The 278,625-nt window shown below is 44.9% G+C and overlaps 7 protein-coding genes and 4 long non-coding RNA genes across 16 annotated transcripts; 7 read left to right on the forward strand and 4 right to left on the reverse strand.

The window, feature by feature from the left end:
• Nucleotides 1-2,776: 2,776 nt before the first annotated feature.
• RIPK1 (receptor interacting serine/threonine kinase 1) lies at nt 2,777-24,340 on the forward strand. The gene is made up of 12 exons (XM_082234443.1): nt 2,777-3,074; nt 8,621-8,823; nt 11,182-11,335; nt 12,333-12,470; nt 14,054-14,282; nt 14,616-14,765; nt 15,051-15,127; nt 17,028-17,118; nt 17,790-18,404; nt 20,543-20,611; nt 22,070-22,216; nt 23,888-24,340. Exons 2-12 carry the CDS (start codon nt 8,672-8,674, stop codon nt 24,181-24,183), a joined length of 2,118 nt encoding a protein of 705 aa, XP_082090569.1. The 5' UTR covers nt 2,777-3,074; nt 8,621-8,671; the 3' UTR covers nt 24,184-24,340.
• A 4,439-nt stretch (nt 24,341-28,779) lies between these two features.
• BPHL (biphenyl hydrolase like) lies at nt 28,780-43,370 on the forward strand. The gene is made up of 7 exons (XM_082234653.1): nt 28,780-28,939; nt 30,909-31,012; nt 33,772-33,938; nt 36,488-36,641; nt 39,049-39,180; nt 41,813-41,936; nt 42,983-43,370. Exons 1-7 carry the CDS (start codon nt 28,824-28,826, stop codon nt 43,068-43,070), a joined length of 885 nt encoding a protein of 294 aa, XP_082090779.1. The 5' UTR covers nt 28,780-28,823; the 3' UTR covers nt 43,071-43,370.
• Nucleotides 43,371-43,468: 98 nt separating this feature from the next.
• Nucleotides 43,469-48,834, reverse strand: LOC309538704 (tubulin beta-1 chain-like). Its single transcript, XM_082234536.1, has 4 exons — nt 48,653-48,834; nt 47,784-47,892; nt 46,240-46,350; nt 43,469-45,723 (listed from the first exon to the last, which is right to left on the reverse strand). Exons 1-4 carry the CDS (start codon nt 48,707-48,709, stop codon nt 44,663-44,665), a joined length of 1,338 nt encoding a protein of 445 aa, XP_082090662.1. The 5' UTR covers nt 48,710-48,834; the 3' UTR covers nt 43,469-44,662.
• Nucleotides 48,835-48,983: 149 nt separating this feature from the next.
• LOC309538916 lies at nt 48,984-52,615 on the forward strand. 3 transcript variants are annotated; one of them, XR_014222499.1, is made up of 4 exons: nt 49,074-49,175; nt 49,331-49,725; nt 50,700-50,803; nt 52,184-52,615. It is a non-coding gene; the product is annotated as an uncharacterized lncRNA (long non-coding RNA). The 3 variants fall into 3 exon arrangements; XR_014222497.1 differs by lacking the exons at nt 49,074-49,175; nt 49,331-49,725 and adding an exon at nt 48,984-49,033 and having other exon boundaries at nt 50,707-50,803; XR_014222498.1 differs by lacking the exons at nt 49,074-49,175; nt 49,331-49,725 and adding an exon at nt 48,984-49,030.
• Nucleotides 52,616-52,893: 278 nt separating this feature from the next.
• LOC309538703 (tubulin beta-1 chain-like) lies at nt 52,894-59,180 on the reverse strand. Its single transcript, XM_082234535.1, has 4 exons — nt 59,002-59,180; nt 58,089-58,197; nt 56,711-56,821; nt 52,894-55,903 (listed from the first exon to the last, which is right to left on the reverse strand). The coding sequence occupies exons 1-4, from the start codon at nt 59,056-59,058 to the stop codon at nt 54,843-54,845; spliced, it is 1,338 nt and encodes a 445-aa protein (XP_082090661.1). The 5' UTR covers nt 59,059-59,180; the 3' UTR covers nt 52,894-54,842.
• Nucleotides 59,181-68,751: 9,571 nt separating this feature from the next.
• LOC309538728 (tubulin beta-2 chain) lies at nt 68,752-74,286 on the reverse strand. 2 transcript variants are annotated; one of them, XM_082234604.1, is made up of 4 exons: nt 74,115-74,286; nt 72,033-72,141; nt 71,489-71,599; nt 68,752-70,039 (listed from the first exon to the last, which is right to left on the reverse strand). In XM_082234604.1, the coding sequence occupies exons 1-4, from the start codon at nt 74,169-74,171 to the stop codon at nt 68,979-68,981; spliced, it is 1,338 nt and encodes a 445-aa protein (XP_082090730.1). In that variant the 5' UTR covers nt 74,172-74,286; the 3' UTR covers nt 68,752-68,978. The 2 variants fall into 2 exon arrangements, with proteins under 2 accessions (XP_082090730.1, XP_082090729.1); XM_082234603.1 differs by lacking the exons at nt 72,033-72,141; nt 74,115-74,286 and having other exon boundaries at nt 68,752-68,914; nt 68,955-70,039; nt 71,489-71,611.
• Nucleotides 74,287-84,311: 10,025 nt separating this feature from the next.
• Nucleotides 84,312-194,870, reverse strand: SLC22A23 (solute carrier family 22 member 23). 3 transcript variants are annotated; one of them, XM_082234393.1, is made up of 11 exons: nt 193,245-194,870; nt 169,213-169,316; nt 166,357-166,511; nt 125,238-125,406; nt 122,159-122,286; nt 119,822-119,938; nt 114,832-114,934; nt 111,784-112,016; nt 108,755-108,787; nt 107,247-107,370; nt 84,312-84,508 (listed from the first exon to the last, which is right to left on the reverse strand). In XM_082234393.1, exons 1-11 carry the CDS (start codon nt 193,830-193,832, stop codon nt 84,472-84,474), a joined length of 1,791 nt encoding a protein of 596 aa, XP_082090519.1. In that variant the 5' UTR covers nt 193,833-194,870; the 3' UTR covers nt 84,312-84,471. The 3 variants fall into 3 exon arrangements, with proteins under 3 accessions (XP_082090519.1, XP_082090517.1, XP_082090518.1); XM_082234391.1 differs by lacking the exon at nt 84,312-84,508 and adding an exon at nt 98,599-101,749 and having other exon boundaries at nt 193,245-194,702; XM_082234392.1 differs by lacking the exons at nt 84,312-84,508; nt 119,822-119,938 and adding an exon at nt 98,599-101,749 and having other exon boundaries at nt 193,245-194,697.
• Nucleotides 88,123-93,992, forward strand: PSMG4 (proteasome assembly chaperone 4). The gene is made up of 3 exons (XM_082234713.1): nt 88,123-88,376; nt 90,759-90,834; nt 93,137-93,992. Exons 1-3 carry the CDS (start codon nt 88,164-88,166, stop codon nt 93,256-93,258), a joined length of 411 nt encoding a protein of 136 aa, XP_082090839.1. The 5' UTR covers nt 88,123-88,163; the 3' UTR covers nt 93,259-93,992.
• Nucleotides 171,440-191,436, forward strand: LOC309538973. The gene is made up of 2 exons (XR_014222566.1): nt 171,440-171,864; nt 191,010-191,436. It is a non-coding gene; the product is annotated as an uncharacterized lncRNA (long non-coding RNA).
• A 906-nt stretch (nt 194,871-195,776) lies between the features above and the next one.
• LOC309538995 lies at nt 195,777-203,703 on the forward strand. Its single transcript, XR_014222588.1, has 2 exons — nt 195,777-198,588; nt 203,404-203,703. It is a non-coding gene; the product is annotated as an uncharacterized lncRNA (long non-coding RNA).
• A 36,347-nt stretch (nt 203,704-240,050) lies between these two features.
• On the forward strand, nt 240,051-242,474 carry LOC309539251. The gene is made up of 2 exons (XR_014222787.1): nt 240,051-240,312; nt 241,135-242,474. It is a non-coding gene; the product is annotated as an uncharacterized lncRNA (long non-coding RNA).
• The last annotated feature ends 36,151 nt before the right edge of the window (nt 242,475-278,625 follow it).

The raw sequence follows: 278,625 nt of genomic DNA on the forward strand, positions 1-278,625 counted from the left end.
TAAAGAAGGCTGATCGCTGAAGAATTGATGCTTTTGAATTATGCTGCTGGAGGAGACTGTTGAGAGTCCCATGGACTGCAAGAAGGTCAAACCTATCCATTCTGAAGGAAATCAGCCCTGAGTGCTCACTGGAAGGACAGATCCTGAAGCTGAGGCTCTAATGCTTTGGCCACCTCATGAGAAGAGAAGACTCCCTGGAAAAGACCCTGATGTTGGGAAAGATGGAGGGCACAAAGAGAAGGGGCCAACAGAGGACGAGATGGTTGGACAGTGTTCTCAAAGTTACCAGCATGAGTTTGACCAAACTGCGGGAGGCAGTGGAAGACAGAAGTGCCTGGTGTACTCTGGTCCATGGGGTCCCAAAGAGTCAGACATGACTAAACGGCTAAATAACAACAATCTACATCTCAGGAGACTACCGTGCTGCAAGCAGGCCTGGAAGAAAATAAAGCACATTATTAGAATAGTGTGATAATGGAAGGAGCCCTATCTACTAATTCAAAGCAGTTGTAGTTGTCTATGCAATTCCATTCCAGGGAAGCGTAAACTGGCCCCATTTCATATATATATAATTTTTATTTTTATTTTGTTTTACACTTTAATGTACTCATTTTTACATCCTTAAGATATCATTGACTTCCCTTCTCTTTCCATGGTTCATTTTACATCTCATAAATCCTTGCATATTTTACAAACACTATACCATTCAGTATTCCATTATTACATCCATCAAAAATTATTTACACTGTTGAATTTATCTTAATGCTGCGCTGCCAGTGTTTTCAGCTGTACACAATTATTCCCCATATATTCAATAAACATTTTCCAATCTTCTCTAAACGTATGTTCTTGTTCACTTATTCTATATGTTAATTCTGCAAGCTGCACATATTCTGTCAATTTAAGTTGCCATTCTTCTTTGGCTGGGACCTCACATGTTTTCCAGCTGGCCCCATATCTATCTGATTTTCAGCAGGCATCTTTTCTGCCTCAATTTAAAAGATTTTAAATAAGAGGTTGAGTGATTAAACCTCTTAGTTTTGCAGATCTAGTTTAATGTGGCTTATTGCTTAAACTTTGCAATTTGGTTTTTGTTCATCAGTTTAGGTAAAGGTAAAGGGACCCCTGATCATTAGGTCCAGTCGCGGACGACTCTGGGGTTGTGGCACTCATCTTGCTTTATTGGCTGAGGGAGCCGGCGTACAGCTTCCGGGTCATGTGGCCAGCATGACTAAGCCGCTTCTGGCGAACCAGAGCAGCGCACGGAAACGCCATTTACCTTTCCGCCGGAGTAATACCCATTTATCTACTTGCACTTTGACATGATTTCGAAATGCTAGGTTAGCAGAAGCAGGGACCGAGAAACGGGAGATCACCCCGTCACAGTGATTCGAACATCTGACCTTCTGATCGGCAAGTCCTAGGCTCTGTGGTTTAACCCACAGCACCACCCACATCCCTCTTAATTGGGGGCTCTTAATTGGGGTGAAAAAGCAGTTTACAAATGATTTGGTTAGAAGAAAAGTAACTTGGTTTATACTTTCTGTGCTAGTATGGGCTTACACTTACCGTTTGCTCACTCTTTCCAGACACAGGTGCCCAGTTAAAAGCTCTTCCTCAGATTGTGTAGGTATTTTCTGCCCCTGAGGTTTGCCTGCAAAAACCCACTCTTTAGTGCTCAGTTGGAGCAAACGTCAATTTGGGTTTTCCGTGGATTGTTGTTTGCTCTGATTCCACTTCAAAGAGTGGGTTTTTGCGGGGAAAGCACAGCAAAAAAGAAAAGAGCGAAGGAAAGTTAAGCATGGCTAAGCCCGGTGCATTCCTTAAATCTCATTGAAACAGGAAGCACAAACTCAAGATGGTTGATTGGCATCCATCTGTCTCAGGAGACAATGGAGGAGCACGCCAGGAAATTAAACAGAGGCCATGCAATCTTCGGGTTCGCCAGAAGATGCCACCCTTGCTCCTCACATTGCCAAGTAAAACAAAAATACGCCCCCTAAAAAAATGCAAAGGGGGGGGGAGTCTAACCCCCTGTACACCACAGGCGCTTAATGGAGCTACCCTGTTAGGCTGGATCTTAAATCCATTCCAGCTCAGCCACATGACCTGGCAAACAGGCATAAATTAAGCTGGCAGAAAGGGTGGTGTAATTCACAACACTATTCGGCAAGGCAAGGCCAAGATGCTGGTGCAAAGTCAAGGAAAGCTGAAGTACACCCGATGCAAACTCCATTCTGGAGAAGGGCTGCTACTACTACTACTACTACTACTACTGAAGGTGTTGACTTAAGCCTGGCGTCCCTTTCTGCCCAAACAGACCCAATTTATTTCCTCTTAGCTGCGTCGTTATTAGGATCCCACACAGCTAAAGAACCCAAGAATGTGAAACGAGACTGCTAGACCACCAGGCCAAGGGCCCATCAATTCCAGTATTCTCACGGTGGTGCCTGTGGGAAACCAGGGAGCAGGATCTGAGCACAAGAGCATCTCTCCCCTCCTGTGGCATCCAGCAAGTGAGACGCAGCAGTATCTCCAGCCGCGCACAGCTAAAGGAAGCCCTTCTTCTCTTACCTTCCTTCGTGTTCCTCCTCTCCCTTTCAGCAGCTCTCGACGCCACCCATTTCCGCGCTGGAATCTCTCTTTGGAGATCTCGCCCCGCCGATCCCGCCCCGAGGGGTGATCCGAAAGCCTCGCTGCTCGCCCCGCCTGCGGAGAAGAGAAGCCTGGATCATAGGTTGGGAAGGGCTTGCGTGCGCTTTTAACACCGCCTGACTCCGCCCCGGCAAAGTTCGCCGAAAGAGGAAGAAAAGCGCCAAGCGCGCTCTGGCCAGTGGGTGGCCCCTTTCGGGAGCAGGAGGGCGAAAGGAAAGAGAAGAAATCGAGGGGATCGCACCCCGTGGGGCGCAGCGTACACTATCTGGGGATCTCTCCTGCTCGGGGAGAGGAGACGGTGGACAGGGATCTGGTCCCTTCCCCGCTGCGCGTCGATCTTTTTGGAGCCCCCACTAGCGCGGACTGGCCGCTTCCAGGTTTTCCCCTCGGCATCCCTGCAGAGAGAAAGACTCGCCCGGGTAGGTTTTTCCGGGTAGGATCGAACTTGTGGGAAACTGCCTCCGGACCGCCTGCTTCCTTCCCGTTGCGCTCGAGGAAAGCGAGAGGGGGGGAGGGGAGGCGCGCAGGAAAATGAAACTAAGTTGGTGCCTCTGTGAGGCGCGCGAGTAAACTTCATCCGGCAGCCTTTCCTCAACCTGTGGGTCCCCAGATGTTGTTGAACTACAACTCCCATCACCCCTAGCTAGCAAGGCCAGAGAGTTGTAGTCCAACAACATCTGGGGACCCACAGGTTGAGAACCGCTGCGCCCTGGTGAAGTCCGTGATTTCAAGAGACGGCTCGCTGAATGAGGGCGGGATGACTGATGGTGGTGGGAACTCCTTCCCAGTATTAGTCACCACCCGGATCCTAAGCTAAGTGCTTCCCTTTGTGTGTTGTGTGGCTAGGAGTGCAGCCCGGTGCCTCCTTGGGTTTGGCTCAAAAGTTTTAACCGGCCACAATCTCGCTCTGCTTTTGCGGATATGGAGTTGGAGAGAGGTTTGGGCACAAGGGAGATGAAATCCACTTACCAGAAGACTTAGGCCCCTCCAAACTTGTATTTTGCTGCACTTAATAACATCTTTCTTCTTTGGCGATCACTCCTAGCCAAGTTAGATTGTCTTCCATAAACATGGTTTTAACAGTGAGTCTGTAAGTGACTGTGGAGGCCAATTCTGGATTCACATGTCCTTCCACAGTGGGGACATAGGTTTCCTGATGAGAGTTGATCGTGGTGATGGTTTGCCAAATGTGCCTTCCTCTTAGCACATTTCCCCCTTTCATCCTGAGTTTGAGCATCTTCAAAGCCCATGACACCTTTGGTAAAGGTTGTTCCTCAATTGGAGCACTCACAGGCCAGTGTTTCCCAGTTGTCTGTGTTTATACTACATTTTTTTGGATATGCCTTGAGAGAGTCATTGAACCTCTTTTGTTGACCACCACCAATACACTTACCATTTTTAAGTTTGGAAGAGAGTACAGTTGTACCTCAGGTTAAGTACTTAATTCATTCCGGACGTCTGTACTTAACCTGAAACTGTTCTTAACCTGAAGCACCACTTTAGCTAATGGGGCCTCCTGCTGCCGCCGTGCCGCCGGAGCATGATTTCGTCTCTCATCCTGAAGCAAAGTTCTTAACCTGAGGTAATATTTCTGGGTTAGCGGAGTCTGTAACCTGAAGCGTATGTAACCCAAGGTACCACTGTATTGATGTTTGATGTATTATGGTATTTTAATGTTCTTTTGGAAGCCGCCCAGAGTGGCTGGGGAGGCCCAGCCAGATGGGCGGGGTATAAATAATAAATTATTATTATTATTATTATTATTTGGAAGACGATCAGGCATCCACACAATACAACCAGTCCAACGAAGTTGATGTTGAAGAATCATTGCTTCAACACTGGTGATCTTTGCTTATTCCAGCACACTGGCATTAGTTGGCCTGTCTTCCCAGGTGATATGTACATTTTTTCGAAGACACTGTTGATGGAATCTTTCAAGGAGTTGGAGATGGCGTTTATAAGTGGTCCATGTTTCACAAGCATACAGTAAGGTCGGTAGTAAACAAGCATTTGTAAACAAACATTTTGGTTTCTCTGCAAAAGTCCTCAAACACTCTGCACTTCAGTTGGGAGAAAGCTGCCTTTAAATCTAGTTTTTTTAAATACCTTTTTTTTACCAAGGCATGTCAGTGGATAGGGGAGGAGGAGGCTGTGAAATGATTGGTTCCTACAATTTCCATAATCCCAGAATTTCCTGCCTATTGTTCGCCTTGCCCATCCTTGGTCGTCCTGTTCCTGTTTGCTTAACAAAAGGGTGAAAGACTGTGATAGTGGGCATTTATCTGAACCTAGGCATCTCTGCCTGGGATCTGCCTTTAAATCACTTTACCATTGTGTGGATGGATCCCACTGAGGGGCTGGATATCCTGTACTTAGCAGTCCTATTTTTGCATGTGTTAGGTCAGATGTAAAGGTAAAGGGACCCCTGACCATTAGGTCCAGTTGTGACCAGCTCTGGCGTTGCAGCGCTCATCTCGCTTTATTGGCCGAGGGAGCCGGCATACAGCTTCCGGGTCATGTGGCCAACATGACTAAGCCGCTTCTGGCGAACCAGAGCAGCACACTGAAACGCCGTTTACCTTCCCACCGGAGTGGTACCTATTTATCTACTTGCACTTTGATGTGCTTTCGAACTGCTAGGTTGGCAGGAGCAGGGACTGAGCAACGGGAGCTCACCCCATCACGGGGATTCGAACCGCCGACCTTCTGATCGGCAAGTCCTAGGCTCTGTGGTTTAACCCACAGCCCCACCCACGTTCATAGGTCAGATGTAGGTGGGTTCAATTGGGCACACGTCATTCCAAGTGCCTGGCTGATTTCTAACACTGAGTGCACGGTGGCAGATATGATTCTCTTCCTTTCCATTTTATCCTCACAGCCAATTCCGTGAGATAGGTTAAGTTGAGACTGTGACCAGCCCAGGGCCACCCAGTGAGTTTCATGGCTGAGCAGGTCCTGAGCAGCTCTAACCACTATGCAACAAAGTCTCTCTTTTGAGAGGCATGCTGGTCCTGCGTGCCCTTTCCATTCTTCTGCAGAAGCCTTCCCCTATCCCCCTGAAGGTGAGGAATCTGAGTCCAGGACCATGATGTCTCCTTCTGTTCTATTTGCTACAACAGAATTCTTTCCCCCAAGCCTGATTTCAGTAGCAGGGAGGTGAGCTTGCAGGTGCTGGGGGAGGCCTCTGGGGGGTGCCAGTGCACCCAGTGGGTACCAAGGTGGTGACCCATATAAGGCAGATTCTTTATGTTTCTCAATTCTTGTTGCAACTGTTGTTGCTACTACTTCTGTGGCTCAGGCTACAATGATGTACATTATTGCCTCAAAGTAATTCCCATTTCCTTTTTGCCTATATGCCCCCAAAGGGCTTTGCAACAATAGTTGAGAAACATAAGAATCGGCCTTATATGTAGCAAGACCACTGGTCCATTCAGCCCTGACTGGCCAGAGAATCATAGAATTGTAGGGTTGAAAGGGGCCACAAGGGTCATCTAGTCCAACCCCCTGCGATGCAGGAATCTTTTTGCACAACGTGGGGTTCAGACCCGCAACCCTGAGATTAAGAGTCTCATGCTCTACTGACTGAGCTATCCTGTTGGGTTGGGAAAATATGAGCTTTCCCCAACCCAGCAGGGTAAAGAACATGCATACCCTGTGAGCTAAAAAGCAGCTAAAAAAATTGCTGCAAATTAAAAGTAAAGGTAAAGGGACCCCTGACCATTAGGTTCAGTCGTGGCTGACTCGGGGGTTGCGGCGCTCATCTCGCTTTATTGGCCGAGGGAGCCGGCATACAGCTTCCAGGTCATGTGGCCAGCATGACCAAGCCGCTTCTGGAAAACCAGAGCAGTGCACAGAAATGCCGTTTACCCTAACCCTAACCCTATTTATCTACTTGCACTTTCACGTGCTTTGGAACTGCTAGGTTGGCAGGAGCAGGGACCGAGCAACGGGAGCTCATCCTGTCACGGGGATTCGAACTGCCGACCTTCTGATCGGCAAGTCCTAGGCTCTGTGGTTTAATCCACAGCACCACCCGCGTCCCTTAAAGTAAAAGTAGAGTTGCCATATTTCAAAAAGTGAAAATCCGGACACAAAAGTTGCTTAGTTGGTTTGTTTGTTTGTTGGGAAAATCTCCACAAAAAGAAGTTTCTGAGCTATTTTTAAGAAAATTCACACCTAAAATCTACATTTCTGACATAGGTTGCCATACGCCCAGGTTTCCCCAGACATTCTGCCCGGACGCTATTTCTGACGGATGAATCCCAGAAATATGGCAGCCCTAAAAGAAAACATTAAACAGTAATACATTAAAATAGCTAAGCGGCCAGAGAAAAATGGGAATTAAAACTAAACCCATGAAACCCCAAACCCTCCTACTTCCCAAATAGCATTCAGCTGAAATGGGGACTAAATGCTTCATATTATGCTTAGCAGCGTGTTTGTGTGTGTGAAGCCCATGACATTCCCCCCCCAAAGCCCTCCCCCCTCACAGAGCTCTACTTCCCAGCAACCTTTGAGAAAACCACAATTCCCAGGATCCTTTGGGGGAAATCATGTGCTTAAAATGTATGGTATGTACACAGGCTCCGTGTGACTGGCACAGAGGCGCTGTTGGCAATGCCAACCTGTTAAGAATTATAACTTGCCAATAATTGTCCTAGATAGACCAATGCCATTTATCCCGTTACCTTGAGGCTGATCTCTCCCCCCCCCCAATTATTATTATTATTACAATTCAGCCATAGGAACCAATGTAGTAATAGAGCAGACCCATTAAAATTAATGTCCTTAAATTAGGCATGACTAATGTAAGTCCATTGTTTTCAGTGGGTCTACTCTCAGTAAAATCTACTTCAATACCACTCGTTAGATCCTGTATATTTTTATTTATGTCTTAATTACCTCATACAATAAGGCTCAGCAACCTGGAACACTAATATGAAAGCAAAATTTTAAAATACAGCAGTATACAAATGATTCATATTAATAATCAAACTTAGCAGAAAGAAAGAAAGCTGATTTTGGCAATGATGCAGTCAATTTAATTATTTAAAGAGCGTTAATCACTATCTTTAAATGTTTAGATTATACTCTGGTATAAGGTTCTACCAGAGTGGACTGACAGACTAAGCTATTAGACTATGCAGAGATGGCAAAAATGACTGAGAAAATCAGAAACCAGGAGGATCAAAACTTCAACAAAAAATGGGGGAAATTTATATTATATTTGAATGACCACTGTAAACATTTGAACTCTTTGGCAGGTCTTAAATAACTCTTGTAATGTTACATAGACTTTGGGTACAATTGAGGACTGAAAAATTAGGAGGATTTATAGTATGCAGTTGAAAAAGTTTACTAAAGAACCCCCAGAGGGGAGGAGGGAAGTCTGGAGATTCAGAAGAATCTTGTGTAATTTTTATTATTTGTGATTTTGAGTGCGAATGAATTTGTAAAACCAAATAAAAATCATTTTACAAAAAAACTATGTTTAGTTTATATAACATGGAAAAAATATTGAAAAACCTAGGAACATAGAAGTCTTTTGTCTGCCATTAAGGTGGGTGACAACTTGGCCTCTTAATGGAGACAACTTCTCAAACAGGAAGCCACCATTAAAAATCCCCTCCCCTTGTAGACACCCTCCATTTTTTATAATATAGACTCTCAAGAGAAGGTTCTTCATGAATTTTCCCTACTGCTCTACAAGATGTCCCATACTGACCAGACCAAAAGACGCTGCTTGTTACCTGTGCTCACTTACCTGAGAGTAAACCACCTTGAACACTCTGGGATTGATTTCTGACTAAACGTGCATAGGATTGCGCTCTTACTGTCACCTTCGTGCCATCCTTGGGTCTTTGGTAGGTCTCCACAGCTTTCTTTGTGGCCTTTTGGCCATCGTGTCCTGTAGCAGTGGAAATACAGACCGCACAATGCCTTCTCTTCTGTTTTCACATTGTAGGCCCTGGGATTTCTCTCTACAAATTGCTGGAGCACCCCACGAGCCGCAGACATGTCCTTGGATGACATTCAGATGAATTCGGAGGACTTTTTGCAAAAAGAGCAGCTGGATGCCGGCGGATTTGGAATGGTTTCGCTGTGTTACCACAAGAGGCATGGGCTTGTGGTGCTGAAAACGGTGTACACAGGGCCTCAGCGCACAGAGTAAGTTGGGAGATCCTTTGCAGACAAGAGAGAGCAGTGTAGAGCTACCTACCACTGAGCTCCTGCCGTTTCTTTTCTTTTTTAAATTAGTTTTATTAAATATTTTGTTGTTGCTTAGTCGTTTAGTCATGTCTGACTCTTCGTGACCCCATGGACCAGAGCACACCAGGCACTCCTGTCTTCCACTGCCTCCCGCAGTTTGGTCAAACTCATGGTGGTAGCTTCGAGAACACTGTCCAACCATCTTGTCCTCTGTCGTCCCCTTTTCCTTGTGCCCTCCATCTTTCCCAGCATCAGGGTCTTTTCCAGGGAGTCTTCTCTTCTCATGAGGTGGCCAAAGTATTGGAGCCTCAGCTTCAGCATCTGTCCTTCCAGTGAGCACTCAGGGCTGGTTTCCTTAAGAATGGATAGGTTATTAAATATTACAAGGTAAATAGAAAAGGAAAATCAAAACAAAATCCATACATAACAATATAAACACAATCGTCTACATATTTACCAAATGCAGACTAAAAAAGAAAAAAGACAAAAAGATAAAAGAAAAGAAAAAAGAAGGGGGGGAATACTTCCCATAATCAATAATACCAAATTTATACTTTAAACATTACATTATAAAAATCCTAGTTAAAATATTATAAAGGACTTCCACCGCATTCACCACACGTCTCTTAATTTCTAGTTCACCTTTACATCTGTTCTTCAGTCACTTCCTTTCCTTAAGTTCTTTCATTGTCCATCAAATCTTTATATTCTTTTATATTCTTCACAAGGTTAGTCTAAGCACAACCAAACTTTCGTACTTGAGCCCTGCTTGCTTAAATATTCATTTAGACAATTCCATTGTCTCTGTACCATAATTTTGGATTTGTGCCTTATTAAGTCCGGCTCCTACCGGTTTCTGATTGGATAGGCTCCTCCCTCAACTTTTCCAGGGCTTTGCTTGCCCAGAGATCTGTGCAGCGAGATCAAAAGATGAGCCCGGCTAGATCAAACCAAATGACCGTTATCACCAGTCAGATGCTTGTGGGAAGTCCACAGGCAGCTCACAAAGGCAATGACTGTCTCCCACTCTTATTTCCCAGCTTCAACAATTAAAGCTTCCTTTAGGCCAGCCTTTCTCAACCTGTGGGTCCCCAGATGTTGTTGGACTACAACTCCCATCACCCCTAGCTAGCAAGGCCAGAGCTCAGGGATGATGGGAGTCGTAGTCCAACAACATCTGGGGACCCACAGGTTGGGAACCGCTGCTTTAGGCTCACATCACCCATCCCCAGAGAAGGCTGCCTCCTAGTTAGCCTCCACGGCTGATGGTGCCTCTACTCCAGATCTGAGTGGAAACTTGACAGAGCTATAGCTCAGCCGGTAGAGCATGAGACTGTTAATCTCAGGGTTGTGGGTTCAAGTACCCCATTGGGCAAAAGATTCCCGCATTGCAAGGGGTTGGACTAGATGACCCTTGGTTCACAGAATCATAGAGTTGGAAGGGTCCCTGGGAATCATCTAGTCCAACCCCTGCAATGCAGATGTTCCTTATGGGGATCGAACCTGCAACCTCAATGTTATCCGCTCTAACCAGCTGAGCTATCCAGCTTGCATTCTATGAAATCATTCTCTGTAGGACTCCTTGCTATAGCCATGGTCCTTATCTGATGGTGGCTGCAGCAGCACACTGGGCAGCTGGGGGGGGGAGGCTGCCATTTCCCACAATGCCTTGGGGCAACCCATTGACAGGGCATTGTGGGAAATTAAAATAGTGTCTTCAGTAGACCCAACTGCCCAACACAGATGCCAGTGGGGATTAAAAAGGGGCTCCAGGCCAGGCATCAGTGTGGGTCCTGGCAGTTGCCCACGCATGCTTCTCGTTGATGCTAGGCCTGACCAGATTGTGTCATTAGATCATTCGGCCACGCCTGGTGTGACAGCTTGGTAGACCTACCTGCCATTTTGCCACCTTGCCCATTCTAAAAGAAAACCACCTGTGTGTTAAGAGTTGAAGTGTGTCTCCAATTTTAATTCAGATTTTTAAAATGCATTATCCCGCTGTTATAAATTTGGGAAGCACTAGCCTGCAGTTCCCAGCCAGAATGCTATGCAAATGACTGAATGAATAATTAGTCATAGCGATGCTAACTCCACTCAGACACAAGGCAGGATTTCACCCAGCAAGGCAGTTGCCATTTCATTCATAGATTCTGCTGCAGCTTGAGCTATGCAGGTTTGGCTCATAATTTTGGAGAGTTCAGGTGAAGAAGTTGACATTTCTGCCTGTCACCTTGCAATGTCTTAGTCTATAGCTCTATTGCCTTCTTGGCAGTCATGCACACTGGTAATCCCATAGTACCTGTTTCCCCCCCTCAGGTGTAACACGTCCCTTCTCGAAGAAGGCAAGATTATGCTCAGACTAAACCATGAGCGTGTGGTGAAGCTACTGGGCATCATTTTGGAGGATGGCAACTACTCCCTGGTGATGGAATACGTACGCAAAGGAAACCTGATGTCCGTACTGAAGGCAGTAAGTAGAGAGCACGATTGACACACTGGGAAGAAGCCAGGCAGTAATTTTTGAGATTGTACCACAGCTTTGGAAAATGGTATTCAAACATTGTCTGTCATCTCGGGTCTGTTTCCATCAACACCTTTTTTGTCCGTTCCAGTGAAAATGTTTTCATCATTGGTTTGTACCTGGATCAGGTCTAAGACATGCTAATAGTGAATGTTAGGGACACACTAGCACTGGGCTTTGCAGCTCATAAATGTGAGTGTTTGCTCTCTATGGGGGATCATGATTTCTGCACCAGCGAACCTCCTGTTCATAATTTGCGCTGTAAAATGGAGCAGTCTTGCATTGCTCCCAAGATCCAGATTTCCAAAGTACTGGGAAGGTTTGGGCCAGATAGTAATAAGCTTATATAATATGTTTAAGCTTCTGTCTGGCAGTGGGTTAGTCCTGAGGTCTTGGCACTTTCGCAAGGATGCCAATCCCTGTTGCCATCTAGAATCTGCCCATCATAATGGTGGGTAGTTGCTTATCTGTTAATATTTCTCATCAGCAGACAGATCACGTCCCGATTTTCTAAAATGTGCATCTCCAGATCTGCTGAATTGCAACTAGATTCTAGCCTCAGTGATGAGGATCCTTGTTGCTTATTTGAAAAGCAAAGATAATTGGAAGGCACACTAATTCGGTGTGCTTTATTCAAACTCCTTTAGCAACCATGATTCGTAAGACTTAATATCTATTCCTGATGGATGTTCATTCAACAGAGGACTGAATAAGTCAGTGCTCTTTTTAAAGATTTTAGCTGGTATTCAATTATGTTTAACCCCGAGTATACCGACTGAAATTAATGAGCATGGCTAAGTTCAGTCCATTAATTTTGATAGGTCTAACATGTGTAAAACTTAATTGAATACCACTGCTTTTCATTTTTAAAAAAGGCAGCTTCTTGATCATGGCAGGTATAACTCAGTATATATACTAATATTCTGCTGTTTTTGCTTTATTGCAGACCTCTATTCCTTTGTCCGTGAAAGGGTGCTTCATCCTTGAGATCATTGAAGGAATGCTTTACTTAACTGAACAGGGCTTAGTTCACAAGGACCTAAAACCAGAAAATATCCTTGTAGACGAGGACTTTCATATTAAGGTACCATTAGCACATAATTCCTGGATGGGTGACATGTCAGTCTTAGGGCTAAACCAGATGTGGGCATGATTTATAGCAGAACCTGCCGGTTTGGTTTTGTGTGACTGCAAATGTGCTGGCTCCCAGGGAGATTGCAGCCACTTTGCTTCTCTCCTGGTCCTTGTAGTTCAGTGTAATGTGGCAACTAAAGCAAGGTATGGCTTTGCATTGTTCTGCTCTCTCCTCCTTAACCAAGATCTGCAGCCAAGGTTTGTAAAGTGGGTGCAATCTGTTCCAGAAGCCAGTATGTTTACACGGTTGCAGTAAGCTAACCAGGCTTTTGCCCGCTATGCACATGTGGATGAGAAGGAAAACACACAGTTTCCCAGTGTTTTGCATTCCCTTCCTGGTATAGCAGGCCAGGAAAGTCTATACCACATGCTTTTCTGAATGTTCAGATTGGTGCACTCCATTTGACCCGGTTAACTTAAAAACACTATAAGTGGTACCTCTGGTTGCGAACAGGATCTGTTCCGGAGCCCCGTTGGCAACCTGAGCAGAACGCAACCAGCGTCTGTGCGTGCGCGGGTTGCGATTTGCTGCTTCTGCGCATGCGCGTGACATCATTTTGAACGTCTGCGCATGCGCGAGCGGCAGAACCCGGAAGTAACCCGTTCCGTTACTTCTGGGTCGCCGCAGGACACAACCTGAAAATGCTCAACCGGAAGCAAATGCAACACAAGGTATGACTGTATTTAATTAAATAACAAACTACTTTGGGAAACATTCGCTGTCGCTCAAAGCATGTTGACTGAAAATTGTCCTCAACTGGAATATCCCCTAAAGTCCTATGTGGAATGGTTTGAAAGAACTGGGCATGTTTAGCCTGGAAAAGAGAAGACAGAGTGTGGGGACATCATAGGCAAATGTGTGTTCTCAGCTGCAAACTGAGGTTGATTTAGTGGGCTTAAGATAAAGGTAAAGGGACCCCTGACCATTAAGGTCCAGTCGTGACCGACTCTGGGGTTGCGGCGCTCATCTCGCTTTATTGGCTGAGGGAGCCGGCGTACAGCTTCCGGGTCATGTGGCCAGCATGACTAAGCCGCTTCTGGCGAACCAGAGCAGTGCACAGAAACGCCGTTTACCTTCCCGCCGGAGCGGTACCTATTTATCTACTTGCACTTTGACGTGCTTTCGAACTGCTAGGTTGGCAGGAGCTGGGACCAAACAACGGGAGCTCACCTCGTGGCGGGGATTTGAACCGCCAACCTTCTGATCGGCAAGTCCTAGGCTCTGTGGTTTAACCCACAGTGCCACCCGCGTCCCACTGGGCTTAAGATACAGGCAGGTAAATTTTGGTTGAGCTTTAAGTCAGACAGACTTCTTGAACAGCTGTGACAATGGAACCAATGACCTAGAGGGGTGGTGGGCTCTCCCTTTAAGTAAAGGGTGGATAGTCCATCTATAGTGAATGTTCTAGCTCTGGATTTCCTGTGCCAAGCAGGAAGTTGGAGAAGATGGCCTGTGAGGGTCTCATCAGCTGTGTGCTTGTGTGATCTCAGTTGGACCTTGTTGCCCTAATGGTTCTCCATCCTTTCGTGCAGATAGCAGACCTTGGCGTGGCCCGCTTCAAAAGCTGGAGCAGGCTGACCAAAGAGGAGAGCATCCGGAAAATGAAAATCAACTGCAGCTCAAAGAGCAATGCTGGCACCCTTTTTTACATGGCCCCAGAACACTTGGCATCAGTTAACACCACGCCTGTGGAAAAATCAGACGTGTACAGCTTTGGCATAGTATTATGGGCCATCTTTGCCAACAAAGAACCCTATGAGAGTGAGTGTATGTGATCAAATAACTTTGCTTGCTGAAGTGTTTTTAGCTGCATACGGTTACAGTGTTACCTCGGGTTAAGTACTTAATTCGTTCTGGAGGTCTGTTCTTAACCTGAAACTGTTCTTAACCTGAAGCACCACTTTAGTTAATGGGGCCTCCTGCTGCCGCTGTGCCGCCGGAGCACGATTTCTGTTCTTATCCTGAAGCAAAGTTCTTAACCTGAGGTAATATTTCTGGGTTAGCAGAGTCTGTAACCTGAAGCGTATGTAACCCAAGGTACCACTGTATTTTTTTTATTAAAAAAAACTGTTCAATTCCTCTCTCCCCCACCAGATGCTATGACTGACGCGCAAATATACTTCTGCATCATGCATGGGGACAGGCCTCTCATAGAGGAGATTGAAGAAAGTTGCCCCGGAGAGATCATTACACTAATGAAACAATCTTGGAGTCAAAAGCCGGAGGAACGGCCAACTTTTGCAGGTAGTGAGAGGGCATTTTTGCTGAAGTGGGTCCGGCATTATTTGAGTGCAAGAGGAAGGCAGCCTTAAGGTCATGCAGAATATTTGAGATGTTTTTAGTTTTTGGCTGGGTCTACAGGTGCAGTGGGATGAGGAACAGCCAAGAGGTAACACTGCCATGCTATGCCACTGCCATGTCACTTCTTACTTGCCTTTATAAAAAACAGCATAAGAACAGTCTCGTCTGTTTTTCACTGAGACCGCTTTGGGGGTTTTCTTTTACTAATTGACTAATCCTTTACTACAGAAATCAATTTGACGTACAAGCCATTTTATCAGCAGAACTTTGAAAAGGATGTTGAAGATGACTTGAGAAAGTTAAAAGTAAGTTTTTCAAACATTTATGGCTGAAGAAAGGAAAAGGGGCGAGAATTACTGGTGGAAATTGTAGGGGAACAGAGTCCAGCTATTAGGTAGGAGAAATTTCCTGAAAGTAAGAGCTGTCACACAGCTGAGCAATCTCCTTCACTGGAAGCATTGAAGCAGAGATTGTCAGGGACTCTGTCGCTGCATCTGCATTGTAGATCCTGCAATAATCAGAGGGGTGTACTAAATGACTTCCTCAGTCCCTTCCAATTCTATCCCTAAAAGCATACAAAATCATAAGAAGAGCTCCTGGATCAACCCAGTGGTCCAGAATCCTGTTCTCAGCAGTGGAACACCCTCCCACCAAATGTCAAGAAGATAAATAGCCATACAACTTTTAGAAGACATATGATGGCAGTCCTGTATAGGGAATATTTTTAAGGTTTGATGTTTTATTATCTCTTTATATCTGTTGGAAGCCATCCAGAGTGCCTGTGGCAACCCAGTCAGATGGGCAGGGTATAATAATAATAATAATAATAATAATAATAATAATAATAATGGACCCCTGACTGTTAAGGACTCTGGGGTTGCAGCGCTTATCTCGCTTTACTGGCCGAGGGAGCCGGCGTTTGTCCGCAGACAGTTTTTCCAGATCATGTGGCCAGCATGACTAAGCCGCTTCTGGCGAAACCAGAGCAGCGCACGGAAACGCCATTTACCTTCCCGCCAGAGCGGTACCTATTTATCTACTTTCACTTTGCCGTGCTTTCGAACTGCTAGGTTGGCAGGAGCTGGGACCGAACAACGGGAGCTCACCCCGTCGAGGGGATCCAAACCGCCGACCTTCCGATCGGCAAGCCCTAGGCTCAGTGGTTTAGACCACAGCACCACCCGCGAACCTGTAATAATAATAATGTTGCCCTAATGCCTGTGTCAGGCTTCAGGGAATCTGATCCCCCTCCCTCACGGCAGGCTGCCAGTAATGAAAATACAAGAAGCTCTTACCAAGGTATTTTATTCAATAGTCACAGAGAGAGATGCAGGATGCTGTTTCTAGGATAATGGCGTTGCTCTCAGTAATCTCCTCCCCCCTTTTACTCTCAGTCGTCAGCAGCTCCACCCCTTTATACAGTGGCTGCGTGAGGACCTTTGTCTATTCGCTTTCTGTTCCCCCACTTTAACAGCCCTCCTCGTTCTCGGAGAAGGGGATTGGGTTGGGAATGCTTTCTAATGATAATGTGTTCTGCTCCTCCTTCCTCTCCTTCCATTATCTCCCAGCTTTGTCCTTCTTCTGTCTCAGAGTCATGACCTTCTGCAAACCACCGTTGTAAGTCTATACTGTCCTCCTCTTCTTGGGAAGGTTCAGGAGAATGGGGGGGTGGCCTCCACCATTCCTCTTCAGTCCAATCCCTGACAGCCTGTGAGAAACATTACTGTCTCCGGATGTAGAGACACAGCATAGTCATCATGGCTATAGCCTTGCCCTCCATGACTTTGTCCACTCCTCTTTTAAAGTCATCCAAACTGGTGGCCATTGTTGCCTCCTGTGGAAGTAGATTCCATGCTTGAACTATACATTGCATGAAGAATTACTTTTATCTGCCATGGCTATTTCAACACTCAGCTTCATTGGGTGTCCACAAATTCTAGTGTTAGGAGAGAAGCAGTAGTGGGGCTGCTCCCTCAGTCTCTCTCCGACATTCTCACATTAACCGGAGTGTCTGAAATGGGAAAGCCTACATGTGTAAACCTCTAGACATGTAGGTTTCCCTGTGCAACAGGGTTCCTGACATCCTTAGTCATACAGTCCAGCGGGATTTTGCTTGATGGGCACCCTAAGCAACATTCCCCTAGAGGTTCTAGGTTCTTCCAGTGATTCAATCAGGTATTTAGTTGCTCTTGTTCTCTGCGACAGGAAAAGTACCCTGAGCCAACGGAACTTATAAAAAGGATGCAGTCTCTCCAAGTGGATGCTGTGGCAGAACCACCAAGCAATGGTCGGACGGGTAATTCATTTCAGTTGCTTAAGAGTTCGTTCTTTTGCATCCCACATTTGGGATGCAACTGCTGCACATTTCTTTACAATAACAAGGACACCCATTTTAAAAAACACACAATCAAAGCCAAAGTACAGCGCAGATCACTGTTTCAGTGCTGATTAGGGCTAGTGCAGATTACAGATTCAGTCTCTACATTGTAAATAAATCATATCAGAGCTGGAGATTTTGTCTGGACTCTGGTTTATGACTCAAATTAGAGTATGTGTATATTTTATGATAGCGTCACAGAAGTGATGAAGTCAGTTTGAGGTGGAGAATTCATCATCCCCTCTGTTTCTCTTTTTTGGGGGGCAAGGAAAGCCCACACAGACAAACAGACAGTGCCTGGTGAAATCCCATAGTGTGGAAGCAGCAGGGGCTGAGCAGGATTTCCACAACAACAAGAAGCCAAGAACCATTCACACTTCCAAAAGTCATTATTCTTGCCATCTATATTCAGAGTCTATAGCTACCAAAAGGCTCTTGACCTTTGGATATTAGGCTGAAACCCACAAGGTCTGAGGGACAGTGGACCAGCCCCCTGCTGAAAAAGTTTGCTGTCCCCTGTGCTAGAACATTGCAATGAAATCTCTGCAAAACGATCGATCCTCTTAGGCCTCTCCCTTTCTGCCCTGCAGATCTGCCTGGCTCCCTGCACAGCTCTCCGTCTCCTGCGCCCAGCAACACCGTAGACGAAGCCATGTTTGCGGCTTGCCCGGTGAATGAACCTGTGGAGAGCTGCGAAACATCCTTGGATCCTCCGGTGACCTTGGAGCGGAAACTGCAGGACGAGCTGAACTATCACGTGCACGGCAGCCGGATGGACAAGGGGGGTGGCCGTTCCATGTCGTACAGCGCCGAAATGCTGGAGCAGGAGAGGAGGAGGAAGGTGTCTCACGACCCGTATGCAAAGGCGACTGCTGCCCGCCCGATGCAGGAGTCACACCTGAGGCCTGAAAAGGTCGAGCCTGGCGTCCGTCATAGCAACACCACTGTGGACCCATACAGTCGTCAGTGGAAACCACCGCCGCTCAGAGCTACTCTGGAAAGGGAAAATAATAGCCGGCTGAATCCAGTTAGGCACTATGGGCCCGGACCTGCAAATCTCAGAGCATCTCTAAGCCCAGAAGATCTCTACGGATCAGCCAACCCCTTTAGCGTCAATAAAGCACCCGTACCTGAATCTGGTGTGGATCGTCAATCTAACCCATTCAGACCTTACTATTTTGGCAGAAGCTTCAGTACAGATACTGGTAAGTGAACTGATTGAGGGTCTTCTTCTTGTTCCTTCAGGGAGAAAGAGCACACATGCAGTAAAATGGCTCTTCTTCACTACCTTCTATGAAGAAAATAAAAGCTGTCCCATTTTTTATGAGCCGGTCTTTCGTCCCGTCCTACTAACCCTGGGCAGCTAAAATGTAATAGCAATTCAAAATCTGTTGAGCTTTAAGGTTACTATGCATATTTATATTTATGCCTTTTATTAAATTTTCATCCTGCCCTCCCTTCAAGGAGCTTGCGGCAAACAGTTCTCCCCACTCTCATACCATTTCACTTCACAACCTTCTGAGGTTGACTGAAATGAATATTTGTCTGAGGTCATCCAATGAGCAGCACTGACTGGGAAGCTTTGTGGAATGGAATCGCTTTTGTCCAAGCATTTGAATCGCGAAATACTGTTTGTGGTGGGTGCAGTTTCTACAGAGAGCATTAGCGCTGCTGTTCGTTGTGCTGTATTTTATTTGTATTGTTTTCTTAGGACTGTCATGTTTCATTATCAGTGTTGTAAGCTGTGCTCCATTTTGGGATATCCATCTGTACATAAGGGATACTCCAGCACCCTAAAAACTGGGTGGTGGCCCTTTCATGCCATTGTACTAAAAGGGCTTTTGATCCGGTGGAATCACCTCAGAAGACGAGAGAAGGTTTTTTGCCAATCCCCTTTGCCCAGCAATCCCCAGTGTGCTTTGGAAACCTGTTCTGGAGCAGTTTTATTTGTTTGTTTGTAATTAGATCTCTTAACCTGCCCTTCAACAATAATCCTGTGGGTTACAACAATAAAATATGCAATTAAAAAACAAATAAAAGCATTACAAACGCAAACAAGCATTTTGAGGGAGAATCGACAAAAACTCCCTTGATTTCTCTCTTTGTCGGCATATGCCTCCTCTGGTGTAAGAGTGCTAGGAGTGCTGGTTGTAATATCATTCTGTAGTGCACTGGCTGTGGGCTGAATAGAAATTGGTAACTTAATTATATTGATCAATTGCATCTATATGCTACCTTTTGGACAAGGTGCCTCAGGCGGGTTATTAACAAGTGGTGCCCAACATCCTCAGGCCTATTTCAGGAGCTGATGGTGCCAGCTCCCTTGCCTGGTGTCTTCCCTCAGGGTACACACATCCCAGGGAGCTCCAGGGAAGATGAGTCTTGGGTGGTCCCAACTATGAAAGAACTCTCTGGCTCATCAGCACTGTGGGCTGCAAATGTGGCTCCGTGACAATCAGCAAGTACAGTGGTACCTCAGGTTACACACGCTTCAGGTTACAGACTCCGCTAACCCAGAAATAGTGCTTCAGGTTAAGAACTTTGCTTCAGGATGAGAACAGAAATCGTGCTCCGGCAGCACGGCAGCAGCAGGAGGCCCCATTAGCTAAAGCGGTGCTTCAGGTTAAGAACAGTTTCAGGTTAAGTACGGACCTCCAGAACAAATTAAGTACTTAACCCAAGGTACCACTGTACAGCACTAGAAGCTTAGACTGTCTATCTGGGAGGACTTCATTCTGTCGGAAGTCACTGTGATCTTCTGAAAAGTACTGGGGCTTCATGTCCTCACCTCTCCCTTCTGGCAGCTGCTGCTCTCCCGAGACCACCACTTTGTATCGTGAAATATCCACCTGTTGAAATTCCCTCATCTACATTAATGATGCAAGAGCTCTTTTGCATTTGGGTAGGTTTTTGTCTGAGTAGGTTTTTGCACTGTCAAGAGTCCAGTATACCTGAAGGAGCGTCTCCACCCCCATCATTCTGCCAGGACACTGAGGGCCAGTGCGAAGGCCTTCTGGCAGTTCCCTCGCTGCAAGAAGCCAAGTTACAGGGAAACAGGCAGAGGGCCTTCTCGGTAGTGGCACCCGCTCTGTGGAACGCCCTCCCACCAGATGTCAAAGAGAAAAACAACTACCATACTTTTGGAAGACATCTGAAGGCAGCCCTGTTTAGGGAAGCTTTTGATGTTTAATAGACTATTGTATTTTAAGATCTTGTTGGAAGCCGCCCAGAGTGGCTGGGGAAACCCAGCCAGATGGGCGGGGTATAAATAATAAATTGTTGTTGTTGTTTAATGTTTCAATAGCAGTGGTACAGTTTTGACACAATTTGCATACCTCTTTAGATCCAGAGGAATCGACCCCTTTTATGAAGACGAACTTCGCCCATACACCTATACACAAACAGAATTCAGGTAAAAAACTCTAGTTATTTCTTGATATGAGCAGTATGATCGCAACATGAGTGGCATGAGCAGTCCAGACTTTTTAAGGCTATAATACCATTTGGTAGCTCTAAAGCAGAAGTAGGGAAGCTCCAATCCATGGGCCAGTCTTGGCCTACATGGCTATTTCCCTCCAATCATATCCACCTTTCCATCAGCTGATGTCACACGTGAAATGAACTGATCGACCAGGGTGGGTGGGATCCAATTCTGCCTTGGCTGAGTATGCAGCCAATTTTGTAGGATTTAACCCCGCTTCCCCAGGGTTTATTTGGCACACTAGTTAGATTTTTGGAGGGGCCTAAGGTGCAAACAGCATAGACTAGTGTTATGTTGCAGAACTGGCCCCTGCAATCTGCTCTTTCCACAAGGAGAGAGTTTGAGATTCCCTTTTGTGGTGCTGTTCCCTTTCAAAATGAAAAAAACAACAACAGAATTTTGAAGCTCCAGAAACAGCTGCTTGCTTGATCTCAACAAGGTACAGTCACATTTGCTGAACGAAGTCTCAAAATGCATTATCTATTTGACTCAAAAGACTTAATTCTCGCAACGGTTTTGAAACACTGTTGCTATAAAACAGCGATGTCCAACTGGTCAACCACGATCGACAGGGTAGATCCCCCGGAGATCACAGGAAACTTTTAGTCCTTGCGAATTAAAAAAACAGTTGGATGAATGTCTCGGGCCCCCGCTGTGTACGTTTACTTGTGTTGGCATTTACTGCAAGTGATTTATGGCATTCACCCCCAAAAAGCTGAACAACTCTGGACTCTCCTCCTAAAAAAAGCTAGATCACTGCCAGTTTGTTTAAACTGGGAGTAGATAGCAGTCTCTTGAGAGCTGGACGTGCCTGATATAGAACAGTCAACATGTTTTCTCTTTGGGGAGTTTGTTGTCTCATCCTACTGATCTGACTGACACAAGCTTTCAAAGGTTTGCTATGATTTAACTCTTATCAAAGAACTATTGGAGCAGCCTGGCTTGCTGAGTTGGTTAGAGCACGGTGCTAATAATGGCAAGGTCACAGATTCAATTTCCGTATGGGACAGCTGTATATTCCTGCCTTGCAGTGGGTTGGACTGAATGATCCTCAGGGCCCCTTCTACCTCTACAATTCTATCCTTCCATGATTAACTATACCAGACACCAACCTGAGAAATAAACCTGTTGTGTAAATATGCCCTTGTAACATAAATACTAGGAGCAGGAACCATTCTTTCCTTGATGTGAAACTACCCAACATATAAGTGCAGCGTTCAAATAATGCATTTTTGCCATTTTACTATTTCCATCATAAAATTAACATGTGTCAACACACTGGTCAGTAATTTATCCCCCTGCACTGTCCCTGTGCTCATTTCGTTTGTGTGTAGTTTTATACTTGCTTTATTAAACGGCTGTTTTTTAAAAAAATTGTCTTACATACAGGAGAACCTGCAAGCTACAATATATATAATAGTAGTGCAATTCAGATAGGCTCTCACAACGTCTTAACCATTAAACAAAAACCTCAACAAATATGTACTCTGCCGGAAAATACTCATTATAATCCTGCAGATTACCAGAAACTCTTTGGTAAGTACTGAAGTTAAAACTTTTTTCTTCCTCCATGAAATAGTTTGATGTTTCCCCCCCCCTCCCTTTCTTTCCTCTGTATTTTGTTGGAAGATACCCAGTGTGGCTGGAGTATAAGAAATAAATTAGTAGTAGGTCCAGCACCGAGGGCCTTCTGGCAGTTCCCTCACTGCGAGAAGCCAAGTTACAGGGAACCAGGCAGAGGGCCTTCTCGGTAGTGGCGCCTTCCCTGTGGAACACCCTCCCACCAGATGTCAAAGAGAACAACAACTACCAGGCTTTTAGAAGACATCTGAAGGCAGCCCTGTTTCGGGAAGCTTTTAATGTTTGATGTATTATAGTAGTTTAATATTCTTTTGGAAGCCGCCCAGAGTGGCTGGGGAAGCCCAGCCAGATGGGCGGGGTATAAATAAAGTATTATTATTATTATTATTATTATTATTATTATTATTATATTAATAGTAACAAAAATATTAATCTGTAGAAACATAGGTGTTAGTGATCTCCACAAAACACAGACTTTGCAGTCAGATTTTGGGATTCTGACCCTGAAGATTCTGGTCTTCTAGCTTGTATCCCTTAGTAGTAGTACAGTGGTACCTCGGTTTAAGAACAGTCCTGTTTACAAACGATTCGGTTTACGAACTCCGCAAAACCGGAAGTAGTGTTCCGGTTTGCGAACTTTACCTCAGTAAAGTATTTAGGCCCCTTTATGAATTCATTACACAAGAAGGGGTGCCATGAGTAAAGGAGGGAGCAGGGGAATACCTGGTGGCTTCCCCCACAACATTGCATGAATGCCCTGCAACCCCCTTTGATGTCAATACATAAAGTACGGACATCTGCAAGTGGAAAGTCTTCTGCACAAAAAGACTGTAAGGCTTCCATGGGATCAGGAATTCTGTACCACTGTGGTTTATGATCCCACGGAAGTCTACACAGGTGGGCTGCTAAAAAAAAAAAAGTGCAGAAAAGTAACTCTGCACATGCTTTGTGGCCTTGCAATGCAGTCATGTGGCATTTTCAAACAATTCTGACTGGCTCAGAATTCACACTCAAATGGAGGTTCCATGGTGAATATATTGACATAGGGACGCGGGTGGCGCTGTGGTCTGAACCACTGAGCCTCTTGGGCTTGCTGATCAGAAGGTCGGCAGTTCGAATCCCCACAACTACCTTGCTCTGTCCCTGCTCCTGCCAACCTAGCAGTCCGAAAGCATACCACCACAAGTAGATAAATAGGTACCACTGCGGCAGGAAGGTAAACAGCGTTTCCATGCACTCTGGTTTCCGTCACGGTGTTCTGTTGTGCCAGAAGCGGTTTAGTCTTGCTGGCCACAACCTGGAAAGCTGTCTGTGAACAAATGCCGGCTCCCTCAGCCTGAAAGCGAGATGAGTGCTGCAACCCCGTAGTCACCTTTGACTGGGCTTAATCGTCCAGGGGTCCTTTACCATATATATATAGAGAGAGAGAGAGAGATTGATTGATTGACATGCACTCAAAGCCCTGCATTCACTGTTAGCAGCAGGGTTGGCCTGCCTGCCCCCTCACACCCATGTTTCTCACGCAAGATGGAGTTTGTCAGGATCTTCCTATTGCCTCTGAGAACAAAAGCAACGGTGTTCCATCGCCAAAGCACTAAAGAAACATTTTCCTTTTGTCGCCACCAGAGAACACTGCTCTCGTTTCGGACGTTCAACTGAACCTCGTGAGAGAAAATATGGGGAAGAAGTGGAAACCCACGGCGCGACAGCTGGGCTTCAGCGACCCCGACCTGGAGGAAATTGACCATGACTACGAACGGGATGGCTTAAAGGAAAAAATTTATCAAATGTTTCAGAGGTGGCAGATGAAGGAAGGGAGCAAAGGAGCAACGGTGGGAAAGCTGGCCAGAGCTCTCTTTGCTAGCAAGAGGATAGATCTCCTTGCCAAAATAAAGCAGGAGTCAGAAATGAGTAACAAATGAGAGTCATAAACCAGCATAAACTACTTTGCAGGGGACAGTATGGACATTTTGCTTTACATTTTGCTATTATGAATGCTCTGATGCTGCCTGTATAGAATTTGCCGTCAAATGAATGTATTTGTATAATTTTAATTAAAAAAAACCCAATATAAATGGACGCAAGACTGCTCTAGCTTTAATGTAAATAAGAAAATATTATCAGATACAAAAACTGAAAGCATATATCAATCTTGAGTCACTCACTATTAGCATATAGAAGAAGAGTTTGGATTTGATATCCCGCTTTATCACTACCCGAAGGAGTCTCAAAGCGGCTAACATTCTCCTTTCCCTTCGTCCCCCACAACAAACACACTGTGAGGTGAGTGGGGCTGAGAGACTTCAGAGAAGCGTGACTGGCCCAAGGTCACCCAGCAGCTGCATGTGGAGGAGCGGGGAAGCGAACCCGGTTCCCCAGATTACGAGTCTACCACTCTTAACCACTACACCATACTGGCTCTCAGTAAGAACCAAGCAAGGAAAGACTGGGGGAAACTGCACTTTCTAGCAATGCCACTGCCGTTGCTCTTCTTTTTTAAATTAGTTTTTATTTAAGTTTTGTTTGTTTGTTACAAAACAGATAATCTCCTTGACATCTGATAGGAGGGTGTACCACAGGGCAGGTGCCACTGCCAAGAAGGCCCTCTGCCTGGTTCCCTGTAGCCTCACTTCTCGCAGTGAGGGAACCACCAGAAGGACCTCAGAGCTGGACCTGAAAAATAGGGGTTGAGATGCTCCTTCAGCCACTGATCTGCCACTCAATCCTGTACATGGGATTTGATCCTAAGGAACTGTGCACAGGATTTCAGACTAGGTCTGGCTAATCATTGTAGCTCAATGTTATGGCTATTGTTTGGGACTGTGTTGTTTTGGATTGGGCTAGTCCCATTCTGTCTTTGATACTAACAGCATGAAGATTAGTCAGCAGACTATGAACAGCCCGGTTTTATGGCTGTAAGACTCACCACACCATACATATGTACCAGGGACATGGGTGGTGCTGTGGTCTAAATCATTGAGCCTCTTGGGCTTGTCAATTAGAAGGTTGGCAGTTCAAATCCCCACAATGGGGTGAGGTCCTGTTGCTCTGTCCCAGCTCATGCCAACCTAGCAGTTTGAAAGCACACCAGTGAGAGTAGATAAATAGGTATCACTGTGGTGGGAAGGTAAATGGCATTTTCGTGCGCTCTGGTTTCCATCACAGTGTTCCGTTGCACCAGAAGCGATTTAGTCCTGTTGGCCACATGACCTGGAAAGCTGTCTGTGGAGAAACACCAGCTCCCTCTGCCTGAAAGCGAGATAGTCGCTTTTAACTGGACTTTTCTGTCCAGGGGTCCTTTACCTTTACCTAGATATGTGCAATATTTGAATAACAAATTCATATTTTGTCAAAATCATGGCAAAGCCTTCCAGTTCAGATCTAGCTTGGTGTGGCCTCAGAAGGGAAGGATTACAGAACAGTAGAATGATTTGTATTGGTAGTGTTTTTGGTCACACGTCGGGTGAATTATATGTAGTTAAAAGGACCAGGCGTGTGAAAACATTCCAGATGTAGCATACCCAATATCTTAACCATGGCTATGAGGCTGCAAAGGGACCATAGGACTTCCTCTTCCCTTTTCCCTGGAATCCGCATGTGCAATCTCAGCTGCAGCATTTATGTTACATCAGTATGAACAGCAACCACAGTTAACTCCCATGAAGTTCCCTGGTAGCTATGGAAGCAGCCTCAAATCCTGATTTCGCATTGTGGTTAAGAAAGAACCTCAGTGACAGGAGAAACTGGAGCCAAGGGAACTAGTGCATAATCCCATGCCTCCTAATCTTTTATTGTGTAAAATATACATACTTTGGGACCCACTCTGGTAGTGACTGCCATTTGTTTTAAGCTGTTTTATCTACAATGTTACCATCCTGGGACTTGGGGAGAATTATTATTTAAACTGTTTTTTTAGAACTGCTCCTTGTTTTTAGCTGCTGTTGGTTTCATGTGCTAGTTTGTTTCATTTTTAGGTTTCATTTTGCCTCCTAAAATGTATCTGCATGACTTATTTTGTTTTGTGTAGACTTTGTGAAAGCTGTCCTGTGTATTTTTGTAGAAAACAGGGTATAAAAATGTTATCATCATCATTAGCAGAGTTAACAAATTGTAAGAACAAGTTAGTGTGGTAGTTAATTATTATTATTATTATTATTATTATTATTATTATTATTATTATTATTTATATCCTGCCTTCCCCAGCCAAAGCTGGGCTCAGAGCGGGTAACAACAATAAAAACAGCAGAGTTTACATAAAATCACAATCAATTAATTAAAATACATTCTCAAATCAATTCAGAATCAAATTAATGGCAACCACTGGGCTAGAGTTCTATGAGGATTACAGAAGGAGGGGGTCAGACTGTCCCTTGGCCAAAGGCCTGGTGGAACAGCTCTGTCTTACAGGCCCTGTGGAAAGATGTCAAGTCCCGCAGGGCCCTAGTCTCTTGTGACAGAGCCTTCCACCAGATTGGGGCCACAGCTGAGAAGGCCCTGGCTCTGGTTGAGGCCAGCCTAGGGTGACAGACCAGGGCTGTGGAGACCCAGATTCAAATTTCCACTCAGCCAAGAAGTAGACTGAGTGAGCTTGGGCTACTCGCAGGGTTGCTAGGAAGTGGGAAGGATCGCCTTGTGCCCCTTGGAGAAAAGCAGGGCTAGGAATGCAATGAAGACATAAATATAAAGAGCTCCACTGGATAAGGTGCAGGAAGTTGAGCATGCCCTTTCCAACAGTAGCCAGGGAACCAGTCCTCTAGTCTAGCACGCCTCTCACACCTGCGCGCCAGTAGCTGGTACAGGTTATGCTCCGTGGCGACCCAGAAGTAATGGAACACGTTACTTCCAGGTTTCGCTGCTCGCGCATGCGCAGACACTCAAAATGACATCGCGCACATGTGCAGAAGTGGCAAAACGTGACCCGTGCATGCGCAGACGCCTGTTACGTTCTACTCAGGATGCAAATGGGGCTCCGGAATGGATCCCGTTCGCATCCAGAGGTACCACTATACAATGGTACCTTGGGTTACAGATGCTTCAGGTTACAGAAGCTTCAGGTTACAGACTCCGCTAACCCAGAAATAGTACCTCAGGTTAAGAACTTTGCTTCAGGATGAGAACAGAAATCGTGGGGTGGTGGGGCGGCGGCGGCAGCGGGAGGCCCCATTAGATAAAGTGGTGCTTCAGGTTAAGAACAGTTTCAGGTTAAGAACGGACCTCCAGAATGAATTAAGTACTTAACCTGACGTACCACTGTATTGTGATAAACTGCAGCAGAACATTGAGGCTTCATTCAACTTGTCCTAGTTGACGCAGCCCCCAATGAGTTCTCTCCCCCCCCCCCATGAATCTAGCTAATCTCTTTTTCCAAGCTTTTCTTTTCACATGCAGGGGAAGTCCCTATCTCACCAAGGGTTTGAGCCCCATCATCGGCTACCCTCCCCTGGTTTAGCCAGCCAGTCAAAGCCCTTCCTGGGGTGCAGCTGCTTCCGCATGTCAGGGGCCACGGGTGAGAGCGAAGTGCAAGGTGGGGGACCAAAAGGAGCATGATGTGTCTCCCCACCACCAGAGGTACTACCCCTCCAACACTCCACACCCTGGCCTTCAATTGCAATTAGAATCAGAATTATAGTCGGGATGGGGCACCGCAAAGGTCATCTAGTCCAACCCCCTGCAGTGCAGGAACAAAGAATCGGATTTAAAAGAATTAAAGGGATAAAAAAAAAGTTGCTAGCAATAAGCGGGGGAAATAAACGAAACAATTAAAAGCAGGGCCGGATTTAGGTTTGATGAGGCCCTAAGCTACTGAAGGTAATGGGGCCATTTATATGTCCAGCTGTCCTTTGTCAACAACAAGTTGTCCGTGTTTTTTGTGTTGAATATATGCTATATGGTAATTTATGGACCTAAAGGTAAAGGGACCGACTCTGGGGTTGTGGCGCTCATCTCTCTTTATTGGCCGAGGGAGCCGGCGTACAGCTTCCAGGTCATGTGGCCAGCATGACTAAGCCGCTTCTGGCGAATCAGAGCAGCGCATGGAAACGCCGTTTACCTTCCTGCCGGAGTGGTACCTATTTATCTACTTGCACTTTGACGTGCTTTCGAACTGCTAGGTTGGCAGGAGCAGGGACTGAGCAACGGAAGCTCACCGCGTCGCAGCGATTTGAACTGCCGACCTTGTGATCGGCAAGTCTTAGGCTCTGTGGTTTAACCCACAGCGCCACCCACGTCCCTACATGCTATATATGCTATATGGTAATTTATGGACCTAATAGGTATCTAAGCCATTTGCACATAGCAAAATCCATTTTTTTCCTTTATTTTTTTTGGAAATTGTTTAGCTTGTAGTTCTGATTAAAAGCCAAAACTAAACCAAAACCCACGCCAAATGGGTCGCCTCAGCCTGCCCAATAACGATAGGGCCAGCCCTGCTTCTCCTGCCCGGCCTGCAGCTTGGTTGTGAAATCGGCGCCTGTTAACCCTTCGAGGATCCGCCGCTCGGTCCCCCGTCCTTCCCTTGGGAAGGCGAAGGCGGAGCCACCGCGCGGCAGAACCAGAAAGGGCCATGGCTCGGCCGAGAAGCGGAGGGCTGTTGCTGCGGCGCCTTCTCTCGCAGCTCTCCCGCTCCGCGCAGGGGGGAGCAACGCTGCGGGTCTCCCAGGCGCCGGCTGCTTCCTACGGGTAAATTCCCTGTTGAGACGGGGCGGACAGACGAGGCGGGGGAGGCTCTGCAGCCTCAGCGACTTAGAGACGGGAAGGCGGGGGAGGGATTGTGCGCGCGCGCAGTCGGTGGCTTCCGACGACCACGGGGCGGTGGGCAGAACGTTGAAGGACGGGGGAGGAGACCCGTGCGTGCCTAACGTGGAAGGTTAGGGAGCATAGCGCGCAGCCCGGTGGTTCCCAAGCTTTTTTTCTCTGGGCCACACTTTCTGCATAAAGATTTGCTCGCGCCACACCGATATTATTTTTAAATTTAATTTAATTTAATATTAATTTAATATTTGTTGTGTTTGTTTGATAAGAAATACATCGGAAAACAAAGAGAAATAACTCCTAGCCATAAATAAATAAAAAATACTTGCAGATAGCTCGGTTCTGCACCCCCTAACATAAATCCTGGCCGCGCCCAGTGCACGGCTCCTTTTATCACATCCAGAAAGTACCATGTGAAAACAGCACAGTTGCAGAAGAACAGGAATCCTTCCCAAGATTTGATTATAAGCAAGGACCATATGCACTATAAGTAGCTGAACGAGAGCTGTGAGCTTGCAGTATTGCAGTTGTTGCCCATGCGATTCGGTTTTCCTTCCTAAATAAACATATTTGCTGGTATCACACTTCCCCGCTCCCCAGTCCAATGTCTAGATTAGTGGATCCATTATCTTTTTGTGCCTTTGTTAGTCATTAACTCAACAGACTGGCAGATACTGACTAAAACAGCAGATAATGACTAAAACAAGGGACTTGGCGGAAGCAAGGCCATGCTGAGCATTTTATTGGAAGCTCAGGAGAATATTATGCATTCTGGGTGCCATTCCTTAAAGAAGTATGACTCCAGAACAGGAGAGTTGGAGTCCAACATTTATCTGTCAGGGGAGCCTGACAGAACCCTGGGAGCGATGTTTTAATATAACTCGAAATGGTTGCTCCGTTCCTTTAAGAGCATCAAATCTCAGTTTTACTTTTTTTCTGCACCTATACGCCCATTTAATAACTAAAATACCAGCATGCAATTAGTAAGTGACATTACTCGCTTCACAACGGGATGTAATTGATAGTTCTGAATTTGGATTGTAAGGAGATCTGTGTGGGAGAAGAAACTCAGATCAAATGAGGCTGAAGGATTTGGTTTACAAATGTCGCAGTAACGCACTGCTGTTCCTCATCTTTTGTAGAGTAAAGTCATACCTCAGGTTGTGCGATTTCGGGTTGCACACCGCGCCAAAATCGGAAGTACCGGAACGGGTTACTTCCAGGTTTCAGTGCTTGCGCAGAAGTGCTAAATTGCGCTTTGCGCATGTGCAGAAGCACCAAATCCTGACCCGCGCGTGCACAGACATGGGGGTTGTGGGTTGCGAATGCTGCAGGTTGCAAACGTGCCTCTTGAGCGGATCACGTTTGCAACCTGAGCGTCCACTGTACCCGGATTTTAAGTCAACAATCCCGGCAGTTAAATCTGTTCTGGAGTTCTCCTCCGACCTGCCTCTGGAGCAGATTTGGGGCGGGGGGGTGCACAAAGAAAGGAGAGAGGGGTCCACTGCATAAACAAAAATCCTTGCACTTACAGAGCCATTTTGCTGGATAGCAGCACCCTGTGTTTCCATACAGGAGGATGCTTCATTTGTTTATTCCCCAGCAGCTGAAGGCCCATCCTCCTTCAAAAGCTGGCAAAGCACTGAGTAAATCTTTCACAGTCTGCTAAAAGAACAGCCTCAGAGCACAATTCTGTTTTTCTAATTTTTGGCAACTTCACTCCTATCGCACAGGACAAAAAATTCCTTCTGTACCTAAAGTGCAAACAACTGCACTTTGTATCCTTCTTTCACTAACAGCATCAGTCTTAACAGTAAGACTGGGCAGTCTGATTCTCCAATTCAGGTGTTATAAAGCTAAAATGTTATTTGTTGGGGGGGGCTGATATTTCCTCTAGCACTTCAGTAACCTCAGCTAAAGTTGAAGTGAATGGCATCCGACTACATTATCAGCAAACGGGAAGTGGAAGCCACGCTGTCCTGCTTCTCCCTGGAATGTTAGGTTTGGATCTTTTTGTCTTACGTCTTTGGTCTTTGTCTTATGTTTGTGGTCTTTCTTGGTGATGTTCTTTTCCTCGATAAGACATATATATACACAAGAACCAGGCTTACTCATACCATTCACACTCTTATAGAGTGGCAATGATTTTTTAAAAATCTTGTAAGGAGCTAAAACAACTCAGTCCACCAACTTTTTCTCACAGTGGTCACCCAGACCAGCTGGACCCAAGTACAACTTTCCCCACTTTTGATTCACAGTCATCCTGCCTCAGACAGTGGAGATTGAGCATAGCCATCATACAGAAGTAATCCATTTTGTAGCTAAGCCGCCAAGACCATATAACACCGGTCTTGAAAGACCTACATTGGCTCCCAGTACGTTTCCAAGCACAATTCAAAGTGTTGGTGCTGACCTTTAAAGTCCTAAACGGCCTCGGTCCAGTATACCTGAAGGAGCATCTCCACCCCCATCGTTCAGCCCGGACACTGAGATCCAGCGCCGAGGGCCTTCTGGCGGTTCCCTCTCTGTGAGAAGCAAAGCTACAGGGAACCAGGCAGAGGGCCTTCTCGGTAGTGGCACCCGCCCTGTGGAACGCCCTCCCATCAGATGTCAAAGCGATAAACAACTACTTGACATTCAGCAGACATCTGAAGGCAGCCCTGTTCAGGGAAGTTTTTAATATGTGACATTTTAGTGTATTTTTCATCTTTGTTGGAAGCCGCCCAGAGTGGCTGGGGAAACCCAGCCAGATGGGCGGGGTACAAATAATAAATTATTATTATTATTACTAAGATATAAGGCGCCTTCTGTGCCACTTATTTAATTCAGGAGTGTTCACGGACTTCTACATGTTTGTTTACCTATTTAGGCCAAATATGCAGTTTTTAAGAATGTAGACCTAGAACTGGATTGGAAAGAGGCATTGCCTGCCTGGGTGTAGAGACGTTTTTCTTGCCTCTGGTCAAACAGGTGTTTGCAAGGATGGCAAAGGTAAAAAGAGGATGACAGGTGTGCAGGTGAGGAGCAGCAGCCCTTAATTCCAAGCTGCTTTCAATTCTCCGCAAAAGCTATTGCCTCATCTCTTATTTCAACATAGAGAGGGCTAGACAAAGGCAGAGAAGAGAAGGCTTTTGATGGTTGTTAGTCATGAAATCTGTTGCACAGTTAGAGACCTTAATGCTTCTCTGCTGAGAACCACAGGAAGGGAGAGGGCTCTTGCACTTGGGTCCTCAATGTGAGCATCCCATGGGCATCTGATTGTCCCATGTGAGAACAAGATGTTGGCTGTGATGGGCCTTTGAGCTCCTCTTATGTTCTTATGCACATATCCCACCATGTGGTCTTCCTTGGTGATGAGAGTTCTCACGCAAGCTACACCTGTTGAATTTCCCCCTTCTCCGCAACAGTCAAATGAGTCCTGAGCTCTCTTGCACCAAGCCCCTACAGTGTAAGCAAGAACAATTCTTAGAACAAGTCTGGTGCATTGGGCGACATTTCCCTGGTCAAAAGGTGTCCTCATACCATTGATTGTAAGCATATGGGGCATAGATATTAAGTACAGTGGTACCTTGGGTTACAAACACAGCCCCAGTTACAGTTACAATTGCAACTCATTACCAAACTTAAAACCATGGAGAGACCTGGTTTGAACAAAGACATTGGATTCTTATCCCAGTGAGAGCCAGTGTGGTGTAGTGGTTAAGAGCGGTAGTCACGTAATCTGGGAAACCGGGTTCGAGTCTCCGCTCCTCCACATGCAGCTGCTGGATGACCTTGGGCCAGTCACACTTCTGTGAAGTCTCTCAGCCCCACTCACCTCACAGAGTGTTTGTTGTGGGGGAGGAAGGGAAAGGAGAATGTTAGCCGCTTTGAGACTCCTGAAGAGAGTGAAAGGCAGGATATCAAATCCAAACTCCTCCTCCTCCTCCTCTTCTTCTTCTTCTTCTTCTTCTTCTTCTTCTTCTTCTTCTTATACATAACTAAGCCATTTCTCACCCTCTCACCCCTTGCCTTTTCCTGTAAGACCTATTACAGTCGTTAAGAGTCGTCAACAGGCCCATCTCAGCTATCTGCCAATCTCCCATTCCCACCACCCTTCTGAGTAATACCCCTCCCCACCTTCTCACTATATAGAAGGATCTGGCAACTTCTGTTTCAGTGTATCTGAAGAAGTGTGCATGCACACGAAAGCTCATACCAAGAACTAACTTAGTTGGTCTTTAAGGTGCTACTGGAAGGAATTTTTTTATTTAAACACAGCCCCAGGATGTCAACAGAAATCACGCTCTGGTGGCACGGCGGCAGCAGGAGGCCTCATTAGCTAAAGCGGTACCTCAGGTTAAGAACGGTTTCAGATTAAGAACGGACCTCCGGAACGAATTAAGTTTGTAACCAGAGGTACCACTGTAAATATAGCTGTTGGGGCTTAATTTCCAATTGCTCATCATTGTAGGAGAGTATCTGTGACTGTGGTCAGTAGCTGTAGGATATTATGTCAGATCTGTAACTCCTTGAGCAGAGAAATAAAGACACAAAGTTGGTTTATTGGGTGGTACCCATAAGGCAGAGTTTCCTTTTAAACGTAAAATGTGCATACCAGTGCTTTTTTTCTAGAAAAAGAGGTGCCAGAACTCACTGTTGTTCTCTTATAATGGCAATGGCATCCACTTCAGCGGTGCTAGGACTGAGTTCTGGCTGAAAACAGCCCTGGGCATAACGATTGTCTGTTTTGGTGCAATTATTTCACCTATTTTTTGTAGGGAGTAGCCAGACCGATTTTGGACCACAGCTGAAGTCTATGAACAAGCAGCAATTCACACTTGTAGCCTGGGATCCTCGCGGGTATGGAAAGTCAATCCCCCCACTTCGAGATTTCCCTGAAGATTTTTTTGAAAGAGATGCAAAAGATGCTGTGGACTTGATGCAGGTAAATTTGTCCTTCTAAGGAACACCCTTTGGAGAACTGAAGTGTTCCTTCCCTGGGGTTTTAGAATGCTAGTTGTGGAAGTAAACACAGCAAGCAAAACTTGAACCTCAGAGTTTGTGGCTCAGAAACTTTATGAAAATGATTAACTGTTTAGTAGCAGGATATCTCTGTTGCAGGACACCTCTGTCTCCTTTTTGCTTTAGCAACCTATTCCTTTCAAAGACTGTTCAGCTTAATTCCTTTTTTAAAAAACTCACCATTATATATAGCCTATTCAAACACAAAAACAAGTGTAAGGTATTAGCACCCAAAATGCATGTCACTAAAACTTTTGATTCATTCGCATGTAATTAAAGGAAACAACTTAAAGAGGTACCATATTTTTTGCTCTATAGGACCCATCGGACCATAGGAGGGAGAGAACAGGGGAAAAAAATTCTCAGCGGCAGGAGAAACGGAGCCCCTTCCATTTCTCCTCCCGCTTCGCTGAAGGGGCACTGCACAGCTCTCCCTTTCTGCTGAGGCCGGGAGAGTCTTGCTCTCCTGGCTTCAGCAAAAGGAACCCAAAGCCTTTGGAGCGCATCGCGAGTTCCCGCTGTGCTCCAAAGGCTTCAGGCGGCTATCCCTGAAGCTTGTAGAGTGCGCACCGACCCCTCTCGCTCTCCAGGCTTCAGCGAAAGCAACGCGAGGCCTCCAGAGCGCGGAGGGAGCGCTCCCTCTGCGCTTCGGAGGCTTCGCGTTGCTATCGCTGAAGCCAAGGAGCCTGCATTCGCTCCATAGGACGCACACACATTTCCCCTTAATTTTTGGAGGGGGAAAAGTGCGTCCTATAGAGTGAAAAAGACGGTACATGGTAGAGGGTGCCGAATCTTTTTCTCTCATAGCTCTTAACAGCCAGTCTTACTTCTGGAGAAAAACACCTGGAGAAACACAAAGAGGATTGAGAAGAGAGAAAATGAGAACCAAATGGGTTGGCCTGAATGGTTAAGGCAAATAATGTTAGCCCTACAATCTGGTGACCCAATTTATCTCCCCTCCACCTCCAGAATGAGCATGGTTCTTGCCCTAGCATGTGGCAACGAACCCTCAGAGGATGTTCTAGTAGCCTTCATACACACCTACCATCATGGCTTGGCAGCAACCATCATGACTGAAGTGGCAGGCCTCTCTGTGCTTCGCAGAAGCATCTAGCAGAATTGGCACCCTATGAGGCAAGATGTATGGGCTACTCTCACTCAAAGCACAAGGGGATGGCTGTCATCCCTACTCTATTTTAATTTTACAAAGGTTTGGGTATTCCTTTAGATCACGGTTTCCCAAATTTGGCTCTCCAGCTGTTTTTGGACTACAGCTCCTATCATCCTTCCCGCCCCCCATTTTTTTTTATTGATTTTCCACATATATGACAAAAATAAAAAAACAGAAAAACACATAAACTAACACAACACAACAAACTAAACAATAAACTAAACACAAAGAAAATTTGTTTCTTCAAATCTAATTCTTGTTACATTGATAACTGACTTCCTCATATCCCCTCTAACTGAATTTCATTGTATCACCTGTGTAACAGTTCTCCCAAATCATATTTCTAATAAAATTAACTTCCATTTACTATCTTATTCTCTTTTATTAATATTCTAATCATTAATATTTACTACCACAAATTCTTATTCTACCCCAAGTCTACTTATTACTTCCAAGAATTTTCTATTTATCTTATATTACAATATTTAGCTAAATATTCTTTAAATTTCTTCCAATCCTCATGTATCTCCTCTTCTTTCTGGTCGCGGATTCTTCCAGTCAGGTTGGCCAGCTCCAAAAAGTCTAACATCTTCATCTGCCATTCTTCTATTGTTGGTATCTCTTGTGATTTCCAATTTTTGGCTAATAAAAGTCTTGCCGCTGTAGTGGCATACAAAAACAGTCTAACATCTTTTCTGGGCAGTTTCAATCCTATTATTCCAAGTAGAAAGGCTTCTAGTTTCTTAATAAATGTATTTTTCAACATTTTTTTCAACTCATTATAAATCTTTTCCCAGAAGTCTTTCACCTTAGGACACGTCTACAGCTCCCATCATCCTTATCTAGGAGGACCAGCGGTCAGGGATGCTAGGCATTGTAGCCCGAAAACATCTGGAGACTCAAGTTTGGGAAACACTGCTTTAGATGATCTGGAAGAAGGGAGCTGCCTACCCTTCTTGTAGGTTGTCAGGATACAGTATGGGAGTGGCTAATCTGTGACCCTCCAGATATTGCTGGACTACAACTCCCATCTTTCCTGACCATTGGCCATTCTGGCTGAGTTGGTGGGTGCTCAAGACCATCAACATCTGAAGGGCCACAAGGTAGCAACCCCTGATCTAGCAAGCCTCCAGCGCCATAGGTGAAATTTAGTAGGTGCAACATAGCCAAACTCCCACCACTTGTAAATTCCCTTGATTTCGGTGGGGAAGGGTTGCTTCTGAAGAGACTTGTGTCTTCAGGTAAAGCCATTCAGCTGTAAAAAAGAGTTATTTCCAGTCTGTTTCCCTGTACTAAACAAGGCACTGAAGTTTAAGAAGTTCTCCTTGCTGGGATGGAGTGACGGTGGAATAACAGCACTCATTGCTGCGGCAAAGAATCCAAATCTTATCCACAAAATGGTGGTTTGGGGAGCCAATGCCAGCGTTTCAGAGGAGGATGTGAAACTTTACAATGGTATGTATTAGATGAATGTAGAAAGGGTACGTTGACGTTTTTCTTTAATTTTCTTTTCTAAACTACCATAAACATTTCAAAAATTGAAGTAATGTAATCTCAAAGAATTCACGATTCAGCTATATTCGTAGCTGACATAAAGGAAGCTTGGTTGCTAGATGTGAAACTTAATGCTCCAATGTAATAAAAATGCATTACAATGAAAATATTATAATGGTCTATTATAAGAAAATCTTTTCCCACTGTACTCATAATATATGTGAGGAGAAAATGGATTATCCACCTTTTCAGCTCCCTACAATACTTCCTATTTTCCCATTAAATAGTTAACGATAAATCAGAAAAAGATTGTTTTGCACCAGTTGAATAAGCAGCAAATAGAATTAAAAGCCTTCTTGAATCAAGTATTATGGATTGTGGTTACAAAAAGAAAAAAGATTTTTTTTTTAAAGGAACAGTTGAATTGCTCTTGAAGAGAAATGAGGGGGGCGGGGCAGGTAGCTACAATAATTAACAACCCTGCAGAAAAAGAATTCAATTTAAAACTAAACATTTGCACATTTTGCTGCTACATGAAAAAAAAACTTTGTAAAAACTTAAATGTGAGAGCTTCTAGCAGTGAGATGAGATCTTAGCATACTGCTGTATTGTTGCTGGTGCTTTTAGTTTATTCATAAACGACTAAGCTGAGCAGTGAGGCAGCCAATATGCTAATGACATCCAATTATTCAGGGCAGTAAAGACACACAAAAAAAGGATTGCAAAGAGCTTGAACTGTATTTATCCAAAATGGATGAATGGATGACAAAATGCCAAGTGCAGCTCAGAGTAAGGATCAAGTGAAGTACAGTGGTGCCCCGCAAGACAAATGCCTCGCAAGACGGAAAACCCACCACCAGGGGTCTGCAACCTTTAAGACAAAAAGAGCCACTTGGACCCGTTTCCAAAGAAAAAAAACCTGGGAGCCGCAAAACCATTGCATGCGCGCCGCTGCCCACCGATCTGACAGCGGGTGGGAAGGTGACGTTGGGACGGTGCGTGACTAACACACGCACGGCCCCATGCGATGTCACAGCCAGTACAGCGCCCGCCACAGTGGGGAGTGTCGCATTGTGCGCCTCCTCCCCTCGCTAGTATCCGCCCTGGAGCCGCGGCAAAGGTGTAAAAGAGCCACATGCGGCTCCAGAGCCGCGGGTTGCTGACCCCTGCGCTAGACGAAAGGGTTTTCCGTTTTTGAGCTGCTTCGCAAGACGATTTTCCCTATGGGCTTGCTTTGCAAGACGAAAACGTCTTGCGAGTGTTCCGATTTTTTTTCGCTCCCCCCCCCTTTTAGCCGCTAATCCGCTAAGCCTTTAATAGCCGCTAAGCCTTTAATAGCCGCTAAACCGCTAATAGCACTAATCCGCTAATAGGGTTGCTTCGCAAGACGAAAAAACCGCTAGACGAAGAGACTCGCGGAACAGATTAATTTCGTCTTGCGAGGCACCACTGTACTGTGGAACAAAATATCCTAACTTCACGTTATACTGGGATTGCTATACGTCCAGAAATTCCAGGACATGTCCTCTGTTGGGGGGTGTACATGGCCACTTGGAGGGAAATTTACGTTTTAAAGCAAATGTCTGGGATTTTAAAAAATTAAAAATAAAAATTTGGGGTGCACAGGTGGCTCTGATCCAGGCTCTGGCACACGAGTGGTTTGGGCTTGGCAGCAGCAGACAGCGTGGGGGCTATTGGATGAATGCCCCCCAAAATCTCAACAACTATTTATGTCTGGATTTTTACCAACCCAACATTATACACTGGTGGGGCCCCAGCTAACAGTTACTGAGCAAGAAAGGGATTGAAGGATGTGAGGGAAAGCTCAGTTTAAATGCTGATCCTAAGTACTATGGAAATGGCAAAATTCTAGTTCGCAAGAGAGATTGAAAATACAATTACCAATGCCTTTATACCCATTTATGGTGCAGACAGCCTTGGAATACTGTGTACAGTTCTAGTTACTGAAGTGAAGATAGGATACAGTAGAGTTGGAAAAAGTGCAGTCAAAATGATTAGGAGTGGGGCTAAATCCAGTCCATTATGGAAAAAGGTTATGATGTTTGGTGCCTTTTAGCCTAGAAAAAAGATGAGTAATGGGGGCATAATAAAGATGTATTAAAATTATCTGGAGAAAAAAGTGGGTAGAAGTTCTCTCTCTCTCTCAATACTAGAATAGAGCTGGATTCATGTTTAATTGTGTGAATCAATTTGCACTGACCCTGCCCACTGCTGGCACGAAGCTCTGAAAAGTTAGCCATGGAAGGGGATTGAGGCCTGTGGGCTGGAAAAGGTTCTCCGCTCCCTCATAAGAAGACAGGATTTTGAGACTTCTTTTAATATACACATTTCATTCCCTTGTCCGCAGCTATCCGTGATGTTTCAAAATGGAGTGAAAGAGCTAGGCAGCCAATGGAAGAAATGTATGGCCACAATTACTTTAGCAAAACCTGCGCAGCCTGGGTGGATGGAATCTCCCAGTTTGCACAAAAGCCAAATGGTAAGAAATCCTGCAGCTAAAATGAGATAGAGGCCGGCATTGATAAGCTTTAGGTCTCCGCCCTGTTTTGTTGCATTTCAGTTCACTATTGTCCATCGCTGTATCTCAGAATCATCTTTATCCACAAACTTTCTTCCCAGGAGTCTTGCCAGCATTTAAAAATTAATGCTGACTTTGTGTGATTAGAGGGAAAAGGTGGGATACAAATGCAATCATTTAAAAATAACTGGAATATTACAATGGGTCAGATTTAACTAATTCCTTCCATTAGCGGAAGCCTACACAAGGACTTCCATTAGCACAATGGAGGCTTGACTTCTCTTCCCTCATGATCCCACTTCCCAAATTGGCTTGCAGGATCAGGAAAAACCCCAGAGCGACACTGAGGAGTGGGCAGAATGTCCTGTCAGAGCTGAAATGTTTGCACCTATTCACCTCAGGAGGCACTGAACTCCTCCCATAGATTATAGCCGTGTTTCACCAAGTGATTATTTAGATCAGAGCTGAGGCTCTCCCTTTAGCAGCTATGAATGAACTTCCCCTCGCAATTCTGTGTTCCTTTGGGATGTGGGTGGCGCTGTGGTCTAAACCACTGAGCCTCTTGGGCTTGCCGATTGGAAGGTCAGCGGTTCAAATCCCCACGATGGGGTGAGCTCCCGTTGCTCTTTCCCAGCTCCTCCAACCGAGCAGTTCGAAAGCACACCAGTGCAAGTAGATAAATAGGTACGGGAAGGTAAACGGCATTTCTGTGTGCTCTGGCTTCCGTCATGGTGTTCCATTGCACCAGAAGCGGTTTAGTCCTGCTGGCCACATGACCCGGAAAGTTGCTTGTGGACAAACGCCAGCTCCCTCGGCCTGAAAGCGAGATGAGCACCGCACCCCCGAGTCTCCTTTGACCAGACGTAACCATCCAGGGGTCCTTTACCTTTTACCTTTTGACACAGGGCTGCCATGGGATAAACATTTCGAGTGCAGACCGTTTCTCCAGCTGTCATTTTCTTGTCATATGAAGTTTGTTTTTTACTGGTGGCAGTGGTTGGAAAAGCACCATGCTACCTGCAAGGGGAAAGAAGCTTCTGAGCTGCTGAGAGTAGGAATTGTGTGTGTGTGTGTGTGTGTGTGTGTGTGTGTGTTTAGATTTGGACTGGCAATCCACCTGCAAATGAGGAACTGCCATTTGAACAGTTCTGCAACCTTGAAATAACCGTCATGCTAGCCAGATCCGTACATTTTGCTCGTGGTTCTGCTTTTTTAAGTAAGCAAGCCTGTTGGAACGTTTCGCAGGGGAAATGACACACTGCCTAATTGCACACAAGGTATTTCTGCTTTTCTATTCCACCTTTCAGAAAAAAATTAACATTCCCTACTTACACTTGTCTGCTTAAGTCAATCATTGCCAGTCTTAGTTTAAAAAAAGCAATAATCGTTCGAGACTAATTTTGAGGAGCTTTTTTTAAAAAACAGACCTTTTTTAATAAAAAAAACTTTCTGAAAGCTAATGGCTGTTCACTACATCAAGGACAAAGCGGTCGAATCACTTGGAAGGCATAGAGTGGGCAGCAAGGCTGGGCAAAGCAACTCCGGCTAGAATCTCCTACCCACATATCCTGGGAGCAGGCCCCAATGAACTCAGTGAGACTGACATCTGCGTAGACCTAGAGCTCCATTATTACTATCCCAGTCCCAGCTGGGGAGAAGCAGAGTGGCATATCAGCCACCGCATCTCAGGTTCTGACAACCAGGACAGAAGAGGTGGAAATAAAAATTTTGCTGCACCAGTTCCAGGCTGGCCTAGCCAAAGGATGTGAGAATTGGTTCCTTTGGGGAAATCTGCAAATCTGACACCATTTCTGGCCTTTCTGCTGGCTACCACTTAATGCTTTCCATTAAGACCCACACCCACCCCACTAACAGATTTGCACCTTCACCATAGCCTAACACACACACCCCAGCAGTGCAGATCAGGAGATTAGGGCTACTCAGATTATTAGCCACTGTTTTATTTCCTGATGACACTTTCTCAGTGTTCCCAGGCCTTGCCAGGACATCTTTTAAACTCTTGTAATGTTGTCCTTTCTTTCCGTGGTACCAGGGTGGCGTATAGGTCACAGAACTCAGTAAATTGGGTTATTTGGAACCCAATTTATTTTGTGTGTGCAGAACACAAAACATCTTGCCTGCATTAGCTGAGTCGACATATTTAACTCAAGATTTATAAGTGCCGACACTTGTGATGGGGGATAAAAGGAAACAGAAGCAAACTGCCCACAAAAGCAGAATAAAATTCTGACACATATTTTTAAGTACAAATATCAGTACATGCTTGAACAGGTTGTCTAAGAATTCAGAACTATCTGCTGAGAGAAGGGGGAAGAAAACCCTGGCAATTTTGTCTGAATCAGAGAGACTGGCACTCAAGGAATTGCTCCCATTGTGGTAATTCCTGTTACTGATCCAGTTGCTACTAAATCTCTTTTTTTGCAGCCCGAAGAATCAACTACGGTATTTCACATCCTTTGCAAGAGGAAGTAGGTGGTGTTAGCATTACATTTCCCCAGTGAAGCATATTACCATTTCAAAGTAAATAAATAAGGAAATTACCTTGACCTTTTTTCCCACTTCCCACCCCCAGGCAGTATCTGTCAGTCTTTGCTGCCTCATATTCACTGCCCAACGTTAATAATCCACGGAGAGAAAGATCCATTGGTTCCACGCTTTCACCCTGAATATCTTCACAAGCATATCAAGGGTTCACAGTAAGTCTGCTTTTTGGGGGAGGTGGGCAGGAGAAACTAAAGCTAAAAATTATGTGAATAGGTTAAAAAGCTTCTCCAGTTGCTCAGAACGAACTACTTTGCAGGCTTCTACAATCATTCGAAAGAATGCTTCCAGCCATGATATTGTAGAAATACTCACAAGCAGACAGATCCATCTCATAGGAAAGATTTGTGCCCAGTAGATGCAATTTCTGAATGCAAGTGGAAAGAGCAACTTGAACAAACCAGCACAAAATTCATTTCGCAATTTTCCGCAATTCAGCAAAGCGTCTGGGGTCAGTAACTTGAGATGAAAGCTTAAGGACCTGCTTCCAAAATTAGACACCGGCATTAGGAAGTTAGAAACTGTTAGCAACAGTTTCTAAACTCTAAATGCTGCAAGTCTTTAATGGAACATTGTACAATGGAGGCAATCTATACTGTAGCAGCTACAAAATAGCTGTCTTGAAGGCTCTGCAATGAATAGCGCAGTGATGTTGTCATAGTTCAAGCTAACCACCTTGCTAAAACAATCCTTAAGGGATCATTTTTTTAAAATCCAGTAATTTTGTAGAGATAGCAAAACAACAAAGACTGTGAGCTTAAGTTTCACTGAAACTTGTTTACGAATTTGCTCACGTCAGACAGGCACATAAGGCTGCCAACTCAGTGCTTGCTTCAAATGTTGAAATGGCCACAGCAGCTCATAACACTTTGGTATGACATGACTCCTCTGCAGTCATGTCCTGCAGATTATGTTGCTTCTTTTCATAAAACTTTTTTTAAAAGATATATCCATTTGAAAAAGATGAGCATGGACCAGGAAATAATTGTAGCATGATCAAAGTCGGACACCACCATTAATGTCCATCAATTATGACACAGATGCTTTGAGATATCAATTCCAAATATGAAAATAAAAATCTTTCTAGCAAGCTGGCTTCTTGCATGCACTTGGGCAGAGTGTAGGGTTAAGTAATAAATGCTTGCAGTGTTTCCTGTTAACCTAGAATTTATCCAGTTTTGTGTTTTGTTTTTTGTTTCAGGTTGCATTTGATGCCGGAAGGAAAACATAATTTGCACCTACGCTTTGCAGACGAATTTAACAGAGTGGTGGAAAAATTTATTCTATGAAATGTTGCCAGTTGTTACTGAACCACTCTGAGATCTATGGGTATAGAGCAGTATAGAAATTTAACAAATAATAATTGATAAGCAGCAGTTTCTTTGCTGTTCCTACTCATGGGGTGGACAGGACGCTAAGTCCATTTTAATCAGCTTCATCTGGTATGGGGGAGAGAAAGGGAATCAAATTTCTTCCTGTTATTGCACCAAAATTGTAACATGCTTCTCATGTCAACAGTTTGGCTGTATCTCAACCTTTCGGGGTTTTTACACTTAAATGAGCATTAAAATCTGCCGTTTGGCTATTAAGGACTGCTCGTGTTTCTTAGCAACTTTAAAAGGAACATTAGGGAAGTACATTAGTTTTAATAGATGTACAATATTATCTATCTTGAAGAAAACAGTCATTATTCTGAACACATGCCTTTATAGAGTCCTCAATATTTAACACCACACAAAAACCACTGAACAGTTTGAGTTCATGACAGATTCTTAATGTTTACACAAAAATGCCACAAAAAACGTGCTTGATCACTGCTATCAGAATCCATGCCTGCTCTATTTGCAGTCTTCTTGCTGCTTTCCCCCCTCATCCTTCAAGCTTTTTATTCTCTTAAAATGGAAAGGTTTAAAAGCCAGCTATTTTTCCTTTATAGGGAACATGGGACATACGTCATTGAGCAATTAATACCCCAAATATAATCTAACTATGGAACTGAAGATAAACTGTACAACTCAGAGGCAAAGTCCTCCCTCTGAAGAAAAATTTATCAATGAATCAGTCATGATTTAAGTATCTGCATCCTTTGAGGTACACAGCGCAACAACCGCAAATGTTGCAATTAAAATTTAAACTGTCGAACCTCTAACACACAATTCAGGTTGCAAATTTCTATATTGTACATTGTGGCAATATAAGGACATTTTTTGAGGGCAGGGAATATCCAAAATTATCTGAGCATACACCTCTAGATTTTGGTAAAGTGTCCTTCCCCAAACTAGGCCTAGTGGTGGTATAATCCAAAACAGCTGGAAGGGCCAGGTTAGGGGAAGCTGCTGTATGAATTTCTTCTCTTTCATGCTTGCAAAATGTGTAGAGGTGTTCTCAGGTTGCGCCTCAATGGCCTTCCAAATTACTATTTCTAGATTCCTGAATTTTCAATATGGTTTGTGCAGTTAGCTTCCTTGTCTATGGAGCAGCTGAGAAGTCTTTATTTCAGATAAACTATGATATAAGTAACCTCTGCAGAAAATTATAAAAATTATAAATTTATATAAATTTATCATTTTTATAAAACAGCTGCAGTACAATGGTGTGATCAATAGCTTTCCTAATTGGCTGAATGACAACAGTTGTCTTAACAAGGAAGTAAATATATTCTTAAGGGTAACGTTTACAAAGTTCACTTTCAGCTTCATAGCATCCACTTTTCATTATTATGTTGAAATGTTTCCATGACCTATAAAAGTGCTTCCAAATCAAAGGGTTTGGGCAATAAGATAAATCAACAGTGAAAGCACCAAGTTGAACTGAAAAAGCATGCATCAGCAGAGCTGAACAGACTGTGCCCCAAAACACTTGCCCCTAAACCACCGCGATCCTAAGCCTCGTCCTCCTCGCCTTCCTCCTCAAACTCTCCTTGCTCGTCCGCTGTGGCGTCTTGATATTGCTGGTATTCGGAGACCAGGTCGTTCATGTTGCTCTCGGCCTCCGTGAACTCCATCTCATCCATGCCCTCTCCGGTGTACCAGTGCAGGAAGGCCTTTCGGCGGAACATGGCCGTGAACTGCTCAGAGATCCTCTTGAAGAGCTCCTGGATGGCCGTGCTGTTGCCAATGAAGGTGGCGGACATCTTGAGGCCTCGCGGAGGGATGTCGCACACGGCCGTCTTCACATTGTTGGGGATCCACTCAACAAAGTAGCTGCTGTTCTTGTTCTGGACATTGAGCATCTGCTCGTCCACTTCCTTCATGGACATTCTGCCCCGGAAAATGGCCGCCACCGTCAGGTAGCGCCCGTGGCGCGGGTCGCAGGCCGCCATCATGTTCTTGGAATCAAACAATTGCTGGGTGAGCTCTGGCACCGACACGGCCCGGTACTGCTGGCTTCCGCGGCTTGTGAGGGGAGCAAAGCCAGGCATGAAGAAGTGCAGGCGAGGGAAGGGTACCATGTTGACCGCCAGCTTGCGGAGGTCGGCATTCAGTTGGCCAGGGAACCGCAGGCAGGTGGTGACACCGCTCATGGTGGCCGACACCAAGTGGTTGAGGTCCCCGTACGTCGGAGTCGTGAGCTTGAGTGTGCGGAAGCAGATATCGTACAAGGCCTCATTGTCAATACAGAAGGTTTCATCTGTGTTCTCCACCAGCTGGTGGACGGACAGCGTGGCATTGTAGGGCTCCACCACTGTGTCTGACACCTTAGGAGATGGCATCACGCTGAACGTGTTCATGATCCGGTCAGGATACTCCTCCCGGATCTTGCTGATGAGGAGCGTTCCCATCCCGGATCCTGTGCCGCCGCCCAGGGAATGGGTCAACTGGAAGCCCTGCAGGCAGTCGCAGCTCTCTGACTCCTTCCTCACCACATCCAGCACAGAGTCTACCAACTCAGCTCCCTCCGTGTAGTGGCCCTTGGCCCAGTTATTCCCAGCACCACTCTGGCCTAGAGGAGGAAGCGGAAAGACAAGGATACAGAAACAAATTGGCAACTATTGATTTATATCTGCTATTGGCATCATGCTCTGATCCAACTGTTCCTCTTATAAGAAGTCCAGAGCCAGCCCACAAAACCAGTTTATTTTCCTCTGGTTCTCAAATATAGTGTTTAAAGACCCAGCTCTCGAAAAGTACATTGGATCAAATATCATGAGCTTTCACACCTTTGGCAATTTGAGGGTAGGGGATGATGAAACTGGCTCAGAGGAAAGAGAGATCTTTGTACCACATCACCTACTGCATATACCTGGAGATGTGCCACCTTTCTGCCACCTGGCATAACTAACCTTGCTCTTGTTTCAGTACATGATCAAAAGTTACAGGGAGAATGTATAGGATTAGTAAAACATTCCTCATGGTTGAATTCAAGTAGCTCCCAGGACAGGCAGAAGAGTCAGTGGTTTGGCGTAGGGATGAGATTTGCAGGGAGGGAGACTACAGTCACCGGAAGAATATTACATACCAAAGACAAAATTGTCAGGCCGAAAGATCTGGCCGAATGGTCCAGACCGGACAGAATCCATTGTGCCGGGCTCCAAGTCGACAAGGACAGCACGGGGGACATACTTGTTGCCTGCAGGGAGAACAAAAGAAAGATTTATGAATGCAGTTACCTTGTTAAATTATCTGCAGTCTACTGTGCTCCTGGCAGCCCTCAGCGTTACTCAGAAAAGAATTTTATATTCAGTAGCAGCACTTAATGTGAACAGATCTTGAATGGCAACCACTATTCTCCAAGGTATTTAGTCAGCAAAATCAACTGTACAAAGAAAGCAGGTTTCTGGCATCAGCTTCAGAAAACAGGCCTTAATCATGCTCTAGCCTCGGTTATGCCTTTACACCTTTGTACAAGCTCAGAGGAAAGCATGCATCATTCTCCCCTCGTCTGCCGGGTCTTTCACATCACCCACTATCCAGTCCTTTTAACTTGAGAGGCACCTGCTCTACCACTGAATTGGTCCCTCCCCATAGCCCACCCAGCTAAGTTGTGGCCCATCAGCTATTACCTCAATCCCCTTTGAACTAAGACAGCGTTCTTATTATGTTTCCAGGCACAATTCAAAGTGTTGGTGCTGACCTTTAAAGCCCCAAACGGCCTCAGCCCAGTATACCTGAAGTAGCATCTCTACTCCCATCGTTCTGCCCGGACACTGAGGTCCAGCTCCGAAGGCCTTCTGGCAGTTCCCTCATGGCGAGAAGTGAGGTTACAGGGAACCAGACAGAGGGCCTTCTCGGTGGTGGTGCCCTCCCTGTGGAACGCCCTCCCATCAGATGTCAAGGAAATAAGCAACTTTCTGACGTAAGACACCTGAAAGCAGCCCTGTTTGGGGAAGTTTTTAATATTTCATCTTTTGCTATGTCTTTAATGTTTTGCTGGGATCTGCCCAGAGTGGCTGGGGAAATACAGCCAGATGGGTGGGGTATAAATAATAAATTATTATTATTACCTGACTTCTGGTGATTGGCAGGTGGTAGCCCTGCTCACCTGTCAAGGTTGTCCCGTGTGTTCGTATACATGTGTGCATAGAGACCACAGCAGCCAGAGTCACTTCCCCACCTGTACTTTATAGGTACCCATGGAAAGTTTTGTCTGCAATATTTACTATTACAAGGTTATTCGCTTTCAATTACAGAAATCATAAATAACCTTCGACATCCAGAAGCAACAATGTCAATGTTTCCCCTCCCAAGCAAAAAACCCTGTGTTTGAAAACACATAATTAGGGAGCTTATGGCAGGCAGGCTGCATCTTAGAACAAAGAAATTCTTCCCATTCCCCTCACACAGAAGGAAATTCATCTAAGGTGGGGCTGGACACAAAAATAGGAAGAGCATCTGTTTATAAAAATAAAAAAGGCTCTTTGCAAGAACTGTGTATTTATCTGCAGATTTAATTAGTTGGAAGCCCTGCAATCTATCAATCAAGATTTCTAAAAATGGGCAAGAGACTCATTTCCGGAGGCAGCTAGAAGCACTTCCTTAAAAAGACACGCGCTCCATTTTTACCGGCAGCCTCATTGTAGTAGACGTTGATCCTCTCAAGCTGCAGGTCGCTGTCTCCATGGTAGCTGCCTGTCGGGTCAATGCCGTGCTCGTCGCTGATGACCTCCCAGAACTGAAATGGGAATTGTGGAGAGCGATTTAGCAAGTGCGACGAGGAAGCATGACTGAACACGTGCAGCTGCCGCGGCCACACCTTAGCCACCATACTGCAAGCACATGATCCTCTGCGCCATGACGAGACAGATTCCCTTCACACAAAGCAATGCCAACAGGGCATAGGAAGGCAGGACTGCTAAATTTTACGGATGGACATACTATTAGGGGAAGGGACTTGTTTAAATGTTGGGGGAGGGACTTGTTTAACAAAGAAGCCAATTAGTTTCTGGCTTTGCACCATCACACTGCTGCTCTAAATACAGGCTGCACCCTCTGCAGAGGGGCGAGGCAACCTAAAAGCTTATCGTTATAACTGGATTGCTGCAAGTTCTAACACTGTGTGAGACAGATCTGGCCCCAATTGAAAGCGAAGGCCTTTATTGTTTCCCGCAAGATCTGCCCTATGAAGCGGCAGGGAGGGGCAGGGAAAGGTGGTCGTTGCATCCGAGGCTTTGCGAAAGAGGAGGCGCATCGTAGACATAACCCCGGGGAGGGTTTTCCTAGTGCGCTGCCCCACCCCCAATCCTTCAGCTTAATTCTTGGGTGGCAATTAATGCCTTTCATTGGAGACGCAAGAGTGGCTGGGGAAACTCAGCCAGATGGGCGGGGTATAAATAATAAATTATTATTATTATTATTAGGAAGGGAAACGACACGGCTGGTCCCCACAATAGACCCCCCCACCAGATTCCCGCGCCCCCGCTTTCCCATGATACCTTGGCTCCAATCTGATTCCCGCACTGGCCGGCTTGCATGTGCACGATCTCCCGCATGGCTGCGACTTCGTTTCAGGCGATCACCCGCTTGCTACCTTCCGGAAAGAAAAAGCTGCGCCTTACAGTCTAGACGACAGAAGCAGAAAACAAGGGCGCGCCTCCCTCCTCCCCCGAGGGCTCCTTTATAGTGGGAGCGCGTGGCTCCGCCCCTTCCCTTCTTGGCCGGGCGCAGGGCGGGGCTAAAGGCGCCTATAAGGCTTTATAGTATAAGCCTTCCTTGTCTCTCGCTCACGCCTCCGCTGCTCGCGCCCGAGGGAGGGAGGGGGCGGGACGGGGGCGGCCTGGATTTGACCGACCTCGCCCCGCGCACGCTAGCAGGTGGTATCTTAGGGGCGACCCTAATATTGCAAAACGGGTGCTAGCTGTGCCGGCTTTTGGTCTTTCAAGCGGGGGTTTCATTTTTGCACCTGCCTGCAGCGGAAACCATTTTGATGCGCTCGAAAGTTTTATTCCCCCCAGAGCAGTGGCGTAGCGTGGGTTGTCAGCACCCGGGGCAAGGCAAGTAATTTGTGCCCCCTAACCCGTGGATTTGCGCCCCCTAACCCTAACCCCCAGATGTTGCGCCCTGTGCGGCCGGCCCCCCCTGCACCCCCCACGCTACGCCACTGCCCCAGAGAGACTGTTGTGGGCCCGGGAGCTCAGTCTAAGGGTTGCGTTTTTCTGCTGCGGTCAGAAATCTCCGATTTTTCCCTCCCCCACCCAGCCCTTTCACATCCTGCTTCATCCAATGAGTGGGCATCGCCGACTATAAAGGAATGTGGGATTGTTAAGAAACGACTCGCGCTGCTGGGGAAATGCCTAGCTGCTGGTTCATACTACTCTGATGAAAGAGTGAGAAAAGAGCAGGCTGTGGAGTAGGAAAAGCAGCTGATTTCCCCGATAACTTGAGGGGGATTTGGCTGACAAGTGCAGGGCACACAGTCTGCAAGTCCCTTTATAAGCGATTTCTTTTATATCCCAGAATTCCCTCCTATCTGTGAGGAGGAAGGGGGGGTGGTAGCAACCTTGACCAGGTAGTTTGAGACTTAGCCTGCCTACCTTTCAATGCAGTTGTGGAAGCAATGACATAATCAGGCTCCCACAGCCTTCCTCTTCTGTGTCAAGACTTGCATCCAAGAAACCATCATTAGGATTGTAGCTCCCTTTTTTTGTTTACTAATGTGGGGTAATTGGTCTTTTCACCTTTGGTTGTGACTGAGTGGGGAGTTTTGTGCCCAGAGAGTAACATGTCAAGGGACTAGTAGAGATTTTGGAACACGCCTGTTGTATGACTGCCTTTCTTTTTTGTTGTGTAGCCTGCTGTCTCCCCATTGCCATTGTTTCTTCCTTCCCTCTCTCATACTCTTAGTTCCATGCGGGTGTGAGCAGAGTGCTCCCCACCTCACCTCTGCTGAGGTTCATGTGCATCTATGATCATGGCCATCTCTAGCGCTGTGTGGAGATGCAGCATATTCCTTGGGGCCTCTGGACAGAACATAGTGTTATGGGTTTGTGGGGACCAGACTGCCCTAAATTCCTGGGTCCAGTAAATGTTAAAAAATAAGCCAGGCCTGTTTCCTGATGAGCCATTTAGAGAACGAAGGGAAGGTAACGAGCCATTAGGGAAACAAAGAGAGGGAGCTGTGTCAGAGGGCAAATAGAAAGGGCCCCTCCTTCAACTCAGAGTGAATTTGAAGACAAGGTAGAGTTTGAAGTTGAATTTCAGAGCTGGCTGTGATATGAGCGAGAAACTGGAGAAAAAACAGCAAGTAGAGCGTCATGGCTGATTTCTGCTTGAATCCAAGGCTGCAGCTATCAGAGAAACAAGACCCTTTTGTGTGTTAATCATATGCTCAGGTTGTATATATATGCAAATAAGGGTGTGGGAATGTTGAGGAAAGTAGAAGAGGATATATTGATTAAGGATTATCCCTCCTCACTCATGCGAGCAGGTATGACAGGAGGTCCTCCCTGTCTGGAGCAACATTCCCTTGTGTGTCCACTCTAGGCAACAGGAAATGTTGTAGTCGATGGCTTCAGTGATGATACATCCCACAAAAGACACCACAGTCTCTGCTGTGCCTCATTTCCAGTAGGAAACCCGCACCCTGGGTAAGCGTCTGAAACCCCTGGACTCTCACACCTCTTGGAGATTGGGGTGGCAGGCAACAGTACTTAGCTGCATATCTTCTTCTTCTTGGCTTTTAGATTCTGTCAGCCAACATGCCTAGTTTAAGAGCTCAAAGAGGCATATTTAAAAGGTTGTGCTTTTAATCATTTTAATAATTTTTTTAGTCATATCGCCTTGGTTTTACTTATCACATCTGCTTTCTCTTTAAAAATAAATATTTTTTAATTGAAAGTTTATTTTCCAGAATTATGCTTTCACCAATAAAATAATGCAATCATTGGCGTCCCTTCTTCAGCTCCCATGGTTCTTTTAAGTTTCCCATCATTACTGCATATTCTATTCTAACCATCTAAATTGCCCGCCTGCCCCCCCCACTTTAAATATTACCTCAGCATGATTTTTACTGTTGAATTTACCTTAATCCTGCTAGCGTTTTCACTTGTTTACAATTATTTCCCCATAATTCTCCTATTCTTCTGGTTAGACCCACTGATTCTGCATACTCCCATCATCTTGAACTGCCATTCTTCTTTCTTTGGATCTTCTCCCACCCTCCATTTTATCCCATCTGCTTTCTAATTTCCTGCATTTTCAAACTTAAATGACAAAAAATGCAAACATACTCTGTGTGTTTATTTTAAGGCCTAGGATTCCTGTTGAACAACAAAGTATTTTAGTGCTTAGAGAGAACTCTCTTTAATGAGCTGTTCAATTTTAATGATTTGTTACTTTTGTTTGCTGAAATTGCCAGGAGATGAAAGGTTCCTTTGAGGGATCACCCAGAAGTCCCTTCTGCCCAAGAGACTCTACCTTGAAAGTCATTGTATATTTTTGCAGCTCTCCTTGGTGTTGTGTGCAAATTTATTCCCGGTGTGTACTAAGGGACAAGCACCTCATTGCCTCTGCACATCAGCTTTCCTTTGAAGACACCCGCACTTAATATCTGAACATCAGGGACGCACACAGAGATGTGGCTCTGCAGCTCCATTCCACATTTGGTGCCTCATTGTGCAATGCATGCAAGATTCCTGAGATCCATGAGCATCCATGTGGCAGCAAGGGCATCTTCCTCCAAAAAATCATAACCCCCTTCGTTAAGAAAAAGAGCACGTTTTCAGCATGCGTTGAGAAACTAACCTGCTCCCATCTTCTGGGTTTTCAGCGTTCTATTTCCAAGTTGTTCATAAACTAAGCTGTTCTAATACCAAGGTACTACTGTATTGCTTAGTTCTTAAGAGTGGAGTACTAAATCAGTGGAAATGTGTCAATAGTTTTTTTGTTACTACTAATGTATTTTATATTTCACTCTGGCCCTCCTGATGATTGAAAGGCAAATTTTTATATTCAAAATGTTTTCACAGGGACAATGAAATGTGGTACTTCGAAGGAAAAGATAAGGACCTGAGGAGATGGAGGAGGGGTTCTTGGCTGTGCCCCACCCAGAGTGATCCCTCGTAGGCTGTTGAGAAGAGCATGAACACTGGTACACTCAGTTCCGTGGATTGCAGGTGTGAGGCCTGTTGATCACAGGATTCCAAACATGGTATCGCTTTAGATTTAGAAATGCTTTAAGGGAATTTGGGGAAAGGGAACCTAACTCCTCTACTGATGCTCCAGATGAAAATACCCCATTAAAAGTGGTGCCACTCCTCTCTCTCCTGCCCTGCATTTTACAAAGTTGGTTTCCTTTAGATGTTCAGTTAACGTGTGCATGTCACCAATGCATCAGATGCTGGGCTTGACAAAGTCAAATAGTCATAGAACTGGAGGACTTGGAAGGGAGGCAAAGGGTCATCTAGTCAAAGCCCCTGCGATGCAGGAAGCATAGCTAAAGAATCCCAGACACTATCCTCACAAGGGAGCTATTGGGATGAGAATTCAAGTTCTGGGAGAAAAAACTGAATAGATTTCAGGAACAAATGACAACCCAGCAGATTTTGGTCGGCCACCTCCAAACAACATGTGCAAAGTGAAGTAAGATGTTTTTGTTATGCTTAGGGGTATTAGCATTGAAATATGTATCATTCAGGGGCTCTTGAGTGTGTTTAGCTCCTTTAAAAAAGAACAAGCATAGGCCAAAAGGGCTAGTTTATTAACCCTCATTTAGAAAGCTTTGTTTCAGTCCTTTACCACCACGTTTTCCAAATTCCACCCTGAATAAGGCATTTGTTCATTTAGTACAGGGTTTCCCAAATATGGGTCGCCAGTTGTTTTTGGTCTACAATCATCATCATCATATACGACCGCTGATTCTGCTAGCTAGGGATGATGGGAGTTGTAGTCCAAGAGCAACTGGAGACCCAAGTTTGGGAAACACTGCCCCCCTCCCCACATTCCCTAGGGGAGGCAATTCCAACTGATCGATTGCAGGATATGATCCTGATCAATCACCCAAAAAGGGAGAGAAAAAAGCTCAACAACTTTGGTTAATCCAATGGGTAGATCGCTGCCAGTTTTTTAATAGTTGGAGTACATTGCAGTCTCTTGGGAGTTGGACATGCCTGCTCTAGAGATTGCAGAAAAATAGGTTCCTGTCCCAGTCCTAGGAAGGTGGTAAAGGAAACCATCTCTTTCTTTATTTCTTTCTTTTTACCCTGCAGCAGCAGCACAGCATGCAGGAAAACTCTTCTCTGTGGAGAGTGAAAGGACAGATCTTGACTCTTCCTCGGTTAAACAGGCAGGTTCCGCACATTGTCTCAGCAAATTATATTCTCAGCAGCCACTCCTCCAAGGTTCCAGGTGCCTGTAGTGATCCTGAAGGAGAACCTCAAGTCTTACCATCACTGGCCGCAATCTTCTGTGTTCTCATGAAGCTTCAGAGGCACAGGCCCAATCTTGTTTTTCTGCAATTATGATAATCATTTACCATACCTTCAATAAATTGGTTTTAGGCTGAGGTCTTTACTCTCCTCTTTGAAGATGAGTGTGATTAGGATTTCTTTATATGTATAAAAAAACTTGAGCAAATTAATTACAGAAGAAAACAATTCCTCACTAATGAACATGGAGTGCAGTTCCTAAATTGAGTAGTGTTAGACCAGTTACTTAGACACCACCTCTATTGAGGGACCATCTGCAGGAAAAATGAAATTTGTACTGTAATTCTTGTTGCATCAATTAGGGTTAGAGTAGCAACTTACTTTCAATGGACAACAGTACTCCTTAATGTCAGCACAATTTAGGCTTTAGACTTATGATGACACTGTTGAAAACATGTTTTTTGCCATTGTCTTCAAAGTATACACCAGCTTCCTTAAATAGGGATGTGGATTCTGTGAGCTTCCAAGTGATGTTGGACTAAAACTCCCACTCGCCATTCTCCCTGGGGCTGATGGGAGTTGGAGTCCAACAACATCTGGAAGACCACAGGTCCCTCGTCACTCAATTAGGAAACGCACCAAGAAGCCTGACAATCAACATTATCTTTTAACATAGTGTTAGCACCCCAAGGAGAGAATAATGATCTAAATATTTTACAAATTGTGTAGAGGTGTTCTCAGGTTGTTCCGCAATGGGATCCAAACTACTATTTCTAGATTCCTGAATTTTCAATATGGAATGTGTAGTTAGCTTCCTTGTCTATGGAGCAGCAGAGAAGTCTTTATTTCAGATCAATTATGATATAAGTAACCTCTGCAAAAATTTATAATAATTATAAATTTATATAAGTTTACAATGTATATAAATTTATAATTTTTATAAAACAGCTGCAGTACAATGGTGTGATCAATAGCTTTACACATACAGCTGAAGGACAACAGTTGTCTTAAGGAAGGAAGTATATTCTTACGGGTAAAAGTTACAAAGTTTACTTTCAGCCCCAATTTAAAGTGTGGAGAGCACCCACTTTTCATTATTATGTTGAAATGTTTTCACGACCTATAAAAGTGCTTCCAAATCAAAGGGTTTGGGCAATGAGGGAAATCAACAGTGAAAGCACCAAGTTGAACCGAAAAAGCATGCAGCAGCAGAGCTGAACAGACTGTGCCCCAAAACACTTGCCCCTAAACCACCGCGATCCTAAGCCTCGTCCTCCTCGCCTTCCTCCTCAAACTCTCCTTGCTCATCCGCTGTGGCGTCTTGATATTGCTGGTATTCGGAGACCAGGTCGTTCATGTTGCTCTCGGCCTCCGTGAACTCCATCTCATCCATGCCTTCTCCGGTGTACCAGTGCAGGAAGGCCTTTCGGCGGAACATGGCCGTGAACTGCTCAGAGATCCTCTTGAAGAGCTCCTGGATGGCCGTGCTGTTGCCAATGAAGGTGGCGGACATCTTGAGGCCTCGCGGAGGGATGTCGCACACGGCCGTCTTCACATTGTTGGGGATCCACTCGACAAAGTAGCTGCTGTTCTTGTTCTGGACATTGAGCATTTGCTCGTCCACTTCCTTCATGGACATTCTGCCCCGGAAAATGGCCGCCACCGTCAGGTAGCGCCCGTGGCGTGGGTCGCAGGCCGCCATCATGTTCTTGGAATCAAACAATTGCTGGGTCAGCTCTGGCACCGACACGGCCCGGTACTGCTGGCTTCCGCGGCTCGTGAGGGGAGCAAAGCCGGGCATGAAGAAGTGCAGGCGAGGGAATGGTACCATGTTGACCGCCAGCTTGCGGAGGTCGGCATTCAGTTGGCCAGGGAACCGCAGGCAGGTGGTGACACCGCTCATGGTGGCCGACACCAAGTGGTTGAGGTCCCCGTACGTCGGAGTCGTGAGCTTGAGAGTGCGGAAGCAGATATCGTACAAGGCCTCATTGTCAATACAGTAGGTTTCATCTGTGTTCTCCACCAGCTGGTGGACGGACAGCGTGGCATTGTAGGGCTCCACCACTGTGTCCGACACTTTAGGGGACGGCATCACGCTGAATGTGTTCATGATCCTGTCAGGATACTCCTCCCGAATCTTGCTGATGAGGAGCGTCCCCAGTCCGGAGCCTGTGCCGCCACCCAGGGAATGGGTCAACTGGAAGCCCTGCAGGCAGTCACAGTTCTCCGACTCCTTCCTTACCACATCCAGCACAGAGTCTACCAACTCAGCTCCCTCCGTGTAGTGGCCCTTGGCCCAGTTATTCCCAGCACCACTCTGGCCTAGAAGCAGAAAGACAAGGATACAGAAACATGACAACTATTGATTTCTATCTGCTATTGGCATCATGATCTGGTCCAACTGTTCCTTTTATAAGCAGTGTCCAGACCCAGACTACAAAACCGGTTTACTTCCCTCTGGTTCTCAAATACAGTGGTACCTCAGGATCCGTTCCGGAGCCCTGTTCGCATCCTGAAGTGAATGTAACAAGTGACAGGTCTGCGTGTGTCGTATTTTGCCGCTTCCGCGCATGATGTCATTTTGAGCGGCTGCGCATGGGCGAGTGGCTAAACCCGGAAGTAACATGCTCCGTTACTTCCGAGTTGCCACGGAGCGCAACTCGAACGCGCTCAACCCGAAGCACATTCAAACCAAGGTATGACTGTATAGTGTTTAAAGACCCAGCTCTGAAAAAGTACATTGGATCAAATATCATGAGCTATCGTACCTTTGGCAATTTGAGGGTAGGGGATGATGTAACTGGCTCAGAGAAAGGAGAGATCTTTGTACCACATCACCTATTGCGTATACCTGGAGATGTACCACTGTTCTGCCACCTGGCATAACTAGCCTTGCCCTTGTTTCAGTACATGATCAAATGTTACAGGGAGTGTATAGGATTAGTCAAACACTCCTCATAGTTGAATTCAAGTGTCTCCCAGGACAGGCAGAAGTCAGTTGTTTTGCATAGGGATGATATTCGCAGAACATTTGGAAAGAATAGGTATGAGCAATCCAGCAGCTGCTTCAAGATACATTGAGCGCCTGTCAAGAACAGAGACTACAGTCACTGAAAGAATATTACATACCAAAGACGAAATTGTCAGGCCGAAAGATTTGGCCGAATGGTCCAGACCGGACAGAATCCATTGTGCCAGGCTCCAAGTCCACAAGGATGGCACGGGGAACATACTTGTTGCCTGCAGGGAGAACAAAAGATTTATGAATGCAGTGACCTCATTAAATTATCTGCAGCCTACTGGGCTCCTGGCAACCCTCAGCGTTACTCAGGAAAGAATTTTATATCTCAACCCAACGTGCTGCTTTTGCGCATGCGTGCATGGTGAAACCCAGAAAAAATACTTCTGGGTTTGCCACGTTCGCATCCTGAAAGATACGCAACCAGAGGTGTAGTTATGTAGAGGCACCAGTGTATCTTTTAGAAGACATCTGAAGGCAACCTTGTTTAGGAAAGTTTTTAATATTTGATCTTTAACCATGTTTTTAATTTTCTGTTGGGAGCTGCCCAGAGTGGCTGGAGAAATACATGGAAAGTTTTGTCTGCAAAGTTTTATTATTACAAGGTTACAGGTTAAGGTAAAGGGACCCCTGACCATTAGGTGCAGTCGTGGCTGACTCTGGGGCTGCGGCGCTCATCTCGCTTTATTGGCTGAGGATGCCGGTGTACAGCTTCCGGGTCATGTGGCCAGCATGACTAAGCCGCTTCTGGCGAACCAGAGCAGCGCACGGAAACACCGTTTACCTTCCTGCCAGAACGGTACCTATTTATCTACTTGCACTTTGACATGCTTTTGAACTGCTAGGTTGGCAGGAGCAGGGACCGAGCAACAGGAGCTCACCCCGTAGCGGGGATTTGAACCGCCGACCTTCTGATCGGCAAGTCCTAGGCTCTGTGGTTTAACCCACAGCGCCACCCTGTCCGTAATTACAAGGTTATTCACTTTCAATTACAGAAATAATAAATAACCTTCAACATCCAGAAGCAACAATGTCAATGCCTTCCCCCACCCCCCACCCAAAAAACTGTTTTCATTACTTTAATACCTTTTCTGCCCCCACCCCAGACAGATGAAGAGAAATTTTAAATCCTTTAATACTGGCCAGGTGTGCATTTTTCTTCTTCTTCCCAAGTCTGTATTTTTAGTTTGAAAGCACATAATTAGGGAGCTTGTGGCAGGCAGGCTGCATCTTAGAACAAAGAAATTCTTCCTATTCCCCTCAAAGAGAAGGAAATTCTTCTAAGGTGGGGCTGGACACCAAAAATAGGAAGAGCATCTGTTTATAAAAATAAAAAAGGCTCTTTGCAAGAACTGTGTATTTATCTGCAGATTTAATTAGTTGGAAGCCCTGCAATCTATCAATCAAGATTTCTGTAAATGGGCAAGAGACTCATTTCCGGAGGCAGCTAGAAGCACTTCCTTAAAAAGACACGCGCTCCATTTTTACCGGCAGCTTCATTGTAGTAGACGTTGATCCTCTCAAGCTGCAGGTCACTGTCTCCATGGTAGCTGCCTGTCGGGTCAATGCCGTGCTCGTCGCTGATGACCTCCCAGAACTGAAATGGGAATTGTGGAGAGCGATTTAGCAAGTGCGACGAGGAAGCATGACTGAACACGTGCAGCTGCCGCGGCCACACCTTAGCCACCATACTGCAAGCACATGATCCTCTGCGCCATGACGAGACAGATTCCCTTCACACAAAGCAATGCCAACAGGGCATAGGAAGGCAGGATGTTAGATTGCACGGGTGGACATACTGTTGGGGGAAGAGGGGAGGGACTTGTTTAACAAAGAAAGAAGCCAATTGGCTTCCGGCATTGCACCATTACGCGCACACCCAACCAGCTTGAACGCTGCTCCAAATACAGGCTGCACCCTCTGCAGAGGGGCGAGGCAACCTAAAAGCCTGCTGTTATAACTGGATTACTGCTAGTTCTAACACTGTGTGAGACGGATCTGGCCCCGACGGAAAGCAAAGGCCTTTATTGTTTCCCGCAAGATCTGCCCTATGACGCGGCAGGGAGGGGCAAGGAAAGATGGTCGTCGCATCCGAGGCTTTACGAAAGAGGAGACGCATCGTGGACGCACAGCTGTCAACTTTTCCCTTTTCTTGCGAGGAATCCTATTCGGAATAAGCGAATTTCCCTTTTAAAAAAGGGGAAGGTTGACAGCTATGCGTAAACATAACCCCGGGGAGATTTTTCCTAGTGCTCTGCCCCCCCCCCCCAAATCCTTCAGCTTAATTCTTAGGCGGCGATTAATGCCTTTCATCGGAGACGCAAGAAAAGGAAACGACACGGCTGGTCTCCACAATAGATCCCCCCCACCAGATCCCCTTGCCCCCGCTTTCCCATGATACCTTGGCTCCAATCTGATTCCCGCACTGGCCGGCTTGCATGTGCACGATCTCCCGCATGGCTGCGACTTCGTTTCAGGCGATCACCCGCTTGCTACCTTCCGGAAAGAGAAAACTGCGACTTGCTCTCTCGACAACAGCAGCAGCAGGAAACAAGGGCGCGCCTCCCTCCTCCCCCGAGGGCTCCTTTATAGCGGGAGCGCGTGGCTCCGCCCCTTCCCCTCCCGGCCCCGCCTTGTCTCTCGCTCGAGGGGCGGAGAGGAGAAAGTTCACTCCTCCGCTGCTCGCGCCCGAGGGAAGGGGGGCGGCGGCGGCGGCCTGGATTTGACCGGCCGCGCCCCGCGCGCGGAAGCAGGTGCTTTCTTAGGGGCGACCCTAATATTGCAAAGCGGGTCCTCGCTGTGCCGGCTTTTGGTCTTTTCAGCGGGGTTTTATTTTTGCACCTGCCTGCAGCAGAGACCATTTTGATAGGCTCGAAGTTTATCTTTCTCCCAGATCCAAAAGCAGATAGACTGTTGTGGGCCCGGGAGCTCAGTCTAAGGGTTGCGTTCTTCTGCTGCGGTCAGAAATCTCCGATTTTCCCCTTCCCCACCCAGCCTTTTCACATCGTGTTGTTGTTGTTAAGTCGTGTCCGACAGCAGACTGTGCTGATCCCTGGAGTAGGAGAAGCAGCTGTTTTCCTGATAACTTGAGGGGCATTTGGCCGACAAGTGCAGGGCACACAGTCTGCAAGACCCTTTATAAGCGATTTTTTTGATATCCCAGAATTCCCTCCTATCTGTGAGGAGGAAGGGGGGGTGGTAACCTTGACCGGGTAGTTTGAGACTTAACCTGCCTACCTTTCAATGCAGTTGTGGAAGCAACGACATAATCAGGCTCCCATAGGCTTCCTCTTCTGTGTCAAGACTTGCATCCAAGAAACTATCATTAGGATTGCAGACCCCTTTTTTTGTTTATGAAATATACCTGGGGTCGCGTAGTGATTGCATGCTTTTTATGGCAGCTGGTAAAACAGTGAGTGAGTTCCCTCCCCACAACCTCTGGGTTTATATACAGTATTTACACAATGGGTCCCATCTGATTGGCTGATTATGCTTCCCTCCTGGAGCCTGATTGGGCTGCTCCTGCAGGCCAATCACATTGTTGCATTCTGCCTATTGTTCTAGGATCCAAGCTTAGTACATAACAGCCCTCCCCTCTAAGTTTCCATCATGCGCAGGTGGTTAGCATTCGTAGTTGTAGAGGTATGCCGGTCACCTACATATGTGCTGTGGTCTGGGATGTCCCTCGGTATGGGTTTCTGGTTCTGGCTCTTGTTCCGGGGCTGGCTGCTGCGACGGGGCTCTTTGTTCGGGCTCCTCTGGTCTACACGGTTGTGGCTCTGGTTCCTGTGGGCGCTCGGCCTTGGGGGTCATCTCTGGGCTTACTAGTTCTGCCTCCCTTGCCCGCTCCTCCTGCTCTACAGGCCTCCCCTCCCAGCTGACCCCTTGGGATTCCTCAGTCCAGCCCACTTCCGAGTCTCCCTCCCCCAGAATCATCACCATAGTAGTGGCGGTGCCTGCTTTGCCCCCCCCCCCTGTTAGCACCTCATACAACACGGGGCTGGTCACTCTGGTGACTGTGGCAGGTACCCATGCTGGGCCCGTCCCGAAGTTCTTTGCGTACACTATGTCCTGGGGCCAGAAGGTCCAGGGGTCCCTACTTTTCCCCACTACTGCCTCATCCTGAGCCCTGTTGGGGTGAAGGCGGTCCAGTCTTCTTGTGAGGGGCCGGCCCATGAGTAGTTCCACTGGGCTTTGGCCAGTCGTTGTGCTGGGGGTGCTGGGCAGGGCTAGGAGAAATGCGGCTAGGCGGTACTCCCCTTCCCCTTGCATTATGCGGCGGAGGGCATCCTTGGTGGTCTGCACCATGCGCTCTACTTGACCGTTGGTGGCGGTGTGGAACGTCGCTGATCATGTGTGGTGGATGGCGTTTTGTGCTGTGAAGGTCTGGAACTCCTCTGACGTGAACGCTGTTCCGTTACCCGAGACGAGGGTGCTGGGGAGCCCATGGGTCATGAACAGCCTACATAGTACTCAGATGGCTACGGCCATAGGAGTGGATGGTACCAGGGTAACCTCCAGCCATTTGGAGTACGAGTCCACCACTACGAAGAATGTCCTTCCCTGGAAGGGGCCAGCAAAGTCCACATGCAGGCGGGACCACACTGCTTGGGCGGACTCCCAGGGTTGGACGGGGGCCCTCCGGGGATCTGGGCGGGACTCCTGGCAGGTCTGGCAGTATTTAACCCAGGCCTCTATCTCCCCATCAATCCCCAGCCACCACACACAACTCCTTGCAAGGGCCTTCATTCTCACTACCCCTGAGTGTGAGGACCTTTTGGCTGGGGAACGACCATCCTGCTTCCCCACAACATGCACCCCTTGTGGGCCGACAGTTCGTGTTTGCAGGTTGTTTAGCCTGCGAATTCCAGCCTGGGGTTGCTACTGGACCATCGCCGCCACACCCAGTTCAAGACCTGGGAGATGACCCTATCCTTCGAGGAGTGGCGTGCTACTTCCGGCGGCTGAATGGGGCTGTTGGGAAGCTGTTCCAGGCTCATGACCTCTTGTGTGGGTTCTGGTTGGGGCCGGTCTCTGGTAGTGGCAGCCTGCTGAGGGTGTTTGCATGGCCCATCACCTTCCCAGGCCAGTGGATCGGTGTATACTGGTAGCCGGCAAGGAAAATCGACCACCTGAAGACATGAAGTGACAGTACTTGAGGGTCTGCTTCTCAAGGGCAAACAGGCTGTGCAGTGGATTGGGGTCGGTGAAGGGGCACCCGTACAAGAAATTGTGAAATTACTCCCTTCACAATTGCCAGACCCTCTTTATCTATTTGCAAGTAGTTCCTCTTGGCTGCAGAGAGGGTCTGGGAAAAGTAGGCAACCGGCACCTCTCTCCCATCCAGAAGTTGGTGCCCCAGGATGGTGCCAATGCCGTAGGGTGAGACATCACATACCAGCACCACCGGGCAGCCTCTTGTCAAAGTGCACCAGGACTGAGTTCGAGACGAGCGGCTTCCTAGCGCTGCCCCCACACCCATAGGGCCTATTTGTCTAACAGTCTGTGTAGGGGCTCCGCTACCGCCACATTGTGAGGTAAGAAGGCTTGGTAGTGGTTCAATAGTCCTAAGAAGGCCTGGATTTCGGCCTTACACTTAGGTGCCAGGGTGTCGCAAATAGCTTGCACCTTGTCCCCTGTCGGATGGACTCTGTCTGCGTCCACTGTAAATTCCAGAAAGTCTACCTGTTGCACTCCCAGCAGACACTTTTCCTGCTTCACCTTGAGGCCGGACATCTGGAAACAGTGCAGGACAGTGCAGAGTCGGTCCCCAAACTCCCCTGGTGTGGCCCCAGCAATCAACACATCATCGAAGAAGGAGGTGACGCCAGGAATTCCTTTGAGGAGAGAGTCCATGAGATTTCGGAATATGCATGGTGCCACGCTGATGCCAAATTGCAGCCACTTGACGCGGAATGCGCCCCTGTGCGTGACACTGAGTCTGTGCCTCAGCAGTGGCCTCGTCCACTGGAAACTGCTGGTAGGCCTTGGCCAAGTCCAGCTTGCCAAAAATCTTCAACCCTACCAGGGTGGCGAGGACATGGCTGATTTGTAGAGAAAAGGAGTCTGAGCTAGGCCTCAGACTTTCTACCTTGTGGCTTCCATCCTCTGTAAGGAAGAGCCATGTGCTGGCTAAGAGCCAGAAGAGGAGTCCGAAAGGAGAAAATGGAAAAAGAGGGGAAGATGGCTTTTTGTAGGGTCTGCTAGGGTCATGCCTGGTCACACACAGGGGAAGGAGGCTCCAGAGCAGGTATGACAGGAAGTCCTCCCTGTCTGGAGTAACATTCTCCTGTGTGTCCACTCTAGGCAACAAGAAATGTTGTAGTTGACGGCTTCAGTGATGATACATCCCACAAAAGACACCACAGTCTCTGCTGTGCCCCATTTCCAGTAGGAAACCCGGACCCTGGGTAAGCGTCTGAAACCCCTGGACTCTCACACCTCTTGGAGATTGGGGTGACAGGCAACAGTACTTAGCTGCATATCTTCTTCTTCTTGGCTGTTTAGATTCTGTCAGCCAACATGCCTAGTTTAAGAGCTCAAAGAGGCATATTTAAAAGGTTGTGCATATAAGTCATATCACATATTCTATTCTAACCATCTAAATCGCCTCCCTTTAAATATTACCTCAGCATGATTTTTACTGTTGAATTTACCTTAATCCTGCTAGCATTTTCACTTGTTTACAATTATTTCCCCATAATTCTCCTATTCTTCTGGTTAGACCCACTGATTCTGCATACTCCCATCATCTTGAACTGCCATTCTTCCTTCTTCGGATCTTCTCCCACCCTCCATTTTATCCCATCTGCCTTCTAATTTCCTGCATTTTAAAACTTAAATGACAAAAAATGCAAACATACTCTGTGTGTTTATTTTAAGGCCTAGGATTCCTGTTGAACAACAAAGTATTTTAGTGCTTAGAGAGAACTCTCTTTAATGAGCTGTTCAATTTTAATGATTTGTTACTTTTTGTTTGCTGAAATTGCCAGGAGATGAAAGGTTCCTTTGAGGGATCACCCAGAAGTCCCTTCTGCCCAAGAGACTCTACCTTGAAAGTCATTGTATATTTTTGCAGCTCTCCTTGGTGTTGTGTGCAACTTTATTCCCTGTGTGTACCAAGGGACAAGCACCTCATTGCATCTACCAAGGAAAGGCTACACACATCAGCTTTCCTTTGAAGACACCCACACTTAATGTCTGAACATCAGGGACACACACAGAGATGTGGCTCTGCAGCTCCATTCTACATTTGGTGCCTCATTGCGCAATGCATGCAAGGTTAATGTTCCGGAGATCCATGGGCATCCATGCGGCGGCAAGGGCATCTTCCTCCACCAAAATCATAACCCCCAGTTCACCAGCCTTGGTTGAGAAAAAGAGCAGGTTTTTGGCATGGTTTGTGAGAAACTAACTTGTTTCCACCTTTCGGTGTTTTAAGTCAGTGAATGAAATCAGACCAATGACTAACGCTTAGGAAAGATGATCCAGCCAATTAGACAAGGCCAGAGTGAAACACCTATTACCATATCTACAGCTTTGGTTTGCTATTAATCCTTTGCTGCAGGTGTGTTTTGGGGGGAGAAGTTACCCCTGCTGACCCATAGAAAACAGTGCAGGTATACAGGATTTTAGTGCAGCTGTGCTTGGGGAACAGTGAGTCAACTCAAAAAACAAAATGCAGCAGCAAAGACGGGAATGTACTATATTTCTAAGCCAGGTCTTTGGGCTCGTTTTTTTACTCTGTCAATATTTTTTAATATTATTCTGTTTACACCAAAGCAGACCAAGTCTGTTTCTATTATGTCAATACTTCCAAAGTCAGGAAAGTGGCTGGAAGTGTGTGGGTTATATTCATCCTGCAAAGCATCCCTGTTTTGTTCTCCTCATGTTGCCGAAACAAGTAGGTTGCATATGACAGCCCTGATGTGTAGTCTAATGTTTTTAACCTAGTGTTTGGTGGCGGTGGGGGCAATGGGGCGTTTCTTTGGGAAAGGCAGCATGCAGGCTATAAAGCCTTAAAGGGCTCAGGATCGCAATACCTTAAGGACCACCATATGAACCTACCTGGACCCTGAGATCATCTTCTGATGTCTGCCCCATCCTCAAGAGGTCTGGAGGGTGGCAACAGGAGAACAGGGCCTTCTCTGCAGTGGCTCCATCTGTGGAATGCTCTCCCCAAGGAAGTTCACCTGGCGCCTTCATTATACACCTTTAGGCACCAGCCAAAACATTCCTTTTGAACCAGGCCTTTGGTTGATCTGATTGACATCCTATGCCCTTTTAAAATGTGTGGGGTTTTTTGTGGCGGAGAGCTACTGGTTTGTTGTTGTTGTTTTATTATGCATTTTGTGGTTCTATATCTTGATTTTATTCTGTGAACCGCCCTGAGGTCCCCAGGTATAGGGTGGTATATAAGTACAATTAAAAAATTTTAATTGTACAATAATTAAAAAGTTGTAGCAGCCGTGCAATTAATTAAGGGCTGGAGAAGGTGACGGCAGCCAGGGGGAAAGCTGAGAGTTTCGTCAGGGAGTGAAAAGACATTTGGATCTCGGATCCACCAGCAGATGGACAGCAGGTCTATCCATTGAAAACCAGCAGATGGGTAGATGTGAAGTACATGTTTCTCAGATGTCAAGTCTACCCAGGCCCCATCATTGTTCTGTCACCAGATATGCTAGACCTGTTATCTGATATTAGTAATGTTTATTTGGCGTAAGCTCACCCACAGAAAAAGGCCAGCAACTGCTCATGCATCCAGATACAAAACACTGTGAGATGATTTCTCATAAGGATTAGCAGTTTGTATAACAAAAATATGCACCGTTAAGCCCATTGAATTAAATGTCTCTGAGGATCACTTAATTCTTAAGAATGGAGTACAAAATCAGGATAAACGTGACATAGGTTGGTTTCTTCCCCTTACTACTTATGTATTTTATATTTAGCTCCAGCCTAAATATATTTAACTCCTCCCTCCTGTTGGTTGAAAGAGGGCAAAATGTTTATTTTCAAAATGTTTTCCCAGGGGCAATGAAATGTGGTATTTCAAAGGAAAACATAATGACCTGAGGAGATGGTGCTGTGGTTCTTGGCTGTGTATCACCCAGAGCATGGGTAGGCAAATTAAGGCCCGGGGGCCGGATCCAGCCCGAATAGCCTCTAAATCCAGTCCGCGAATGGTCCAGGAATCAGCATGTTTTTACATGAGTAGAATGTCTGCTTTTATTTAAAATGCATCTCTGGGTTATGTGTGGGGCATAGGAATTCATTCATTTTCCCCCCCTTTAAAATATGGTCTGCCCCCCCCCACAAGGTCTGAAGGACAGTGGACCAGCCCCCTGCTGAAAAAAATTGCTGACCCCTAACCCAGAGTGATCCCTTGTAGGCTGTTGAGAGGATCAGCATGAACACTGGTACACCCAGTTCTGTGGATTGCAGGTGTGAGGTCTGTTGATCATAGGATGCCACACATGCTGCTTAAACACGTGTGGTGCTGTGGTCTGAACCACTGAGCCTCTTGGGCTTGCTGATCAGAAGATTGGCGGTTCGAATCCCCACAACGGGGTGAGCTCCTGTTGCTCTGCCCCAGCTCCTGCCAGCCTAGCAGTCCAAAAGCATGCCAGTGCTAGTAGATAAATAGGTACCGCTGTGGCAGGAAGGTAAATGGTGTTTCCGTGCACTCTGACTTCGTTCACGGTATTCTGTTGCGCCAGAAGCAGTTCAGTCCTGCTGGCCACATGACCCGGAAAGCTGTCTGTGGACAAACACCAGCTCCCTCAGCCTGAAAGCGAGAAGAGTGCCACAACCCCATAGTCACCTTTGACCGGACTTAACTGTCCAGGGGTCCTTTACCTTTAACTTTTACCTGCCACACATGCTATCACTTTAGATTGGAAATACGCCAGTGTGGTGTAGTGGTTAAGAGCGGTAGTCACGTAATCTGGGGAACCGGGTTCGTGTCTCCGCTCCTCCACATGCAGCTGCTGGGTGACCTTGGGCCAGTCACACTTCTGTGAAGTCTCTCAGCCCCACTCGCCTCACAGAGTGTTTGTTGTGGGGGAGGAAGGGAAAGGAGAATGTTAGCCGCTTTGAGACTCCTGAAGGGGAGTGAAAGGCGGGATATCAAATCCAAACTCTTCTTCTTCTTCTTCTTCTTCTTCTTCTTAAGGGAATTGGGGCAAGGGGAACCTAACTCCTCTACTGATGCTCCAGATTAAAATAAACCATTAAAAGTGGTGCCACTCCTCTCTCTTCTGCCCTGCATTTTACAAAGTTGGTTTCCTTTAGATGTTCAGTTAACGTGTGCATGTCACCAGTGCATCAGATGCTGGGCTTGACAAAGCCAAAGAGCCATAGAACTGGAGGACTTGGAAGGGAGGCAAAGGGTCATCTAGTCCAACCCCCTGCGATGCAGGAAGCACAGCTAAAGAATCCCAGACATTCTCCTCACAAGGGAGCTATTGGGATGAGAATTCAAGTTCTGGGAGAAAAAACTGAATAGATTTTAGGAACAAATGACAACCCAGCAGATTTTGGTCGGCCACCTCCAAACAACATGCGCAAAGTGAAGTAAGATGTTTTTGTTATGCTTAGGGGTATTAGCATTGAAATATATATATTTCAGGAGCTCTTGAGTGTGTTTAGCTCCTTTAAAAAAGAACAAGCATAGGCCAAAAGGGCTAGTTTATTAACCCTCGTTTAGAAAGCTTTGTTTCAGTCCTTTACTACCACGTTTTCCAAATTCCACCCTGAATAAGGCATTTGTTCATTTAGTACAGGGTTTCCCAAACATGGATCACCAGTTATTTTTGGTCTACAATTATCATCATTCCTGACCCCTGATTCTGCTAGCTAGGGATGATGGGAGTTGTAGTCCAAGAGCAACTGGAGACCCAAGTTTGGGAAACACTGCCCCCCTCCCCTGCATTATTCCCTAGTGAATGCAGAAAAATAGGTTCCTGTCCTAGTTCTAGGAAGGTGGTAAAGGAAACCATGTTTTTATTTCTCTTTTACCCTTCAGCAGCAGTAGTAGCAGCAGCACAGCATGAAGGAAAACTCTTCTCTGTGGAGAGCGAAAAGACAGATCTTAACTCTTCCTCGGTTAAATAGGCAGGTTCCACACATTGTCTCAGCAAATTATATTCTCAGCAGCCACTCCTCCAAGGTTCCAAGTGCCTGTAGTGATCTTGAAGGAGAACCTCAAGACTTACCATCACTGGCCGCAATCTTCTGCGTTCTCATGAAGCTTCAGAGGCACAGGCCCAATCTTGTTTTTCTGTAATTATGATAATCATTTACCACACCTTCAAACAATTGGTTTTAGGCTAAGGTCTTGACTCTCCTCTTTGAAGATGAGTGTGATTAGGTTTTTAAAAAACAAAAACAAAAAACTTGACTAAATTAATTGCAAAAGAAAACAATTCCTCACTGTAATGAACATGAGTGCAGTTCCTAAATTGAGTTGTGGTAGACCAGTTACTTAGACACCACCTCTATTGAGGGACCATCTGCAGGAAAAATGAAATTTGTGCTGTAATTCTTGTTGTATCAATTAGGGGTAGCAACTTACTTTTCAATGGACAACAGTACTCCTTAATGTCAGGACTATTTGGGCTTTAGACTTATTACGACACTGTTGAAAACATGTTTCTGGCCATTGTCTTCAAAGTATACACCAGCTTCCTTAAATAGGGGTGTGGATTCTGTGACCTTCCAAGTGATGTTGGACTAAAATTCCCACTCGCCATGCTCACAGGGGCTGATGGGAGTTGGAGTCCAACAACATCTGGAAGACCACAGGTCCCTCATTGCTCAATTAGGAAACGCACCAAGAAGCCTAAGGATGACGATCAACATTATCTTTTAAGATAGTGTTAGCACCCCAAGGAGAGCATAATCATCTAAATATATTACGAAGAACATGTCTGTTTGTTCCTTGGTCAAATACTTTTCCAGTGCCAAATGTTAATTGGAAGAGTATGTAGCATTCTGATAATTGGTCCAGTTCATTCACTTTTATTTACTTGCATGACGGCTGCAACACTTCTGTCGCAGAAGTAGCATAATAATTTCCCATTGTTCCCTGACTTGGCTTCATTTCTGCTCTGCGGTTTTACAACAAAATAAAAAAATCCAGACAACAGCGTGAAACACAAATGCCTTTTATGTTTGTATCAGACATTTAGACAGAAGACTTTTTCATAACTCTTTTGCAACTACTGTTACACAACGAGTAAATCTGCTGACAAAGCCAGCAGAGAAAGCACCAAGTTGAACTGAAAAAGCATGCATCAGCAGAGCTGAACAGACTGTTCCCCAAAACACTTGCCCCATTGCATTAAACTTGACCCACTGCACTAAACCAGCGCCATCCTAAGCCTCGTCCTCCTCGCCTTCCTCCTCAAACTCTCCTTGCTCGTCCGCTGTGGCGTCTTGATATTGCTGGTATTCGGAGACCAGGTCGTTCATGTTGCTCTCGGCCTCCGTGAACTCCATCTCATCCATGCCCTCTCCGGTGTACCAGTGCAGGAAGGCCTTTCGGCGGAACATGGCCGTGAACTGCTCAGAGATCCTCTTGAAGAGCTCCTGGATGGCCGTGCTGTTGCCAATGAAGGTGGCGGACATCTTGAGGCCTCGCGGAGGGATGTCGCACACGGCCGTCTTCACGTTGTTGGGGATCCACTCGACAAAGTAGCTGCTGTTCTTGTTCTGGACGTTGAGCATTTGCTCGTCCACTTCCTTCATGGACATTCTGCCCCGGAAAATGGCCGCCACCGTCAGGTAGCGCCCGTGGCGTGGGTCGCAGGCCGCCATCATGTTCTTAGAATCGAACATCTGCTGGGTCAGCTCTGGCACCGTCAGGGCCCGATACTGCTGGCTTCCGCGGCTCGTGAGGGGAGCAAAGCCGGGCATGAAGAAGTGCAGGCGAGGGAATGGTACCATGTTGACCGCCAGCTTGCGGAGGTCGGCATTCAGTTGGCCAGGGAACCGCAGGCAGGTGGTGACACCACTCATGGTGGCCGACACCAAGTGGTTGAGGTCCCCGTACGTCGGAGTGGTGAGTTTGAGAGTGCGGAAGCAGATATCATACAAGGCCTCATTGTCAATACAGTAGGTTTCATCCGTGTTCTCCACCAGCTGGTGGACGGACAGCGTGGCATTGTAGGGCTCCACCACTGTGTCCGACACCTTAGGGGACGGCATCACGCTGAACGTGTTCATGATCCGGTCGGGATACTCCTCCCGGATCTTGCTGATGAGGAGTGTTCCCATCCCGGAGCCTGTGCCACCACCCAGGGAATGGGTCAACTGAAAGCCCTGCAAGCAGTCGCAGCTCTCTGACTCCTTCCTTACCACATCCAACACAGAGTCCACCAGCTCAGCTCCTTCTGTGTAGTGGCCCTTGGCCCAATTGTTCCCAGCACCACTCTGGCCTAGAGGAGGAAGCAGAAAGGTGATGAACGGGCAGAAGCTACAGCTGCCAACACTTTCAATGCATAAAGGGTGGAACTGCTAAAGCAAACCAGCTGGAGCCAAAATGTGCATTTCTTTTTAGATTTTGGTTATGACCTCTTCAGGGGGGCACAGTCTGTAACAGCCCTTAGAAATGGTTCTGCTGTGTTCTTGGATAAGCAATCCATCAAGTGCTAGAACATTGGTATTTCCTTCATATATCTTCTCCAAATATTTATTTGCATGCAAACGCTAAACCGCTTGGCCAAGAAATTTGCATGCAACAGGGATCCATGGTCAATCTATCATAGTGTCAGGTCTGCAGACATGGACAGGAGTTTCCAAAAAGAATTAATGAGCCTCTGACAGGTTTGTAGTCTGTTTATTTACAATAACACAAAGAGTGCGGCACTGAGCCAACGTCTCTCTAGGTATCAGTTGTTCACTCTGAAGCTCCTCCCCTTTCGCAGCAAGAAGCGCGCCGATTCCCTGTCCTTCTGCCCCTGTGCTTTCATTGCTCCTTAACCCTTTCTTGCCTCCTAGTCCGAGGGGAGGGAGGAACATCCCCGCCACTCTCAAAGTAAGAGCCTTCCAAACTCTCCCTCCCTCCTGGTTGCCTAGCAACTTTATCAGGGCTGTCTATCTCCTCCTCTGACTGCGAGGTTTCTTAATCTACTATTCTCTCTGTTACTGAGAACACTGAAGAAAGGGGGGCAATTACCCCCTTCCTCCTCATTAAAGGCTGCTCTGTGACTGCCTGCCTTCCTTGTCTGAGTCAGACCAGTCTCTGGCATCCGACATTGGCCACACATAGAATCATAGAACTGTAGAGTTGGAAGGGACACCAAGGGTCATCTAGTCCAACTCCCTGCAATGCAGGGATCTTTCACCCAATGTGTGCCTTGAACTCACAACCCTGCGATTAAGCGTCTCATGCTCTATCGACTGACCTATCCACACTGTGTTCTGGTTGAGCTGTTAAGCAGGGAGAGAAGGCTGCCCTTTCTCTTGCGGCAATATGCCCCAAATCCCAGAATATCTCACCCATTTCACTGTGGGAGGTGATGCAGGAATGATCCCTTGACCCATTTTTCTGCCAATACATGGGAAACAGGAAATGCATACTTGCCCATCCTACTCCTATTGTGAAAGCTCATAATGGCAGAACCCTACGCAGAGATTGATGCCTGACAACTTTAAAGAGGACCGCACATGCTGATGGCAGTGAATGCCAATTGGCTTCAAGCCAAGCTGACTGTAGCACTCACGCTTTGCCTAGGAGAGGAGAAGAGAAGGTACTGGAGGTGAACTGGAACAGATTGGTAGATTTCTAGCCAGCAAACCCTTGATCTAGGCAGAGAGGAGCTGAGCTTCCGAGTTCATTTTCGCTTGGGCCACCCGTTTTAGAACAGCCATGCTGAAACACTTACCAAAGACAAAGTTGTCAGGTCTAAAGATCTGCCCAAAAGGTCCAGACCTGACTGAGTCCATTGTGCCAGGCTCCAAGTCCACAAGGATGGCACGGGGCACGTACTTGTTACCTGCAGTGGTGGTGGTGGGGAAAGGACAAAAGACACTCAGCTTTACAGACCTGCTGTCAGCAGATTTCGTGGGCTGGGGAGGGGAGGGGAATCCGCACAAAACCCAACACAAGGCAGCTCCTATGCTCTTGGCAACCTCATTACTATTCACCGGAGAGACACAGCAACTCTCTAAACAGATAAAAGGAGTGGGGGAGGTGCAGATTTAAAGGGAACGGCCTAATGAAACCAGGCTTGAATTTTAAGTAGGCATTAAAGCGTTGCCAAGGATTTCAATAGCTGCTTAAAGGCCCCGGCTTGCCAGGGTTTTGTCACGCTGCTCTCCCAGTGCCCGTGACATTTTTTGAAGAATCTATCAGCAGCTTTCCTCCCCGGCCTCCCTCTCTCTCACACCCACATCCACACACCCACCCAGCTCCCTCCCCAAGGTTACCAGTCGCTTCATTGTAGTAGACGTTGATCCTCTCTAGCTGTAGGTCGCTGTCTCCGTGGTAGCTGCCGGTGGGGTCAATTCCGTGCTCGTCGCTGATGACTTCCCAGAACTGGAATGGGAATTTTGGAGAGCTATTAGCAACTGCCTTTGAAATGCCTAGAAGGCTGACGCCCCTCCCCCCCAAAAAACCACATGCCGCTTGCTGGCACGCCTTGCCAAAATCCCGTTGTCAGGACTGCCAGATTCCCAGCTGAAAAGAGCTTCTGCCGTGGGAAATGAGGCAGATCAAGGCAAACGCTTAACGGCTCTTGCAGCCCAGGTGGCTGCCTTGACAGCGGCTCGAAGCACAAAGAAACAGCACCGCTGCGATACTCCACATGCAACCCACAAAGGAAGCCACACTGCGCCAGGATGCCATTGACAGCTCTTTAAAATCTCCGTTTATAATTCTGAAATATGTTGCATGGTGGGCAGTGAGAAAAGGACGGCTGCAGAAGATTTTTCAGTGCTGCTTTCCTTAAAAATAAATAAATCACTCCTTATGTTTGTTGGTATTTTCTCTGCTCTGTCTTTTGTAATTCAAGCCTCTGTCTTGAATGCTCTTGGTGTTGTTCAATTTTAACTGTATTTAAAAATTGAATGATAATCTTTCGTTGTGTGGAGGAGTGGGGAGGAAAAGGTGCCACCCAGCCCATGTACACACCCACTTGCGCCCCACCTTAGCGGCGCTAGAAAGGCTATTGTCTCCTGGTGCTGTTCCAAACCAGCACCAGCCTCTCTGCCCATGATCATAACCTAAATGGCAGCAGAAAGCCACTCTTTGCTTCATATCCTTGATAAGGTAACCTTAGAAGCTGCTAGGGAAACTCCCTTATGAAAGGACCAGTGGACATGTGTCCCCAGATCTGTGACAATCTTTTCTGAGAAAGCAAGGTGGGGTGTGTATGTGCTTTATGCTCACCGAAATAATTCCCTGCAATGTTGCAGAAGATCAAAGAACACTTTCCATTCACTTGAGAGCCTCGAGATACATGCTGCGTGGACCACACTATTACTGCATAGCCTGCCAAGGTGGTAGCGCCAACTCTAAATATTTTCAAAGAGAATTCAGTATTTCTTCATTCCCTTCCACAGAAGGGAAGCAGAAAGCCACCAGATCCCCAAACAAGACAAGCTCAAAATAATAGCCTCATATGATCTACCCAAACTGAATTCAGAGAAAGCACCTGTGACAGTCCACCTACACAAGGGAAGCAACATGGAGACGGAGTACCTTTCATTGAACGTTAAAATCCCCTTTACTGCAGAATTTAGCCCAATGCCGTATTAGGAGTGAGGATACCAGTGAGCCTAGAGATGACTATAGACCCCCTCGACTTACTGAAGGCTATATTGTCTCTGTACCAGCACTGAGGGTGTGGCTGGGAATTGAGTTACCAGCTACCCTTACTTGTCAAAAATATAACAAGCGGCTGGTGAAGCCCAGCCATATGGGCGGGGTATAAATAAAATTATTGTTGAAGCACCAGATCCAGTCCAATCCCCCCCCCCAAAAAAACCCAACATCCCGATTTCGAACTGTGTGTGTGTGTGTGTGTGATTGTGATTTGGTGACATGAGCGCTGACTCAAAGCACGAAGTGCCTACAAGACGGGATGAGGAAACGCCTTTTTCTAGACCCCTTATTAGAGCGCCGGTTCCTGCTAGCAGCTCACACATCAAAGGCAACAAATGTGGCTATCAATCGCGACCAGCATTTTCTATTCTCCTCCCTCCCCTCTGCAAGGGGCGTGTAATAAAGGAACCGGCTGCAGCGTAGGATGAACGCGCCGTCGAGGAAGCAGACCCGAGCGGGGGTCGAGGTGGTGAAGAATACATCTCTCAAAATTGTGAGACGAAGACATAAAAAAAAAAAGAGAGAGAATGCTGAGTTGATGAATAGGCTCCTTTGATGCGCAGGAGGCCGAGGTCATTGAACCCCACCCGAGTTAGAGACGCGTGGAACGCCTGGAGTTGGCGGCTCCCTGCAGCGCGCGTAACAATAGAGACGCGCCCCCTGTCCTCCCCTGGTCCAGACCATACCTTCGCCCCTATTTGGTTGCCACACTGGCCGGCCTGGATGTGCACGATCTCACGCATGGCGACGGCTTGACTCCGGGCTGACCCCCCACTCGCTGGCCGCTTCTGCCTCCGGCGCGCCCACCTGCCTGACCTCGGCTCTCTTCAGCACCGGCAACAAGCAACAGGGAGCGCCTCGGCCGGGAGCTGCTTTTTATACGGGGAGCGCCGATCCCCGCCTTTCTGCAGCCCAAGCCCCACCTACTCCCATTCACAGCTGCCTCCTCGGCTCGGGTGATGTAATGCTCCCAGTAGCTGACGGCGGATGGGGGGGGGACGGGGGGAGACGACGGATCCGCAGAAGTCCGTACATCCCCTCTCCCCCACCCCCGGTTGATTTTATTTTTATTTTTTATTAGAATGCACTCATTTGCTTCGAGGTTGTCTGTCATATCGTAATTGCTGACCCATCTCTCCTCTCCCTTCGCTTTCTGATATATATATACAGTGGTACCTCGAGTTAAATACGCTTCAGGTTACAGACTCCGCTAACCCAGAAATAGTACCTCGGGTTAAGAACTTTGCTCCAGGATGAGAACAGAAATCGTGCTCCGGCGGCGCAGCGGCAGTGGGAGGCCCCATTAGCTAAAGTGGTACCTCAGGTTAAGAACAGTTTCAGGTTAAGAACAGACCTCCTGAACGAATTAAGTACGTAACCAGAGGTACCACTGTACTTAACCCGAGGTACCACTGTACTGTATATTGGTGTAGGGGGGGGAACAGGGTGGGGCAGCTGCCACCCAAAATCAATAAAAATCCTATCCTCTTTTAAAATGTGCTTTTTGTAGGGGGGGGGCTATTGGGTCGTTGTTTTATTTTTATTATGTATTTTTTGGTTTTATATCTTTATTTTATTATGTGAACCGCCCTGAGGGCCCCTATAGGGCGGTATAATTAATAAACACAATTAATATTTTATTAATACAATTAATAAATACAACAACAAAATAAATACAAATATATAGCCAACTGAAGTTCTCCCCCCTCCCCAATAAGAGGCCTGCCCCCTAACAAAAATCCTAGCTACGCCCTGCCCCTCCTTGGCGACGCCCCATGTATTTAAAGGCGGCTGGAAGCTTCAAGTTGAAATGGACCGGAGGAACAGAAACAGCCTCCATCCTCGTCCCTCTCTGTCTCCAGCAGGACTTTCCCCCTGAAATATACTTGGAGTCGAAACATCCCCCCGACTCTTCTTCTTGTTCTTCTTTTAAAGGATGGAGTGGAGTGGTTTTGTTCTCTACTCCCCCAGTGAGAAAAGATAACGTGATGGGGTCAGGGACAGAGGAGGAAGGGAAGAGAAAAAGAATCTGCTGCGCGCAGGGCTCTGGCATTTGCAGCATCCGGCCGCGCCCTCCGGCTCCCCCCCCCATCCTTTTGTTTCTTAAGAGAAGCCCCCCCCCCTGCCCCCCGTTTGCAGCTGCCAACGCTGCAAGGTGGCAGGCAGGCAGCGCGCTCGGGCGCGGCCTCTGCTGCAGTTTCTCTTGGCCGTCCTTCTCCCCACGTGCTTTCCCGAGATCGAGGCCTGGTATGCCAAGGTGCAAGGCCAGGCCACTCTCTCCCCTGCCTGGCTCCCCATTTCTGCAGGCGGAAACACGAGTCTGGGCGTGTTTATCAGCGAGCGAGACCAGTGGGGTGGCTGCATAACGGTGGGTGACTTGAATGAGGACGAGTCTCCCTGTTAGCAAGGTGGTGGTGGGAGGAGGCAAGGACCACGGCGCCTTTTAAGCTCTCGAGTCAGATCCACAGCTATATCTGGGTTGGCACCGGGTGTGGCTGGAAGCAGGCTAGTTCACGTGAACAAAATGAGGAGGAGCTGGTCATACAACTGAACAAAACCCGCAAGGCCCTTTGTCATCCCAGCTACAATGCTCCAAATAATTTGGAATAAGAAGTTTTTTAAAAGCTGGTTCGGGGACCATAGCCAAATAAGCGCTTTGATTCTCTTTGCTCCTTGGATCAAAAGCAAGATACAAGGCAATGCACTGTTGTTGTTGTTTAGTCGTTTAGTCGTGTCCGACTCTTCGTGACCCCCTGGACCAGAGCACGCCAGGCACGCCTGTCCTCTGTCGTCCCCTTCTCCTTGTGCCCTCCATCTTTCCCAATATCAGGGTCTTTTCCAGGGAGTCTTCTCTTCTCATGAGGTGGCCAAAGTATTGGAGCCTCAGCTTCAGGATCTGTCCTTCCAGTGAGCACCCAGGGCTGATTTCCTTCAGAATGGAGAGGTTTGATCTTCTTGCAGTCCATGGGACTCTCAAGAGTCTCCTCCAGCACCATAATTCAAAAGCATCCATTCTTCCGCGATCAGCCTTCTTTATGGTCCAGCTCTCACTTCCATACATCACTACTGGGGGAAACCATAGCTTTAACTATACGGACCTTTGCTGGCAAGGTGATGTCTCTGCTTTTTAGGATGCTGTCTAGGTATCACGCATACCTTCAAAAAACAAAAACAAATGATGAATTTCAGCCGGATAATTCATCATTAAAGGGTAAGGCTGCTTCCAGAACAAATGCATTCAGTCATCAGTCTCAAGAAGATCTTTTGCTCCGTCTGGAGCGTTTTACATGACCTGGGTTATCTAAACGGCTAACCCAGTATTTCCCTGAGGAGCGATTCAGCTATGTAGATGCATCAATCTCGTTTGATTTGCAGTGCGATTCGTGGGTATAATTTTATTGCTGATGTTATGTTATTCACCGCCATGGGTTTTTTTTTATTTTAATTGATGATGATGATGATTGCAAATAAGGTCTCAGAAGGTATTGGGTTCATTTTTAAAGTCTTTTCTGAGGACGCAGCACTTCTTTCCTTCCCAGCCAATAAACACTGTTGCTAATCGGTGTCTTCTCTTTTCCCGTCCACGCCTTGCCCGGTGTTCTAGACTAGAGACAATGATGAGGTCAGCTTCCCATCTTCCAGGGATGAGAGGCTACATTTCAAGCTGGCAACGGAGCTGCTTTCGAGCAACATAATATCGGGAGGGGTGACTCAGGGCTGCCAGATCGTCACTGGGAGGGGAACTCCGCCTTGTCTTCCCTCCCTCCCTGCAAAGAGGATGAAACGATCCAAGCCAGGGGGTAACAGTTTGGTATTTGCTCTCTTGCATATTTTGCTGCTGTGCCTGTGGAGGAAGGGAAGGCAGAGGGCGTGAATTGTATCACACCATATTCCTCGCAACGCAGCCTGAGTGGCTGATCGCAGCAGCGCTTTATCTCAAACCTACTATTAGCAGCAGCAACGCGTTTCATCCTGTTTCTGTGTGCTCAGCAGACAGACAACAACAAAAGCAAGTGGCTAAAAGGAGCAGCTTATTTTCCCCCTTTGTTTTCTAGCCAGCTAGAACTATAACTGTATCACGTTTCGATCTGGTCTGTATGTTTACTCCGGGGGTGGGGCAGATCCACCGAATTTAATAGCGCTTATTCTCCATTCCCATAAAACTATCCACCTTACTGAACACAGTGGATCTTCCTTCCGAAGAAACAAGACAAGCGAAACTGCAAATCCAAGATTACGCTTGGGAGTGAAGCCTCGCTGAACATAAGTGTAATTGACCTTCAAATAAAATTGGGTGAAATTTAATGCTCCTCCTTACTACTTAAGAAGCCAATTACCAATTCTTATCCCTTGAGTATTCACTATTTTCAATTCTTGGTTATCATTTATAAGATTTATTACCCGCCCTTCTCAAGGAAATCCCAGGACAAGTTACAACAAATAGAAAATGCAATTTTGTAGCAGATAAAAGTCCGTATAATCTTAAAACACGTAAAGGTAAAAGGTAAAGGGACCCCTGACCATTAGGTCCAGTCGTGGCTGACTCTGGGGTTGCGGCGCTCATCTCGCTTTATTGGCCAAGGGAACCGGCATACAGCTTCTGGGTCATGTGGCCAGCATGATTAAGCCACTTCTGGTGAACCAGAGCAGCGCATGGAAACACCGTTTACCTTCCCGCCGGAGCGGTACCTATTTATCTACTTGCACTTTGGCGTGCTTTCGAACTGCTAGGTTGGCAGGAGCAGGGACCGAGCAATGGGAGCTCACCCCGTCACAGGGATTCGAACCGCCGACACATACAAGCGTTCTAAAATGGAATAGAGCAATATATAATTAAAAAGGCCTCGGTCCAGTATACCTGAAGGAGCATCTCCACCCCCAGCGTTCAGCCCGGACACTGAGATCCAGCGCTGAGGGCCTTCTGGCGGTTCCCTCATTGCGAGAAGTAAGGTTACAGGGAACCAGGCAGAGGGCCTTCTCGGTAGTGGCGCCTGCCCTGTGGAATGCCCTCCCAGCAGATGTCAAAGCAATAAACAACTATTTTACTTTTAAAAGTCATCTGAAGGCAGCCCTCTTTAGGGAAGTTTTTAATGTTTGATGCTGTACTGTTTTTAATATTCAGTTGGAAGCCACCCAGAGTGGCTGGGGAAACCCAGCCAGATGGGCGGGGTATAAATAAATTATGATGATGATGATGATGATGATGATGATGATGATGATTATTAAAATGTCAGATATTCTGCTAAACTACCAGGCTGGGGTTTTTTTTGTTTTTTTGTTTTGTTTTAAAAATACCCTTATATTCCTTTTGTAAGTGACACAACTCCCAGACTACAGGATTTCCAAAAAAATTGGAAGAAATTGAAATAAAAATAAAAGTATCAGTATTCAATTTTATTTTAGTCACAGACCAGCATAAGATTAAAAAACAACAACAAATAAACTGAACACATAAGACTTAAAACAGGTAAGGGATAAAAAACCCCTAGTAATTAAAAGGTGATTATATCATGCATACTTTAAAAGATAGAAACAAGGACCAAAGATTAAAATGTTATACCCAGATGGGTGGTGTATAAATAATAATAATGATAATTATTATTATTATTATTATTAGGAAGGGAGTGTGAAGGAGCACAGCTTCTCGGCCTTTTGGCTAAAATCAAGTGTAAAAATAAAAGTATTATCAAGAAACACCTACCGGTATGTATAACCTCATGTTTTCCATATTTGTGAGACAAGACTTTGCTGTTTTATTTGCAAAGCAAATCTTTATACCTGAGCATAGAATTTTGTCAACGATATTCTTTATTCCTTTTCCAAGGAACAGAGTAATCCTGCCTTGCCTTATATAGCTCAATACAGCACTGTCAAATATTGATTATACAGACAGCATAGGATGCTCTCTGCTGCATATGAGCCAATTTTGGTCTATTATTGCGATACACACGTCTTCTGTTTGACATGTTTCCTCTAGATATATGAGGGAACCACAGAACAGCACTCCATGGATATTGTATTTTGCTGTGTCCAAATGTGCTGGGATTCCTGACAAACTGCCTTCCCAACACATGCACATGTAGGGAGAGGTTTTCCTGTAGGAGAAAGAAGGGGAGGGAGTGTCTGAAAGGGTGTTTAACCCCCTGCAGTCTGAAAGAGAGTTGAGCAAAAGCAGCACTCGTCTGTGTAGCTCGCCTCTTTAAAAAACTGGACTTTCCAGGCCTGTCATCTTGGTGGCGGCAAGGATCAGCCAAACCCAAAACTGCAGTCCTGGATTCACCACCACTCCCGAAAAGGCCTATTATATAATTAACAGTGCAACTTTGATGACACCCAGAGTTCTTGGCATCCGTCTGCCTCGAGAGGCAATGGAGTGTGCCTCCGGGGGTGAAGTCAAACCGCTGTGTTAGCAGCACCAAAGCGGCCTCCCTGGGGCGCAAGCCTGGGCAGCGTGAATGAAGGTCCTGGGCTGCTTAGCTAACACGACCCCCTTCTTGGCCTCACTGATGTGGTCCAAAGGAAAGCAGAGCAAGACGTTTGGCACCAGTTTGGCTGCAGGAGTTGCTGGAGGGAGGCGTAGAAGGCGCCATCCAACCATCTTAGGAACTCCACTCCAGATTTGTGTAGGGTTTACTCCAGGGGTCAGCAAACTTTTTCAGCAGGGGGCAGGTCCACTGTCCCTCAGACCTTGTGGGGGGCCGGACTATATTTTGAAAAAAATAATAATGAATGAATTCCTATCCCCACAAATAACCCAGAGAAGCATTTTAAATAATAGCACACATTCTACTCATGTAAAAACACCAGGCAGGAACCACAAATAACCTAGAGATGCATTTTAAATAAAAGGACACATTCTACTCATGTAAAAACATGCTGATTCCCAGACCGTCTGTGGGCCAGATTTGGGAGGCAATTGGGCCGGATCCGGCCCCCAGGCCTTAGTTTGCCTACCCGTGGTTTGCACCTTAGCCTTTTCTTCTCCCAAAGATGTCTTGCAAGGCAGTGGAGGTTTAGGATCTGAGTTTTCCTTCTCCTAGAAGGGCTACCTTCCCAGGTTGACGAGCCCCGTCTGCCCCTCACTTCCTTCCGCGGCATGTGCAGAAACCGCCTTCTTGACTGTTGGACCCACTGATGGTCTTGTCTGCTCAATCTGCTGGAGCCGGTCTTCGCGTGCAGGGGATGTCCCTAGCTGCGGGTTTCAAACCCATTGGCTACCTTCACCTAGTTTAGCCGGCCTGTCAAAGCCATTTCCTGGGGTGCGGCTATTGTCACGTGCTGACGGCTCCTAGGAGCTATAGGTAAGAACTGAGTGCAGGATGGGGACCAAAGGTGGACAAACTACCCCAGAAGAGGAGCACAACGTGTCCCCCACCAGAGGTACTACCCCTCCCCCAACACCCGATACTCCCAACACTCACAGTATTCCTAAGCCAATGCAGCTGTAGGAGGTGGGTTTAATTTTCTGAATGCTGTCAACAGAGTGACATTTAAAAGATCCTAATTTCCTCCCTATTTCTGGGGGAACTGATTGGAAATGGAATGTGCTCTTAAAAGGAAACAAACACTACTTCCATATATATGTTGAGAAGATGCACCATCATATTCAATACCGATTTCCTCATTGTTCTTGAAAGAGATATTTCACTGGGTTTTACTGTATACGTAATTTAAACTGATATTGTTTCTCCACTGCACATTTTAAAAATTCTGTTAGGCAATAAATCTTCATGGTTCGCAATTTTTGCCCCACTTTCCTTTTTCGAGGTCTCCTTTTACTTCCACAGAGACATCCCTCCTTCCTACGTTGAAACTCTTCCCACATCTCTGACGCTCAGTCTGGCCATACAGACCATCAAATTCCACCTTCTGCAGTTTCCTAGGCAACCAGCCTAGTCTTGGAAACAAGCTGCATTTAAAACAGGATCTCTGCCACCCAGCACCCTGTAACCTTTTCATTCTTGGCTGCATTCTCCCCTTGCTTAAAAGCAGAGAATATGAAGAGTAGTTGCTATGCCAAGAATATAGAATTGTCTTATTTCTCACATACATTGAAAAAAAGACATCTCTTTGAAAGTTGGCTTAAAATCAACTTACAGACCAAATTAATTTTGCTGTCTTTTCCTCGTCACACACATGGCTGCAATCTTCAAATACCAGGCACAAAAGTGATTGTGTAAAGTCCTTGTACTATCAGCTTTATCCAGGTCAGTCAGAACTGACAGATTCTCCGGACTTATATCATAAAAGTGGTTTATGACTTAAGTAATAGCAGTACAGTTGTACCTCTGGATGCAAACGGGATCCGTTCTGCAGCCCTGTTCACATCCTGAAGTGAACACAACCCGCATCCGTGTGTCTGCACGTGCCGCAATTCGCTGCTTCCACGCATGCACGTGACGTCATTTTGACCGTCTGCGCATGCGCGAGCAGTGAAACCCAGAAGTAATGTGCTCCGTTACTTCCGGGTCACTGTGGAGCGCATAGCTGTCAACCTTCCCTTTTTTCCCAGGAAATTCCCTTATTCCAGTGCCGTTTCCCGCTACTTCCCGCTGCTATCCCGGATTGTTAGATATCCCATAGACTGTCCCCGGAACAGGTGAGGCTGCTGATCCCTTACTTTCGAGGCTGCTGATCCCTTATTTTCAAATCTGAAGTTGACAGCTATGGCGGAGCGCAACCCAAAAATACTCATCCCGAAGCTATTTCAACCTGAGGTATGACTGTATTACATATGCTGCAACTCCTTGAGAGGTCCCGAGGGTGGCAACACAAGAACAGGGCCTTCTCTGCAGTGGCTCCCCATCTGTGGAATGCTCTCCCCAGGGAAGTTTGCCTGGTGCCTTCATTATACACCTTTAGGCGCCAAGCAAAAACATTTCTTTTTAACCAGTTCTTTGGCTTACCTGATGGACATCCTATACCCTTTTAAAATGTGACTCTCTCTCTGTGTATGTTTGTGTTATTGTTCTTATTTTGATTTTATATATCATAATCTTTTCTGTGAACCGCCCTGAGACCTCTGCGTATAGGGCGGTAGATAAATTCAATAAAATAAAGAAAAAAACCCTGTACTGTACCTACTTACCTGGGAGCAAGCCTTACTGAACTCAGCATGACTTGTCTCTGATAGGATAGTGCCATTAGCACTTGATTTCCTTTCTATAGGTTATCTTAGTACCCCTTACAACAGCACTGATCGCCAGCTGGAGGAAGGGAGGAACAGGTGCTGAATTCAAAGCAGTCCCCCATTCCCCTCTCCTGACCACAAAACAGGTGACCAGTACATCAAAGATGGCAACAGTCATCATCTGTTGATGGGTGGGTACCGCAAGTGCTGTAACATGTGTAGCCTCCTGATTCTTTCGGTTTAGACAATGACCTCTCTGTAGAAATCTGTTCATGCACAGGACCGAGAAATGTGGCAAGAGTACAACAGCAAGAACTGGTGGGGCTAAGCCAGGGGTCAGCAAACTTATTCTGTCCCTCAGACCTTGGGGGGGGGCTGGACTATATATATATATATATATTTTGGGGGGGAATGAATGAATTCCTATGCCCCACAAATAAACCAGAGATGCATTTTAAATAAAAGCACGCCTTCTACTCATGTAAAAACACCTGGCAGGCCCCACAAATAACCCAGAGATGCATTTTAAATAAAAGGACACATTCTACTCATGTAAAAACACGCTGATTCCTGGATCATCCACGGGCCGGATTTAGAAGGTGATTGGGCCGGATCCGACCCCCAGGCCTTAGTTTGCTACAAGGGTGGCAAGGATAGCCCCCCAAACTTTCTTTTCTAGAATTGAAGTCCACTTCCACTTGGTGTGAAGTTCCAGCAAGCCAGGATGAAAAAAGCACTGAGGACTTATGGGGTCCTTGCTTTATTTAAACACGTGCAAGCAGAGCACAGTGGGAGCAAACAGGCACTGTACATACAGCAAGCAGCAGAATCTCAAAAAACAATGGACTCCGCCCCCCCACTGGACTTCAGCTACTAATTTGCATCCCTCCATTCAAATTGCTCTGCTTCCTTCCCCCAAAGTCCGAAGAGTGACCTTCTCCATGCTCTGCTGAGTATCTCATGCTCAAACCTGAGTTCTCCAGCCATAAGGAGACCAACCCAGCTTAACAGGAATTTTCAGTCAGTAGCTATTAAACTATGTAAATTGCTTTCAACATTTTCCCCTGCGAGGAAAACACGTAGCTGTTTTGGTTTAGTGGCTGGGTCCCCAACTTGGTACCTGTGGGCAGTGCTTTTCTTCTAGAAAAAAAGGGGTGCCGGTACTGAGTACCATTTAGTACCCCCATGTGGGGGGGGGAAACACAGCCTGTGGGCAATATGGAACCCTCAAATACTCTCCTGGTGTCCCTCGAGACTCCTTGTGCTTTCAAATTTTTAGTTTTGTTTAAAATGAGCTCTCCCTGCTTTTGTTGTTGTTTTTGGTTGGGTCTGTGACAGGTTTTTTTGTGTGGGAAGGGGCTTCCTTTTGTCAGCTTTATTTATTAGGGGGAGTGTTGATGTTTTGCCGGGTTTTTGTATTTTTGGGGTGGGGGTCTCCCCAGCTTTTTACTTCTGTGAATTAGGTATTTTGTGGTGTCCTTGAGTTTCTTAGAAGAAGAAGAAGAGTTTGGATTTGATATCCCGCTTTATCACTACCCAAAGGAGTCTCAAAGTGGCTAACATTCTCCTTTCCCTTCCTTCCTCACAACAAACACTCTGTGAGGTGAGTGAGGCTGAGAGACTTCAGAGAAGTGTGACTAGCCCAAGGTCACCCAGCAGCTGCATGTGGAGGAGCGGAGACGCGAACCTGGTTCCCCAGATTACGAGTCCACCGCTCTTAACCACTACACCACACTGGCTTCCACTTCTTAGACTTCCAAATGTGCCCCTGGACATGAAAAGTGCTGGTGACCTCTAGTTTGGACCACCAGCCAGCTTGAAGAGCACCCACGACTCAGGAGTTTACACCCTGTTCTGCAGAGTAGCTTGTTCCCCTCCCATTCTGCTGGACATCTCACACATGCAAGCTCTGTTTATTTTCTCTGCACAAACGTACACGAAGGCACATCCCTGCAATTAAAAAGAAAAAGACACAGTGAACAAGGTGAATTTCTGAATCATGGCAAATCTCAAAACCACAGCCACTAGAAAAAGGAGGATCGAGGTTGCAGAAATAACTGTTGCCTATTTCTGTTAAGTCTGTGAAGTGCCAATTTTACAGGATTGTTCTTTCAAGCAAGGGTACATCTTTAAATAGACACGTTTCCCCTTTAAATTCAGCACACAGGAACAGAGAAAAAGTTGAATCAGCAACTCCTGGGTGCCTCATTAATATTTATAACAGACAAGAGACCCCAGACAGGAATAAGAAATATCCTCCATCTAGTGGTCAGATGAGACATCACTCCTCTAGGTTGCTGGTGCCTGTCTGACATTTACACTCTGAGATGTTCCACAGAACCAATTGATTTGTTGCAGATCTCTCCTCCCGCCTTTTTTTTCCAGGAAAGGAAGCAAAGCAGTGGGCGCGTAAGCAAACAGATTATAAAAAGGTAAAGGTAAAGGGACCCCTGGCCATTAGGTCGTCGTAGCTGACTCTGGGGTTGCGGCACTCATCTCGCTTTATTGGCTGAGAGAGCCGGCATACAGCTTCCGGGTCATGTGGCGAGCATGACTAAGCCGCTCCTGGCGAACCAGAGCAGCGCACGGAAACACCGTTTACCTTCCCGCTGGAGTGGTACCTATTTATCTACTTGCACTTTGATGTGCTTTTGAACTGCTAGGTTGGCAGGAGCAGGGACCGAGCAACGGGAGCTCACCCCATCGCGGGGATTCGAACTGCTGACCTTCTGATTGGCAAGTTCTAGGCTCTGTGGTTTAACCCACAGTGCCACCCGTGTCCAAAACAGATTATATATATAATCAATTTCATCCTCACATCACCCCTGTGAGATGGGTTAGGCTGCAAGGCGGTCTGAACTACAGCATGGATAACCTAAGAAGTCTTAAAAAGTGAGCCATATTTTGCTAGTTTTGCTTTGGTGGGCGATAGCTAATTAAAAAAAGGGAGGGGGACCATTCTTTGTGAAAAGCTACTGCCAAGTTACCAGATTAAAGCTGTTATCCTATGCAAATTTTCCAGGAAGTGAGTCTCACTGAACCCAGAACAACTTACTTCCTTGTAAGATCTGAAATCCCGTGCACACTCCCAGCTCACACCTATGAAGCGGATTGTGTAACAAGGCTTAGGTGTGTTCTAACTATGTATAGGAAAGGGCAGTATTTGCACACAGGGGCTTTGCACTTACTAGGGAGTAATCCCATTGAACTGCCATTGAGCTTCTCAGTAAAACAGACTTAGGACAAACTGAAAAACCACAATAGGGTAATACCCTATTAGGGCCAACCAGAATGTCACAAAGTTGTGAGCAGTCTTTTGTGTTCTCCAGTACTTTTCCTTCAGCTCATGAGATGGGTCATTAGGCTTAGTCTAATAAAAAGCATTCAGCTTTGGGTTGTTGTTGTTTTAACTGGACCAACATGACTACCTGTACTTTTTGTGTAATTAGAACTCTGCCGCAAAACACCTTTGGAGATGTTGATGACAATGATGTTAATTTATTACTTATACACCGCCCATCTGACTGGGTTGCCCCAGCCACTCTGGGCGGCTTCCAACAGAATATAAAAACTTAACAAAACACCAGACATTTAAAACTTCCCATACAGGGTTATGTTCAGATGATCTCATTGCATAAAATAATGCAGTGCACACACCCCACAGCAAGCACACTCAGAACCACAGCTTAGACCTTGCTGTGAACATTTAACTACTGGATTTGCATCTAGTCCAGACACTTAGGAAATCTATGATCTCATCTTCATTTTCTGCTCAGCAGGTATATCCTGGAAAGAGAGTTATATGCAACTCAAAGCTTGCATCTGAATTTTAGCAAGTCCATAAAGCCTATGACACAAACACACTTTCTTCCCTTGTTTTTGGAGACCTCGCATGGCTGCAAACCTCACCCCCCCCGCCCCACTGGAAATAATAATAGTAATAATTTTATTATTCGTACCCCGCCCATCTGACTGAGTAGCCCAAGCCATTCTGGGTGGCTTCCAACACATAATAATCTGACCCGCCACAATAACTTTAAAATACAGTGGTACCTCGGGTTACATACGCTTCAGGGTACATACGCTTCAGGTTACAGACACCACTAACCTAGAAATATTACCTCGGGTTAAGAACTTTGCTTCAGGATGAGAACAGAAATCGTGCTCTGGTGGCGCGGCGGCAGCAGGAGGCCCCATGAGCTAAAGTGGTGCTTCAGGTTAAGAACAGTTTCAGGTTAAGAACGGACCTCCGGAACGAATTAAGTACCGTATTTTTTGCTCTATAACACGCACCAGACCATAACACGCACATAGTTTTTAGAGGAGGAAAACAAGAAAAAATATATTCTAAACGAAATAGTGGATATATGATTTTTGTGGTTCATGCTGTGGCCACAGACATGTGATCTGACAGTGAGTTTGGAGTAGCCCAATGCAAAAATCCTGAGGATCCATGTGGATCCATGCTTTGTAACCACGGAGGAAGGAAGGAAGGAAGGGGAACCATGGATCCTCTGCTCACGACTGCAGCAGATCCTCCCCCCCCCCGCCACCCACAGGCATTCGCTCCATAACACGCACAGACAGTTCCCCTTACTTTCTAGGAGGAAAAAAGTGAGTGTTATGGTGCAAAAAATACGGTACTTAACCTGAGGTACCACTGTAAACAACTTTTATCAAATAAAGCAGGGATGCACAACGTGCAGCCCTCCAGATGTTTCTGGACTATAACTTCCATCAGCCCCAGCCAGCATAGCCAGTGATCAGGGATGATGGGAGATGTAGTCCAATAACATCTGGAGGGTGTAGGTTGTGTACCCCTGAAATAAAGCAATATTCAATAATCCAGTGCTTTTTTTCTGGGCGGGACAGACGGACACAGGGGTACGCATACCCCTAAACATTTTATGAATCTTTGTACCTTTGCCCATGTACTGTATTTATTTCCCCCACTTTGAACTATAAAATGGTGATTTTTCTGGAGTCAAAATTAGAGTACCCCTGAACTTTTGTGTGTGTGAAAAAAGCACTGCAATAAATCCATTAGGATATAATAGTAAACAGTCAGTGCCAGATTTATGTATAAGCTAAACAAGCTATAGGTTAGGGCCCCACAGAAATTTGAAGGAAAAGAAAACCGGATGTACGTTTCCAAAATATAAGATAAAAAACAAATAAAATAAAACCTACATACAGCATGTCTTGTGCATGGACCTATTAGGTCCATAAATTACCATATAGCATATATTCAACACAAAAAAACAGCGACAACTTGTTGTTGACAAAGGACAGCTGGACATATAAAGGGCCCCATTGCCTTCAGTAGCTTAGCATCAAACCTAAATCCAGCCCTGTAAACAGTGAATACTTTTTAGCTCCCATTATCCTGGCCATCCGACAAAAGGAAAGGAGGTTGGGCTTGATCTCCTCTCTAAAACCAGCCGCCCTTCAGCGCCGTCTGAACGGGCACACACACATATATAAAAGGGGAGTCGAGCCCAACTTGGCCGCCTTTGACAAACTGAAAGTGAAAAGCCTGCCGGAAGGGCTCGGGGATCGCTTGCTTTGGCCTGCCGCTGCCGCCGGCGGCGGCTGAACTGCAGCAATGGAGGAGCTGCCGGAACCGGGCGAAGAGGCCGCCGAGCCGGTCTCGGCTATGGGGGCGGCGGGCGAGCGGATCTCGGTGCACAACTTCTGCGGGCGCCTGTCGGAGCAGCTGGTGCACTTCCACGCCATGCGCCTGCGGGACTCGCTCTTCCTCTGGGTCGGGGAAGAGCCCAAACTCGGCAACCTGGCCGTGGCCATGTGCACCCCGCGCGTGAGTCCTCTCTCTCTCGGGTGCTCTGAACCCCCCCGGGGTTGGAGGGGGGGGGACGGGACGGGGAGGATGCGTTGCTTGCAACTTCACATCTCCCCGTCGCGGATCGTTGGCGCATGCACAAAAGACTTGAGGAATGGAGGTCCCCCCCCCTTTTATTGTCCATTCCGGGTCGCCCAGCCACTGCCGCACTGTCCTTTTTCTCTGGGCAGGTCAAGATGAGCAGGGGACAGCAAAGGTTGCAAGGTTTTTAGCTGGGGCAAACGGAATCAGACTATGGATTCAAACCCCTAAAATGTGTTTTATATAATGTGACTTTTTGTTTCTATTCTTTGTATATCGCACTGTTTTCTTGCTATGGCTGATGCAATTAAATATGAGTTCGTTTCTTCGTTCCCACGTCCCGCCGTCGCACCACTGGCCTCCCTCTTTGCAGGCTGGAAACGGAAAGAGAGCCGTGGTGCTACTCGATTTGGAGAGGACGTGCGCGGAGAAAAGCTTCCCCGGGCTCAAATCGGGCTTCTTCTCCCTCTCCCCGGAGAAGCATGCAGAGGCTTTGATGATGATGATGTCCACAACCATCCTATTCTCCGAATAGGATCAGTTAATGGGAGTGTTTTAAGATCGGGAAAGCGCAGCTGCTGACACATTAGACATTTAAAGCAGATGACTCTTCCACGCACTGCAAAGGATCCTGGGAGCTGTAGTTTACCGTTGCAGAAGGAAAATTCCTAGCACTGTTAACAAATAAGAGAGCCCAGCACTGTTAACAAACTGTAGCGTTCCCAGGATCCTTTGGGGAAAGGCAGGTGCTGTAAATGCATGGAGTGTTTGCAAATTTATTAAGGTATAAGTTTTCCTGGTTCATGGTCCACTTCATCACACACAAACACAGTGCTTCTTTGCAAAAATTAAAAAAAATAATGTTTAGGGGTACTCTCATTTTCCTACTCATATTGAAACACTGACCCTCAATGAGACCAAACTTAGATTCACAAGATGTTTAAGGGTATGTGTCCCCCCAGAAAAAAGCACTGCACACACACACACACACACACACACTTGTGGGAGCTGCAGGATGTAGGGGAAGTGAGAGGGATATGAAATGCAAAAAGAACAAGGAGCCTTTGCGCCAGCATGGCCTCCCTTCCCTTTCTTAGATATGTAATGGCTTGTCCCTTTCACCGTATTTGAAGGCAGATTTATTTCCTGGGTCCAATCAGACACCTTTAGCTAGTTTGCAGGTGAAGTTTGCTTGAGTGGTCCTTCCGCAAGTTTCTCTTCTGACATTACAGGGTCAAGAGTTATTACAAGCAAGTGCATCTTTCTCTCTCTCTCTCTGGCTAATGTGGAAGACACAGGCCTTTTTCTGTTCCTCTTGAGCTCTGCTTATTTTGAATTCTGCTTGCTGAGCTTCCTTAAGTAGGATACGAAGCAAAATACTCCGTAGCCAGGGAGTGAATGAGTCCTTCTCCGGCTAATCTTGAACAGGTTTGTGTGACAGGTGTAGCACAGAAGTGACATAACTCCAGCCCAAAAGGAATATTGTGGCACTGCTGTTGGATTTTGGTTAATGATATATTGCAGGTATCTTCAACCTTTTCAGACACAGGACCCAACTTTAACCTAAACATGCACCTGGGGCCCTGCTTCTTAATTTTTTGCACATATTTGGATGGTGGTAGTCCTCCTGTTATGACACGCCTTAGATCAAGCTGCAAGCCACTGGTTGAAGACCAGGGATGTATTATAAGGTAAAGGGGCCCCTGGCCATTAGGTCCAGTTGTGGCTGACTCTGGGGTTGCGGCGCTCATCTTGCTTTATTGGCCTAGGGAGCTGGCATGACTAAGCCGCTTCTGACAAACCAGAGCAGCACACAGAAACGCCGTTTACCTTCCCGCCGGAGTGGTACCTATCTATCTACTTGCACTTTGATGTGCTTTCAAACTGCTAGGTTGGCAGGATCTGGGACCGAGCAACGGGAGCTCACCCCGTCGCGGGGATTCAAACCGCCGACTTTCTGATCTGCAAGTCCTAGGCTCTGTGGTTTAACCCATAGCGCCACCCGCGTCCAGGGATGTATTACAGTGCTGAGTAAAATGCTTCTGTATACCTCCCTCCAAAACCAGGTTTGGTTTCTCTGCTGGCTGGACCTCACTAATAGGACAGACTTTTAAAGTTGTCTTGTCCAGCTATTTAAGAAGCATGGAAACATTTTTCTAGGCCAGGCTCTGATGGCTCTACTTGTGTCTGTGATCTGTTTTAAATTGCCATGACCCAAGCCCCTCTTGTGCTCTCTCTCTCGTATCTTTATGAGATAAGAAGAGAGTCACTTCTGGAGGATGGAGAAAAACTCACCACACTTTTTTGCTTTCTTTCCAGGACTCCATTCCAGCATCTATCTTACTCTTTGGTGACTCCTCCAACAGCACCTCCAATTCACTAGCCCAAAAATTAGGTATGTAATTGTGTGCACCTTTAAACCTGCCGCACGGTGCCGTGGTCTGGCTGGATTCAGAGGACAGGTGGGCGGCACCAGCTGGGGAACCCGCCAGGGGAAAAAGGTTTAGAGCCTGGAGATTGGTGGTGGGTCAGAGGGAGAAGACTGGGAGCAGGAGGAAGTGTTGGAAGCTGAAAAGGTAACAGGGCTTAGTGAGCTGGGAGAGTCTGAGGCAGAGAGAAGTCCACAATCAGAGGCAGCGGCGGAAGCAGGACAGGAGGGAGGCCAAGAGGCAAAGATGAGTCTGGCTGGAGAAGATTCATGTGTCTCCCCCTCCTGCAGTAACCAGCTCTGCTCTCTCTCTCCCCTGCCCTCGGTCCACCAGAACCAGGAGTGGCACGAAGAAGGAGAAGTTAGCTTCACACAGGCACAGTCTCAGATTGCTTGGGAAGGACCTGGGTAGGGCTGTGGAAGGGTGGGGGGACCTTTAATCTCTGCCCTTTCGAGAAGAGTTGCTGTGCTCATTAGGCCTGGCATTCCTGAGCAGACTGTGCATCCTTGAATAAAGAGTTAACTCCACTTACTCAGTGTGATTTATTGCAGGCCTGCCCCTGACACATGAGCAGGGAGCTGCAGGCATGGAGGTCAAATGTGCCCCCCCAGGCCTCCCTAGGGACTCTTCCCAGGCATGCACCCTCTGCCTAGGTCTCACCCTTCACCAGCCCTGCTTTGCATCTGCCTTGAGTATATTTGTCTGGTTGCAATGGGTCCTTGGACTCTGGTTGTGCTGCTTGCTTGCCTAGATGGAGAATATAGAGGGGTATGTGTTGAAACGATTTTACTCTCCAAAACTTAACATTTATATCCATTGCTCCATCCACTTTAGGGACATGGGTGGCGCTGTAGGTTAAACCACAGAGCCTAGCACTTGCCGATCAGAAGGTCGGTGGTTCGAATCGCCGCGACGGGGTGAGCTCCCGTTGGTCGGTCCCTGCTCCTGCCAACCTAGCAGTTTGAAAGCACGTCAAAGTGCAAGTAGATAAATAGGAACCGCTCTGGCGGGAAGGTAAACGGCTCTGCTCTGGTTCGCCAGAAGCGGCTTAGTCATGCTGGCCACATGACCCAGAAGCTATACGCCGGCTCCCTCGGCCAACAAAGCGAGATGAGCACCACAACCCCAGAGTCGGCCACGACTGGACCTAATGGTCAGGGGTCCCTTTACCTTTACCATCCACTTTTGGCATGAGGATTTGGCCCCCAGAAGGGATTGTGGCCCTCAGGTGGAAAACGGCTCCCTGCTCTTCCTGTAGTACATTTGAAGAGAAATAAGCCTATGGCAGTGTACGCTCTTTTAAAAACATCATATTCATTCTGAGTTATGCAGATAGTTTGGGGTGTATGGGGTGTTAGGGGAAGGGAGGGGTAGTACCTCTGGTGGGGGACACGTCATACTCCTTCTGGGGTAGTTTGCCCACCTTTGGTCCCCATCCTGCACTCAGCTCTCACCTGTGGCTCCGAGAAGCTGTCAGCATGCGACAGTGGACACACCCAGGAAATGGCTTTGACTGTCCAGCTAAACCTGGTGAGGGCAGCCGATGGATCTCAAACCTTTGGCGAGTTAGGGGCTTTCCCTGCATGCAAAGACAGGCTCCTGCAAATTGAGTGGATGAGACCAATATTGTGTCCCAACGGTCAAGAAGGCAGTTTCTGCACGTGCTGTAGAGGGAAGCGAGCGGCAGATCCACCTGGGAAGGTAGCCATCTAGGAGAAGGAAAACTCTTGATCCTAAACCTCTGCTGCCTTGCAAGACATCTTTGGGAAAAGAAAAGGCTAAGGAGGAAACCCTACAGAAATTGGGAGTGGAGTCCCTAAGACGGTTGGATGGCGCCTTGCATGCCTCCTTCCAGCAACTCTTGCAGCCAAGCTGGTGCCAAACGTATTGTTCTTCTCTCCTTTGGACCACATCAGTGAGGACAAGAGAGGAGTCTTGTCTTCTGGGCAGCCCAAGCCCTCCATATACACCACCCTGGCTTGCACCCCAGGGAAGTCACGTTGGTGTTGCTAACACAGCAGTTTGACCTCACCTCTTGAGACAGAAGGATGCCAGGTAGCTTACTTCAGATGCCATTAGGTTATTTTCTCTCCTCCCCTTAATCAATTGCTGACCCTCCTGTGGGATTTGAACTGCTCTGGTCCATGGGGTCACAAAGAGTCGGACACGACTAAACGACTAAACAAAAAAAAATGTATTTTTTCATTACTGCTGCAACATTAGCTCCTTCATTTTTTTGCTCAGTCTTTGCACCTGTTTTTCTTTCAGCCAGCAAGACGAAAAAGCAGATTTTTGTCAGCTATAATATTCAAAATACAGACAGCAGCTTCACGCTACTTGTGGAAAACCGAATCAAGGAGGAAATGGCAATATTTCCAGACAAGTTTTAGCTTTGCATCATTGTGGCCTGCCTGCATTTTTGTTTCTGTGTTTTTTGTTTGTTTGTTTTTAAAATAATGAATGGGATGACATGCTTTTGTTCTGTCACTGAGTGAACTTTTGTAGACATGCATTTGCTTTTTGTATCAGTCCTAGAAGCTGTAAACTTTGGCTGAGGGTGCCATCTACTGGATGTGCTGGAAATTACACACATAACGCAATCCCTGTGTTCTTCCCACTATGGCTTCCTTCTCGCTTCTAGTGTATTATGAGGCTAACTTGTTCCAGGACAGTACCACTTCAACCATGGGGGACTCAGGAAACCCAGTTATCTTGAGAAAAACAAATCCCTACCTATCAAAAACCACATGGCAAGGAGAAGGGCTGACTGCCAGTTTCCTCTGTGCAAGGAGGTACTGCATTTTATTGTAGGGAGAACGTTCAATCATGTGAGCCACCCCTGCAGTCTTCAATGGTATGGCCTATAACAGGTTTATTGCTTCATCTGCATTTGTTGCAGTCGAGAAACAGCCCTGTCTTAATAGGGAAGGAGTAAATATATTGAGTTGCATCTGTAAGAGGAAGTACTGCTGGCATGAATCTGGTGGAGTCATTTACTGCTTCTTGCTGTGATTCTGTTAACAAGTTCCCTATTCTTTGTGAGTTTTGTTTTGTTTTTAAATGAGAGCGAGGTAAACTTGCTTTCCCACAAGAACAGGAATAAACTATTGGAGCTACTACGGCATCTGGGCATTAATAAAATGAAGTCCATAGGCACCAGGTCTAGGGGGCCTTGGGTGCCAGAACACCCACAATTTTGGGGGGGTGCTTAGCACCTCATACGCGATGCACCTTAGCACCTCATACGCGAGTTCTGATTTCTTTTTTAAAATCATTTTTATTGATTTTCCAATAAGAAACATCCAATTAATATATCCAATCATAATACTTCAATTACAATAAAAAACTAAAATAAAAAAGACCAAATTATAATCCAAATTATAATTATTAATTTTTCGGAGCTTCCCACGGTCTGGATCTCTGAAGCAAATCTCCACATCTTAGTCCTGCTTCTCCTCATTTTTTCCATATTTTCCACATCTCGATTTTAACGCTTCATAATTCTTTGTTCCTGCAAGTTCCAGATTCTACCGGAAGTCACGTCGGAGCCCCAACACGACCTCCCAGAGGAATTCAGAGGCCCTGCCAGGCCTCTGAATGCGACTTCTGGTAGAAACTGGAAGTCATTTTGGAAGCCTCACAAGACCTCAGACATAACCTCTGAGAGACCCTGCAAGGCCTTGTAAGTGATGCTGCGCCGCCGCGTAATGTCATGACGTGACGACGCGTCACAGGCGCCACTGGGGCCCAAGTCGGTGCCCCTGGCAAAGGTAAATCTGAAGCATGTATTTGGAGAGACTCTTCAAATGCACCTCCAACCTAGTGGCCTGCAGTTGGACTACAACTTCCACCAGCTGCTGCCATTATAGCCAGTGGCCAAGGATGGCGGGAACTGTAGTCCCAGCTACAGCTAGAAGTCAGCAGCTTGAGGGGGGAAGGTTCTCCTGTGTGAGCATGGATGCATGTGGAGAGCTTAATGAGATACTAGTCATGAAGACTAATGCTCTCCCGGTTTGAAAAGTTTAACAGGTTGGCGTTTTGCAGGGATGGCAGTGCCTTGTCGCTCATCTTTGATGGGAACATGAGAAGTTGCCTTAACGCCCGATTCAAGCCGTGGGGCCAATCTAGCTCAGTATTGTGTTCAGTGCCTGGCTGTGGTACTGTAGGTTCTGAGACTAGATCCCTTTCCCAGAAATATCCCTGAAATGCTGGAGACTGGATCAGGATTGCATGTACACTGATAGGATGGATCCAGTGGAGAGCAGGTCTTACTGTGTGACATGATTTTTAATGTTTTAACACGCTTTTATGGATGCCTATATGCTGCCTTGGGTGGGACGTGGGTGGTGCTGTGGGTTAAACCACTGAGCCTAGGACTTGCCGATCAGAAGTTTGGCGGTTCAAATCCCCGCGACAGGGTGAGTTCCCGTTGCTCGGTCCCAGCTCCTGCCCACCTAGCAGTTCGAAAGCACGTCAAAGTGCAAGTAGATAAATAGGTACCACTCCGGTGGGAAGGTAAATGGCGTTTCCGTGTGCTGCTCTGGTTCTCCAGAAGCAGCTTAGTCCTGCTGGCCACATGACCCGGAAGCTGTACGTCGGCTCCCTCAGCCAATAAAGCGAGATGAGCGCCGCAATCCCAGAGTCGGTCACAACTGGACCTAATGGTCAGGGGTCCATTTACCTTTACCTATAAGCTGCTTTGACACTAGACACAGGTATATTTAAATATTTCAGTTAAAAATAATAATAATCAGGTAGCTGCCTAAAGGAACTCTTGAGCAGAGAGGTTGATAGTGTACCACTGGCAAGACAGACGAGTGTGGGGTTTTGTTTTTTTCTAATGGGGCAATGTCTTTTATTCCTGTTCGTTTACATACAAAGCTGTTCAGCAGGTACAACGGATGTGACATCATGCAGACATTTAGCTTTTAGGACGGTTCTTCAGTAGTTGACTTTTAAGCTTGTGCTATGAAGCACCACCAAACCACCCGAGATTTATTTTAATAATAAAAAAAGAACAACTGTAGAGTAACAACGATTAGTTAGTAGAATTTCATCACACTGAGGGGAAGGGGAAGGAAATCTCACCCACTGCAGACATAAGCACACTACTCCATTCTCAAGAAAATGTTTTCACATAGTACATTTAAAAATGAGGTTTCGATAACATTTTTAAAGAAATTAAGTGTGGAAGATCTGCCACGCTTAACTGGTTTCTTTCTGTCCCAGCTACAGATGCAACTTGACATCACATTCAGAATTCATTATAATGGCACTTCTGAGTTTGGTGATTCTCCCAACCCTTTTTTTTTATTAGGCTTTTGGAACTGGCAACATAAATGAAATACTTCCAATTAGTAATAATCAAGCAGCCTGTATCTCAAAACATCCCCATCTCATATAGGGGATGCATCAGTATAACTGCATTCTACCCCATCTTTATAGAGTTTTGGTAACAGAAATGGATACAGAAAACCTAAATAAATAAATAAAAACCAGTCCTGATTAATGCTATTAAAATGGGTTTTAAGTAAAATATTTCAGTGCTAAATTTAAAAATGAAAAAACTAGACAAACTGACCAATCTTGGCTCATAGAAAAATGGGGAAATGACTGAAGTCTATACAGTGGTACCTTGGTTGTCAAACTTAATCCGTTCCGGGAGTCTGTTCCTGCACTCAAGCGGAAGCCGTGGAAGCCGTGTCGGACGTTTGGCTTCCAAATAACATTCGAAAACCGGGATACTTCTGGGTTTTGGGCGTTCGGGAGCCAAAATGTACGTGTACTAAGGCATTCGAGAGCCAAGGTATGACTGTAGTTGATTACTAGTGCTTTCCCTATTAGGATGAACTCAAGGTGAGGTTTCTGTTATCTTCAGACCTGGCAACTACTTGAGGTTTCTTAATTGGGATGAGTGGCTGCCTTGGTTCTTGACCTTCACTCCATACTGAATGTTATGTGTCCATCTAGAATCACCTGGCAAGCAACAACTTTCAGTCATCATCCTGCAGCAACCATGGTCTTCAGCCAAAGCTGTGTGCCAAAGCTGGTCTTTTAGTTGCATTGCTATAGGCTGAATCAGCCTTTGGCACAGCCCCACTGACATGTTTAGTATGGCTTGTGGTAGCATAGTGGAAACTGACCTGAGCACAAGATGTCCTCAAGCACTCAGCCCCTTCACCTCAGTCATGACTAGAAGTCAGTAGAGGTGACTGAAAACCACAACTGCTACAGGCTGAGGCTGCAGTGACTGCTACAGTCTTCCTTTTCCCATCAACTCTTCCCTTGTGTTTACCAGCAGGGGGGGGGGAAACATGGCACCAGATATCTGGCCAATGTCAAATTATTACTTTTAATGGAGTCTTCACTGACTCTGAAGGGGACTATCCGAACAAGGAACAAACAACAAACACTACCAATGAAGGCATAGCTGCACGATCTGGTTCCCTCTCTCGTATGAGGGTGATCTTTGAACAGCCTTTCTTCTGCTAAGGAAGAACTGACCAGGACCAGCCTGGAGGTAGAAGATTGTTTTTAAGCAGAGATGAAGATGGTGCAACAGAGGATGCTTGCTTGCTTTATTTATTTATTCCCCAACCTCTGCGGCCAAGGCCTGTGATGTACACAGTTGTTCCTTTTCATCTCTGCTCAAAACAGGTTTGCAGTAAGTGCAAAACTTACTGGTTGCAGGCTGAATTATTATTACTATTATTTATTGAATTTAGATACTGCCCTATACCTGGAGGTCTCAGGGCAGTTCACAGAACAATGTGCACACTGTGGTCAATGGTGCCCCTACAACCTTCCACAAAACATCGCCTGCCTCCTTTGAACACTGTTGCAGAGCCTTAAAAAGTGAAATGGAAACCAGTGTTTCCTCAAAGATGGGCTTGTCAGACTTCCAACCCCCTGGCAGTGTGCACATGCTTGTTGCATGTATAGGCCCACACAATGAGGACTGTGGCCTAGATGCGAAAACAGAAAGCCAACTCAAATGGCTGACAAGCTTCGATATGCAGCCGACAGGCCTGTCTTAAGGACAAAAAGGATTTGCAAATGAGGAGCTAACAACGGGGCAGTCCAGAACCCCTGGTTCCTACGGAGATGTCAACATCACATTACTGTAAGGCTGTAACAACTTGCAACCGGTTTAGGTGGTGAGCTGTGTACAGCTACATGCTATGGAGATATCGGGGCTTCCAGAAACCTGGGTTGCCTGAGACTTCCAGAACAGAGCACAGTGGAGAAGTACTTTTCACAAGTTATACAGGACCGTAGTGCAGTGAATTCAGCAGTGCTCTTTGCTCGGGTGGTAAGTTAGTGCCAATATTGTCCCTTCGTCAAAAGCTGATTTGAATCTGTTAAGCACCGTGAGGTACTGGACGCTATCAAAATAATGTTTAAAGTATCTTCAGCGAAAATACTATTGTGAAGGGAAATGAACGTTTGCTTCTGGACCAAGGGAAAACTGTAAAATAAGGTGGAAACAAAATGTGAAGTACTGACTCACAAAGTAAGATTCCCAACGATATAAATAAAAGGGGAGAAAAATCGAAAGATTAATTTTTATATAATTTTTTTTTAAAAAAAAAATCACCAAGTGCTCCCATTACCTTACACAGTCTATTAAATATGTTGAGAAAGTCCCTCTCTCTTGCTTTTGCTTGTTTGTAAAGTTAAGGAGCATCACATCAGAACAGGAAAGTAGAAAGCGCAGCAGGCGAAAGAAATGAGCACAACAAAGACTTTAATGGCGTTAAAATGCAATGAACTCCACAGGCTGGCATGTGGTCCACATGATTCGTTACACTATTCTAAGACTATATGCACAGAGACAGGGAATTAAAAATCTGTTTTGTACCACAAGGATTGCAAAAGTGCTGTGTGTTGGCCTGGGACTTTTGCACGTCCATAACCAAATTCTCTCTCTGCCTCTCTCAAATGCTTTCCAGGGCCCCACTCTAGTTTAAAAACAACGAAAAAATTTATACTTCATAGATTTTACTGAAATGCTAGGTTGTTCCTGATAGGTTGCTTGCTAACAAGCATTATATAAAAGGCGTTACACAAATTTGGCACATGAATACTGCACAATTCAAAGAGGCCTTATTTTTCACTGCGAGGTTGTAATAGTCTCGACATAAAAGAAGAATGGAGAGGAAGAAGTGGCCTTTTTGTGGTTGAAGCCAGACAGTTTATTAGAGAGTGTAAGAAAGATGGGGCTCGCACTTTTTCAAGTCCCACTCGGGTGAATGCAGTAGTGGCACTTCTGGGGGAAAATTATACACACACATATATATAAACCACTGATCTATTCAGTGTTGTTGTCTTTCCCTCAACGGGGCTTGAGAAAGATTTCCCCGAGTGTCTCATCCTCTGTGTGAAAGTTACCAGCTTTACAACAACGTCATTTTTTTCTTCTCAAGTACATACATTCTTGCCTCTAAGATCAGGCCAATTTTGCCCTCCTAGCAAAAAGCCAGCACTGAAACGCTGCACAACTTGCTATACGACAAGCCACTTTGTGGGCTTGGTCACAGGAACGCAAAAGGCAGCCTGACAGCAGAGGAAGGAAGAAGAAACACAAGCAAGTTAACAGACAATATATAGAGCAAAGAAGGGTCACGGCAGGGAGGAAAGCACACGAGGGGGAAAAGAGTCCCTTTCCTTCACCCACAAATGCAAGGTGTACATCAAACAAAGTGACAGTCAAATGGATGGATCTACACGTCACCACACATCTGGCTGCTGCACTCATTTAAATGGCTGTACCACTGGGCAATCACAAATGCATGGTCTGAGTGGAAGGGGAGGGAAGGGGATAGTTAACTATAAGCAAAGTAGCTGCAACTCCAGAACATCCTTGCACAAAGCTGGCTCTGCAAGGCTCTTGCGCAACAAACACGGCTTGAGCAGCCAACATCTGTTTGTGTTAGGAACATTTAAATCGTTGCTAGCTTTTGGTGGAAGAGGAAGGAAGAGGGCTGTTGGTGGGTTGCTCTTTTTCTTTTTTGCTTCGTTGACATCCTGATCCTAAACCCATTTTAAGCAGGAGCAACCTCTGTTGAATTTCAGTGTCTAAATACATTTAGGATCAGGGGACGTCTGTTTTCAGCCAAGTGAACCAATGCATTTGTTCATTTGGGGGGGGGGAGGGGAGGAGAAATCCTACAAGAGCACTTGGGATTTTTATTTTGGTGCACTTCAAGTGGCCATTTCCCATAAGCTTTCACATTGGCAAATAGCAGCCAGCTGATAATATGCAAACCTATTCTTGGAAAAACACTATTACAAATCTCATAAGGAAACCACTCTGGTCTCCATTAAACATCCAAAGAGCCTGTTTGGTTTATTATTCCCATCTCCCCATCTCCTCTTCCCCTAATCTGAAGCATTAATTTATCATATCATTTCATTTACAGCTTATCGCTCATATTAGTCCGTTAAAATCAGTCTTCGGGGGACAGGGAAGGCTCACAGCTGAGCCAGTGTTGGGACAGACAGAACTTTCCAGTCTAGCCACTTCTGGACCAAGCATGTTCAAGTTTTAAACCCTTCTGGCCATCTTTTTCCCTTCCCAAATTGGAAATATTCTCATAGAAAAAGCACTACCTTATAGTCCCTAGAACCTTTGTTAGGTCAGAACCACTTTAGGTAAAGCCTTGTTTACCACTGAGTACCGAATTTTGAAATTGCTTATTGTTGTTGTTGTTATCATTATTATTATTAATAAACACTTGTAAGAATTCCTTATAAAGAGACACGTTCCTCTTTTAAATCCACATGCCTGATCTCCATTGGAAAAACCGTAGTTTGCTTGTGCAGTGGTTTCTTTTAGGCTTGAAACTGCAACTTTTCAAGTTTAGAAAACAGCTTTTTTAAAAAACAGACTACAGCTCACTAACCAAACTCTATTTCTGCTGCCTAGAACGGAGTTGGAATTTTAAGTGAGAGCTTTGTATGCACACTTATACAGTAGGTAAACTGCAAGACGGGGTGGTGGTAGGGAGGACTGGATTATCTGGAGAGACAAAGGAAATTGGTTGAACCTAAAACGTCAGTAGTCAAAGAATTCTTTGTCGCAGCAAGGAGATGCTTCATTCCTCCAACAAAAGCACAAAGAGACAATAAAAAGCAAAACGAATCTCATGATTTCTATCTTGGAATGTCTGCTCTTACGGAGAACAACGCGGCTTCATGTTTGTGGTCAACAAAGGAGAAAAGGGAATAAAGTGCTTCATGGCGGGGAGAATCATTAAAATAAATAGAAACATTTCATGGCAGGAAGAAAAGAAAAGTTCCAACAGGCAGTTTTGTCTCCAGCCAGTTGCTTTGAGAATGCATTCCCCTCCCATTACTAGTTCCAAAGCAATTTGCACCCCAGTCAAAAGATTCCTACGAGAAGTGGCTTTAGCAGCAGAGTCCAATTCCCCCGTTTATCTGTCCCTTTAATTTCACTGGTCTGTAAACCTCTTGCGGAAAGCACTGCCACACCAAAAGTGCCTTCTCCTCCAGCCGGCCAGCTACATCGCCTTCATCCCGTTGGCCGTGACGCTCTCGGTCACTCCATCGTTCACGGCGGCCGAATCATGGAGGCCAGAGTAATCCTTGAGTTCGGAGTTTGTCAGAAGCAGAGGCTGCTCCCCCTTCTTGTGCGGCAGGAGGGGCTGGCGGGTGTAATGCTCGCCGTCTGGAATGTTCTCCGGCAGGTTCTGGTTTTTGCTCTCGGGCAGGAGGAGGATGCAGATGATGCAGATGAGGGTGCAGCAGGCGAAGATGACATGGTGGAGGAAGTAGCCTTTCTGATTGTGGAGCTCCATGATGGGCGCCGTGAGCATGCCAAAGCCTGCGCTGGCCTGGACAAGGCCAAGCCCACCACCCCTGTGGAAATGAGCATGCAGATATATCAGTTTGGTTACAGATTCACTAGTTTGCAATGATTCACTAGTTTGCAATGTTACGGCATCATAAACGGATCAGAACTGTATGTGCACTTCCCCGTTCGGTGAAGTCGCCTTCAAAACAATTCTTTTTAATAAGGAAACCCAAAGCAGTTTGCAACAATTAACACATCGCAATTAAAACACCAAAAGCAACAGTTCTACATGTTTCATAGTGTATACTTCTGAAAGGTCTTTAAATGCACCTCAAAAAGCAGAAAGGTCCGACTCTACTGTGCTAGCAAGTTCCACAGGAATGGGTCCCTGGCTGTGTACCTTCTGCTGCTCCAGACTCCAAAATCATGCTCTCTCTCCTGGAACATCGTAAAGTAGTTCTTTCCTCCATCCTTTCAATAGAGAAAGGGCAATCCCACTGGCAACTTAAGCAAGCTTAAACTGTGTCAAAAAATGGCAATTAGTGGCCCCAAATGATTCAGACATCTGAAGGCAGCTCTGTTTAAGGAAGCTTTTGAGGTTTAATAGATTATTGTATTTTAATATTCTGTTCGAAGCCACAGTGTGGCTGGGGAAACCCAGCCAGATGGGCGGGGTAATAATAATAATAATAATAATAATAATAATAATAATAATAATTTAAGTTTCCTCTTGGAATAAGGAGGCTCCCCAGCCATCCAACCTTAACATTCTTTACCTTCAATTCCTAATATAATTATTACTGTGAATGTATTTAGTGGGGGGGGGCAGGGGGAAGCACATGATGGGACATAGCTCAGATTTTGGACTAAGCAGCTAGTCTCCTCCTCCTTCTAGGCAGGGCTGTCTTAAGCATATGTGGCGCTGGGGTGCAAAGATCCACCCAGTCCCCCCCCCCCAGGTTGCCCAGTCCCAGCCGCACAGGAGGGCGGAGCCAGCCGGCCGGCCACCTCAATGTCTCGCTGGCTTGGTCACCCCCGAACTCGCAGCGCAGAAGAGCCTGCCAGGGCGCTCTGACTGACGGGTGGGCTTTTCCCCTGGACTCAACTCTCAGGCCCCGGACTCTCGGCCTGGCACCCCTGATAGCCTGGTGCCCAGGTGCCCCGCATCCCTAGTGCCTATGGGTAAGAGGGCCCTGCTCCTAGGGGTGGCAAGGGCTATAAAAGTAAGAGGCACCTAAGAATGAAAATGGGTTAGACTTCGATTGGTACTCCTCAAAGTTATCTGCACTTTTGAAGGAAAAAACTAAGAGTTCTGCCAGAGTTAATTTCATGTCAATCATACCCCATCATCTTACTCAGATTTTACCTGGCCATTTCAGTTGTCCCAGATATTTACTATCCTTCTCATCCAGTTGGGGAAAAAAATCCAGAAGGATTTCATGCCCTTGAAAATCCAAATCCTGTATGCTTTGAGTAAAAATTACCCCACACAACCCAACCCTGGCCATTTAAAAAATAAGCAGAAATAACGAAGTCTTATAATTGTGAAACTAGTGTGGATATGTTGCCTAGTTTAAATTTGCAGCAATTCACCAAACACCGCTCAATAACAGCAGTGATGGAAAAGGAGGAAACTTACGCTAGGTTGTAATATACAAAGGGCAACCACTTATAATTGCCCATCTGTTGCTTTCATGAGCGAGAGTCTACTTTCTATCTCCAGATTGCTAAAAAACTTAACTTGTGAAATTCTCTTTTGTCATCACTAGGGAGCAGGCTTTCCTCAGATTTATACAGAGCCACTTAAAAATAATGAGGAACCACAGTGATTGAAAAAGACATTTTTTAAGTTACGGTTCTTTATCATTCTCCCTCTCTAAAATTCTGAATATTTCTCTTCCTGTCAGTTAGTCATTCAGTCAGCCAACAGGGTGCCATCAGATTAAAGAATTCTCAGCTGGCCAACTGGATGAATTTTAGTTGATTAATGAAATCTGCACACATTTACAGATGAAGGAATCATACTTTGTTTTCAGATGATACAAATTCCTGTCACAGCAGTCCCTATCCTGGATTCCATTCCATTCCATGTGTGAGAGGGAGGAATGCCACTTCTACAAGGGCCTGCCACCCTTGGCTTGGGTAGCTTCACATTTTAAAAAGAATATAGTGCTTAAAATTAATTAATCCAAGAGCTGGTAAAGTGCTGCATCTTATCTACAAAAAGTGCCCAGTATGAATCACTTCTCTGTCAGAAATTCGTTAGATGGCATCAGGGAAACCACTGTCTCAGGTGCAACACTGACCATAGGCAATATGGGGACAAACTGCCTTGGTCCAGTATACCCGAGTGTCTCCACCCCCATCGTTCAGCCCAGACACTGAGGTCCAGCTCCGAGGGCCTTCTGGCGGTTCCCTCCCTGTGAGAAGTGAGGTTACAGGGAACCAGGCGGAGGGCCTTCTCAGTAGTGGCGCCTGCCCTGTGGAACGTCCTCCCATCAGATGTTGAGGAAGTAAACAACTGTCTGATTTTAGAAGACATCTGAAGGCAGGCCTGTTTAGGGAAGTTTTTAATGTTTTATTGTGTTTTTAGTATTCTGCTGAGAGTCGCCCAGAGTGGCTGGGGAAACCCAGCCAGATGGGTGGGGGTATAAATTATTATTATTATTATTATTATTATTATTATTATTATTATTATTATGCTTATCTTGACCTTGCAGTACAGTGGTATAGATTAAAAGATAAACTTTGTCAAAAGCTCTGAATATGCTAACAGGTTCTCTCTAAATGCTGTTATTTTTTTTCCAGCTGATTCCTCCGATTAATCAACTAAAAACTGAAGACCTAACACTGAAATACCATCCAATCAGGAGCGGCGGCTGCTTACCAGGATAGTGCAGGGGCATTGCAGGGTGATGGTAAGGCAGGGCTATGCAAAGCCAAGCCAATGCTCCTGCTGGCACACCCAAGCAGGCCCAACCTCACCATTATCTATGCCACCACCTCCTGTTACCGCAGATGGCAGCAGCACCATTGTTGGGAGAGTGGAGGCATGGCACTGCCCCTCCCCCCCGCCGGCCAATCCTGCCAAGAGAAACTTCAGTGCTCAGAAATCAGACCCACAAACATTATACCCACCCTTCTTTTCTGCAAGAAGAGCATTTCAAGTCTACTTCGTTTTTTATTTTATTTTTTGCTGTGGGCTCAGACGTCTGACAGAGCCGTAAGACTGCTTAGTCCGGCACGCTCTGAAAATCCCTACAGATATAAAAACTGCATCCAGATTTATTTTACACTATCCTGTTCTTGTCTGTCCCGGTCCCAGTTAGGAGAGTCCAATGCAGATTCAGAGAGCTGCCGTTCCACTGGCATACACAGATGTAAGCACTGTGCTACTGCTAGTACGAAGGACTTGCGCTTAGCAAAGCCTTCATCGCAAGCACTCGGTCCCTGCAGTGAGTCCAAATAGCGGCCCCCAGAATGAGCTGCCAATGTAAATAAATTATGTCACTGTTTGATGCAGATGACTGGAGGCCTTTGCATAAATATAGCAGGTTGTGCCAGCGCTGAACAGAGCAGGACTCTTCCATCTTCTCATTCACCATTTGGCTGCGGTGGATGAAGGCTGCGTATGCCTCCCACTCCCTTGGCCAGCCACCAGAAGTGATGTACAATGGCACAGTACACATCTGTACATGGGCTGCACCTGCTTCCCAGGACTGGATTCCTGAGAAAACTCCTCCTCTTTACTTACAAAGGGGGGGCACTTTAGGGCACACCCCCAAGCTCCTGCTAACTGCCTTGGCTCATTCACATCCTTATCTCTATTTCAAATGCTCAGGCTGTGAGTGACACTGCTTAGGTAGCCAAAATACCGGCACCATTTTGCCAACTTGCATCCCTGCTACTCTTTGTTCGCTCTTCCCAAAATTACCGTATTTTTTGCTCTATAAGACTCACTTTTTCCCTCCTAAAAAGTAAGGGGAAATGTGTGTGTGTCTTATGGAGTGAATGCAGGCCGAGCGGCTATCACAGAAGCCAGAACAGCAAGAGGGATTGCTGCTTTCACTGCGCAGCAATCCCTCTTGCTGCTCTGGCTTCTGAGATTCAGAATATTTTTTTTCTTGTTTTCCTCCTCCAAAAACTAGGTGCATCTTGTGGTCTGGTGCGTCTTATAGAGCAAAAAATACGGTAACCTGTTCTATAAAAAACCCTCTCTTGTTCCATTTTGTAGCAGCAAGAACACACACAGCTGTTTCGTCAACAAGTTTACTGTGGCAGGGTTAGGAGTTTCATTTTGTTAAGTGCCCGAAAGAAGCTTTACAAATGAACTCCTTGGCATAAAGAATTAGAAGTCTTCAATGATGCCTAAAGTACTTGGCAGCATGGGACCAGAGGAACCAACCAAAACTAAGGCATCAGCATACTAAATGCTGTTATATCAAGGAGCCTCCATTCTGCAGCTCTCAGTGTTGTAGCTTTTGGGAGACAAAAAACACTCTGGATGCTTGAATTTGGAGCTGTCCACAACCAGACTTTTGCTTGTGACAAAGAAAGTAGAAGTTCTAATAAATGCTTTTGACTGACCTCCGTCCTCTACATTTTTCTTTTTGTTCTTGCTTTATTTGAAAAGACTGTGTGTGCTGGTAAGATTTCTATTAATTTCATCTTGAGCTACGACACTCTTAAAAATCCAACTGAGTTGATGCACAAAATTAACCTAAAGGTCAATAATGTGTTTCCTATTAACATCAGTAGGAACAACTTAATTTAATACAGAGAAATAATGCTACTTATTTATTAATATGCCACCCCTTTCTTATTTAGAGCTCAAGGTGGCAAGCAACAAAAATGAAACAAATGCAAGTGAATTAATTTATGTTTTTACTGATTTAGTGCTTTTTTCTCATATTCAGAGAAGTTCACAATCTCGACAATCCTTGCAGCAATCTTAGCAGGCTGAACAGTACTATTATTACTGCCCCTGTACAGTCGTACCTTGGAAGTCAAACGGAATCCATTCTGGAAGTCCATTCGACTTCCAAAATGTTTGGAAACCAAAGTGTGGCTTTTGACTGGCTGCAGGAAGCTCCCTTCCAACTCTACAATTCTATGATTCCATAAGTGGCTTGCTTTACTAGTGATCTAGCCAAAAATATACAAACCCACCTTTATTTTATTTCTTATTATTTTAAAACAGAATCCCAACATGCATCCAAAGAGCTCAGGGCACAAAGTCCATTTGCCTTTGCATCCTCATATCAACCCTGGGATAGGAGGGTAGCAACTGGCCCAAATATTTCCCACTCAGCTGTGCATCCTGAAATATTTTTCTTTAAAGCTCTTTTTGTCCCATGCGGCAGTACTGATGGAACCTTCTCTGCAAAAGCTACCATTTACTGCTAATTGGGGGGGGGGGTTTAGTGAATCATTTAATGGAGTTGGTTCCAAAGTGTCCACCCCCAAAAACTACCCCAAAAAGGTACCAGTGGACTGCCTTGTGTAAAAACAAGAGACCTCAGAATGTCTCCTCAAGCCTGAGTGAGCTTTTCATGGCCATACCTTATAACTGTTGGTGTGATTTCTGCACAGAAGAAAACACTGAGACTTCCTACTGCGTGTGATGAAAACATACCGACGATGGAAAACGCTGTAGAGAATTTGTCCTTTACAGTGTCGCTCATACCTACGAGACACATGCAAAAAAAAAGCTTAATCTCCATCCCATTCATGATCAATAGGTAGTAGCCTTTTAAAGCCACTCCCCTCCACCAAACACTATTATTATGTCCAAATAAAACCAGTCATTTAGTTACAGTATTAGTTTTGGTTATAGCTCTCCCATCACTGGCTGGTCTCAGGGCAGTTTACAAAAGTATGTCAGTTTAAGACAGATACGGTTCTAGCAATGCTAGTCCTGCTCAAAGCAAGCTTACTGAAGTTAAAGAATATGACTTAGTTTTATTAGTTTCCGTAAGTCTGTTCTGAGTAGGACAAGTACTGGAGGCGACCCATGCAAATTCCAACAAAATCACTGTATAAAAACACAAAACTAACCAATGGCAAAACGAAACAGCAGCACAGAAAAACAATGCAGGAGACAGTAATGCAGACAACAGGTTCAACTATTATACTAGTGGTTCCCTATGTGAACCTTTTCACCATTTCACATAAGTAAACTGTAGCCATTCATTCCTATTGAGAAGGGTAAAGTGCCATGCTTTTGGACACTGTTGAAGGGAAAGCAAAACCTGCCTCCCACTGGATGACCTAGCCCTCCCCAGGGATGGAGAACGGCAGGAGAAGTGTTTTCCTTGGTGTAGCTTTGTTTATATTATATTCAATTTTCCTTAGCCAACTGAAGCACAGCCACAATTACAGATGCATCAACCAGTCTAATGTGTGGCTCAGAACTTGGCTATGCACCAGACTTTCCCAATGTTCCAATGCAGTTCTCAACTTATAAAATGTATCTAAATGGTTTAGACATGCATATTTTGAGAGAAAACATGCCTAAAACTAAATATTTAAATATGAATGTAATTTTAGGGCAATTTTTAACAGGTTTTTGTCTTTTTGCTTTTTGCAAATTAATGTAAAATGGACTTATGGGTGAACACAGACTGGAAATAGACTGATTCATTCCTATCCACCACTTAAGACCCATGTAAGAATACTACAGGCCTATACAGTACAGAAGCATGTGGAAGGCTGGTTCATACAACCATGTTCATTACATAATATCTGCAGGAACGACTGGCTATGTGTGCAAATCTGATATCACAGATTTAAAAAAACATCCAAGACACATTTCTTTTCCATTTTCTTCTGTAACCTCAAAACATACTATTTTTCAATGAATGAATTTTACATTATTTCCTAACAGTTTCGATTGTCAGTGCTAGTGAGTTGCCTCCATTTCTCTAAATGTGGGATTGCTTGCTTCAGACATTCAGCTGTGGTGGGGAGGAAAGAAGTGTGTGAGCACTGTGGTTGGGAGGGAAGTAATGTCAGAATATCGTGGCTCAACAAAAATAAATCACATTCGAAAATGGACTTGAAAACTATACCTGAGTCTGGAAGTTGACTGTATTTTCCTATCACTGGATTCAGAAGCACAAATGTATTAAAACAGGAGAGAGAAAAAGAAAACGGACCATCAAGAATATGCATAGAAAAACATGACAATTAAATGCCACTTATTTAAAAAGTAAAAAGCAAATCACACCATAAAATAGCCCCTTTCCCCAGCCAACATGACAAGACATGCAATTTTCTGTCCGATTCCCAATGGAAAGATTGAATTCTAATGAGAGATAACAACAATGGAAGGCACGCTATTGAAGCTTTCTAGGCCTGAAATTAGTGCAGAAACTAAACAAAGGCCTTTATGTTGATAATGAAGGGAGAATTTTAAAGAGAGTCAAAATTAGCTGTAATTCTCAGAGGGGGTTCCTTAGAAAGCAAAATCCCGAATCTCCCCCCCCCCAGCTGTCTGTGCCAAAGCTCAACAATGAGTGAACAGATCAAAACACTATTCATCAGCTATTTTAGCGCGCGCGGACGTCCAATATGAACAATGAATGGAACTTTAATTTTTGCATAAGCCTGGCACCCAGGAACTCTGAAAACTTTCACTTGACAGAATTTCAAAGGTTCCCACTTGGAGGTCATACCGTAAATCTCAGGATTCAAAACATAAACTGGGATCCTCCTCTCCATGCCTTTCCCTCCAATTTTTGCATGTTTGAGCAATTTCCATACGAACTGTTAATATACACAATGAGCAGATATAAGACTTGGAAGCAGGGATGTGGAATCTCTGGGGCTCCAGGTGTTGCTGAACGATGATCTCTGACCATTGGCTGTGCCAGAGAGGATGCTAGGAGCAGAGTCCAACAACATATGGAGGGCCACAGGTTCCCCATCACTGCTTTATAGTAGATGTCTTTTAGCCTGTATGTGTACTGTATAAGCTAATCATGTAAAGAGCTGTGCTTAAGAAAATGCATTTGACACACTATAGGAAGCTCCATGAGACATGCAGTCATTTGGGAAGACCTGCCTCATTCACAAGTATCATGCGATCAGATTTCTCTTGAACAGGCGCTAAAGGGAACTTCCATAAGGCACAGTTGATGCACTTTTAGCATCTGAAAGGGAGAGAGTGCTAGGCTAAAAGTAGGGAACATAGTCAAAGTAGTCTGGTAGTAGTTTGCTCCCAGTGGTGCTTTTTGTACTCTGGGAAGAGAAATTGCCTCTGCATCCAATCCTTATGGGTGGCATTCAAATGGCCCAGGGGTGTTCTCCCTTCCTATAGCTGGTTGATTCAACCTACTCCTGCAGCAGCAGAATCCTCAGGACTTGGGAGAGCTCTACTTGCAGTGCTGGAAAAAAGGCACACCAGCCGACCTTCTCTTCTCTGTGCAACCCTTAAAACGTTTAAGTTTAAAGAACTGAACTCCTTTCCTACACTGACTCTGCCCAGTCTAGAGTGTGCAGACCTTTGTAGAAACAAAGGTAAATTTTGTGGTTCATGTTCAACCACAATACACGTTCCATAGAATCACAGAATGCAAGAATCTTTTGCCCAACCTGGGGCTTGAACTTATGACCCTTAGGTTAAGAGTCTCAACCGACTGAGCTACCCCAGCTTCTTATGACTATGTTTGAATGTGAATGAGCAGGTGCTGGCGCATGCTGCTCCAAGGTCCTCACTCTGCTGCTCCCTGCACCAGAAGCAACAAAACATTCAAATTCAGGCTTGCAGTTCATTCCCCCTAAAGAAACAATGAGTGGAAAGTCAAGTACAGGCAAGAGCACTACTTCAGATCACATGGCAAACCAAGGCTTCTTGTTTGTTGGTTCCAACATGCTGAGGAGCAAGAGTGCAGCCAAGTGGGGACTTCTATGCACTGTGCACTAGTATGGCATTCGTTTGTATTAAACCATTGTAAACATTAACTGGACGCGGGTGGTGCTGTGGGTTAAATCAGAAGGTCGGTGATTCGAATCCCCGTGACCGGGTGAGCTCCCGTTGTTCAGTCCCTGCTCCTGCCAACCTAGCAGTTCGAAAGCACGTCAAAGTGCAAGTGGATAAATAGGTACTACTCTGGCGGGAAGGTAAACGTCGTTTCTGTGCACTGCTCTGGTTCGCCAGAAGCGGCTTAGTCATGCTGGCCACATGACCCAGAAGCTGTACGCCGGCTCCCTCGGCCAATAAAGTGAGATGAGCGCCACAACCCCAGAGTCGGCCACGACTGGACCTAATGGTTAGGGGTCCCCTTTACCTTTAAACATTAACTATGGCTTTAATGTGATATGTGAATACAGTCAAAGTGTGCAGTTCAAATGTAGAGAGCGATGGCTTTGAATTAAAGGAGAAAAGGTTCTAGGATGCTTGCGCTTAAGTTAATCAATACCAATAATTTATTGGATTGCCAGATAGTAATTTGCTTTAAAAAAGAAACCACTCAAACAAACCTGATGAACTCTGAGCTTTGTCAATATGAATGTATTTGCATAGGCATAGGAAGCAAGCAAAGATAATGGAACAATGTAAAGGCCCTTGCTATAGCCATTAGTTTTATTGTAAGAAGGATGAGTCAATACATTATCTGCACCCCATGGTGCTGGGTTTTCTAGTGCCAGTTACTGCATGACACGTTTTCATCACACTGACAGTTTCTTCAGCAATACTGGATGCTCAGAGTTCCAGGGAACTATTTTCACTCCATGAAATAGGTGAGAATCACATGGCAAATCAGTGCTAAAAAATTAAAGTGGAGAGGAGGACAATGAGCTGCAATGAAAAAGCTGGAATGTGGACAACCCCACCCTAAGGGGGGAAAGGAACAAAGGGCCAACATGTATTTTTGTTTTCATTGTTCCCTGTTTAGGACTTCACTCTCTCCAAATCAGATTGGCACAGCTAGTTTTTTTGGGGGGGAGGGGTTAATACTTCCCTACAAGTGAATTCCCCACCTACAACTGAGAATAGCAGCAGGCTTGAAACCTTGTACAAATCAGAAACACAATGCTTTGCAAAGCAAACCCAAGGCACACAGAAGGGATGTGGTAATTGGATGCCAGCACTCACAGTTGAGAAGACCTAGTTGTAAAAGTGAAGCCAGAGCAGTGAGGATCATGAAGAGCAGCAATCCCCCTCTTCGCCCAAGGAATCCAACAACAGGGCACATGGCTAGGCAGGATGCCAGCGTTATCCCTGCCATGGTATAGTAGTCCGCATAGAAATTGTTGGTGAGTGACATCTTATCTTCGTGACCCATCATACTCTTTGCAAAGCAGTGGTGTATCCCATAGCCAGTCAGCCTTTGGGAGACAAAACACAAGGATGAACAGAAGAGTTTGGATTTGGATTTGATATCCCGCTTTATCACTACCCAAAGGAGTCTCAAAGCAGCTAACATTCTCCTTTCCCTTCCTCTCCCACAACAAACACTCTGTGAGGTGAGTGAGGCTGAGAGACTTCAGAGAAGTGTGACTAGCCCAAGGTCACCCAGCAGCTGCATGTGGAGGAGCGGGGAATCGAACCCGGTTCACCAGATTACGAGTCTACCGCTCTTAGATAATGACACACAACCCAAAGCTGGAATGCAGGGAGGGGAAAAGACTTAGGTTAGTCCCAAATGCTTTGCTCTTACAAAAAGTAGAGGGAGAAAATCTGAATTGCACATCAATTTGTTTTATTGTTAGGGATGCGGGTGGCGCTGTGGTCTAAACCACAGAGCCTTGGGTTTGCTGATCGGAAGGTCGGCAGTTCACATCCCTGTGATGGGGTGAGTGCCCATTGTTCAGTCCCAGCTCCTGCCCACCTAGCAGTTCGAAAGCACATTAAGTGCAAGTAGATAAATAGTTACTGCTCCGGTAGGAAGGTAAACGGCATTTCAGTGAGCTGCTCTGGTTCACCATAAGCGGTTTAGTCATGCTGGCCACATGACCCAGAAGCTGGCTGTGGACAAATGCCGGCTTCCTCGGCCTATAGAGCGAGATGAGCATGCAACCCCAGAGTTGTCCGTGACTGGACCTAACGGTCAGGGGTACCTTTACCTTTACCTTATTTTATTGTTACATTTATCAGTCATCTGATAAACATGGTTCTTCCTCCCATTTGCTCTAGATGCCAACGTCAGATTTTAGGAAGAGTCTATATGAAGTATCAGGAACCTGTGACCTTTCACAAGTTGTTATCATTATCCCTTATGACTGGCCATGCTGGCTGGGGCTGTTGGGAGTGGAGTCTATCATCATCTGAAGGGCAATAGGTTCCCATCTCTGGTCTACATGTTACTGTGGCAAACCTCGACCAAGCAGTTACCGTCAGGGCTCTGCCATAACATCTAGCGTGACTTGCCCTGGGGATTTTCTGTATTGCATGGAGAGATTCCACGCCAGTAACAGATCCCCCAAAGAGTATTCGCTGCCACTGAATAAACTTTCCCTGCAACTTCAAAGATCCATGTGATGAGTGTGAAGTGGAGAGCCACTGGGTCAGAGTAGCTTGCTACAGCTAGGAAAACGTGGACACTACCTTGAAGAGTCGCTTATACATTACACAGAAACTGTTTTGCTACTGCAGCTCAGGTTCCATACATATGGTTAGGGCAGCTGCAATATCAACTAGCAACCACTGATGAGAGAGCTAGGGTGATATCACCTTTTGTGTTCTATACAACATCAAATGTACCATTGGTACTAGGTTAAATATTAACCAGGGCTGTGAAAACGTTATGCTTCACAATTATGTGACCTGTACATCGTATACAAATTGATTTTATACATAATTGCTTGATTTTGCACAGCTCATACAATCTTACTAGTTTGGTGCCAAGGGCAAGGAACTATGTAAGATACTGAAGCCATGTCTTCTGAAAACAAGAAACCCTAGACCTGTTCTTCAGCAATATTTCACTGGACATTGACTATATCACTGTGAAGCTAGTCTTCAACGAAATCGGGGAAGGCACCCACATTTTAAAAAGCAAGCAGAGACTCAACACACAGTGTCCAATACAGTTCATTTTCTGAACTTGCATGAGACTGCAGAATACATACAACCCTGAGTGTAAGCCAGGACCGGCCCTACCATGAGGCAGAGTGGGACAGCTGTCTCAGGTGGCAAATCCTGAGTGGTGGAAAGTGGCTAGAAAGGTGTACCACGTGGTCTGCCCTGCAGCCCCTAAGCTAATTTACTGCTGTAGCATGGGAATTTTAATTTTTAATTCCAGAGGAGATGAGAGATTTCTCTGCTTTATTTCAAAATGTTTTGCTCCAGTTGCAGGTGACAAAGACTTTTGGCAAACTTGAATGCTTTTAGTCATGGTGAACATTTCCCACAGATGTCTTCACTTTTAACAAGAAGAGCTGGATGTTTTGTACTCCCTCCCTCTGCCCCCTTGAGACATCCATTGATTTTGTGTATCATGCGCTGTTCACCTTAACAGCACTGCATGTACGGTGTTTTTCACACACCAAAAATTGCTTTGTGATACTTGCTAACAAATAACACAAACCGCCAGAAAATGCACTGGTAAAGTCCCCAGTGTGAAACTGCCATGACACCCCTCCTGTTGCCTCTCCACCATGAAGCAGTATTGGAAGCACGTAACCTGGAGACAGTGGGAGGGTGGATTAAACCCTCCCACAAAGCTGCTTTCCCCCAGTTAGGGTTGTATTCCAGTGTTCCCACCACAAACATGGAATGGTGGGAGAAAGCAGTTGGTGGAGAGGGAGTTGGAAAGCAAAAACAGAAGGCAGGGAAAGGGCTTCTTCTGAACGGTCCAAAACATCCCATTCCAATGAAGAGGTGGTGACAACTGCAGGTGTTAACATTCAGTTCTCTTTTGAGTCTGATCCAAGGGCGAACTAACCACTTGGGAGAATGAAGAGCAACCAGATTTTCACTTCCAGAGCTCAAATCCAAGACAGTAGGGGGTACCCAATTTTAGCCATACTCCAAGAAGATCCATAGAAATGAGTAAGTCCACTGATTTCAATAGGTCTACTCTAAGTTGGAGATCACCCCACTGGGCTTGTGTGCTAAAAGGCAGAGCATTCTTCACCTTTTCCTCATTGCCCCATGGGCACCAATATGTTACACACTGTACAGGAATATGGTTGTACTTACGAATTAACACATAGCACAACAATGTTTTTCCACAGGTTCCTGGTTCCCACCACTTTAACAATGCAGACCTTCTTCGGCCTCCTGCCAAGTTCTCTCTCCAATTCTGAAACAAAAGTGTAACAAATTACTTTTTCAGGAAAAAAATAATCATTAATTTTGAAATGAGGCAGAGCAACCCAGCAATATGGATGTTCTAATATGGATTCTCCATCACCTCCTTCCAAGTTCCATAATACGGTGAACTCTATTCGAGTTCTTATTGACCTCTCAGGTCTGGCGATTGTGCAATATAAAGAAGAGTTTGATATGTCTCCTTTAATCTTGATCCGATGACTGCACTCTTAGTTAATTGTTACCCCCCCCCATGTCCTCATAGCTACAGTCTCACAGAACTTGAGGATTAGATGCTCTCTCTCTCATTATATTTTGCACGGGCATGTAGGCATGTGTAAGGATTGGAAATAAATCAGGAATTAAGAACTAGGGTACGCTTGTAAATACCCAGTTGCCTTGTTGTACGTTTAGAACTCTCCAGGAGACAATTTTGTATCCTCCCCTGACTTTAAGGGCTTCTGTATGAGAAAGAAGGTAGACAAGTGTTTTGTTTTGGTTGTTCGGGCTGGCAAGGCTCTTCTCTGCCTGACTCAAGCTTCAGTTGACTCCCAACAGTGCTTTGTCTGGTCTTTTACTCTGCTGGCTATTGTGTCTGACCACCAATATGTAGACAGCTTGCAGGATCCCCTTTTAATGGTCTTTACCCAAATACCCAAAGACTAGTATGGACTTTTGAGTAACGCTCAGTACTCCAACCATATTAGTCCTTTCTAAAGGCCCCTGATCAGTGCAAATATATCAGTGACATTCACTTTCAGCACTGCTAACTGCCAGAGGTGTTTACTTCCCTAGTAACTGTAACCAAGGTGTTTTTTTTTTTGCCAGGCCCACCTACGTTGTAACCTTCACAAGAGGCCTGACCAGATGCAGTTTCATCTCAGGTTTCATCTCAAGTAGAGATATTGAAGTAAAAATCTTAACCTATTTGCAGTACATTCTCAACACCTGTGCTTTTACCTTAAGCAATAATACACAATAAATGTTTTCTTTGCAGTGGGAAATACAAGGTTGTGGATGGGCAGGCAGACCTGACTCTGTTAAGAGACATGTAACTGCTCGTCCCCTTTCACTGTGGTGAAAAGAAATGACATTCTGATCCCATAAAATATAGGTAGGAAAACACCTGAAACAGTGTGATTCCCCCCCCTGTGCAGTGATTTACATGGGAGTAAAAGGAACCAGAGCCTGATTTTATCTTTTCATATTATTTTAAGAAAGTCCAATGGAATTGGATTTTTTTTTTTTGGAGGGGGTATTTTTTTCTATCTTGAAATGCAGATGTTTCATAAATTCTCCTAGGACCCCTTTGTGTAACTCAGCTTTCCCCAGCTTGATGCCTTCGAGGTGTTTTGGACTACAAGTCCGATCAGTCATGTTGGCTGAGGCTGACAGGAGTTGTAGTCCAACTACATCTGGGGTGGGGGTGGGGAACACCAGGTTGGGGGAATTTAATTTAAAGCACCTTAGCAAACGGATGCCCAATATTTGTCTTCAGCTTCTATCTTGGCTTTATTATTATTTACAGTAACTCAGATTGTTTAATATATGAAAAGTGATTTGCAAGTTGGGGAAGGCTGGTGTAACCAGAGTTCTTTTGCACTATATTAAAATTAGCATGCCTAGGATTTGCCATTATTGCCCTAAGTCTGATACAACTGCAAAGTCAGCTTAACACCATGCCCTTACACAGAAACATAACCCCAAAGCTTATTAACTGATTGGTCCTGTGAAATACATTGCTTTATGGTCCCTGTGCATTTTTTCCTTGACATTTGTAACACGTAGGAAGACGAGCCTCTCTCAGAGTAAATTAGTCAAATTCCACTACCCCACTACAAACACAGGAAATTCCATTTGACATTTTCCCTTCACGTGATGTGAGGAAAAGCCCCAAAGGGAAAAAAGATGTTTTACTCATCTTCTTGCAAACTTTATTGGAGGCTTTCCTGTACACCGCAGGCATCATTCTTTGTAACCGCACAAATTTGAGGACGCGGCTGGAAAACTATCATACAGATAAACCATACCATTTGCTGCAAAATAAGAAGCCCCAAATAGCATAGGAGTCATCAGTACACACATGCACCTATTCTTTTTCTTTACTGCTGTGGAAGTGTAGGGCAAAGTAAGCTCATTTTATAAGCAAACAAGCAACTTTCCCTGTTACCCTCAAAGGCTTGCATCCAGAATTTCTGTGAATAAGTAGGAGGTGCTGTAACAGAGTTTGTAGAAGAGTTATCTTAAAAACACTCAAATATATTGTGGGGTGGGGGACCCGGTGTCAAATAGACTACAGGAGGATGTTCTCATAACCAGAGTGTAAAACAATGACAGGCATAGGGGCAAAATAATAAGGTCAGGATTCCTATGTATGTTGCATGTGTTACTATTATATTATCTGTTTGTTACATTTACACTGCTTTGCTTCATTGTGGGGCTCAGGACAACATACAGGGGTTTCCACCAACAGTCCTCTATCCAGGCACTGACCAGACCTAAAGGTAAAGGTAAAGGACCCCTGGATGGTTAAATCCAGTCAAAGGCGACTATGGGGTTGCGGTGCTCATGTCACTTTCAGGCAGAGGGAGCTGGGGTTTGTTCATAGACAACTTTCCAGGTCATGTGGCCAGCATAACTAAACCACTTCTGGCACAACAGAACACCGTGATGGAAACCAGAGCGCATGGAAATGTCATTTACCTTCCCGCCAGAACGGTACCTATTTATCTACTTGCATTGACATGCTTTCAAACTGCTAGGTTGGCAGGAGCTGGGACAGAGCAACGGGAGCTCACCTTGTTGCAGGGATTCGAACCGCCAACCTTCTGATCGGCAAGCCCAAGAGGCTCAGTGGGTTTAGAACACAGCACCACCCACACCCCAGACTTAGACTTGCTTAGTTTCGGCAAGACTCTTTCATCATGGAGGCTCAGGCCATGCAGTACAGTAGATTCATTCTACTAGTACAATGGAGGTCTTATCATCAACATAAACAAAGCAGTGCATCTCTAATTGTCAAGCACACCTCATCAGATTCCTTCCACTGTTTAAGGCCTTGTAAACATAAAATATAAAATTCAGCTGAGTCTTAGAGGAGTCACCACTGGATTTCTCATGATCGACTGCTGTTAAGGCATAGCTAGGTATGATTATATTAGCAAAACAACCGAGCAAACTGGAATCGCAGAAGGGGAGGTTGTTTTAAAAAAAAGACCTGCTTTTAAATTGATAATGTTTTGAACAACCCCACTTCCAGTGCAATTTGTTAATTGTTCTATTATTTTCCTTTTTGGAGATGTTGGACATTACATATCACCTGGCAAGGCTCATCAAAAGCTTAAAACCTGTGCCTTAAGATGTGTTGTACCTATATCCAGTGTTGTTGTTTTCTGGGGGGTATGTATACTCCTAAACATTTTGTGAATCTAAGTTTGGCCTCATTGAGGGACAGTATTTCAATATGAGTAGGAAAATGAGAGTACCCCTAAACATTTTTTAAAGAAAAAAAGCACTGCCTATATCCATTAATTTATCCATTTCACAACCAAACTTGTACAATCAGAAGAGCTCCAGAAGTTGAATGGTTCAGGAGGATAGCTTCACTGTTAAAGAGTCGTGCATAGAACTCTTCTTATATTATAGTTTGCCTGCATTTGAGACCCTGGTCTTGTGCTGTCACAAGTCGAGGAGGCAAAATTCAGAGCCCTAGCCTCTTACAAAGGTTTAGAGCCCTAGCTTTACCTAGACTGATGCTAAAATGTATTTTATATGTGCTGAATTGCATAAGAACATAAGAAGAATCCGCTGGATCCCACAGTGGACAATCAGATGCTAATGTGAAACCTGCCAGCAAAACCTGAGACATCAGCACTCTCACCTATGATTCCCAGAAACTGGTATTCCGTAGCATCCGCTCTCAGAGACAGTATGCATCCATAGGTTAAAGAATGGACAATTAATGAGCATGCCTCCATTATATCTACATGAACTATGGACACACCTTGTTGGCTGCCTAACCCATTCCACCTGCCTCTTTTCAATATTTATTCAGCAAGCTGCTCCGAAGGTTGCTGACACACCAATATCATTTTCTAAGTTATTTCCAGTCTGCTTCTTGGAATGTTAGCAGTGTCTTGCCAGATCAGATTCTCGTTTGGAGATAAGAACAGGCAGGTATTGCAAGAGCCAGCAGGTGAGGAATTCCTACAGTGCCTCTGATATTATAAACATCACAATCTGCAGGGAAAGTATCCGTCGATGCCAGTGGGACTGAAACCGAAGGCAATTTTACGGAGCACAGATGAAAAAAATATCAACAAAGGGCACATCAATGCAGCCAGAGAGGCAGCTTGTTCAAAAAGATGCCCACAGCCCTCTCCTGTGCACATGTGTTTGTGCATAGAGGATGTATAGTGGATCAGACAATTCAGCCTTAGAGGCAAATGAGGAACCACCGTACTCCCCCTCTTTTGCCAAGCAGCCTGATTGCTGAACTGTTTCTTCTTATTATTGCAGGTAAGGGATCAAATATTTGAGTGCTCCCTATATAGAAAACATCCCCTCCACATACAAAAGCTAGCAAGCGATGGAACAAATTTCCAGTCCAGCATTATCCCTGGCACATAAGAGTATTTTCATGTAACTATAATTTCATTACATTTCCATCTGCATGTGCAGGATACATCCTTTGACATGGAGGAGCTTTCAATCATTTGATTTCCTACCTCCGGTGCAGACCTGAAGAGATACAGCTGATTCACAAATGAATCAAGTGAGGCTGCTGATCATGAAGCCTGGGTTTGAGGGTGAGCTGCTCTAGGGCTTTTGTAGAACTTCTGTAATCTTGCAGCCTGGAGAACATGGGCTTATACATTACCTCCAGCCTGGCTGCTTCCCTCATCCCCAATCTGGAACGCCCTGATAGCAAAGCCATTAGCGCTCTGTGACGGGTTGTCCTGTTCGTCACTTCCTGGCATGAGGAACCATTTCTGGCCTGTGATGGGGAGCCAACCAAACAGGTCAATGGAGCTTGGTCAAATAAGTGAGGGAGAGGTGTCAGCAAAGGCTTAGCAGTATTGTCACAGCCTGCCAGAAAACAATAGAAGTAACATGCACATTCCTAGCTAAGCAATGTTCATCTAGGTCATTTCGTTTTGCCTCCCCCTCCAACTCAATGCATCCAGTCCAGCGGGCCATAGGACATCCAAGCACACAAACTATGTTGACACCCTACTAGTTCCTTGGATTGCAAGGCTGTGAGCTGAGTCATCCTTATCTTATCTTCTCTCTACCAAGCAACTGTGACTTACTCAGTTTCTCTCTACAACCACAAAGGCTAAGAACTTATTTAAAATTATCTGGATTCTAGGAAGTTATTTATGGACTCAAATAATCACATGAAGGCATGTGATGTGCTGCCATCTCTGGAACAAAATACATCTGGGCCCAGCCAGTATTTAGATGGGAGCTCACCCAGGAACACCCAAAATACCACTTTGAGTGCCCTGGCAGGAAGGGCTGAGTACAAATGTAACCGATAAGCAAAACAAACAGGTGCTGTTGAGGGTAGCAGCTTACTTAAGTTCTGCCACCGATCCAACATTTCAGCTGCATTATCCAAGTCTACCACATCAGACCATTTGCCAATTCGCACAATCACTTTCAGTGAGGTGAGCTGTGGATTATTACAGACCATCTAAGGGTTGCAACATGGCTCCAGAAGCATACACAAGGTAGCTTAATTCAAAGCCGTACCCAAAATATGAGTGCTTGTGGTGGGAGTTTTACTCTCTAAGCCACCTCACTGTGGCTAAACTACAATGCAGAACAAGTCAATGAGGGCAGTAGAAAGTGGCTCCAAATTTGATAAAAATGTGTCAGAAGCTGTTTGGGGTGTGTAAGGTTGTTTTGTAAGAGAAGCTAAGGGGGTACACATTTCTGCTTCAGAAAAGATGGTGCTTGATCAATTTGCACTAGTGAATATGCAGTACTCTTCAGTTTAACACACCATTTGGGAGCTGAAGGGGAGCTCAATACTGATTCAAGTGATTACTTATTAAATTGCTAAAGTGTAAAGAATATAGAGTGATTTGCAATTATGCATTTTTTCCCTGCATTGAAGCCACCATTTTCTTCCCATCCTTTTGTGGGCAAGCACCTTTCCCCTCCACTATATTACATTTCTACTTTGTACATTAAACATAAATGTTATTTCCTATTTTCTAAGGGATGCACTGCCATCTACATTTAAGTTAACATATGCTTTCAACGATTAGTCATTGTCCTCTCCTCATATGAGATGGTGCAGTACTCACTTTAGCAAACTTGGGGGGGGGAATCCAATATGTTTGTTGCCCATTGCACTACTATGTTCACCTGTCATGCCTCCCCCCACCCTGCCAATAAATTCCCACAGCAGTGCCGACAGGAAAATGCTTAATATATGGGGTTACTGAGATGGTCTAATAAATTGGAGGTGAAGGGAAAGAACAAACACAATTGGCTTCAGTAAGAATACAGAAACAGATGTGTCCTGTTTCCTAACAGTAACTCAACAAAATATAATTGCAACCAGCAACATAGAAGTATATATCTGGGATGCTTTGCATTTCTGTAGAAGAAGATTAAGCACAAAGCACTGAGAAGTGAGCCAATCTTCCTGTATGTGGGAGTTAACAGGCCTGGCTTCCTTAGGCAATCCTGTATTGGAAAGTTTTTAATGTTTGATGTTTTATTGTGTTTCTAATATTCTGTTGGGTGCCACACAGAGTGGCTGGGCCAACCCAGTCAGATGGGAAGCATATAAATAAAAAAGTAGTAGTAGTAGTAGTAGTAGTAGTAGTAGTAGTAACAACAACAACAACAGCAACAATGTAAAATCAAGGAAAATGTCACCAGAATAGGGGAAGCAGATCCCTCTTATTCAGAAATGATACCTTATCTCTAAAGCAAAACTTCAGAGGAGGGACCCAACCATTATTTCCCTTACTCCTTTGTGTTTGTTGTGTGGACATTCTGAAGTCAAACTTCAGAAAAGCCTAAACTTCCAATGAAATCATGAGAAGCTAGAGTGAAATAAGTTACCTTCCCAAAAGCAAAGCAAGCCAAAGAACGTAATTTTTCACTCTGTTGAAGTCCAAAGGTTCTATTAGGTAGCGTAGAAACCATTCATATCTTTGTATTTTCATAGCCTGTCACAGGGACAAACACTCACCGGGCAATACTCCTTTGATATCACATTCCGTGCTTGTCCTGTCCTTGTGAGTGATGTGAAGGATGAGCTTCTTTGCAGCTTCGAACTGTTGGGTGGCCATCAGCCACCGAAGGGATTCTGGGAAAACACTTTAGAGATGAAAAAATGTGTTAGTGGAGGCTTACAAAGAACTAAAGCAAGGTTGGGGAACCTATGTTTCTCCAGTTGTTGTTGGACTCCAACACCCATCAGCCCCAGTTAGCAGGGTCAATGCTGGGTGTTGTGAGTTGTAGTCCAATAAGGAGAACCACCCCTAAACTAAACTATATATCCAACTAGTGATGCCTCTGCTAGTACAATAATGAAGCTGATATGGACATTTCCTGCATGAAATCAGACACTCTCAAGGAAGTTTGCTGTACTTTATTTTAAGCCAAGGAACCAATATTTGAGCTTCAATGCATGTGGCATCAGAACCAGTTCCAATGCTGAGAGTGCTTTTGGCATTATTCACATGGGGAATGATAGCATGGAAGAATAAGTAATCAATGTAGATTTTCCAGACCAAAGTGGTGAGACAGATGCCACCAAAGAGGTAGGAATATCAGTGGCCATTATTTACACCGCAGACAAAACTCTCTTTCCCAAAGAGAGCCCTGGGAACAAATATGTAGATGTGGCCAGTGTGTATTCTAAAATTGTCTCTGTAGATTTCCTATGCTGAAATACCCATAGCTTGGACAGTGTGCATTTGCAAAATCTGGATGTGGGTGTGCAGCCACACACCCACATCCAGAAATGACATCCTTATCCATGGAGACTCCTTGCTTTTATAGACTGACGCCAGAATACTCTATCTGGCCAGTCTTATGAGTGGAGGAAACTCCTGGAGATATACCCCTGTAAGTCAATTTTATCTCTTTCTTGACCTTCCAGATTTACTGATGATCAACATGAGAAGAGAAGCGAGGGATATACGCTCTTTCAACTTTGTTATCAGCAGCAGCAAGACATGGCAATAGAAACCCAATGGAGAGTGCTGACCTGACATAAACAGTAGGAGAAGTGGAATGAAGAATATGCAATGCAAACGGGAAGAGAAATGCAGATAAAGAAAGGAAAATGTGCTTTGAATACACAAAATCATCAGGTACCTCTACTTTAGAAAATCGCAAGCTGGAGCCATACTAAAATTACTTTGATTCCCTGCCCCCAATCCTTTTCACAAGGAACAAACAGGTACCTCCCCCAGCAATCGCAACAGATATTCTTATCTTTTAGCTACAGATAGGTAGCCGTGTTGGTCTGCCATAGTCAAAATAAAAAAATTCCTTCCAGTAGCACCTTAAAGACCAACTAAGTTAGTTCTTGGTATGAGCTTTCGTGTGCATGCACACTTCTTCAGATACACGAAAGCTCATACCAAGAACTAACTTAGTTGGTCTTTAAGGTGCTACTGGAAGGAATTTTTTTATTTTATCTTTTAGCTGTTATCTTTAAGGACAGAATTTGTTGATTCACTCCAGAAGTAACAGTGATGTGGAGTGGGGTGGAGATGAAGGAGAAGGGGCATTCGGTACATGCCATATTATTATTCCAGGTGTGTGTGTGTGTGTGGGTGTGTGAAATCCAAAGGAGTAATAGGCACACTAACATATTTTTTTTCTAAAATACAGTCATTTTTATATTTCCTCTTAAAAAAAAAAGATATGAAATCCATACTAAATCTGGGTTGCAACTTCTTTCTGAGATAAATGCTACCAACTAATTCTGTAACGGCCAATATAGCCGTTGTAAGCTTCCTTGTTTTTGTTATTTGAACTCCAAATAACATTAAACCGTTTGCTTACTGGATTGATCTTTCCTCCAAAATAATAATAATAATAATAATAATAATAATAATAAATTTTATTTATATCCCGCCCTCCCCACTGGTGGTTTAAATGCTTTTTCTTTAAAAGATGTAACAAGTTTTGCATCCTCAAGAATTCATCTGTAACTTAAGAGAATTGTTTTCTCTAAAAGTATCAATAAAAAAATCCATCTGCAACAATATGCATAAAGAGTTAATGTTTCACTGGCAACTGTTTTATATTGTTATGTTGTGAACCAACCTGAGATCTACAGCTGACAGGTGGTATAGAAATTTTGATAATAATTAACAAGTCAAACTTTTGATAATGTTTATTGGAAACCAGGGGGGTGGGGAACACACAGTTTTCTAGCATATGTTACATTGTCTGTGGCCAATATAATGTGACCAATGTAACACATGGCAATTATCGTATTTTTCTGTGTATAAGACTAGGTTTTTCCCCTTAAAAATAATGTCCAAAATTGGGGGGCATCTTATACACGGATAGATCTCTCCCCCCCATTTTCTTAAATTGGAGTCCCCCCAAACAGGGGGTGTCTTATACATGGGGGCATCTTATAGATGGAAAAATATGGCAACTGGTAGGCACCCACAAATAAATGCCTCCAAAGCACGCTCGGGTTGCGAATGTGATCCATGCGGCAGGCACGTTCGCAACCTGCAGCATTCGCAACCTGCAGCGCTGCATCTGCGGGTCACAATTCTGTGCTTCTGTGAATGCGCAAAGTGTGATTTAGTGCTTCTGTGCATGTGTGAATGCCGAAACCCAGTGCGCAACCCAAAAACATGCAACCTGAAGCATCTGTAACCCGAGGTGTGACTGTACTGTGCATTCATAAGTTGCAGGTCAGCATCAGGCCCATGTGGCAAATATACGGTCTCAATCCCATGTCTGCTGAGATAAAGGGAGGTGCAAAGGATAGGGGGCATTCACAAAGGAGACTCCATAAACAGAACATCCCCTCTGCCAGCTGATTCCCTTCCCACTAAGTCTGTCTTACTCATGCCTCATTTTGGAGCCTCTCCTGCCATTTGCAGGAGGGAAGCTGCAATTAGGAAAAGAGTTAAGCACCTACTCCTGCTTAGTAATTATCCTATGCAAATGTCCCGAGTCACCACATTAGTAGTACAAGGGAACCGTGGCCTTGGGAACCCATGTTTGGCCCAACATGTCCAGCTTTATCAGTAAATATTTCTGAAAAATGAGAAACGGCAAATACTTACAACCAGTACAACAACATCAGCAGGAAGGGGCAGATGATGACAGCTTGGAGAACTTGCCAGTCCCGACAGAGGGCAGCCAAACCCGGCATGAGGAACTGCCCCGCCATTGCTACAAAACTCGCCACCATCGTTATCATGAAACGGTGACCAGGAGGACAGAGTTCTATTCCTGAAAAATTAAAAAAAGAGTAGAGAGTAAAATGAGTAATGATGAAAGGGGAAAGGATTCAAGTAAGTTCTCTTTGGAATTGCTGTTCTTGGTTGCTCATGAAACTTCAGATGATAATAATAATAATCCTGTGGATTATTTAATAGGGCACCCACCTCATAAGACATTAGAAAATATATATATATATTATTCCACAAGTATGGTGAAAAATAGTCATGCAAACCATTGCCATGTCTACATTAACAACACTCCTATATTTCATTAGTTCTCTCCTGACAGTCATATACCGTATTTTTCGCAACAGACCATAAGACGCACCTAGTTTTTGGAGGAGGAAAACAAGAAAAAAAAAATTCTGAATCTCAGAAGCCAGAACAGCAAGAGGGATTGCTGCGCAGCGAACGCAGCGATCCCTCTTCCTGTTCTGGCTTCTGGGATAGCTGTGCAGCCTGCATTCGCTCCATAAGACGCACACACATTTCCCCTTACTTTTTCGGAGGGGAAAAGTGAGTCTTATAGAGCAAAAAATACGGTACTTAAATATACTGTATTGGCCTGAATATAAGCCGCACCTGAAAGCCTTTAAAATTGGAGGGGGGAGAACCCCCCCCTGAATATAAGCCACACCATTCCTCGCTGCTCCTGGCTGCATACTGGGGGAGGGGGCAGCGGGGGGGGGGGGAGCTGTGCTGCATTGCCAACGGCCTTTCCCCTTCCTTGCTCTCTCCCTTCCCGGCCTTGGGGGAGAGGACTGGGGACCTTGGGGGAGAGGACTCATGGGGCAGGCCCCACTTTGCCGCACTCCTGGCACTGTTTCCCCATGCTCCTGGCTGCATACCACAAGGTAGCACTTTATCTTTTCACGGTTGGAATTCGGGGGGGGGGGCTGAGGTTTATATTCAGGCCAATCCACTGTGTGAGAAGGGTTTTTTCATTTTCTCCACAAACCACAGAACAGAACCTAAAATTAGGAAGATTACACACCTGAGGGGATGGCATGGTGCCTAGTTTCTCAGCAATTAAAACAGAAAAGGGAGTAACTTAAGCCTACTTGTGTTTAATGTGGTTCCATTATTCACTGCAAATAAATGCAAATAAATGCAATCCAATGAAAGCAAGTCATGACTAAATGCTACTGTATACCGTTTGACCCTCTGGTTCAACCACATTGAACTGAATGGGACTCAGCTGAGTAGATACATATGGGACTGCACTGTAAATCCCATCAAAACCAGTTAGACGCAACAACTAACTCATTATTATCAATGGGGCTTAGGCAGTGGCGTAGCGTGGGTTGTCAGCACCCGGGGCAAGGCAAGTAATTTGCGCCCCCTAACCCCTAACCTGCCGCATCAGGTGATCTGAGGCGAGTTGCCGCTGGCGCTGCTGCCCAAACGACGCCGCTTGCCCGGAGGAGGAGAAGGGCAGAGAGGCGAGGAAAATGCAACATGGCCCAGCAGCTGCAGCAGCAGCGGCGGCGGCGGGGCTGTGAGGAGGGGCTGCCTGGCGCGCCCTCCGCGGCCCTGACACGCGGGGACTGCGGCGAGCGCTGAGAGCCGCTGCCAGCTCGTCGGTTCCGCGAGACATGGGGCTCTGCTACAGCCTGCGCCCGAGGCTCTTCGGCGACTCCGGAGGCGGCGAGCGCCCCCCCCCCAGATGTTGCGCCCGGTGCGGCCGGCCCCCCTTGCACCCCCCACACTACACCACTGGGCTTAGGTTATGACTAACTATATTTGCATTCAATTGCACTGGAACCAGCGGCAAACGAATTATTTCTTTGTTTGTAGCCATCACAGAAAATGAAAGTTCGTTTTAAACTGCACAATATACATTTGAATACAGTGAGGTCACAATAAGGTCCTTGATGACCTGTCCCACTGACACAGTGAATGGCTGAACTAGATTAAAATTGGTTTATTTACAAGACATTTCTAAAACCAGGTCACAGACAAAAATCCAGACAGTTGCTCTGGATGTTATCAGTCAGGCTACATTATTATTTCCCTGCAATGAACACAACTTTTGAGTCAGCGTATCTGCATTTATCCCTGGTGAAATTTAAGCAGAAGACATACTCATGCAGTCCCCTCTGTTGCCAGCAGGACCCAAAAGAGAACCAGAGCAGTGCAATAAACAAAGCAGAATACACAGGCATGTACCTAAGGGAGTTCATGGAAAAGATCACTCACAGATGCCACAGTGACTCCCATTTTTCACAAGCTTCTCTGAAGTTTCTCCACTTTTTAAGTGGTGGTGACAACCACCATATCTTCTCCACTTTGATCACCAAAATACCTCCCAAAAATCACAAAGGAAGTCAGCCAGTTAAATCCCTCCCCCTAGAGAGAGAATTTCAATTGCCAAGAGAGAAGAATGAAAGACAAGTCACTTCATTTGGGAGGGCAGAGGTAATTGATTCTGAAATCAGGCTGTTCAGGAGATACGTAGGAGTTTGATTCAAGGGTTTAGAGGCAGCTCTTGCCCTATGCTCCTACCTGCATTCAGGGGAGTTTGATTCCTCCCTGTCACTTGCTGTGTCTCTACCACTATCACCTCCAGGGGCTATTGGGTTTGTTTTCAAATTGTGGCCATTATGAAATGCGCTGCATCTGTTGACCCCATGGCACGTATTGGAATGAAAAGTTAATGTTGGAAATACGTCGTGGCACACTCACATTACATCTCCAGGTGCACACATAAAATGCTTTACATGGACATAACTTTAAAAGTGCATTTGTAAAACACCCGTACCTGCAGAACTACCTTGCCAAATAAATCTACACAAGTTACTAGTCCATGGCATTTTCCCTCCCAAGGCCAGTTGCCTGGCGCACGGATTCAATTTATTTGTGTCACAACATTCAGAATGTTTCCTTGCCTCGTTGCAAGCAGGTGTTTACAAGCCAAAAAAAGTAAAATAAAACCAAACACTAAACATTTTGGTAATGCTCGCAGTTTCTGTTTCAGCAGGACCTTAGTTATAAGGGCAAAAATGTTGATAGAAAGAAGTGGTCCTTTTTAGACAGTGGCATGTTTAATTTAGTAATAACCTAACATGGTGGAAGAAGCAGAGGTCGCACAAGCTATGAAATCTGCATGGCAATTTGGTGTTCCTTCAACAATAAGTGTCACTCCCCATCAGTCCTCCTCTGTGTATTTCAATTACTGTCACTTTCTGTTCCAGCGAGTTGCACACAGAAAGAAAAGAGAAAGGGACGCATATGCCTTCAGCCAGATGGCATGCTTTTCACCACCACCATCAACCTGTTTCAGGTCTGTTAAGCATTTCCAAACTATCTTTGAATGAGAGATTGCCTCTCGACTGCTGGTGGGGCTACAAAAAAAATTGTGACAGCTAGTGTCTCTGGGCATCAAGTCTATTCAAGAAGCAAGTGCACTTACGGGATAAGTTTTAATAGGTTTCTGGCTCAAACTCCCCCAATAGGATTACTAATTTGCTGGAAAACATAAGACAAGAGGGGTTGATTCTGCTGTAAAATATTCAGCCTGCAACCAGATTCCCACCATATGTTGTCAGATTCCATCAGCCCTGATTCCATTGGCCATGCTGACTGAAGATGGTGACAGTTTCAGGGCAACAGTATCTGAAGGTTACTAAGAGAAGGCTGAAATAATGTTTATTGAATCGTAGAATTGTACAGTTGGGAAAGGACCCTGAGGGCCATCTAGTCCAACCCCTTGCAATGAAAGAATCTCAACGTGCGGTCCCCCATCCAATTTGAAACCATACCAGACCCTGCTTAGCTTTGCAAATGTGCTAGCAGTTTCATCGCAGATGCTCTATCACTGAGCTATGGCCCTCCCGCAAATGAAAATGGAGATCAATACCATTTTGGTAATTTACTAACAAGCCCCTCTTGGCCTATGGTCTGTGATTTTCACAACGCGTCATTGGTACAGCTGACTAATTTCCCCATAAAATTTTGTCAGCTAAAGGGGCCCTTCCAAGTGGCCTGGCCTAGGACCCATCATTTTTCAATATATGGTGTTTGTTTTGATCATAATGCTGATGCAGAGGTGGGGAAAAAAATCAATAAGTGATCCACCACAACCCTCAGCAATTTTCAAGAGGTCTATGGTGTAAAAGCATTTCCCTGCTCTGATGTGCACCCACAGACAATGCCCCCCCTTCATCCGAATCTGCTATTTGACGCATGGGGTAAAAATGGAGGAACCTCTATAAGGAAGGGAAAGCAAAAAACCAACACCCCACTACTGCAGCACAGACTAGTTTTGAAATGTATGAAAGAAATTGGTTGGTATTCATCAATTTCCATGAAAACCAAGGAGAGGGGGGAAAAGAGAGAGAGAGAGAGAGAGAGTACATTCATATGTGTACGTGTGTGCACACAGACAATTTGATTTTTCCTTTGGGGATGGCTAACTGACAGTGGTAATGTGTTTTCTTCAGCAAACACTAATCCTCCCCCCAAAAAAATAACATTATGAATAGTGCAAAACACTGCCAATAAGAAATGAATAAGAGAAATGGAAAGATCAAAATTATTCAGCAACATGTCTTATATTCTGAAAATGGTATCAGAAGCTGTATCTGATCATATGGAACAAATAACTGGGATGAGGCATATGACTTCAATTGCAGACTTGCTTCACATATCAAGGCATTGTGCTTGAGCTGAAGAGACTGATCCACTCCTGTGCAGCTGATGGCATCAAGCTGTCTAGATGAATTACTAAACACTCATTTAAGCATACGCGGCTCAAGACGAGGTCACATTTGACCACCTTGCAGGTGCAATTATTTCTTCAGAAGGTCCTTGAATGTGTCAGAATAAGTGTGTGCTGAAAAGGCAAGAGAATACTGGGATCCTGACAGCATAAATATTGCCTGTTGCCTTCTGTGTGCACTCACCTTTGTTCTGTCGGATTGCGTCAATGCTAATAGGCGAAGACAAAAATGCTGCAGTAGCGAGGAGTTAAGAACAGGCATAGGCAAACTCCGGCCCTCCAGATGTTTGGGAATACAGTTCCCATCATCCCTGACCACTGTTCCTGTTAGCTAGGGGTGATGGGAATTGTAGTCCCAAACACCTTGAGGGCCGGTGTTTGCCTATGCCTGGTTAAGAACATAAGAAGGACCCAGCTGGATCAGATCAAAGGCCTATCTAGTCCAGCATTTTTTTCTCACGACAGAAAAGCAGATGCTGATGGGAAATCCACAAGCAGGACACAAGTGCAACAGAGATTTTCCCACTAAACCTCCCCAGAAACTGGTATTCAGAAGCCACATAATATAGCCACCATCACTAGTAACCACTGACAGACTTATCCTTCAGTTCATAATTAAGTATTTGTACACTGGTCGGTTAAAGCCTTGTGGCACTAGAAATCTCTGGTTTGAGGAGGTAAATATGTACAAAGAAATTGAGCTTAGTTTCAAATGGCAAGGAAGCCCAAGGGCTTAGCTATAGACAGCTGCCAGTAATGAGCCAGCATCTGGGAGCTGGAAACTGGGAGGCAAGAGTTGCACTGGGAAGTTAGAACCAATGGCTGAGCCAAAAACACACACCAGAGCAAGGGAGTGTTAGAATAATAGAATTAAAGGGTTGGAAGGGACGATGAGGGACATCTAGACCAACCCCCTGCAATGCAGGAATCTTTTCCCAACATGGGGCTCAAACTCATGAGATTAAGAGTCTCAGGTTCTACCGGCTGAGCTATCTTGTTTTTGAACACGCAAAAGTCTTTTATAGAAAGCTATGGTTTTCCTAGTAGTGATGTATGGAAGTGAGAGCTGGACCATAAAGAAGACTGATCGCCGAAGAATTGATGCTTTTGAATTATGGTGCTGGAGGAGACTCTTGAGAGTCCCATGGACTGCAAGAAGATCAAACCTATCCATTCTGAAGGAAATCAGCCCTGAGTTCTCACTGGAAGGACAGATCCTGAAGCTGAGGCTCCACTGCTTTGGCCACCTCATGAGAAGACTCCCTGGAAAAGACCCCGATGTTGGGAAAGATGGAGGGCACAAGGAGAAGGGGACGACAGAGGATGAGATGGTTGGACAGTGTTCTCGAAGCTACCAGCATGAGTTTGACCAAACTGCGGGAGGCAGTGGAAGACAGGAGTGCCTGGTGTGCTCTGGTCCATGGGATCACGAAGAGTCGGACACGACTAAACGACTAAACAATAACAATCTAGAACTACCCAACAGTCAATCTGGGTGGTTGGGGCTAGAGCCTGAAAATACTTCACTGACAGGGAGTGGTTCCAAACCTTAGGTGAGCCTAAGGTTCCTGGTTTTCCAAGCTCCAGTGACTCTTGACAGGAAATAATGTTTGCTAATACCTGGGCAGCAATGGCAACAGCAACTCTGCCATGGTTTCAAAATAGGCCATGCTCTTGTGGGTTTGATTGTCTGCAAGTAGATTTTGCTGTGCAAATGCCACAGGGAGTCCATGAAATTGGGAAGAAAATAAGTAAATAATGTAGGATGGTGCCGTCTGCTTTCCATCACTGAACTATGCAAGCTACCTAAGTAGCAACAAGCTCTATGCAGATGTTCAAAGAACCTGTGGATTAGTTGTTGTTTTTTTAAGGAATCTGTGGGGGCATCAAGAGGGGTGCATGCCATCTCCACCTGCTGCACCCCCAGTCTTCCCACATTGAGTAGAAAGGCCTGAAGGGAACCTTCCCTTACAACTGGAAACCCTCATGTTGTGGAGTTTCTGGCTGCAAGGAGGCTTCCAAGAGCATTCAGCCAAGCATACTTAGAAGCCACCTTCAATGCATGGAGGTTGAGGGTGGGCTCAGGGTTGGTGGGGGCATGACTGGTACTACTAAACATGATTCCCTTCCATATTCTAGGAGTGAAATAACAGGACATTAGGAAAGATGTCATAATCACAACCATATCTCTGTTCAATATGGAGTTCTGTGGGAGAGCCACGTGAAAGCAGGTAATAATAAATGGGTTCCATAAAAACAATATATTGTTTACACAACCAATTATCCCAAGTCACTAGCTCCATAATCTTCCTCAATATAATTTGATTATGCATTCACAGAGTGTTGATCAGAAGAGAGCTGAAAGCAATAGGAGCATTCAGGATAATTACAGGCTCTTGATATGGCTTTTGTTTTGTCTCGGCAAAAGTAGCCCTGGAAACAGCAGCAGAGTCATTTTCCCAGGGATACAGAGTTGGGGCACCTGAGAATGGAATATATAGTGATTTGCAAAAAGCTCACTATAGGTCATGATGCTTTGCTTGCTGTGGTCTTTGCAGCAGCTCCCAGTGCCAAAATCACTGTTCTGTTTAAAGCGACAACTTCCCATTTCTCTTCTTCCCCAGATATATGTAGCTACAGGTTGGGCATATTAAAGGTTTCGCTAACTATAAACTATGAAATTCCAGGCCAGTGCCACATGTACCCTAGCAAATCACCCAGAATCCTTTGCAGTAGTTATGCTGTGAAAAGGGCTCTATTAAAGGTAGCATATTTCAAAAGCCATGCCTATGAAAAGGAGACAGAAGACATTCAATTATAATTTAACTTTCTCATAAAAGTGATGACAACTGGCTTTGCAAATAATATAGGTCCATAGCTATTAATATAAAATAAGGAATTCTTAGGTGAGGCACAAGCTGCAAGGAAAAGTGAACTTCCCATTAGTCCAAAAGGTAGACACACACATGCATTGGTTTTGAACAAGCTGATGGACATCTTACAGATTATATACTGCTCTACTTGTTACAGTGTTTGATATTACTAAAGGAAAAAGAGAGTATCATTTCCCACTTATAACCACCTTTTCACTTTCCTAAATATATCTCTTGTGGACTTTATAAATCATCACGTAGGCTTCCTCGATGTCTTTAATCTGCCTCTCCTCTGACCTGTGACAGACCTAGTTCGCGTTGAGATGGTAAGCTAGTGCCTGGGGCCTGAACCACTTTGGGCTGCAGGTAAGAACTTGCATAAAATAATTTTTTCTCCATAAAAATAGGGGAAAATATATACATCCACATAGAAAACTTGCTGTCTGGAAGAAGAATTGCAGCCTAACATCCTTACTGGCATGAGAATGCAGGGATTTATTTAAATTAAACTTTAAGGAAAGCTCTCTCTACAGCAAAGTTTGACAATCCCTCTCGACATACACACTGCAAATGCTTTGGCAGGTGGAAAGAGGCTACAAAAAATCCCAAGATAACTGATGGCGGATAGGCTTCCAGATTCAATCTGTCAGTCACACATACAGAGCTCAGACTACACATGGCACTTCGAAGGAGAAAATGCCAGCAAACTAGAAATATAGGGCTGCAGCGAATGCCAGCCATGTTCAGAGTCAACCGATTGAAACTAATAACATGACTAAGTCGGGCCCATTATTTTCATTGAGTCTACCCTGCATAAAACCTAACCCGTGTTCTCTAGCAACTTCTGAAGGTAACTCTGGAGGCATCTGCAGAGAGCCAGCTCCAACTCTTCGTGTAACAAGACAGCTCGAACACTCCCCACCCTCTGGCTCCTTCCTCGCCCACACCTTCATTTGGAATGTCCTCGCCATTCCCCTTCTTGCCCTTGGCATTCTTAACAAGGTATTAAGTAGTGTGCAGGTGATGTCTTCCTTAGATTAGTCACCCTAAGGGAATATGAGCTACAGAGGATTAATTCCTCAAGCTTAGTGTCCAGGGTTTTGTTTTTTATCAACTGCAGCATATCCTATGTGGATCCAGTGCTTAAGCCATCAAGCCAGAGTGGATTTCCAGACCCCACTTTTTTCCCTGATGTAGAAAAGTCAGTAGATAACAAAGGGACATCATGATCCCTATCCAACTCCCTCTGACTTTAGCTGCTCTTCTGACAGAAGAAGTCTGTACTGTGGTGGCTGTATCACCAAAGAATAATTGAATTGTAGAGTTGCAAGGGACGCAGGTGGCACTGTGGGTTAAACCACAGAGCCTAGGGCTTGCCAATCAGAAGGTCAGTGGTTCGAATTCCCGCGACGGGGTGAGCTCCCCTTCCTCGGTCCCTGCTCCTGCCCACCTAGCAGTTCGAAAGCACATCAAAGTGCAAGTAGATAAATAAGTACCGCTCTGGTGGGAAGGTAAACGGCATTTCCGTGTGCTGCTCCGGTTCACCAGAAGCGGCTTAGTCATGCTGGCCACATGACCCGGAAGCTGTAGGCCGGCTCCCTCGGCCAATAAAGCGAGATGAGCGCCGCAACCCCAGAGTCGGTCACGACTGGACCTAATGGTCAGGGGTCCCTTTACCTTTACCTTTAAGGGACCCTGAGGGCGTCCAACCTAGTCCAACCTGCTGCAATGCAGGAATATGCTGCTGTCCCGCCTGAGGATTGAACCTGCAACCTTGGTGTTATCAGCACCATATGGGATCGATGGTCAAAACACAGATGTCGCCTTCTGTGCTTCAGGAGGAGCATGTTGCTTCCTTTACTGTAATGATTTGATTAGGAGGCTCAGGGTGGGCTCTTCCCTTCAGCGTTTCCATAATATCTGGATATAGCCTGTGCAAACAGCCCCTCAATTTTTGCACCAGTTCACAGTAACCTTGTTAACAAACTCATAAGAATTAGTAGTTCTATAAAACACACACACATGGTCTGCTCATGTGTCCCAGTGTCAGTCATTTGGGGCTTGCTTTTGACCTGAAGTAGTTTCTGTTTGCAAAATTTTGAGAATCTCTAAGCTAGCTTCACCACTGCTCTTAAAAACCTCACTGTTAAACAGTCACAACAACTTAGCCTTGGAAAAGGCACTGCACCCAAAACGCTATTCCTCCACTTGGGTTTCTGACTATCCTTCATTTACAGGACCCTTTCTTATTGTACATACAATAAATAAACTCAAATAATATAGGGATATATGTTTCTTATCCATATCAGCTCAGTCCTAAGTATGCTTATTCAGTAGTAAAGTTCAATTAAATGAGTTCAATGAAACTTATTTTCAAGCAAGCATATATCGGATCATGGTCTCAGTTGCACGGGTATAATTTCACAAAGTATCTTCTTAAAAAGAAAAAGAAAAAAGGCTTGCTATATCAAGTTAGCTAAGCACCCAGAGCTGGGAATGTTTTGCAGATCAGGTAACTAAGGAATCTACGGAAGGAAAACTCAGTGTCTCCACAAATAGAGATGTGATGTTCCATGAATATTAATAAAATTTGATGAGAAACAAAGCCATCTGTTTCAGTTTCTATTCTAAATCCAGTTTAGTTTTGATTCCTCACCCATCTGTGAAGGATTCCTCTCCCTCCGCAGTCATCTTAACAAAATGCTCTAAAACAAATATCCTGCTGTTGAACACTTATTTAGGTTCTCAAGCTATGTGAGAGGACCCTCAGCCGAGGCACAAAACACCTTGAGAGGGGGAAGAAAGAAGTAACCCGTTTGTGTGAAGATCCTCCTGCAGCAGGCAGAATTTTCTTTTCCACTTTTCTACAAAGCTAAGAATTGAGTGGGCTGAAAGTCCCTTTGGTCTTTACAGGGCAATTAAGGTCCTATACCAGGGGGGTCCAGCTTTTCATACCAAGTGGGCTGCAAGAGTACTTTGACACAGAACCCGTGGGCCACACACTGCCTTGTCATGCAGGCATTGCCTTCCCAAAGCTGGCTAAGTGAGGCACTAGGGTTTGGGAAGGAGGTGCAAGACTCTGGCAGGCTCCTAGAGCCCTTCCACCTCTTTCCCAAAGCTGGGAAAGTGCTAACTAGGTTTTGAGAAGGAGGTGGGAGGACTCTAGGACCCTGTCAGAGCATCATGTCTCATTCCCAAAGCCTTGCTTACCCAGCTTTGGGGAAGCAGTGAGAGGGAGGGGGGGCATCAGATGTTGGCCACCAGAAGGACATTGAAGGTTGCTTGTGGCCCTCAGGCTGCATGTTGGACCACCTTGCCCAATACACTGTTGTCACTGAATGCTAACATTGATCTGTACTGGAAACAATGACCATTTCTCTCTCGTGTGCACACAGCTTTGAGAGTGCAGAGAATTCTAATTCAGAAAGGGACTAACCAGCTGACAGAATTTTAGCACACCCACAAACTGCAATTTCCTCAGTTCCTTGTGGAGAAGATATGAGCAGAGGTGCAACCTTTTGAGGGTACCCCAGTGGCTTGAAAGGCAAGAGAAACATCTCTGCTCTGTGTGGTGAATTGCTTATGACTTCCATGCCTCCCTGCTGTTGGAGCCTATGTAGCCCAGGAAGACCATGAAGGACTTGGTTTATTTGTGAGGGGAAGCAACGCTAAGAAGTGGCTTTTATATTATATTATATTATATTATATTATATTATATTATATTATATTATATTATATTATATTATATTATATTATATTATATTATATTATATTATATTTATATTGCTAGATCCTCTGGGTGAAAACAAAAATTGGAAATCAGTGATGTGAAAGGCATAAGCAGACTCTATGATTTTGGGAGTATTGTACCTGCCTCTTTATTTCTGCATTTATTATAATATAAATAGTAGTTTATCAGATAGCATCTGTTGCTTTAGTTGTGGCTTGAGTACGAATATAATTTATTCAGCATCTTCTCAAATGTTTCTGTTTTAATCACACACACACACATACATCCCTCCATCCACACTGAAAATGACAATTTTGCCCCTACTTTTGTTTTTTCCTAGAGGAAAAGCTTTGTTACAATTGTCTCTAAAACGTTACAAGTTCTGATACTGTTTTAACTAAGCAACACTTTATAATATTGTTTTTCCTTTGGCCTGTGGCTGACAAACCTGAAGTAGCCTTTTAACATGGTATCTTAGCTTGGCTTGCAGCCAAGATCCCCTGTTTATGAAATACATTGCTGCTAGAAGAGGAAAGATATACATGGAAGAAGAAGAAAAACATACCAAACGCTCTCTAGATGTAGGATACACAAAAGGACTTGGACTGAAACCTTGTCTGAGAAAACTGTGTTTTGTGATTGTTCCCCAATCATTTTGATTACAGACTTCCCGAGATGGGAGCTGTCAGTTTATTCGCCTTCCACACCATCTGGTACAATTACGCTCAACCTGCTTCAGGCTTCTCCAGGCTCTATTCCTGTACGCATGCCGAATCAAAACAGGAATGGAGAGCTCAGCTTGCAGCTGCTCGAATTCCTGGCCACAGAAGCTGGAAAAGCAGAAAGAAGCCTGATCGAGCTGTATCGATGAACAACAGTTCTAGGCTTTATTTGCAACAAGCGACCACTGCTGTGCTGCCCACTGTTATATTAAGTCAAGAAAAACCCACGTCCACTGCCAAGTTCCTTCCATTTAAAAAAAGGTAAATATATCTGCAAGAACATGGACCTCACATCCAAAGAAATTTGAGGCGTGCTAAAAGGTAAAGCACAACCAATATGAGCATTTGACAGGGTTTTTTTAAAAAAATTCTTTATTCATATCAGGAGAGATATGTCTGCTCAGAAGTAAGTCCCATTAAGATCTAACTTAATCCCAGATAAGAAGGTATAGAACCGTGGTCCAAGCATGCTGGGTCTACCATTAGGCAGGGTGAAGCAGCCACCTCAACCAGCTAATTTGGGTTGTCACGAAAAGGCAGCAAATGGCTATTCATTATCATGCTCTTAGTGCCAGGGAAGAGGGAGAGAAACTTGTGAAATTTTCTGCCTCAGATGCCAAAATACCTTGACTAACACCAAGTGCTATATATCCTGATGAGGCTCAGGGTGAGCACCATTTCCTGCTCCACCTCAAGCAGAGAAATGCCTTGGGTCAGCATTGAGCCTTAAGGCACAGATATCTGAGTGTAGGGCAAACACTGTGCTGGTACAAAGAAATGTTAATGTGTATAAACTGCAGCTTTTCCACTCTAAAATACTCGCAAGCTGCAACAGGAACAGATAGGCCCACACTTGTGAGTAATCTGAACAGAAAAACCATGATATATAGAAGGAGGCACCTTATGTGCCTGATGTAATGTGCATTTCTTTGAAGCTTGGTGTCTCAATCTGATTTACAAAATATCTCAAGAAGCAGTCCAATGCCTATTGCAAATCAGATTGAGACACCAAGCTTCAAATAAATGCACACTGCATCAGGTAAATAAGGTGCCCTCCTTCTATATTTCTAGGCTGTTTTACAAACCAGTAATATGTTACTGCTTTGTAAAACAGCCTAGAAATGTTTTCTGCAGGATATAAATCCATAAAATGAAGAGGTAAGATAATAGCAAGAAGAAGAATATCCAGATTTCTCAACCACAAGGAAAACGCAAGAATTTTACTCAGAGAAGCAGCTTACAATATGGCATTGCCCAGGAGAAACTGTCCTATGAAAACCTACACTCCAAGAACAGGTAAGTTGGAGGAGGTGCTTCCCTAGTTCTGGAGAAGTTGCCACAAGGATGAAAGAGAGCAAGAGCGAGAGCGAGGAGAGACTCAGCCAAATGCATGGAGGTGCTAAATTACAGAATCTTGTCCATAGTATAACTGCCTTTCTGCAGTATATATTCTCTGCCTGGGAACATTCTCCATCTTAACCAGCTTACCTTCACAGGCATGCCAAGTCATAAGCAGAGTGTTGGCAGTGAGGCATACCGTATTTTTCGCTCTATAACACGCAGATTTTTTCTCCTAAAAAGGAAGGGGAAATGTCTGTGCGTGTTATGCAGCGAATGTGTGGTCTCTGGAGCCGAAAAATAAGGCAAAAATCAAACCGCGCTTCAGGGAGAAGGGAGCTCCGTGAGACAGGAAGCTGTTGCTTTCCTGCATTCTGCCTCAGGGTCTTACTGCCCACCCTCTCTGTTTCGTTGCTGTGTTTGCTCAAACGGAACAAAGAGCAGGGAAAGCCCCTCCCCTCCAGGCAAGTAGAGAGGAAAGCAGAGCGTCGCTCTATCCTGTCCCTGCTCCGGAGGGAACAATGTTTGTGAAGGGAAGAGAGATTACAGGTTCGGCTTAAAATTCTGATTTGACTTCCTGCTTTTTGTTTTTGGAGACACACAGCATTCAAATATGCTTTCTTCCATTTAAAGAGGGGGAGAGAGAGAGAGAGAGCACGCTGGCTGGCTTGTGTGGGTGGGTGGGGGGAAACTTTTGCCTTCCTTTCCTCACGTTATAGCCCTCTCCTGCATTCTTAGCCTTCTGTGTTTTTCCTTCCCTCCCCACTTAAAATGTGGTTACAAAGCATGGATCCACATGGATCCTCAGGATCTTTGCATTGGGTCACCCCAAATTCACCATCAGAGCACACAGCATGTCCATGGCTACAGCCTGCCCCCCCAAAATCACACACCCATTGTTGCCTGGGGCTGCAATGGTGCAAAAACGTGGTTACAAAGCATGGATCCACATGGATCCTCAGGATCTTTGCATTGGGTCAGCCAAAATTCACCATCAGAGCACATAGCATGTCCATGGCTACAGCCTGTCCCCCCCCAAAAAAATCACGCACCCACTGTTGCCTGGGGCTGCAATGGTGCAAAAACGTGGTTAAAAAGTATGGGTACACATGGATCCTCAGGAACTTTGCATTGGGTCAGCCAAAATTCACCATCAGATCACATAGCATGTCCATGGCTATAGCCTGCCCCCCCAAAAAAAGTCACGCACCCACTGTTGCCTGGGGCTGCAATGGTGCAAAAACGTGGTTACAAAGCATGGATCCACAGGGATTCTCAGGATTTTTGCATTGGGTCACCCCAAATTCACCATCAGATCACATGTCTGTGGCCACAGCATGAAGCACAAAAATGATACGTCCACTGTTTCATTCAGAATATTTTTTCCCTTGTTTTCCTCCTCTAAAAACGATGTGCGTGTTATGGTCAGGTGCGTGTTATAGAGCGAAAAATACGGTATTCAAACAAACAAACAAATTACAACAACCTCACACCTCCGAATGAACAAAGTTGGCTCATGAAAACTGCTTCAACTGGATCTAAGATTACAATTGCTAAGCTAATACCCACCATAGTATAGATTTCAACACACCTCCTGAGGGGGAAAACCCACATTCATCTTTCTGAAAGCTTCTAATCTTCTCCAGAAACCGAGATCACTCTTTTCTGTTCCCAAAACACCCTGTTTCCCATTGCAAAATCCAGATACCTTTCACCTAATTATGGGATCAAAGGCTGATATATTTGCTGATGGCCTATTTGCCTGGGAAAGCTGAAAGCTGAATAAGAGACAGCTAAACACTAGGAGTCTGATCCAATCCACCGCAGGAACAGCAACTGCATAAGGGGGATACCTCGCGACAGAGCTCACTTTCCCTCCCCCTCCCCATCATTGTAGAAAATGGAAGGATTGTTCAGGTTTCCCATATGATCAGCTCACTCCCTATTATCAGTGAGGGAACATGAGCTCAGATCAATTAAAAAACTCTTACTAAATACAATGATCAGTGAAATCATAACTCGGAAGAGATAATATAATTCCAGCAGCACAGGACTAAATACAAAATGAAACCCTGAAGGAACAATAAACAAAATCTAAGAAATCTTAGCTGACCTTTTAAAGGGACAGTGAGATGTCTTGTGGATGTCCAATGGATGTCCTCACAAAAGTCCACCAAAAGATGTCCAATGCCACCTGCACCCTTTGTCAACATGGTACTCTCCATAGATTTTGGACTACAATTCTGATAAGCCCCCTCCAACATGCCCAGTGATCAAGGATGATAGAAATTGTGGTACAAAAACACCTAAAAGGCACCAGGCTGGAGAAGGCTGGCCTTACCTCTAACAGTGATGTTGCATAATAGAATATCTGACCCAGGCCTCAATTTAGGAGTTGGGGCCATAGATGAGCCAAACTCTTTAGGGCCTTAAACGGTCAATTGGAATTTAGCCCCGAAATCAACTGGAAGCTCTCATGAACTGGTATGATATGTTCCCTGTAGATAGATGAAAAGCCACACTTTCACATTCTAGACCAGTGAATACCCTAAACTGTTTTAGCTCTTCTGGGATAGCTCAGTTGGTAAAGCATGAGAGTCTTAATCTCAGGGTTGTGGGTTCTAGCCCCACGCTGGGCAAAAACATTCCTGCATTGCAAGGGGCTGGACCAGATGACCACTACTGTGGTCCCTTCCAATACTACAGTTCTATCCCATGTAGAATGCACTAAGCAGTTGTTGAAAAGTAGCCGGTGCCTGGGGCACAGTGATATGATAAAGGAGCACAGCTGAAACCAAAGGGGGGGGGGGAATCATGCCAAAGCTTCCAGATAGTCTTGATACAAAGCATTATCCAAGAGCACTGTGAAGCTGCAAGACTTGCCCTTTAACATGACCTCCTATAGGGTGAATCCTTAGCCTTGCATTGCAAGTTAATTCCATCTTATTTTGGTTGAAAGCCAGTTCATCCTCCTCATCTGATCCATTATCAACTCTAGGCAAGCTCTCAGAGACTTCATTACAAAACCTGGATCTGATGGAAAAGAGAAATTTAGCTGCATGCTATCAGTATACAGAGGAAACTTTACCCCATCTCTTTAGACAAACTTTCCCAGCAGCTTTATATGGCTATTATATAGCACTGGATTCCAGGAGAACCCATGTAGCAATGGACATGGAATCAGAAAGCAAAAGTCTCCCTTTAACATGCAAATGAACATAGAAACATAGGAAGCTGTCTTGTGTGTTTTATGTAAACAGCTTATATGTTTTGATGAATAAGTGACATATAAATCCTAATAAAAAAGTAATTATACTGAATCCATTTAGCTGGGTATTGTCTACTCTGACAGGCAGAGACTCTCCAGGATTTCAGGCAAAAATCTTTCCTAATCCCCCCTGGAGATGCCAGGGATCAAACCAAGGACCTTTTGCATGCAAAGCAGAAGTTTTATCATTGACCTATGCGGAATATGTCCTCACAAAAGCAAGCATTATTGATCTTATGAATGCAAGCAACCACTAGCCAAGATGGGCATGGATCACAGGATAGACATGATAGCGTAAAACCATGAGGCATTTAAGATACCTTATCAACAGCCAATACCTGAATCACCAAAGGAAAACACCCAGGGTCAGACAGAACAATGGCAGTGCTGATTCGTGTGCAATAAACACCACACTAAATACTCAAGAGAGACCTCACTGATACATGCACTGTCCGAAGTACACATGGGTTCCTTGTGCTCAGGTAAAAGGACATTTCATACATCTTAGCATCATGGTGGGGGAGCAGTATTCAAGTGCAAGTCACAGAGGTTTTGAGTTGTCCCCTCAGCTTCTCAGGCCCCAGATGTCCAACCATTCAAGGAAGAGGACCTGGGATGCTAGAGAAGACAAAGGATAGCCCCACAAGCAACCACATCAGCTAATCTTTGTCTCTCTTAACGACCAAGAACCAAACAGAATGTACTTCCTTGGCGGCAAATTAGAGCCTGAAAGAAGCACAGCCATATCTATCATTTTCCATTTACAATGGCTTCAGTTTCAGTTTAATAGCTTGCATTCGCCATTCAAGCTTGCTGGGTTTTAGTTTTGTTTTTTAATTAAAAAAAATGTTGGCCACTGAGTGAGATCCAGAAACTGTTGCCTGAATCATGGACTTCTTTTCTGGTGCTTCCTAGTGGTTTGGTACATGGGTAGTCTTTGTATTGAAATGTGACCAGATCCTGCAATCCTCATTATCCCTCATCACTGGCCATCCTGATTGGGGCTGATGGAAGCTGGAGTACAGCATCATATGGAAGAGAACAGATTCCCCATCTCTGTTCTAAATTACTCTGCAAAGTTATACTACAACAGGACTCACCATTTGGCTGGGACTTACAGCATACTTAGTTTAATGATTAATGCAAACTGCCACAGCAGTCCACATCTTCTCGGTTTCTTTATATGCAACACAATGCAGAAAACTAGCACAGCTACACCACACTACTGCTACTTCCATGAAGAATTTACTTATTGCCCCTGTTTATATTTTCAGTCCTAACTTAACCTCTGCTTGTGTATTTCCCCCAGTGTGTGAACATTTAAAATATGCTATACAAGGCTGCAAGCGTAAATGTGAACAAGATATTGCAGACCTGACAGTGCAATTGGTACGCTCAGAAGTAAGCCACACCAAGTTTGACATGGCCTACCCTCAGGTAAGTGTATACAGGATAGCAGCCTGAAGCACGGAAAGCTGAGGTATTAAATTGTAGTATTAAATTGATTCAGTCTTTGATTTTTTACAAGCACAACTTAAATGGCTCCAACAAATTAACAAGTTTCAATTATTGCTGGGAAAACAACTCTGAATTGTATTCGGAACCGCAAATCTTCCGGCACGTCGTCTATTTATTAATATTGTATTAAGAACCACTTAGGCACTGATTATAGGAAAGCCCCTATAATAATGCACTGGGCCTCGGGCAAGATTCAATTAAATACTAGTAAGGCTGCACTGGATATTCTCATGTGAATACTGTCTGCACAAAAAGGAAGCTTTTGTGGAGTTGAAACATTACCATAAATCTTTCCATATTTAATCCTTTTAACACCTGCTCACTAGTATTTGCAATGCCTCTCTACTGTTGCTGTTTAAGTGCTTCTTCCTGTTCGTCCAGTCATGGTACCAGATGATTGATGTACATGTGGTTAAAGTGATGTCACAAAGCTGCTTGGCAAAATTTGGTTCTGGGTTAACAGCACTTAAGCAATTCAAACTGAGAGCAAAGTTACCTGACCTGAACTGGATGTGTGACAAAGCAGCTTAGCCAATCAGAACTGGCTATATGATGAAAGCATAAGACCATTCAGAGCTGCAAGCACGTTTGCCCTTGTTTGCGCACACCTACCCTTGCTGAAACAGGGACACTCTTCATGGAGGTGAAAATGTTTGTGAGATATGCTTTCTCCTTTTTTGGCTCAGCCTTACATACCAGCAATAATTGCCTTTTGTCCAAATGCCTCTGAGCAGCCTATAAAGTAAGAAGGGAGTGCAAGTCCCAGCATAAATCAATTCAAGATTTGTTTCTCCAGCCTTTGGCTGCTTCCCAGCTTGCCTGAGTGATGGCGCTGGCCCTCAATTATTTAAAAACTTGGGGAAATAGGAGTGTGGGAACTTTGTTTACACAATTAAAGCCTTGTATTTATTCATTCATTTTAGATTCATAGACTCTGCCATCCCTGCCTCACATTGACATGGGAAAACAGCAAAATTAAATCGGAAATTCTGTTTGCTGTGTCTCCTCCTTTACATTGCAACAATTATTGTTTTTTAAACTGAGATATCTTTGGCTGCTTATTCCTTAAACTCTCGCCATGTAAAGATACGTTTGTTCCATATTCAATGGATATCATTCAGTTATTGTGGTCACTTTGGCAAGGGTGTGGATCTTCTTACCTCTCTTTATTTTATTTATTTATAAATATGGACAAGGAGAGAATAATGTTCCAGCTACAAGCAGTGGCAGTAGCTGAACAAGCATGTTTATTGTTGCAATGCACAGTTCTAACTTTGCTTGCCATGATAACTAATGTACAGATCTAGTCACCTGCTGAGAATAAATCCCAACCCATATTTTTCTGAATACAAAGCACACCCTCCCCAGAAACATTGACTTTTGGCACTAGGTGAAGAAACCTGGTTCAGTTTGCATTTTAATATGATCCTACCTAATTTGCCCCTCCCCAAACACACAAACTGATATGCAAACATCCTTTGAAATGTGCACCTCTCCCAATTTCTCAATCAACAAAAAAAAAGTGTGTGGCAGTTCTAAGGAACCTCCTCTCACATTCTCTATGCTTGTGGCTTGCAAGGAACCCATCCCCATTTATTGAAGCATTGATAATCAATTATTTCAGGACATAGGAACCCGCAAGGTCCTGTTGCTAGACCACATGCCACAGGGCTCTATCTTGTCTCCCATCTATACGAAGCCTCTGGGAGTGTACTCGGGAGATTGGGAGTAAAGTACCATCAATTTTTTTAAAAAGTGTACATTAGGGAAAAGCACGCCTAAAAATGCATTTATTTGTGAAATAAAATACAAAAGGGCATTGAAATTAGGGAACATTCCTTGCAAAAATTTTATTTCTTTTTTAAAAGGAAAAATGCATACTGAAAGACTGAAGAATTTTCATGAGGCCTTTTAAAAAAAAGGGAATCATGGACTAATGCAGAAATGTGGTAAGCTGAATTTAAGATTGGAAAAGTGGAAAACCAGAATTGACAGATTCACCCATCCCTATAGGATACCTAATTATTTTCTGCTTTTGCAGAATGCCTTTCAGGTCTGTCCTGTCTGGGTCTCAAATAAATACTGTTTTATTTTCCAGGCCTATTTAGCTGGCTTCATCACTGATACTTTTTGTTGGATTTAAAAAAATGTTTTCAGCAAATACATTTATTTTGAAACGACACTGAAGATCTAGGCAATGAAAAGCAAGAACACTGCAAAACAATAAATCACTAATTAAGGGGAAAGGTAAAAAGGAAACTCACTAATTATATTCCTTAATATATTGTGGGTGGGCTTGTAGGCAGTCTAAATGAGAAGCTAGCTAACTATTGAGAGTGTTTGAAATTTTTAAGCTATGAAGCTAAATTGCAATCAGGAAAAAGAAGAAGAAAAAGAATCTATCGCTGATTGGAAGCTGGACAAAATTTCCAAGTAGCAGGCTGGTTGAATCAACTGATTTTTAAACCATTTCATTATGGATCATAAAACTGCCTTGAGCAGAGATTACAGAAAGGCATGGTAAATTACACAAGCCCACTGCTGAACTAATTATGTCCAAGTTACACCCCAGTAAATGTTTAATTTTCTGAAGCATGGTCAGCGTTTGCCGGTGTCCTAATTAAAAGAAAATGTTCCTAACGACCAAACTTCCTCTGCTTGTGGGGGTAATGCAATAAGTAATGACTGAGATCTTCTGTTTTAATACCTGCTGCAAATGCACTTTTAAAGCGCGCGGCCCAGATGACTCTCATGCAACGTTCGTCTGAAGCAGAGCCAATGTTGTTTTGTTTCTCCCCACTGAAATTAGTGTAATCCTGGAGAGTGGTTGGCATCACCTCTGTGGAGAACGGCTGACATACATTGAACCCACTCAAAATGATGAGCTAATTAACATTCTATGGTCTTTCCCAGCAACTGGAGACCTATTTTTAGACCATGGCAAACTACCCTAGGAAGCACCAGCTACACTTCCTTTTGTGCATGCTTCTGTCTTAATATTCTGATAAATAATTCAGCTCAGTTCATAAACATTCTTGTCTCCTTTCGATATTGCTCCTCTGTCAGACAGGAGACAGCAACATTTTGCTTATAGGGGGGGAAACCGTATCTGAGAAATGTTTTCAAGCTAGGCTCCTTCACCTCACCTGTTTAAACTCAGGGTACAACCACTCTGCTGCAAATTATAGTTGTGAATTACAGTGGTACCTCTGGTTATGAACTTAATTTGTTTTGGAGGTCCTTTCTTAACCTGAGGTACTACTTCTGGGTTAGCGGAGTCTGTAACCTGAAGTGTTTGTAACCTGAGGTGTTTGTAACCTGAGGTACCACTGTATAGGATGCAACTGGCATTTTGGCATATACGTGCAGGTGAGTTTGCAAGTGGGATTTTGTTGATTTTTTTTAAAAAACCCTTCTTAAAAAGATTTTTATTGCTTTAAAACTTGATCCCCCCAAATGTGTGTGTGTGTGTGTGTGTGTGTGTAGTTGTTTTGCCCCCAAAAGAACCAACATGTAGCTTATCTCTCCTCCATGCCTCCTCCTTTATTTTTCATCCATTAGGAAACAAATTACCGTAGTACTACTGGTTGTAGCTCCCTGTTGAGAGTACACTGTGGCAAACTCAGAGCCGTTCCACCTGGCTATAGCAGAGGGAGGGACAGGGCTGTAGGGCTCAGCTGAAATGCAGAAACCTTTGGTTCCTCCTCCTCCTTAAACTTTTCCAATTCCATCTGGTTGTTAAAAAAACCTCTGGAACTAAAAATGAGTGCTTGAGCTTGCTTTTTTCCTCCTCCTTCCCAACTGCTTTTCCTTTTGTGACATGTCTTTTAGATTGCAATCCTTTGTTTTTGGCTGAAAAGTATGGTAAAAAAACTTTATATAAATGAACAAAGTGTAAAGTGGCTCTGAACCACATGCCTACATATATTCAAAAGGTACAGACAAGCCAGAAGGAATCACAGCTGTCTTGGCCTCACACAGCAACCATGAAAATGGTTGTTGCTTGGCACCATTTTGCCTTTTCTAGTGCCAACAGATATCACAGCCGTATGCCTTATGTCACTTTGGAAAGGGAGAGTGAAGAGCAGACAAACATATATTTATTGAGCACAGGCATCTTTCAAGCAAAATTAATAATGCTCTTAATCATATAACACCCAAAAGCAAAAATGGATTCTGTCAAGCTTTCCGTATAGGGTTCAGTCCTAGCTGACTATTTCGTATTTAGTTCTTTAAATAAATTTATACATCAGTGTGGCTAACATATATCTGTACTAACTTCTGTTACCTCAGGTTTAATGTCTGAAACTGGCTTTAGTACAGTGGTACCTTGGGTTACATACACTTCAGGTTACATATGCTTTAGGTTACAGACTCTGCTAACCCAGAAATAGTACATTGGGTTAAGAACTTTGCTTCAGGATGAGAACAGAAATTGTGCTCCGGCGGTGCGGTGGCAGCGGGAGGCCCCATTAGCTAAAGTGGTGCTTCAGGTTAAGAACAGTTTCAGGTTAAGAACGGACCTCCGGAACGAATTAAGTACTTAACCTGAGGTACCACTGTAATTTGAACTGAACTTTATTATCACCTGAAGCTGTTCTGATTGTAACATGGCACATAATAGTGTGGTTTGGGGGTTTTCCACATTATATTTTAAACATATATAAATAAAAAAGGTTAGCAGAAAATAAAGTGCTTTAAGGTTGCTCACAAAGTTCCTGCTACAAGTGGACTGAAAGAAACTTATTTCCACTAATTCCCAACATTTACCAGGAACGGACGTTTTGCATGCCACAAGTTATAAAAAGTCAAAACATTCCTGACATTTCAAAGTGGGATTTTCTGGCATTTCCAGCCATTAATCACCAGTATCTTCCCCCTCCCCAAATGTTAAGATGTGCAAGAAAGCAAAGAAAGCAACCCTTTACTGAAACAAGCCATCTTCAGAAGTACACATGATTAGTATTTTCATGGTATTGGGGATGAGCTACTCAGGCATAGATCCCAGCAGGAACGCTTAGAAAGCATCAGAAAAGCAGGAACAGAAACTGCTTCTCAGAAAGACGCTAACAACCAACCTCCACAGCTTGCAGCAAGATCCTCCTTCCCCTTCTCTGACCTGCTGCAATTAATTCCATAGACCCAGGGCTGCTTGTTTATTAGGACCCCACACAGTGTTTGAGTAACATTACAGCCTTTAACTAGCTGCTTGTTTCATAATTCAGGGCCACCCTGCCCTGAGAAACTGAGGAGCGGGGCTTTGTCATTCTGGCTTAACGTGACACAAAAATTACAGTGCCTCAGACTCAGGCACGGCAGCTGCTGTGTGTGCCTGAATGAATAAACAGCACTCGTGTGAGGAGGAACAGAAAGCTTTACTTGGTCCTAAAGAGGATGAGGGAATACACTAAAGCAAGCATGAAAGTCACACAGGGTGAGCTTCTATCCAACTGCACAACAAGGCTCAACGAAAGACAGGTTGCTGGGGCAGGAATGCCCAAATTGTGTGTCAAGGGCCCACCAATGTGCTGTCAGAGGGGACAAAGTGTCCCTTCATAAATTAAGCAATTCTGTTGAAGGCATCTGGCTCTCCATGCTCCTCTTTAACAGAGGCCCAAGCAGATCTGTCCCCCTTTAATATATTGGTAAGAACATCATCCTGAAGGACAGATGAATAAGCCTCTGAGATGCCCCAAAGAAGTCCCCACTATGGCTGTTATTGGCATGGGGAAATCTCAGAGACACCGCCCTTGTTCAAAAAGTAAAGTCCCACCTTTGAGACACTGTCCAATAGAGAGAGAGAGGATGGGGAACAAAGTGAATCACACCTTCCATTTTAACTGAGAAAAAATTGTTTGGGAACCCTTGGTCTGGTTCAAACAACAGTAAAGAAACCATGGCTTACACTGGGAATAAAGAAGTGTGCTGGTATATGTTGTTCAAGTCACACAGCTATTTGCCAATCAAGCACAGAGCTGAACCCCATCGAAGTAGCCACGTCTCAAAAGATTTCAGAGCTCAGTCAACTTTGCAGAATGGAATAAGATTCCTGCATCGCATGGGGTTAGACTCAATGACCCTTGGGATCCTGTCCAACTCTACAATTACATGATTCTATATTTCTGGCTTACCACTGCATGCGAACCAGTGCTCATGGTTTGTTTCTCTCCAAAGAAATCATGGTTTATTCTTGTGGTTTGTTCACAACACAACCCAGTCTCTGGATGACCTCTCAGAGTGCTAAGCACATCCTTCTTCAACTTATCTCCCAGGAAGAACCAGTACCATGGTAGATTGATGCGCCCAGGGCCCATCTTGGCCAGGCAACCCAGAAAGATATCGTCAATAGTATCAAAAACCAAGCCAATAGGGATGTACTGCCTTTGTCCAGGTCCTGGGGACCAACCAGGGCAACTTCTGTCCCCAAAGCAAGTGAAATTGCTTGTTATCAGAGAGCTGGTTTCTTACTTAATGGATCAGAACTTCAAAAAAATAATAATTAAAATTCAATCACTCCTGTGTCAGTCTCTATTATTATTTTTTCCCTTTAAAGTTTCACAAAAAACAACAACATTGAGCACACATCCTAATAGGACTGTCAAGCTTTCTCTGCTTATTATCTGTCATTTCAATTAGATTTCTCTTCGGTCTGGAGCATCTTCATCACTGGGGAGTACTCCTGCCAGACCAGACAGCAAACATGATGGCAAACAACCAACCATCCATCAGATTTTTATTGAATAAATTGTGCCAAATAAACAAAGCCAAGGAGCTTTGCTAATGACAGTGCCGCCATTCAAGGGAATGTTTTGAATTAGAATTAATGCACCCATTTATTTAAAGATACAGTGTTTTGAAGGAGATGGAGATTTGTTTTGGTTTTTTATTTGGTAGGAGGTCTCTCAAAGTTCGCTTGGGTCCTGCTGAGCAGATCACTCCAGATGCCACTTACTGTGTGCACCTGTTCCCTATTTATGGATCACTGTGATCTAGATTGCATACACTGATTTCTCAAGGGTTGGTGGGAGCAAAATACTAGAGAAGGTCGGCTAGGTGCCATTTCCATCCCTCCCAATGCCGTTCTTTGAAAGGGTCATATTGATATGCAGCGTTTCACAAAGGTCACTCCAAGTTAATTCCATAAATTTATAGAGTACTTCCTAGCTGAAGCAAATGGAAGACAACCGAGTAAAGTCATCTGGAAATCACTGCCAATGCGCCACACACACAAAAAGGACCAGTAACTTATCAACCATTTCCTCTGGAAATCTCGAAGGACACATTCATTAAGTTTAATATCCTAACTGCATAGTTGCATTGACTGAAGTGAACTAAGGAACAAATCTATAAGTATTCAGATAATCAGCATTTGTTTAAAACAAGAGTCTACACAAGTTGTGTTCAACAGGCCAAGACCAGCCCGATACATTTAGGCACCTGAGGCGGAAACCAAAATGGCTCCCCTGTCCGCTTCCCCGTCAGGGAAGATGTAGCTTGGGAACAAGGGGGGAAGAAAGATCAACATTGGGAACTGAATGCCACATGCTTCTAATTATTTTAGGATCACTTTTACATAACTCTTCTTACTCCTTTTCAGAAAAGTATCTTCATGATCATATAGGATCATGATGCAATCCAGGAAAGTTTTCTCTGAGGCAGTCCCTAAATTGTGGAACTTCCTCTCCACAGAAGTGCACCTAGCACCTTCATTATACAGCTTCCACCAAATACTGAAGACATACTTCCTTACCTGGCCTTTGACAGTAAATGTATTTTAATGGGCCCTAACTCTTCTGTTTTGTTTAACCTATCCTGTGCTGCTTTTGTTTGGCATTGTTTTGCTTGCTTCAATTGCACGATGGTACCTAATCCTAAAGGGTGGATAAGACAGAAATGTGCAACTAAGCAAATACATAAACACTCATAAACATGCATAAAGAAGCACTCTTTGTATCAGGGCACTATCAGAGGGAGCTGAGTGGTTGAGTGGGAGAAGGGACTATTTTAAGACCAGACATGATTGTTCCTCAGAAACACTAATACCTACAGTCATTATGAAGGTATAATTGTTATCTTAATATACTTTGCTCTTTAATTTTGAATATATCCAATATGAAGCTTCTGAAGCTTGCTGTGCATTTTGCCACCCCTCCACTGAAATGTCTTTGACCCCCAGCTGAACCCCCAAATGCAACGACATTTGAGCTTATCGCCACACTACTCACCCTTTGTTTCAAGGACCTGGTGTACTTAACACAATTGGTATATCAAGACTGCCTGAATTTATGAGCCATGACTGTTGTGCTTGGCAAAGAACTAATGTTAACACAGCAGCATTTGCAATGCCAGGGCACTTTGCTGCTATACAGCAGAACGCAATCTGCAGGGGCAAAAGACTTTTATACAGTACTCGATTTGACAGAGGGTCAGGAAAGCTTTAATGGAAAATTAAAAGCACCATAGCTTGAAGGCATTTCAAAACGCAGACCAAATGTCTGAGCATGTAATGAAAACACTGCCTGCACCACATTACTGGAGTCCTGAAATACAAATGTTTGATTTACTAGGTCTGTTGACTATCTTAAGCAAGCACATTGTGTAAGGGACACAGGGAGGGGTGGAGAAGCTGTAATCAATTACCACATTTCATTGATAGGTTTCTGTGGTTCCAGGAAGTACTAAAAGACAACACCATTACATCACAGAGTATCAGCTAATAAGCCTGTGGCCCATCTAAACCTAAACCAATGGAAATTCTTTCCAATTCACGTATCTCAATATTATAGACTTTCTCCCCACTGCACAGCAGTATAAACACCACACAGCTACATTTAACTGAAAATCAGATTAACATTTTTACTGTCCCATTGAAGAAACCTAGTAGCGCTCATTTTCTGCATACCATCATGAAAACTATAACACTCTGAGGAGGTGGAGACTGTGACTAGAGGCCCTGCATTTAATCTTCCTCTGGGCCTGCCTTTTGCTGTGAGAATGAAGAAACCAGCAATCTTGTGCTTTTTATTAAATGTACATTTGCACATCTGCAACATTAGCTCTCTCCTAATGTATAAGCCCAAGAGAAGTGAAGGTACAGAACTGCAATGAAGCCACACTGTAATCTCCTGATCAACACAGTGTTCCTTCAGTGCTGTAATGCTAAACTGATGGTTTATATTTCCCTTCCTGAGGACAGAGTGACTGCCAGATCCCTGGACAAAATGCCTTACTCCAAGGCCCAGATTATTTACTGGCATCTGCTCTCTGCAGGCTTCTATTTATTTTTGGCTGCGTCTCCTGAAATGCTGTTAACAAAAGCTTACTGTTTGTGACAAAGTCAGACTACAGTCCAGTAATTGAGAAATGGTCACATTGGTTCTCTAATAATAGTTCAAAGACCAAACTGGGGTGAGGGGCAAGTGGGAAGCTGTAAAGCCCTTGGATATAGTCTTCTCATTTGGAGAACTCAAGTGTGTTAAACTAAATGATAGTCTATTAAAAGGACTATCATTCTTTTTAATGACCGTCTGTTTAAACATTTGCTGTCCAAGGTAGTACAGTCCCGCGTACAGAACTGTAACACATCACAGTTTCTATGTAGGAAATCCCAACTGTTTGAAAGTGACTCAAATTAAACTAACCACTTCAAATACAAGAATGCGTTCCAAAACTTCTCTCCAAATCAGTGCATTTTGACATGTTGTGTAATTTTATTTAGGGGGAAATTTCAAACACTTCTAAAAATTCAAGGAGCAAATATTTGAACTGGTCAGCTGAAGATAGTGCTGCATTTGCAGTGCAGAATACCTAGTGTTACGAATTTCAGATACAAGATGTCTTAGGATGTAGCACCCTGCTTGTGGTTAACGCTTAGCTGGAATGAAATATTCAACGCAGCAATAGAGAAATTAAAATAATAATTTATTTGTCAGACAAATAAATGAGAGGCACAGTGGTATATGGTTACCAAGCTCTGGCCTGGGCTCCTGCCATTATGGCCAGCACTTATATTCCCTCAGCCCAGGCCCCTTGCTCCTCCTTTGGCTGCCTCTGTCCAATCAGCCTGGTTGAATTTCCTATTGGCTGATTGCTATAACCAATCCTAAAAGATACACCCATATCCTCCTGTCCTTATATGGAACACAAAGAGCTATATATTGTTACATCTATAAATGACAAATAAGTAGTAATATATCTTACATGTGTCTCAACAAGGAATCTTAATTACCAGCTCACCTCTTGCCCTCCTTGCCCTATTGCCTTCTAAAACAAATGGTTAATCTTAAATTTTTATCTTAAACATATGTCAAGGATCTTGAGTTTCACATCAACATTGAAAGATCTCCTTCATTTGAAGGTTTCTAAACAATGGCCTGACAACTAATATATCAGGACTGCTTGGATGGCGTCTCTTGTCTGGCAGGGGGCTAGACTCATCTGCCCCCCTGGTCTCCTACAGCAATATGACCCTATGAAATAAGAATTTAACATTTCTTTCTTTCTAGATCCTTTGCATAATTACATTTAAGCCAGTATATTTCATACATTATCATAGATAGCTTTTTAGAAGGATAAACTTCCTCAAAGTAAAAAGGAAGGAACAGTTTACAGCCTCAAAATAAAATAGGAACTAAAAAAGCCTCTTCCCCTGTTTACACTTCCCCCCTTCTCCAGCCAGTTGCTTTTCCCATTAGCTCTTCCCAACATTTATTGCCCTCTAACTTTCTCAGTTTAAGAAAGAAACAGCTTTAAAAAGACTTCCCAAAAATGCTTTCTTTCTGCCAGCTAGATGCTTCTCCATTTGGTCTTGGCCTTTTAACCTTAGAAAGAAGATCTGGCTCATTTTACTGGGAGGCACATTGGTATTATTTTACTATTTACCAACTATTAATTATGTTTATCTCTGCCTTTTTTATCTTCTGTAACATGTAGGGTCAGTGTCCGTTCTCAGCCTGTAATTTCAGCTTTTACGACTTTGAGAATTGTTTTCTGCTATAAATCAAGGGGCCCCTTGTCTAGGAGGAAAACATTGTCAAGGTTCTCTAAGCAGCTGGTCTTCTGCCTGGCATGAAACTTTTGAAAATCTTTAAGCTCTCTTTAATATACAAGCCCTGATCAAACATTAATAAAATGCAGGCTTATGCCTGATGCCTCATTGACACATTTTAATCCACATAATGAAATTTACTCTTTGATCAACCCACAAGTGTACATGCTTATGACCTTGTAAACCAAGCCAAGAGATTCACTGTTCTGTTTGCAGAAACTTTGATCATGACCAACTTGCCTTCTGTCTTTGCTTGTCAAATTAATGGAATCAAAATACACATTATTAGTGCATTCTACTTTAGCAGAAAGTCGTAACAACAATCCACATCATTACATCAAAATTTGGCTGTTCGCTGTCCTGCCTTTAATGCTATTGCTTGGTGCATGTGCATCAATACATTCTGTACCCCTTTGCTCCTTTTCAAAAAGTTCCAGATATTGATCAAAGCAGTTCACCAAAAGAATTGCTTAAGCAGAATTATAAATGTAGGAGAATTAATAAGAGGAAAAGGTTCCAGCTAAAGAAAAAGTGCAGCAGCATCTGATGAGCCAATATACAATCAAATTTCAGCACAAATTGGAAACCAGCAGAAATCCTGACTTGTTTGCTTAAAATACAGACGGGGTCTTGGAGTGGATAGGTCTATGTTTTTATATGCTTTAGAAATGCTCACTTGATTAAATGGAAAGGGGGCTGTGTGTTAAACAGTTACAGTCAACTGGACCAACTACTCAGCTACAAGATCTCAAATAAGCTTTGTAGTGCAAATATAGCACAAAGCCTTTCTTTCTTCATGGAGTTTTGAAGAACGGGCTTGTTAGTTTCCCAGTGAAACCATCCGTTTGTGAGACCATTCATTTTGAAAGACAGAAATGTTTCTTTTTCTTTTTAAAAAATGCTTTATTGATTTAAAAAATGAAACAAAACAGTCAACAAAAACAATCCCAAATCGATACATATTACAATTTTTTTTTTAGATTCGTACATAACTAATTCCAACATGACTTCCAATCACTCCGTTGTGGTTCCTAAATTACATTTTCGACTACATACTTTACTTTATCTCTCCTAAGTTGTTTTCAATTGGCATGTAATTACCAATAGATCTCTTTTCTTAACAAAATTAGAACTTTAAGTAGGTTTTCTTAAAAAAATATTGCTATACAACCAGTCTGAACTTTTTATTAAGAAAGCCAAAGTATTAAAATCTTACAATCAATCAATCAATCAATCAATCTGAAACCTGTTAACTTTTCTATTTTCTGTCTCCAGTTGAGTGAGCATTAGAAGCAACTAAGGCTGCTATGCACACTAAGCTTTGAGTAAACCCTACTGAACTCAGCAGGACTTACTTCCAATTAAATAGGAATATGAGAGAACTGCACGATCCTTTGAAAGCAATGGAATCAGTTAGTAATGTCTAATGCAAGTTTGATTTCTTTCAATAGGACTTAGCAACAGCTCACTTTTGCTGGAATGAGGTCTCTGTGTTTAAATGTCTTATTTCACAAATTTAAATATGGATTATACATTTGCAATGACATTATGTTCTGCAACTATAAAACCTACAAATTTTCCAAGCAGACCCATAGTAAATAGAATACACATCTGCTAAATGTTACTGAAATGACCTTTGTTCTGGGCCAGCTAAGCTTGAGTTGGAAGAGAGACTGGATCACTGAGATCTGCCAAAATCATCTACTTCCAGTATGTTCATATCACTGCTTGTTTCCCTTTCCCAATAAACTGTGTAAAGGTAAAGGGACCCCTGACCATTAGGTCCATTCGTGGCCGACTCTGGGGCTGCAGAGTTCATCTCACTTTATTGGCTGAGGGAGCCGGTGTACTGCTTCCGGGTCATGTGGCCAGCATGACTAAGCTGCTTCTGGTGAACCAGAGCAGCGCATGGAAACACTGTTTACCTTCCCTCCTGAGCGGTGCCTATTTATCTACTTGCATTTTGACGTGCTTTCGAACTGCTAGGTTGGCAGGAGCAGGGACCGAACAACGGGAGCTCACCCCATCATGGGGATTTGAACCACCAACCTTCTGATCGGCAAGTCCTAGGCTCTGTGGTTTAACCCACAGCGCCAGCCGCGTCCCTAATAAACTGTGTAGGCAGGTATAAATGTGAATGAATTTGCCTTTTGTATGCCATCCCCACAATCATAGAATTGTAGAGTATTGTAGAGTTAGAAGAGGCTCTGAGGACCATCTAGTCCAATCCCCTGCATGTAGGAATCTCAACTTGATCACACATGACAGATGGCCATTCAACATCTGCTTAAAAATCTCCAAGGAAGGAGAGTCCATAACCTCTCATGAGAGTCTGTTCTGCTGTCAGACAGCTCTTACTGTCAAAAAGCTATTTCTGGTGTTGAATTGGAATCTCTTTTCTTGTAACTTGAATCCACTGGTTCTGGTCCTAGCGTCTGGAGCAGGAGAAAACAAGCTTGCCCCATCCTCCAGGTTACAGCCTTTGGATATCTGAAGATGGCTCTCTTCTCAGTCTCCTCTTTACCAGGCTAAACACACACAATTCCCTTAACCGTTTCTCATTAGGCTTGGACCACTACTTCAATTGCCCTAACTTTTCACAGCATGATCACATTTCACAGCTAGGGAAACCTGGGTTAAGAAAGGTTAGTCACACCCGTCTTGAATTTCTTCAGCCATCAATCAGCTCAGCACTTCTGGGAATAAAGGAGCTGTGAGCTCATCCAAGGTAATAAGAGATCATCAACAGTGTATGATATACAAACTAGTCTCATATTTCAGATATCTTAGAAAATATGTCCTGTTACTTTTGGTCAACATTATCAAGGTACTCTCACTGTCCTCAGCCAGAAGACCTATAAAGACATGACCTACACTGCTAAGGGAGAACTGGAACTTTTGTATGGCACACCGTAACAGGATTTCTTGTGTCACATACACAAGGTTATTTCTCTTTAGAATAGATTACTTGCAAACCAAAAAAAGGCGACAGCTGTAAGTAACTTAGGAACATAGGAAGCTACTTTTCGGATGTAAGGAATTGTTATCAAACAAAACTGAGCACTTCACCAAACTATAATTTCCAGTAGTGTGTGTGTGTGTGTGTGTGTGTGTGTGTGTAGCATAGATATGTCCAAAGAGAAGGGGAAGGCAACAAGGAGAGAGAACATCAAAACAACTAGAGAAAAAACACAAGTCTTTTATGAATGTACTGGAATAGCACAGTGATATTTTAGTTTTCAAAGGCAGGGCTCTGAATGCTCCATTTGGGAAATCCCCAATTCCCATTAGAAAAAAAGGATTTTAGATCTGAAAACTGCTTGAAAAAGAGCCTTGGGATCTCAGAGCCACAGCTAGCTATTCAGCTTCCTCCTGAGCCCAGTGTTCACCCAGGAGGCCGGTGCATCTTGCAGCTGAACCTCTACCTTGGAGCCCAAACTGTCTTTGTGTTTCTAAACAGAAACTTCTACTGATTCACCGGTAAATATCTTCTCTGTGCACAGTCCCAACTGCTAGCACTTGAAGTTTAAGTATTATATCACAACCCCCAGCCTCTGAGTTAGAAAATTTCCCAGGCCAAAATCTGACATGCCTTTGTCAAAAACATAATGTTTACAGAGTAGAAAATTGCAACGAGTGCACAATAATCCAATGAAAATTTGATCAATTGAAATGATAAAAAGGAAGCAATGTTTTAAATTTGCAGTGCAGCAAGTTCAGAGAGACAAATGGCCACTACATGAAACCTCCCAGCTATCCCTGGATCCCATGTAACAAATACCCAGTGTTACCATTTCCGTTATCTTTATTTTTATATTTCCATTATCAAAACAGCACTTCCAGCAGTTTTTTGAATTATGCAAACAGTAAGAGTGTTTCCATGGAACACTGGCACAGGATGAGATAATAAGGATGGATGAGATAATAAGGAGGACATTTTACTAGTGAACTAGCCCTATTACTAGTGCTATTATTATTATTTCCCACCTTTTCTCTAAGGAGTTTAAGGTGGCATATGCAACTCTCCCCCTCTCCAAAAAGTGAGTTACAGTTTTTCTGTGATTATTTTGAGCAGCTTTATATATCTATAATCTTCTGGTCTACAGCCCATATGCATGTTCATTTCCAAATGGCCTCGGTGACGGGTTAAAGCAGTTAAGTAACTGGCCATTCAAATAAACAGGAGTGGAAGATTCACATAGACCAGGCAAAACCAGGAACCACAATTTGACTCTAGATCTGTGCAGGAACTCACAAGCAGCAAACAAATTTGAAAAACAAAACGCTGACAATTTTATTTAAGGTATTCATATTCCACCTCTTAATCACACTGATTAACAGGCAGCTAATGATATAAACATCTCAGTAAGACAGTTTAGCATGGCAGCTGTTAAAGCAGACATCAAATGAAAACGGGGGGGGGGCAGTAGCACTGTTATACCTGCTATCCTATGCACACACAGTTCTTGGGAATAAGCCCCATGGAACCCAGTCAAATGTATTTCATCACAAATAGGACAGATATGCGTGTTGCATTAGACACTGACAAAAGCTGCTTGCAGACACTTTATGGCTCTTCAGGAAACCTCTTTACAAAACGGCTACAGGAAAACTTTGACAAAAGATTCAAGTGAGATGATCTAGTGTGTCCTGTGGCATTAGGAATTTGTGTACCTTGCTCAGTTCCAAGTTCCTAATCTTGGTAACCGACAGGATATTCAGGATGGAAACAAGACATCCCTTTGAATCTACTGCTTCCTTTGGAAAGAGGCTGTAGCCACAGATATGTAGGAGTTATGACTAGGCTGCTAATTTATATTCTGTAACATACAGGGAAAGTCATCTTCGCGGTTTCAAAAGTTACTCCTTCTGCACCTAGTTTCTTGTAAAGAATATTGCTGGGGCTATGGAAAAAAAACAAGAACTAATACATATATTGGATTTCTAGATTTGTTCAGATATATTTTTTTCTGATAGCTATCATTATGATTTTGACAGGAGGCCTGGGGAGGGAGTTTCCCTAAAACCTTTTGGCACCACAAAGAAGCAGCCAATAATTAAAAACTAATAAATAATAAACAAAACAACAAATTTTGGAGTGGTGGGCACAGATAACCTTTGGGTGGGAGGCTATGGTCCATGGCTGAAGTTTAGCCGCTCCTGATTTAGAATGAAGATCAGGATTGGTTCATTTATCTCTGTCAATGGAGCTGCATGCTGAGCTTGTTCTTCCTGCTTTTTGCTATTTCTGACCAAGAGGCAAACTTCCTAAATGGGGACAGACTCTGCCTCTTTGCCTCTTCTGTACTCTCCCCTGGTGATTTGGGGGGGGGAGGGAGAGAAATCAATTCAGTTCACATCTAACAGCAAACCTACCTAATTTTCACTTCTCAAAACAATGCAAGAAACGGAAAACACAGCCATCTTTTGAAATTCACAGTTCTCTGGGTTTTGTAACGCAGTTCTCCAGCTGAAGAGTATTCATTAAAATGCATTATATTTGGGGAAACGGTTTGCAAAAAAATGTGTTTATATTAGGAGAAAATCACACTAAAATGTTGATGAATTTTGCTGGTGATTTTTTTTTAAAAAAAGGAAAATTGCAAATTGTTGCAGAAATGCGGAAAACTGAATTTAAGGTTGGAAAGATGAGAAACTGAGAGAACTGAAAGTGATGGATCTGTCCCTACCTCAGCACAGCCTGGCTTGATGAGGTAGATGCAACCAAGATGAGGTATGGAGATGAAATTAGCTCACGCTTCCTAAAGCAAACACTGCTATGGTTTGAAATTTGTATTGCTCTGAATTTTGCAACAATGTTCAACAGCAACGCATACAGAAATGTGCACATTGGTGAAAATAGCATACAAAACTGTATTATATTAAGAAAAATTAAATCCACATCAAAATGTGTACAAATGTTTGGGCAGGCATTTTTTTAGTGGGTTGAATCGAACATTGAGATTAGAAAACGGAGTGAAACCAAATCTGACAGATTAATTCATTGCTACCCAAGCTACCATCTGCTGAGCAGACATCCTGGCAGGAGAGTCTGCCTGCTAGCAGCTATGCCAAATCTAGGAATTATGTTTGGTAAAGTAACTCATCAAGCAAGATTAGGGCAAAAAGCAAAGTGAATTAGACATTTGTCAACTGTCCTTTGGTGGGTTTCTCCTCCTCCTCCTTTTTCGCCTAAGCCTTTGTAAGAGCATAAGAATAGTCTTCTTGAGATGGCTTATTCATCGGCTGTGACACTATCTGGGACCTACTCACAATAATTCATGTTCTGGTTTCATCTAGATTAGACTACTGCAACATGTTCTACACGGGACTGCTTTTCAAGGTGGTTTGAAAGCTTCAACTGCTGCAGGTTGTGGCAGCCCTGTTGCTCATGGAGGGCAACTGATTAGAACATACAACAACTATTTTGTACTGGCAGCAATGGCTACTATCACAATTCTGGTAAAGTAAAGGTAAAGGGACCCCTGACCATTAGGTCCAGTCATGGCTGACTCTGGGGTTGCGGTGCTCATCTCGCTTTATTGGCCGAGGGAGCCGACGTACAGCTTCCGGGTCATGTGGCCAGCATGACTAAGCCGCTTCTGGCGAACCAGAGCTGTTTACCTTCCCACCAGAGCGGTACCTATTTGTCTACTTGCATATTGACATTCTTTCGAACTGTTAGGTTGGCAGGAGCAGGGACCGAGCAACGGGAGCTCACCCCGTCACGGGGATTTGAATCGCCGACCTTCTGATTGGCAAGTCCTAGGCTCTGTAAAGCACCTTTAAAGTCCTTAAATCAGCCTCCCCCAAACTGGTGCGATGCGTATTTTGAGACTACAGCTCCCATCAAAACACTAGAACTCGTGGGTGTCTAATGAAGCTGAATGTTGGAAGATGCAGGAGAGATCAAAGAAAGTGCAGCTTCATTAAACTATGGAGTTCACTCCCACAGGAGGCAGTGATGGCCACCAACCTAGATGGCTTGAAAAAAGAATTAGACCAATTCATGGAGGAGGGCTATCAAAGGCTACTAGCCATGATGGTTATGCTCTGCCTCCACAGTTGGAGGCAGTGAAGAAGAAGAAGGAGGAGGAGGAGGAGGAGGAGGAGTCTGGATTTGATATCCCGCTTTATCACTACCCTAAGGAGTCTCAAAGCAGCTAACATTCTCCTTTCCCTTCCTCCCCCACAACAAACACTCTGTGAGGTGAGTGGGGCTGAGAGACTTCAGAGAAGTGTGACTAGCCCAAGGTCACCCAGCAGCTGCATGTGGAGGAGCGGGGACGCGAACCCAGTTCACCAGATTACCGCTCTTAACCACTACACCATACTGGCTCTCAGTGATGCTTCTTAATGCCAGTTTGCTGGAAGCCACAGGTGGGGAGGGTGTTCTTGCACTTAGGTCATGCTTGCAGGTTTCCCACAAGCATCTGGTTGGCTACTATGAGAACACAATGATGGATTAGATGGATCACTGGTGTGATCCAGCACACTCTTATGCTCTTTGTCCTTGCTGGCTAGGACTGGGGGGAGTCCTGAAGGGCACCAGTTGTGGAAAACTGCTCTAAATAGTTTGAGGCCAGGTTACCTTCAGGACCACCTATACCTACACAAACCTTCTCAAGACCTGGGACTGGACCAACATTGAGATCCACCAGAAGGGTTGGCACATGAGGCCAATGGTGCTGCCGGGTTTGTGGAGGGCTTCAGGCAAGATGCTCTCCAGGACACTCGCTGTACCATTTTCTTTCCCCCTTTACACTAGCCTGGTTGTTTGCTCCTCCATCCTCCCATTTATCATCCTAGTGGCAGGAAGGGAATAAAAGGGTCCCTTCTTTCCCTGTGTGAGGAGTGGGGGAGGAGAGAGAAGGCGAGAGAGACAAGGGACCTATCCGTTCCCTTCCTTGCTCACTGGCTGTTTGATAAGAATGGATCCCTTTTTTATTTCTCTTCCCCACCCCCCCACCACTGAAAGAAAAAGGGACCCATTCCCCTATCCCCTTCTTATCAAGCAGCAGAGATGGGAATGAAACGTCCCTTTCTCATTATTTTTCCTTATTTCTTTTAGAGGTGGTTGGGTGCACTGGAGCCAGCATGCATGACCACTTCAGATCGGAAAGCGACCTCTTCCATTCCCTGCTCAGACAGCTGCTTCTACCTGCCTATTCTCTCCTCCAACCCCATTTCTCTCTCTCTCTTCCCGCTCCCTCTCTTCCCCTTTACCAGGTAAGCAGAATCACAACTTCTCTTTTCACCTCTGTATAGATCAAGTGGGAGGCTACTAGAAGCAGGGCCCAAACAACTGCGCCTGCCGTCTTCAGTTCTCAGAGTATCTTTGGACCCACTCTGGGGAATTTAAGTTTTCTTTCTTTTTTTTCCAGGGGTGTGTGTGTTACTGTCTGGAGCTCTGCTCCAACCACAGCGGAGTGCCTTTGTTTTCCTCCTCCTGCAGCAGCAATGCCAAATCTCTAGAGACTCAGCAGATGGCAGAGATCAATTGTACAAACTGAACAAGCCTAAAAACCTTGACCTTGGCCCCAGATAGCACTGTACCCCCTGTGTTTATTCTATTCTGGCTAAAGGTCCATGAGGTTCGGCAGCTGTGGGGGAGAGGAGAGAAACGTACAGTTCTTTTCCCAACCTAACAAACGCATTCTTCAAAGAGAGGCTGTTTCTGGACAGATAACTCCTACTAGCACTATTGAAACCACTGCTTCCCACACCATCATTGATACTGTGTTCTGTTGCCCCTACCACCCCTGGTATGTTCATAGCTGCTATGAGTGGGAAAGGTGAAGGTCCAACTCAACTGAGCAGACATAGGTGAGGGGAGGAACTGAGCAAGCCTTTAAAGTCAATTATATAAAGCACACATTCATTTAAACACAATTACCCAACACTACCCATAAAGAAAAGAAAAGAAAAGAAAAGAAAGAAAAGTAAAGAAAAGAAAACAGTCTCTGATTCTCTCCCACCCACCCCCAGTGGATGACCCCACAACCCACTAGGTCCTCCCCCCCAGGTTCATCCTCTCCCCATTGTGCACTCTCCCCCCCCCCAGGCTCATCCTCTCCTGACTCTGCCAGCCAATGTCAGTTGCTCTACTAAAACTATTTGCTTTTCAGGGAGGGCTTCCTGCATTTTCCCCTGCCCCCTGCACACACAGACCAGGGTGGTAGCAGGGACACCTGTGGCAGCCCCCTCCCCATCTTCGAACTCAGTCAGAGCTCTACTCAGCAGACTGCTTATCATAATGTGAAAACCTCTATTTCAATTGCAGCAGGGGTTACTTTGTCGTCGTATTTTTCCTTCGCCGCATTTTAAAGCAGCCCAACAGCATTTGCAAAAGGCACAGCGACTTAATTCTCTACTACAACATGATTATTTTCAGAGCCCAACCACCTGCTTATTCTGGCCTATGCTTCCTAATTTTGCAAGATGATTTTTAGCTCGACCATCCATGAAATTACTGAACATGCTGCAACTGTGTGCAGATCTGTGCCACTGCGTATATGCTTTTGTGCTCTAAGGTTAAGGTCGTCATAGAGGTGGACCACAGCATTTTAACGAGGTAGGTGTTAAAAATGACAGGAGCATCTACCTGAAAAATGGAAAATTATTTCCACTTGCATAGATTTATACACTTCACCATTTCGCTAAGAACTACTGCTGTCCTTAGGTGATCCTGTTAGACGTTTTAAAAAACAAGAAAGGAGGAGAAAGAGAGAACCTTCCTTGTCTTCTAAGAAGAAAATATGACACATTAGCCATTAGGTAATGAGCAAAAAGGCATCTGCCCATGCTTAGATACACTCTTCACAATTAGTTCTTCCATTGGCTGAGCTTTGACTCAAGGGCTCCCATAGTCAGAAGATGCTTGCTTGTCAGATTTAAGGCTGATTTGACAGTTCTAACTCCCTGGTGCTCACTAATTTGGTCTTGACTCTCCTCGAACAGCATATTTTTATCTTTCTCAATCCTGTTCTTTCTTAAGAGTTTATGATGGCAGTAAGGATTAAGATTTTCCTCCTGAAAGCATTAGCCATAACCAAATGTTATTGTCTCCAATCACATGACTCTTGGGCATCAATGTTTGTACGGTATACTGCATGCCATTTGAGTGACAGTAAGCAAAAGCCTATAAGAGTCTACTCAGAAGAACGCTACATTGACTTCAGTGGCACTGACAGGTAAGTGAATGTAGAGCAAAAATGCATTCACAGCAACAATGCATGTTGAGGTTAAGAGATACAAATTTAGACTTGATGTTCATAAGCGTTCAAAGGAAGTGGAGAGGATCTAAATGTGAACAAAAAAACATGTCAAACAAAAAACCTCTCTGCTGAATGGGTTTGCCATGTGATTAAGGGACTGCCACTGAAGAAACACAAGGCTCAAAATATGGATTCTACCAATTAGTCCATGAGATTTCAGTTTCAATTTCTGTTGAGTGGAGATTGTAGCTTATAAAATAGAAATTGAAATGCTACAGTGTCAGGTGATTAAATATAAAAGATAATATAATTCCACAATTGCATTTTGTATCAGCACTGTAAATTAACTGCATTATTCTTGTTTGGTGGAATATTTCTTCCCCACCCCCATCCCTTTCAATTCAACTTGGTAAGCTCAATACATTAGATCTCTGGATAAATGCTATAATGCTTTGAGCATGGTGTAATATTGTTTCTGCAAGCTGCCTTGAGGGCTTTTATGGTGGAAAAGCAGTGTATGCATATTTAAACAGACAAGCAAATATCCCATACTTTATTGACATTGGCTTGGTTCCAAAGATGCCCTTCCACTAGCAGAAAGCCTCCTCCACTTACAAGAGTGATTTCTAACCAAGCAAAAGAGTGTTGCATTCTGGTTGTTTTTTTAATGTGTCTGTACTAGAGGAGGGGTAAGGGAGCTCACAAGCCTGGGGCTTGTTCAGGTAATGCTAAACCACAGTTTAGTGTTACATCCAAATGAAGCAAATCACCCATTTCCTGCAACAACATGTAAAACTGTATTAAGGATGATGGTTTACCATGTAGGGTAAAATATTATTAACAACTGCATGCTAATAATTGCAGAATCCTGCACTCTACTGATACTGAGGCTTTCTTTTTCAACTCGGGGCCTCCTGGAGATACGGATAAAAAAGCAGTACTAAATTATTACCAGAAACTTCTTATAATGAACCAATGCATCAACACACAGCTTTCACTTTAATTGAGGTCTCACTGATCTCAGCCATTTAAAAACAAAACAACATTAGCAAATTCATGGAAAATGTCTCTTTCAATGTATATCAGTTTCTGAGAAGTCAAAGGAAGCCTTCATGATTAGATACAGGGTACCATAGATGATTGAAGGCTGGAAACAAATAATTATGCCATATCTGTGAGCTTCCAGAGGCACCTGACCGGCCATAAGTGGATACACAGTGTTGGCCTGGGTGGACCTTTGGAGTGATCCAGCAGAGTTCTGCTGATGTCCTTATAGAGGGGTACAGATTTCAGTAAGAAAGCACTGCATTACTACTGCTTCTGTCTTGATACTGTGGTTACGCACTAGATGCAAGGCATTCTGTCTAGTTTCCCCAACAACACGACACAAGAAAACACATGCTGAATTAACATTTCATCTCTCTTTTTTCTGCATAACGTTGAAACACAGTCTGCAACAAATTCTGGCATATGGAAGAAGATACGTTTCTTAAGGTAGGCAGGATGCATTACAAAAGCAATACTTACTCAGTGCGTACAACGAAAGGATTATTCCAGCCAGGCAAAACCCTTCGAAAAACCTGAGTGTGCTGAACATCGTCACATTCACAGAGAGGGCCACAGATAGTCCAAATATCAAAATGAATAGAACAGAGAAGAGCAGCACTGGCCGACGACCAACCCTACAGAAATAAAAAGAGGAACAAGGCCAAATGTATTTCAAATTCCACACTCCATTTTTCAAATGAGAGTTCTGCACTGGATGCAACATTGCCCAACCCCCTACAACTTTGATTCTTAAATTTCTCTATGGAGATACTTAAGGAGGAATATCACACAGTAGGTCTGCAAGCAAGATGTGTTGCGTTTTGAAATAATATACCTATGTTCTTAGAACAGCAGGCTCCACTCAGGTGTTCTTAGGGAGGGGGATGCTACAACCAGGGTGCCCATCTCCAAATGCCACCTACTCCTCTTAGATAGCCTAATACCGTTCATGTTTCTTCATGGGTTAAAGGGTGAATAGAAAGGAGACGTGAAGTTCATTGTAGAATGGGCACCCAGAGAAGGGTCTCCAATAACAATATTGATGAGTGCTAAGGCTCATATGGGAGCAGCTGATCCTTGGTGCCAAGCTGACTACGGCTTTGCCAGCTCCTTGAATTGTCTCCATAAACAAATGGTAAGCCAGCTTCTTATAAGTCAGGGGCAGGGGGCCTGTGACAATCTATCAGTGTTTCCCAAACTTGGGTCTCCAGCCGTTTTTTTGGACTACAATTCCCATCATCCCCAACCACAGCTCTTGGTGGCTAGGGATGATGGGATTTGTAGTCCAAAAACAACTTGATACCCAAGTTTGGCAAACATGGATCTATATGTTGTTGGACTACAATTCCCACCAAACATGATCATTGGCTATGCAATGTACTGGCTGCGCTGGTGGGAGTTGAAGTCCAAGAACACAAAGAGCCTCATGTCCCCCACTCCGGTCATGGGCATCAGGATTTGCTTTCCAGTGGGGGGAGTGGGGGGGGACAAAGACCCACTGGCTGTGTCTGAAAGCTCTCTAGAGTTCTTTTTAAATTCCTTATATTTCAATCCTGACTGTAGACTCAGCAGTTTCATCAACATTTGGTTTTGATGGGTGGTTTGGGGGCGAGAATAAAAGCAAACCCTTTTTCATACATAAACATTTTGGTGTCCTTATTATCTAGCAAAATGCACAGCACCTACTTAAAATTGAATTTCTCGAAATCACTATTGCTTTGCATTGGTACCTTTCAAATGGCCAAAGATACACACTGGAGCTGTTCTTTTCAAGACATCTTGGAATAAAGATCCCTCACAACACACACAATTGTTCTAGTGCCATTCACTTCTTGCGCACCAGTTCTTAGTCCACAAAGCAAATAGACGAAGCTAAAAGGAAACACCCCTTGAAATCAAAAACCCTACACAGAAATCCTTCCAAGTACGTATATAATGTGTCTTATTCCTTAAGGAGCCTGCTGTGTGGATGACTATTTCCAACCAGCAAAGCAGAAGCAGGTGGAGATGCTATCTATGACTGCTGTGCCATAGATTGCAGCCATTATCCAGATGAGATCAAAGTCCTAACAGCTAATCCAGCCTCAAGTAGCGAACATGTTTAATAAAGCATAGTCTTGGTTTCTGCTGGTTGCCAAGCAACAGGAAGATGGTCTAGCAGGGGTCTAACAAGGGATTTCTTAGTTTGGTCTCTTTACATGTATGTAAGACCATTTGGAGAAATATTTTCCACAATAGCTTTTTTTTTGTTTTATTTGTTTGTTTGAAGACCAAGAAAGGTATTTTTTCTGACTGCAGCATAGATTCAGTGTTTTGCATCTCCTCCCACCCACTGCCTCACTCTTTTTGTTCTCCATGGAACTAGACCTGCTAGGAAGATTCTCAGCTGTATCAACAAGTTGCAAGAAAAACTATGCGCTCGCTTCCAATATGCAATGTATTTGGGAAGGCTTTTTTATTTAAATAAAGTTCAGGGCATTCAGTAGTGCCAGAGGTTGTTAGCCTTTCATTTTACTGATTATGAAACATGCCTGACTATGTAGGTCCATGTGCATCATCAGTTTCCATGTGCATCACTTGCAGAATCAGGTACTGGAGGCACATATCTGATGCACGCTGGTATGCTCATCAGAGAGTGGGAATTCTATATGGGACACACATCTCCATCTGCATACTTGCATAACTGGTCATGTAAAAATACTTTGTTTTGAAGCACAATTAAATTTGGATTGGGATGCAAGAAGGAAGAGCCCCTTTTGCAAAACACAAGAATTTCAAAAAATAAAAATGCGATTTTTATTAGTATTAGAAACAACCATTTTTTCTATTCAGATTTGTATATAATTTGTACGTCAGTGTTCTCTTCTCTTACATGATTGGACAGGAATAAATTTGTGTGTCTCTGGAGGAATTACATTTTTGTACTGGGGAAATACTGTGTATCATTTCAGATTAAGTCACACTTTTGTTTTCCTTGCTCTCTCTATCTTCTTCTCTTTTAAGAAAAATGTTGTTACATAGTGACCAGCCACCTCTGCAAGGCTACCGCAGTTTAATAAAATTGGGCTGCCAGCCAGCTTTAGTGCAAGTACATCAGGTTAAGCCACCCGTGTTATCTCAAGCACCTTCTTTAAAAATTTAAAATGACTTCATTTTCCACAACAACAATATCCATCAACGGCAAGTCAGTTGTGAAATGCGCTGTGTTTGTGACACACGCATTGAAGTGGAATGCCAAGGAAGAGGTAATAGCATTCAAGGGGGAGAAAAGCAGTTTCATAATGCTTTAGAGAGACATGTTTATCGCTTTTAATCTCCGTGTGAATTTGCACTTACCAGTCAGCTATACATCCTGTTATTAGGTAGCCAAAGATTAATCCTACAAGCAGGGAGAATTTTGCGATGTGGACTTTCCAGGCAGAATCACAAACAAGATCCCACTAGAAAAGAAGAAGAAAACAAGATGCATTTAAAATGTGCACTCATACACCTGAATAGAATTACTTATAGCATGGGTAGCTGGTGAGCTACCCACCAGAGGAGGGCAACAGACTCATCATCCCTGATGGCTGGACATGATGAAGCTTGGAGCCCCACAATATCTGGAGAGCAAGCTTTTAAAGCACCTTTCCAGAGTATTTTTCATATGTAGCTGTGAATACCAGATTATACACCAGGGCTTGGTCACCTGTAATCACCCATTCAGAAAAGCTAGGTTTACTTTAAGCCTTTAGAGTTCTGGAAAGTTTGCATGCACTCACTATCATAAGCTGTTCCAATAAAACGCCTTCTGCATTAGATATCAGTGACTACTTTTAATCTATCAGTTTAACAAAATGAATTCTGCCCTAACATTGAACTAATTCATGTGAACTAATTCATGATTTTCAAACCCAATTTAACTCCCCCGCCTCTCTTAAGCAGGGTGGATGTGATTTAAATTAAATCGATTTAAATCACATTTTAAATCATGATTTAAATCACTAGTCAGTAAGACTTGATTTAAATCTTTTCTTTCTTTCTTTTTTACAGAAAGACTCATTCTTGCTGGTATGATCTTAATATTTACAACCAGATGAAGGTTTCATTTTTGGCATAATAAATTTTCAGAGTAGTTTTTACAATTATATCAAAAATTACTGGTTTGGTTATACTATTAGAAATACATAGGCCGATAATTATGTAATAATTGTGAGGTTTAATAAGTTAACTGTTTATATTTGGACATCTTTTCTGCTATAGTTTATTGGAAGGAGACAAATAATCATTTCCTTAATAACAACTTAAACAATTTATTAACTAAAACATTAACATTATAGCATATGTATCCATGTTTGTTAACTGATGTGGTTAAACAATTTTTTTTAAAAAAACCACCTTAGACTGAGCTTTAGCACACATGAAAAACTTTAAACAATCCTTATTTCCTGATGAATAGCCTTTGGACTATAATGTACCTTTTTTTTATTAGAGTGTTTATTATTTTTCCAATAAAAACATCCAATTAGCATATCAAATCATAATCCAATAAAATAAAAAACTAAAATAAAAAAAATCCAATTGTCTTCCCAATTTAATTCTAATTTTTGCGACTTCCCACGGTCTGAACGTCAAAGCAACTCCAGGTGTCAGTCCTGCCTCTCACTATAATGTAACTTAAATAGAAAACTATCTTTAGAAAGATTTTTCCTCCAAAAGCATCTTATTTTTAAAATCCAATTATTCAAAAACAGCACCCTGATTTAAATTTTTTAAAATTGATTTTTTATCCACCCTGCTCTTAAGCAAGCTTTGTTTTATCAAAAGTAGAGACGTGCTGGTTTAGGTCAAAGGCCTACTAATTATTGTTGTTCCTGTTCTTGTTGTTGTCATCATTATTTAAATAAATTGTATACTTTTCTCACAGTGGCTGGTCAGGTGCTATTGGAAGCCCATAAGCAGGACTTGAGCACAAGAGTGCTGTCCCCATCTCTAATTTGCAGCAAGTGCTTCTGAAGACCAGCGGCTGAGCTTCATCCTCCGGCACTGGGTGGGGCAGAGAGCAGGCGGGGGCAGGGCTGGCATGGTGCACCACCCGCAGGGGCATGGTTCACATCCTGGGGAGCAGCTGTGATGGCACCCCACCGGGACCACACTGCCGGGGGCAGTACACTCCCCCCGCACTCCTCTTCCACTGCCAGTGCTGAAGACAAACCACCATGAAAAACCATGGTGCTGTCTAAGGGGCCATCGCTTTACATGCAGATTCAATCCACGACACCTTCAGTTCAAAGGTTCTCAGGCTGGGGAAGACCTCTCATTGAAACCCAGGAGGTCTGCTGCAGGTTGGAATAGCAGGAGACATATTGGAATACAGACGGACTCATAGCCTGATTCAGTATAAAGGCAGCTTTTTAAGTTCTTATATAAATAACACTTTTTTTATAGATCCTGCTAAAAAGCATAATCACCAGAGCATCACACTTTCTGAGAAAGGTTTTGGACAGATGGCGCAGGATAGGAAAACTCGGCTGATATTCAGCCTCATCATCCAAACCTGCTCAACAAGCTATTTTAAGGGTTTTTTGTTGTTGTTGTTTGTTTTTGCAAGAGTGGGAATGAACGGGATACGGCACCAGGGTGTCTGTTCCTCTGCTGCCTTCAAACAGCTGAGATAACGTTTTCCCAGGCCTAAATGTTAGCTGGAAGGCATGTGGAACACATAGTTGCTGTATCACAAGGCACAGTGGCTAAACCACATTAACAGGATTTCCCTGGGTTTCTCCACAAAAGCCCTTCTCATGACAGAAGAACAGCCTGACCACAGTTTTCTGCATGAGGAGGTCTGCAAATGACAAGAGATTCTGAACTCTGTGCAAAGCTACATGAAGAAGATGGGGGAACCTGAAGTGGCCTCCCCAAATATAGTTTTCAGAACCTGAGCTAGAAGATCAATGGAGGGCTACATATACAACCTCGGAGGTAGTCAGCGAAGATCTGAGTTGCTAGGTAGCTACTTATGAAAAAAGCTTCAGCATGATTCATGCATGATTATATGAGGCATATTTAGTCCGATTCACATAGGAAATCTCTGAACAAGACATTACATAGAAAGAAGACATTAGGTGCCTGTAGAACAGGGGTAGGCAACTTAAGGGCCTTGGGCCGGATGCGGCCCAATCGCCTTCTCAATCCAGCCTGCGGATGGTCCGGGAATCAGCGTGTTTTTACATGAGTAGAATGTGTCCTTTTATTTAAAATGCATCTTTGGGTTATTTGTGGGGCCTGCCTGGTGTTTTTACATGAGTAGAAGGTGTGCTTTTATTTAAAATGCATCTCTGAGTTATTTGTGGGGCACAGGAATTCATTCATATATTTTTTTCAAAATATAGTCCGGCCCACCACATGGTCTGAGGGATGGTGGACTGGCCCACGGCTGAAAAATTTTGCAGACTCCTGCTATAGAAGCTACAGCATTCTGGCTACTAAGGACATTTCCAAGCATGGGGGCTATACCTTGCTTTTTTTTTCCTGAGAGAGCATTACTTCTGACATTTGATACTTTCCTAGCTCATACTTGCCTCGGTAATGAACTGGAGGAGAGCCAATAAACTGAAGCTCAATCTAAAAAGGACCTGAGCCACTGTGAGTGGGTGGTTCCCTAGACCAGAAGGGTGGTTTGTTGCCTGCTCTTGATGGCATTACACTCCCTCTGAAGGAGCAGTTACACAGCCTGGGGTGTACTTGTGGCCTTGGTGGTGTGGAGTGCCTTCCATCAGCTTCCTAGCTGATGTGCCCCTATCTGGACAGGGATAGCGCAACCTCTGCCATCTATGCTCTGATAACCTCCAAGTTACATTGCTGCAGTGTGTTATACATGGGGCTGCCTCTGAAAAACGTTCAGAAACTCCAGCTGTTGTAGAGGGAAAGTAGGTGGCAGAAAGAGAGGAAGGAAGGAAGAAAATGGGGTGCCTAACCCTGTTCTGGCTCCTGCCACACCCCACCACTAAGCATGCACCCTCTGACAGATTACAGTGCCCCCGTCAAGCAAATGTTACCCTCCAAAGAGAAAAAAGCTTCCCATGCCTGCCTTAGCTCATCAGGGTGTTGGCTGGCACTCAGCAAAATGTAGGTTGCAAAAGATTGCTTCCTACGTTGGCTGCTCCTGCCACCATTAATGCCCTTTCTGGAACTGTCAGCAGCTGCCTCCAGGTAAATGGCTTTCCCCAAGGCGGCTATTAAAAAATGTCTGAATTGAATGCTAGCAAAGCAGCCAGGGGAGACCGTGCAGACAGAGCATCTAACACCTCCTAGTTCTGTACACAATTAACACAAACCAAATTCCCAAACTCGCCAACCTGTACCCTGAAAGGGAACCCCTTAACGAAGCCTTGCATGTGTCATGGGACCTGTGAGATTCCACCCTTAACAGAGGGTGCAATATCACATTCATTCCATCAAAAACAGCCAGGTGCCATTCCCATCACGACATCGCACAGTTGCTCATTTTCCTCTAGGCTACTCCACTGAATAATATTTTGAAATGCAGAGCTTTCTTTCTTTCCTTCTTTGTGTGGTTTTATTTAAAGGAAACAGATTCATGGCCACATGCTGTCCTACATTCAATATTTTCCAATCACGTACCACTATGTACATAGCAGCACACAGGACAAAAGCTTAGTCTCAATGAGAAATATTTTCACTCTCTGCTGTCGCTTCTTTGTTGTGTCTGTGGGTTCTGCCTCTGAATGAAGCTTAATTGCATGTCCCCCCTGGGAAGTCCATCTGAAACAGGGCTCGCTAGTCTGGGGATTACCAGGCACATTGGTCCAAATCTCTCAGGTTCCATTTTGAAATTCCAACTTTGAGTTTATAAGCAGCTCACTCCTAAGGCCCTACTGCTATATTTTTTTCTCATCCACCCCAAGAGGCTGTACTTATTCAGAAGCTCCCTCTGTTCCAATCATAACCCCTCCAAACTCATGGAGCTGAGTGGGCTATTCCAAAAGCGTTCTTATCTCACCTTTGAAACTTGAAGGCTTCTCAAAATGTCCTGCCAACAACACCCACATATACCTGCAATCAGTCAGCCCAGGGAGAACATGATCTGAGCTATGATGCAACCATAAACAAGGCTTTCTTCTTTCTATGCTAGCCTTTGCCAGTCTGGTGATCTCTGGCTGCCTTGGACTGTGAAAGACCTATTGCACCCATAGCAAGACTGCCTTGTGCAAAGTTGGGTTTAAGCTGAATGTTAGTTCCTGGAATATCAGAACATACTTACTAGTAGCAGTAAACTCCACTGAACATAATGGGACATATTTCCAAGAAAAGGTGCACAAGATTTGACTGTAAATCTAATGAAGTTAGAATAGTGATTCAGCTATCACAGAACATTATAAAAAGGCATTTTTATATTGCCTGGGAGGAGAGAGCTGTACAAAAGCAGGGATTCTGTTACCGTAACAGAATTTAATTTCCCACCACCACCTTTTAAGAAAACCCTCCCAGATATTTTAAAATAATATTTATTTGTTTGACATTGTTACTAGTGGGTTGTGTGGGGTTATTTTTTTTAAAAAGGCACAGCGGAAATTCAAGTCATTTGCCATCTCAATTTACTTGTTTATTTGCCACAGCAGAGAAATGTGCAGACTAATTTAATGAGATAACCTGCCCCCTTGGCATTCTGTCAGCCCTAATAATATTACTTCTTGTTACAGTTCATAACATTGTAACCGATGGAATTCCCCCCTGGCCACAAAGTTTCAGCAATTTAAATGCCACACAGCCAATCTACAGCAGATTTTGAGTCTCTCTCCTGTGGACACAGGGGTGGGGGTGGGGAAGGATACACAACTGCCTTGGCAAAGCTGCCAGCCCCACCAATTTGTGTACTCTAGTAGTAGGCAAAGTCACACTATTCCCAGCTCCGATGTTGGCTTTACTCCTTGCATTTGGCAATATAAGGAAGTGTATGCTGAACAGGGGTGGCGCTGTGGGCTAAAGCCTCAGCGCCTAGGGCTTGCCGATCGAAAGGTCGGCGGTTCGAATCCCCGCGGCGGGGTGTGCTCCCGCTGCTCGGTCCCAGCGCCTGCCCACCTAGCAGTTCGAAAGCACCCCCGGGGGCAAGTAGATAAATAGGTACCGCTTACCAGCGGGAAGGTAAACGGCGTTCCGTGTGCGGCTCTGGCTCGCCAGAGCAGCGTTGTCACGCTGGCCACGTGACCCGGAAGTGTCTCCGGACAGCGCTGGCCCCTGGCCAATAGATGTGAGATGGGCGCACAAACCCCAGAGTCTGTCAAGACTGGCCCGTTCGGGCAGGGGTACCTTTACCTATGCTGAACAAATTCCAGAAACATGGTTAACCCCAGCCTTTTCACCAGAGGCAAAAGGGCTGAAGCAGATCTGGCATCCCCATAGCTGACTAGCCCGCTCTGGCAGTAGCGGCACACCTCCAGGTTGGTGTCAGGTATCCTAAGTATGTCAACCACCCTAATATGATCAAGGGTGGCACCATTCTAAGCAACATGGTGCCACCTTAAAGCAAGGAAGGGCAGAATTCAGACTGGCAGGCTCTCCTTTGTGTTTCAAGAAAATCTCTAACTGGGACATATGACAAAAAGACATATGGTAGGAATCCAAGAACAGTGTGCCTCTGAGCAGCTCTGGAGTCTTCAATGAGGCGAGGTGAAGCAATTTGCCTCAGGCGCATAGCTGTCAACCGTCCCTTATTTGGCGGGAAACTCCCTTATCCCAGCGCCGTGTCCCTTATTGATGATGTCCCTTAAATTTCCCGTGTTTCAAAGGAAGCAGCTCCTCTCCCTCCCTCCCTCCCTGCTGGCCAAGGAGGAGGGAAGCTTCAACTGTGTTGCTTGGCTGCCCGGCCCGCCCCCCTCCAGCCTCTTCTCACCAGCCTCGGCTCCCGGGAACCCCTCCCCGCCAGGACTCCTGGGGCCTCCCCTCTGCCCATCACCGCCTGGGGCCTCCCCTCTGCCCATCACCGCCGCCGCTCCCACTAGGCCGGGGGTCGGCAACCTGCGGCTCCAGAGCCGCATGCGGCTCTTTAAAGCCTTTGCTGCGGCTCCGGGGCGGTGGCGAGGGGAGGAGGCGAGGGGAGGAGGCGAGGGGCGGAGGTGAGCAGCCTGCCGCCCGGCCAGAGCGCCCCCCTCGCCAGGCAGACATCCGCAGCGTGGGGAGCCTTGCCGGACTTCCCGGCAAGGCTCCCTGTTAAGTTGTGAGTTGACATAGCAGCCGGCACAGCGATTTCTTCAAGTAGCTCTTTTATTCTGGTAAGCTGGAATAAAACTGACTGCGAACAGCTCAGCCGGCCTGTATTTATAGTCAGCTGGCTGTCAACATTGTAACAATAACAGCTCAGAGTTCCCGCCTAAAATAACGGACGCGGACCTGAGTGAAAACTATCTACAGACCTGAGTGAAAGCTATATACAATATCCCCCTGTTGGCCCAGGGTGAAACTACACTACATAACAATAACAGCTCAGAGTTCCCGCCTAAAATAACGGACGCGGACCTGAGTGAAAACTATCTACAGACCTGAGTGAAAACTATATACAATATCCCCCTGTTGGCCCAGGGTGAAACTACACTACATAACACCCCTCCCCACCGAGATAAGGCGTTAGTTACAATCGTAATGGTTTCCTTATATACAGCACTACGCGTAATGGTTCAATTAGGCACAAAAGCATATCGGTTACATTTCCCCTACTTAGACCAACAGTGATACCTGTCCAACAACATAGTCCTTTAAATAAGTTGGGCGCTTGGAAACTCTGCCAGACCGCCGGGGACTGGTAGCCAAGTCCGGAGGGCCACACAGTTCTCGCTGAGGCTGTGGTGCGACCCTAGGTGGCGTTGGAACCAACTCCCCTGGATCCGCTGCTGTGGGTGGAGCCTCCGCAAGTGGAGTGGTCTGAGTCTGTTCTGAAACGGCTTGGTTCGGCTCCACGCTGGCAGTTTGCGAGGGAGGTGTAGGTGGGGCCTCGCCATCTGTACGTGTCTCTTCTGGAGCCGCAAGCGCAGTTGGGGGCACCTCGGTAGTGTCCACGTCCCCAACCCTGCGCCTCAGCTGGTCTATGTGCCGTCGCCACAAGCGTCCGTCTTCGAGTGCCACCTGGTATGAGCGAGGTCCAGTGACTCCCACTACTGTGGCTGGCACCCAAGGGATGTCCCCCACATAGTTCCGGGCAAAGACCTGGTTTCCTGGGACAAATGACCGTGGTGCGTTGGCACAGCCTGGGGGTTCAGCCACGGCAAAGTCTGGGTGTAGCCGGTCGAGCGGTGACCTGAGGCGGCGGCCCATAAGCAGTTCAGCAGGGCTCCTCCCTGTGGCCGCATGAGGGGTGATGTGTTGCACGAACAAGTATTTGTGCTATGCACGCGTGGGTTCGAATCCCACCTTCGTCGCCAGTGTTAAGTTGTGAGTTGACATAGCAGCCGGCACAGCGATTTCTTCAAGTAGCTCTTTTATTCTGGTAAGCTGGAATAAAACTGACTGCGAACAGCTCAGCCGGCCTGTATTTATAGTCAGCCGGCTGTCAACATTGTAACAATAACAGCTCAGAGTTCCCGCCTAAAATAACGGACGCGGACCTGAGTGAAAACTATCTACAGACCTGAGTGAAAGCTATATACAATATCCCCCTGTTGGCCCAGGGTGAAACTACACTACATAACAATAACAGCTCAGAGTTCCCGCCCAAAATAACGGACGCGGACCTGAGTGAAAACTATCTACAGACCTGAGTGAAAACTATATACAATATCCCCCTGTTGGCCCAGGGTGAAACTACACTACATAACACTCCCGACGCTGCGGATAGCAGCCTGCCGCCCCGCAGGGGGGGGCGCCCTGATGCAGAGCGCCCCTCGCGCGGGGCAGACATCGGCCAGCCCCACAAGCTCGGGGGACAGCAGGGAGGCGCAGCGCCGCCATCCCGCTGTTCCCCGACCTGGTTCGGTTTCCCCGACCTGCTGTTGGGGGGGAAATAAAGGGAAATTTTTTTCCCTTTATTTCCCCCCAAAAAACCTAGGTGCGTCCTATGGGACGGAGCGTCCCATGGGGCGAAAAATACAGTATTTTTATAATGACGAATGCCTCATTATTAATTATTATTTACATCAGGCACTGTTTATGATTTATGGTACACTGGGGCCCTGATTAATTTTCTATGGCATTTTGGGGCATTGATTATTGGGCATAGCAAGTTGCGGTCGCGTGGAATTTGTGCTTTGTGACCGTTTGAAGTGGGGTTTTTTTCTTGGGAGGCTGGGCGGCACGAAGAGAGGGATTATTTTTATAATGACGAGGATGACATTGGGCCCTCATTATTAATTATTATTTACATCAGGCACTGATTATGATTTATGGTTCACTGGGGCCCTGGTTAATTTTCTTTGGCATTTTGTGGCATTGATTATGCAGTCGCGGTCACGTGGAATTCCACGTGGAGTTAGTTGCCTGAAGCCCCTTTTTAGTTGCTTGAAGCCCCTTTTTAAACTTAAGCAGGGGAAAGTTTGGTGAAAGTTTGGTGAATTGCTGCCAAGGAGTGTGGTGGAGTCTCCTTCTTTGGAGGTCTTTAAGCAGAGGCTTGACAACCATATCTCAGGAGTGCTCTGATGGTGTTTCCTGCTTGGCAGGGGGTTGGACTCGATGGCCCTTGTGGTCTCTTTCACATATGTATGTGAGCAGGTCTTCTCCAACATGAACTATATTAAAAACAAACACCGATCACGCCTCACAGATGACAGCTTGCAAGCCTGTGTGAAAATGAAGGTGACGTCTTACAGCCCTGATGTGCAGACACTGAGCACTGAGGTTCAGGAGCAAAAGTCCCATTAACCTGGTTACCTGGTTGTAAATTAAATATTTTAATTAGCTATTAATTTGTCCTTTTTTCTTGAGATTGACAGCTGACTGCACGATCCTATATATATAGCATTAAGGCCAGAAACAATATATGCAGTGTTATATTTGTTTTAAATGTTGCAATGTTTTTGTGGCTCCCAGTTGTTGTTGTTTTTTCAGAAACGGGTCCAAGTGGCTCTTTTTGTCTTAAAGGTTGCAGACCCCTGCACTAGGCCATACTGCGGCTGCACCACCGAAGGACCCGGATGAGATGGGCAGCCTGGCGCAGCCTATGAATTGCTGAGGAGCCTTGAGAGGAGAATGAGGGCAACCATAGAGAAAGCAGTTCAGAGAGAGGAGGCCGAGGCGCGGACAGGTGTTCCAAGGGCTAATCAGAGAGGGGGAAAGTGGAGGAAGGACCGCAAGCGCTTCTCCCATAGATTTGTAGTGGTAGACTAGCATAGATGGTCTGATCTGCGGGTTTACTTCAGGCGCTATTCCCCCCCCCTTTCTTCCTCCCATCCAACTTGATGGAACTGAGAGCTGCAGATGGAGCATGAGAGAAAAGATACAGAACTGCAGCAGCATCTTCATAGCTCGGACTTCGTAGCTTGAAAACTGGCTGCTGCTTGTAGTTATTTAATTGCAGTGTTTCATCAGCTGGTGTCTTGAGCAGCAATCTCTGGAAATGAAGGGCTAAAAACCAGCACTGCTCTCCCAAATTATCTGGTCCCTTTTAACTTCGTATTTCAGCTGGTTGACTAAAATTCCTTATTTTGGCTGCTGAGTCCTTATTTTCGAGGCTGCTGGTCCCTTATTTTCAAACCTGTAAGTTGACAGCTATGCTCAGGTGGCAGATCCAACTGCCTCCTCATCCCAGCCACTGCTCCACTGCCAACCGCACTGCGGCTTTGCCCGCACCACTGGCATTGCTGTCACATGGCCCATGCCCTTCCCACTCATGCTGTACCCTTGCTGCTGCATTGTGGCAGCAGTGTGAGTGCAATTGCAGACAATAGTGCAGTTGGGGTGGGGGGCATGGCAGCGTGGGTGCAGGAGGGCACCAGATTTATAAGTGGGAGGCAGCAAAATGTCCTGGGCCACCCCTGATGGAGCACCAGAACTGAGCTGGCCTTACAACCCTTCCACATCAAAATCCATTCACGATAATCCCAAATCATCCAGCCTCCATCCAGACAAGTAAAGAGGCATTAGAGTTCAAAGACACATCCCAGCCAGGCAAAAACCACTCAGAAGTGTGATGTAAAAGGTCAATGAGGGGTGTGGCCTGCAGAGAGTGGGTCTGTCCTAAGGAGAGTCCTGAGGCCCAGACAGAGAGGATAAAGTTTCCCTACACTGCCTTAACAGTTTAGAGATCTGTGTTCAGTGATCCTCAGCATGCACTCTTCCTCAAGAACACAAGAAGTGCCCTACTAGATCAGATCAAGGTACACCTCGTTCAACATATCCTCCTTTGAGAGGAAAGGTGGAATGCAATGTAATGTAACTAACAGAGGGAGCGGGTGGTGCTGTGTTCTAAACCACTGAGCCTATTGGGCTTGCTCATCAGAAGGTCAGCGGTTTGAATCCATGTGACAGGGTGAGCTCCCATTGCTCTGTCCTAATTCCTGCTAACCTCACAGTTCGAAAGCATGCCAGTGCAAGTAGATAAATAGGTACCGCTGTGACAGGAAGGTAAATGGCGTTTCCATGCTCTCTGGTTTCCATCACAGTGCCCCATTGCACCAGAAGCGGTTTAGTCATGCTGGCCACATGACCTAGAAAGCTGTCTGTGGACAAATGCCGGCTCCCTTGGCCTGAAACGAGATGAGCACCACAACCCCATAGTCGCCTTTGACTGGACTTAACCATCCAGGGGTCCTTTAGTTTTTACCTTACCCAATGTAACTAATAAATGAACAGCCTTTATAAGAATCCTAGCAATCAGCAAGTCATTGGCTGCCTACTAGAAATGACCCTGTGATCCACTATTGGGTGGCAGGCAGCTTCTCCTCCATAGGAGCAAGTTTTTATCAGAGTTTTCTCCCAGCCCTTCTCTTAGTTCCCAACTGCATATAGCAAGGCTCACTGCAGATATATTTTGGAAATCAGAAAACTAACAAGTTTAATTAACCATGCAGTTTTGCGCAGGGGGGGGAAGGAAGGAACAATTTTGTGTGCAGCAGAGAACAATTGTGCCAAGGACGGAACACATAATGGAGTGAAGCAAGCAAACAAAAGAGGGGAAAAAGTCCTTCCAGTCATTTTTTAAAAAAAATAAGTATAATTGTCTCCATTCTCTTCCTGGCATGCCTCCAGCTCCAGTAACACAATATCCTATCCCTACACAAAGGAGTGGGGGAAGGCTTAATGTTTGAAGTGGCAGATAAAACACCACTGGCTGCTTTTTAAACAACAAAACAAAACAGTGAATACAGATATGGCTGATGCAGAGCATTCAAATAACTGGGTTTTTAAAAATATACATTTTTTAAAAAAACAGAAAGCAGAGCCTTCAAATAATGGGATTTTAAAACAAAAGAGAAAGCCGAGCCTTCAAATAACTAGATTAAGTTTGTTTTGGGGAAAAAGTAAAGCCAACCCAAAATGGCATGGGTAGAACTACTGTCCCTGGGCAGGGTACAGTGAGCATGCTATGGCTTGCGTTGAGTACTATCCAAGTTCTCCTGTACAGAATCGTGCTCAACCTTCAAACATACAAAAAACAAAACAAACCCAAGTTGAAAAAACAGCAGTGGGACTGAGGATCTTCTTTTTTCTGTGGAAGTGGTTTCATAGGCACTATTCCACTTGACCTGCAACATTTATACAGCCTACAGAACTCATGCGAGGTGTGCAATCTGGGCCATGTTCACTGCACTTGCTGGTCCTGGCTTGGCTGGCCTCTAATAAATGTAAACCATATCTACCGGTACCCAATACTGAGCAGTGTAGCTAGCCAGGAGTGGGGCAGGGGCACCTTCCACACTGTGGTGGGGGGCTGTAGGGCACCACAGGGGGCTGTACTGCAGCACAGTGGCTGTAGTGCATCAAGGATTGGGATCCTGGGCAGCTTGAGAGCTTGAGGGCAGTACGGCGGTTGCTGGGTGTTTCGGGCGCTGCAGGGGGGTGGAGCCCTAAAAATAAAAAGTTTGATGCACCCCAGGTGCTGGGGGTTGCTACACCGCTGCTAATACCCAAGTACAGTGGTACCTCAGGTTACATATGCTTCAGGTTACATACGCTTCAGGTTACAGACTCTGCTAATCCAGGGATAGTGCTTCAGGTTAAGAACTTTGCTTCAGGATGAGAACAGAAATCGTGCTCTGGTGGCACAGCAGCAGGAGGTAGCCCCATTAGCTAAGGTTAAGAACAGTTTCAGGTTAAGAACGGACCTCCGGAACGAATTAAGTACTTAACCTGAGGTACCACTGTACAGAGGAACAGTTTTGTTGGCATGCTTTAGAGTTTTAAGAACACAGACCCTGCTGGCTCAGGATAATGACCCTTCTAGTCCAGCCCCCTCTTCTCAGTGGCCAACCAGAAGCCTATGGAAAACTCAAATATAAGAGCATTCTCCCTTTCTTGGTTTTTGAGCAACTGGTATTCAGAAGCACTCCTGCCTTCAACCATGGAGGCGGCATATATCCTTTGTGGCTAGCAGCCTTTGCTAGCCTTATTCTCTGTGAATTTGTCTAGTCCTCTTTTCAAGCCATCCCAGATAAGAATAATTTTACCCTCCAAGATCCTAGGTGGCAGTTTTGCAAATGTTTCCTTCAAGGATGGGTGCTGTAATAATTTAAAGCCTGAAACAGTCTCCCATGTGTTATTGCTGTTTTTAAACTGCAAATTCTTTCAAGGGGTCAGAAAATGCATAAATTACCCCCCCCCCATAAGGTAGTCCCTAGTCGATCATTAGGGACCACTTTTAAATATCTTCCTCAAGGGGTCTAACCAATCCATTACTGAACAGGTGGCGATATATCTGAATGTTGTAATATCTCCTTGACCTGCTATGGTTGCCTGCTTTTAACCTGTCACTTTTTCTTCTTCTGAGGTTGAGATTATTATTTTTAACAGTTCCGCCTTTCTTTAAGCATTGGCTGACCACAATAAATATTTGATTGGTATTGGGGCATGAAGGACAACAGGTTAGCAAAGTTAATTAATATTCTTTTGAGTGGTAGAAAAATGTGATTTTTTCCAAAACAGAAGTGCTGCATTTGTATTAAAATTCCTTAATCTCCAGCAACAAATGATTATTGAGTTCATATGTACCATACTGGGGGGAGTGGGGGCGAATGGAGTACTGTTTCAAAAGCCAAGCAGCCAGAAATGAGGGTAAAAGGACAAGCTGAAGACAAAAAAATGGCATTTACTCAAACATCTTCTAAATTTAGATCCTATTTAGGAACGTTTTGAAAGAGATAAAATTGCTGTCTTTCCTCAAAACCTTTATACAAAGTGCAAGCTGAAATAGAAAAGGCTATTTTAAGAAGACGGGTGATAATTGCTGCGTGGCATACACTGCACTTAAAAAAACCCCATACTGCTGTATCACCCAGCACTATATTTACAATCTGACCCCATTAAAGGAAGGAGGAAAAGACTGACCACTGAATTACACAGAAATTAAATGCTTTCTGAGCAGTTGCCTGGGCACATTCCGGTACAAAGACAAAACATTAAACATTTGATTGCACTAAATGTTTGTACCCTGACAAGCAAACAATGTTCCTGCAACAGTGGAAGGTGCAGAATTAACTGGATCCTTAGGTAGTTCTCCATCATGGGTATAGCCCTTGGCGTACACAACTATCTAGCCAGTCCAGGTTTTGAAACGGCTAGCTGCCTGGTGACCTGTGATGAGTAACATATTGCTTCCAGGGGACCAGAAAGTGGAAGCTTTAGTAAAACTGGATGAGAATGGGTTCTTTCAGGCTAGTTAGGGTCTAACAACTTGAGAAATCCAATTATGAGATTTCTGCTTTATGTAATCCTGGGACAGACAAGTTTAAGCCATTTTACAGCACAACCATCTGGTATGTCTGCTCATAAGTCTCAGTGAACTCACAGGAATTCGAATCACTCCAAAGCATACATGGGATATCTACTTTAATTTTCCTTTGGTATTCGTAGCTAATTTTCAGAAGCCAAGATAGCAATGATAACTCAGTAGAGCATGAGACTCTTAAACTCATGCTCATGAACCCTGCGGTTCCTTCCAATCCTACAATTCTAGGAGTCATGAAACCTGAAAACATTTCCCCCTATTAAACATACAGTGACTGCAACTGGCCCAAAAGACTTATCAGTTCTTGAATGTGCTGTCAAAACTATCACTCAGTTGGTTCCATACTCCCAATCACTGAAACAGACTTACACAAGGAGATGGTTCTATCTTAACTAGAACTGGTTATACATTAGAGGTTACATGTTGGTCCAAGTCTCAGCTAAGCATTTGTTGTGGGGGGAGGCTCCCAAATCACTCACAAACAGAAGTGATGGTAGAACTGGCCTATGTCACAGGGTTCTCTATCTGGGAAGGAGAATGTTAGGCTCTTTGAGACTCCTTTGGGTAGTGATAAAGCGGGATATCAAATCCAAACTCTTCTTCTTCTCTTTACTCTAATGGAGGCAAATGAATCAACACCCGCTCTATGCAAAACGTGATTTCAGTGAACAGAAGTTGACCATCTCCCATTAGCTTCAAGAGGGCTTGTTCAAGAGAACCATTTGCTGGATTCTGTTTTATTTCTGTCTACCTATGTACTTCCACAAAAGGGATGCGGGCGGCGCTGTGGGTAAAACCTCAGTGCCTAGGACTTGCCGATCGTGTGGTCGGCGGTTCAAATCCCCGCGGCGGGGTGAGCTCCCGTCGTTCGGTCCCAGCTGTCCCAGCTCCTGCCCACCTAGCAGTTTGAAAGCACCCTTAAGTGCAAGTAGATAAATAGGTACCACTTTATAGCAGGAAGGTAAATGGCGTTTCCGTGTGCTGCACTGGTGCAGGCTCACCAGAGCAGCTTTGTCACGCTGGCCACGTGACCCAGAAGTGTCTTCGGACAGCGCTGGCCCCTGGCCTCTTAAGCGAGATGGGCGCGCAACCCCAGAGTCGGTCATGACTGGCCCGTACGGGCAGGGGTACCTTTACATTTTATGTACTTACACATAACTAGGGCTATTATCTTAAGCACGATTGGTAGTGCTCTCACATTACTCCTCCAGTAATCTCCTGAACAAAAGCTGCTTCCATCGCTGCTTTTCTTCTCCTGCAAGGTATAACTACCGGAAAATATTGGGTGGGTTCCAAGGCTCATTCACACCTGTGAAGCTCACTATTGTCTTGCCACTGTCCTACATAAACTGAGAATGCTGTTGAACAGCATTCTTCCACCTTGGGTTCCCCATTGTTGGAGAACTACAGCTCTCATCACCAGTCAGCTTAGTCAATGGTCAAGGCTGATGGGAGTTGTAGTCCAATAACATCCGGGGACCCAGGATTGAACAGCACTGCTGTAGAACACATCCCAGAATCCTCTGCAATAATACACAAGGTTTCTTTGGCCAGCTAATCTACATGGCCAGAATCCTCTGAAGGTTTAAAGTTTGAGGACCATTGCACTATATGTTAGCTTAAAAAAAAAAGACGGAAAAGAATGTAATAAATGAGACTTTCAAATAAATGTAGTCAACAGAGTGCTGCAAATAGTTTTAATTCCCAGGACTGGTGCTTAATTGAGTTGTGGACTGAGTCATTAGAATGTGTGCTATGCAAAGCATGACAAATTACATATTTTGATATGCACTTGGTCCTGAAAGAGTTAGTGCCAGCCACTGTCAATAAGACTGAAATGAACCAAATATGGTAAAACAAAGTGTTCAGGGGGACTCAGCAGTAAATCCATGTCTTCAGATTGATACATCTTATTGTCATGCCAATAACCATTTACATGTAAAACCTGGAAAATTCTTAGAATCTTTTCTTTAAAAAAACAACACAGATAAGACGTGTTATCCTCATTGTCATTAGCCATTTGCTTAATCTATAATCCTACTTTGCATAGGATAAAACTGTAATTTTGCAGTAATGGATGCCGTTGCTCTAAATTAATTAGAATCCCCAATTCTCCCATAAATATTTATGGGAAGGAAGAAGACGACCACCGTCTCGCAATCATGATAGAGTAGTTGCTCAGAATGTAAACCCACTGGATAGGAATCATGTCATTCTATGATCTGTGAAATAACTAATGTACTCTTGGAACTCAGTAAATGTTTAATAGTGGAGTTTGGGCTTGTTGTTATTTTAAGGCAATTCTTCTTCGGGTTGTTGTTGTTTTTAACTGCAATTCTTCTAAACAGCTGCCCTGACTGACAACAAGTTCTGCAGGAAGAGATCTTCTTTCTGTACCCAATGCCAAATTATTTTCAACCCTGTAAAATATAGATTGATATATCTAACCCCACTGAACGGTACTAGGACCTCAGTGGTCCATATATTAGTTCATTTGATGAAGGATGTTAGTGGGGTACACTGCTGTTAAGAGTTGTTGGTGATCTAATAAGGCCTTATAAATAAGCAAAAATAAAAAATGTTGCCTGTCTGCAAAAGTAAAGTTCACTAGCCTGCTGATTCCTGGAAGATATGGGACAGAGAGCTCCATCCCTCCTGAAGCAGATCACTACATCTCCTTCTCAGGCAGGCTGCTTGGTTTCTATGCTGGGCACAGAAGAGGGCCAGATTGTGCCATCACTCCTCCACCACCCTACTCACTCATACAAGTTCTCTTTTGCCTATGGCTACTGTGGGTTAAACCACAGAGCCTAGGACTTGCCAGTCAGAAGGTCGGTGGTTGAAATCCGCACAACCAGGTGAGCTCCCGTTGCTTGGTCCCTGCTCCTGCCAAACTAGCAGTTCAAAAGCACGTCAAAGTGCAAGTAGATAAATAGGTACCACTCCAGCGGGAAGGTAAACGGTGTTTCTGTGCGCTGCTCTGGTTCGCCAGAAGTGGCTTCGTCATGCTGGCCACATGACCCAGAAGCTGTATGCTGGCTCCCTTGGCCAATAAAGCGAGATGAGCGCCGCAACCCCAGAGTCGGTCACGACTAGACCTAATGATCAGGGGTCCCTTTACCTTTACCAGGCTAGTGCTTATTAAATACATGGCTGTAATAATAATGCCCAGTGGGTCTCACACTAGAGTTCTATACATCACTCAGAAGTATGTCCTACTGAATTGAATGGGACATACTCCCAGCTAAGTGTATATAGGACTACAGCCTAGGCTCACTAGACGTTTGGACTTGAGAAGTAGAACAGCAACAGCAATGGTTTCCTATCTCTTCACAGTTATATTATGTCATTCTATTTCAGTCCTAGTAAAGAAATAACAGCATCTCTTTCCTCTACATTGCTCTAAGATATCAATCCGCAATCCTGTGTGGGATAGCTAGCTCTAATGAATACACAATTTGTCTCTGAGAGTTGATTTGATTTATTGCTTTTCTATGTCACTTTTCATCCAAATGAATCTCAAACAGTGTTAGAAATTAGCCAGGCACCAAACGTGTTTTGCTACTGGCACGGGTCCAATTGACTGACATCTCCATCTGGCTAGCCTCTCCAGCCTTCTTAAGCAGGTAAGCAGAAGAGCTTATTACTGCAATTATATCCCACCTGCTAATCTCTACAACGACCCTGTGAGGTAGCTTAAGTGGCTGTGACTATAAGTGGCTTCCAAGAGTACTTCTGCTATATAAATTAAGTAGGTGAATTGGTTATATAAATTAAGTAGATGAATAATTATAGTGTTATGTACTGAGTTGAATAGGATCCAAAAAGCAGCAGTCTGATTGGTCCTAGAACAATAGGATTCAGAATGCAGCAGTCTGATTGGTCCAAGAACAATGCAGCAGTATGATTGGTCTACAGTAGCCACCCAATCCAGCTCCAGGTGGAAGTGAATCCTCAACCTGATTGGCCTACAGGAGAATCCCAGAATTAGCCAATCACGTGCGACCCATTGTGTAAATAATGTATATAAAGCAGATATTTTGGGGGAACTTTCATTCCTCACTACTATGAGCTGAATAAAGAGCATGAAATCCATACTCAACTCCGAGTATATTTCATATAGGAAAAGCAAAATGTCACTTATTTTCCTTGAAGCTTGAATTTGTTTTATTCTGTATTTTGTTTTATTGTGTTGTAAACTGCTTTGAGGTGTTTCCTTTAAAATATAAAGTGGTATAAAAATGAAATCCAAATAACAAGAAGAAATAAAGTGGCTAGAACATTTCGTTGTGGTGACCATAACCTAGGTTTAAGGTGCCATTTGGCAATTAGATTATACATCTCATTTTCTAATACTGATCAAAGCGGCTTACAAACCAAAGGCATAGTTTAACAGCCAGAACCTTCAATGCCCCATGAGCACATTCCCTCGGCCAAGAATATAATGCCGAAGGAAGGTATGAAGTTTCAGAAGTAATTCCAAACACAATTAAATGTTTCTTTAAAGAAACACAGACAAGATTAATCTAGAGAAAGAGATTTACTGCCACATCGCATTACAAGCTTTGAGTTATAACGCAGTGTCAGGGCTTCAACCTAGACCTGTGATTAAATAAACCCATTGACAGTTCCAAACCATATTGTCAGCTCTTTTTCTATGTATTTGCTTGAGTAACTTGGTTTTTTTTTAATCATGTTCAATCCCTAATGACTGCAGGTGACAATTTAATTTGTGGGAGGGCTCATCTTCAAGAACCTGTTCTGAGTGCCTGGGTGCAGTCCTAAAATAAGTGAGGAATGACAAAGGAGAAAGTGTAACCACATTCAGAGAGCCTTATCTGGGATTAGGATGATAGGGAAGATCTCAGAACAGAGGGATCTTCTAAAACTACTTGAGCCCCCAAGCACCTCACCCTTGCTATAAAAGCCAGGAACATAGAAAGCTGTCTTATATCAAGTCAGGATATTTGTTAAGCTACTTTAGGATTGTCTTATCCACACAGTGCTAGAAACTCAGATATGTCAGTTAATTGCCTAATAGCACCTCAAACTAGGTTAGGGTCACCACAACAGAATGTCTAGGCGCCATTTCCTCATTCCGCCCCCCGGGATGAGAATTATTATTGTTGTTGTTATTACCTATCTATTAATTTCAACGAGTCTACTATGAGTATGACTTGGTTGGCTACAACCCTGTAACATGGATGCTGGTGTAGATAGAGCAATGGCCTGATCCAGCAGGCTCTTATGTTCTTATACCTGTGTACAGAGAGGTGACCAGTGTTTTGATGAAGGGTTTGAGGGGATCCCTTATAATAAGAGTCAATAAGGAACCATCTTCTTCTGCCATGACTGTGCTGGCAAGCACCACATCTGTGATTTTTTAATGGTTTAGCCAATGAAGACTACAGCATCATTACTTGGATTAGCAAAGTGCTTAGCAGGATTAGCAGGAATGTGGCGTCTGCCAATTCCGGCATTTGGAAACATTGCGGCTGTAACAATATCAAGATGTCTTACTCAATACACACATTTCCACACACACCCATTGTTTTAAAAGCAGGTATGATGGACCCTTCACACGCTTTAAAGGGAAGCTGAAACGGTTTTCAGCCAGTGTTGGTGGCAAGAGAAAGCAAGACCGTAGTCACTTGATTACTGCATACCTAGTTCACAGCACAGTTAATCCAAACACACAGTTTCCAGGAGGAATGAGTTTTGCTGAGCTTTGGGTGTTTGGGATTAAGGGAACTACCATGATGATGATGATGTAACAGTTTCATTTTACACTGCAGTTGTTTACTACAGTAACACTGGGAAGGCAGTAGGTAGGAAAGTACCCTCCAAACCTATTATTAGGGCAAATGAGTTGTCTGCAAAGGCAAAGGGCGATCTGGCACCCACACTAATTAGTAAATATGGAAAATACAAGTGGGGATCTGCAGCAAAATCCTGCAGCGTATCTCCAGCCTTGGCAATGATGCTCTTCCTGTCCAGTCATCCTACAACAGGAACCATGCAATGCTGTTCAGGGCTAGGAGCGGGCGCTGGGGGGGGGAGCAAGATGGGAGAGAAGGGGAAAGCTATATCCCTGAAAAAATTGCTACGAAGGTCGGATGAGGTTTCTGGAGAGTGGAAATGAAAAAGGTGTCCTTTTCTTCAACCCCTTCTTGAAAGTGGCCATAATATCATGGCATCCCTCAGAACCTAGTCCCCACCTCCAGGATATTGTAAACTATTAGGGGTTCAAGCAGGCCTCATCTCAACCCCACCCACAAAACTAACACCTTCAATAATTCAAGGTTCAGGCACCATGAACTATTCTGTATGTTCTGAAAGTCACTCAGCATAGGTCTTTGGCAGACACAAAAAGTAATGCACTTCCAATGAGTTCTCCAAGTATGCAAAAACTCCCATCCTGTTTTTGGACAAACCCCATTTGATTACATAATGATAGATACAGAACCAGCCAAGTTAGAGGGAATGATGCAGCTGATAATTTCAGTTTATTCACCTCAGAGCTTTACAGCTGGTGGCCTTTATGAAACAGCAACCTGTTTAACATACATTTAAATGCAAGAATAGGATATTTTATTCACAGTGTAATCCTGCACAAGTCTACTTATTAGTAAGCCCCATAGAGTCCAGTGGGACATACTACCATCGCAAGCACCAGCTTACAGCCTCAGAGAGTTGCAGAAGTCATTGAAAGAGAAGTTATTATTCATGGTGTGTAGAACATTCATCCTCAGTCCAGCTCTGATAAACAGGTTTTTGGTATTGTTTTAGAAATGCTGCAATGCCTGTTCGACTAAGGCCAGTGTGGTGCAATAGTTAGAGTGTTTGATTACAACCCGGAAGACCAAGGTTTGAATTCCCACTCAGCCATGAAGCTTACTGGGTAACCTTGGGCCAGTCACTGTCTCTTAGCCTGACTTGCCTCACAGGGTTGTTGTGAAGAGAAAGTGAGTAGGGGAGAACTATAAACACCACCTTGACCTCCTTGGGGGAATCAAGTGGTATACAAATGTAAGACAGAAAGAAATAAAAACAGAAATACAAAAGAAATGTGTGCACACTCCAGAGGAGGTCTCACGGCCCCTAGCAATTTTCAGATTATAGGCCTGACTTGCACACAACGCCAAACCATGGTTTAGTGTTAAATGCATGTGCTTCCCCCATCCTTGCTCTGCCACAGCAACAAAGAGATTGGAAGTTTTCCGCTCCCTTTTAAACTAACGGTGGTTTCTTGTTATGTCTAGAATAGAAACTATCCCTTGTGGCAGAAGTTGGATCCCTCTTTCTCAGGCTGTGGGAATTTCTAGATGTTGACTGAATAGTGAGAAAGAGTGGACTGTTGGAGTATGTTGTTGTCCGGAAGCACCAAGCAGCGAGATGAGAGCATGATGGGAGGGAGCTAATGCGATATTTTGAGGATTCTCCAAGATTATACCCCCATCCCAGCTACGCTGAGAGACAACAGCAACTGGAGGAATTTTAAGAACTGGACAGCAGACAAAGGCCAAGGACTTTATAAATGGACATATTCAGACGGACACATACAGAGAAAAGGAAAACGATTAGAGCACCTCATTTGAAATCCTATGGAAAGATAGATAAGGCATTAACACACATAGCAATTGCTAAAAATGCAGCTGTTATCTTAATGATTAATATATCAACTGAAATGTAATCACATGTTAATTTAAAAAAAAATGAACTTCAGCCATATAAGAACTGGGCAACAAACACTGATCAAGGAGAGCGGGAAACCACTTTGATTAAATTGTATAAATTTTGAATTAACTGGAATTATTTTGATGTTAACTGGAATCTGTATAATTGACAAAACTGTGGTAATATTGGGTAAATATTGGAAAATTACTTTAATTAAAAAAGAAAGAAAGAAATGGTGGTTAGCGAAAGAAGCCAGGATCAGTAACCGTGGTTTGAAGTTGACTATAGAGCAGTGAAACTAGATAACACTAACCACAATTTATCCAAATTTGGGGAGAATGAGTTATCATATTTAGCTGACAATGGAACTGAAAGCTTCCAATTTTCTTCACATGAGCACATCAGAGGATAAGGGGGTGAGAGTATAAGTGCACAAACCCAACTATGGTTTAGTGTTACATGCAAATATAGCTGCAGCCATAACTAGAAAAGAGTTATTCTAGCACCCCTAAAACTCCAGTGCTTTCTTATCATACACTGTGGCTAGCAAGCTGTCTCAATACAGTACAATCCTAAGCAGATTTACTCATAAGAAAGACCTACTGGACTGAATTGCCTCACATTGTAAGCTAACCTTGTTCCAACTTGCCTCCCACTGGCAAATGCCTCAAGTCACATTACTGTACAGGGATGCTCTATTTGTTGTGAGTAATTCATTACAGAAATATCATGGGTGTCAGCAATGGCCGCAGCTCCTGACTGAGAAATGTACACAATGGAATCCACATCTAGACACACTTGTACAGGCAGTGCAAAAGAATGTTTCAGTAGCATGTGATTCAGGGGGGTAAGAGTACAGACACTTTATCACAGGGGGAAAAACATTTACCCAACACAGTTGCTGTTCAAAAGCAGTGTGTTGTAACCACTTGTATTAAAATTGGGTCACTGGGAGTTGTAAAGGACCGTGAAAACAAATGCAGTATCTTATTGTCTGGAGCCAATAAAGATTAGGCCTGCTTTTTCTCTAGCAACACCCCTGGGATGTCCTTACATGGCATCACTGAATGCACTAGGGAAAGATATTCCTGCATTCCAACCCTTACAACACACCCTTCAGAATAGGTTTATACTCATGGGTTCCACTTGATTCACGCTGCTGCTCAACCCCAACATCATCTCCACCACACTCTCACACACAGTATCACAATCCTCAACACAAGGAGATGAGCTGCATTGAAAGAGAGAGACCGGGCATCTGCTCAGAGGTCCTTTCCCCTTCATTGCTTCCCATATTCAAAGGCAATTTTAGACGGCAGCATTGGCCACACAAGATACTGCCAAAACGCCTTCTCCCCAAGTAGCATAACATTTACAAGTCCTTCTCCCCAGCGCCACACGGTTATTTGGCATGCTCACCAGTGCTGGCATTTCAGCAGAGGGGCTGGACTCCGTACTTTGCATGCTGTTGGACACCCATTGGCCCAAACATTGCCTCCTCCATGCAGAAGGCAACTTTTTGCAATCTAAACCAGGTGGCTTTGCATGGCAACGCAACTCAGGGACTGAGACCTGGGCATAAATTGATCCCTGCACCAGACACCCTCTTCGGAGTCCTTTGCAGCTCTACAACTGAAACTGTACCCTCTTGCCTCATTCCAGCGCACAGCTCAGTTGCAGGGCAAATAGTCTGCATGCAGCAGGTGCCAGGTTCACTCCCAGTTAAAAGGGTCACAGGTGCCAGGGCTGGGACCAACAAACGTCTCAGTCCTGACCCAGCTGCTACTGGGCAGTTTAAGGCAGCTTCAGACTTATGAGTGCTTACCTTGCTGACTATATTCTGCTGAAGGCCAGCCGAGATCCGGTGATACCTCTCGCTACAGTCACAGTAACTGTCGTTCTTCCCCTCGGGGGTGGGCAGTTCTGGCGCCGCCAGCATCCCCCTGCTGTAGCTGCTGCTGTGGTTGTAGCTGGGGCTGGTGGCGAGGCCCCGAGCAGCAGCGGGCAGGTGCGGGTGCCCCGTCCAGTTGCCCTGCCCATCCGTGCCCTTGCACCAAGAGACAGGCTGCACCAAGAGGAAGCTGTCCGAGAACTGGCTGAAGCCGATGAAGAGGGCCGGGATCCAGGTGAGCAGGATGAGGGTCTTCTGGTGCCCGCCGCCCAGCCCGCCCAGGAGAGGCAGCACCGAGCCATCGTAATCCAAGAGCAGCGGGTTGCACGACCCGGAAGGAGGCGGAGGCGGAGGCAGGCTCTGGATCTCCGCCGCCAGACCCCCGGCAGGAGGGGCGGCCGTCGCCGCAGCAGCCGCAGGGTCCGCCTCCCCGGCCGGCAAAGAGCCGTTCTCCTCGGGTAGCTGCCGCCCCCCTCCTCCACCTCCTCCGCCGCCCTCTTCTCGTCGCCGGTCTATCGCCATCCGGAGAAGCTCACATAGAGAAGATCGGGGCCGGTGCTGTTGCTGCTGGTGGCGGCGGCGGCGCGCCGCGCGTACCGGCGACGGCTGCGATCCAATGGCCGGCAACCTTGTGGCGATCGGCGCGATCCGAGGAGGCGGCTTTCCCGTCAGGAGTCTCCGCCAACACGCACATAGGGGTCCGGTTCGCCGCGGAGACGGCGGCGGTGGTCTCTCCCGCCTTTGCCTCCCCGCGCGTCAAGGCGCGCCCATCCTCCGCCACTCCCAGCCCGCCTTTCTTCCCTCCCCAGATAACCTTCGCGCGTCTCCGTCGACGTGCTCCCTGCACACACACCCGCCGGCCACCAAGACTCTGCTGGGCGGCCTGGAGCCCAGGGTTATCCGAACTATTATTATTTTAAAAAGGTCCCTTTCAGGTCACTGCGGCTGCAGCTGGCGGAAGGACCCGGCGCCTGGCTCCTCGCGGGGTCTCGCCAGCCCCGGTTGCCGCACATCAGGCTCCTTCGGCCCTGGAGGCGGCGCTTTCTCCCTCGCGCGGCGAGGAGGGTCCGAAGGAAGCGAATCCCTTGCGCAGCGGCGGCGGCGGCGGCGCCTTCTCCTTCTTCGGTGGCGCGTCGCCTCAGCTCTCCTCAGGAGGCGGCCGGCTTCCCTTTCTCGGGAAGGGGGTGGGGTGAGTGGGGAGGCCTGGCTCGTCTCGCCCTTTCTTCCAGCGCTCGCCTCGCAACCTGAAAGCCCAGCCCCCTGACCCACAGCCCGCCTACGGCTCCGCCTCTCCCTGAGGTAAAGGTAACGAGGGCTGCTCCGCCGCAGCACCTGCTGCTGCCGCCGCCGCCGCGGGACTAACCCGACGCGACCACCCGGCTCCCCCTGCAGGGGACGCCCGGGACGGCCCCGCCCCCTCCACCCCTGAGGGAGCGAGCGGCGCGAATTGCGCCCCAGAAGTGGCGGGCGGCCTCGGCGCGAGCGCCCGGGGACGGGGTGCCCGGGCGGGCGGTTCGTGAAGGGACTTCTCGTGGGGCAGGGGGCGGGGGGAAATAGGCCAACACAAACCGGGCGTCTGTTTCCCCTCTGAGCGTCTCTGCGTATGTCCCAGCCGGAGAACCGAGCGGAGTCTCCTGTGAGAATACAGAGAGGGGTGTTCTCCTGACTGGCTTAAGCTGCAGTCCTGCGCACGCTCAGTCAACCTCGAGTAAATCCCATTGAATTCAGTACGTCTGAGAACAGACGTGAGCTGTCCTGCAGCACCCAGCCCTGTACCTTTGCACCAGCCTAGCTGCCTGCCTGCCTGCCTGCAGTGCCAACGTAATATTACCGCAGTGCAAGTCTAACCTTTTGTTCTGTGGCTGATATTGCTGGTATCTCAGGCGCTTTCAGTTAGAATGGGGCTGTGGATAGATTATAAGGGAAACCCAATGGAAATCAGACGCATTGTGTTTGGTGTGTATCCTGATTGTCCTTTCTTAGATGTGCATATGTATTTTTTCAAAAGGCCCTGACATGTTTGAATTAAGATATAACAACCTGACTGCCTTGCACCATTTAGAGGCAAGGCACAGAAATGTGGTTTTTAAATTTATTTATTTATTTATTTACAAATCTAATTAATATCTTCAAGTCAGGTGCTATTTATGCAAGATGTACTAATATGGCCACATCTCTTTTTACAACGCTTTCTACCGTTATTTTCTGGGAAACCTCATCTCCCGTAAGGGAAATAATAAACCTGCAGATGCTCATTTGTGCTGCATCAGATGTTTAAAGAACTAATATAGTTGTATTGTTTGGGATGCTGGAAGCAAAAACGGCTCAGTCCTGCTCAGGTGAGGAGCAAACAGAAGCAAGGGTGAACCAATAGGGGCTGCCTCCCAAAGCATCACCACACACATGATAAACTGTCCGCCAAAAGAAAAGGAGAAAGAGAAAGAGAGAGCTTCCACGACAGCATGCAAAACAGGCTTTTGTTTTTAGTTTAAATGGATTTTCCACTGCAAAGGGAAATCTGTGTTAACTTCTTCTTTTTTAAGTACAAAGTGGCTTTTTGGTGACAATTATGTCATGTGAACAGTGTGAGAAACTTGTGTGCATGAGCAGCACCGATTCCACAGCAAACCTCTGACTGGTTTAAGCCACTTTGCTTCCAAGTGGACACACAGAGGATTGTTCTGTACAAATGTCACTGGCACTGCAATCCTATTACTCAGAAGTAATTCCCACTGTAATAAGTAGAACTCGCTCTCAGGTAAGTCAGTGCGCATACTAGGATTGTGGCACAGTCTGAGGTTTTTTTTATATCCGCACCAAACATTTTAAGAACATGGCTTTCCCCCCAAAGAAGCCTGGGAAATGTAGTTTTCACACACATACACAGAGCTACAATTCTCATCACCCTTAACAACCCACAGTTCCCAGGATCTTTGGGGGGAAGCTGTGTGCTTTAAATAGATAGTGTGGCTGTAGCCTGAAGCTCTGCTTTGGAAAACCAACCTTGGCAGTTGCACCTCACCCACTTCCTGCTGAAAGTTTATTAATTAACTGGTTGGACCAGTTTTGAAAAGGTCAAGTGATCACCTAATTCCTGAAGGGTACTGGCCCCAAGTTTGTGCTGCATGTAAGATTGACTGGTTTTGCTGTTCCTCTTCTCCCCTTGTCTTTGTAAATTGGAGCTTGAGGCTTTATTTCTTAGTGGTTGCTGTACAGTGGTACCTCGGGTTACATATGCTTCAGGTTACATACGCTTCAGGTTACAGACTCCGCTAATCTCTCTGCAAACAAATCAAGCTTTGGGTCCCTCCAGAGTAGAGGTGTACAGTGGTACTTCAGGTTACAGACGCTTCAGGTTACAGACTCCACTAACCTAGAAATAGTACCTCGGGTTAAGAACTTTGCTTCAGGATGAGAACAGAAATCGTGCTCCTCTGGTGTGGCGGCAGGCCTCATTAGCTAAAGTGGTGCTTCAGGTTAAGAACGGACCTCCGGAACGAATTAAGTACTTAACCCGAGGTACCACTGCACCACTTTTAAGTAGCACTAGTTTAGGTAATGTAAGTCATATCTGAATCAGGTTTAGCATACATGTGCTGGTGATTGACTAACAGAAATCTGTGTGCTGCTATAACCAGTGGTGCAGTTAGAAAGGTAGCAATTATGATGCTTTAGATAGTAATGTGTGCTTCTTCACTAGCTAGCTAGCTAGACAGACAGCCCTGCTGTGCTTGGAGATTCCCTTTCTCATCCTGTCTACCAGCGTGGCCCTGGACCTCTGCTCCCCAAAGTTCAGCCATGATAGTATCCCTGACTGCTACTGTTGTGGGCTGCCCCAATCGTGTTGGGGGGGAGGGTCAGATTTGAAAATTTCTGGAAAGGGACTTAGTGCTGACGTTACCACTCTCCCACCCACAACATGTTGTCCCAAATCTTCCCAAGGGGCATTTTGTGGCCACTTACTTTCTGGAGTGTCACATAACCAACCCTGTTCTTGGTGGACTTAACTCTGGGTCTAAGATAACTGATTTGGACATGTTGGATTTTCTGGGCTAGCCTACCTCTCCCCCCCGCCTCTTTTTACTTGTCTTTGTTCTTGTACTCTGTCTATATCTCAGCGTGTGCTTCTTTCAAAACCCTTGTATCTCTTCTCTGAGTCTGATGTCCTCAGAGCTTATTTTTTTACTTTGTTTTTGTTGCGTGTTTAATGTTTCCCTTTTTAAAAAAGTAGAAATATACGAAACCACATGCACAGAAGTCTAAAAAGATTACAAATCATTATCAGGAAAAAAGGTTACTACTGCTAAAGAACTACAAACCCTGTTCCCAGCCTAGACTCTTGTGCATGCGACCTATTTTCCGTTGCTAACGTTCTGTCGTTTTCTCTTTTATTTCTTGCTTTATATTATGCGGGAGCATAAGTTTTCAGTCTCACACCGTGCATCTTGATACATCTACTTTGTTGAAATTTAGCATGACTGCATCAGGCTATGTCTATGACATCACTGGTAATGCCAGTACGACGTGGTATTGAGCCAGGATGCAGTTGTGATTCTGTAGTCCAGCCTTACCCTGTCCTTCACTCTGTGCTTGGAGTTGTTGACTAATGGAGGAGTTGTCAACATTGTGCTTTTCTAGCACGGCAAATATATGGAACCCATTTGTCTATGTGAGTCTACCTCCCTTTGCATTACATTTCTACAGGGAATATCTGTGGATAATGGAGGGATCCACACTGAAGAGGGATTGTGATGCTGACAATACACAGTTAAGATTTGTGATGAATGTTGGCATACCTGTACCCATCTCACGCTTTGCACCTTATTACTTATTTCTGAGCCTTGTTCTGCACAATCATACTGGCCATCTGCAATGTCCAGCTCCTATGCCCTTTTGAATTGATGACTAATTTCCCTATGCTGTCACAAGGGCCAATAGATGTGATCCGATCCTGTAGGTTTATTCCTTGAGGGAGGATATAATTAGACTATGAAACTGTTTGTTTCAGTATGCCAACCCTCATAAAACAGTAGTAGATGATTTGTTAGTGCATGTATGTCAGTTCCTCTGCTGTTCCACTGCATCAGTTAAAACAAACAACCATAACCAAGCCTTCAGCTCATATTTTATATGGCACATATATGCTACGTTGAGAGTCTGCATTCTCCTGGGACAGGTTATTACAATGAAAATGGAATTGGTTCGATCTCTCCATATAGCAAGACCAGACCATATGAAGGAGCATGTCCCTTAAAACACAGAACCGCCAGAGGATTTGGTACGATGTATTTTTTTTGTTTCTTGCAATGTTTCATTGTTTAGATTTAAAAAAAACAACAACTTTCAGGGAAGCTGAGAATAGAAACATGAGAATAACAATGAATTTCTTTTATTAAAAAAAAAGTTATTTAAAAGAGCGCTAGCATTGGAAAAGAAACAAATTAAAAGACTCCAGATCAGAACAGTGCATTCGTATGTACATTTTCACAGAAGCATTGGTGTCAGCAGGATTCCCTCCCCCCCCCCCGGGAGTTGGAAGACGAAGTAATTACTACCAAAAAACAAGCATACATAGTGTTATTGGGGGGGGGAGAGTAGACTGTATGCTGAGACCCTTCTAATCCCTGCATCCAGCAAGTGTTAAAATATATGGAAGGATTCAACTTCCTGGAATAGCCTGGTTAGCTTCCTGGTGAGGTAATAGCTTAGGTAATGGGCCATTAAGGGAACAAAGGAAGTGGATCTATGCCAGATAGCAAATGTTGTTGTTGTTGTTGTTTAGTCGTTTAGTCGTGTCCGACTCTTCGTGACCCCATGGACCAGAGCAAGCCAGGCACTTCTGTCCTCCACTGCCTCCTGCAGTTTGATCAAGCTCATGCTAGTAGCTTCAAGAACACCATCCAACCATCTCATTCTCTGTCGTCCCCTTCTCCTTGTGCCCTCCATCTTTCCCAACATCAGGGTCTTTTCCAGGGAGTCTTCTCTTCTCATGAGGTGGCCAAAGTATTGGAGCCTCAGCTTCACGATCTGTCCTTCCAGTGAGCACTCAGGGCTGATTTCCTTCAGAATGGAGAGGTTTGATCTTCTTGCAGTCCATGGGACTCTCAAGAGTCTCCTCCAGCACCATAATCCAAAAGCATCAATTCTTCGGCGATCAGCCTTCTTTATGGTCCAGCTCTCACTTCCATACATCACTACTGGGAAAACCATGGCTTTTACTATACGGACCTTTGTTGGCAAGGTGATGTCTCTGCTTTTTAAGATGTTGTCTAGGTTTGCCATCGCCTTTCTCCCAAGGAGCAGGCGTCTTTTAATTTCGTGACTGCTGTCACCATCTGCACTGATCATGGAGCCCAAGAAAGTAAAATCTCTCACTGCCTCCATTTCTTCCCCATCTATTTGCCAGGAGGTGATGGGCCCAGTGGCCATGATCTTCGTTTTTTTGATGTTGAGCTTCAGACCATATTTTGCGCTCTCCTCTTTCACCCTCATTAAAAGGTTCTTTAATTCCTCTTCACTTTCTGCCATCAAGGTTGTGTCATCTGCATATCTGAGGTTGTTGATATTTCTTCTGGCAATCTTAATTCCGGCTTGGGATTCATCCAGCCCAGCCTTTCGCATGATGAATTCTGCATATAAGTTAAATAAGCAGGGAGACAATATACAGCCTTGCCGTACTCCTTTCCCAATTTGGAACCAATCAGTTGTTCCATATCCAGTTCTAACTATCCAGTTCTAAGATAGCAAATGGGCTCCCTCAAATGATTGGTAGTTAGAAAAACCACCGGAGTGGAGAGTTTGATTTATGTGAGCCAGCAGGCTAAAAGCTGCATGTAGCAGGCTGGGAAGTGAGAAAGACAGTGATGCCTGATCTCTGCTTCGAATCCAGGCAGAAGCAATATCCTCTTGGGGTGTTAATGCTGTGAACCCCTCCATCATAGGCTCAATTTGTATATATGTGTAAATATACCATATATCCTAAAGACACCTCTGCTGTACCTCATTCCAAAGGAAACACGAACCCTGGGTAAGCGCCTGGAACCCCTGTAATCTTGCACCGCACAGAGATTGGGGTTGTCTGCAACAATATGTTCCTAGCAGCAGAGAACTGGTCCATCATGTCAGGTGGATCTGGTGATTGATCGGCCATGGGGCCTGGGTGGCCCTAGCTGCTGAGAAGCTAATATTGCAGGTGTAGCTCCCCAATGTTTCTCAACAGGTATGAACAGCTGTTCATCCATAGACTTGGCATCTAGACAATCTTGCTCCATCAGCAGCTGAAAGGCTCAGTTCTTGCGACCTGTTATCACTTGCATTGCTGCAACAATAAGCTTCACAGCCACCCCTCCCCAATTTCCCTAAAGCGCACACACCCACACCCCAGGATAAACAACACAGGATGTTATGTATTGAATAGGATCCAAAATGCAGCAGTCTGATTGGTCCTAGAACAATAGGATCCAAAATGCAGCAGTCTGATTGGTCCTAGAACAATGCAGCAGTATGATTGGTCCGCAGGAGCCACCCAATCCAGCTCCAAGTGGAAGTGAATCCGCAACCTGATTGGCCTACAGGAGAATCCCGGAATTAGCCAATCATGTGTAGCCCATTGTGTAAATAATGTATATAAAGCAGATATTTCGGGGAAACTTTCATTCCTCCTCACCACTATGAGCTGAATAAAGAGCATGAAATCCACTCTCGACTCCGAGTATATTTCACAGGACTAAACTTCAGAGCTGGCCTATGCTATTACTTCTTCCCAGTAAAATGGGTACAATAGTATAGGGTTACTTTGCATGGCTGGTATAGCCTATGTGCAATATGGGTATAATGGGGATGGGTCTTAACTGCATAGGCAATGGCAAGGGGAGCAAATTCTTTTGGGGCCGAAATAAGCTCAGAGTTAGAGAAATCACAAACTCCCATTTATGGTGGGGGTGGGATGCCCTATTTTGAATAAACGACTGTAGAGAGGATACTGTTATAGGTCCCATTTGTTCTGATTCTCACTTGTTCTGAAATATTGTAAGAGAGGGATGATGACACTGAAGCAATATTTTGCTTTGCCTGTATCACAGAGGACAATATTTTGGACTCGAATACTTTATCTAACTTATTTCCCTTTTCACCCTAGAAAAACAGATTAAACTATTCCCATACAAAATTCTCTGAAAGCAAAACTATTTTAGATTAATTACACATGCATAAAACATAAGAACTGTAATTTCTTTCCCACAAACAAAAGTGCTATCCAATAGAGCATTGTGGTTAAGAAATCAATCTTTCAAAAATCAATGTTAAAAGTTCAACCTTCATCTCGTTCTTTATGCACTAAAATGCAAACTCTTAGATCACGGTAAACTATCTAACACAATTGTGAACTTTGCCGCATGGCATTACATTTACAGGCATTTGCCAAGCAGAACAAAATGTCTTAGCAACTTGAGAGTCAATTAGGTAAGTATACAAATCAAAATGAAGAGAAAATTAGTCCAACTGAAGCCAAAGAGTTTGAGGCTCACAATTGTGAGCTGGTGTGCATATAGACTTGCCTGCTTCCATCACCGTGCATCGAAAGTGAATAAAGTTTAAACTTTACTTACAATTGGTATCAAGGGACATGGGTGGCGCTGTGGATTAAACCACATAGCCTTGGGCTTGCCAATCAGAAGGTCAGCAGTTTGAATCCCCGCAATGGGGTGAGCTCCCATTGCTTGGTCCCTGCTCCTGCCAACCTAGCAGTTCGAAAGCACGTCAAAGTGCAAGTAGATAAATAGGTACCGCTCCAGCGGGAAGGTAAACGGCGTTTCCGTGCACTGCTCTGGTTTGCCAGAGGCGGCTTGGTCATGCTGGCCACATGACCCGGAAGCTGAACGCTGGCTCCCTTGGCCAGTAAAGCAAGATGAGCGCCGCAACCCCAGAGTCGGCCACGACTGGACCTAATGGTCAGGGGTCCCTTTATCTTTACCTTACAATTGGTATAATGAGCTAGCAGATCATTTGGTTCTCAGTATAAAGGTCTGTCTGATCCCCTTTAGTAATAATAAGAGGCAACATAGTTTGAATCGCTCTGGTGAAATCAATAGCTGTATTATGAAATCATGCTGAACCCTGGTTTGGTTAATCATGATTTGAGCTTACAAATGTTCAAAAGCCATCCATAGTTGTGAAGTACTTCTCTACTTTTGATTTACACCTTCTCAGCAAGGTTGTAAACTGACAATGTAATAATAGCCATAACGATGGTTTGTCAATTTCCTGTGTGATCCAATACAGTACATGTCTGTTCAAAACTATGACCCTTTGAGCTCTGTGGGAGTTTCTCCCAGGTAAGTGAATGTAGGATTGTAGACATCTGCAGCAAACCACCATTGGCAGAAACCATGTTTTGCAAACCCACTTCATACTATGGTCTTGGATTATAGTTTGCCCACCACTCCCAGTCATCATGCCAAATCATGTTGGTTGTCATGTTAAATCGGGGGTCACCAACATGGCATCCATGGGTGCCAGGGGTCCTGCTGGCACCTGCTATGGTATGCGCAAAAGGTCTCAGTAAATATCTCCCCATAAATACACAAGAGGCTTTTGCTCCTGTTTATGGTGGCTAAGCCTCTCCTGCTTTAAACACACCCCTTTAAACAAACCCAAATTTCATTGCATGAGTGCTAGCCTGCTGAGATTTTGCTCAGTTTCTGCCACCATCACAGACAGTGTGCAAAAAATCCATAAGGCTATGCAGGCTTCAATGAAAGTTAGTTACAGTTGCTTTTGTAAATCTCATTAAATAAGATAAATGGCGGTAGTTCACATTCCTTTTCAAAAGTAGACTTTGGGAAGCTTTCATCTTTTTCAGGTGAAACATTTCACAAGGAATTTTTTCTTGAGTGATCTGTAGGATGCTTGTGCAGTGGACATTTAGAAGCTTCTTCCAATTCCTCAGGCTCCAGCATAATATTTTTAACGACTCAACAGAATATAAAGCAACTGTCCTTTGTTCCTTTGAATCTTTGCTCTAAGTCAAAGGTATAATTGTTCAAAGCTGCTTCAGAAGCATTCTTTCTGAATTAAGATTCTGGTTCATTTTCAGGGGTAGTGGCAGAACATGATTCCCCAGGCTGAGACATCTCATCATAAAAACTGCTATTTCTTATTTCTTTTTTTTGGAAATTGTGCCAAAGCCCCCAATAACTTCTGCTGCAAGACACGTTTCCTGCAGAATTTTGGGGCATCAATCTCTGAGTTGTTTTCGTTCTTCAACAAAACAGCAGTGTGAGTTTACTCTGATTCGAGAAATATTCCTCTGGCTTGTAAAAGTTTGTATCTGTCATATAGAACGCTTGAAAGAACTTTGGTCCAGAACTTAGACAATAAAAGGTTTGAAAATTAACTTTTCGGTGCTTACATTTGTTATCAGCGGCAACCAATCCAGTGTTTTCTCTAGTGTGTCCACAAAACCTCAACGTTGCCAAGGTCCTACCTTACTCGCAAGTAATAGCAGCCCATGTGGTGGCTGGGGCCAGCCTCCCGACATCAGCTGAAGTAATGCTTATCTCAGGAGGTTGGGCTCACCATCACAAGGACTACTGTTGCTTGTGATTGAGATTAGTGTGTCAGATTTAATTCAAAAGCATGCACCAGTGCTTCCAGAATACCTGGAAGACTGTGTGTTAGTGGATAGGCAGCTTTAGCATGTGTCAGACTGAGAATGGAATGAGCCACATGTCTTATCTCTTACAATCCTCCAACACACAGGGCCAGGACTGAGAAACACAAAATGTCGCATGCTACTGCGGTAATAATTCCCCGAAGATTTAGTGAATGGGAAGCACATGGAGCATACACAGCAAATCAGTTTTTTGACACGAACACCTTTTATTTCCCCTGATGTATTGAAGCCATTATCAAATCCTTGACCTCTACAGTTGTCAAGAGGAATGCCTTGATGTGCCAACCTTTCAGTTAGCATTTCAGCTTCCCACTTTTTCCTATTAAAAAAACCAAAAGCATGGGTAGGCAACCTAAAGCCCAGGGGCCAGATTCGGCCCCATCGCCTTCTAGATCCGGCCTGCAGACGGTCCAGGAATCAGCGTGTTTTTACATGAGTAGAATGTGTCCTTTTGTTTAAAATGCATCTCTGGGTTATTTGTGGGGCCTGCCTGGTGTTTTTACATGAGTAGAATATGTGTTCTTATTTAAAATGCATCTCTGGGTTATTTGTGGGGCATAGGAATTCGTTCATATATATTTTTTTCAAAATATAGTCTGGTCCCCCACAGGGTCTGAGGGACAGTGGACCAGCCCCCTGCTGAAAAAGTTTGCTGACCGCTGCCCAAAAGTTTATGAACTCAGAAACCTTTATTAATATTCAATGTACCATTGTACAGTATTAATTACGAATTGCAGTATCAACTCACATTTTTCCTGGTGGGAGACATCAGCAGTAGGATAAGATTGTGTGTGTATGTGTGCCCTTTTCATTCTCTGCAAGGGTGGCCATCTGCACATTGTGACTCCCCCATGACTGATAAGCAGCCTGTCCTCACACTGTTCTGTCCTCCTTTTGCTTCTGCTTCACTTTAGCCAAATGATTGCAAAGTAATGCTTTCAGAATGAGCTATTAATTGAAAGGTTCAAAGAAAGTTGTCATTGTGTGGGCTGCCAACCAAATAACAACAACAACAACAACAACAACAACAACAACAACAACAACAACATATTTATACCCCGCCCATCTGGCTGGGCTTCCCCAGTCACTCTGGGCGGCTTCCAACAAAATATTAAAATACAGTAATGCATCAAACAATAAAAGCTTCCCTAAACAGGGCTGCCTTCAGATGTCTTCTGAATTATTATCTCCTTGGAATGCAAAGCCTCTTGAAGCAAGATTTAAACATCCAACCATCTTTCTGCTATTTCTTTTATCTTGCTGTATCTGTTGTTGTTTTTTTTACCCACACCGTCCACTCCATGCCCACCCAGCAGTGACTGCAGCGATTCCTTTCACTGGCAGCAATGAGTATTATGCTCTATGCTCTTTCCATATTCACAGGAAGCTGCCTTGAACTGAGCTGAACCCCAGGCCCAGCTAAGGTAATGGTAAAGGGAGCCCTGACCATTAGGTCCAGTCGTGGCCGACTCTGGGGTTGCGGCGCTCACCTCGCTTTACTGGCCGAGGGAGCCGGTGTACAGCTTCCAGGTCATGTGGCCAGCATGACTAAGCCACTTCTGGCGAACCAGAGCAGTTCATGAAAACGCTGTTTACCTTCCCGCCGGAGTGGTACCTATTTATCTACTTGCACTTTGACGTGCTTTCGAACTGCTAGGTTGGCAGGAGCAGGGACCGAGCAACGGGAGCTCACCCCGTCGCAAGGATTCGAACCACCAACCTTCTGATCGGCAAGCCCTAGGCTCTGTGATTGGCAACATCTCTCCATGGGTTCAGATAGAAGACATGCTCAGCCCTACCTGAAGGTACCACACATTGAACCTGGGACCTTCCGAATTCAAAGCACATGCTCTGCCACTGAGCTATGGCCCTTCTGCAGGTTGTATTTTTATTATTTAGATTGCAGCATTTCCCCCCACAATTGGTGACTACCCTTCATTTTTTTGCCAACACACTACCAGGAGGAGGGCGGAAGGGAATAAACACAATGTTCAAATGCTACACACTACAACCGTGTGGTTACTTTATACTTATTTTGGAGCAGGTGGCACTGTGGTCTAAACCGCTTGGGCTTCCAATCGGAAGGTTGGTGGTTCGAATCCCCGTAACGGGGTGAGCTCCTGTTGCTCTGTCCCAGCTTTTGCCAATGTAGCAGCTCAAAAGCACACCAGTGCAAGTAGATAAACAGGTACCGCTACGATGGGAAGGTAAATGGCGTTTCCTTGTGCTCTGGCTTCCGTCACGGTGTCCCGTTGCGCCAGAAACGGTTTAGTCATGCTGGCCACATGACTCGGAAAGCTGTCTGTGGACAAACGCCGGGTTCCTGTTGGATCACCTGTGTTTTCTTCCTCCCTCCTCCCTGCCTCTGGATGTGTGCCTCTTGGCTCCAACTTTGGGGATATTCAGAAGACAGTTAAAAAGAAGCCCTTTTTTTATCCAGACTTTTAGAAATATTTTATCACTGTTCATCCTCTGTTAATGATTTTACTGGCTGTGCCATTGGTGTTTCCTAAGTAATTCATTATTTATGTACTGCATTTTACTTTTTTATTGTGATCTAAGCTGCCCTGGGACCTTTTGTGAAGGGTAGGTGATAAACTTTTTCTCATCATCATCATACAACTTGCTTCTGTGCTTTTAACAGCAGCCAGACTCACTGCAATTTGACTGCTGAAACTTCCCCCACCACTTGTTTCCACTGGGGGGGGCGCCTCCTAAACTGCTGCATGATTAGATAAAGGTAAAGGAACCCCTGACCGTTAGGTCCAGTCGCGGACGACTCTGGGGTTGCGGCGCTCATCTCAGTTTACACAGCTTCCGGGTCATGTGGCCAGCATGGCTAAGCCGCTTCTGGCGAACCAGAGCAGCGCACAGAAATGCCGTTTACCTTCCCACCAGAGCGGTACCTATTTATCTACTTGCACTTTGTGCTTTCAAACTGCTAGATGGGCAGGAGCAGGGACCGAGCAACAGGAGCTCACCCCATCACGGGGATTCGAACCGCCAACTTTCTGATCGGCAAGCCCTAGGCTCTGTGGTTTAACCCACAGCACCACCCGCATGATTAGGTTATCATTAAAGGCACAGGAGCAGTTCCTTAACAAAAGAAGCTGCCATGCACTTTGTAGTCTACTAGATAATATGAATATCTAAGTGTTTAATTCCTACCACTCACATATTTTTTTTTGCTTGATAAGCTAGTCTAGCTAGATTTCTGAGGTTGAACAAAGATTGAAGTCCAGATTGACTTAATGGACCAGCCTCCACTGACTTTAATCGGGGACTAGGAGAAATGAAGAGTGGAAAAACACAACAAACTAAAATGCTAAGATTCAACGATGGCAATTCATTATTTGCAATCATGTTTCAAAGGTATCCTCTCAGTTAAAAATTGTATACAAATAACTCCCCCCCCCCCAGCCAGTGGCATGGTCCCCTAATTCTGCAATACTGTACGTACTTATAAATCTGCCGCTGGTTGAGTAAGCAAGGTCAGACCGTTGGCATAGGAACATAGTGGATGGGAATAAAAAAAAAAACATGGCACAGAGTGTTGTGGTGATATGAATCAGGAAACATTCTGAATTGACTCTAGGTTAGATACATGAACAGGGGGAAATTAGCACAGAATATTTTTAACCATCTAATGCTAGTGAGTAAAAAAACCACACTCTTTATTATCTTTCTATGGCATGATTATTGTTAGCCCCTTTCAGCTGCTAGGAAAGGCAAGGTATCTATCTGTTCAGTATATCGATATTGTTACTAAATGCATAGTGCTATGCTTGATGCATTTGGAAGATGATTCACAGGCATTGTCGCTGCTGTTGGACACATTTCTTTAGGTCACCGGCTTTTCTGCTAAGCAAATATATCTCCAAAGTCCAGTTCATAGCTGTCAATCACATGCACCACAAGGCCTATGCAGCCTCAACTTAAGATGGCTCCCCGGCCTGGCTTTGCACTGCAAAGTTTGCAGCAGCACGTGCAACAAAATGGCGTCCAGCATTCAAAAACCCTCTCAGCTTGCATTAACTAGCCACACACAAGGCATGCAATCTCCACCCCCAGTCGTTCTTAGACTTCTTATTGGGTGAGCAACACAGCTAAGCAACACAGTTGGAGCCTCCCTCCTCCCTGGCCGGCAGTGAGGGAGGGAGAGGAGCTGCTTCCTTTGAAATTTAAGGGACATCATTTAAGGGACATTTAAGGGACATCCATCAATAAGGGACAGCAGCGGGACAAGGCGCTGGAATAAGGAACTGTCCCTTCAAATAAGGGACACTTGACAGCTATGGTCCAGTTTACATCTAGAAGACAGAAAACCAGAGATTACAGCATTAGTTGCAAAATTTTGCACAGCAGCCTACAAAACAATCAATTGTTCTTAGGTACCGGGTACACACAGACCATTTATCTCTCTTTTGAATTACCAAGTCATCATCATCATCATCATCATCATCATCATCATCATAATTTATTATTCATACCCCACCCATCTGGGTGGCTTCCAAGAAAGTATTAAAATACAGTGGTCTGTTAAACATTAAAAGCTTCCCTAAACAGGGCTGCCTTCAGATGTCTTCTAAAAGTCTGGTAGTTGTTCTTCTCTTTGACATCTGGTGGGAGGGCATTCCACAGGGCGGGTGCCACTACCGAGAAGGCCCTCTGCCTGGTTCCCTGTAACTTGGCTTCTCGTGGTGAGGGAACCGCCAGAAGGCCCACGGCGGTAGACCTTAGTGTCCAGGCAGAACGATGGGGGTTCTTTACTTACCATTTTATTTTACTTTATTTTCTCCATACTAGTTTTTGTTGTAGTATTAAATAGAGTATGCTGGTTTTTTTAATTCTTCTGGTGGCCACATTATAGAGTAATTGGTGGCAAAGAGAACATTTCAGTGAGCCTTATATAATAAAATGGGCCAGCAAAGGAGCCCAACTGTGGTTGTTGCCACAGTTTAGGTTTCCCTTATGGCAGACCACTGGGTCTTTTGCAGCAACACTTTCCCAATCTGCAATCTAATTATTCCATGGAAGCCCATGCTTCTTATTAGCATGGAGGCACTGCAATGGGTGGGAAGGGTTAACTGGCCAGGAAGGAAAATGGGGGAGTTGTTTGCGCACAGCTGCCAGGGATGAACGCCAACATATATTATTTTTTAAAATAATTTTTTTATTAGATTTTCCACAGTGATAACACAAACCACAAAGCAAAATGATACTCAAAAACAGAAAAAGAAAAAGGAAGAAAGAAAGGGGGAAAGGGGGGGGACAATAAACAGATAAACAATAACAACAAACTTAATTCTTCACAAATCCAACCTTTTAAACATCTTGGTCGACTTCCTCAAATCCCTCCCTTCTGAGTTTCCTTGTAATTAAAAGTAACTGCTTTCCAATATCATTATTAAACTAAAACAATTTCCAGTTATAGTCCATCTTATTCACTTTTCTTAACATTCTAAATCCCATTTATTTGATTATAACTTAATTTAATCCTAGGCCTATTTGTTTCTTTCAAGTAATTTCTAATTTTTTATATTACAATATTTATTCAAATAGTCCTTGAATTTCCTCCAGTCCTCTTGAAACTCCTCTTCTTTCTGGTCGTGGATTCTTCCAGTCAGGTCGGCTAGCTCCGAAAAGTCCACCATCTTCATCTCCCAATCTTCCACTGTTGGTAGTTCTTGTGTTTTCCAATTTTTAGCAAGTAATATTCGGGCGGCCGTTGTGGCATACAAAAATAATTTAACATCTTTCTTGGGCAATTCTAAACCTGTTATTCCAAGAAGAAAGGCCTCTGGTTTCTTAATAAATGTATATTTCAACATTTTTTTCAGTTCATTATAAATCTTCTCCCAGAAGTCTTTCACCTTGGGACAAGTCCACCACATGCCAACATATTTCCCCCCCCCCCCAGGTAGAGCCCTTGTGTTTTTAACAGATGTGTGAAAAGTAGAAACATGGTAAATGAAGCCTTTCCCAGCCTACAGTGCTGAAGGCATAGGAGGTTGCAAGAAAATCCTAAGGTGGACAGCTCCAGGTTACCCCATGTTTAACAGAAGTATAAGAATTAGACAGATAACAGCTAGGATTTCAGCCTTCAATGCAACTTCATGTTGGGGGAACATCATATGGATGTTTACGGGAGCCCTGGGTTATTATTTTTTCTGGTGGGGGGAGTAGTAACCCAGCATGACTTCACTGACTGAATCCTCACCCATCATTTTAGAGATGGTTGTGCCCGATGGAAGGCATAGCAACGTAGCCACTCTCTCAACCATAAACTGGTTACACCTGCAAGCTGGCATGCGAACTCGGGGATATATAATAAAACAGGGCAGTTCCAACAGGTAATTCAGGACAGTGTGGAAAAATAAAGGATTCTGGGTTTATGATTGATTACGGTACTTATATACACATACAGTTTTGGTTTTTTAGTTTTGTTTTATAAGGACCTGTAAAGCAAAGGCCGCCAACCTTTTAAAGACACATTTGCAAACTGGAGAAACTGTCATGGGCACCACATATACGCCACAATTTTAAAAAATCAATAAATGTTGGCAGCTATGGATTTCACTAGACAAATGGAGTTTCACCCCCAATGAAAGGCCATTTGCAAGACTTCTTGAGCTTTGCAGAAACAACTTATAAGAGTCAATTATTCCTACCTGGAGAGCTGTACTTTTTATACAGAAATAAGCAGGCAAAGCCTTTCATAACATGGCACTGAATAATGACCACTGACTCATTCATTGCAAATCAAAGTGATGTTAAGAGGACGGCTACAGGGTCCAGTTTAGAAGCTGGCAGCTGCTGGGATTTCCTTCAGCATGCTTGTCACTGCTCTTTTAGCTACTTGCAAAAGAGAGGGGTGGGGAGTCACTATATAGATCACTCAGCAGAATAAACTTCCTTATTGCAGCAAGTCCTATACAGAATTTCCACTGTTTTCATCCCAGAATTGCTCCCATTTTACAGATAGAGGTTCAGTTTCTTTCTTTACCAAATTGTACAACAAAGGAGAGGGACGTGGGTGGCGCTGTGGGTTAAACCACAGAGCCTAGGACTTGCTGATCAGAAGGTTGGCGGTTCAAATCCCCACGGCGGGGTGAGCTCCCATTGTTCGGTCCCTGCTCCTGCCAACCTAGCAGTTCGAAAGCACGTCAAAGTGCAAGTAGATAAATAGGTACCACTCCTGCGGGAAGGTAAACGGCGTTTCCGTGCACTGCTCTGGTTCGCCAGAAGTGGCTTAGTCATGCTGGCCACATGACCCGGAAGCTGTACACCGGCTCCCTCAGCCAATAAAGCGAGATGAGCACCGCAACCCCAGAGTCATCCGCGACTGGACCTAATGGTCATGGGTCCCTTTACCTTTACCTTTACCTTTACAACAAAGGAGAAATCAAGAGGAGACTTTTCCTGGCAGGGAAATGCAGTGATGAGAAAAGCTTCATTACGCCCCACATCCCACCACACCCCACTGCTGCTGTTAAAAGGTTTCTGAGTTTCAGCAATCTGAGAAGAAATATTGGTGGTGGTCGGAGAAGCTGCAGTTCGTAAAGAGCTTCCTGCAGTTTCTAGGAAGAGATGGGCTGTTCTCTTCATTCCAAAATTCCCCCTGGTCCCCCTCCATCCCACCCCCCACTTGCTGTTTGTTATCCGACATTCTGCTAATGTTACCAACTTCCATTCCGAAGTCCTCTGGGGCTGCTACTGCTGCGGAAAAAATAAGAATATGCATCCTCTGTCAAAATTTAGTTTTTCAACACCCCACTCTCATAATACTGTGTTTCTACCCATAGGAAGCGGGAAATGCGTCTAAGGTCTTGGATGAATGAGAAAGTGCTGCAGTAGAACCTATTTTATGCCAGCCAGGAAAATACAGTGCCAATCCCTGCCTCCCAGTCCAAATCATTCAGCCTTTGAATGGTTAGTGCTACCCAGCAACCCAGGACAGGAGAGCCTCCTGATTGGCTGCAGCGAGAAGAGCCCTGCTTTGTGTCTGTGTGCGCTGGGAGACCAGCCAGAGCTCAGCGTCCTAATCTGTATGGGAAGCGGATTGCCACGCTCATTCATTTCCCTTACAACCTTCCTAAATCACACATCGGGCATGGCTGGCTTCGACTCTGCCCTGCTGTGCAGAAACTTGAGCAAAGCAGCAGACGTGTCATGTGCATAATTTCTTACCTGCGCCGTGCCCTGAATATGACATGAGCTGCCTCCTTTTCCTTCTCCTCCTGTGCCAGTTTTGTTCAGCAGTTTAAGGTTGAGAAATCTGGGGGTGAAGACACTGCAGTTTCATGCTGCAGTGAAGTAGAGGTGGAACTACGAGACTGGGATTCCCAGGGCAGCTGGCAGGTTCGAATAAAAATAAAAATTGCCTTTGGGTGATTAGCTCAGTAAAGGCTTCAATGTATTAGGGACTGGTCTATGTTCTAGTCCAATCAATCAATCAATCTAAGGGGTGGCAGTGGCTGGGGATTAAAAGCTTCCTAAAAACTGTAAGGGATGCGGGCGGCACTGTGGGTTAAACCACAGAGCCTAGGACTTGCCGATCAGAAGGTCGGCGGTTCGAATCCCCACGACGGGGTGAGCTCCCGTTGCTCAGTCCCTGCTCCTGCCAACCTAGCAGTTCGAAAGCACGTCAAAGTGCAGGTAGATAAATAGGGACCGCTCCAGTGGGAAGGTAAACAGTGTTTCCGTGCACTGCTCTGGTTCACCAGAAGTGGCTTAGTCATGCTAAATGGCCAGGAGTCCCTTTACCTTTGCCTAAAAACTGTAAGGCATGTTCACATATTACTAGGATCAGCAACTGCGAGACCCTGGGCCACATTTCTTATTTGGCCCCCTAAATACATTAGCAGAAATAAAAGGGGTTGGAAGAGTTGCCTCTATGGAAATGGGATTTAGCAGATTCATTTTTAAGGGCAGGGCTGTTTAACTCTCCCTCCCTCCCTCCCTCCCTCCCTCCCTCCCTCTTTCTTTCTCTACATATGCGAAACTAGCTGCTAATAGGGGCAGATATCAATTTACCCCAAGTCAAAATAACCCCAACCTTTGCAACCTGATGAAGGAATGCCCCAATAAGTTAGGTTCCTGTGCTCTTATCCTTGCAATCTCAAGCAGAAATTTAATTAGACGAACCTTTCTATTATCACTTATCTCAGTCGCAGAAATGTCTGGCTCAGTTGCTTTCCTGTACCAGCTCAAGTGCCCGGCATTTTGATCCAGCTGTAGTCTGCTTGATAAGGAGTAGCTGTGGACCTGGAGTTTCCAGAGGAATCTGTGAACTAACCTAGCCTTGACGAATAGAATTAATAAAATTTAAAAAAAATCTAGCGTTGTACTTTGCATTGTGGCCATCTCATCTAAGAAGCACTATAAAGCTGGAAGTGATCTTGGCAGGCCATCGAGCAATAGCACCTGAAAAGACCTAGCACATCTCTCATAGAGTCCCTCTTTGTCAGCAACATCATACAGGGAGATGCCCCATTTTCCATTGCAAACCTGTTCAGTCATTTGGCAGCTCAGTACAGTGGTACCTCGGGTTACAGATGCTTCAGGTTACAGATTCTGCTAACCCAGAAAAGGTACCTCAGGTTAAGAACTTTCCTTCAGGATGAGAACAGAAATCGCACAGTGGCAGCACGGCAGCACCAGGAGGCCCCATTAGCTAAAGTGGTGCTTCAGGTTAAGAGCAGTTTCAGGTTAACAGCAGACCTCCAGAATGAATTAAGTTCTTAACCTGAGGTACCACTGTATTCTTCTGCACCTGAACACCTATCTTCCCATCTCTTTACCACAGTGGATCAGAGGATAAGTTGTCAGTGGAAAGTTGAGGCAGAGTGGATTGCAAAAAGCTTTGCTGAGGAATCAAGGCTTGAAGAAGTATTTGAAGAGCATTGTGTGTGTATGTGTGTTTAATTTGGGTTGTTGTTTTAGACTACAGGGCTTGCAAAGCTACTTGTTGGGAGTTTGTGAAGAGCTGTGATTAGGCTCAGCAAGCCCTTTGAACTTTCTCACCACCCCACCACATGGGTCAACCTTGACAGCTGTCAGTCACCTCTGATGACTGACAGGTAGGCCACCCTGCCCATCTTTCAAAGTTGGCCCACAGTGTGATCCACCCAGCCAGGCCAAAAAATTTATCCACTCCTGCTATACAGCATAGTTTTCATACATGACAGCAAGGCTAGCAAGACAGGGGTTCCTCTGGGCCAGCTCTGCAATGTAGCTAGGTGAGGTGAACTCCTTCAGGTGGCATCTTGGAGCCTTCTTCGCAGTGTGACTTCAGTCCTGCTTTCTGCAGGGAACATCCATGTGATTGAGTTCCCTATGGTGAACTTTCAGACATATCTCTACCTGCCCCTTACCTGACACCATGTATGACATCAGTTATAGAGCAGTAGTTTGAGGGAAATGTGCAGATAAATTGGGACTATACTGGTGTAGGAATGATTGCTGGGTGCGGAGCACACTCCCCACCCGCAGGCAGCCTCAGCTGCCTGCACGCGTGACCTTGGGGTGCGGGGCACACTCCCGCTCACAGATAAAGCCACAGCTGTCTGAACATCTTGCCACCTTTTGCGGTCTCAGTAGTCTGCGGTGTCCTGTCTGTAACCTTTGTCTCTGAGACCTTTGTCTCTTTCATCATACACTGTGCAAGGGGAAAATGACGCAGTGCAAACAGGTGCTGAAATAGCTTTGTACCACCCCATGATCTCGGGACTGGAAGATGTGTAAAGGTCACAGCCCAAAATGTATCTGCCAGGGTTTGCATATTGTGTCAATAAAAGGAGCCTCCACAGAGCTGGCCGGCAGCTTGCTTGCAGCTCACCTGTGCGCAGCTCACCTGCATTATCAACTCCTGCCTCATATCCTTCACTTCATACTAGGCCAGATTTGGCCTGTGAGCTGGAGGCACTGCACCTTGTTCTGTTCTCACTCACTGTCTGGGACAATTTCCCTTTGTTCTTGGGAGGGATCACCTGGATAACCAGCCTGGATTACACCAGCCAGCTTTAGTAAGCCATTACACACGTGGGAATTGCCTAGCGAATTGTTCTGCTAGCATTCTAACAGAGCGCAGCATAATTTCACCCATCATTATGACAATCAAGGAAAGTACAAAGTTCACCTTGGGAGAGGAAGGGAGAAGGTGTGTGTGCATAGCTTTGGGTGAAAGAAAGTCAACAGCTACTGAAAGCAAACAAAGGAAATGTTCCTTAAAAGAGCTTGTACAGTTTCTTCTATAATTTGCTGCTGATTTCCACAGTTCATGCCTAGATCTGTGTGTCAGTTTTTTCATTACCCCCCTGTGGCATTTATTTTCATTTCACATTCTGGTACAAATTTTTGAGCACTGTGCAAATGTAAATGCCCCACTCCCTGAGGATCTGAGGGTCCACTTGGCCTCTTGAAGAGGCAAGCTGGTGCATCCACATGCAAGCAGAGCCACAGGCCAGTGGTGTAGTGGTTAGAGCAGGGGTGGGGAAAACCTATGGCTCCAGGTGTTGTTGTCCTGAATTTGAAAGGGCATTTTCACAAAGATCTGGACTTGGACCAGAGAGTCCCTTAAATGATAACGGACACAGGTGGTGCATATATATGTATATATCAATCACTCATTTTTCCATTAATATGATCAACATGCTTTTGATATTCTAAAATCCTAACTTTGTGACCTCAGGCATGCGCTTTCAGCCATGCATATAGACAAACATCCAATTAATGCATCTACCCCTAGCATTACAATAGTTTGATGCTGATTAGAAAGCTCCTATCTGCAGCAAATTAACATTTCAATCCAAATCTTTTCGCTCTGCAAAAGTGGCAGACTAACTCCAAGCAATGATAGCCGTTTAATCTTACCTAATTTAGTCAGAAAGGAAATGGAAATAGTAGGGGTTCTTCCCTCAGAGAGCGGCCCAATTTTTTCATCACTCCTCAGCCAACGAGTTTTTCAGTGACTGAAAGGAAACACACACACACACACACACACACACACACACACAATGTCTTTGAATTGCTCAGAATGCTCTTGCTTCCAGAAGCATGGAATTTTGTTTCTCCAGCAGGGTATCTCGCAGTTTAATTTTAATTTATTTCAAGCTGGATTGCACAAATGCAGGGAGGCAATGAGCAGTTTGGAAGATCAAATTCAGACCCAGGCTCCATAAATTTCCTCCTCTGAATATATATATATATATATATATATATATATATATATATATATATGCAGGTTTTGGTGTCTTCGGGTGTCTTCCCGTGTAAGAGTCGGGGTGTCTGTGCGACGTTTCGACGAGGTCTCACTCGTCATCTTCAGGCTGGTGCTTTCGGCTTCTTGTTACTGGAACAGAGCAGAGTCTGGTGTTTGAGTTCCTATAAATACTGTTGAGGGGTGTGGTGTATAGCCTCCAACGTTCTGGGCAAAGAGGAAGTTCCTAGATTAGTGTGCCTTTTCTTCTTTTGTTCCTTAATTACTTGAGGGATATCTTGGGTGATTTCATGAGTGATATTCAGAATATCACTGGGTGGGTCATTAAGTGTAGATTAGTTGCTAAAGCTTTCGTGTCTTGACCTCTTGAGCTTGTGAAGAGTTTTTCTGAGAAGATGGCTGTGCTGCATTTAGTTGTGCTCTGGCTTGGCTTCGTGTATAGGGGCGAGCTATGGTTTTGTGCCTTGTGCCAGCCAGATCTGTGTAGGGATTGCAGGGGGGTGCAGCATCCGGAGGTGCCACTATAGTTTGGCTACTGGATGGAGTCTGTAATATGTCTGTGGAGAGGGTCTGGGTTTGGGTCTGGTGTGGTTGATTGGTGACGGCGTTCTGTGTGCCTCTGGTTCTGGTGTCGGTTTTTGTGGGGAGGGCTAATTTCCAGATGTCTGGCAGGCGGGACGTGTCGTCACGCTTGTTCATGTTGTGAGGGTGTTTCTCTATCTCGATGGCTTCCATGATTATTCTCTTGTGGTGATGTTCCATGTTAAAGAGCAATTTGGAATCTGCAAAATTAATTTCATGTCCTGTTTCTTTCATGTGTTGGAAAAGAGAGGAAGTTTTTTCTTCTTTTTTGACGGCATTCTTGTGTTCTGCGATACGTGCATTTATTCGTCTGTTTGTTTGTCCAATGTACGTGGCTGGGCAGACTTTGCAGGGTATTTCATAGACCCCTTGGTTTTCCAGCTGGATTTTGTCTTTTGGGTTTCTGAGGATATTGGCTATTTTTTGGTTGGTGCAGAAGGCTGTTTTGATATTGTGTTTATGGAGGATTTTGCTGATTTTGTCTGTAGTGCCCTTGATATAAGGAAGGAGGGCCATGCCATTGTTTTCTTCTGTGTCTTGGTTTTTGGGGGGTGTTTCTTTTTGGATTAGCTTCGTAACCCTGTTTTTCTGGTATCCATTGGCGATTAACACATTTGAGAGATTCTGTAACTCAGTTGTCAAGTGGTCTTTGTCAGCCAGGCGTTTGGTTCTGGAGATGAGAGTCTTGGCTACGGAGTTTATTTGTGCAGGGTGGTGGTGTGATTGTGCATGTAAGTAGCGGTTGGTGTGTGTTTTTTTCCGGTAGATAGTGTGTCCTAGGGAGCCATCAGGTTTTTTGTAGATTAGGACGTCAAGAAAGGGGAGTTGGTTGTTGTCTTCTATTTCCATAGTGAATTGTATTTTGGGGTGTAGGCTGTTGAGATGTGTGAGGAAGCTATCTAGTTTTTCTTTCCCGTGTGGCCAAATTACAAAGGTGTCGTCAACATATCTGAGCCAAAGTTTGGGTTTGTGTTCTGACTTGTCTAAAGCATTGGTTTCAAAGTGTTCCATGTACAAATTTGCGATGACCGGTGAGAGGGGTGATCCCATAGGTGCTCCTTCTATCTGTTTGTATCTTTGTCCATTGTGGATGAAGTACGTGTTGGTTAGGCAGTGGTTGGTCAGGTCCAGGATGTATTTGGGGGGGTTGTATTTGTTTTGAATGGCTGTCAAGGCTTCATTAATGGGCACTTGAGTGAAGAGAGATACAACATCGAAGCTCACAAGTAGGTCATCGGGATGTAGGTATTGTTTCTTTATTGTTTCTATGAACTGGAAGGAGTTAGTAACGTGTGAAGCGATGGATTCTGCATAGGGCTGAAGTTGCTTAGCGAGAAATTTAGCGAGATTTTGTAGAGGTGAGCCTATGGAGCTGACTATTGGTCTGAGTGGTGTTCCTTCTTTGTGTATCTTGGGGAGACCGTAGAGTTTGGGGCATCTGGATGATTTTTCTCTGGGGATGATTCTTAGCTGGATTTCTTCACTGATAGGAGAGGCTTTTATTTTGGATTTGGTGGTTTTTTCCAGATAGGTGGTGGGATCTGTTTTTATAGGTTGGTAGGTAGGGTCTTGGAGTAGATTTGATAGTTTTGCTTGGTAGTCCGATGTGTTCATCACAACAGTGGCGTTGCCTTTGTCTGCTGGGAGAATGATTATGTTGTTGTCTTTCCTCAGGTTGGTGAGTGCTTTCTGTTCTTCTTTGTGTAAATTGCTTCTGGGTGGTTTGCTGGAGCAGAGGATGTTGGTGACTTCAAGTCTGATTTTATTGGCTTCATCTGGGTCGATTTTGGTCAGGCTAGCTTCGACTCCGCATATGATGTTTTCCGTGGGGATGCGTCTCGGGGCGACTGCAAAGTTGAAACCTTTGGAGAGGCTATACACCACACCCCTCAACAGTATTTATAGGAACTCAAACACCAGACTCTGCTCTGTTCCAGTAACAAGAAGCCGAAAGCACCAGCCTGAAGATGACGAGTGAGACCTCGTCGAAACGTCGCACAGACACCCCGACTCTTACACGGGAAGACACCCGAAGACACCAAAACCTGCATATATATATCCGTGAAAATCTACGAAAGCAAATATATATATATATATATATATATATATATATATATATATATATATATAATGCTAGCCACAAAATCCCTTCTGTAAATTTCACAGAAGAGACTGGGAGTCAGAGGAGGCATCCCAGGAGAGGCCCCTTTCTACAATCTCAGTTCTGAGGGCAGCGGATGTTTTCAAAATGGAGCCTTACAACAAAGACAAGAACCTCAAAGAAGCACAGCTTTTTTATTTTTTTTTTACTTTTACTCTGTTGCAGAACAGCTCTGATGGTGAAAGAGCAAAACACTTGAGAAGAGGTAAATCAGAAGCAGGGCAAAGGAAGGGGGAAGGAAGAGATTCAATCTCTTTTATGGACATTTTGCATATCGAGCTGTTGGTGGTTTGGGCAACATGGCTATTGAACGGACATCAAACGCAGCTGCTTTCAGAAGTTCTGTCCTGCATAGGGAACTGTGCAGCAGAAAGCGGTTCGAAAAAGAATGACACCACATGACCTTTCGCTTCTCATTTTACTCAAAGCCATCTTGGCTTCGCTTTACACTTAATGGGGAGGAGTTGCTCAGGCCAAAATCAGGAGAGCAGAAAGAACACAAGATTAGGACAGACAGAAAGGATTATCAGTTAATATTCTTGTTCATTTGACATTTCCATTATTCACTGCCTTTGCTCTCCCCCCCCCCCACATCTTCAGCCTTATCCACAGCTCTGCTGAAGAACTAAGTCAGCTAATTTTCATTAAAAAATATCCTAGACCCAGGTCTAGGTGTTCCATTTATTTACAAGTGTATTCTGCTGTTGGGCTGAACACGAGAGGGTTGTGTTTCCTTCATGTTCTGCTTATGGGTTTCTTCTGGCGTTGTACTGGCCACCGTTGAAATGAGGAATCTTTAGTATAATAGATGGTGCATTGGTCTGATCCAGTAGGGATTTTACATTCTGAAGCATGACTGAAGAACTGAATGCCCAGCAAGCACGCTTGTGCAGCCAAACGGCTCTTATTAACTGAAAAACTCTTTGTTTCTTATGGCATTGAACCATTCCTTTAATGATTGTGAACATTCGTGAGTAGTCTCTCTGGGTTCAAAACCTTCACCACCTCTTATTTCTAAAGGTTAAGGCCTGATCTTGCACCTTCATAAGCTGGTGAAGGGTCAGTGCACCAATATGACATAACAGCCTATTTCAGTGCATCATTTCTGTTGGGGCAGGTGATCAGAACCAGGAGCAGATAAACAGATAGGCCATTGCAACTTTTCTGGCAGCGTACAAACAGGCAAACCCATTGGCTCAAATAGACCCATGCAGAGGAAGAGGTCTACTGGAAATACATCATCACACAAAGCCAATGGTCATTTACTGGGGGAGGACAGTAGTTCAGTGCTGGAGCAGGTGCCTTGAGTGCAGAAGGTTTCAAGTTCAACCCCAGTTAAAAGGATTGGAACCAGTAGTTGCACCATACACCTGACGTCCCAACAGCAGAGTCTCTGCTATTTACCAGGAAGGAGAGGGGTCACGCAGTGGGGATGTCACTGCTGTGCAGATGCACTGGCTGAGCCAATCCAGTGTCCCTGACATTGTGCCCAAACAGGGCTGCCATTTTACCCCACTGCTGGGAGGTCAGGTACACAGCATCGCCCCTCCCCGCCAGTCACCAGAGACTTTCTCAGCTTTAGCTCTGAAAATCCACTACAGTCAGAGTAGACAATAGATCTACTCTAGGCTAGATCAAGAGCCAGGGAGACAGGGGAGACAGGGGACACCCCTGAGAAGGAGGCTAGTTCACCAACACAGGAGCCAGATATATGGAGAAACGTGACTCAAAGAAGTAGGAGGCACAGGGTTCGCTCTGATTGTTTAGAAATACACAATCGCTTTGAGGTCCTCTCCCCTAGCATGGAAGACGAAGAGCAGACTCCATTTGAGGATCTCTCCCTCATTATAGTCGATCAGGTATATGAAGACGAGCAGCAAAGTCAGTCCTCAGGGAATGTGCAGGCGACCTTGGAATGGACAGCTCACAGAAGAACCCCGACCAAACCTAAGAGGAGGCGTGTAGTGGTGATTCCCTACTGAGGGTAACAGAAGCAGTGATCTGTGGGCCTGACAAGATGTCTCGGGAAGTGTGCTGTCTCCCCGGGGCTAAGATCCAAGATGTAACTAACAACTGCAAGGAATCATAAAACCCACTGACAAATACCCCTTCCTCTTGGTTCATGTGGGAACCAATGACATTGCAAGCAATAGCCTCCAGAAGATCAAAAGAGACTACGAGGCTCTGGGCAGGAAATTGAAGCAATTAAATGCACAAATTGTCATCTCATCTGTCCTCCCAGTTGAACGACGTGGCCCAGGGAAAGAGGGGGAAATAGTGGAAGTGAACAGCTGGCTTCGCAAATGGTGTAAACAGGAACGGTTTGGATTCTTAGATCAGTGTTTCCCAACCACTGTTCCGCGACACACTAGTGTGCCGCGAGATGTTGCCTGGTGTGCCGCAGGAAAAATTAAAAAATTCGAAAGATTTTTTTTTTAAAAAGTCAAATTTTCGATTGGGGCGCCGTCACTAGATGACCCCTGGGGTTCCCTCCCTCCCTCCCGCTCTGCGCCTCCCTCCTCCTCCTCCTCCTCTGGGGAGGCCCTTCCTGGCTCTCGGCCAAGGCTTGGCGGCTGCCACTCGCTCACTCGCTCGCCCACCCGTCCCTCCATCCCTGTACCCGGCCTCTCCCCCTCCGTCCCCGGCGCGGGGGCTGCCGGGATCCGTAGTCCCCTCGCCCTTGGGCTCCGCACCCGCGCGGGGTGCACAAACTACGTTTCCCAGCGTGGCCTGGTGGGCCGGGCGTTTTGTTTGAAGCGCTCTTCTCCCGGCCATGGAATGAGCGCGGCGGCGGCCGGGCGGGCAGGGGCTCTTCCGCGCAGACCCCGCGCAGCCTGCCTGCGCCCCCGTGGAGATCGGGCGGCAGGATGGAGCCCGGGGATCCCTGCGGAGGCGGAGCGGCGGAGGCGGAGGCTGCCCCCCAGGTAGGGCTGCGTCGGGGGGGTTTATTTTTGCAATGCTGCATCCGCGCCGGAGGGGACGCATCGGACCGCGGGGAGACTCCTTGGCAGGCGTGCAAGGCAATGCATGCGTGCAGGCGTTGCATGGAGTGCAGTGCAATGCAATGGCAATGCGGCGCCCTGCATGCATGCATGCAACTTCCACCGGCGCTCCGGGCTTGGCAGGTGGGGGGGTCCCCAGTGGGCGGCAGAGAGAGCTGGGAGGGCGAAGGGGAGCCGGGGGGGAGCAGCGCTGCTCCCCGAGCCGAGCCCGGGGGGAAACTTCGGCGTCGTTGCGCCGGGTGTTGGAAGCGGAGGCTGGCGGGGGCCCCTCACCTGCAAAACCTGGTCGCCTCTCATATATTTCGTGCATTGCATTCATCTCCCGCTTTCTCCTCCAAGGAGCTCCCGGGGGCGCGCGTGGTTCTCCCCGTGTTATCCTCGCAACAACAGCCCTGCGAGGTGGGTCAGGCGAGTGGCCCAAGGGAGCACCCAGGGATTGTCCTGGCCAGGTGGGGTGATTTGAACCCTGCTCTCTGCCCGGTCTTCGTCCTCATTTAGCCCCCACATGTGCATGACTGTGCATGACTGAGGTTTCCCCCCCTCATCTTGGCTATGGTGTGAGTCTGTGCTGTTAATTAATGGGGTTCTGCCTTCGGAGAAGATGAGCCAGCCCTCAAGGAGGTGATTATGTAATTTGCTAGCAATTCATGTCCCTCCCGGCGTGACGCTGCGCGCTGACGTCACGGGGCTGTAATGGTGGTGTGCCTCGAGATTTTTTTCATGAAACAAGTGTGCCTTTGCCCAAAAAAGGTTGGGAAACACTGTCTTAGATCACGGACTGCAGTTTCTTGAAGATGGACTTCTGGCAAGCGATGGGCTGCACCTCACAACAGTTGGGAGGAATGTTTTTGCCAAAAATCTCAGAAACCTCATCAGGAGGGCTTTAAACTGACTAATGTGGGGGAGGGAGACAGTGCTCCTAAAGGTAGGAGTCTATCAATTGATGAAGATGATCATCCAAATGTCATAGACCAAATGGAGCAAACAGCACACAGACCTAATGGTGGGAGGAAAAAATCCTTAAATAAGAGACATGGGGGAATGATTAATGGACTTCAATGTCTGTACACTAATGCGCAAAGCATGGGAAATAAACAAGATGAGCTTGAGCTCTTGGTACAGCAAACTAAATATGACATAATAGGCATCACTGAAACCTGGTGGGATAAGTCCCACGATTGGAATGTAATAATGGAGGGATACAATCTATTTCAGAGAAACAGACCAGACAAGAAAGGAGGAGGAGTGGCGTTATATGTCAGGGATGTGTATACCTGTGAAGAGATCCAGGATTTAGAACCTCAAAGCCAAAGTGAGAGCATTTGGGTCAAAATTAAGGGAGAGAAGAATAACAGTGACCTCACTGTGGGAGTTTACTATAGATCCCCAAGCCAAACGGAGGACATAGATGATGCCTTCCTGGAACAGATGGCCAAGCATGCAAAAGGAAGGGAGACAGTAGTAATGGGGGACTTCAATTACCCGGATATTTGTTGGATGTCAAACTCAGCCAAGAGCATAAGGTCAAACAGATTCCTCACTGGCCTTGCAGACAACTTCATTGTCCAGAAAGTGGGAGAAGCAACAAGAGGAACAGCCATTTTAGATCTGGTCCTAACCAATGTTGATGACCTGGTTAGTGGGGTAGAAGTGGAAGGATCATTAGGCGCGAGTGATCATGCTCTTCTGAAGTTTACTATACAGCGGAAAGGAGCAGCCAAGCATACTAGGACTCAATTTCTTGACTTTAAGAAAGCCGACTTCATAAAACTTAGGGAAGTGCTGGGTGAGATCCCATGGACAGTAATACTAAAAGGAAAGGGAGTTCATGATGGCTGGGAGTTTGTTAAGAGGGAGATAGTAAAAGCACAACTTCAGGCAATACCAATGAGACGGAAACATGGAAGGTGCCTAAAGAAGCCAGGGTGGCTATCTAAAGAACTTTTAACTGAGTTAAGATTAAAAAAGGATGTGTACAAAAAATGGGAAAGGGGGGAAACCACCAAAGAGGAATTCAAACAAATAGCCAGCACGTGTAGACACAAAGTCAGAAAAGCTAAAGCACAGAATGAACTCAGGCTTGCTAGAGAGGTTAAAAGCAACAAAAAGGCTTTTATGGGTATGTTCGTAGCAAAAGGAAGAACAAAGAAACAGTGGGGTCACTCAGAGGAGAAGATGGTGAAATGCAAACAGGGGACACAGAAAGGGCTGAACTCCTCAATGCCTTCTTTGCCTCAGTCTTCTCCGATAAAGAAAACAATGCCCGACCTGAAGAATTTGGAGCAATGATTCAGCAGAGGAAACACAGCCCAGAATAACTAAGGAGATAGTACAAGAATACTTGACTAGTTTAGATGTATTCAAGTCTCCAGGGCCAGAGGAACTGCATCCAAGAGTATTAAAAGAACTGGCAGATGTGATCTCAGAACCACTGGCAGTCATCTTTGAGAATTCCTGGAGAACAGGCGAAGTCCCGGCAGACTGGAGGAGGGCAAATGTTGTCCCTATTTTCAAAAAGGGGAAAAGAGAGGACCCAAATAATTACCACTCAGTCAGTCTGACATCAATACCAGGGAAGATTCTGGAGCAGATCATTAAGCAAACAGTCTGTGAGCACCTAGAAAGGAATGCTGTGATCACCAATAGTCAGCATGGATTTCTGAAAAATAAGTCATGTCAGACTAACCTGATCTCATTTTTTGACAGAATTACAAGCCTGGTAGATGAAGGGAACGCAGTGGATGTAGCCTATCTTGATTTCAGCAAGGCATTTGACAAGGTGCCCCATGATATTCTTGTAAAGAAGCTGGTAAAAATGCGGTCTTGACTCAGTGGATTTGTAACTGGCTGACTGACCGAACCCAAAGGGTGCTCATCAATGGTTCCTCTTCATCCTGGAGAAGAGTGACTAGTGGGGTGCCACAGGGTTCTGTCTTATTCAACATCTTTATCAACGACTTGGATGATGGACTCAAGGGCATCCTGATCAAATTTGCAGATGACACCAAACTGGGAGGGGTGGCTAACACCCCAGAGGACAGGTTCACACTTCAAAACGACCTTGACAGATTAGAGAACTGGGCCAAAACAAACAAGATGAATTTTAACAGGGAGAAATGTAAAGTATTGCACTTGGGCAAAAAAAAATGAGAGGCACAAATACAAGATGGGTGACACCTGGCTTGAGAGCAGTACATGTGAAAAGGATCTAGGAGTCTTGGTTGACCACAAACTTGACATGAGCCAACAGTGTGACGCGGCAGCTAAAAAAGCCAATGTAATTCTGGGCTGCATCAATAGGAGTATAGCATCTAGATCAAGGGAAGTAATATTGCCACTGTATTCTGCTCTGGTCAGACCTCACCTGGAGTACTGTGTCCAGTTCTGGGCACCACAGTTCAAGAAGGACACTGACAAACTGGAACGTGTCCAGAGGAGGGCAACCAAAATGGTCAAAGGCCTGGAAATGATGCCTTATGAGGAACGGCTAAGGGAGCTGGGCATGTTTAGCCTGGAGAAGAGGAGGTTAAGGGGTGATATGATAGCCATGTTCAAATATATAAAAGGATGTCACATAGAGGAGGGAGAAAGGTTGTTTTCTGCTGCTCCAGAAAAGCGGACATGGAGCAATGGATCCAAACTACAAGAAGGAAGATTCCACCTAAACATTAGGAAGAACTTCCTGACAGTAAGAGCTGTTTGACAGTGGAATTTGCTGCCAAGGAGTGTGGTGGAGTCTCCTACTTTGGAGGTCTTTAAGCAGAGGCTTGACAACCATATGTCAGGAGTGCTCTGATGGTGTTTCCTGCTTGGCAGGGGGTTGGACTCGATGGCCCTTGAGGTCTCTTCCAACTCTATGATTCTATGATTCTAAGAAGTATAAGTAAAGTATTTTATCATCTGTGGTGGACGTGTCCCAAGGTGAAAGACTTCTGGGGAAAGATTTATAACGAGCTGAAAAAGATGTTGAAATATACATTTATTAAAAACCAGAGGCCTTTCTACTTGGAATAATTGGTTTGGAATTGCCCAAGAAAGACGTTAGATTGTTTTTGTATGCCACAACTGCAGCAAGAATTTTGTTAGCCAAAAATTGGAAACTACAAAAAATGCCCACAGTGGAGGAATGGCAGATGAAGTTTATGGACTTTCTGGAGCTGGCCGACCTGAGTGGAAGAATCCGCGAACAGAAAGAGGAGGAGCACCAAGAAGAATGGAAGAAATTTAAGGATTATTTAGTTAAACATGCTAAGATAAGATAAGTAGAATTATTTGTAAGTACCAAATTGGCCTAGGAGTTAAATATGTTAAATTGTATAATATTATGGCTACAGGATAATATGAAAAGAAAGAAAGATGTTAATTGACTAAGTTTATTTCATCTGAAAGAAGTATTGGAAAACTGCTACAATAACTTACTGTATTTTTTGCACCATAACACTAACTTTTTTCCTCCTAAAACGTAAGGGGAAATGTCTGTGCATGTTATGGAGGGAATGCCTACGAGTGGCATGCCTACGGATTTTCCTCCTCTAAAAACTACGTGCGTGTTATGGTCGGGTGCATGTTATAGAGCGAAAAATACGGTATATGGAAATTCAGCTAGGGGGATTTGAGGAAGTCACCCAACAATGATAATAAAATTGGGATTTTAACAGGAGAAATGTTTGCTTGTTTTATATTGTAATGTTTTTCTTTTATGTTTGATATAAATTTGGAAAATTAATTTTTAAAAATGGAACAAAGAAGCATAAGTTAAGTATAAGAAAGAAGTATTAGCTTCTTTCATCTGTGCTGGGACTGCTACAGGATACGGCCAACGATCTTCTACCTTTTCGATTTTAAAAAGTGCAATTTTTCACATTGTCAGCTGTAGAGAATTTTAAAGAAGCAAGAGAGGCAGCTGCAGCTGTTCCTTTCGCCATAGGGCTCTGTCAGAGAATTGCATAGCAGCAGGGAGCCCTACATTCCCGTTTACTTTGGTTACTGTACACAGGATTGAGCCCTGCTCTTTCGATCATCGCTGTTCAAATAAATACACAACAAGAGAGGGAGGGGAGGTCTCCACCTGCATGCACCGAGCAATGCTGAAAATGTAATTGTGAAGACAATAATGCGAACAGTTGGGTGTTGTGGTATTCAAATGGCACAAGGAAGGGAACAATCTGAGAATGTAATATAAACAAGGGGTGCAAGTGAAGGTAAACAATGGCAGCCTGCTGAAATGTTCCGAGCGACTGGCTGGAACAATACGAAGGAAGCAAAGAATACAAGGAACACAAAAGTGGAACCAACTCTGCTGAAAGCACAGGGTGTTACGGACACCTTAATTAGGCACACAACGGAAAGACACACAGAGTTTTATGTCTATGGAACATGAATCGCTAATACATTGTGAAGGCAACACGCAACAGATGAAACCTTGATGCTGGGGAACACTGTTCATAATAATAGTCCTGAGCTGACCAGGGAGATGTTGACCTTTGAGCAGCAGCAAGTGGCTTGCAAGACATTCTGGTCAAATGTGAAAGGATTAAGAGGGTAGAGAAAGTCTGTGTGGCTTTCAGAAAAGGGCTGTGCACATGCTATACCTATATAAAGCATATTCAAAGCACATTCCACTCCCTCCCACCAGATGTCAACTACCAGACTTTTAGAAGACATCTGAAGGCAGCCCTGTTTAGGGAAGCTCATAATGTTTGATACATTACTGTATTTTAATATTTGGTTGGAAGCTGCCCAGAGTGGCTGGGGAAGCCCAGCCAGATGGGCGGGGTATAAATAAATTATTATTATTATTATTATTATTATTATTATTATTATTATTATTATTATTATTATTCCTACCCTCAAAGAATTCTGGGCACTTTCATTTTACCTCTCACAGAGTTACAATTCCCAGCAACCTTTAACAAACTGGGGTTAGTTAGTTGCAAATGTGCTTTGGAGCAGGAGGGAGGGGAAGTGCTCTAGCCTACAGCAGCTCAAATGACAGAGAGTTTAGCCAGCTGTTACGCCAGGAACCTACACCCTATTAAGATCCATATGGCACATTTGCAAAGTGAAGTCTTGTAAAACAGCTGCTGCATACTTGTATCATTCTGTCCAGGGCCAGGCAGATCTCCTATCTGCAGAATTCCTGTTCTTCCTGTCATCTCCTGCTGCTGTTCCCAGCCCAGCTAGGCAGCTGTCCCAGCCTAATAGGCAGGGACGTAATGTAGGTCAGGTGTGGTTTGTGCCTGCCGAAGAATAGGGTGACAGAACAGTGCCAAGGCGAAACCCTAGCCAGCTGCCAGAAGTAAGCTGGGAACCAGGGGTTTAGTCTGGGCAGCACACACACACACACACACACACAAACACGAAAACACACACAGCCTAACTGCACAATATGCTAATTGCATCACTTGCAATTATGTCAGGGGTCAGCAAACTTTTTCAGCAGGGGGCCAGTCCACTGTCCCTCAGACCTTGGGGGGGGGGGCGGCGGACTATATTTTTAAAAAAAATATGAATGAATTCCTATGCCCCACAAATAACCCAGAGATGCATTTTAAATAAAAGGACACATTCTACTCATGTAAAAACATAGATTTCCAGACTGTCCACGGGCTAGACTTAGAAGGCAATTGGGCCGGATCCGGCCCCGGGGCCTTAGTTTGCCTCCCCATGGTTTATGTCATAATTTTTGTATTTCTTCAGTGACAGACACGGGAGGCAATGTTCACTGGGAACACAGCAGGTCAGGAAGGGGGGCTTAATCCTTCCCTCTGCATTTGCATTGTGAACCACCCTGTGGGCACTGCAGTAAGCTTTGGAAACAGGTCCCACTCATGCCAGTATGTCAAGGAGCTGTCAAGCAAGTCAGGACAAATACAGGGCAGGCGCATGCGCGCGCACACACACAGAGGAGGCACGGAATGCAGTTAGCTTTTTATTCACAGTCCGTCTTAAGCCAGCTGAGACATTGCTGAAGCTACTAGCTCTTCCCCTTACCCTATAGTCTTTCACTCTGGATCTCTCCGCAGCAAATGAAGGCCGCGTCGAAGCAGTGAGCTCCTCCTCTGGGCCTGTCTGGCTCGGCAATGCACAGGATTCTCCTCATGTGGGGTGTCAGAGGGGGAGGAGAGCCAGCAGGACTGCGACTGGCCTGCTGCTGGGTAGCCAGGGCAACCTCTGACTCTTCTCTGTCTGAATCTGCATTCACACTGTGACTCTCAACCTTTAACACTGTCCGGGAAAGGTCTCCTACTCCTGACCTCCGTCCCCCTTGATCGCTCAGACCCTCTGCTTCTAGCATCTCCCAGCTCATCCCTTCTGCAGACTGCTTTTCAGTGTCCCACCACCAGGATCCAGGATCTACCATAAGTTGTTGTCTTCTGTGCCCTCTTGGACAGATGGTTCTCACCACGCTTCCTCATCCAGCCAGTCCCTGACACAATAGTAAGGTAAAGGTAAAGGGACCCCTGACCATTAGGTCCAGTCGTGGCCGACTCTGGGGTTGTGGCGCTCATCTTGCTTTATTGGCCGAGGGAGCCGGCATACAGCTTCTGGGTCATGTGGCCAGCATGGTTCACTCTGGCGAACCAGAGCAGCACATGGAAACACCGTTTACCTTCCCGCCGGACCGGTACCTATTTATCTACTTGCACTTTGACGTGCTTTCGAACTGCTAGGTGGGCAGGAGCAGGTACCAAGCAACGGGAGCTCACCCCATCAAGGGGATTCGAACCGCCGACCTTCTGATCGACAAGTCCTAGGCTCTGTGGTTTAACCCAATTCGCCACCTGCGTCCCTGACACAATAGTACTCAACACCTGATGGAGGACAGTTCCCCTGGACAGGGTGCTGAGCCGAGGGGGTGCAAAACTGAGAAGATACATGATTGAGAAGATCCATTTGGAGGTGCCAAATTTTGGCCTCACGAAGGGCACCATATTATGAAATATTACCAAAGTCCTCCCACCTGCTTCTTCTTCTTTGGTGATCTCTTGTAGCCGAGTAAGATTGTCTTCCATAAACACAGTTTTAACAATGAGTCCGTAAGTGACGGTGGAGGCCAATTCTGGATCCACACGTCCTTCCACAGTGGGGACATTGATTTCCGGGTGGGAGTTGATCATGGTGTGGATTTGCCAATAGCCCTTCATCTCAAAGAAAGACGCCTGTTCAATTTCCTGATCTCTTCCCTAGCGATAGCGATGGAGAAGATGAACCCGGTTTCAGCAATCTATCCGCAGCATGAGGTTCTTTAGAAGTTGTTGCCATGAGAGTGTCAGGGTCTCTGTCAGTAAGACTGTAAGCAAAATAATTAGTGTCAAGTGTAGCACACTCTACCCTTGTATATGCATTTTTGTACGCATTACTTGGCTGGAGGACTGCATTACAAATCTCGGAGAAGTGCAGATTTCAAAGGGGGGCTGTGTTTTGATTTGTACGATGTTTTGGAAAATGCAATCTAGGTAGGTTTGCCTTTAAATGCCGACTAAACTCTAAACTGAATTCAAGGCAACCAAGGGCTTGATGCCCTTTCTACGGTTTTGCCTTCTCATGCCACTGCCTCTTTGTAGTATTCTCTGCCCCTTGGGAGAGAGAAAATACAGCAAATGGTGGTGCAGCCACCCGGAAGAAATTTGGGAGGCACCAACTCGGTAATTTGTTTGCAACTACAGGTTGCTGAAAGTTAAGAGTTGCCAGAAACTAATTTTGCTTCTTATGCAGTGTTCAAAACTATGGGCAGAGGGAGAAGAGCAGAGTATTAACTTTGGGTTGGATCCATTTGCCCAGGGATGGAAAGAAGAAAGAGCCCCATCAAAAGAAGAACGGATAATGAAGATGATGGACTATGCGGAGATGGTAAGGCTGACTGGGAAGATCAGGCACCAAGACGATAACAAATTTAATAGAGAATGGCATAACTTTATAGAATATATTAAAGAACACTGTAAAAATCTTAAAAACATTAGCAGGATTGACATAGCACTTGTAATTTAAAATAGCAAAGGATAAAAATGAAGTACAATAATTTGGATAAATGCGATAAGATGCAGTTTATAAAGGAAGATAAATTTTGGAAGCTAAAGGGGGGGGAGTCCAGGGGTTTAGGGAACCCCATAAATGTACTGATATGGGCTATGGTTTAATGTAAACAAGTGTGTGTGTGTAAAAAATAGTTTCTTCTTTTTGAAACTTGGGGGGACGGGACAAAAAACCCCCACAAAACTTTGAGTTGGATCCAGACTTAGTTGCCCTTAGTTCCAATAGGATTTAGGTGAAGTCATGATGATTGCCTTGCCCAGTGCCCTGTTAATTTCAATGAGGCTTCAGATAAATTAACTTAAGAGTCCGTGTAATTGTACAGTTCTGCTGAGGCTGTGAACTTAGCCAACTGTCTGTGGTACAACAACAAGATACGCTATACACCCCAGGGAGACAAATACCTCTTTGATATTTCTCTCCGAAAGGACGCTGGGTAGAAAAAAGATATCTAATAATAGGAGTAAGAGTCAGCAGAGCAGAAAAACGGCAGTGCTGACAAAGCAGTGTCTAATGACAGGTACCAAAAAACTCCCATTGCTCTGACACCCTGAGACCTCTGCCTCAGCAAGTTCCAAGGTTGGATCCTGGAGAGCAAAAAGAGATAACTAAGACCTGGCATCCTATGCTTCTGGTTTAGCAGGGTAGCACACAACTGGCAACTTGGGAAGTTCTTCTTCTTTGGCGATTACTCGTAGCCGAGTAAGATTGTCTTCCATGAATACAGTCTTAACAGTAAGTCCTTAAGTGACTGTGGAGGCCGATTCTGGATCCACACGTCCTTCCACAGTGGGGACATTGGTTTCCGGGCAGGAGCTGATCACTGTGTGGGTTTGCCAAGCGTGCCTTCCTCTTAGCACATTTCTTCCTTTCGTCCTGCATTCAAGTGTCTTCAGAGCCCATGACACCTTTGGTAAAGGCTGTTCTCCAATTGGAGCGCTCACAGGCCAGTGTTTCCCAGTTGTCAGTGTTTATACTACATTTTTTTAGATTTGCCTTGAGACCGTCTTTAAACCTCTTTTGTTGATCACCAGCTTTATGCTTTCCATTTATAAGTTCGGAATAAAGTAGTTGCTTTGGAAAACAATAATCAGGCATCCGCACAACATGACCGGTCCAACAAAGTTAATGTAGAAGAATCATTGCTTCGACACTGGTGATATTTGCTTCTTCCTGGCATTAGTTCGTCTGTCTTCCCAAGTGATGTGTAAAAATGTTTGGAGACACCATTGATGGAATCTTTCAAGGAGTTGGAGATGGTGTTTATAAGTGGTCCATGTTTCACAAGCATGCAGTAAGGTTGGTGGTACAACAGCTTTGTAAACAAGCATTTTGATTTCCTATGGGAAGTATTATGGGGTTAGCTCAGTTGATTAGAGCAGGGTGCTGATAACGCCAAGGTCGCGGGTTCAATCCACACATGGGCCACCTGCATATTCCTGCATTGCAGGGAGTTTGGCTGCTGTTGCATAGGCTAAGGGCCTAAGCTATGGAAACAGGATGTGTTCCTTCTCCCTCTTTCTGAAATCAGAGTAGTCTGGCAGTGCCTCCAGGCTGTCTGTATTTTGCTGGATGGAATCAAGCACACACCAGACCTTCAGGTTTGTACATTTAAAGTGGATTGAAGTGCTCTGTCACCTAGCAGAATAAACCCACTTAAAACAAACAAAGCATACTTTTTTCCGGTTCGGAAAGTGGTGGGGAAATGCATTTAAAAGTATGGGATGAATGAAAGATCAACAAGAAGTTATATAAATGCCCTGCGAGCAAATCAAGATGATTGCTCAGTGTCAGATAAGTGCCCTGTAAACAAATGCTCAGGAAATACCAGGCATAGTCGATCCAGCACTAAGTTTTGTGCAAGTGAATCAGGATGGATATTGAATACTTTTAAGTCAAGAAGCAATATTATATTCTAAGATGAGCATACATGCAAATAAAAAAAGAAGCCAAATGCACATTTAGAAAATATTTCGCTAGGCATCTCAGTAATATTAATTCCCAAACCAATTTCAGGTAATGTGGTTAAATGTTATATTTTAGTACAGTCTAAGTTTCCAAAGACCAATAGCCAACAGTTATTTATTGTTCATTGAATCTGAACAGGCAGAGATGTCATGAATCATAATTCAGCCTTCTCCAATATGGTACCCACCAGATGTTTCGGACAGACTGATGGGAGTCGTATTCCAAAACAGCTAGAAGCCACCACCAGGCTGGTATAAATACATTAATCCGGCATGCATTGGATTTTGCAATTAAAGCTACTTGTGGGATGCTCAGTCGTGTGAGTCTTCCCAAGTTTTTTAAAACTGCAAAGCAGTCCTGGAGGCTGCTGTTGAGAGCATGATGAGACTCTAAAGGAAAGGGGTCGCCTAATACTTTTCCTTCCCACCTCATGTCTACACACAATTTCCTGCCCTCTGGCTATATCTTGCAGGGGTAGGAAAATGGGGAGCGGGACATTTTGAGCAGCCAAATAACAGGAAGAATTAAACTCCTTCCTCTAGTCACTTCCCACTCTCAATCCCATTCTTCAAAGTTTATAAAAAGTGTTTTATAAAAAGTGTGGGGGGGGGGGAGAGAGACATTGCACGGCTATGTGTCATGTGCAATTTGACCCACCATCTATATTGTTTTCGTCTGCTCAAGTTTGTCGCAGGCAGCTTAGAAAGCTGAACGCGGCAAATTGCAGGAGCTAGAGCTGAGCCTGTAACTTGGCACCGCTCCAGGCTGGTGTTTTTCTCGGGTTTTCCCTGCAGCATGCCATCCTGCTTCCAGACCCTCCCTATTTAGGACAAACCCAGGCTACACAATTCAAGCAGACTGAATTGGAGCTCCGGCAAAGCACTCTTGCTTCCCTCAAAGATTTTTATTTTTATTTTTGCTGTAAGGAAAGTGACAGGGAAATGCCCTGGACAGTGTGGAACTACAATTGCTTGACACAATGGCATCTGATCTCCTCACAAAGAAATCAGGAAGAATGCTCGTTAAAAAGCCGAGCTCATCTAATCTCTCTGCAAACAAATCAAGCTTTGGGTCCCTCCAGAGTAGAGGTTTACTATTATTGATCCAATGATAGTGCATTAGTAGTCTTTGTCTTGTTGGTTGGAGATGCAATGCATTTCCAATGTTACCATACTACTGCTGTCTGGAAAGGCTGTCCGGATGTGATGTAGTGCAGGGGTCCCCAAACTAAGGCCCGCAGGCCGGATAAGGCCCGAGAGACTCGTTTATGTGGCCCATGGCGACCCCCACTCTTACCAGTGCTGTACTGTGCAGCTGCCCACTTCTGGGTCGGAGGAGCATCAGAAATAGCTTGTGCGCATGCGCAAGTGTTATTTCCGGTGCACATCCAGGTTGGAGAAGGCCCATGCACATGCGCACAAGCTATTTCCGGTGCTCCTCTGACCTGGAAGTGCGCTGGAAATAGTGTATGTGCACACATATGGGCACACGCTCCCCTGCCCTCTGGCCCGCTGCGCAATCGGCACTGGAGACACTGGCCCAAGGCATGGTAAGTTTGCTGACCCCTGCTGTAGTGCATACATACGCACCCCTGAGAAAATTACATGATTTCAGTAGGCAGTTACAAGATAAGCAATGATTGGAAAAGAAGCCGTATGACTGGCCTGCAACTTCTGCAGGCTCAAATAGCATTGTAGACAGAACCACATGTCATAGAATCATAGAATTGTAGGTCATAGAATCAGGTCATCTGCTCCAACCACCTGCAACACAGGAATCTCAGCTAAAGCATCCATGACAGATGGCCATCCAACCTCTGCTTAAAAATCTCCAAGGAAGGAGAATCCATGACCTCCTGTGGGCAGTGGAGGAGCTGCATGATCCAGCACTGGGAGCGGAGAACAGGAATGGGCATGGCTGGTACGCCACCCACAGGGATATGGCGCGTTCCCTGCGGGGCATGGTGTGCTGCTTGCGGGGCATGGTGCCTGGTGTACATCCCAGTGGTGCACAGTAGGTGTCTGGGGGGGCGGATGTGATGGCATCCCACCAGGGATGGTACCCAGAGCAGACCACTCACCCCACCCCCTTCCTCCCCCAGTGCCCAAGTGAGACCATTCAACTGTCGAACAGCTCTTCCTGTCAGAAAGTTTTTTCCTGATGTTTAGTCAGAATCTCCTTTCTTGTAACGTGAAGACATCGGTTCGAGTCTTACCCGCTTGGACTACTGCCATGCACTCTATATGGGGCTACCTTTGAAGGTGACCCGGAAACGGCAATTAATCCAGAATGTGGCAGCCAGACTGGTGACTGGGAGTGGCCACCAGGACCACATAACACTGGCTCTGAGAGATCTGCATTGGCTCCCAGTACGTTTCCGAGCACGATTCAAAGTGTTGGTGCTGACCTTTAAAGCCCTAAACGGCCTTGGTCCTGTATACCTGAAGGAGCACCTCCACCCCCATTGTGCTGCCCGGACACTGAGATCCAGCGCCGAGGGCCTTCTGGCAGTTCCCTCATTGCGAGAAGTGAGGTTACAGGGAACCAGACAGAGGGCCTTCTTGGTAGTGGCGCCCGCCCTGTGGAACGCCCTCCCTTCAGATGTCAAGGAAATAAGCAGCTATCTTATTTTTAAAAGACATCTGAAGGCAGCCCTGTTTAGGGAAGTTTTTAATATTTAATGCTGTATTGTTTTTAATCACTTGATTGGGAGCCGCCCAGAGTGGCTGGGGAAACTCAGCCAGGTGGGTGGGGTATAAATAATAAATTATTATTATTATTATTATTATTATTATTATTATTATTATTATTACCCTCCAGAGCAGGAGAAAATAAGCTTGCTCCATATGACCGCCTTGACAACATAATGAGCACAAATCATAATGAATGTGCATTAAAGAGGACTTTCTGGAGGGGCCCCTGCTCACCATGATCTGGGGGAAGGCGCATAGCCCAGTGGGGTGTCAAAGCCAAGGACACAGCTCAGATGCAATCCACTAGACCAGACAGCCAATCAGAAGAGCCCCGCATGCCTCCTGCATTATCAACAGGCTTCATTCTTTCCCCATGTCTGCCGCACTGGGTGGCTTTTTTCTTTCTGCACAAAGCTCAATAGGGAAACAAAGCATTCTGTGGCCTGATCTTTGAGGGAGGGAAAGGTAAGGGACACAGAAGGAGGCTCTGTGCGCAAAGGCAGTAGAGCTGGCACAGACATTCCCAGCACATTGCAGGAGCCAGAGAGGTTGAGATGACAGCTCTCTTATTCTTCAGCAGATGTTTCAGTAATGCTGTTGGAAGGTAGAGCTTCTGAATAAAACCTTACTGGGCACACACTGCAGTACTGGATTAAAATATTTCTCCTCCTGCGTATGTCCTAAATCAATCTGATTGCTTGTACAGTGGTACCTCGGGTTAAGAACTTAATTCGTTCTAGAGGTCTGTTCTTAACCTGAGGTACCACTTTAGCTAATGGGGCCTCCTGCTGCCGCCACGCGATTTCTGTTCTCATCCTGAAGTAAAGTTCTTAGCCCGAGGTTACTATTTCTGGGTTAGTGGAATCTGTAACCTGAAGCATCTGTAACCTGAAGCATCTGTAACCCAAGGTACAACTGTATATTCAGAAGTGAGTCTTAAGTAACCATGAACGCTGCACTGTGGTCTAGTGGTTAAGAGCGGTAGTCTTGTAATCTGAGGAACCAGGTTCGCTTCCCCGCTCCTCCACATGCAACTGCTGGGTGACCTTGGGCCAGTCACACTTCTCTGAAGTCTCTCAGCCCCACTCACCTCACAGAGTGTTTGTTGTGGGGGAGGAAGGGAAAGGAGAATGTTAGCCGCTTTGAGACTCCTTAGGGTAGTGATAAAGCGGGGTATCAAATCCAAACTCTTCTTCTTCTTCAGTCCTTTAGGTCTGTACTTGAGACTAAGCCTCACTCAGTTCAATTTGAGCAGCTCCTGAATGGACATTCATAGGGCGCGTTATCGATCTTGCATTCTGTGAAAGTGAGACAGAAGCTGCTGTTGCTTTGGTCTTCAGTTGCTGGCAAGAGCCACTGTTGGTTGAAGACTAACAGACAGTATTTTTTCACTAGTGGCACTCCCACCATGTGGTGGGGAAAAAATCTAGAAATGGAGCCCCAGTGCATGATTAGGTTAAATGTTATCCCAGGTCTACTGCACTCTTGCTCTCTTCCTCCGACATCGATCCATTACACCCTCAGTTGTTTTGGAAGTAGCAATTTCAGCCTGTGTGCTTGATTTTGCGTCCTCATGATTCGTCCTCATCCTGCACAAAGTGGTAATTACAAAAGGCTAAATCGCGCTCTCATTCACAAACAAAACCGGCCCTGTAAAGGCTGTGCCAACCTCCTCACTGGAGGAGGAGAGAGCAAGGAAGAACTGCTCTGGAGCAAAGTCGAAAAGTGCAAGTGCAAAAAAGAAGCAGCAAATTCATTCAAGACGACAGCACAAAACACACGAACTGAATTATACCTTTTCGTGGTTGCAAATACAAATCTAAACCATCTGCCAGCATGAGTCAATCTCTTTGTCTCTGTCATTTTAGGCTTTAGTTGAAGGTGTCATATTTTTCCCCCGCAAGGCAGTTGTCGTGGCAAAAGTGTGGCGATGCATGCAGTGGTGTTCTATTTGGGCCTGAAAGAAGTAGAGTGTGCAGGGATGTTGATTTTATTCTAAAAGACAGGAATGGCTCAGGGCGAAATCCAAGAGTAGTACAGTGCTACCTCAGGTTACAGACACTTCAGGTTACAAACTCCGCTAAGCCAGAAATAGTACCTTGGGTTAAGAACTTTGCTTCAGGATGAGAACAGAAATCGCGTGGTGGCAGCGTGGCGGCAGCAGGAGGCCCCATTAGCTAAAGTGGTGCTTCAGGTTAAGAACAGTTTCAGGTTAAGAACGGACCTCCGGAACGAATTAAGTTCTTAACCAGAGGTACCACTGCAGAGACATCCTCTCCTTCTACCTCTCCCCCTTCCTCAGTGCATACACAGATTAGGTTGCCAAATGTGGATATTAAAAAAAAAACTGGCCTGATGAGCAGATCCAGGGGATAAAGCAAGGCTGTGCAGCTGGTGACCCACCAGTCTGAACGTAGGTCACTATCCATAAGTTGTGGCCTGCAACACCTCTCTTGGTTTGTGTGTTTGTTACATTTCTATTCCATCTTTCCTCCAGCAAGCAAAAGGCAACATCCATGGTTCTCCCGATTTTGATCCTTCAAACAGCCCTGTGAGGTGGGTTAGACTCAGAGACAGGGATTGCTCCAGACATTGTGGTACAGTCCAGACATTGTCTGGTGGTACCCTACAGACATTGCAGACTACTGCAGCCCCAGCAAGCATTGCTAATTATATTATTATTATTATTATTATTATTATTATTATTATTATTATTATCCCACCCATTTGGCTGGTTTGCCCCAGTCATCAGGGATGATGATAGTTGTAGTAAAACATATCCCTCCATCCTTCTTAGATACTGGTTTCAAGTTCAACTTCCAGGTTTTTGTGTTGTATTCTGCCATAGCTCTCTTTCTCTCATTGTAATTTTTCAACCAATGAAGATAAAAGCAAGGAAACCTGGTATGCACATTGAATGCATAATTAGATTTCAAGTGTGTTTGCTAATCCTATCGACCCAACAGTTCTTGGACCAGGGCACAGACTAAACTCATTTCTTTAGTCCAAAAGTTCTTTAGAATAGGGATAGTAGTACAGTGCTACCTCAGGTTACAGACACTTCAGGTTACAAACTCCGCTAACCCAGAAATAGTACCTTGGGTTAAGAACTTTGCTTCAGGATGAGAACAGAAATCGCGTGGTGGCAGCGTGGCGGCAGCAGGAGGCCCCATTAGCTAAAGTGGTGCTTCAGGTTAAGAACAGTTTCAGGTTAAGAACGGACCTCCGGAACGAATTAAGTTCTTAACCAGAGGTACCACTGCAGAGACATCCTCTCCTTCTACCTCTCCCCCTTCCTCAGTGCATACACAGATTAGGTTGCCAAATGTGGATATTAAAAAAAAAAACTGGCCTGATGAGCAGATCCAGGGGATAAAGCAAGGCTGTGCAGCTGGTGACCCACCAGTCTGAACGTAGGTCACTATCCATAAGTTGTGGCCTGCAACACCTCTCTTGGTTTGTGTGATTTTTCAACCAATGAAGATAAAAGCAAGGAAACCTGGTATGCACATTGAATGCATAATTAGATTTCAAGTGTGTTTGCTAATCCTATCGACCCAACAGTTCTTGGACCAGGGCACAGACTAAACTCATTTCTTTAGTCCAAAAGTTCTTTAGAATAGGGATAGTAGTACAGTGCTACCTCAGGTTACAGACACTTCAGGTTACAAACTCCGCTAACCCAGAAATAGTGCCTTGGGTTCAGAACTTTGCTTCAGGATGAGAACAGAAATCGCGTGGTGGCAGCGTGGCGGCAGCAGGAGGCCCCATTAGCTAAAGTGGTGCTTCAGGTTAAGAACAGTTTCACGGGCAGCTTTCATACTTCTGGATCTCGCTCATTTGCTGTTTATTGGGTAGGTGTATAGAAAGAAATTGCACAAACTTAATGTGATGGGTCACTTTGGACAAAGCTGTTTGTCTCCTTTACATCAGTGCTGACTGGGGAGAAAAAACAGCCATGCCATTTTTTGTGGGGGAAGGATAATTATTTATGATCTAACATGTGATGTACACCGAAGGCCCTATACAATTAACTACCAATCAAAGCATAGATAGTGGTTAGACTACAGCTGGTCTTTATTAAGCATTCACACTGATTTGTTTACAAGGAAGTTATATGACAATGAGCATTCATCTTGATTTATTAGTGGAGTGTTTACACATCTTTCCATTAGCCGTTCATCCTACATTTTCCAATGTATTTCCAAACTGCAAAAAGTCTATTGTTGTTTTTAAAAGTTATGTGTTGTGCTCTGGTGGGTTTCCATTCCAGTATGCATTTCAACACCTTCTGCAAAACACTGATGCTCTGGAGGCACTTGTACTCAGAAGAGACCCATTGAACTCAATGGACTTAAGCGAGCCATGGCTAACTTAAATCCATTGGTTTTAATGGATCTACACCGAGTATTGGTTGTTTTCAACCCATAGTAACAAATGGGGGGGGGGTTCCCATAACCAGTGACTCAGAGTGTATCTTATCTTCCATGTGGATTATTCTTTTATGTTCGCTTGCATAAAGGGATTGGCTGGAGGTGAGTCAGCAGGAAATAGCCTTTCACACATTAGGAGAAAAGACCTGACAGAGAGAGACAGGATCTGCCAGGCTAAAACTTTTGACTCACGGGCAGCTTTCATACTTCTGGATCTCGCTCATTTGCTGTTTATTGGGTAGGTGTATAGAAAGAAATTGCACAAACTTAATGTGATGGGTCACTTTGGACAAAGCTGTTTGTCTCCTTTACATCAGTGCTGACTGGGGAGAAAAAACAGCCATGCCATTTTTTGTGGGGGAAGGATAATTATTTTCTTGTACAGTGGTACCTCGCAAGACGAACGCCTCGCAAGACGGAAAACCCGCTAGACGAAAGGGTTTTCCGTTTTGGAGGTGCTTCGCAAGACGAATTTCCCTATGGGCTTGCTTCGCAAGACGAAAGCCCATAGGGAAATATCCGGGACAGCGGGGAAGCGCAGCGCGTCTTCCCCACTGTCCTCGGACCTCCTCCAAAGCCGGGCAGCGGGGCGGCAACACCTTCTGAAGGCGGGCGGGGGGCGAAAGTCTTTGCCCCCCTGCCTGCCTTCCCAGGGGCTTTTAAATCCCCCCGGACAGCGGAGAAGTCCTCCGCTGTCCGGGGCGATTTTAAAATGCCGCCCGCCAGCATTTTAAGATCGCCCGGACAGCGGAGAAGTCCTCCGCTGTCCCGGGGTTTTTTAAAATGCTGGGGGTGGGAAGAAAAGCCCTTGCCCCCCCCCCAGCCTTCAGAAGAGGTCCGGGGACAGACTGTCCCCGGACCTGGTCTGAAGGCGGTTTCCCTAGGAACGCATTAATTGATTTTCAATGCATTCCTATGGGAAACCGTGCATCGCAAGACGAAAAAACCGCAAGACGAAGAGAATTGCGGAACGAATTAATTTCGTCTTGCGAGGCACCACTGTAATGGCTTGTGAGGCCAGAAAGGGCCGCCACCAACACCTTCCTTTCTCTCTCCTAAGGGAATGAATGAATGAAAACCTGAACCAGGAAAATGACACAGGGAGAGACACAGGGCTGCCTCACCCATCCATCTTCTTCATACTGTAACTTGACGACAGCAGCATCATGGGTTGACTTTTGAGTGGAGACTGCAGATATAGCACTACAGATAGAACTACTGTTGGCTTTCAGTACAAGGCTTTCAATGGAGTCATTTAGTAGCAAGCCGCCAAATGCACTGCACTCAGTTGATAAACTGAGAGATATTGCTACAGATATGAACCAACTCTAAGAACATCCTTTTCAGAGGGAAAGTTACCATCAACATGGTCTGGTTGCTCCAGTTCCTAGGCATTTTTGGGTACAAGAAACCACATATGAGAAAGCAGGGGTAGCCAATCAGTAGCCTGAATGCCAACTTACTCGGTGGCTTTCAGATTTCAGTGGCAAAATCCAGCACCCACTGCCTCTCTCCTTCCATTCTAAGTCATTGTTTCAGTGGTCTCTACAGCACAGTCTCGGCTCGGCGCCAAATGCAGGTGATCCGGTTGTTCTTTCCTAAATCCACCCCTGCCCTGAATATACGCTTGAAGCTCAACTTTATGCATGTTTACTCAGAACTAAGTCTCTCCGACTCCTTGGTAAATGTATATAGGATTGCATGCCTAATAATCTGAATGTGAAAAAGTAAGGAGCAAGACAGGATGGCAGAGTAACAACAACAATTGGCCAAATCCAATTTGTGACCTTGCTTGTTTGCACAGGACTTAGACCCAGCAGAAGAGGAATGGAGGGGATTTATGCCGATTCTCCCTTCCCTGTGCAGTCCCCCCCATGCCACCTTCCACCCTGTTCAGGAATTTGTTCAACTCTCATGGGGGGAGGGGAGCTGCTTGGCGTTACAGGAGGAGGGGCATTGTCAGGAACGAGCCAGCTCCAAGCAAAGGTTTGCAGCCAGCTGCAGAAAGCAGCCAGGAACAGAGAGGCTTAGATGTTAGTCAGGCAGGGGAGAGCCGGCTCTTCCTGACTATGATGGGCAGATTGATAAGGTTGTAGCTGAGAGCAGGCTAGAATGCAGCCAAAGCTCACAGGAAGCACAAATAGAAGCAAATAGATTCAGAGACAGCCTCTCAGAACAGGAAGAGGTTGGAGCTCATCCATTAAGTCCGAAGAGTCGGCGAATGGGAGGGCTGCTAGATAGGAAGCAAAACAAGAGACATAAGGGTCGTAAGTTCAATATCTTCTGTTGACGCTGGAAGGAGTCTTCAGAAGGGTCATCTTGACTAATGTTGTCAGAAGCTTTGTTAGAGTTGTCCGGAACTTTCTGTTTGCTTTTGCAATAAATTCTCCTTTTCAATTACCTACGCTTACTGTATTATTAAGCTGGGCACATGGACTCCTGACAGGCATCAGTAAAATGCCTTCCCTTCCCCACTCTTACCAGAGAGCCTTACAAGGAGAATAAAGGTACCATTTAGATTCCACCCAACAATTCCTAAGTGCTCTTGTACAGATTTAACCTAGGAGTGATAATGCAGTGTTGATGGTTGCTAGGAGAGGGTGTCACACCCTCCAACATTTCAGCAGATAAAAATAGGGACAAATCCCTGCTCTTGCAACAGCAATTACTGGGTGTACACCCCCCCTCAACTATTATCAGTTGCTAAAAATTCACTGCTGCCTGCTATGTTCATTTACCCAGTCCTATGATGATGTAAATGCAAATAGTGGGTCCCCCCTCCTTTGTTACTCTCTATCTATCTATCTATCTATCTATCTATCTATCTATCTATCACTGTTGTTGTTTAGTCGTTTAGTCGTGTCTGACTCTTCGTGACCCCCAGGACCAGAGCACGCCAGGCACTCCTGTCTTCCACTGCCTCCTGCAGCTTGGTCAAACTCATGCTGGTAGCTTCGAGAACACTATCCAACCATCTCGTCCTCTGTTGTCCCCTTCTCCTTGTGCCCTCCATCTTTCCCAACATCAGGGTCTTTTCCAGGGAGTCTTCTCTTCTCATGAGGTGGCTAAAGTATTGGAACCTCAGCTTCAGGATCTATCCTTCCAGTGAGCACTCAGGGCTGATTTCCTTCAGAATGGATAGGTTTGATCTTCTTGCAGTCCCTGGGTCTCTCAAGAGTCTCCTCCAGCACCAGAATTCAAAAGCATCAATTCTTCGGCGATCAGCCTTCTTTATGGTCCAGCTCTCACTTCCATATATAACACTACCTATAGTAAAATGGGTCTACTGCAAGTCAACCTGCTAGGCACAAGATGAAAGAAGAAGGCTAGAGTGGTTTTCTGTAGATGGTAGAACAACTTAAGTTTTCAGGAAAACATCTGGTTCTTGAAAACCAAGTCTTGATTCTCTCCTGCCACATACGCACCACCGCCAAAAGAGGGAATAGATCTCCACAAATTGCAGCAATTATATATAGATGGGCATCTATTTCTTCAAATTAGCATGTGCAAATTTTATTCAGAACTGTGCCATCTTTTGTCTTCTTCTTTTTTAAAAAAATAAATAAATGATACATTTCCTCTTTAGGGGGCAATGCATAATCATACACCCTACCATTGAATCAGTTGAAAAAACTAAAGGGAAAAAGGTTTTCTGGTGACAACATGACACAAAAAAGCGAATTCTTTCTCTAAACATCAGAACTCAGAAACACATTAATTCCCTCTACAGTGAAACACAAACAAACCGCAATCTCCTGCTGGGAATGGCAGCCAGGGAAAGTTCAGATCTTTTCTTCGGTATGGTAAACCATGAACAAATAAAGAATAGGCTTGTCAAGGGTATGTGTCAGAGCAGGGAGTTTTTTTTATCATCTGGAAACGCCCAAAGTTTCACTGTATGTGTCAGACAAATTACAGGTTCTAAGGATGGCCATTTCTATACACAAATGTGCCCTGAAGGACAAACAGTATAAATTTGCAGCACACTTTGAAAGCCAGTGCATGAGAATAACATCACCATCCTATCTGTGAGACTATGAGAATAACATCACCATCCTATCTGTGTTTACTTGAAAATAAATCCCTTTGGGTTCAATGAGGATTATTCCCTAGTAAGGCTATGTATACACTAGCGGCTTAAAATGCAGGGAGGTCGTCTGTTCCTCCTTCCAAGTCACATTGCTGTACAGTGGTACCTCGGTTTACAAACTTAATCTGTTCTGGAAGTCTGTTCTTAAACCAAAACCATTCTTAAACTGAGGCTCACTTTCCCTAATGAGGCCTCTTGCCGCTGGTGCCCTTCCACTGTTCGGCTTCTGTTCATAGACCGAGGTAAAGTTCACAAACCGGAACAGTATTTCCAGTTTTGCTGTGTTCGTAAACCGAATCCTTCATAAAGAGGACTGTTCTTAAACCGAAGTACTACTGTACTCACCAGAGAGGGGGCAGGGATATCTCCCCCCATGTTCTTTATCTGTTTGGTTTCTTCACCTGGCCAATTCTTTATAAGTCTTAAAAACTTTGTGAGTCTTTCCAGGTCGTGGCCAGCATGACTAAACCGCTTCTGGCGCAACATGACACCATGATGGAAACCAGAGTGCATGGAAACACTGTTTACCTTCCCACCACAGCGGTACCTATTTATCCATTTGCACTGGACTGGTATGCTTTCAAACTGCTAGGTTGGCAGGAGCTGGGACACAGCAATGGGAGCACATCCCGTCACAGGGATTCGAACTGCCAATCTTCTGATCAGCAAACCCAAGAGGCTCGGTGGTTTAGACCACAGCGCCAGCCGTGTCCCAGTCACCAGACTGTAGCCCTAGTGAACACAAAATGGCTACATTTTAAAAATCGGCCATTTATTTTATTTAAAAGCCCATCTTCATGGTGGCTTACACAAGAGGCTCCGACTGGGCAGACTCCAGACCTGGACTCAAAGACAGGATTTAAGATTATAACTGGATCATCCACCCTCTGAAGGGAGCTGGAATAACTATGTGATTTGGACACTTGGCAGACAGATAATAGAATTAGCAATGATTCATTCCAAACTGAGGGGTTGTGTTTGGGTAGATTTCCTAGAAATGTGTGGTTATGCTCAATATTTTGATAGGCTCAAGATTATTTCTCTCTTTCAACATTTGATCACAATTGAAATATACTCAGAGTCCTGTAGTGATTTCATGCTCTTTATTACAGCTTGTAAAACAGTGATTTAATTGCCCCCCAAACCTCATGCTTTTATATACATTATTTACACAATGGGTCCCATCTGATTGGCTGATTCTGCTTCCCTCCTGGAGCCTGATTGGTCTTTTCCTGCAGGCCAATCAGTTGTTGCATTCTATGATCCTACCAGCCTAACAGGCTGATTAACTTCTTCCTGGAGCCTGATTGGTCTTCTCCTGCAAGTCAATCAGTTGTTGCATTCTAGGATCCTACTTGCCTATTGTTCTAGGATCCAAGGTTAGTACATAACACCAATGAAGTCTGTTGCTTTGCAAATTTGCATCCCTCTCCCGCCCTTAAGAGAGTGGCACCTTCTACTCTGTTAAACAGTACTGCAGAGTGCAATGCAAATCTGAGACCTGCAAGGGCAGAACACAGCTTTCCCTCGCAGTAAAAGAAAAGTGTTCTGCTAGAACACAGAAAAAAACAAAAAGTTGCTGATGTAAGCGATGGTGGTAAAGTTCATTATTATCAGGTGGGGTCCGATAACAAGCCGCAGCACTTGCTGACCTCCTAATTCTGTTCTTGCTGTTATTTTTTTTGCACACTCCCTTCTCATAGCTGCATGTAAAAATCCTGGTGTCAGGATTAAGGTAAAGGTAAAGGGACCCCTGACCATTAGGTCCAGTCGTGGCTGACTCTGGGGTTGTGGCGCTCATCTCTCTTTATTGGCCGAGGGAGCCGGCGTACAGCTTCCGGGTCATGTGGCCAGCATGACTAAGCCGCTTCTGGAGAACCAGAGCAGTGCACGGAAACGCCGTTTACCTTCCCGCCGGAGTGGTAGCTATTTATCTACTTGCACTTTGACGTGCTTTGGAACTGCTATATTGGCAGGAGCTTACCCCATCGCGGGGATTCAAACCGCTGACCTTCTGATCGGCAAGTCCTAGGCTCTGTGGTTTAACCCACAGTGTCACCCTTATGGTGTCAGGATTAACCTTATGTAAATGGTGAGGTCGGCTGGAGGGAGAAACTTCAAACCAACTAGAATATGGATTCTGTTTTCTGCTCAAAACCAACCTTCTGTATAAGAATCTACCACCGAGAAAGGGTTGTTCCGGTTACGAAAAGTTCCTGTCCTCGGGGAACCTTTTATCCTCTTGCACTAAGGATCTACTGTGCATCAGTCACTGAACCCCTGTGCAACACAGAGAACATTCTGGGAAATGTTCTAGAGCACACATTTAGTTCATGAGGGAAACCAGTCAGACCTGTTGGACTTCGCTATCACCTCATAAAGAACTGGAAGTATGTCTGAGGGCCAAACTAGGCATGAATATTTGTTGTTCTGCTGCTGGGAGATCCAACTCCGATCTAAGCAAAGAGGAGAGGAAAGGCAGTCAGTTTCCCAGTCAAAATGGCCCCCAGCTGATTCATACCCCCATAGGGGAAAATATCATTTGAACCAATATTTTTTTTTCGCAGCATGGGTAGGAATGTAGCTGGGGAGGTGTTTTTTTTTTAAAAGGAAATGTTGGCTGAGGAAAAGGTTAACCACACATCTACACCTCTTGAAATCAAATTTGGAGTTCCCTGTTGCTTTGCTCAAGTAAAAACAACCCCCCATATGAGATGTCCACATATCTCCTACGTCATGTGTTGTTTTGCCCTTAGAACACACCCACGGTATCTTCTGTAGATGCACATTCCAGGAGACTATCGGCAGCAGTGAGCATACTGTGACTAATTCATCTATTTGTCACTGGCGCTGCTAAAATCAGTTTGAATCATGTGGTCTGGGCACTGGTTTACATCAACAACTTATCATCCTTAGCAGATAAAACTCACAGGGTCTATTCCATGGTTCACCCTTTTAGGAGGGCAGTAAAAAGTTTGGATTTTCATCAGCCTTGGGGGGTCATATTGATGTGTCTTGCAATGAATGCAAAATTCAACACATACCTTTTAATGGGAAAGGTAAAGGTAAAGGTACCCCTGCCCGAGCGGGCCAGTCTTGACAGACTCTGGGGTTTGTGCGCCCATCTCACATCTATAGGCCGGGGGCCAGCGCTGTCCGGAGACACTTCCGGGTCACGTGGCCAGCGTGACAAAGCTGCATCTGGCGAGCCAGCGCAGCACACGGAACGCCGTTTACCTTCCCGCTGGTAAGCGGTACCTATTTATCTACTTGCACCCGGGGGTGCTTTCGAACTGCTAGGTTGGCAGGCGCTGGGACTGAACGACGGGAGCGCACCCCACCGCGGGGATTCGAACTGCCGACCTTTCGATCGGCAAGCCCTAGGCGCTGAGGCTTTAACCCACAGCGCCACCCGCGTCCCTTTTAATGGGAAAGCAGGGCACAAATTGGTAGAGATATGGGTTTTTACTTCATGTTTTCTTGTCTATTGTGATAGGAATTTTGAGGTCTTAGATATATGGTAATGTTCATAAGTGTACCAACCAAGCACGTACATAGATCAGCAAAGGAAGACTGACCTGGAACCATTTTGATTCCTAAACTGAGCAAATGTTTTCTCTGTAAGGTCAAAGTGGGAAACCTCCCATTGTCTCTTTCCACACAAATCCTGTCTTAAGGGCACATTTAAGATATGAATAGGGTGTGAGCCTGTGACCTGGCCCAGGAACTAAGTATTTATCACTACAAAAGATTGGCCAGGATCCCAAGGCAATCCAATAAAGTAACCTGTCAGACAGGAGATAAACAAGGACAGGAGAAAAACAACATTCAAATTTCTGTTTAGACCGCCTTTTCTGTGATGTAGGTGTGATGTATCTGAGAGGTGGTCTTAGGTTACACCCCTTCTGTGATGTATGTATGATGTTTCTGGGGGTGGTCTTGATCTACAGGGTGGCAATTTCAAAAGTCTTTATAAGGCCTTGCGCGCCATTTTTCTGGGTTCCTCCTTCTCTCCTGCGGGTGAGGGGAGCACCCTGTTCAACAGATCAATAAAGATCAAGGTTACTAGCTGCTTTGCTTCTCAATATTCTCTGGTTGGCCTCTGTTATCCTCTCCTACCAATAGGGAACCTGTGTAAGGACTCTATATGGGCTCTTGGATACCCCATAAGGGAAAAGGGCAATTTTTGTTTACAACACTATAGGAGCAGACCTAATTTGTCAGAGCTACAGATGCATTGATAGCATCTGATTCTAAAATAATAATAAAAAATCAGGGTGGGTGCAAATGAAGAAACTGACCCTCCTCTAATTGCCTTGTGTTTTTCTTTGACAAGCCTCTTCTGGATTTTCCATTTGCACAATCGGTTGGTGTGTTGAATGGGCACTCTGCACATGCCCCAACACTCGTGTCCTGACTGTAGGCTTCCCATGGGCATCTGGTTGTCGTGTGTGAGACCAGGGTGCTGGGCTAGATGAGGTTTTTTTTGTCTGATCCAGCAAGGCTCTTATATTAAATCAATTCATGCAGCCTTTAGGGAGACAATAAGGCATCATGAATTAATAATAAGTATTATTAACCTATAATAATATACATCTAATATTACTACTAATAATAAAGCACACTCATCGCAACAGCTTTTTTATTATTATTGTAATGAATAGCTGTTGGGATGGGTGTGCTTCACCAAAACCTTTAATTACTACCTTTTGTCTCTCTCTTTTAAACTTATGCTGTAGCTCCTCTACAATACAATATTTTGTTTCGCTCCCGGCCTGCTAAGGTTTCCGTAATGCTCTGTACGTTATTATTTGTGCTTGTATTCAGAGCTCTGTCACTGAAACAGGAATTGACCCAGGTTCCATTAAGGAGTATATTCTGTGCATTGCAGCCAGATGGTCTCCTCTTCTTCAAGTGCACAGTTGAAAAGAAATCTATGGTTCAACCACACCTGGAATACTGTGGGCAGTTCTGGCGTCTCACTGCATAAAGGATATAGCAGGGTTGGGAAAGGTTCAGAAAAGGGCAAGCAGAATGAACTAATGGATCAAGCAAATCCCTTATGGCTGCAGCATTTGGTGTGTTTTTTTAGTTTATAGAAAAGGCAAGGAGGAGGCAACATGAATGGAATTGCATGGCATAGAGAAAACTAGAACTCTTCCTAGGAAACTAAATGTTGGAAGATTCAGAACAGATAAAGAAAATACTCCTTCATGAAGTGCATAGTTAAACTATGGAATTTTTTTTCTCACAGGAGGCCTTGATGGGCAGCAACCTAGATGGTTTTAAAAGAGGGTTAGACAAATTTGTGGAGAAGACGGCTATCAAAGGGTAGCTATATTCTACCTCCACAGTTGGAGGCAGTAAAGCTTCTGAGTACCAGTTTCTGGAAAATGAGAGGAGGGGAAAGTGCTCTTCAGCTTGAATCCTGCTTAAAGGTAAAGGGACCCCTGACCATTAGGTCCAGTCTTAGCGACTCTGGGGTTGCGGCGCTCATCTCGCTTTATTGGCCGAGGGAGCCGGCGTACAGCTTCCGGGTCATGTGGCCAGCATGACTAAGCCACTTCTGGCGAACCAGAGCAGCGCACGGAAACACTGTTTACCTTCCCGCCTGAGCGGTACCTATTTATCTACTTGCACTTTGGCGTGCTTTTGAACTGCTAGGTTGGGAGGAGCAGGGACCGAGCAACGGGAGCTCACCCCGTTGCGGGGATTCGAACCGCCAACCTTCTGATCGGCAAGTCCTAGGCTCTGTGGTTTAACCCACAGCGCCACCCACGCAGGTGTCCTATAAGCATCTGGTTGGCTGCTGTGAGAATAGGATGCTAGACTAGATGGGCCATTGGGCTGACCCAGAAAGCTCTTCTTAGGTTCTTAAACCAAAGCTGATATAACCATGTTCATTTGCATTTATTATCATACCACCCAGAAAGGAGGACACCCTACAAAACCTGACCACCTGGCCAGAGATTTATAGATAAACTGGTACATTCCACAGCAAGGTGATTGTTTGTGTTTTGTTTGTATTTCATATGACCCATGCTCAGCCTTGATTTTTACCTTTAGCAGGACATACCTCATTTGCAATATGAATTTTCCACTCCAGGTTAACAGTAATCTGCTTACCATCAAAACAAGACTCTACATACAGATTTATGCCTGAATTATTTTGTGCAGTGTGTGAGTTTCAGCAGTCTTGTTTTGGTTCCAATTTCCATGTTAAGAGAACCATCTAACAGAGGGCTCCCCCCCCCTCCGACAAAGCAGAAGAAAAAATGGCGCAGCACATTCACACAGGCTCGTTCTGAAGTTCCAAGTTAGCACTTTCCCAGCAATAGAAGAGTCATTTAAAGAGACAGCTATTATCAACATTTTAGGGCACAAGTCACAAACTTCTGCCCCTCTTCTGTGGCTCATCTTCTTCTGACCTTGGCAAGATCCATGCATACGTGGAGAGGATATTTCATGGCCCACAGGACACTGACAGGCAACACTTCCACCACTGGTTGTGATGACAAACAGTTGTGCCTGGCAGTTGTTGCGTGGTTTATGGACTGTGTGGGAGGAAGATGAAAGAAAGAAGTGAGGGATAAATCCAGCTTCCTATAACCAACATGATTAACTCTAATTAATGCATGAATGGGTTAAGACCATAGAGTAAGCTATCCTGTCAGACTTAGCTAGGTCACTAGGGTTACCAAACTCATGGTTCTCTCTTTTTCCACCATGTGAACCCCTCCAGTAAGGAGATCTAAGCTGGATACTCCAGCTTCCACCACATGGGTTTAGCAAGCCATCTTTGTGTTTCTATACAAATGTTTAGAAACTCTTACCACTTTTGAAACTAAGTCGCACTGCCTATCTTTTCTTGCTACTATATGGAAAAGGACTGAATCTGGGTGCTGACTCTTTGGCTTCCCAGGTAAGGGCAGTGGTGTGGCACATCCATGAGCCTGATATCTTCAGAACTCCTAAGAGGGATGGTGAAGATTCAGGAGGACCATCTCTCTTAAGGTGGTGGTAGGGGACATACTTAAGGCATGGAGGTTATGGAGGCGACTTTGAAAGACAACATAAACTGACAGAGCGATAAAAGTTGAAGGGTTGTTGGCTTCCCATATGCTTGCAGGACCCATCTTACGGGTATCACCCACATGGAACTTGCAATTCAACATTAGAGCATTGATTACTGTTTCACCTTGAGGTGCTTCATACTTATCATTATTTGCTGCTTATTCACTGGCCTGCTATGTTCATTTTCTGACATTGATTATATCGTGTTACTGATTTTTAAGGGTGGAAACCGTAGTTCCATTTTGGAACTGGAAAAATGGTGTATATAAGATATCTAACAGATAAAATAATGGGGTCTGGGATTTGTTGTCACTTTCCTTCCAGTTGCGTGGCTTTTAGGCATCTATAACAGTGCAGTGGAGTCTCAGAGATATGAATCTGGAAGGCAGGAATAATCCAATAGCTGAAATACAATCCTTTGCTAGCTTCTGTATACTCCACTCTAATTAAATATTTAAAAAAATAATCCTATGCTGAAGTAAAGCAAATATTGCACTGAGAAAAGCTGAATTCTGTAGCCAATATAAATTTGCCCCCTTTTTTGCTTTTTTCCTGCTTCTGCTGGTTATGCAGAAGAAGAGACATGACAAAGATTGGGAGTTCTGCCAATAAACACTGGAAGTCTTATTCAACCAAACTTCTACCTTCTAAGATTTCAGCAAGCCTTTTACACACACACACACACACACACACACACACACATTTTCACAGGCTAAAGGGTAGAATATGTGAAAGGCCACTTTTTATAAAGGGTCGATTTTGAAAGATCGCAGAGGAATTCTGTTCCTGAACTTAAATACCGAATATGAGCCGATGGAAACAAGGGTATTGTCACCAGTGACTGAAATATCAATTAAGCACAGAGAAAGGAGTTACTGCTGCAATATGACCTTAGAGGCCCAGACTGTTGTTGTTCCTTACTTCAAATCAGCCTTTCAGGTAAGTAAACTTCGAACCAAAATACTGAAATATTGCAGAACAGCAGAGATTTTCAGCGACCTTTTCAAAATGCTGAGAACCAGACACATGCATTGATCTCCCACTTTTGGCATGCATCCTGTTCTTCCTGCTATATGAAACGAAGGCTGCATTCCTAAGTGTATTTGCTGTGGGAGTCAGTTCTGTAGGAGCTTGCTCTGTGAGCAATGGGCCTTAGCCTGGATGGGCTGCACACAAAATGGGCCAATCCTTAGCTAGTGAAAAGGGGACTGTGAAAAAGGATGCAATCCTATGCATATGCATACCTTCCTGGGAGTAAGTTCCATTGAACTCAGAGGGACTTACATCCACGTTGCCATATTTTGAAGCGCAAAAAAGAGAACACATTTGCTGACTTCTACTTTTAGCTATAGGGACGCGGGTGGCGCTGTGGGTAAAAGCCTCAGCGCCTAGGGCTTGCCGATCGAAAGGTCGGCGGTTCGAATCCCCGCGGCAGGGTGCGCTCCCGTTGTTCGGTCCCAGCGCCTGCCAACCTAGCAGTTCGAAAGCACCCTCGGGAGCAAGTAGATAAATAGGGACCGCTTACTAGCGGGAAGGTAAACGGCGTTTCCGTGTGCGGCTCTGGCTCGCCAGAGCAGCGATGTCACGCTGGCCACGTGACCCGGAAGTGTCTCCGGACAGCGCTGGCCCCCGGCCTCTTGAGTGAGATGGGCGCACAACCCTAGAGTCTGGCAAGACTGGCCCGTACGGGCAGGGGTACCTTTACCTTTACCTTTACTTTTAGCTATGGATCGCTATGATGACTCTACCCATGAGAAGGAGGAAGACATGTCCTGGAAAAAGACGACTTACAGTATGGGAACCTTTTGTTTCAAAAATGCCCTCTTTCCTTTCTTTTGTGGTATCACAATTAGGCTTTAAAGCAGCCTTTTGTAGGTTGCAAGCAGTGTTTTTCCCCTGGGGGTACGCATACCCCTAAACATTTTGTGAATCTAACAGGAGAAGAAACATTTTTTTTTAAAAAAAAATAGTTTCTTCTCTAGCATGGTGAAGCCTCATTTTCGTTGCTACTCCCGATGGCGGCCTCATTTTCTGTCAGGGTGTTTCCTGAGTCTCAGATGGAAATGAGCATTTAATGTGTGAAGTAGGAGTTGGAATCTAGCAGGGTGATTGGTCAGTTTCATTGTTATTCCTGATGGCAGCTTCATTTCCTTTCCCACTGTTTCCTGAGTCTCAGATGGAAGTGAGCATTTAATGTGTGAAGCAGTGTGGAATATGGATGTGTGGTGTTTTACTGATGAAAGTTTGGCCTCATTGAGGGGCAGTATTTCAATAAGAGTATTGCATGTTCTTTGTACTTTTGTCCATTTGCTGTCTGTTTCCTGATTCAAACTATAAAATGGTGATTTTCTTTCTTTTTATTATTTATTTATTTATTTATTTATTTATTATTTTATTCAGGATTTTCTTGTTTTACAGAAGTGTAGTGCTTCATTTTTTTTTTCATGTAACATTTTTACAAATCCGTTTCATTTGTTGAGGCATTAGGGGGAGAAGAAAAGAAAAAAGAAAGGGGGGGTGGAGAGAGGGAAGATGGATAGGGGTGGGGTCGGGTGGCGGTGTTTCTATTATGTTTAATGTATGTAGAGTTTGGTGTCAGCGTTGCTTGTGTTGTTCACTTGTGTTCCTAAAATGGTTATTTTCTTGAGTCAAAATAAGAGTACCCCTAAACATTTTTTTTAGAAAAAAAGCACTGATTACAAGCCATAGACAGACAAAGGATTACCTCCTTCCCTTCCACCTGTGACCCCCCCTCCCCCAAAAGACCCACCCACAATTAGGCTTTGTTACAGAAATTACTGGGGGGGCACAACTTTAAAGTTAAATTTTACAAATATTATGCCTGAATGTATCCTCTCAACTTGACAGCTCAGGGAAGTCACCTAGCTTTCAAAATAATATAAAATCAACTCCTTTGCCAGTTTCCTCCATTCCAAAGCTATTTTCCCCTTGAAAAGGGACTCCAGGAAGTTCCCAGAGGTGACAATTGCTGGGCTGATTGTTGGCCAAGGAAAGCCTAATCCCATCACCAAATTTGCCAAGGGGCCAGACATGCAAAGGAAGTTCTATTGTACTTTGGGTGGTGGGACTTCAGAGGTGTTTGCCTATGCTAATCTTATACCTGAGTCTTGCCCTGCCATGTCTGCTTACGCTAATCTTGTACCAAGGACTTGTTTGGACATGTTTGCCAAGGTTAAACTAGTGTAACCCCTGTCTACCCACCCCCTTTTCTGACATGTCAGTGATGTAGCAATGATGCTGTACGAACTGTATTCTGGGATATGGTGGGAAAGTTTTAAAAGTCTTTGTCACCCCATCCTCGGGGTTCAAAATTCCTCTTTGAACTTGTTGCGCAATAAACTTTGGTCTACAGCTATTTGCTCCGGTTGGTGGCTGGACTCCTTCCTTTATTCCGCAAGGACCCGCGGGCTCTGCTCGACAAGTTGGGTGACTGAGCAGCCTTGTGCCTAGATTTTTCCGTAACAGCTTGCAATAAGCCTCTAATTATCATCAACAGATGATGACAGAATCAACCCTAGTTGCAATTTCAGGGGTCGCAACTGTGGAGGTAGGAGTTAACCCTTCCCTCATCAGCTATGATCCCCTCTCCTGAAATCACCTCTCGATCCGCTGCAATTAGGCTTGGGGGGAAAGCCTAGAAGACTTTTTTCAAGCCTACTTGTTATGTGGGGCAGGGAGCAGTATACGATCTTCCTAGAGACTGTGGCTATGGAGGGAAGGTTAAGTGAAAACACCTTTTTCAAACCTAATTGCGGAAGGTGGGAGAGAATGAATCAAGCATTCATTGATTCATCATACCAATTAACTTCAGTCCTTACAAATAGGACAGTTTTGATTCAAAGTGGTGCTAATTGTTGGGTTACTCATAGCCAGGACTTAAGCCTTTAGATCTGGTTTACAGTAGCATATGTTCTATTTTACCTGCCATGGATTAGCTGTGGCTTTCTTGCCCTTGCAGTTGGAAAGTAAGTAATCCTACCTAGTCTTCTTCACAAATATTGTTAGGGCTGAGTTTCTATGGCCCTCCAAGCCTCTCTGTATGGCCCTTGGGATCCCCCCCCCCCGCAGGCCACACACCCTTCCCAGCCACACCCCTGACTGTTTCTGTTTCACACCCTCCTTAAGGGTTTTTGCCTGGCTGGAATGTGTCCTTGAACTCTGATCATGTCTCTTGATTCCTTGGAGGGAGGGTGAAAAGGGTTGTGTGAGTGAAACGAGCCTATCGTACAAAGGTACATTTTGTATTCATTGCTCCGCCCACTTCTGCTTCTGACGCTGCCCACCCGAAAAGAACATGGCCCCACAGGCTGAAAAATATTCCCCACCCCTGCAGAGGAAGTTAATGGGTTTCCTTAGACAGCTGTCCATGCTTAAGGGCAGCCCAGCTTGAGGTCTGGGTACAGGGCCAGCTCAAGACATTTTGGCACCTGAAGTGAACCACAAAATGGCGCCCCCTGTCCTCCCAGAGAAGAAGAAGAAAGGAGTGAAGATCTACATCAGGTACAAGGGGGTGGGAACGAAGATCAACATTGAGAACAGGGCTTGGGAGGAGACCAGCAGCGCCTCTTATTCACTGAGAGAAAGCATCTGTGTCCAGGGCAGCTGTCCACAGTCTACCAGCTCCATCTGGTAAGCTGGCTGAGACCCTACTTGCCCACGCACTGTCTCACCAGAGTGGTACATGCCCTGGTTATCTTCTGGTTGGACTACTGCAATGTGCTGTATGTGGGGCTGCCTTTGAATATGACTTGGAAACTACAACTAATCCAGAATGTGGCAACTAGACTGGTGACTGGGAGCAGCCACTGGGACCATAGCACTGGTTAGACTGCAGCCCTCAGCATAGGGAGTAAGCCCTATTGGATATAGTGGAACATTCTTGTTTGTTTGTTTGTTTGTTTGTTTCTTATGGGTGCAGTATGGGTATTATGTGGCACCTGTAACTGTGCCAGTTCTTATGAATAGACATACATAAGACTGTGCTGCAAATATGTTATCTGTACATGTGTCAAGAAAGTTAGGCCCCAAAGCAAAAGGGAAAGTTTCAGCTAAGGGGAAATCCCATCCAGTTTTCCACTATTGTCATCAACAAGATCCCAAGGCCATTTGCAGCCTTAATGAGTCCAGCGTTTGAGCTATGCTCTTTCATAAAGACCATCTGAGGCCAGGCAAATCATATTAATTTATTGCACATAAATGTTTAACCTGCTATACCCCCAGTGGTTTGTGGGTGTTAACTTTAACAAAGCAGCTCTAAAACCTGCATTTGAAAGCTCTGTAATCTACGCCCTCGCACTGGCCATTTAATGCCTTCCTTGGGAACGCACTCGAGTTTGTCCTTTTTCCACGAGTCTCCAGAGGATGGGATAATTGCGGGGGAACAGCTTTGCAGAAATCAGCGGAAGATTGGAGGTGGCAGGAGCGGGAGGCTGGTCTGTGGCTGCAGCTGTTGCAGGTAAGGTAAAAGAGCTAAGTGTGAGTCATTCAGTCACACTCTGCGGAGCTGTTTTATCAAGATTGGCTCCATGCCACCATCCCTCATGAAAAGGAAACCAGGCATTCCTCCCACAGGTCAGTTGCTGGCTCTTTTCTGGATTAACTGGGCGAGTGCCCCTATCCTGATTACCAAAGCATTTCCCTCTCCTAAGCTTGATACATCTAATTCTGGACAATTAAGCTATGTGTCTTTCACTGGAGGGTTTTCTCTTGATTTGGCACCAGAATACGGGCTTGTAAAAGAACCACTTACCCGCCTAGGTACAAAGGCTGCTTTCTTTTAGGCCACAGATAGCACAGGTACTTGTATGTGGGCAGATGGGTACATGTATGTGGGCAGATGGGCCCATACAAATGCATAGGCTAGGTAAGGACCAGTTCGTACACCTGTCTGAATATGCTTCCAGCTTAACTTCAGAATACCTGCGACCCAATCCTGCCTAAAGGCTGGGAAAGGGCATGAAAAGACAGATGATTGCCACGGATCAGCTTCTCTCAACATCCTGCCATATTGATTCAACCCCCTACAACAAGCCTGGGAGGAGGAGGTGTTGGAAGCTGAAGAGGTAACAGGGTTTAGTGAGCTGGGCGAATCTGTAGCAGAGAGAAGTCCAGAGGCAGAAGCGGAAGCAGAAGGGTAGGAGGAGAGAAGCCAAGAGGCAGGTGTCACGGGTGGCTCCCCGTCCTGTTGTGACAAGCTCCCCTCCTCCCTGCCTCCCAGAACCATAAGAGGCATGAAGACGTCAGAGGAGAGCTTGGTTGCACGCAGGCACAGTCTCTGATTGTTTGGGGAAAAACTCTGGAGAGGAGGAGACTTAGGCAGATGTAGAGAGGTGGGGAACTTCAGTCTCAGCAACTGCTTCATGAGGGCAAGACCTATCAGAGATGAATTGCTGTGCTAATTAGTCCTGACACTCCTATGTCATACTCTCCAACATTTCTCCGAAGAAAATAGGGACGTCCCATTCCATAATGATAAGTTTACTATTTATACCCCACACATCTTACTGAGTTGCCCCAACCACTCTGGGCAGCTTTCAACACTCATAAAAACATGATAAAACATTAAACATTTTTAAAAAAAATATTCCTATATATAATAATAATTTATTATTTATACCCCGCCCATCTGGCTAGGTTTCCCCAGCCACTCTGGGTGGCTTTCAACAGAATATTAAAATACAATAATCTATTAAACATTAAAAGCTTCCCTAAACAGGGCTGCCTTCAGATGTCTTCTCAAAGTCTGGTAGTTGTTTTTCTCTTTGACATCTGGTGGGAGGGCGTACCACAGGGCGGGTGCCACCACCGAGAAGGCCCTCTGCCGGGTTCCCTGTAACCTCACTTCTTGGAATGAGGGAACCACCAGAAGGCCCTCAGAGCTGGACCTCAGTGTCCGGGTAGAATGATGGGGGTGAAGACGCTCCTTCAGGTTTAGGGCTTTAAAGGTTAGCACCAACACTTTGAATTGTTCTCGGAAACATACTGGGAGCCAGTGTAGGTCTTTCAAGACCAGTGTTATGTGGTCTCGGTGGCTGCTCCCAGTCACCAGGCTAGCTGCCGCATATAGGATTGCCTTCAGACGGCTCAGGGGTCGGATAACTCCAAGCCCTCCAACATTTCTCTCGTGAATATAGGGACATCCTAAGGATATGTAAGTGGGACATTCTGCGATCAAATCAGAAACTGGGACGGCTTCTCTAAATCAGGAACAGCTCTGGAAAACAGGGACACTTGGAGGGTCTGCTATGTTGATTGTGTTTTCCTGTGATTTACTGCTGTCTCACTGCTGACAATGGCCTCCATAGTTCTTCTCCTCCCCAACAACATCTGAAAGGCCACATTTTCCCCACCCCTGTGCTGCGTCTTTGGTCCAATCTACTATAGGCAGTTCTTATGTCCGTGTTCTTGGTTTCTAAGGAAGCTGTTTTGTTTATTGAATTAACACGCATTCTCTACACTGAGGCATTTGCTGAGGAATCATGCCAGCTGACAACAGCGACCCCTCGGAAACCTCTGCTGGTTGACTTCTTGTACTCATTTGTGGTGCCACATAATTAAGAATGAGAGGTTGAAGCAAGGCTATCACAGCTATGTCAAGTGAAACACAATGCTGCCCGTTTGTTTTGGTCTCAGCTGTCATGCTGATGCTCCTCTATCAGCTGTGACAACTTATCAGCTAGGACACAGTCCAGCATAATGAGAGGCTTCTGTCATCACAGGAAAGGGGGGGAAGGGAAGCTGAGCACTGCGGTGACGAATCAGGAAGCAGACAAAGCCAGATTGTCCGGTGGAAGTCCTGCTTTTCCATGGGAAATGCCCCAGTTTGCTTTTTACAATCCTGACGTCCCGCAGGGCCTTTGCAGATCATTGTACGTTCCCTGTACAATAAAGCAATCGTTACTCAGTTGCTGGAAGGGACCCAAATGCATTCCCCAGATAGCACAAGTATTGTGGAAGGTCGGAAGAGGATTTAAATTCTCTTCTTTCAGCTAGCACATCAGTTACAAAGAAATTATGTTTTCCCCTCCCAAGACTGCAATTTCATTTCTTGTTATAGGTGTTATTAATTCATTGTTTTTAGGATCATAATGAACACTGATCTATGCAAGTAAGTAGAAAGGCAGTCTGAACATCTTACAAATAAACATATAAAATAAAATAAAAATGCACACACTGGGGCACTGTATTCACTGCTGCTGTTTGCAATCTGCAAAGGATATGTAATTAATGACATCCTCCCCTCCCACATTGCATTGCATTTCCTTTGCATTGAAATGATAGGTATGGAATAGCGTAATAATAACACAATTACGGTAATTATGCAAAATTCCGCCCCAGCAGACAGCAAGGCAGATAATGTCAGAAGGTGAACTGCAGCAGAATGGTAACAGCGCTGCATAATCATGAGCATGGATAGGAATGGAAATCAATCCCTTGTGTTGTGGGCATCTATTGGTTAGTGACTGTGCCACCACTGAGACATTTGCTGTGTTAGTTTAGCTTCTGATTTTGCTATTTGGCCTAGCACTGTCCTCCCATCCTGTAAAACTTTTCTTTCTCTTTTCAAAAAGTAACACCTGGCAGTACATTCCTTCCTCTTCTAAGAGCTAAAACACATAGACTACCCCTGCTAAAATACTAATAAGCAAAGTTACACATCTCTCAATCTCCCTGTAGCGCAAAATATTCCCCACAAGATGTATCTCAGCCTAAATCTCTGAGAAAACCATACTGCATCATCAGTGGGAGAAACACCTGCCTTTCCCCCCTATCATCTGGAAAGGCTAATAAGAACTGGGATAACTGTGGAAAATCATTTTTTCCTCACTTATTTAGGATTATACGTATATTTCCCCATTTACAGATGATATTATGGTGTATTGATGGACTCAGGAGGGATTAAAGCACAGCTGTATTTGTGCACAAACAAATTGATGTAGGATGAAGCCCTACGGTGCCGTCCTTGATAAAATGCTAACAAACCTCTGATCACATTTCTAAACATAAACACTGCCATTCAGCCAGCTGAAGACATTTTGAAACTGTGTGCCTATTTTCACAATGCTTGGTAAAACAGAATTATTTGCAGTAATGATTTGCTGTCATTATCTCATAATGTGACAGAAAATTGCGGTTATGGATAACATTTACAATATGTTTATGAACTGCTGGAAGGTACCTGCTGCGCTTTTGAGACTCAAGAAGCTCACTCAGTCTTTTTCAAGCCCCATTGATTGCAGCTAGATTTTGATTTAACACGGTGCTCTTATTAGGGTCAGGTTGCTTGAGAGTGTTCTTTTAAAAAAAACATTATTACAGCATCATCCAAATGCATGTTTGTTCAGAAGTCCCACTGAGCTATGTTGGATTTGCTCTCCAGCAAATGTGTTCAAGAATGCTATACACTTACAGAGAAAAGGTCGCATTGAGTTCAATGGAACTTAGATCTCTTCCAGATGGCCTGTTTATTGAGTATTCATCCTGATTTGCTTGCAAATGTGTTGGAGGTCTGCTCTTGTCCTCATTATCTACAGGTCTTTCTTTTCCAGCCAGAGCTGTCCAGAACTCAGTTCCATCACCTTTCAGGTGGGTGCCATTGCCATTATAAGAGAATGAGGGAGAAGTCCATGGCGAGTTCTGGCACCTCTTTTTCTAGAAAAATAACACTAAGAAGGGGGATGTGGATTTCCCTACAAATCAATGTGTTTTCAACATGCTATCACACCCCATGATGTTGATGGTGATAATTTATACCCCGCCCACGATAAAACTTCAAAAACACGATAAAACTTCAAACATTAAAAACTTCCCCAAACAGGGCTGCCTTCAGGTGTCTTCTAAAAGTCAGATAGTTGTTTATTTCCTTGACATCTGATGGGAGGGCGTTCCACAGGTCGGGCGCCACTACCAAGAAGGCCCTCTGCCTGGTTCCCTGTAACTTTGCTTCTCACAGCGAGGGAACCGCCGGAAGGCCCTCGGCGCTGGATCTCAGTGTCCGGGCAGAACAATGGGGGTGGAGACGCTCCTTCAGGTATACTGGGCCGAGGCCATTTAAGGCTTTAAAGGTCAGCACCAACACTTTAGTGCCCAGAAACGTACTGGGAGCCAATGTAGGTCTTTCAGGACTGGTGTTAATATGGTCTCGGCGGCCACTCCCAGTCACCAGTCTAGCTGCCGCATTCTGGATTAATTGCAGTTTCCGAGTCACCGTCAAAGGTAGCCCCACATAGAGAGCATTGCAGTAGTCCAAGCGGGAGATAACAAGAGCATGCACTACTCTGGGTAGTTTGGACCTTAGTCCACAATAGTTTGGGGTCTCAAAAGGCACCTCCATGTCACTAAGTGCTTGTCTTGACTCAGTGGCGTAGCGTGGGTTGTCAGCACCCGGGGCAACGCAAGTAATTTGAGCCCCCTAACCCGTGGATTTGCGCCCCCTAACCCGTGGATTTGCACCCCCTAACCCTAACCCCCAGATGTTGCGCCCGGTGCGGCGGCCCCCCCTGCACCCCCCACGCTACGCCACTGTCTTGACTAAATTCAGGTCTGCATTAACTCTCCCTTCAGTTTCTTCTTGCTTCTTATGTGTGTGTTACTTTTCAGTGGTTTTGTTTTTCTCACTGACCATTGTACTGTAGGCAGTACTGGGGGTGAATCATTTTGCCTGGAGCTGACGAAAAAATATGTCAACACCATCTTGAAGTGCAGAGCTGCCCATTCCTATTTCTTTCTTGTCACTGGACCTAGATGTATCCAGTTCCCTTTTCAAAGAAATTCAGCACCACAGTATAGCTAAACGAACAGCATGGAGGAAAACCCTCTGACAGTTTCTCCCGTTTAAAATTGCTTTCTTCCTTTTTTGCTCTGACCTACATTTTAGGTAATATATGCAATCTGTATAGCAACAGATCATTTCAGAGAAGCAGCGACGCCTTGCCAAGCACAGAAACGTAGCTTGCATTTGAAATGGATCAGCTTTCCTTCCATACTAGCTTTTTAACGTAGATACTGCTAGGGTTGGTAGCATAAACAAATGTAAATGACGTTCAGCCTGGTCTCAATATTGAAATAAAACTGCTAGGCTCTAAGAGGAATATCATATTAATAATTCTTAGCAGCAATGCAAGCAGGATTATCGTCATTTATGCAACACAAATGGAAGAAAGAGTGGATATCACAGAACAGAAATTAGATACAGTAGAGATATGGATATAGACCTACTTGGTAGCACGCTTGGTTCTGCTACCTCCCAGAGGGATCAAAATTGTGATAACACAGTTATCCGGACATCAGTGATCAAAATCTAAATGGGTTAATTACCCAAGTCTCTATGTCAGTTCAATACAGTTTATTTGGTATTGCAATCATTCCTAAACACCGGGATCTTGGATGAAAACAATCTTCTGCAACAAATGATCAATTCTGAATACTGTGTTGCCTATCCTCTGTTATCAGAGCCCTCTTTAGATGTGGGCTGAGTCTACTCAAAAACACTGTGAAAACGCTTTAAAAAAAAGTAGTAAAGTACATACTAAAAATTTGCCATTAGCTCATCAGTGCCATCTAGTGTCACATTTGTATAATGTACTTAAAACACACTTAAAACATTATACTTGCAACTGTATAGTTGAGTGCACAGAAGAAAATAGTGTATGCATAATCAACTATAAATATTGGCTGCAGTGTGAAGCCTCTGGGTTGGCTGGGTTGAGTACAAATACTAGGAGCCAGGCCTATTGCCTTTGCCTGATCAGTTCAGTCTGCCTGCTGAATTTCAGGCGCCAGCAAAAAGTCAACTCCTGCTTTGGGAACCTTGAGCTGGAGACAACCCATTCAAGGTATGGATTTATGTATTGCTGCCCATGGTTCCTCCAGCCTAGTACTGATATTGTGGATATTCACATTCAACAGTTTGAGAATCTGAGTGCAAAGTACTTTTTTTTTTATTCTGTACATTAATAAGCAAAAACTGCCAATAGGTTTCGCTGTAAATATTAAACCCTGAAACTTGTTTGGGTCAAGATTGAGCAGGGCGAGCAGACACCTGCTATATATTTTGAGAAATAGTTTTGACCCCTTGATGGGCATTTTGGACACCTCTTAGGATATTGCAGCTACATTTTGTATGATGGTTCCTGAGATCAAGGCGCAGGTTTGTAGGCCTGGAGAAAGCAATCTGGAGATTCCAATTGTTTCCCAGGTGTGTAATCTGGCAGAAAACATTTAATTGTATGATAATTTCTGGTTATCTATGAGAATAGCATAACCAAATAATATATCTACTGTACTTGTTGTTCCTGATAGGGAGAACAAGGTTATATTTATGTCAAGGATGACTGACGCGTAGAAGCACTGCCTTACCCTTTTGCTATGTTTCAGTTAGGGAGGCAGGTTAATGACAGCAGAGGCCGGTATGTAATATTCCAAGTATGTAATGTGGATTTGACTCAGTTTTGTGATAGTGGCTCAAGCACTGTTACGCCCATAAGGCTTTTAGAATTTGAGCTGTCCCTTTTTCCTAAGCCTGCACCAGCCAAGTGGGAATGTCAGATCCTACACAAGAAAACAAATGATGTGGTTCTCTTCTTATGCTAGCAGCATCTGCCATCTCCCCAGGACTTGTTCTTGCATTCCAGGCACCATTCTTCAGCTGCTTCAAACAGCTGCCTGTAGAGAAATGTTCTCTGTGACTTTCTTACGAAGATGGAACGTCTTCCTTTTAAAAGTGCACTCTCCCTGGGCCCAGAATAGTATTGCCTTCCAAATAAATTTTATTTTTGCAAGTATAACAGAAAAAAGAAACATCGCCAGCTGTGACATTAAGAATAAAAATACCCCAGTGATCTTGACTTAGTCTTAAAAATATAAATTTGTATAGGCAGGCAACCAAAAATATAAATTAGTATAGGCAGGAATACATTCAGACACAGAATGGGCTGGAGGGCTTCAGACCACTGAGCAGCGGATGTTCATCCTTCTAGCCCTGCAGTATCTTTGCAAACTATAAGGTAGGGTTGCCATATTTCAAAAAGTGAAAATCTGGACTCAAAAGTGGTTGAGGAGGGGTTGGGGGGGGCAACGGACACTATTTCCAATGGATAAACCTCAGATATGTCCATCTGTTAATCTCCACACCACAGGAGTATAATTTAAGAGTGTGTTAGCACCTACAAACATCAAGGATTCCCCCCTCCCAAAATACAGTGGTACCTTGGTTCTCAAACTTAACCTGTTCCAGGAGTCCGTTCGACTCCTGAAACTGTTTGAAAACCAAGGCGCAGCTTCCGACTGGCTGCAGGAGCTTCCTGCACTCAAGCGGAAGCCATGTCAGACATTTGACTTCCGAAAAACGTTCGCAAACCGGAACACTTACTTCCAGGTTTGCAGCATTTGGGAGCCAATTTGTTCGACAACTAAGCCATTCAAGAACCAAGATAAAGTTAATATGGAGAAAAATCTGACCAGAAAGGGGACATGGGACATCATATATCTTGAAGAAGTGTTAATCAGCATTTCATTGCCAGCATCTACCTGAACTAGCCAATTCCTTCCTATAAAGGTGTGGTAAATTTCAGTATACCTGGAACGTTTAATTTTGTTGAATTAATCTCCATGTTAAATCTAAAGAAACAATACATAGAGATGCTAAAGTAACTTTCTATTGACTGAACTCAGTGGAACACTAATTCTCTCTAAGATCCCGAACATCCAATTTACAACATTTCAACAGATATTTATAAACAACTATTCTGGGTTTTGCGTTCTGCAAAGACACTCCAGCAAAATAGGAGATGCCAAGTAACTCAAAGCTGCTGGTCCATAAATAGACATCAAAAGCTACTGTGGTGGAATATATTGCTATTCATCCCTAGCAGGAAAGTGGTATCTAAATCACATTTTCCTTTGCCTGATACAGACCAGAAGTGAGAGGCAACTGAGGACAGGGACAAGAACTCAGATTGGAAGGAGGCGTAGGGGATGAGACTATGTGGCAGGCTTGGTGCTGTCTCCCACGGAGAGGTGGCACATCAAGAGAAAAGAGAGGGGAGTCCTCCTGCAGGCCAGGAATTATTGCAGGAATGGAGATTCTTGAGAGTAGCTGGGCATTCTCCACCTCTGCTTAAAAGCTCGGCAGGGAGGTGTAGAAACTCCTTGGAACAACTGCACAGCTCCCATGCAGTCTTGGAATTCTTACTACTAACCTTGGACTCCTGAACCTTGGTCCTTGCTTCTTGGCTGAACTTACTGTTGTTATTCCTCTGTCATGTAATAGTAGATTCTGCTCTTTCCTAGCTGCTGAGTGTGCACTGCTAGACTGCTATAGTGCAAGTTTACGTCTTTACTTGCAAGTAGGTACACCTGTTACGGCCTTGGGGTAGGAGCCTACATGTGTTAATGGAATGCTAAAGGAATATCTTACAGCATCAGGAAATGACAAATTATCACAGTTCTATAAACTTTATTTACACTTATTAACATTAAGAAGAGGAATGATGCAATCCAAGATGCCTAATTAATTTTGTTTATACACAATCTCCTCTTCTAGTAGTTGGTGATGGTTGGTATTTTCAGAGCTAAATGTACTTCCTTTCATGCATATGAATGTCTAAAATGTTCACTGATTAGTTGAAGAGGGAAAACATGCTTTACGGAGTTGAATATGGACTTAATTGCTGTTACATATTCAGCTGCTCTCCAAGGCCAAGTCTTCCTCTTTTTTTCTTTTCAATTAATTAGCAAGCTTTGTTACACATTAGCTTTACAGGTTCTCAACAACCTCATTTTCGTTCTCCTTTCATCCTGATGATTAAGGCTTTTACGTGTTCGTAAAGAAATAAAAAATAACCGTTTGTATTTCTTCTCAAAATGAAAGACAGTATATACATTTCTAAAATAAATCATCACCACTATCATATTCCAGTGAGGCGTTTGAGGAATACCAATGGGAAGACTCCAAGGCCAGTTCAAGACATTTTGCTGCCTAAGGCAAAAGTCAAGATGGCGTCTCCCCACAATTCCACATACAGTGGTTGACTGGACTGGCAATTACCATACTTTTCTGTGTATAAGACCATGGTTTTTTTTACTCTAAAATAATGTTCAAAATCTGGGCTCGTCTTATACATGGATAGTATCACAACCCATTTTCTTAAATCGGAGTCCCCCAAAATAGGGAGCGTCTTATAGATGGAAAAATACGGTAAATCTTAATTCCACACTGACAGCATCCTCCACCACACCTGAGGGCAGCAGACTGCAAGTCAAGTGGTCTAGTGAGTTCTGCCTCCAACAGCTCATTACTACCACCATCCCCCAGCACCAGCTGCTGAGGTGGCTGCCTCACTGTGCCTAATGCCAGGGCGAGCCCTGCAAAGAGCCTGTCATTCAGTGCTTGTACTTACAAATCTTTCTGTTTTATTATGTACTTTATTCCACATTCTCAAGAATCACAACCACAGTTTTAAATTCATGTGCAGTGGTACCTCGGGTTACATATGCTTCAGGTTACATATGCTTCACGTTACAGGCTCCGCTAACCCAGAAATAGTGCCTCAGGTTAAGAACTTTGCTTCAGGATGAGAACAGAAATCGCGCAGCAGCGGCATGGCGGCAGTGGGAGGCCCCATTAGCTAAAGTGGTGCTTCAGGTTAAGAACAGTTTCAGGTTAAGAACAGACCTGCCAGGGAGAGGGCCCCCATCCCACCCCCAAAGCTGTGGAAAAGGCGCTGCCTGCAAGAGACATAGCAGGGCGCACTGCAGTCCCAAACCCCACTGAGGAACTAACCTGAGGAAGTCCAGAGAAGAACCTGGCCTGGCAAGAAAAAAAAAGTGACCCTGACCGAAGTGAATCAGCTCTTTACTGACCCTTGCCCCACCCCCAGCTTGTAGCCAGGTAAGCCCACCCACATTCAATGCACATAAAGAAAAAAATGTTAATTTTTTCATCTACAATACTGTCTTTTTTATAGTACAGTACATTGATTATTGTGGGAAGCGGGTGGCGCTGTGGGTTAAACCACAGAGCCTAGGATTTGCCGATCAGAAGTTCGGCGGTTCGAATCCCCGCAACGGGATGAGCTCCCTTTCCTCGGTCCCTGCTCCTGCCAACCTAGCAGTTCGAAAGCACATCAAAGTTAAGTAGATAAATAGGTACCGCTCTGGCGGGAAGGTAAACAGCGTTTCCATGCGCTGCTCTGGTTTGCCAGAAGCGGCTTAGTCATGCTGGCCACATGACCCGGAAGCTGTACGCCGGCTTCCTCGGCCAATAAAGTGGGATGAGCGCCGCAACCCCAGAGTCGGACATGACTGGACCTAATGGTCAGGGGTCCCTTTACCTACATTGATTATTGCCTTCATTTTATGGATCTATGGTCTCGTTAGACAGTAAAATCCGTGTTAAACTGCTGTTTTAGGGGGTGTTTTTCATCATCTAGAACGGATCAATTCACTTTTCCATTACTTTCTATGGAAATGTACGCCTCTACTTATGTACATTTCTAGTTATGACCGGGCCTCTGGGACGGATTATGGTTGTACGTAGAGGTTCCACTGTATTCCCACATGCAGCAGCAAGAATGTATATGCAAGAGGTGTTCAGCTTGATCAATGGCAGTGTTGAAGGGAACAGTCAGTCAGCAGGTTTGGGAACAGTAAGATGCAATGCAATCCTATGTATGTATACTCAGACATAAGTCTTGTTGAGTACAAAGGGACTTACTCCCAGTGCAGATAGAAGAAGAAGAAGAGTTTAGATTTGATATCCCGCCTTTCACTCCCCTTCAGGAGTCTCAAAGCGGCTAACATTCTCCTTTCCCTTCCTCCCCCACAACAAACACTCTGTGAGGTGAGTGGGGCTGACAGACTTCAAAGAAGTGTGACTGGCCCAAGGTCACCCAGCAGCTGCATGTGGAGGAGCGGAGACGCGAACCCGGATCCCCAGATTACGAGACTACTGCTCTTAACCACTACACCACACTGGCTCTCTGGAATTGCAACTTCAATGAGAGTTTGGAATCAGTGGTGTAGCGTGGGTTGCCAGCAACCGGGGACGCACAGAGGGCGGGGGTGGGAGGGAAGGAGGGAAACGGATGGAGTGCACATGTGCATTCAACTGCCTGATGTCATCCGCATCACCCAAGAGATCACAGCTGTAGAGCTAAGAAAAGAAGAGTCTTCTGTTGTCTGGAGAGTTCAATTCCTGGTTCACATGGAGAAGCCATTTTCAATAGACAGAAGTGCACAGCTTTCTAATGCAGCACCGGGTGTTGAAATTTTGTGCCCCTAACAATTTTGTGCCTGGGGCAATTGCCCCGATGCCCCTCCCCATGCTACACCACTGTTTGGGACTAAAATCCAGGCAGCCATGCACAGCAACCCAACTTACAGGAACCAAAGAACACATTTCCTAGTAGCACCAGGCAGTTTGCAATATCACTCGTAGTGATGAATAATGCACTGTCTTAGGCCATCAGTAAATGCCTGCAGAACAGTCTCTTTATCAGGCAGATGTTACCTCACTGAAGGATCATTCATGGACAGTCCCTGTCAGACAACAACTGCAGCTCCTGATCAGCCAGAGCAAAAATCATCAGGCAGTTTCCTCTTCGTCTTCATGCATTCATTTATCAAAGCAATTTGAAGCCATAATTTCTCAGCTGCCGAGGGAAGGCTGTGCGGTTCCTAAATATTTCACATTTGCATAACGTTACAACATTAACACATTTCTCTTATGAGAAATGAACATTAAACTGTTGGCAATGCGGAATCTGTTAGCACCAAATTACTGCTCAAAACCTACAGTTTTAATGTTACCATTCATAATCTCCTGCATGCACAAACACACAATGAGCCTTCATACTCCTGAATTGAAATGTGGCAACTGCTTTATTTCATGGGAAATGCTTTTAAGTTTTTCTGTAACATTCAAGGCTGAAGCTAACAGAAAAGTATCTATGATGGGGAAATTAAGGGAGAAAACAAGTCACTCAGTCCTCCAGGTCTCTGTCTAATTGACTGTTTATGTCTCTAGTTAAATCTCTTCTAGTTACACCAGACATCTGTCTCCTCAGTTCCTTCAGGTAACGGATCATCTCTTAGCATCATCAACATGTCATTTCCTCTCCAGCAAACAGATTTTCGGCTGTTTGTGGTGTTTCAAAAAAAAAACAAACCCCAAAAACCTCAAGCCCTGTTTGACTAGAAGTGGTAGTGGGACAAAAGTTTGTTAAAAGTTTGACAGCAACAGCCAATAATTAGAACATGTTCCATTCATACCTTGAAAGTTAGGGTAGCTGATGGGTTCTTTTGATATTGCCTTTTTACTGATTTTGTTTTTGTTTTTTAAAATATTTTTATTAAGCAATTTCAACATAACAAATTATCAGTCCATATAATCAATTACATTATTCCTCCCCCTTTTCCCCCTCCCCATCCCTCCCTCCCCTCCAACCAAAGACTTCCCTCAGCTCCCCTCTCTGATTTCTTTGCACATATCGCTCTCTGCATACTGTATTATAAAATTGTACATACCTTTATTTTGTCGATCATATGTTCACCTAATAAATTTGTGGATGTTTATTCAAACCTGCCAAGGAGTCCAGTTCATTTTGTTGTCTTTTTTGGTAACTTGTAAAAAGCTTCCATTCTTCCTTAAAGTCACAGTTGCCCTTGTCCCGCAATTTGTATGTCAATTTAGCCAGCTCTGCATAGTTCATCAGTTTTTCTTGCCATTGTTCTTTCGTTGGGATTTCCTCATTCTTCCATCCTTGTGCAATCAAGACTCTTGCCGCTGTTGTGGCATACCTAAATAAGTTCTTTGTTTTTCTTGGCAGGTCTTGTCCTACAATCCCTAACAGAAATGCTTCTGGTTTTTTTACAAATGTCATTTTAAACATTTTTTTTCAATTCATTATATATCATTTCCCAAATTTTTTTAATTTCTCTACATTCCCACCACATATGATAAAAAATACGGTACCTTCTTTTTCTTTACATTTCCAGCATATGTTTGACCCGGTTTTGTACATTTTTGCTATTTGTACTGGTGCGATATACCATCTATGCCTTTTAACTGATTTTGGCAGCAACCCTGCAGATGGTTGAAGACTGGCTGAGCGGCTTTAGGAAGTCATATCAGTGGGACATCTACAGCTCTAGAGATCCCTCAGTACTTTCCCAGAAAGCTTTGCTTGTATAGATGTCCTAAGGGAAGAGTGGTCATGGGCCCTCAGTCTCCAAAGCCACCACACTACCCTGATACTGTCAGTTTGCATTTCTTAGTGCAGAAAGTATTAATCTGATGTGTAGAGATCCTTCCTATTCTACTTAATTCCGGAGGGTTCTGGAAGCTTCTCTGTGTGAAAGAAGCAAGCAGAAGGTTCGTGATGTTTGGGTTATTCCTTCAGAGAAGATGAGTACAGCTGGATTAAACTACAGTGGTACCTTGGGTTAAGTATAAAGTATATAAATGCAGACTTGCCATGGACAAATTCAATGGTATTTGGAATCCATTCTTACAAATACAATGGTACCTCGGGTTAAGAACTTAATTCGTTCTGGAGGTCCGTTATTAACCTGAAACTGTTCTTAACCTGAAGCACCACTTTAGCTAATGGGGCCTCCCACTGCCGCCACGCCGCTGCCGCGAGATTTCTGTTCTTATCCTGAAGCAAAGTTCTTAACCTGAAGCACTATTTCTGGGTTAGCAGAGTGTGTAACCTGAAGCGTATGTAACCTGAAGCGTATGTAACCCAAGGTACCACTGTAGTTCTCTTATCTTTTTCTGTCAAGGTCATGCTGACTATAAAATTAAGGCCAGAAGGAGCCCAGGTTTCACATCTCTTTCTGTCTCTCTTCCTTCTGGTGTGGTATTCTGTACATAGTATGCTTAGCATTAAGGTTTAGACTTATTAGAAGTTATCGCTAAGTTTAAGTTAAGTCTGCTGCAATTGGATTTCTTATGGACAGGGCCAGCCCTGAATGTGTTGGATTTGTGACCATTATGCTCATTTGCCTTCAGTAGCAGTAAAGCTCTGCTGGATGAAATGTGATCACCTCTGGTCTATTTTGGGGGGAATCCTGCAACATGTTTAAGTTTTTACTCTGCTAACTATGCGTTATATAAAGGCTGTATATTGTCTCCCTGCTTATTTAACTTATATGCAGAATTCATCATGCGAAAGGCTGGGCTGGATGAATCCCAAGCCGGAATTAAGATTGCCGGAAGAAATATCAACAACCTCAGATATGCAGATGACACAACCTTGATGGCAGAAAGTGAAGAGGAATTAAAGAACCTTTTAATGAGGGTGAAAGAGGAGAGCGCAAAATATGGTCTGAAGCTCAACATCAAAAAAATGAAGATCATGGCCACTGGGCCCATCACCTCCTGGCAAATAGATGGGGAAGAAATGGAGGCAGTGAGAGATTTTACTTTCTTGGGCTCCATGATCAGTGCAGATGGTGACAGCAGTCACGAAATTAAAAGACGCCTGCTCCTTGGGAGAAAGGCGATGGCAAGCCTAGACAACATCTTAAAAAGCAGAGACATCACCTTGCCAACAAAGGTCTGTATAGTAAAAGCCATGGTTTTCCCAGTGGAAGGACAGATCGTGAAGCTGAGGCTCCAATACTTTGGCCACCTCATGAGAAGAGAGGACTCCCTGGAAAAGACCCTGATGTTGGGAAAGATGGAGGGCACAAGGAGAAGGGGACGACAGAGAATGAGATGGTTGGATGGTGTTCTTGAAGCCACTAGCATGAGTTTGATCAAACTGCGGGAGGCAGTGGAGGACAGAAGTGCCTGGCGTGCTCTGGTCCATGGGGTCACGAAGAGTCGGACACGACTAAACGACTAAACAACAACAACAACAACAACTATGCGTTGGAATCTGCTCTGGATCAGTACTGAGTAGAATTTCATGACAGATACACCCACCAAACTGGCCTGAGACTATGGCAGGTATAGTTCCTTCCGTCAGTGAGAAGGAAAAAGAAGAATTCTGCCTACCTCCTCCCGCCCTGGCCACAGTGACTCTCCTGGGTACTAGACAGGGGTTATTCAAAGCCCTATCACAGGGGTCAGCAAACTTTTTCAGCAGGGGGCCGGTCCACTGTCCCTCAGACCTTGTGGGCGGCTGGACTAGATTTTGAAAAAATAATAATGAGTGAATTCCTATGCCCCACAAATAACCCAGAGATGCATTTTAAATAAAAGCACACATTCTATTCATGTAAAAACACGCTGATTCCCAGACCGTCAGCAGGCAATTGGGCTCGATCCAGCCCCTGGGCCTTTGTTTGCCTACCCTATTTGGAGACTCCAGAGATTGGGTACACAGGGTATCCCAAAATGCACGCAACCCCCCCCAAAAAAGAATTGTGTCTGTGGCTTGTATATTTGCTCTCTAGGGATTCTTTATTACTAGCGCAGCCATGTCCTGGTTACCATGGCAACTATTGCTCAGTGGTAAATTCCATCAAAGCAGAAAGGCAGACTGAGGGGAAAGGAAAGAAAAAAAGAGGTTGCATACAAAGAACTGGAGTGTGTCTTATCTCTCCCCCCTCTTTTCTACGTATGCGGCGAGTTCCGTATTATGCCAGAGAAGCAAAAAAGAAGTTATAATGCAGAAATCCCAACCGTGACCATTTTTTAAAAAAAATCAAAATTTAATTTCCCCAGTGCTCTCCTCAACTCCATCTCACACAAGCTCTTCTGTTCATCTCTTTTGACCAGGATATATCTCGTGATATATCTGCTACATTTGGGAATCACGATATTGATATACTTCGCCATTATATGGCATATCAAACAACCTGAGTTGCAGAGCATCTGTGTGGAAGTCTGAGTGTGTACAGGGGAGGGACCACAATTTCCTAAGCCCTGCTGGCCTCACGGAAATCAGGGTGGAAGGGGTGGGAGAGAAAACAAGGATGCCAGTACCAAGACTGCCTTGCCAGAAACATGTCAGTGGAATGGGAGAGTTTGAATCCTGTGGATTCCCAGTCACTCCTGATACACGGCTGGCTCTACCATTAGGTAGAGTGAGGCAACCACCTGAGACGATAGATACTGTAGGTCAGGGAGTGGCAGGAATGTGTTGGAGGGCAGAGGTGTATACAGTGGTACCTCGGGTTGCATATGCTTCAGGTTACATACACTTCAGGTTACAGACTCCGCTAACCCAGAAATAGTACCTCAGGTTAAGAACTTTACCTCAGGAAGAGAACCAAAATCGAGCACTGGCAGCGCAGCGGCAGCAGCGGGAGGCCCCATTAGCTAAAGTGGTACCTCAGGTTAAGAACAGTTTCAGGTTAAGAACGGACCTCTGGAATGAATTAAGTACTTAACCCGAGGTAACACTGTATGTCATATGACCTGTCCTGTGCTCTCCTAAACTAATCTGCTGTCCTCAGCCACATTTAAGGACACTTTCCCATCACCACGGTTGATTCAACTGCTTCTGAAACCACAGCTTGTTATTCACTTCATGCCACAGAACGCATTGTTTCCTCTGCTGCTGCTGCTACTTCTCCTCCACCCTCGTTGTTATTTCAATAATTTATTCTTTCGGTCATTAGATTAATTTTTATCTTATGTTTTATTTCTAGTTTATTTTATTTCTCTTTTGCCTGCTTAACGTAGGCTGGGTTTCTAGTTTCTGGTTGAGCTGGAATAATAATAATAATAATAATAATAATAATAATAATAATAATAATAATAATATCCTGCCCATCTGGCTGGGTTTCCCCAGCCACTCTGGGTGGCTTCCAGCAAAATATTAAAAAATAATAAAATGTCAAACATTAAAAACTTCCTGATACAGGGCTGCCTTCAGATGTCTTCTAAAAGTTGGTAAGCGTATGAGGGAAATATACTGGCATAACTCTGTCTGAACCGAGGAGTTAAGCTGCCATATAGCCTGTTTGTGCCAAGAACCTCCTGGGCCATCCAGAGATCCTCTGGATCCTATCCCACTCATCCTGATGGATCTTGCTATAGGATCGCTCCCTGCAAGTGTTTAGACTTGCAGAGTTTGCCAGTTGAAAGGTAAATAATGAAACAGTCAGGGAAAGAGGAAAATGATGAATTTTTGTGGCAGAAGACTGTCGTTTTCACCTGACAAATTCCTTAGACAAGTGAGTTATTGTCTAGGAAAGGTTAATCTGCACGATCCCCATTTTGTAGGACTGACAGTTGAGCAAGCATGTTTATAAAACAAAGGCACTGTGTATGTGATTATGTCAGCTCATCTCTACGGAGGCAGTTTTCGATCTATAGACTACCGTAACAACAACCGAAAAAGACTTTTCTGGCATTAGAAACTCACACAGCTTTGCAGCAATAGCTTCCATTCCATCCTATCTTCTAGCTGCACCTGCCTGATAGATACCATTTCTATTTTCTCAGGCAGCTTTATTGCTTTTATCTAAAAATGAGGAGTTATGAATATATTAGAAGTAGTAATGTCTAGATTAGAGCACCTGCCATCGTGCGTTCGTTGCTCCTTAAGAGTTCCCCAGGGCACAATTAAAACTAAATTGCCAGACTTGGAAAGAAAAACTGTCATTATACATTGCATCATATTTCTATAGAAAATCTTCTGTATGTCGAGGCTGTTTTCATTTCCTCAGCCCTTCCCTGATGGAGCCTTATCCAAATGTGCTTGTTTGACAAGCCACCGACTTTGTTTCCAGACCTGGAGAGAATTGCACTTGTATGCCTAATAATCTGGAGATGAGTTTGTATACCACATTTCCACCTTCCGTCACTAGTGAGAAGTCAAGCTAATCCAAATCGATGGCGCATGATGTGTATGGACCCGCATAATGTAGCATTGCCAATGTAATAGTCCCATCTCCAGAGTTTGTCACAGATTTAGAGTTATTTCGCAGTTCCTTGTTGGCTCATTGAGCTATAGATTTCTCTGTACACACACACACACACAGAGACACAGTTTGGCTCATTGGAACAGAATATATGATCGTTCTCCAAGTCAACATTTCGAACAGCTTGGGGTGAATACAGAACACACAGCAAGTTCATTATGTACTCCTGGAACATCTGTAGTCATCCTGGAGGTTTTGTTTTCCCCCCGCTAACATCTTTTCACAATAATAACCAGACTGCCTGCTGCGATTTTCGTTTCATAACTAATGTCTTGACCCCTGCTGCCTACACTTCTTTCATTTTTCATTCATGGTTTTGCAGATTGCCAAGCATCAGAGAATCAAATGTCATTGTGGTAGATATCAAAAAATTGAGAAAACGCTTGGGAACTGGCAGCACATCCCCAGATCCTAAAAGTGATACAAACAGCTCGTGAGATGCTCTTATAAACTCTGCATAGCACAACCCAAGGTGGGGCAAATAAACCAAACCTCCTCTTACAATATTTGTTTCTTCCAGACCCATCATTCCCTTCCAGGTAGACATAACTGTTTGTGGCATCTCTCTTCTGTCTGTTTTCTCTGGGTCTTAAAGGCCACCTGGTTAGAAGAGAGAATTGTGACAGGGGCAGCTCATTATGCAAGAATGGGGGGGGGGAGTTCACCTGCCAAAAGGAAGAGTGCTTATAATTTTCAGCTGAATATGACCTCTTTGAGGGGGCGGCCCCCACAAATATTTTATTGGAGGTACCAAAGCGATCTTGGCCCCGAGGAGTTGGCTCCGATGCCTGCATGTATTTGCCTGTGATTTGACAGGAGCTACGATACATGCCAATTTCACCCACCTCTGTCAAACAAGAAAAGAAGATGTAGCTATTTTTAAACTACTCCTGGTAGTGAAATTTGTGTGTGGTGGTGGGAAGGACACCTAGTTGTTCTTGTTTTCTGAATCAGGCTCTGACTCCAAGCTGAAGCTTCTGAAGTACTTCAGGCCAAGGCAAGCTATTTCCTGAAGTGCCAGGGGCCAAACCAAATTTTATGGCCAGTGTAATGCCATACCCCTAATGCCATGTAACCTTCCGTGTGCCTCTCAAAATACCCTGCTGCCCTTAGGTGCCATGGAGGATGTGGTGCCACCCGTGCTGGAATTAAGATTCAACTCACATTGCAGTCAACATCTCTGTGTGGTACCAGAGAAGCGGAGGGGAATTTTGCCTACCTCAGGCTGTCAATAACAAAATGTATTTGCTCAGGCCTGCTTGCAAAATTAGTCCTTCGAGTTACTTAGATCCTTCTTCCACACCAGACCTACTTACAGTTCAGTTAGAGAAGAACACTGACTCAGCAAGAAAGCAAGGGAAAGCTTGCGGGTAACTGCTGGAAAAGAGAAAAACTCAACCCAAATGTTGCTCGTCAGTTGCTGCTTATTTACTTAGGACTCCACTAATTTATTACATTCTTGTTCCTGCATGTAACTGCATATATATATATATATATATATGCTTTCGTAGATTTTCACGGGTACAGGAATGCAGGTTTTGGTGTCTTCGGGTGTCTTCCCGTGTAAGAGTCGGGGTGTCTGGGCGACGTTTCGACGAGGTCTCGCCCAGACACCCCGACTCTTACACGGGAAGACACCCGAAGACACCAAAACCTGCATATATATATATATATATACATGCGCATCAGCACATCCTTCAAAAGGCTCACTAGGGTAGGGAGCAACCCTGAGGACATTCACTTTGTAATAGCAAGCTCCTAATTTTTTTCCTCCTCTGGTGCAATTTTTATTCTGAATGTTCAGGGAGCCTCAGTGGGGAAAATATTCAGGAGCAGCTTGTAAGATGCAGAGTAACAAACATATATTCCCTTTGCTAACACACACAACTAACAATGCAATACTAAGGGGAATACTAACAATGCAATCCTAAGGATGTTTACTTGGAAGTAAGTCCCATTGTGTTCAGCAGGGCTGAATGTCCATAAGTGATTTTTCTGGCAGAAATTGCTGGCACTACATACAGTGGTACCTCAGGTTACATACGCTTCAGGTTACATACGCTTCAGGTTACAGACTCCGCTAACCCAGAAACAGTGCTTCAAGTTAAGAACTTTGCTTCAAGATGAGAACAGAAATCAGGTTCCGGCGGCGTGGCAGCATCAGGAGGCCCCATTAGCCAAAGTGGTGCTTCAGGTTAAGAACAGTTCCGGTTAAGTATGGACCTCCAGAACGAATTAAGTACTTAACCTGAGGTACCACTGTATTCCCTTCAATATTATCAAATTTTGTTATTGACTTTTTGCATGTACGTTGACTAAAATCCATACACACTAAACAGATCAATTATGTCTCATACAGTCATAGAATTGTAGAGTTGGAAGTGACTATGAGCGTCATCTAGTACAACCTCCTGCAATGCAGGAATCTTTCACCCAACATGGGGCTTGCACCCACAACCGTGAGATTAAAAATCTTGTACTCTGCCAACTGAGCTCACTCCACCATCTGGAGATAGAATCTCGACTCACAGATTCTTGACCCAACTCTCTTTCTCCTGTAGTCCTGTCCATTCTGCGAAAGACCGGAGATACATGCCTTGTGCCAAATCAGTGGAGAATTATGTTGTGCTATCAAGAGAGATTTATTACGGCATGGCCATTTGTGGATTCGAGCCAATTTCATCAGACGCATGAAGTGTCGTCCTCGGTTGGCAGATATATGCACATCTGGGTGTAGAGGGGAGGGGTGGCATTGTAAATTGTGGGGCAAAACAGCCATGAAATGCAAAGATACCATCTGTGGCAATGCTGTGCAATGCTTAAATGTACAGCTGCTGCACTTGGCAGCACCTTCTAGGTGGTTGGACTGTCTGGTCCTGGCAGTGGCAGGAAGAAGGAGCAAGCAGTGGCGTAGCGTGGGTTGTCAGCACCCGGGGCAAGGCAAGTAATTGTCGCCCCCTAACCCGTGGATTTGCGCCCCCTAACCCTAACCCCCAGATGTTGCACCCGGTGCGGCCGGGCCCCCCTGCACCCCCACGCTACGCCACTGGGAGCAAGCATCCAGACATCAGAAGCTTGAAGAACATTGCTCAGCATGTCACCCAAGGCACCTGTTGTTGCACCTGGGTTCTCCCTCTCTGCCCTTGGGCAGTGAAAAGTCCTCCCATCTTCAGGGAAAGCGAGGAGGGACCATTCAGCAGGACAATTATTTGCCAGCCTTTGAGGGAGTGAGATAGGATGGAAGGCACTGGGGAAAGCCACAAGGATCTAAGAATAACCCAGAGAGGATATGCTAGCCTGGAGCGATCCTATGTATTGTAAAGGAGTAGAAGGAGTCCTGATGTGATCAGATTTCATTCTGTTATGTAAACTGGTTTGGGGATTTTTCTAGATCGAAAGGTGCAATACATATAAGCAGAAAGAAAATACAAGATTAAAAAACATTGTCCGGTATCGGAAGATTTTTGGCAGAAGGTAACTGAA

The sequence above is a fragment of the Podarcis vaucheri genome (assembly GCF_965113315.1).
Source record: "Podarcis vaucheri genome assembly, chromosome: 8".
NCBI classification, from domain to species: domain Eukaryota; kingdom Metazoa; phylum Chordata; class Lepidosauria; order Squamata; family Lacertidae; genus Podarcis; species Podarcis vaucheri.

What these genes read in the sequence shown, in the direction of transcription:
- RIPK1 (XM_082234443.1), top strand. Translation starts at nt 8,672, where the DNA reads ATGTCCTTGGATGACATTCAGATGAATTCGGAGGACTTTTTGCAAAAA. An exon ending in GGAACGGCCAACTTTTGCAG is followed by an intron (nt 14,766 to 15,050) that starts GTAGTGAGAGGG and finishes CCTTTACTACAG; the next exon opens with AAATCAATTTGACGTACAAG. An exon ending in AGATTACCAGAAACTCTTTG is followed by an intron (nt 22,217 to 23,887) that starts GTAAGTACTGAA and finishes TGTCGCCACCAG; the next exon opens with AGAACACTGCTCTCGTTTCG.
- LOC309538728 (XM_082234604.1), bottom strand. Translation starts at nt 74,171, where the DNA reads ATGCGTGAGATCGTGCACATCCAGGCCGGCCAGTGTGGCAACCAAATA. An exon ending in CTACTACAATGAAGCGACTG is followed by an intron (nt 71,600 to 72,032) that starts GTAACCTTGGGG and finishes CCACCACTGCAG; the next exon opens with GTAACAAGTACGTGCCCCGT. An exon ending in ACCTGACAACTTTGTCTTTG is followed by an intron (nt 70,040 to 71,488) that starts GTAAGTGTTTCA and finishes TTCCTCCTCTAG; the next exon opens with GCCAGAGTGGTGCTGGGAAC.
- SLC22A23 (XM_082234391.1), bottom strand. Translation starts at nt 193,832, where the DNA reads ATGGCGATAGACCGGCGACGAGAAGAGGGCGGCGGAGGAGGTGGAGGA. An exon ending in ACAGGATGTATAGCTGACTG is followed by an intron (nt 166,512 to 169,212) that starts GTAAGTGCAAAT and finishes TTATTTCTGTAG; the next exon opens with GGTTGGTCGTCGGCCAGTGC. An exon ending in GTTGTGCTATGTGTTAATTC is followed by an intron (nt 112,017 to 114,831) that starts GTAAGTACAACC and finishes TGTCTCCCAAAG; the next exon opens with GCTGACTGGCTATGGGATAC.
- PSMG4 (XM_082234713.1), top strand. Translation starts at nt 88,164, where the DNA reads ATGGAGGAGCTGCCGGAACCGGGCGAAGAGGCCGCCGAGCCGGTCTCG. An exon ending in TGGCCATGTGCACCCCGCGC is followed by an intron (nt 88,377 to 90,758) that starts GTGAGTCCTCTC and finishes CTTTCTTTCCAG; the next exon opens with GACTCCATTCCAGCATCTAT. An exon ending in TTCACTAGCCCAAAAATTAG is followed by an intron (nt 90,835 to 93,136) that starts GTATGTAATTGT and finishes TTTTTCTTTCAG; the next exon opens with CCAGCAAGACGAAAAAGCAG.
- LOC309538704 (XM_082234536.1), bottom strand. Translation starts at nt 48,709, where the DNA reads ATGCGGGAGATCGTGCACATGCAAGCCGGCCAGTGCGGGAATCAGATT. An exon ending in GGAATCAGATTGGAGCCAAG is followed by an intron (nt 47,893 to 48,652) that starts GTATCATGGGAA and finishes TTCCCATTTCAG; the next exon opens with TTCTGGGAGGTCATCAGCGA. An exon ending in GCCTGACAATTTTGTCTTTG is followed by an intron (nt 45,724 to 46,239) that starts GTATGTAATATT and finishes TTCCTCCTCTAG; the next exon opens with GCCAGAGTGGTGCTGGGAAT.
- BPHL (XM_082234653.1), top strand. Translation starts at nt 28,824, where the DNA reads ATGGCTCGGCCGAGAAGCGGAGGGCTGTTGCTGCGGCGCCTTCTCTCG. An exon ending in GCGCCGGCTGCTTCCTACGG is followed by an intron (nt 28,940 to 30,908) that starts GTAAATTCCCTG and finishes TATTTCCTCTAG; the next exon opens with CACTTCAGTAACCTCAGCTA. An exon ending in GCTTCTCCCTGGAATGTTAG is followed by an intron (nt 31,013 to 33,771) that starts GTTTGGATCTTT and finishes TATTTTTTGTAG; the next exon opens with GGAGTAGCCAGACCGATTTT.
- LOC309538703 (XM_082234535.1), bottom strand. Translation starts at nt 59,058, where the DNA reads ATGCGGGAGATCGTGCACATGCAAGCCGGCCAGTGCGGGAATCAGATT. An exon ending in GGAATCAGATTGGAGCCAAG is followed by an intron (nt 58,198 to 59,001) that starts GTATCATGGGAA and finishes TTCCCATTTCAG; the next exon opens with TTCTGGGAGGTCATCAGCGA. An exon ending in GCCTGACAATTTCGTCTTTG is followed by an intron (nt 55,904 to 56,710) that starts GTATGTAATATT and finishes TTCTGCTTCTAG; the next exon opens with GCCAGAGTGGTGCTGGGAAT.